The sequence below is a fragment of the Toxorhynchites rutilus genome, chromosome 1 (genome assembly GCF_029784135.1).
Source record: "Toxorhynchites rutilus septentrionalis strain SRP chromosome 1, ASM2978413v1, whole genome shotgun sequence".
Taxonomy (NCBI): Eukaryota; Metazoa; Arthropoda; class Insecta; order Diptera; family Culicidae; genus Toxorhynchites; species Toxorhynchites rutilus.
Window position 1 is genome coordinate 86,721,984 of NC_073744.1, and position 281,008 is coordinate 87,002,991.

At 39.0% G+C, this 281,008-nt stretch overlaps 5 protein-coding genes, 1 long non-coding RNA gene, 1 other non-coding gene and 1 pseudogene across 9 annotated transcripts; 4 read left to right on the forward strand and 4 right to left on the reverse strand.

The window, feature by feature from the left end:
- Positions 1-1,837: 1,837 nt before the first annotated feature.
- On the reverse strand, positions 1,838-121,056 carry LOC129761135 (microtubule-associated protein tau). The gene is made up of 9 exons (XM_055758843.1): positions 120,943-121,056; positions 95,359-95,370; positions 53,149-54,670; positions 52,990-53,033; positions 37,237-37,402; positions 36,959-37,164; positions 36,677-36,862; positions 13,302-13,457; positions 1,838-12,584 (listed from the first exon to the last, which is right to left on the reverse strand). The coding sequence occupies exons 1-9, from the start codon at positions 121,054-121,056 to the stop codon at positions 12,513-12,515; spliced, it is 2,478 nt and encodes an 825-aa protein (XP_055614818.1). The 3' UTR covers positions 1,838-12,512.
- LOC129761134 (uncharacterized) lies at positions 2,920-9,718 on the forward strand. Its single transcript, XM_055758842.1, has 3 exons — positions 2,920-3,068; positions 8,410-9,429; positions 9,505-9,718. The coding sequence occupies exons 1-3, from the start codon at positions 2,920-2,922 to the stop codon at positions 9,716-9,718; spliced, it is 1,383 nt and encodes a 460-aa protein (XP_055614817.1).
- Positions 80,107-80,189, forward strand: LOC129763806 (U4 spliceosomal RNA; annotated as a pseudogene).
- Positions 121,057-121,619: 563 nt separating the features above from the next.
- LOC129773535 (myosin light chain alkali) lies at positions 121,620-123,904 on the reverse strand. Of its 2 annotated transcripts, XM_055777152.1 has the most exons (6): positions 123,780-123,904; positions 123,570-123,600; positions 122,872-123,180; positions 122,722-122,808; positions 122,364-122,471; positions 121,620-121,928 (listed from the first exon to the last, which is right to left on the reverse strand). In XM_055777152.1, exons 1-5 carry the CDS (start codon positions 123,780-123,782, stop codon positions 122,425-122,427), a joined length of 477 nt encoding a protein of 158 aa, XP_055633127.1. In that variant the 5' UTR covers positions 123,783-123,904; the 3' UTR covers positions 121,620-121,928; positions 122,364-122,424. The 2 variants fall into 2 exon arrangements, with proteins under 2 accessions (XP_055633127.1, XP_055633131.1); XM_055777156.1 differs by lacking the exon at positions 122,364-122,471.
- An 11,123-nt stretch (positions 123,905-135,027) lies between these two features.
- On the forward strand, positions 135,028-246,432 carry LOC129763412 (protein unc-80 homolog). Its single transcript, XM_055762449.1, has 38 exons — positions 135,028-135,075; positions 135,187-135,451; positions 135,513-135,614; positions 176,635-176,861; positions 177,709-177,735; positions 193,939-193,959; positions 194,062-194,207; positions 194,265-194,427; positions 194,486-194,696; positions 194,757-195,103; positions 195,196-195,392; positions 195,454-195,859; positions 195,923-196,035; positions 196,184-196,201; positions 196,405-196,552; positions 205,660-205,756; positions 205,816-206,097; positions 206,209-206,406; positions 213,041-213,386; positions 213,447-213,543; positions 213,628-214,060; positions 214,126-214,529; positions 214,590-214,734; positions 214,792-214,957; positions 215,019-215,206; positions 215,375-215,515; positions 215,580-215,700; positions 215,767-215,962; positions 219,715-219,884; positions 219,938-220,502; positions 220,561-221,121; positions 233,641-233,806; positions 233,861-234,945; positions 235,010-235,158; positions 235,214-235,745; positions 243,504-244,292; positions 244,346-244,514; positions 244,576-246,432. The coding sequence occupies exons 1-38, from the start codon at positions 135,043-135,045 to the stop codon at positions 245,499-245,501; spliced, it is 10,350 nt and encodes a 3,449-aa protein (XP_055618424.1). The 5' UTR covers positions 135,028-135,042; the 3' UTR covers positions 245,502-246,432.
- Positions 175,086-177,246, reverse strand: LOC129763413 (uncharacterized). 2 transcript variants are annotated; one of them, XR_008740915.1, is made up of 3 exons: positions 176,387-177,246; positions 176,141-176,334; positions 175,086-176,032 (listed from the first exon to the last, which is right to left on the reverse strand). It is a non-coding gene; the product is annotated as an uncharacterized LOC129763413 (long non-coding RNA). The 2 variants fall into 2 exon arrangements; XR_008740914.1 differs by having other exon boundaries at positions 175,086-176,073.
- Positions 219,595-219,666, forward strand: Trnat-cgu (transfer RNA threonine (anticodon CGU)). The gene has a single exon. It is a non-coding gene; the product is annotated as a tRNA-Thr (tRNA).
- Positions 246,433-265,435: 19,003 nt separating the features above from the next.
- On the reverse strand, positions 265,436-266,957 carry LOC129761741 (vacuolar protein sorting-associated protein 72 homolog). The gene is made up of 4 exons (XM_055759488.1): positions 266,731-266,957; positions 266,243-266,670; positions 265,992-266,181; positions 265,436-265,919 (listed from the first exon to the last, which is right to left on the reverse strand). The coding sequence occupies exons 1-4, from the start codon at positions 266,862-266,864 to the stop codon at positions 265,511-265,513; spliced, it is 1,161 nt and encodes a 386-aa protein (XP_055615463.1). The 5' UTR covers positions 266,865-266,957; the 3' UTR covers positions 265,436-265,510.
- Positions 266,958-281,008: the final 14,051 nt, after the last annotated feature.

Genomic DNA, 281,008 nt, shown 5'->3' on the forward strand with positions numbered 1-281,008 from the left:
TTTAATGGTATACGCACTCGTCTGACATTCAAGTTTGTGTTGTTTACATCGATTTCACCTTAGTCGAAAGATTGAAATGAAACGTAAACACATTCGTGCGATGATTTAATACGTCTCTCACTGTGGCGTATCTCAACGTGGTTGATATTGAAAGGGTCGTTCAAGTGACATTTAGATAGAGGAAGATTGAGGCATACCTGATCATTAGTTTCACTTCAATATTTTCAGTATTGGACGAACATTTGAGCGCCAAACACAAACAGTGCTTGGAAGTCAAGATATTCTGATTACGTGTATCTTTTGAAACGTCAAACCATCCAACGTTGATGTCAGATTTGTAGTTATTGTAGCAGGTAATCTAATATCCCAAATCTCATCACCCTTTGTATCATGAATCGTTTACGAACTTTTTTTTCATGAAGACTAGTTGCTTAATCGTTTTTTTTCTGGTGAACACACTCTTCTCGAAAATTATTCCTACGAATTACTGAGAAATAAGACAAATTATTTGGGCTCATACAGGCGAAATATCCAGAATGAAATTCTCATTTGAACAGATCAAGTGATTGTTTTACAGTTAATGAAGTTCGTTATTTAGTGAAACATGCCTTGCATACATACACTGCATTCCTTTTGTGCGATGAATCTCGATTATCGTGTCTATGCCATCCATGTTATGGTTCATGGAATTTTTCGTTGATGTTGACGTTGTTATGTCGTTATGTATTCATGTCGATTCGTTTGACACTAGTCCGTCAATAAACATTTGAATTAAAGTGAATTCTAACAATAAATCGTGAGCCTTACAGCAAAGTCAATATCATCAAACGAATTTATGGTGGAATCAACTTCTGTCTGGGAACCGAACAGATATCATTTGTTTATCGAGTGGAAGCATTGCGTTGATATTTGAAATTCTTCTAGCTATCTCTATTCAATTTTGACTAACAGGTTCACTCTGTTATTTTATCACCAAAAGTCTATATTTCAATCTAACCTTATCGAACGGCACACCCAAAAACCAATGTACTCCGCAATGTGGCTTCGTATGCCTTACACAGATCTAAAGTTCACTTGTAGAAGGTTCTCGGTTTGGATCTATAATTTTTTCAGCTTCATTTTCAACATTTGATTGTTGTCAATTTTGTTTATCGAAACATGTCCTTCCTTCATTGATATTGGTCTGTTCAAACTCTCATTCTAGATATCTTATATATCTGGTCTATCTATCTCCTGGTATAGAAGTATTAAAATAGAGACTCTATCGTTTGAAAGGTATGTGATCATTTTTTGAATTATTCAGGACTTCCGTCTTCTATACATTTTGCTCATATCTATTCCACCTGTCACAACAAATCACAATAATGATGAACTGTAAACTATTTATTACAAATGAATGTGAATGTAATGATAACGTTTTTTCTGGATTTGGAACAACTACTTTGTTATGCAATGTACGGACTGTCCCACCAGCGTACAATCTAACGTGCTATTGTTACGATTACGTTATGCTACCCAGTCCCTAATAAATACGAAAAGGTTTCGGGTGGACGGCCCTTCCGTCCTTCCTGATGAAACTTCTGGTCGATTCAGTGCGACGAAGCTTACGCTCTGGTGGTTCTGGTTCAGCACTTGTGCCGGTACCGGGTGTTTGTGATACGGACAGAACGATACACTCGGCCGGTAGCGAAAGTGATGTGGTGAGCAGCGAGGTCGGTTGGGATATGCACAGCGAAGCTGGACCAAGATTTGTTTCAAGTTCACGCGATAGTTCGTTACCGGACAGACTGGCGGCCATTTTACGTGTCGTACGCTTTTTTTCAGGAAGAAAATGATCTTTTACATGCTTGAAAATGAAAACAGAAACTAAAAGAGAAGTTGTGCTAAAGTTCAATAGTCCTCTCGATTTCGCGCGGCGGATGACGTGACAGTATCCGGTGATTATAGTTTGTCATTAGATGGAATTTGGAATCGCGTCCTCATATCTCATCGATTCGGGTTTCAAATAGGAGTCAAAAAGTTAGGTTGCTTCCAGAATAAAGCGAGAATCTTCGCTAGTTCTCGTCTTTCGCGGCGCAAAATGAGGGGAATTACTATAATGGTCTATTTTGCGAGAAAAAAAGGAGATGAGTGAATTTGATATGGAATCGTAGAAAAAACGTACGTGATGTTGATCGCTCTAACGCATTACTCGCTACAATCAAGAGAAGAGCTGCATGGACTTTTGTCATCGGAAGCCTTTTGTTTTCAACATATATATTTACAGATAAGCAAACAGGATCAATACAATCATCAAATTGTTAGATCTATAGTCGTAGAACGATCAATTTCTTACATGCGTGTAACTTTCCATCTATTGAAGCCAACACATCGTCATTATTGATAGACCTACAAGACCGATTCTTGCTAAATATGCTGGGAAATTTCAGATTTTTATTTTTCGTTTAGTACATTCATGTCAATATATCTTGAAAAAATGTGGCTTGTTTGGAGTGAATTTCCACCCGATGGAAGAACATGTGCACTTTGTTGTCCCAACTTGTTATAACCTTCAAATCTTTGAATGAATGCTTATTAGAGCTTGTAAGGTATTTTCAAGAAGTAAATTCAACGTTTCGCGTGTACCAGTCCATGTTGAAAGAACTTTCTTTGCCAAAAACCTCTATCACCAGAATAGAAATCTCTACCAGCTACATCATATTAGGTTTCAGTCCTAATTTAAGAAAACACTCATGCATACCAAAGCCGAACATTCGCATTGTTGTGGACTACTGTATCCTCGTCAATACTGCGGCACGGAGCGCCAGCCTGGTCTGCTGCTCTCAAAACCAATCGGAATCGCAGAAAACTGGACCGCACGTTTAGTCTCATGGCGATGCAAGTCACGAGCGCGTATAGGACGATCTCGTTGGAAGCAGCATGCGTTATCGCCAGTATGATCCCGATTGGAATCATCCTGACGGAAAAAGACGAGTGCTACAGACAGAAGGAAACCAGTGGTATCCGGAAAATAGCGAGAGCAGAATCATTATCGAAGTGGTAGCAAGAATGGGACACGGCGAAGAACGGTAGGTTGATGTATGGCCTCATGCCGGTACAATCGACCTGGCTGAACAGGAAGCACGAAGAGCCTTCATCGATTTGGGCACGCAAGGTGCCACCTCTGTCCGGATTGTGGGGATGTGGAGGAAACGCTGGAACACATCGTATTTGTGTGCCCAAGATTCACCGCAAGGCGTGAGGGGCTGCCTGCCCTTCATGTTGGGAATATCGTGGAAGAAATGTATAGTGACGAGGACACCTGGAACGCAGTGAACAGTGCAATCGTACACATCACGTCCAAGCTACAGCAAAAGTGGAGGACCGATCAGCGTGCTGTTAATGCCTGATTGATTAACGGATGGTACCTCACGAGAGTAGCTTCGACGGGGGCGCGTTGTTGGAGAGCACCACCTAATCGGCGCTCTTCTGGGAAGAGAAATCCTGCGAGGGTGACTGTGTCGGGCCGCGCGTTACGTTGGAGGGCGCTTCCTAATCGGTTCACGTCTCGACAGGTGAGAGATTCCGCGAGGGTGATTGTGACGGATTGCGCGTCAAGTTGGAGGGCAATTCATAATCGATACAAGTCTCAATGGGTAAACGGATGCTGAAGCGATGGCAAGTAAACGGTGTGTTGAACAGCAAAATACATGCTGGCAACGCCTGTTCGTGGACTGGAAGGATGATCACTGTGAGGATCGTTTCGAAGGATCGAGCGTCTAGGAGGATGTCATCAAACCGGTACGTACCCCACCAGAGTAGCTGTGACGTAGTGCGCGTCATGATGGAGGGCACTATCTAATCGGTGCTCCGTTGGGAAGAGAAATTCCGCGAGGCTGGCTGTGACGAGTTGCGCGTCAAGTTTGAGGACAATTCCTAATCGGACACGTCTAGACTGGTAAATGGATGCCTGCGCAATGGGCATAAGCGCAGTGGAGAACAACGAATTGCGAATAAGAATATAGAGAAAAAGAGTATGAATAACGCTATTCAGCGTTGGAGACTCGTGAAGTGCATGAGCACAGCCGCTCCAGGGGCCTCATTCCTCATTCAACGAGTAGAGGACTCGGTTTTAGTGGGTGAGAGCCCGACTCAACGTCTGGGTCCAACGTCCTTCCAGATACGGCTGGTAGAGCGTATCTCAACTCCTTAAAAGACAAGTGATGTTGCAGACGAATTTAAGGCGCAAATTTTGCTCACAATATATCTCAAAAATTGTTGGCACAGAGCACTTTGGTGGGCTGAGTGGTACACAACCATCTATTTGCCGGAAGAGTTCGGAATTTTTTTTCCATACTCCAAAGATAAATTGTGTAGTATTTATTTAATAATAAACGAACGATAGAACACTTCATGTTTTGGAAATATCCGGGTTTTTTTAGATGCGTGGACCTTTTTCAACGACTTCTGGGCTCAATCAGCTGAAAATTGATCGGTTTTGTCAGTAGCGCAGTCACTAGGAATCCGGAGTATATCAATGAAGACACAATGTTCCTGATTATCATTTTTGTTGTACCTTTTCTGATCAAATAGATTCATCATAAGATCCGTGTGCTTATCTGTTTCTTAAATTCTACAAAGTCTAGTGCATATTGGATTAACTCCGAGCGCGGCCGTATGGGAATTAGTTCGTACTGGCTCGGAGGAATTATAGGTAAGGCAAAAAAGCTAATTGAACGGGTGATCAGTGAAACAAATATTATGAAATAATCACTTTTCTATATTTTATTATCCATTCATTATTGAAGTCTATTGTTTCGTAAGTGATACATTCACAGTTACTTTTTCTATTTGTTTTTTTTTTGTTGCAGTTGCGGTTGTTTATAACATGTAATACCAAATTTTTAATTTTGAATACTTCGAATGATGGCGATGTTTTTCTTTTATAAGAATGAAAACCTGACGTCAATCAATGCATGTTTAATATATCGCATCTGCGTTAAATTGATTTTTTTATAGCCAATTAGACGATGGCTATTTGTCTCTTGATAATCATATCAATGAAATACAATCTGTAGCTTGAGGCTTAACTAGAAACTGTATAAAATGTTTGTGACTTTGTTTCTGATTCTATATGCTGTGTAATAAAAAATCGACTAGAAAATACTCTTTCAAGATAATGGATGACCATATTTCGTCTCATATCAATACAAATTTCATAATCAATAGATGCGTGTTATTTTTTACTGCAACGGATGACATGAGCGCTTTGGTTTTCCACCGAACAAAATTTTACGTGTAGATGTGTGTTGTAATGTATTTTCTTAGCCGGTAACGTGTAGTAGCAGAAACATGAAAATAATCAGCTTACAATTATTGGTGCGGAAACTATGATCCAAGATTACGGTGTGACTCATCAATGCTCATAAATAGAGTAAAAACTTAAAACTAATCAACAGGGCCAATTTTGAACTACACTGTATAATTTAACGAACAAACAGTTCCTTTTTCATTAGTATTGGCATCATTTGTTTACTCTAATTGCAGGTTTCTCGCCTAATAGTAGGAATTTTTGTCAAATTCCGGAACCGGAGACTAGAATTAAACAAAGAGAAAGAAAATGGAAAGAAAACAAACAGGTAAAATCAAAATGAACTAAATTAATTGAATAACATAACGATATCAAAACAAAACGACGACACGTGGCTTCGTACAATGATGATCTCGGTTTGAATTAATGGCATCTATCACTCATTCAATGTTCATTCTATGTCAACAAAATAAATGAAGTGAGGGATTTTCGGATTGAAAATGAGAGGTTTGCGGAAGTTTTAGATTATGGAACACGAAATTCCAAAAAACAACAATAATAATTTTCTCGAAATCATAATGATGCCAGGACTGTTAATATTCAATCGAGATAAATCTGGTTTTGTTGCTTATGAAACAAGTCACGAATGTGGGAATTGTGCTCGAAATAGAAATGTAGCAATATGATTATCATAATGTGAATGAGTTACTCGTGTTGAAGGAGTTGCTTGATAAGATTTAGGAAGGATGGGCTGTACACTAAAAAGTTGAAATTTGCAATTATAAGTGGCTGTGATTCACAAGATATATTCTTCAATACTATATTGAGCCTCGACTCGTTAATTTTTGAATGGATCGAATTTCGGAAGAAATTAACTTGACGGGAAATTTACAGTACTGGCAAAAAAAAAGTATGCAGCATCAAATTAATCGCATTTGTCCTATTCGAGATTGGGTCATTCGGAGTGATTTGTGCTAGTCTTCTTTTTTCTACTTTGGTTTGATGCTACCAAAAATAGAGAACTTTATTGTACTGAACGACAACACAAGATCGATAAACCCTACACTTTTCCATGACATGGCTTCTCATTGTTGGTGTTGTATTCGACATTTCCAAAACATACGGTAAACAAATCGCTTTGACACATCCATGATTTTGTGTTGATCCCATATCATTTGCAGGAAGGGATGATTTTCTTCTTTCATTCGAAGAAAACTTTGGCTGAAGCGCGTCGAAACCTTCAAAAAGTTTACGGAGATGCTGCTCAAAGTGAAACAACGTACTTGTGATTGGTTCCGTCACATTAGAAACAGTAATTTAGATGTTAATTGCCGCCTGCCTGATTGAAGGTCAGAAACTTCCGATGACGCTGAATATAAAGTGTTGCAAGGAACTTAGGTTCCTTTTGATATGCAGCCAGTCTCAGAATGGAACGCGGTGCTGATGTGTAATAAGTTGTTTTGTACTCAGATGAGCTCTCACTACACATGCGTTCTGGCGAATGAACACGCTCCGAAACACAAATCAAATGTTTTGTTGTCAGCACCGTTTTTGCACATTATTCTGCAAACACCGCGCTTGAATTTGGTTCGCTTTTTTTGTTGAGTTATTTTCCTTCAAACAAGCGTATACGGTTGGTATGGAGCCGCGCTGTTCTTTTCATGCTTTGCTTAGAACGAGCGAAGGAAAAACAGACGCTAGAATTTGATGTGTGTGTGTGTGTGTGTTTAAAATGAGGCGCGCATCACACAAGTGAGAAGTGTGCGTGTCTCTATTTTGATTTTGACATTTGCTTTGTTATGAAAATGGCGTCCAAGGAAGAGGAGCATCGCAACATATTTTTGCCAGCCTTGCATTACAACCCGTACAAAACAAGTCGGTAAACCGTTTGCTCTTCTGATTGCGAGCCAATTTTGCTGAAACATTAAAAAACATCTTTTAATCTGTCAAAAGCTTACGACCGTACATGGCGTTTCCCAATGCTCAAACCTGTCGAGAAATGGGAAGTCAAAGGTCGCATGGGTCGCTATGTACAAAGCTTCCTCGACGACAGAAGATTCAGGGTCAGAAATGGCATCTACTATTCCAGGATTATGATTCAGGAGATTGGTATTCCTTAAAGTTCGGTTCTTGCTCCTACATAGCTCTTGATCTGTATACGATCCCTCTTCGCTAGTATCCCACCTAATGTTCATGTTTTGGTGTATGCAGATGATATCACCATTATCTTCTTTCATCATTCCAAACCCTCAGATAGAAAAAAATTATTTCGATAATGACCCCTTATCCTACTATTTAATTTCCATTAGATTACTCTCCCTACTGAACCAGGTTAAAGCCGGGGACAAATCAACAAATTTTTAGCGATGTTTTCGTTAACCAATAACAATTTTGACAGTAGAATCACCAGCGAACCTTCAATTATCTGTTCCTCTTTACTCTCATCCTGTTCCATCTTCAGTGCAGAAGACTACGCTATTGAGATAGAGGTGGTTTCTGTGTCTGTGTCTTTGGATGCTGTTCGTTGGACCAAAATGTTGTAATGTAATTGAGGGATTCGAAAGCTACTCTGGAATTAACGAAACTTCTTTATTGAAAGTTAGGCTCGAAAGTGACTTCTTTTTTCGACAAGAGAATGATCCATGGCTAACGACTCGTAAAAGCCGGGTTTTTTTCCGTTGATCATGTTTGGAATTGCTGGAGTGGCATCCCTTGTCCCTAGTTCTTAAAGCCTATCAAAAAGCTTAGTCGTTATTGAATTCCAAAAGTTTCCATATACTATTTGAAGCTCTACGTGCTTGCGTGTATGGTGGTTTTTACGTTTGCTCTTCAGTTCTCAAAATAGCATTCAAGCAAAAGGAGAAACGCGTTAAAATTTTATTCAGCGCCTTCGTTGGCTTTGTGAGCTACAGAACGCCAGTTTGCTTCCCACCGGTTCCTGGGTGGGATACTGAGTGCGGCTCCCGCCAGCTGAACCTAAGATGGCAGCCCCATCGCGGGATATGGACCTTAGGCTAACAACCTAGTTGTTACCTTGAAGTTGGTTTCCTGCTTAGCGTCCAAGCACAGACTGCGCTCATGAAGTGAGAACCTATCAACGAGAGGATCATCGTTGCCAGATTCAGAACACGGGTTCGGAACCTAGCCACAATCCAATGTTATGCACCAACCGGAGCTGTCGAGCTACAGGACAAGCTGAACTTCTACAATCAACTGAATGCCATCGTGGATAAGGTTCCAAAGGGTGACATCAAGATCTACACCGACGACTTCAATGCGAAGATCGGCCCCAACAACACGGACTATGAAAGCGTCATGGGATGTCATGGTCTCGGAGAAATTAGCGAGAACGGCGTGCTGTATGCAGAATTTTGTGGCAACAACGACATGGTCATTGGAGGTTCGCTCTTTCCCCATCGACCAGTGCATAAAGTCACGTGGGTCTCCCGTGATGGACATACCGAATATCAAATCGACCACATTTGGATCAATCAAAAATGGAGACGGAGCGTTCTTGATGTTCGGAATAAAGGCAGCGTCAACATCGTATCTGACCATCACCTTCTGGGTGGCGTGATCCGCCTGCGCATTGCACGAATCCAGCGACAGGTGGAGAAGCTTGGACGGCGATTCAACATACGCCGACTAGAACATCCAGCTTTGAAGAGGTCATTCGTTAAAGAGCTTGAGACTCGAACAGAGGATATTCCGGAAGGTGGCAACGTAGAAGAACAGTTGACGGCTATCAAGAACGACTTCATCGAGAGTAGTGAAAATAACCTGGACCAACTGCCCACCCAGAAGAAGGAGTGGATCACGGATGGAACCTGGCGGAAGATTGAGGAGCGTAGGAAAGCTAAAGCCGCGATTGAGCGGGCGAGAACCAGAGGAACCAAGAACGAAGCTCGTCAACGATATGCGGTTCTGAAGAAGGTAGTTAAACGCTCCTGTAGACGTGACAAGTGGGCGTGGGCGGACTCCCTGGATGATGAAGGGGAGAAAACTGCTACAACTGGCGATATGCGCTTCCTCTACGATATCTCACGACGACTGAGCGGAGCTAAGATGAATCCAAGGATGCCTGTAAAAGACACGACCGGCCAGTTACTCACCTATCCCACTGGCCAGTTGAAACGCTGGTTTGAGCACTTCGAACAACTTCTTCAAGTTTCGACGTCCAATTAGCCATCAACATCTCGGGAGGATCCACCAAGGATTCGACGCATCACTCGTGTCAACTCCGAGGCCCCATCGCTGCACGAAATCGAAAAAGCCATCCGGTGTATGAAATCCAACAAAGCTCCCGGGATCGATCGCATATCACCAGAGATGCACAAAGCTGACCCCATGCTGTCCGCACGAATGCTGCATCAACTATCCTCGAATATCTGGGACACCGCGACATTTCCGGCCGACTGGATGCGGTGAAGGCCCTCAAGAAGGGGGATCCGACTATGTGCGATAATTGGCGAGGTATCATGAATTGTTCTGAAAGTTCTGTGCAAAGTTATCCTAGAACGTATACAAGAGAAGATCTACGCGACTCTCCGACAGCAGCAGGCAGGATTCTGTGCCGGAAGATCTTCTGGATCAAGTGAACGGATTCCAAGAGTCCCTATATTTCGTTTTCATTGAATACGAAAAAGATTTTGACCGACTCAATCACGAAAATCTATGGGTCGCCGTAGGAGGCTTTCACGCGCGGAGTCCTGCGTAACGGAGCTTTGTCTGACCCGATCCGGGTAGTCACCAGTGTGAGGCAAGGATGTATACTATCACCGCCACTGTTCCTCATCGTAATTAACGAGATCATGATGGGTGCAATTCACCATGTACCGAACCGTGGGCTGCTCTGGCAGCCTATTACTATGGAGCATCTGAACGAATTCGAGCTAGCGTTGCACTTTTAGCACAATGGCGCTCCGATATGCAGAGTAAGCTAATTGACCTTGGCAAATGCTCCTCTGCGGCAGGTCTCAAAATCAACGTCAACAAGACCAAAGCCTTGGATGTAAACTTGGACAATAGCCCCAACTTCACAGTAGCGGGGCAAGCAGTGGAGTACGTAGAAAGCTTTCAATATCTTGGCAGTCAGATAGCGTCGGATGGTGGTACCAAGATCGACATTGATGCACGGATCAGGAAGGCGAGGGCTGCTTTTGCGAGTTTACGAAATGTGTGGATATCCAACCAGATAAGTTTTCGCACCAAGATCCGAATCTTCAACTCGAACATGAAATTCGTCAACCGATGTCTGCGGTACACAAATCATGCCCGGTGTCCTCACAACTGGATCTCGAATGTCGAGCTCCATCGTCGGTGTCGTCAAAAGCCGATATCAACTGAGATTCGAGAACGAAAGTGGAAGGGGGTTCGGCCGAACACTAGGAAGGAGCGGAAACGAAATCTGCAAACAAGCGCAGGATTGAAATCCGGCAGAACATCGCAGCCTCTGCTGGCGACGCAGCCTCAACAAGGAAATCAAGGAAATAGACGCGAATTTGACCTGGGCCAGGTTAAGGTTGAAGCGAGCAGCCGCCCAGGATGGAGACCTTTCACGTTGGCCCTCTGCACCACTAGGGGTGCACTGGATTTGTGTGTGAGTAAGTGGTTTCTGGGTATTCTCTAAGTCCTTGGGGCGGCCTCTATGGTGAGCTTTGGGTATCACCATTACCTTATTCACGGAATGCAATTTTATCGCTTTGTTCTTATAAAGGCAGGATATCGATTCCGACCAAAATGGCACGGGTTTGTCGTGTTTTGTCGAGGAACGGCGGCAGACATTTCGCCGATCAATTCTTTACATGTATGTCCTGGTCTATGGTTCCGGTGGCGATGAAAAAATCGCTTTTCCAATTGCAGTTGCGGATGGCCTGCCGAACCAGTTTTTTTTTAGAAACATGGATAGTTCCACGGTCTGGAAAATGTCTGTCACCTTTACCCTTCCCGTGGCCATGTAAAACTCCTGTAAGCTGCTTGAGTTCTGGATTTTTCAACATCACGTGCGAGAAGCTTAGGTTTGTACGTTGCGCGAGCAAAATTTTTATGTGTTGCTTCTCTCGCTTGAATGATGTTTTTAGAATAGAAGAATTATTCTAAGCGCTAAGCGCAAAAGAAATACGTCAAATTTAAGTTGATCAAATTTTAATCGTTTCTCCCTTCAGATGTACACTTTATTTTTGCCAGTACTGTATCACACATTTGTACAAACAACAGTTGTACGCGCAATCAGAAAACAAAATTATTTGTTACAAAAAACTGAGTTTAGTCGTCTGCGACATGACATGAGAGATTAAAAATGACTTTTTTTACAACGCTGGAACTCGAGGAATCATTAATAGAGTAACTCCTGCCATTCCAAGCAGAATCGTTCTGGGTGCTCCGATCCGCTTCGTTTTTTCGACGTTTTGTACTACTATTTTTACGAGGGCGTATGCAAAATAGAAGACGATTTTTTAATACCATAACTGGTAAAGAATAATAGCTTGAAAACGATCGAAGTTAGTAGGGACAGACTCGACCGTTTTCGACCGACTCTGCGTGGAATGGCTCTGTGTTAATGTTCTTAGAGATATGACATGGACATTTTCTACGTGTATTCAAATTTCGTTTGACACTTCATTCGAATACTTCGTTTGAACAAGCAAAGGCAGAGGTTTGTTATCATTATTTGATTAAATTGTTGAAACTATGGGGTCAAACAACGTAATACAGCCGAAGTAGGTTAAGTTATTTCATACAATTGTTTAATCAAATAACAATTCACTATCATAGCCCCACATATCGGGCTGATATCAGTAACATAACGTCATATTTAAAAACAATTTGTATACATACTGAACAAGGAAAATAAAATGGAACAGAGAAAATAACAAAGGTGATAACAGATAAAGAATTTAAAAATATCATTCGCGCCGAATTCCGATTTTTTTTGTGTTGATAGCGCGTACTGAGTAATATATTTATGAATAGATAAAATGTCTAAATAGGTTCTCTTTCGTGTGAATTTTGTACCTACGTGATGTATTATCAGGTGTGGGTTTCGATTAATGTTGATGTTAATGCAATGTGCTCAGTTTTTAATCTATGGAATACAGCACGCTGCTAACTAAATGTATGCTTACTTTCTAACTATTGTATATATGCTGCTACAATTAAACTCAATATTCAGTGAAAACATGGCGAATTGCTGGTGACATCTTGTGAGTAAAGCTGGTGTAAGTTAGTAAATAGTAGGCTGTGCAAATGATGGGGCACTGGCATCACTATTGCTGACATCGTCCGGTGTTGGACTCTGTGGAATTGGGAAATAATAGACCACAGTTATTGTGGTGTTGTGACAATAAAATAATGCGTTGATTATCATCCCCGCCTACTGCGTCATGTTCAGTTTGTCGTGGGCTAATTGTTTAATGGCACTTAAAACAAATTAATGACTGAACATATTCTCAAACTCAGAAACCAATAGGGTGAGGATCAAAATTCAAACAGACACACCGTTTAAAACATAAAAATGAAACTTACGACTATATTGTAAAAACCTTATTCTTGCTTAAATTTCTGAAACTATTTGTTGAACTTTCTTCTTTTCTTACTGTACATGGATTCGATATCGGATTAAACTTAATAAAACTTGTACAAATATTCCTACAAACAAATTAAGAAAGTGAAGAATTACTAAACAGGAATGTATAACAGGAATGTAAACCTAATTGGAATATTGATTGATACAAAGAATGCAAATTTACGAATCTGCTCCGCATTGATTGTACCTATTTTTTGAATTACAATCCGATGGATGTTATGCCTAGCTAGAAATAAGGAAAACTTGAAATACACTTCAAATACTACATTATAAAAGCACAAGGTAGCTCTAGAAAGCTAAATTTGTGCTGACAATGAGATTAAATTTTGAAGACATGCGGAATATAATTTCGCTTTCGATTATTTCCAACGGGACGGACGCTGCTTATGACTAATACAAAAGGAACTCTCTCGAACTAGATTTTACCTGTGTTGGAGGTGTCAATGCAACGGGATGGTCGATCTGCTTCAGATATTCCTTGTCGTCAAAGATTTTCTTGTCGCCTCCGCCTGGTTTGTGTTTGACATTTTCGAGCGAACCCACCTTACTTTCGGCTTTGATGTCCAGCTTTTGGTTCACGATCTGAAAGGATAGGTTTATAATCTGGTGAGAAGAATAACTCAAAAACACCTGAACAAGTGTAGTGTGGTTTTGTTGTTTGGTTCCTTCATAGAAAAGTCTTCCTTTGTTTGGAAGGAACATACGAGTTAACATCAAATTCTACGGCTTGTGATTAATAGTGATAGTGTAGGGAAATTTATTTCGTTTTTGAACAATAATTTACAGGATGCGTTTACAAAGTTTAAAGCCTACATTTTTTGTAAGTGGCGGAAGAGACATTGACCTGTTCCACCAAATCAGCGACAGTTGCCTCCGAAACGCTGAAGTTTGATTCGATGTGCAAAAAATTATAAAATATTATTTTCTTCCTGAGACATTCATTGAAGCTCTGTGAACGCACCCTGCATAATCATAATCGTTCAATGAAAATTAGCGAAGATCAAATAACTATGTTATTGTCAGCATGTGAATCTATGACAAACCATCCAAAGTGTTTATAGTTTCAGTTCGGGTTTCACTCAAGGATTTTGTTGGACCGGAGGTTGGTGTCTCACTAACACATTATTTTTATCTGATTGATCAGAGAATTCATTTGAATGTATAGTCATGACAAAACGTTTGAGTTAGTCAGCCACAAGCGTAAGTGATATAAACGATTAAAAAAAAAGAGAATGTTGATGATTACATTCATGGGTTCAATAAAAATACATATGTACATTGAAAATTTTAATAAAAATGAAATTTGATTGAGTGCAGTGTGTATGATTAAATCAAAATAGTTGATTTTACGTGATATATTGCATCAGTATGTATTTAATAGTTTGCAGAATTAGATTCAGTACAGTAACATTCACAACGGTTTAATGCAACAGTGCTGAAAATAAAAACATCAAATCCAGCTGTGGAAACTTCAAATGGGATACTTGAGATGAGGTTGTGGTGGTTGTTGATATGTCTGGCTTGCATGAAAATAATAGCATAAATGATCGCAAGTGTAATCATGATAAAGAAAGAATATACATCAGAAATTCCATACAAAAGGAATCGGCCTTGTATGTTCCTTCATTTTCGAACATTTTTAGGCTAGAATTAGTTTTTAAGGTGACCTGAAAAATCGGCTTTTTTGTCGATTTTGTCGAATATACTCATTTTTTATAAATTTGTAACTTCCGAATCGACCAGCAAATCAAAGGTATTTATGTGCGCCATAGAGTTGAGGCAATTCGTGGTTTATCATAGGATTGGGCGATTTTTATAAAAAGATCGATCTTGTCGAATCGATTTTCCAATGGCGTAGGGATCGATCCACTGATTAAATCTGTACCAAAGAATCGATATTTGCCGAATCGATCTTTAAAAAAATAAAAGCTTTTTTTCTATTTATCTGCTTATTCTATATGAATGTAGTCTTTTCTTTAAGCAGGGAATTCAAATTTCATATTTCTATTCAAACATCAGAAGCATTCTGTTTCGTTCGTCAGCCACACGGCATTCATTTTGTGTCGTCTGGCAGTCGGTTTAATCATTAAATTAATTGGAAAAGCATTATTAGAAAATTAAACAACGGCTCTGAACTCAGCTGACAATGATCCCATAAAACCCGTGCCACACATCTGTCGTTTATTCGAAACCGATTCTTGATTTTGGCGCCAGTTCTTAAAAACAATCTTTCAGTTCTAAAAAACAACCTTTTGTTCTAAAAAACAACCTTTCGTTTTAAAAACAACCAGTCTCCTCAGTAACTACCGCTGGTTCTGTCTGTCAGCATTTGTACAGAAGTAAATCGTAGAAGAAGCGATCCAAATGCTGACATTATGTTTAAAAAAAATGTTAGGTGACTTTTAGTGAGATAAAAAATCGATGTATACTGAAAAACAAACCTACAAACAGTTTTTCTAAGATCGAAAAGATCGAAAGGAAAATATCGATTTTATCGAGTACAAAAGATCGATTCAAAAAATCGAAAATTGAAATGGGAAAGATCGATCTTCTAAGAATCGATCCGAGATCGACCAATCCTAGTTCATCATGCTTCTCTATACACCGTTTTCCTGGACACCGCCGTATATTGTTCTGAGCATACGACGTTCGTAAACACCAAGCGCTTGCGAGCAGGGCTAGTTATTTTCGAAGCTAATAAATGTGATTGAATTTTATTCATGCAACTCTCACTTCCACTACAGTCATTTTCGGTGGATTAATTTCAGTGTATCGGGGTGTAGTGGAAACGAAATATTCTCTACGCATACAGTAGCATTGATTCTTTTGTTTCGTTCCTTTCCCCTTTCGTTCTCTTACAAGTATAAAAGCAGAAGCTTTCACTGACGATTAAAACTGCTTGAACGGGTTATATTTATTTTCATTTCGCATGTTAGAGGATGCTTGCTGCTTTCAAACGTAAGTTTTATTTTACCAAAATGGATCGTCGCGGACCGTGTTCAAAATTCTTCAATCACTTGTAAATAACATGTTTCTCTGTTATTTGGGATACATGTTTGTCACAGAAAATGTAATAAAATGAAAGACGGTACAGATCGGACTATTCCTTTCTCGAGTTTTTCACCCTCTCTAAGAGTGAAAAGAATAGTCCGATTTGAGCTGTCTTCATTTTATTATATTTCCTGTATCAAACATGTATTCCATGTTACGAAGAAGCATGTTATTTGCAAGTACGCTGGATTCTTTTTATGCGTTTTTTGCGTGATATTTTTTACGCTATTCGCTCAAAATTACGCGATTTTTTTATGCGATTTATTTGAAAATACGCGATTTTTTTTACACGGTTTGCTCGAAATTACGCGTTTTTCGACTAGGTCTGCGCTTTCAGCGTGCCCACGCAGAATTGCGAGCGCATACACAACGCCGGAAGCACGCGCACGCACATACCATTGGGTGCACAAACACGCACACACACGCGCAAACATGCACAAACATGTTCACAAAAACGCGAGCGCACACAAACATACAAATGGACGCACAGGTGCGCACAAACAAGCACATACACGCGCACAAACGTGCACACGCACAGACGCACGCACGGAAAGAATCGAGCACGCACGTGCACACACGCACACAAATACGTGCACACGTGCGCACACACACCCACACATGCCCATGCACAAAAAAACGCGCACACCTGCACACAAGCAAGAAAAAAACACGCGCAAACGCACGTACACACGCGCATAGAAACACGCACAAATGCGCGCAAACACGCCTACACATGCCCGCGCATAAAAAAAGCGCACACCTGCATGCAAGCAAAAAAAAAACACGCGCACACACGCACACCCAAAAAAACACCCAAAAAAACGCGCGAACATACACAAACACCCACACAAATACACGTGCACGCACACAAACAAGCACAAACACAAACATCGGGCTGTCGAATACTCGGCTATCCGGACTCGAAGCTGACCGGTATCCAGTATCCGACCAAACCACTATCCGTTTCATCACTAATTTCACACTGACAACTAGCGCCGGTAAATAATTACTCCTGCAGGCATACTACACAACCCTCACTGCACCGTTTTCATTAGTTTCAGTGAATAAGTTTCGAATGCAACAAGGAAACATTCCTTTCTATACAAACTGCCAGAATACATGGATGCTTCAAATTAATTTCCAAGTGACGATTTCTAACGTCGCTTTGGTTTGCAGAATGAAAGGAATCAACGTGAAATGAAAGGAATATGTACGAAAGAGACGAGATATTTTTCTTATTGTGCGTGAAAAGAGAATAGATATATTTTTTTAGCCCGCATGGTTCTGGTTCTGTTCTGAGAAGCGATAGACACATTATTGAGTGACGATGTGCTAATTGAAGTGAAATTGTCAGGCCCTGCTTGCGAGTTCGAGTTCTGCTTTCGTTCTGCTTCGTGCCCATAGGAGACTACCGGTCGTATCAGAAAATGGTACATGGTACACTTCGTACGGGTCTTCTTAAGTGACACTAACGTTCCTAGAAGTACTTCGCCATCCCAACGTAGCATTACTTGCGTCACTTTTTTGGTACTTATGTACGTATGTATACTAAGTGACAAGCTCTAGAATACGTGTGATCACAGTGCAAATGGGAAGAAATCCACTTGACGACAAATTGAAAAAATAACGAACCCGGCATGATATTTGGGACGCTGCCCGGCCGTTGTGCTCGTCGATTCAATGAGCCAAGACAATTACCCGTTCAATTAATTCGTCCCGGTTTGGCTTGGCTTTCTTCCGGAACATCACTTGGCTTGGAAGTTCCCAAAACACTACAATCCAGCGCAACTTGGTCTTCTGAGTACCCTTCCCGAGGATGTTATGAGGTTTTCTCGAAAATGAACGAAGAAAACAGAACAGTGCGCGAAAGGAGCCATGTACCAACGAGCTTTTCGGAAGCAAGAAGTGACAATTGGAAATTCCGATGAGTTATTTATCCACGAAGCACAAAGGGGCGAAAAAAGAACGGCGGATGAATTTCAAAGGATCAAACCAAAGGGAACAATTCATCAATGAATGAATAATCCATTAGTGAAGTCCTGGAAAAATTGGATCCTTTATTCCTTTCAGAAATTGTCCCGTATCCATGACGCCGATGGAAATTGAGAAGTACCAGTAACACTTGCGCAAAAAGTGTTTACGAAGAAGCTGAAATCAACATGCAGCGAGTTCTCCGTTTTTGAAAATCGGGTTACTGTGGTTATTTCCGAGAGTGAAATCAATCGACTGAAACAAGAGTAGGGTAACTGATTTGGACGACCCCTTTATCTCAAAGTACTCAAGTACGGCTCAACTTGGATTTTTTTATAATGTCATCTCCTTTTATTGTTGAACCGTATGTACCTAACGTAAAACAAATTAGAAAATTCGACAGGTGGAAGGAAATGGTAGCATGAACACGGCAAGAGCACATTGATTGCCAAAAAATGTGAGTTTTTTTATCGTGGTTTTAAGGTTTTTCCCGCTGATTAAAAAAACTCATCGTGTATTGTACAGTAAAGTTCTGTTCGCCTACAGAAGAGGAACAATTTGATGCAGTAAGTTTGATGACAATAAATGAAATAATTTGCATTTTGATTTTTGCATGGACACGTTTCTGTAGGGTAAATTGGTCCTACAGATTTGATGCTTTTCTTTGGTCTAATTGATTCCAGATGCCGCAGAATTACAAAAAGAGGTTAAGCAGACAACGTTGGAAGAAGGAAGAGCGTGAAAGAGCAACGCAGGCTATGAAGAACGGATTTTCTTTGACCAAGCATCGAGAGTTTTTGAAAATGCACGAGCAACAGTGAAAAGATCCATGCAGAATTCGAGATGGTCTTAATCCAATTTTGACGTAGGACTACGTCTAACCGGAAGATATAGGGGGTGAAATGGAAATCTAGGCACTGAACAAGTAGGAAAAAATGCAAGATTTGGAACGCTTATAACTCGAGCATTTCTCAATAGATCGCAAAGGTTTTTGCATCAATTGATAGGAAATATATCTACGCATCTATCATAACGAATAACATTTAATTTTTCTTGAGATAAATAATTGAATAATTGTCAAATATCAAGCATTGTCAAAATGCACTATGTGCCCATTTTTGATTGGTCCATTTTGTGCTCCTCATATCGTACCGACCAAAACGGGCAACCAGAGCAGCAGCGAATAACAATGAAGCACGATTGGAAAGGAAAAAGAAAAAATGAACGAAACATTGGTCGCAGTCTCACACATGCGTAATTCTCGAGCCAGCCAGTCAGCTTAAAAATCCCCGCTCCGCTGCCGTAACGATCATTCTTTGTGTGGGCACCGACTGGACAACATCGTTGCTGGACGAGCTGGACGGCGAGGGATCGAGTGCCTTTCTCAAGGCAAGAGGGCGGAGGTGGTAGCGCTGGAGTAGAGTAGAGTAGAGTTTTCAAAGGGCCTTTCTCAAGGCTAGAGACGAATGAACTGCAAAAGTTTAAAGTCTCTATAATACAATACCTTCTTCTCATTCAAACCGTACACCACATCGGTTCGCATCACAACACATCAACAAACCAACCCAAGCAGCCATGTCTGGACATGGTAAAGGAGGAAAAGTGAAGGGAAAGGCGAAATCCCGCTCGAACCGTGTTGATCTGGAGTTCCCCGCAAGGGTAACTAGGCCGAGCGCGTTAGTACCAGTGCACCAGTCCACCTAGCCGCCGTTATATAGTTTCGACCGCCGAAGTGATCGAGTTGGCTGGTAAAGCTGCTCGCGACGATAAGAAAAACCGCATTCAGAACAGAACACATTCGATTCGGTGGACATCAAGACAACAGGCAGTTGTAGCGAGTGGCGAGTGGCAAACGCAATCGCAAAACGGCATCAGGTAGCAGAAGAAAAAAGTTTGTTCTTTATACAAACTGCTTTGGTGGCAAATCCAGAACAAGGCGGCATCGAGGGCGTTCGAAATGGTTTTTTTCAAAACCACGAGTACTAAGTTTTCTAAATTGGAACCATTCCATAAAACAAGGCGTTTTTCAGGGCCATTAAACCTTCCAAAAAAGAGTTTAGGAAATACAGTTCAATGCTTTCTAAAACATTATCCAAAATAATAATAAAACACAAATTGATTTTTTCATAATTTGTTTGCCAGGATATGATGAGTATGTGAATTTGGCAGTTGTTATGAGCTTATTGATTTTCAGCAATTCTTAAATTGCGCTAGAGTATAAAACACGCGGACCCCAAAAAAATATCTTTTTTTTTTCAAACCGTAAACCCGTGTGGTTGTACGGCATCGGCATCGTGGACGTAACACAGGAGGACAAGTTAAGGGAAAGGCAAAGTCTCAGATCTCCAATTCCCTGTTGGCCGCATTCACTGATTGCTCCACAAGGGTAACTAGGCCGAACGGATTGGTGCCGGAGCACCAGTATACCTAACAGCGATTATAGAGTTTCGGCCGTCGGAGTGCTCGAGTTGGCTTGCAAAGATGCTCACGACAATCAGAAAACACGCATCAAGAACAGAGCAGCTTCGGTTCGGCAAGGCAACAATTAGTTTCAGTGAGTGGCAAAGTCGCATTAAATGTAATTTACTGAACAATATGTCACAAGCTGGATAGGAAGAAATTTTCCAACTGTGAAAGCTGTGGCGAGTGGCAAACGCAATAGCTAAACAGGAAGGTTTAACCGAACAAGATGGGAATATCGAGTGATAACAAAAACACAACACCAAAGGTTCTTTTCAGAACCATCAACATATTCATAAAGAGTTAACAGTAAACTAATCCATTTTTCAGGTAGATAGGTAGGTATTCACGTAGGAGAAGAAAATAAAACAATATATTTAAAATATATATTTAACAAAAGCTGTCCCCTTTGTATAGTCCTACGTCACTCCGGTTATGTCCCCGACATTACCCACCCGTCTTTTTCTGGTCTGAAATCTGACCAAGACACCTGGTATCGATCCCAGAACACTGTTACTGATTGTAACATTCTCCCAAAATACTTTACATAAGCATAAGTAGGTTTTTTTCGATGAAACACTGACTGAACTTAATCACCCCACAGACGGTCTAAATCACCCAACATCAAAATTTAATCAAAATATAATGATTGAACGTTTTTTTTTTTTTTTTTTTATTTAAATCGTTTATTTTTACAGGCTCAGTTACATAGGTTTAAAGGAGCCGAACTCCTTACTGTATTGTTACTAGTATATATACATTTTTCCTTAATTCTAATGTTAATAATATAGGAAACCGATTACTCGCGGTCAACTCGAGTTTAGAAGGGTGACATATTTTCTTCAGGAAAAGGAGGGGATATGAGGATATGTTGACATTGATCACACTCACACTCTCAATCACACTCTCAATCACACTCATCACACTCAATTCTTAAACCTATCTTATATCTAATATGTATTTACATTTCATCTTATTCTTAAGAAGGGATCCGATCTCTCACAAAGGAAAAGGAAAAGGAAAAACTAAGGGTATAAGGACAATCACACACGAAGATCGATAGCTTTAAGGAATACATATATTTGGGACATGTAATCAAGGTCTAACCGAGCCAACACGTCTCTCACCGGCACATTGGGCTGCCTTCCTCGGGCCCGAAGGGTGACTACTAAATTCGATCTGGCGACAAGATACAGCTCGCACGACCAAACAACGTGCTCGATGTCGTGGTAACCTTGGCCACAAACACAAAGATTGTTGTCGGCAAGATTAATACGAAAGAGTAGCGCATCTAACGAACGGTGATTGGACATGAGTCGGGAGAAGGTGCGAATAAAGTCCCGGCTCAAGTCCAGACTTTTGAACCATGGTTTGAGGCTAACCTTAGGGATAATCGAGTGGAGCCACCGGCCCAATTCATCTTCGTTCCATTTGCGTTGCCAGTTAACTATGGTATTTTTGCGGACTAAAGAATAAAATTCATTGAAGGCGATTTGACGCTGATAAATATCGCCTTCAATTGCACCTACCTTTGCTAATGAGTCAGCCCTCTCATTACCCAGAATTGAGCAATGTGAAGGGACCCAGACAAAGGTAATGACATAACAGCGTCTGGATAAAGCACTCAAAATTTCTCGTATTCTCTCAAGGAAGTACGGCGAGTGCTTTTCCGGCCTCACTGAACGGATAGCTTCGACAGAGCTAAGACTATCCGTTACAATGTAATAGTGTTCAACAGGTCGTGAGGCGACGCTGTCCAGCGCCCAGTGTATCGCTGCCAATTCAGCAATATACACTGAGCAAGGATTCTGAAGACTGTGTGAGGTGCTAAAAAATTCGTTGAACACTCCAAATCCTGTGGACTCATTCATAGAGGACCCATCAGTAAAGTACATATTATCACAATTGATATCCCCATACTTTGCATCGAAGATCGTTGGAACGATCCTCGATCGAAGATAATCTGATGTTCCATGGATATCCTGCTTCATGGACAGATCAAAATGCACAGAGGAATTGATGTAGTCAGGAAAACAAACACGGTTGGGAATATACGAAGAAGGATCAACCTGCATGGAGACGAATTCATGATATGAGCTCATGAATCCAGAATGAAAATTTAGCTCGATCAGCTGCTCAAAATTTCCGATCACCAATGGGTTCATAACCTTACACCGGATGAGGAACCGAAGAGATAATAAATTGAAGCGATCTTTTAGTGGGAGTAGGCCTGCCAAAACCTCGAGACTCATGGTATGCGTTGAGGGCATACATCCCAACGCGATACGGAGACAAAGATACTGAATTCGCTCGAGTTTAATGAGGTGTGTTTTGGCAGCTGATTGAAAACAGAAACTGCTATACTCCATCACTGAGAGAATAGTTGTTCGATACAACATTATAAGATCTTCGGGATGGGCTCCCCACCAGGTGCCGGTAATTGTACGGAGAAAGTTTATTCTTTGTTGACATTTTTTACTCAGATACCTAATATGGGCCCCCCAAGTACATTTAGAGTCGAACCAGACCCCAAGATACTTGAATGACATAGCATGAGTGATCGGTTTACCCAAAAGTTGAAGCTTTGGTTTTGCTGGTTTATGCTTCCTAGAAAAAACCACCATCTCTGTTTTCTCCGTGGAGAATTCGATCCCTAGCCCAATGGCCCAGGTTGAAAAATTGTTCAAAGTATCTTGTAAGGATTCTTGCAGGTCGGATTCGTTTGATCCTACGACAGACACCACTCCATCATCTGCAAGTTGTCTTAGGCTGCAATTTTGTGTAAGGCAATTGTCAATGTCGCTTACGTAGAAGTTGTACAAAAGGGGGCTTAAACATGAGCCCTGGGGGAGTCCCATGTAAGAGACCCGACTTACTGCCGAATCTCCGTGAGAAAAGTTCAAATGTTTCTCACAAAGCAAGTTATATAACATATTATTCAATAGAGGCGGCAGACCCCGAGATTGTAATTTGTCTGACAAAACCTCTATTGAAACAGAATCAAAGGCCCCCTTTATGTCCAAGAATACTGAAGCCATTTGTTTTTTTTCGGCGTAAGCCATTTGAATTTCTGAAGAAAGCAACGCAAGACAATCATTCGTCCCCTTGCCCCTGCGGAACCCATATTGTGTATCTGAGAGTAGGCCATTCGTTTCAACCCATCGATCAAGGCGAAACAAGATCATTTTCTCCAACAATTTCCGTATACAAGACAGCATTGCTATTGGGCGGTACGAATTGAAGTCGGACGCGGGTTTTCCGGGTTTTTGAATAGCTATAACTCGTACTTGTCTCCAATCATCTGGAACAATATTATGCTCCAGAAACCGATTGAATAAGTTCAACAAGCGATGTTTCGCCACATCAGGGAGATTTTTCAGCAAGTTGAACTTAATTCTATCCGATCCCGGAGCAGAATTGTTACATGAAAGGAGAGCAAGAGAGAATTCTACCATCGAAAACTCGGAATCAAGATCGCACCTATCTTGTGGTATATCTCGAATAATTCTTTGCACTGGAGCGGAATCGGGACAAACCTTTCGTGCAAAATTAAAAATCCATCGATGTGAATATTCCTCGCTTTCATTGGATGAAGAGCGATTTCTCATGTTTCGAGCCACTTTCCATAATTTTTTCATTGACGTTTCTCGTGACAAACCTCCCACGAAATTTCGCCAATAAGCACGTTTTTTCCCTTTGATCAAGTTTTTAAATTGATTTTCAAGGTCCAAATACTTCTGAAAATTTTCAGGGGTTCCACGTTTCCGAAAAGCTTTAAATGCATTCGATTTATCTCCATAAAGCTTGGAACACTGGCCATCCCACCATGGATTGGGAGGCCTTCGACGAATAGTGGAACCTGGGATGGGTTTCGTTTGAGCGCGAACCGCGCTGTCATATATCAAACGAGAAATGAAGTTATACTCCTCCAATGGAGGCAAACCATCTCTGGAATTGATGGCTAGAGCAATCGCGTCCGCATATTTTTTCCAGTCAATGTGTCTTGTGAGGTCGTATGCCATGTTTATTGATTCAGAAGAATTCAACCCATTGGTGATAGAAATTTTGATTGGCAAGTGGTCACTACCGTTGGGATCCTGGATTACATTCCACTTGCAATCTAACGATAGTGAATTCGAGCAAAGCGAGAGGTCAAGAGCACTTGGTTTAGCAGGAGGTTTAGGTACACGTGTTGTTTCCCCAGTGTTCAAAACGGTCATATTGAAGCTGTTACAAAGGTCATATATCAACGATGAACGATTGTCGTCGTACTGTTCCCCCCAGGCAGTTCCGTGAGAGTTGAAGTCTCCCAAGATTAATCGTGGCTCAGGAAGGAGTGAGCACATGTCAACAAGTTGCTTGCGGCTAATCGCAGCTCTCGAAGGCCAATACAAGCTGACTATACAGAGGTCTTTGCCTCTGATGTTTGCATGACAAGCAACAGCTTCGATCCCTCCAGTAGGTGGAAGGTCAATTCTAAAAAATGAGTGACACTTATTGATCCCCAATAGTACCCCTCCGTATCTGTCATCACGGTCCAAGCGTATAATATTAAAATCGTGGAAAAAGAGATCATTTTGAGAAGAGAGCCAGGTTTCGGATAGAGCAAAAACATCACAATTGAGTTTATGAATTAGAAATTTGAATGTATCCAATTTAGGGATAAGACTACGACAATTCCACTGTAAAACAGTGATATCTCCGACCTCTCTATTTAAATTAGACATCAAGAGAGATAATCATTGCAAGGAGGGGCCATGTTTGCATCAATTGCTGCAAAATTGTCTTTAGTACTGGAAGCATTGCGGTGACAATGGTTCTGATGGAGTCGGAAACATAAAAACACGTGAAGATTTGATCCACAAGGTCAGACAACTTTATAAATCCCGATTGGGAAGTTGAACTTGACGGAAAAACAGGGACAGTTGGGGTTTTTGATGTCCCCTCGAGTGCTGGGTCGTTCGAAGGTGAACTATTACCACGGAGGCCAGGAGGGACCTGATTTTGCTTATCCGCTGCACTCGATTTTTTGGGCAAGCTAACAGGGGGTATCACCGGAGGGACTTGTCCTTGAACTTTGGGAGTGGTCACATTTTTGCGCCGGGGATTCCCTTGAGAAATAAACGGCGTGCCCCCGTTAGCTGTATCCGCTTCCATTTCGTCAACTGGCAACGTAGCGAAGACATTGTGTGTATTGATTGGTTGTTGTTCTTGAGCCAGTGGAGAAGCGCCCTTCAAAATTTCTGCGAAAGTGCGTTTAGAGCGTTCCCTCAAAGAGCGCTTCTGTTTCTCCCAGCGAGCCTTGTATGTTTCACAAGCTGAGAGCACGTGTGGGGATCCCCCGCAATATGGACACTTATGCTCAGTCGCACTGCAGGATTTCCCCTCATGTTGTTCTCCGCAAGTGGCACATCGTTCTTTATTGGCACAATAAGCAGCCGTGTGACCAACTGACTTGCACTTTAGACAAGTCATTGGCTTTGGAATAAAAAGTCGCACGGCTAACCTCAATTTATCTACCATCACGTAGTCAGGGAGAGCTGAACCAGCGAAGGTGACTCGAAACGAGTTGGACGGCGTAAATTTCTTTTCTTCTCCTTCATGGGAGACTGTTCCGAGCTGGCGGCAACCCAAGATCTTAACAGTCGTCGAGGGCAGTTTTTTAAAACGGCCGGTACCTTCACTCGTAATGTATTCGCACGTCAAGCCCGTTTCGGTTATCACACCCTCAATTTCGACTATGTGAGAGGGTATGTAGACCCGATACTCAATTGTAAAATGCTGATCGACAACAATCTTGTTTGCGTCTTTTCGATCATTCACGACAACTCGCAATTTGTTTGGTCTAACCTTCGAAATTTCCGAAACGGAGGTATACCTTGCCAGATCTTTCGCGATCTGCATGACTCTCAACGCCTTTCCATTTGGCTTAGGCCTGAAGAAAACAACCCAGGGACCAGTTCCGGGCGCATCTTCTGGATAGACCTTTACACGGGGAGTGGGAATAACAGGGGGGGAAGGCGAGGACGGGGATTGAGAGTGGGAAGGCGAAGGTTGAGAAGGAGCGGGAAGAACAGAGGGAGAAGACGAGGTTGAAGGTAGAGTGGGATCGTTAAGGGCAGATGGGAGATTTGCTAGTTTTTTGGAGGGAGGCTTGGTAGGGTTAGCTGACTCGTCCCCAGAAGAAGTATCTTCCGTATTTGGAACACGTTTGAGTGACTTTTTTTTATCCATTAGGAGGGAACTAGAGTCAGAGACCTCCATATCCGAAGGTCCCCCACTCTCTGCCATTTTAAATTTTCACTTATATTCTAAGTATTTTTTTAAACAATATTTCACAATAAAATAATTCACAAAAACAAAAAAAAAAAAACTTATAATTATTAAATATTTTCTCTCAGTATATTCAATCTTATTCACCTATGAACGCACTCCAGTGCAGATGAACGGGAGCGTGCTGAAAGCTCGTTGGTGGTGGGAATGTGCCTACGACACCACTACACACAGTCGTCGGTGAAAGCTTACCCGCACTGTCACTGTTGGCACGATGACTCGGCGAAATCTCCAATGTCGGCGAAGCAGCGACAAAACAAAAACCAATGCTTGGCTTTCCGAGGATGAAAGCCTTTATCCACTTGCAGGCAGGGCACTTCACTCACTGGATTGAACGTTATTAATTGAGAGAAAACACGTGTAGCTCAGTATACAATGTGGCATTTTTTTATTTAGACCGTATTGGTTTGGAAATATTAGGCAATTTGCGTAGGAGGTCCAAATTTCCCCCATTTCCCCTACATTCGCGACCAGTCTGATTTGACAACTTTCATAGTCGAGTTCCCCTCTTCAAATTATGGAGACGCCACAATTTTCCAAAATCCGAATTTTTAGCGTCACGTAATTCGTGCACGACGCCAATGTTTATTTTCTTCTTTGCCTCTAACATATACATTAGGGTACCAATGAATGTATGGGATAAAATCGACCCTAAAATTTCAAAAAGTTACCCTTTACAAAATGTTCATTACCCCGAAAAAACACCCTATGCAAAATTTCAGCTTATTCGGATTTCAAGGAGAGAGGCGCAAAGTGGTCAAAGTTGGAGTTTTTTGAAAATCGAAAAATCATCCGAGAGGAGTAAAGGAAATCGTGGTTTTGGAAAAAAAAAATTTTGAACCGCTTCAATTTTTTGTATGTATGAAACATCTCTTTCTTTTTTTCTTTTTTCATCTTTTTTGAGATTGCACCCAAAATCAGCAACTAATACCACAGATAGTTCTTCTTTTGTAACTTGTAACTTCCTCAACTTGGTTTCTAACTCTAGTTTCCGTGTTTTCGCAGCTCATCTACCGCTAACCAAAACCCGACATCAAAATCGTCATCGATTATTTAAATGCTCAGGTCGGCCAAGAGGAGGATTTGGTAGGTTCAGCGTAGGGATTGCATTACCGTATCAAAATTTCAATAACCGGTTATTCGGTTATGAAAATTTCATTACCGGTAAAACCGGGAAAAAACATACTTAAATATGCCCAATTTGCTTGAAGAAACTTCTATTTAGAATAATTAGTTTACAAAAAAAACATTTTGCGAGTTTGTGTTGGTTAAAATAATACTTAAGGACACAGAGAATGTTAATTCTGTCTTCTAATCTAGATCGGATCTCATTATATGTTGGGCGTAAACTACGAAGAGTACCGAATACCATTGTCATGTATTTGCCTCTGATGCCCTCTGTACGAAAACTCAATCTCATCAATCCGTTTATACGAGGTCCGTGAAAAAAGTATCGCGACTTTCGAATTTACGCGGGTTACGTATATTCGATTCTAGATTTTTTTTGTGGCATTATGTTGGTACTCATATCTCTCACATATGCTGACAAGGACGACTATTTTGATTGTTCAGTTAATTTTTGACAACTGCTTTTCTTACACGTGTATTGGTTCATCTTTGATTTTTGCCAATTTGAGTTTGAGCTGGACGTTGATACCTTTGATTGTTGCAATCGTCGTTCAAGTTTTTCCTTGACGCTCAACTGCAGATTTCGCATCGTCCAATGGATTTTTGCTTCCCGTTTTCCAGCTACTGAATCAATATCATCATCGCCAAATTTCATCAAATCAAGAACAATTTGAAATGCCTGCTTGATCAATACAGTCCGTGACGTTTGATAGAAAACGCCAAAGTCATAATTAATTGTGTGATGACCACGAGCAGAATGATTATTATCCAGAGAAGAACCAGCCTTCGGCTGAAAATCTCTTTAATAAAGAAAGTAAAAAAAGAATGATTATTCATATACGGGAATACATCTGCATATACTAAACGTCTTTCTGCAATCCTTCCAATCAGGGCTTTAAGCAGCTGCTTCGAAATTTCCGATGGTTGCTCCGAGAGCTGTTCTAGAATAAATTGCAATCTGACGTCAGCTTCAAAGGGTGCAAAAGCAGTTCAATAGCGACCAGAACTGATTCGAGGGCATCAACCAATTCCTTTATCGCTGTCAGTTCTTCTTCGCTGAAACTTGTCTTGTGATAGATCATAGATCTTATTTGATTTTCGAGTAATATTTCAAAGCGACATAAAGGCAAATATTATTTATGGCGTAACAAAATACGGAAATAACCGGTTATTGATTGTAAAAGTACCGGTAATTCGGTAACAGAAAACGACCCTGTATTACCGGTAAAACCGGTTAACAATCCCTAGTTCAGCGCCCATCCGTGGACCAACGAAAACGACCTAAGAGCGATTTCATTTGGATTCGACGGTCGATTTTTTTACGTAGGACTACGTCTTTCATTTCTGTACCGCACTATAAGTTCAAAGATGGCAGAACATTACTATAAAATTAATATCACAATTGCTTCTTTAGAGTAATCCCTTGGTTTCACTATCATTTCACATGAGAACTACATTTGAATTATAACATAATCGGCAGAAATCTTACAACACTACTCATTATCGTTTGTGTTCAACGTTTCCTTAGCGTGAGCACGTAGAATTTACCCGTTCATAAATATTTAAATTTCTCCCGTGTTTCATCAGTTCTCATCATTGTACACAGTTTACTGTGATTGCTTGGTAAGTGTTTCGCAGTTGACTATAAAATATAATCAAGTGTAATGTAATTTTCGTCCAAAAAATTACAAAATAAAGTGTCCGAAATTTGAATTCAATCTGTCTGAAATTTGATTTAGTGTCTGAAGTTTGATCCTTATTCGCTTCATTTGAAAATCATTTCAACGATGATTTTTTTATGTTTTCATTCAAATAGGTACCAAAGTAAGAAGCTTAAAAGTATATTGAACTAATTTATTAAAAATATCAACCAAATAATTTTCTGCATCATATGCCTTAAGTGTCCGAAATATGATTCAGAACGGTACCATATCACTTGATGCAATGGAGGTTTACTCGTTTATCCGGGTGCATTTGTTTACCTTGAACTACCTGAATACCATTTTTATATAAAATACTAAAACTAAAATGAGTCCAAACGAACTTTGAAATACTTTGAAATACGATTTCAATATAGGGCAGAAATTTCAACGAAGAGAGAACGGGCAGAAATTTCAACGAAGAGAGATCATTAATTTCTTCATTATTTCAGCATGTAGGGATTGCTCAAGCTTTGATCAATTAGGGTGGGGGTAAAACGGACATGTTAAGAAGAACTTCAATTATATCTTTGGAAACTCATGTTTCCCAAAACTTTGATGCAGTTTCTTGCAATTCAATATACTGTTTTTCTACCTAATTGGTAAAATATTGTACAAAAAAGTGTTTTTCAATGTTTTTTTTACTGAAATTAAAACAGACCGAAAAGTACAACATGTTTTTCGATGCGGGTAATATGGAAAGGTTTGTAATACATGAAGCGTAGAGGTTTATCGATCGCGAGAGGAATGATTTTATTCAACCAAGGTCTGAACTCATCTCGAATGTCCGTTAAATGATGAAAAAATCGAATTAATCCACGTAGTAGTGATATCGTGCTTTTCAACAGTATAAACGGGCAGACCCTGAACTATTTTGCTTTTGGTTCCAGTCAGCTTCTTAACAGTTCAAATTTGACGATTTGATTTCCGTTTATAGACGCATGGCATCCCTTAGGAATAGATTAAACAAACTTTTCACAGTCTATCTCACTTCCAATGGCAACTGCCCGTTTTACCCTACCAGTACAATTATTTCAATAATTTGAATTTTCCACTCAAAAATGCATTTACTTTTCCGTACATAAGTACCTAATATCGCTTTTCTGTTAGCTCGCAAACCGAAATATAACCATCAGCGAATTGAATTTTCATATTAAATAAATATCAAATTATGATATTATTTGAGAAAGCAGGAGTTTTAATATCATTCGTTGACGAATGTCACAACCGATGGATGATTCTAATTGGCCGGGTGGGATGTATTATTTGTGCTGGGTATTTTCGAGGAGAAATCCATTTCTCCTTTGAGCAGCAATTTTAAATTGTTCAAATTTGAATGAAAATTATTACGCGATTTATTCAAATACACATTTGCACAACATGATTGGGCTTGAGTTGAACGGATTACAGAACGCAAAACGTTCGGGTAATTTTGTCGCGTTAAAATAAAAAAAAAAAGATCAGTAGACAGATCTGGAGTTTCTGAGGAAATTACACCATCGATTTCCTCAGGACGTTTTTGTAGGCTAAATATACTAAAATTGTGTGTATGAAAAAATCATCGCTTCTTCCATTTAACTGAACACATCCAGAAATATGTGGGACATCGGAGAATGGCGTTGTCCCGACTATGTCGAATCAGCATATGATCCGATTTCAAATCCATCGAGCGCACTCTCTTGTTTCTTTCGTCTCCTCTTACCGCATGTTCATCTGAATTCATAATGAAAAATGATGTTCATAATGAATTAAGTACCTGTGGCGGGGTCTCGTTGTTTGATAGTTATGAAATATCCGTCTTGTCCCTTCAGAACGGCGGGAGGAATTTTCGACAAAGAAACCCTTCTGACTTGCACAATAGTCACACACATTCTAGAGCTTGTCACTCAGAATACAAGTTATCACCAGACCCACGAAGCTATGATTCGCTAGCAAATAAACAAAACACCCCCGGCAATCATCACGCGAGCAGCGTGCAGAATCCCAGAGCACATTTTCTGCTGACTCAGATCAGCGCATATATTCTTCGAATCAGAGACGATAGCTTTAAGTATACAAATCAAAAATGTAAACCAAATCGAGAAGCATAAAGATCAGTTTTATCGAGAACTCCGAGTAGAGCGGTTGGTTTTTTTTAAAAAGCCGAAATACCGCATGGAATCATAATTGGCGCCCGAATAGGGACCCTTAGCAACTGATAAGTAATTACGAAGACATCTTTAGCTGCCTCCCGCTGGGAGAATTCAACATCCGGACCCAGAGCCATCTTCAATTAAGTTGAGGATTTGCGGTGTTGGAGCGCGACAAGGTGCGCTAAGGAGGAATCCCACAACCCGTAGCAAACAAGGACTATCTGGACCTAGGCGATTGTCCCGCGGCACGAGACGATGTGCATCCAATTAATATTATTGTGAGTATAATATTAACCCCCGAGAAAGAAATTAGTTTTAAGCTAAAATAACAATTTTAAACGCGATCGCACCTACTAACAACACAGTGGTAAGCCCGGACCCACCGTAAGCGAACCACTAAAATATCAATATCAGTGTTGAACTAACCCAAATCGAACCAAACAAAAAAAAACCCACGCGAGTGCAAGTGCTAGTTTATAAGCTAACAAAAATGGCTGAACCTATTCCAATTATCAGACCAGCGCGTCTGCTCCCACCATCCAATCCAAATCCAAATCCAAATCCAGATCCAATTCCAAATCCTAATCCAATCCAAAATCCACGGTTCGTGATCGACCGAAATATCGGATTCGAGGACCGAGGTAAAATTCCTCAAATAGTGAGGGACCTACCCGAATTCAATGGCAATCCACGAGATTTGAGCCAGTGGATGCTAGACGTAGAAGATGTATTGGAACTTTTTGTGGACCTCAGGGACACATTCCAATATTATCTCCTCATTAAAACAATTAGGAGGAAAATTAAGGGCGAAGCCAACGACGCTCTTATCACCAGTAATACTCCTACCCAATGGGAGAGTATTAAAGAGGTGTTTAAACTCTATTACGCTGATAAAAAGGGATCTTATGACCCTTGACAATCAGATGAAATCTTTAATGCGTAATAAATCTGAAAGCCTTGAGAGTTATTACAGCAGAGTAAGAGAGCTTGTGACTCTCATCAGTTCCGCCATTTCAATGGATGATCAATGGCGTGGAAATGAAATTATTCTAATGAGATTAACAGAACTTTTGGCCCCGTCCCGAGCCAATGGACACAAGCACCATTCGTACTCAACATGTGAATTATGGCAATCGGCCAGTAGCTCAACGTAGAGGGCCAAGCAATTCCATGAGAGCACACGATCCCCATGCTAAAAGATTAGCACACACATTAGAAGAAAAGTTAGACCCTTCTGAATACGAAAAGTGGTATGATGAGCAAATTCAAACAAACAATGAATTTTTCAACGAAGAAAATTATTCAGAACCATTAGAAAACTTAAATTTAATTGATGATGAAACTTCTGAAGAGCCAATTGAGTCAAAAGAAACTGAAACCAATTTTTTAGAGAACACAGATTGGGTAGCGAAATGGTTCGATTAAAGAACATTTCCCCGCTTCCGTTTATTAAAGTTCCCACTACAAAAGGTTACATGAAACTATTAATCGATTGCGGAGCAAATATAAATATAATTTCGAAAAAATGGGCACTCAATTCTGGCAAGAAAATTTTCAAAATTCCTCAACAACCTGTCAAAGGAGTTACAGGAAAAAATGTTATTTCTGAAGTTACCCATCTTGCATTTTTTTCACCAGTGATCGAAGACACTTACGAATTTTCAATTTTTGACTTCCATACATTTTTTGATGGAATTATAGGTACAGGTATAATCTTCAACAAGCTTTTCAACCTTATCTCAAATCAAGAAATTCTGCAAGTATTCGGTAGAAACCATACATTAAACATTCCTATCCATTTTTATACTCCTACTCCTACACCCAGGAAAATAAACTCCGTAACTGTTACAGAAAAAGTCAGACTCAATCACCTTACTGAACAAGAAACTTCAAAGCTAATACCCATTCTGAAAAAATATAATGAAATTTTCCATAACCCTAAAAGCACCCTTTCATGTGCCACAAATGTGAAATGTGACATTCGCACTACTGACGATTTACCAATTTATCAAAAAACATACCCCTATCCCATGGCCTATAAAGATGAAGTGGACAAGCAAACGAAAAAACTTATCGAATCAGGAATTATAAGACCTTCTAGATCACCCTGGAATTCCCCAGTTTGGATCGTTCCTAAAAAAATGGATGCCTCTGGAGAAAAAAAAATTCGACTCGTTATTGATTACAGGAAGCTGAATCAGAAAACGATATCTGACAGGTATCCAATGCCTTAGATTTCGAATATTTTAGACCAACTAGGAGGAAACAAATACTTTTCAACTCTTGATTTGGCATCAGGATTTCATCAAATAAGGATGAATCCTAAAGATGTAGAGAAAACCGCTTTTTCGGTCAATTATGGAAAATACGAGTTCATTCGTATGCCATTTGGCCTCAAAAACGCTCCCGCTATTTTTCAGAGAGCGATGAACGATGTGTTACGTGAGCACATTGGCAAGCGCTGCTACGTTTATATCGATGACGTAGTTGTATTCGGAAAAGATCTCAACGAGCATAATGAAAATTTGAAAATTGTGTTGCAAACTTTGGAAAATGCAAACCTGAAAGTTCAATTAGATAAATCGGAATTTCTCCACACTTCGATTGAATTTCTAGGGTATATTATTTCAGACAAGGGCATTAAACCCAACGAAAAGAAGATAGAGGTAATCAAAAATTTTCCCGAACCGAAAAATTTAAAACAGTTGAGAGGATTTTTAGGTCTTGTTGGGTACTACAGGCGATTCGTTAAAGATTTCGCTAAGATAGCGAAACCACTAACAAATCTTTATAAACGATGAGATGTTCGGTAATCTGAATAATTTGACAGAAGCAATAAATGAACTAATTAAGGCAGAATCAAAAAGCTCTACACTAGCAATAGAAAAAGCCCAGATAATAAATCTAATTTTGAGCCTAGACATCTTAAACGATCAAGTATCAGCAATTCAAGAATCAATAGCACTTGCCAAAGTAGGAATAGTTAATTATAAATTACTATCCACGGATGAAATCAGTGGCAAAGATGTTGAGTTACCCATAACAAATTTTGATTACAATATTTCTGTAATTTTAATCTAATATGAAGTACCAGAATTTTTCAGCAGTGACATGTTAGGCATGACGCTAACCACTCGACCGCGGGAGCTATAAAACGAGCGAAGAAGAGGAGAAGAAAAGATGGTGCAATCGCATACACACATAGCATATGTAGTGTAGTGTAAGTGTAGCTTATAGTTTTTCCTTCATTCAGTTTGTGATAACATCGAGAAATTAAGAATATCTGTAAACTTTCCTGAAAACATGTATCTAAAACTAATTTTGGGTATTTATTTGGCCAGCATTTGTACTTCGTTTTGTTTTGGGTCGACTTTCTTGAACCGGACTCACTTGTTTCGGGTTGGGTTCGGTTATATTTGAGTCGGTTTTCGGCACGTCGGCATGCCCGGGCGGTACATCCACATTTAGTCGGTTTTACCGGGCGACCAAGGCCGATTGGCGTAATGTGGACGCGTCTTAAATGTTTTTTCGGAAGACTGACGTAAATAATACTACGCTGAGAAGGCGAACATTGGGAACGTTAGTGCTATTGAAGAAGAACACGAAGAGAGCCGGATGAACATTGTGTATCAACCATGAATTCCAGGTTATTGTTTTTTCTTCGAATCATAATTTCTCGCGTCACTGTGCAGTCGCATAATATGATTCCAGCCTCTCTTTTTCATTAAATCTACATACGTGCTCTCCAGCTGGTGTTTTATCAAGATTGATGACATTAGCGTGATTGTCATTTTGTAATCCGAGCATGTGTGATTTGAAGAATTATAATAATATTGTGCTCATTTGAAAAGGCTACCACAGTTCACCGGCGATGCGCCTGGCTTATATCCTTGAAACATTCGATATTAATCATACGAAAAATATTCAAAAAAAATTTAAATACAATTATAAAATTTGCAGTTTGTGTTTACAACAGTTAAGCAATGGCGATTGATGAACTAAATTATAACAGGAAAGAACATAGCAACATAGCATCTAAACGACAACGGTCGAACTGATTTTAATCTTTGGTTCAAAAATTTACTTACGACTTTTCTTTTTTGCTCAACGATGGCATTATTCCCAGGCTTACGAAAATATTCAAAAATGCGTTATGATGAGTGTACAAGTAATGTGTAAGGAAGTAAATGAATATTTATATCGGTCAAATTCATTATTTCAAGGCTAGAATCCACGGGCCCGTTCGACTAATTTCTAGTCTCATCCACATCAGTAAACACGGCAAACGCGTGGCTACATTTTTTTGGATGTGACACAATGCTTGACAATAGATTGCAGCAATGAATATCTCATTCTGACACTAAGTAGTCCATCTATTTTTTGGTTGATTGACGAAATTTTATGAGGCGAGCAACAATCACGAATAACTGATTCGTACAGAACGCAACCGACATACCTACGCCTTAAAAGAATGAAACTAAATTGCTGAGAGTTTATTGCTTAGCTACACGCCGCAAATAATCGCGAGAGTGATCAAAAAATGGAATGATGACGATGGGGGCGATGTTGGGCGGGGTGGTTTTGTTCAAGGTTGAATATGTTCTGATCGCTGCATGCAGTGTGAGTTGACAACATGGTCCAATATTATGCCATGCAAGCAGTGGAAAATATTTTCTGTTATGCTTAGTAAGTTTAGGTGATTTACTATTGCTAGAACCGAACGACACTTTTCTATGAATTAACCAATGTGTTATCGAAATCGGTGAACATTACCATTGAAGTAACATAGTAAAAAAAGTGTTTTTTCATGCACTACACAGTGCATCATGAACACGAGTCGCATTGATGACGAATAATTTTGCCCGATTTCGAGGCATCAAAGATTGTTTTAAGTTGCGCTAAGACAGGAAAGTACGCGGTAATTACTTCGAAAGATCGTTGGGCGGGCAATTTTATCATGAGAAATTAATAAGTTCCTTAGTAAGGCAAAGTATATGCGATGTAGCATGAACAAAATCATTCCTACCTTGACGTCACCGCCTCCGGGCTGATAACCCAAATTGTCCTTTGAGCCCACCTTGGGCTTTGCGCGTTCCTTGAAGTCTGTTTTAAGTGTTTCAATTTTTCTATCACCACCACCCGGTTTGTGGTGCGCATTGTCTAGCGAACCAATTTTGGGCTTAGCACTCCACTGCAGTTTGGTAGTGACAATCTGTTGTTTTTGAAAACAGAAGAAAAGTTTTATGTTAGAATGGCATGGAGTGCGAATCAAATTTTAGCAGAACTTGTTTTTCCTCCCAACACTTACTTTCTTGTCACCGCCTTTAGGAACATATGTATCGTTTTTCGCCTCGATTCTCGAGCCAGCCTTGATATCAAGTTTCTTCGTTTCAATTTTGACATGTCCACCGCCAGGTTTGTGGGAAGTATTTTCCAGTGATCCTATCTTAGATTTCACTACCTTCAAGTTAGGTGACGGAGTTGCTCCAACCTGAATCTTATTCATTGGTACTTCTGCAATAAAATGTAATATTAAAATGGTTAGCATACAAGTTCATTCCATTAAATGATGTTTAAATCACATACTTTTAATCAGTGGTTCCGACGGAGTTTCTGGAGTTTTGGCTGTTAGCCGTTGCTTTGATGTGCTTCTGGATCGTGTTTGCGGGGTTATACTATCTGGCCGTCGCAGTGATGGAATTTTGCTGGGTGATTTCAAAGGTGACCCTGGAGAACCTGGACCATTGCGCTCCTATGAATGCAGAGAATGATTATTGCACACACCATTGGCTTTTTTGTGCTTCGATCACTCGCATGACCTTTATAGATTTTTTGAAAGAAAACTTCACTCTGTTAGTTTTTTTAGAAACTTTGCCTTTGATCATTGAACAGTTGATATGAAGCTTTTTCTCCAGTTGAATTAATAGATTAAATAAACTGTAATATGACTTGTGGGACTAATTCTGAAAATAGCCTCAAAAAGCCACACACGACCGACTGAAAAAACGAATCTATTCTATGTTTCCGGAAAGCCAGCAGCGAACTGAAAACCAAACCTTCTTTCGTAACATCTAGGGGGAAGACACAGGAAAGACACAGAAAGCCGTGTATATCGGCATGTGTAATGAAGCGCATCTTCATCTAATATCGCTTCCAATCGTATGCCTATTTGGTTTTGATATGTCTGAAGAGAATGCACGATTATATCGAACAAATCAAACTAGCTCAATGTTACGGTGGCTGAGCTGCTACGCAGTCTGATTGCTTGCAAAGTTCCTCATGTTCCTTGACACATATATGGGCATAAAGTAGATGAACTTGTAAAACTTGTGGCAGCATATTAGGCATTAATTTTATTAGTGTCCACGTTTTTACGTCAATGGATTGAAGTGTTCAAAATCTGAAACGCTGAATAGGGTGTCGACTCAAAGGCCGGAAAAAAAATTCCTGATATTCTCTGATTTTCCAGTAATTTTTCAGAAAAAAAATCCAGATGTAGACTAGTAATTGAATCGTTTGTTTGAGAGACCCCATAAACGCCACTTTTATCAAAATTGACTTTTTGGCAGTTTTTGAGTCCTTGATCAACTATCAAAATTTCAGAAAAAGTTAGTTCTATGAACCCCCTTAAATCGAAGTTGCAAATATTCGTTTGTTTGAGAAAACGCATAAGTCCATGTTTCTAATTGTCACTTCGGGCATCGCTGCGATAGATAACAATTTCACTTCATTGTTTACATCCGAGCCGTAAGAAGCAAGTACTACTTAATTCAATCGGAATGTCTTCTGATTCGAATTGGGACCCGGACATGACCACGAAACGTAAGCGTCATGTTCGGCGAACAGCAGAATACAAAGCGGAAGTCATTAATAGGACAAGAGTCAATGGAACGGTGAAATGTTAATTTTAATTGTATTGAAAATAATTTATATTTTAAGGTGAAATTTGACTCTCTTAACCTCAGATAAAAATTAATTGAGTCTGATTAATAAACGTTTTTGGAAAAAAATATCACTCCAAGTTTTCGCAGTTCAATCGGTTTACTCACTCGAAAGACTTCAAGGACATGGTGATGGAAAAAAATCAGATACGTCATGCCAACAGAAGTACTTTTTGACTTCTGAAATCGAAACAAGATCAATTGAGTCTCCCTCCAAACTCTGCATAACCAGATGGGGAAATTCTGATCAACATAAATAAAATCGAGGACATCAGGAAGTTGAAAGTCTGTATTCCGGATGTACATTATATAACTCAGAAACCCGGAATGAACATGCCCAACAATCCAATTCAAGTAACAAGGTTCATGGTATGAATTGTCCAATAAAACTTTTTTATCATCTGCAAAAAAAACTATTTCAAATATTGCTTGACTGTAAAACATGGCGATAGCTGACCAAATCTGGCCATGGCACAGATGGTAAGCGCGTCGTTTTTCCGAGCCGAAGGTTGAGGGGTTTAAATCCCGCCACTGTCTAAAGTATTTCTCGGATTGGAAATTTGATCGACAACCCTTGAGCAATAAGCACATTGTTGTGCTTGCCACACAATGCATGATTGGATACTGGGAAGGCATAGTTAGCCTCAGTTGAGAACTGTGGAAGTGCCGAGCATAACTTTTAAACAACCCTATTCTTACTTGGTATTAATATTATGAACAATGAAGGTGCATAGTATTGAATTGAATCACTTCAAACTGATAAATAAAGAACTAATTTCACGTTCGTTTGAGAATCCCCCTAAGTCCATCAACTTCAAAGCGTTACATTTTGAGTTCAACCTGTTATATTGATGAAGTAGTGGTTCCAAATAATATGTTTTGAGTCTAATAATCGAACCTCATACCAAGAAATAGGAGAACCAGGTCAAAATTTCATTGATCTTTCTTTCAAAAAATTGTGAATCGAGATGCAGATGTCTGATTAGAATATTATGTATAAGAAAGTTATTGAAAAACAAATGAACCATTTAGGGCAAATAACATTTGAAATTTACTGTTAAAAAAGCTTACTTAAAAAAATGAGTTTAATATTAAAAGCATTTATATCTCAAAACCCCTCCTCTTCGATATTTTTTTGTATATTTTTATTGGAAAGCCCTTCCAATTTAACAAAGTTTGACGTATAGTGGTGTCGTGGTAAATTTTTTTAAAGGGCCTGGCCAGGTAAGGGAGTAAGAAGTTAAACCAAACCAAAACATCAGCTATATAGCAAATATTGTATAGGATATTAAATAAGAAATTTTGGCGGTTTTTTTGAACCCCTATGTGGTTTAACATAAGATCTATAATGAAAATCGTACTTTTTCGTTTATTTCACGCCATCCTGAAAAGCCTCGAGATAAAAATTTTAAAGAAATACTGAATGTGCATCTCACTACTGTGTATCAATTTCTAGATGTGTGATTTTTTTCTGATTTTTTCAGTGTTGCGCGGTACTAAAAAATATTTTTTTTTATATTTTCAAAGGGCCTGGCTGGGTAACGGAGTAAAAAGTGCCCCCGAACCAAATCACCAGCTGTATGGAAAATATTGTATAGTCTACCAAATAAGAAATTTTGACAGTGGTACCATATATTTGAGTTTTTATAAGTTACAACATAGGATCTATGGTGAAAAATGCACCTTTCAGTTTTTTTACGCCATTCTCAATAGCTTCGAGACAAAAATATGAAAAAAATACTGACGGTACATCTTAATAAGGTGTAACGATGAATATTTTCAAACAATTTTTCTATCAAAAAATCAAATACTAATTTTTTTTTAATTAATTGTTATTTTAATTTTAAATAATTTTTTTTTATTTTCAGATTCAGTACTACTCTAGTTTGTATTCAAATTTCTTCCTACATCTATTAGCCCACATTGCAAAAATCGATCCACTAAGCTTGCAGCAAAAAAATCAATCGGAAACCGGTGAAATTATAAATTGGGGTGAGATTTTTTGCTCCAGCCACATCGCCTCACCTGGCACCTTATCTTCGCTGTACCGAGTCAAATGAAATTGCCCCGGATCGCAAAAGGTAAACACTAATCGAAACTGTCCGATCAAAACACGAAAAGATGGATAATATCGGGCAGATAACCGGGGAGACGTAGGACTACGCCAAATGTTGTCAAAAATATAAATATTGCTTTATTTTCATTTGTTCGAGTTTTGGTCAAGTTATTACACTTCAGAAAACTAAGCTGTAAATACGTAGTTCATTGCTTGGCTTGGTATTTTTATACCAAGTTGATTGTTTGGTGTTAAGAGCGACCTTGAAACACTGAACTTATTAAATATCAAATTAGTTTTCCAGTATCAAAACCACATCTCAAATCATCATTCCCAACTAAATAATCCATAAATTTGTCTATGCTCCACCTTTCGTTGAACGGCAACAGAAGTCGGATCCGAACCGGTTATGTTTTGGTGGCGTAATAATAGCAACCGCAGCGGAACGAATTTTCACCTGCTGTTTTCAATCGAAGAACAACTATCGCCGCTGGAAAATGTCTTCTTCGCGTCCAGCTTGACTTTGCCCTCGGAGACAATGAACGATCGGAAAAGTCACAAATGAGCCCAAAACACCCATAAATTTACACGAGATTTCCACCGGCAAACAAGTCATAAAAATCAGTTTGCTTAATATTCCGGATATTTCTTTAAAATGCATCGAAATTATTTGTTCAGGACACCTGTATCGAAAATTTCAGAAGTAAAAAAAACTTGTTTGTAGTGGGCGAAAGCTGCTGGAAGCCATGATGTGGGCTGACCTGGTACATCTTTCATTATTTCCTACATGATCACTGTTCAGATTTTCATTTTACCCCTCATATATTCCTCTTAGACGTAATTCTACGTCAAAAGTCAAATCGCGGATAAAATCGCTCAAATGAACTCACAAACAAAGATTTACGGCCAGTTTGAACACTTTTCCTGAAAATGAATAAGAACAACTTGCTTGATTGAAATTGTTCGATTTGAGTTTTTATGATCTCTCAGCTAAAAACCGATTGATAGTTCATGACCACCCTTTTCTAAGAACGAATGAAGCTATTCGGAACACCATGTTATGCATTAATCTGTCAAATGTTTAAAAATATAAACAAAAATTGCTCTCTCGGTAGTCCTTCCATTCCTTTCTTTGTTTTAAAGAGGCTTTAAACTGTTCAGTTCATCCACCTCTAATCGGTAGCCATTCGGATGTGCATCGCATTTAACATATTGAGTGCCACGCGGTTTTATAGCGACTTTCCCGTCAGGCCGCGCGCGCGCCTGTATCGTGTATAGCAAATGCGAAGCGCAATGTTGACAAATTAGAAAGCTCGGTATCAGTCACGATCTGAACGGAAAGCTCAGTGTCAGTCACCGTTGACTGACATGGCACTCAACGTGTTAATAAAAATCATTATAGTTTTCTGGAAAAAATCGATTTTTACCTTTATTATAATATTTCATACTTTCAGTCACCGGTGACTGACACGGCCTGAACGGAAAGCTCGGTGTCAGTCACCGATACGTGTTACGTATTAACGTGTTAAGGTATTTCCCTTGAAATTCATTTTATCCGACCTAATATCTTCGACAAATCATCAGTTTGAACGACAGTTCACATATTCTAGAAAAGGTAAACAGATATTTTGAACAACACTTAGCTAGAATATTCTTCGAAAAACGGTATGTGGAGTAAAAGGGCATATTCCTTAGGGTGTTCATTTTATCACCTCTTTCCTGCAGTTCCCTACAGTCTTCTTTACGCTATTGCTCTTTTATGTGTTAATGCAAATCCATGTCGCATCGAATTGTTTTTACTTAACTACTTGTAGAATCGATGAATAACCGAAACAATAAGAATAAAAATAATACTACCCGAAGTGTTGAGTTACCCGAAATCAATTGAAAGAAACCATGATTTGGTTATGTTGATATTCTATATACTCGATTCTACTAAGGTTCTTCATAGTCGAATGTTTGCTCATAAAAATGGTTAGCATCAACACACAACACATCATTCGCTATCCAACTCTTGACGAGTAAAGTTCAGTGTCGGTATTGTGCGTTGCCACTTTTGCTATTGTGCTATTGGTACGAGTGAATCGTGTACGAGTGAAGGTCATTGCTGTCCGCTTTCGACCTGACCTTTTGTTAAGTGGAACGAAGGAACAAAGGAAGCAGCGTTCTTGCAGCGAGCCGGATTGCGGCTGTTGAACTGATTCGGCATAACGGGATCGCCATCGCGTGACTGTCGCAAACGGGATTCATCATCACGTGGCTGCGTAAACTATTCTTGCGCTATTGTGTTGTCTCCGTAGCGCGTAGCCTCTGTCTCTCCCTGATTAGGGCAGTAGAGCGCATTATTGGAACAACTTATATATTAAGGTACACATATTTATTATTAATATTATTATTCAATACATTTGTTCATTGTTTGATATTATTATCATAATTTTTTTTTTGCTATTTTTTTTAAGATTATTGTTAAAATCAATAATAATTTAGAAATAAGACAGAAATTTTTGTAAAATGGAGAATAGTGGAGGATCTCCAGAGATGGAGATCTCCGATAATGAATCTCATACAAGATCTGGAAAAAAACATAAACGAGTCCCTCATAAGGAAGATAATTCTTCTGGGAACGAATCCGCTCATCCTACCAAGCCCCCCTCTAAGAAAATTGCAAGCCTCCCTTCTCAACCCACTGTTACTTCCACTCCCCCTCTCCCATCATCGATTTCGCTTCCCCCTTCTGATGCTTCCGATCCAACCCAATCCTCGTCCTCGTCCTCATCCTCATCCTCGTCCTCGTCTTCCCCCTCTGTTGTCTCCGCTCCACGTGTCAGAGTTTATCCAGAAGATGCACCTGGAACTGGCCCTTGGGTTGTTTTCCTCCGGCCAAAACCGAAAGGAAAAAACCTTAACGTGATTCAGATCATGAAAGATCTGGCCAGATACACTTCTGTATCTGAAATTCGCAGGGTTAGACCGAACAAATTGCGAGTTGTCGTGAATGAACGGAAACACGCAAACGAGATTGTTGCTGATAAACATTTCACTCTCGAATATCGAACATTTATACCCTCCCATAACGTAGAAATTGAGGGGGTGATAACTGAAACGGGTCTGACGAGCGAACAAATAAAAGCAGAAGGAAAAGGCAAGTTCAAGAAGCTCCCCTCAATGGAAGTGAAAATCTTGGACTGTCGCCAACTCGGGAAACTTTCCCATGATGGGGACCAAACTAAATTTACGCCGTCCGACTCGTTTCGAGTCACCTTTGCTGGTGCCGCCTTCCCTGACTACGTTATGGTGGACAAATTGAGACTACCTGTGCGACTCTTCGTGCCAAAGCCCATGACTTGCAACAAATGCAAGTCAGTTGGTCACACTTCGGACTATTGTGCCAACAAGGAGCGCTGTGCCACTTGCGGAGAGCAACATGAGGGGAAATCCTGCAGTGTGACTGAGCATAAATGTCCATATTGCGGGGGATCCCCACACGAGCTCTCAGTTTGTGAAAATTACAAGAGTCGCTGGGAGAAACAGAAGCGCTCTTTGAAGGAACGCTCGAAACGCACTTTTGCGGATATTTTAAAGGGCGCTTCTCCACTGGCCCAACAACAACAACCAATCAACACACAAAATGTCTTCGCCACGTTGCCCGTTGACGAAATAGAAGCGGACACAGCTAACGGGGGCACACCGTTCATTTTCCAAGGGAATCCCCGGCGCAAAAATGTAACCACTCCCAAAGTTCAAGGACAAGCCCCTCCGGTGATACCCCCTGTTAGCATGCCTAAAAAATCGAGTGCAGCGGACAAGCAAAATCAGGTTCCTCCTGGTTTCCGTGGGAATAATTCACCTTCGAATGGCCCAGCACTCGAGGGGACATCAAAAACCCCAACTGTCCCTGTTATTCCGTCCAGTTCAACTTCCCAATCGGGATTTATAAAGTTGTCTGACCTTTTGGACCAAATCTTCAAGTGTTTTAATGTTTCCGACTCCATCAGAACCCTTGTCATCTCAATGCTTCCAGTATTAAAGACAATTTTGCAACAATTGATGCAAACATGGCCCCTCCTTGCAATGATTATCTCTCTTGATGTCTATTTCAAATAGAGAGGTCGGAGATATCACTGTTTTACAGTGGAATTGTCGTAGTCTTATCCCTAAATTGGATACATTCAAAATTTTAATTCATAACTACAATTGTGATGTTTTTGCTCTGTCCGAAACTTGGCTTTCTTCGCGAGATGATATCTCTTTCCACGATTTTAATATTATACGCTTGGACCGTGATGATAGATACGGAGGGGTGCTTTTGGGGATCAATAAGTGCCACTCATTTTTTAGAATTGACCTTCCACCTATTGGAGGGATCGAAGCTGTTGCTTGTCATGCAAACATCAGAGGCAAAGACCTCTGTATTGTCAGCTTGTATTGGCCTCCGAGAGCTGCGGTTAGCCGCAAACAACTTGATGACATGTGCTCACTCCTTCCTGAGCCACGATTGATCTTGGGAGACTTCAACTCTCACGGAACTGCCTGGGGGGAACAGTACGACGACAATCGTTCATTGTTGATATATGACCTTTGTAACAGCTTCAATATGACCGTTTTGAACACTGGGGAAACAACACGTGTACCTAAACCTCCTGCTAACCCAAGTGCTCTTGACCTCTCGCTTTGCTCGAACTCACTATCGTTAGATTGCAAGTGGAATGTAATCCAGAACCCCAACGGTAGTGATCACTTGCCAATCAAAATTTCCATCACCATTGGGTCGAATTCTTCTGAATCTATAAACATGGCATATGACCTCACAAGACACATTGACTGGAAAAAATATGCGGACGCGATTGCTCTAGCCATCAATTCCAGAGATGGTTTACCTCCATTGGAGGAGTATAACTTCCTTTCTCGTTTGATCTATGACAGCGCGGTTCGCGCTCAAACGAAACTCATCCCAGGTTCCACCATTTCCCGAAGGCCTCCCAATCTATGGTGGGATAGAAAATGTTCCAAGCTTTATGTAGAAAAATCGAATGCATTTAAAGCTTTTCGGAAACGTGACCCCTGAAAATTTTCAAACGTATTTAGCCCTTGAAGATCAATTTAAAAACTTAATCAAAGGGAAAAAACGTGCTTATTGGCGAAATTTCGTGGGAGGTTTGTCACGAGAAACGTCAATGAAAAAATTATGGAAAGTGGCTCGAAACATGAGAAATCGCTCTTCAACGAATGAAAGCGAAGAATATTCACATCGATGGATTTTTAATTTTGCACGGAAGGTTTGTCCTGATTCCGCTCCTGTGCAAAAAATTGTTCGAGATATACCACAAGGTAGGTGCGATCTTGATTCCGAGTTTTCGATGGTAGAATTCTCTCTTGCTCTGCTCTCATGTAACAATTCTGCTCCGGGATCGGATAGAATTAAGTTCAACTTGCTGAAAAACCTCCCTGATGTGGCGAAACATCGCTTGTTGAATTTATTCAATCGGTTTCTGGAGAATAATATTGTTCCAGATGATTGGAGACAAGTACGAGTTATAGCTATTCAAAAACCCGGAAAACCCGCGTCCGACTTCAATTCTTACCGCCCAATAGCAATGCTGTCTTGTATACGGAAATTGTTGGAGAAAATGATCTTGTTTCGCCTTGATCGATGGGTTGAAACGAATGGCCTACTCTCAGATACACAATATGGGTTCCGCAGGGGCAAGGGGACGAATGATTGTCTTGCGTTGCTTTCTTCAGAAATTCAAATGGCTTACGCCGAAAAAAAAACAAATGGCTTCAGTATTCTTGGACATAAAGGGGGCCTTCGATTCTGTTTCAATAGAGGTTTTGTCGGACAAATTACACTCTCGGGGTCTGCCGCCTCTATTGAATAATATGTTATATAACTTGCTTTGTGAGAAACATTTGAACTTTTCTCACGAAGATTCGGCAGTAAGTCGGGTCTCTTACATGGGCCTCCCCCAGGGCTCATGTTTAAGCCCCCTTTTGTACAACTTCTATGTAAGCGACATTGACAATTGCCTTACACAAAATTGCAGCCTAAGACAACTTGCAGATGATGGAATGGTGTCTGTCGTAGGATCAAACGAATCCGACCTGCAAGAATCCTTACAAGATACTTTGAACAATTTTTCAACCTGGGCCATTGGGCTAGGGATCGAATTCTCCACGGAGAAAACAGAGATGGTGGTTTTTTCTAGGAAGCATAAACCAGCAAAACCAAAGCTTCAACTTTTGGGTACACCGATCACTCATGCTATGTCATTCAAGTATCTTGGGGTCTGGTTCGACTCCAAATGTACTTGGGATGCCCATATTAGGTATCTGAGTAACAAATGCCAACAAAGAATAAACTTTCTCCGTACAATTACCGGCACCTGGTGGGGAGCCCACCCAGAAGATCTTATAATGTTGTATCGAACAACTATTCTCTCAGTGATGGAGTATGGCAGTTTCTGTTTTCAATCAGCTGCCAAAACACACCTCATTAAACTCGAGCGAATTCAGTATCTTTGTCTCCGTATCGCGTTGGGATGTATGCCCTCAACGCATACCATGAGTCTCGAGGTTTTGGCAGGCCTACTCCCACTAAAAGATCGCTTCAATTTATTATCTCTTCGGTTCTTCATCCGGTGTAAGGTCATGAACCCATTGGTGATCGGAAATTTTGAGCAGCTGATCGAGCTAAATTTTCACTCCGGATTCATGAGTTCATATCATGAATTCATCTCCATGCAGGTTGATCCTTCTTCGTATATTCCCAACCGTGTTTGTTTCCCTGACTACATCAATTCCTCTGTGCATTTTGATCTGTCCATGAAGCAAGATATCCATGGATATTCAGATTACCAACGATCGAGGATCGCTCCAACGATCTTCGATGAAAAGTATGGGGGTATCAATTGTGATAATATGTACTTTACTGTTGGGTCCACTATAAACGAGTCCACAGGATTTGGAGTGTTCAACGAATTTTTTAGCACCTCACACAGTCTTCAGAATCCTTGCTCAGTGTATATTGCTGAATTGGCAGCAATTCATTGGGCGCTGGACAGCGTCGCCTCACGACCTGTTGAACACTATTACATTGTAACGGATAGTCTTAGCTCTGTCGAAGCTATCCGTTCAGTGAGGCCGGAAAAGCACTCGCCGTACTTCCTTGAGAGAATACGAGAAATTTTGAGTGCTTTATCCAGACGCTGTTATGTCATTACCTTTATCTGGGTCCCTTCACATTGCTCCATTCCGGGTAATGAGAGGGCTGACTCATTAGCAAAGGTAGGTGCAATTGAAGGCGATATTTATCAGCGTCAAATCGCCTTCAATGAATTTTATTCTTTAGTCCGCAAAAATACCATCGCTAACTGGCAACGCAAGTGGAATGAAGATGAATTGGGCCGGTGGTTTCACTCGATTATCCCTAAGGTTAGCCTCAAACCGTGGTTCAAAAGTCTGGACTTGAGTCGGGACTTTATTCGCACCTTCTCCCGACTCATGTCCAATCACTGTTCGTTAGATGCACTACTCTTCCGTTTCAATCTTGCCAGCAGCAATCTCTGCGTTTGTGGCCAAGGTTATCACGACATCGAGCACATTGTTTGGTCGTGCGAGGTGTATCTGGTCGCCAGATCGAATTTAAAAAACTCCCTTCGGGCCCGAGGAAGACAGCCCAATGTGCCGATGAGAGATGTGTTGGCTCGGTTAGACCATGATTACATGTCCCATATATATGTTTTCCTTAAAGCTATAGATCTTCGTGTGTGATTGCCCCTACATCCTTATACCCTCCTTTCCTTCCTTTGCGGGTAATTCGTCCCCTTGCTATAAATAGTAGAATAAGTTGAAATGTAAATACACTATAGATATACGAATAGATTTATGAAATGAGTGTTCATCAACATTGTTACAATTTCCTTATATCCCATCCTTCTCCTAAAAATATGTCACCCTCCTAAACTCGAGTACACCGCGAGTAATCGGTTTTCCACCTTACTAACCATAGATGTAAGAAAATTGTTTATATATATAGTTTTAAAATTATATTTAAGAATTCGGCTCCTTTAAACTTAAGTAACTGAGCCTGTAAAAATAAACGAATTAAAAAAAAAAAAAAAAAAAAAAACACACAACACAATTAAGAAGGAATGGATTCGTTCTTCAAAGGATTCTTACACTTTGTTGCTCCAGTGTGAAAAAAATATGGTTGGGATCTCACAAACGCAGGTTTGCATCAACCGTACTTCCAAACCCTGGCATAAACATCAGCTCGACATTATTGTTTCGCAAAATATCCGTAACTGTTGGTGTAAGTGCATGGGTGAGATCCCCAAAACTAGCGACACTCGACCTGTATTTTATTTAAAATTCAAAATGGAAAATACCTTAACGTGGATTAGCGTGATGATGGCTCATAAAAGCGAAACGCACTTTCCTATCCCATGCACTCACCGAAGACCTGGATTTACGCCACATGGGTGCACTGTTTATAAGCGAATGATGGTATAACATGACAAACATATTAAAAGGGACTACTTACTATAAAAAAGACAATAAATAAGATATATTTTTTTAAATGTCTCGAGGATGGCTACATTTAGAAGGAGATGGATAATGAGTTTTTTTTAAATCACATCAGGTGTCATAATTTGTGGCTAAAAGTGATTGTTAACATACAAAAGTTCGAAGTTTCGAAAATTCTTAAAAATTCGATGTTCAACAAAGTTCGTCAAAAATAGTTTTACCATCTTTGAGTCATTTTTTAAATTTTGAACATGATTTCTATTTTATATGAAAAAAATTAAAAATACGTATTTTAGATACAGGAAATTAAAGTTTTTTTTTGTAAATACAAAATAGAGTACTACTTTTTTTCTCAGTGTATATTTTTTCACGTTTAAACATTAATACTCTATAACTCTTTCTAATACACTATTAATCATTGAAACAAAACTGAACTGGAACGCACACTTAGATTCAAATATCGGTAAGGCCAACATTGCCCTATGGGCATGTTCTAAAATGATAGGAAGAGCGTGGGGCCTGAAACCAATAATTATTATGTGGGTCTACACTTTCAATGTGCGGTCTAGGATAACCTATGCCTCAGTAGTAAGGTGACCAAAGACTAAAGAGACAATGGCTACTAAAAAGCTAAACAAACTCCAACGACTGGCATTCGTTGCTATAACTGGAATAATGCGCAGCACACCCTCAAAGGCACTAGAGGTTATCCTTCACCTGTAAACTTTGAACCAACATGTTCAGCTAGAGGCTAGGAGAAGCGCTCTGAAGCTTAAAAGATGAAAAAAAAAATACTAGACGGGGACAAAACTGGTCACTTGAGCATTCTGAATCTCTTACCAGTTGGACCAGTCTCAGAGATGAACAGTGATTGGGTGGAACCGAGGACTAATCATGACATTCCATACAGAGTAATCGAACTTTCTCGTTCAACATGGTATGAACGTGGTCCTAACATTCTTCATGGTTCAATCATGTACTATACCGATGGATCCAAAATGGGTAGCAGAACAGGAGCTGAAGTGTATGGTCCCAGAACAGAAAAATTCTATAGCTATCGGTAACTGGCAACGGTTTTTCAGGCAGAAGTGCAATAATAGAATGTATAAATAAAATTTTACGGCAACTATGTCAGATAAGTTCGGTACAAGTATACTGGATTACTGGACATTACGGTATAGAGGGAAATGAACAAGCAGATGAACTCGCAAGACGTGGATCATGTTCACCCTTCTTTGGTCCAAAACCATTCAGTGGAATTTCTGAACGTATGTTGAAGAGTGAGCTGGAGAAATGGGAAGACCGGGAAGTGACGACCAACTGGATGGCTGTACAACTGTACAAAAAATATCACACATAAAATTTCTGAACAATTGCTGTGTACCAATAAGAAAGACTTCAGCACATTCATTGGTCTTATGTCCGAGCAAATACTATCTCAAAAACATGGGTTAGTGCAAGATGATATTTGTCGCTTTTGTAATGCCGAAAGCGAAACCGCGGAACATTTGCTCTGCAATTTCGGAGCTCCAACAGAACGCAGACTTCAACACCTTGATAAGGCTATTCTGGAGCCCAAGGAAGTTTGGTCTGTATCGCCGATCAGGATTATAAATTTCATCAGACAGATTTATCCTGATCTCGCTATAGTTTTCAGTCTGCTTCTTCATCAACAAGCAGTAGATAAGCTTGAAGCGTTATAGAAAAAATGGGGCATTCCACAATAGTTCAAGATAAGTGGTTCACATCCAACAAGGAAAAAAAGTCATGTCAGTGGGATTTGTACACTCTGTCCAACTTCTATGAGACCACCCTGATTCTATTTCGTTGCAACACAAACAGTTTGAATTTCAACAAGATACATACATACATTGTGGAATACTTAGAGTAAAGCATATTTAACGTCAATTTCGTTAAAAAGAGTTGTTTGTTTATTTATTGTGCTTAAATATGATAATTTCAGCTGTCCGGTGTCTATAAGACCATTTCAAAATTCATAAGGATTATCAATGAAAAACTCAAAACGATCGGCTGATTTAAATGTGATTAATTGGCAATCTTGCCATTTCGGCTAATAACCTGGAAAATTCGTGTTGGAATACTATTTACCAAATGCTGCTGAACTAATTTCTCGATATTTTTCCATGTTTCCGAAATTGCGACCTTGAGCTCTTCAATCGTGGTGTCCCTTAGTGTAGATTCTACGTACAAGGATTCCCCTAAAATTTTTAACAGGATTCAAATCTGGAGAGTGAGCCGACCAGTCCAAAAAATTAAGTTGTTGGTCCTTAAGTTTCCTTAGTTTCCTTGCTAGTATGAATATTAGCTGGAATGTAATTTTTTGTGACGATATCCACACCAAAACGGTACGAGAGGAGATTCCAGAACATGTATGTAATCCTTGAATGATGTGAATGCTTTCTTGAGCTTTCCGGTTGCACAGAATTCCGCCCAAACCATGCACGAGCTTGCACCAAAATTCCTGGTTAAAAAATACTGTTCCTTCTTCTGTAAATCACGCCAGTACCCGTTGAAACCATCAAGACCATCCTAATTGACCTTTTTTCGTCAGTGAAGATAACCTATACATTGAAGAACTTCTCGTTATGGTATATAGCAAAATGTATTCTTATGGAAACATTCTTTGTCACTACATACCATATCCCACTGTCGGTTCATGTGAGCTTTGGCAAAACTCAAACGTCTTCCGATGTGAGATGGTGTAAGATGAGGAGCCTTAACCTTTTAAACCCTCTTTATGTGAGGATTGTTTACCAAAACTCGACGAATTGTCAGCCGAGTAACATTTAAATTGAAATATTGCTTTATTTGCATATATTTTGAGGTATTTTGAGGTATTTGAATCTGTTCTAGCTATTTCCCGCTTATACCGGTCAGAGAGCTTCGATTTACGTGGAGCGCTCTCCTTCTTACCGTATCCTTGAGGAATCGTCAAATAATTGAGCACTACTTGATGGGATCGTCCAATCCGAAGAGGATTTTCTCTGATACCAACATTTTCTTGGTGAAACGCTTCGATTTGTCTTTCTTTTCTCTCCGTGAGCACCTTTCCCTTCGTCATTTTCCAGATTTATTGATCGAAACAACTAAAACAACGGAAAAATGTAACTGGTCTTATCGAAAATTGACACTTGGAAAATACAAAATCTTTGGTTTACGCTCAGCACTTGCACACACACATATGAAAATCATGCAGTGTATGGTAGTCACCAATACCAATACACTAGAATATAAGTTGAAGCATTGTTTATTTATTATGGCACAAAACAGCAAGATCATCACCTGGTCTTATAGATGTTGTACAACGGGAGTTGACTGCACTGTAAATCTTATCTGCCTTTGTTTTAATTATTTGTTTTTATACGCACAGGACGATTCGATTAGGAAGTCTATTTCATTCGACAAAAACATTCCGGATAGTATTGTCCTTTTGCCAGAGAACATCTACGATGCATAGCTCGGCACAATGACTGACTTTGTGAATCATCACGTCCGTTCAAACTGTAAATATTCGAACCTTCGCATATAAATACATTTCATGATTTACTCCCTCTAACAGTACGCGCAAAAGCAGATGTCACACAAATGATTCGATTATGTATGATCTTCCTCAAACTGAATTATATTTTGTCGAATAAATTCTGGGATCGATTATCTCACATTATCCATGTTATTCGTATCATAAAACTGTACTAATTGGAGCTCCAAACTGAACAATTGAAGTTTTAAAAGAACAACTGATAGTATAAATCAAAATTTCTACAGGAAGCTTCCTAAATTGAAACCAGTTCTCACCTTCTCTTGTGTTGATTCGTCCACACCACTGTCATTGTCACCTTCTGTAGGAAAAGAAAATAATTATCAATTAATATATACCAAGATGCATTCATAATGAATAATCAAAGGAGAACGGTAAGGCGCAATAATCGAAATAAAAATATTAAAAATTCTTACGGTTATCATAATGATTATAGGTCTGGTCCATTGAAGGATTATTCTTGAAAGAGCTTCGTCCACGCGTCTCTGTTTCGGGCTTTTTAGGAACATTGGTCGGAACAGGAGTTTTTCTCAATGTGTCTATGTTTTGGTTACTAATTGTTTGGTCCGGCAAAACGAATGTAACCCGTTCCGCTCCTGGTGTGGTCGGTGTTGCCTGCTTCGTTTTGCTCAGTATATTCGAAGCCTGAATACGATCTGAAGGTAGCTCTAAACATGGTTTTCTAGGTTTATTCTCCGTACTCGGCATGCGGCTCATAGATTCCGATTGCGCTGCACTCCCTTGCATACCCTGATCTGGTGAAGGCGTTTTGCCCCTATCGATGTGACTAGAACCATCGAAGGGTTTCTGTTCTGTTGATAGCAGATGTTTTTCCTTATACACTATTTCATTGGAATGTGGTGGTTGCAATGGCGAAGAGAAATTTCTGAGCACTGTATCGGACACTTTTGCGTAATTTCCTAACCCAGACGGTGGTCTGGAAGGGATGGACATCTGGCTGTCGGACCTATTGAAAGGTATTGATGGGTTAGTTTTAGAAGTTGGACTATTTTGTCCTTCTGGAGACCTCGACGATGCCAATGGAGTTATTTTACCGATAACGACGTCCTCGTCATCGTCTGTTGATAGGTAGCTACCCTTAGGACTGTCTATTTTGCCCAAATTAGAATCAGATTGCATTCGACTCTCTGGTGACTCACGTTCCGACCCAAACTGATCATTCGTGTTACTATTCTGCAGTGGGGATTTGAAAGGTATCGATGGTGGTCTATTATTTATGATTTGTTGAGGAATTGGTGCAGGGCGATTTTGTTGGACATTGATATGCGCTTGTTGTGGTTGTGGCTGTTGTCCAATGTTCATAGGGCGAACCGGAGGAACCGCTGGTCGAATCGGTTGATTACTAGCAGCCGTTGAATTTTGCGGTGAAAATGGTGGTCTCGCATTCTGTGGAATTATGCTTGGTGCTCTCACTTGCTGCGGAAGAGCAGGACGCATATTCTGGGCGATCGGCGGTCTTTGCATCCCGGGCTGCTGAGGAGAAGGCATTTGTGGTCTCATATTTGGGCTGTTTGGGAATTGACCAGGTGCCGGTGATGCTGGCGGCCCAGGAGGTCTATTAGCAACAGGAGCACCTGGTCTGTTCATTGGTGGTGCCATCGGCCGCATGTTCTGCTGTGGCACCGGTGGATTTGGGGGTCGTTGCAATCCTGGTCCATTTTGGTTCATCATTTGTCTCGCTCCAGGTTGATAGTACGGTGGATTAGCCTGCCCTGTTTGCGGGTTGGATTTATAAGTAGCTACTGGATGGTATCCTGTTGTTGCTGGTTGTTTGATTGCTAGATCCGGGATTTGTGGTGCTATTATCGGTTTGGCATAGAGCTGACGAACAAGTGATGGCGATTGTGGAGGTGGTACAACCGAAGATCCCGATGTTGCTGAACCAAAATTTGGTTTTGGTGGTAAAGGTGCTTGATTCTGAATGTATGAATGAACCATTAGTATTGTAAATACAAAAAATATATACTATGTTTGATACAATTGTGTACGGGTTTCGAGTTTCGATTAGAAAAAGGGAAACTTTCTAGATTGAAAATTTTTAGCATATATGTTTACTGGTTTAAAGTTAAGTTTGATAATTTTTTTGGTGCATCCATTTACGAGAAGTCAACGGGTTAAAATTCAATTTGATGTCTCAAATAATATGAGAGTCTTATCACATATTTCGAGCTGCTTTAGTTTCAGTACGATAAAGTTTTTCTATATCCTTAAAAACTTTTCTCCTTCTCTATTATTCCAGGCGAACCACAAGTATCTATTTCGAACAATACATGCTTACCATTTTTTGACGGATAAACTTTATTAATGTTTAAAAATAGAAAGCGTATCATTCATTGTCTTCATCGATTAGCAGATTGATTTAGGCCTCTGTGTGAGTATTATATCCAAGTTTCGAAGCAGGTGATTTCTATTTGTTCGTAACGTCGTGAAGATAATCTTTATTGTGGGGCCTCCCTGTGAGGAAGACACGTTTATGTTTAGGCAAGAGAGTGGTTTACTGAACGACAGATTGTGTAGGGCGATACGATATAAGGAAATCCAAAAGAAGCAATTTGTCGTAATCCAGTGTTGGTTTATTTACACTGAAAAACTATTATTTAGCGTTTTATGTACATTTGGTTGTCTGGGATATGTACAATAATTACTAACGTGATCAATTGTGTAGTATGGTTCCATTCGTTTTTTGGAATATCCCCTAAAGTTCCTTGCTGTCGGTCGTTGGGATGGGGCTCTAAATATGTATTGCTACAACTTAGTTCAGGTGTGAGCTAAAGTAATCTAGGTATTTGTAATAGATCTACTTAGTTAAGTGATAGTTTGCATGTAGCCATTTTCAACATTGTGGTGGTTTACGGAATACAGTTAAATGTTACATTCCGAATTGTGGCTGACGAAGGTGTTATTTATAAATTAGTGGAGAGCTATAGTACTAACTGGTGATCTTACTTCGTTTCTTACCGTTTTATGCCTAAAATTGAAAATAGTCTAAGTAAACCTTTATATATCTGTAAATTCATTCAAGTGAGTTCCCATCAAAATGAATCTATTTTTTATCTTTGTTTCGCTCACGTAATTTAGGTGCGTCCACATCACGCTCATGTTCATCTCCACAAAATAAACGAAAACACTTGATGTCCATAAAAAACAATTCTATGTTTCTCTAAGTGATATCGGGAGCTGGCGATGTTTGTCGTATGTCTTGCCTTTTCCTGCATTCGTTAGCCGGTCGGACATTATAATTCTGGTTTCAATGTACGACGCAATGGACGATTTTCATGCCAACTGGACAGGACGTTGGCAGTACCATCGCAGATATCAGTGAAAAGTTGTGGGTGTAAACACATGGGTCTTTTAAGCAACTTTGCATACTTGTAATATTCAGAAAAGAATCAGACTACTTTTTGAGAAGGGGCAACAAAATTTTCGAGATTTTTACAAAAATTTAAAACTCAAGAAATATAATGCCTCCAAAATTTTGATCACGGGATGAAATGTAGAAAATTGTTTAAATGTTCATGAAATAATACAAAATAACAAAAAAACGCCAATAATATATGAATAATATATAGTACTGTACCGACACTTCGATCCGCTATCTCCGTTATTCAATATAGTTATCTCAAATGAAATGATCAAATGATGTTTTCATTTTTTTCTCATAGTATATAGTGAAATTGCTTTCTAAATGTTGTTATACTGCCATTCCTTTTCAAACCGATATAGTGATTCTCAGAGCTTCGTGAAAGGTGGTCGTTTTGTTTCTTTTTGCAAAATATTAGATTTATTTATTTGTTTTTTTTTCCAATTTTTCTGACTTTTTAAATTTATAACTTTCGAGCTACTGGACCGATACCTATATACTAAAATATTCTATACTAAACTTTAAAAAATTAAAATCTGTTTTTCGTAATTATTGATTGTACAGGTCGGACTCGATTATATAAGGCTACGATTACTTTTCACTGTATCTAATTGAATCCTGTATATAATCGAGTCAAAAAAATGTTTTTTATTAAATTTTTTATGTATATATGTTACGTTTTTTGAATATAAAAGAAGAATTTTATATTTGATTCATCCTCTTGATGTCAGAAAACACCTTTCCCACATGAAAAAAAAATTATCCAGAACCTCTCAGGAGGTGATAGACGATCATATTTGGTGAAAAGAAAATCCTTCTACGCATATGTTCGAATTTCAACAATGAGAGAGTTATAGAACTTTTTTTCTTTTTCGAACTATGTTACCTCAAACTGCTCTACATTAAAAAGTACGCTACGAAAGACGATTCTGTTGCTTCCATTTGAAAGATGAGAAAATATAGTACATGGTATAGTAGTGGAACATCTAAATTAGTGAATTTAAATAACATTTTGAAAGTTAAAACTTTAAAGTTAGTAGTTTTTAACATGTCATTATTAATTTTGTTCAAAAAATTCATATCAAACTTGATCGTTCCTATCAACTAAACTAAAGCTCTCTAACCGTTCAACGACTTGTTCTTTTACACTCAACTTCAATTTTTCTTAATTTCGCTGCAATATTGTTATAAACAATTCCTGGTGAAAATGGCAAAATCTTCAAAAATTAAAAAAATACTACACTGTACATATACTATCCACTTAAATTTCACTTTAACGTTGAAAGGTTACATTTTTGCTTGAAATAAGTGATATTTGAAATGTAAAAAAATATTTGTTTCTCAAACTGTATATAATTGAGTCCAAAATTGTATATAATCGAGTCTATATATAATCGAGTCCGACCTGTGTTTGTTTTTTTAGAGTTTACATGATCTCGGGACCAAGGGCGCTTTTTTTAATATTTTTTCTTGAAAGGAATCTTGAGGATTTTTTACATAACATATCCGAAAATCAATGATGTGTTCTTTTTCAGTTTTGTTATTTTTCAAAGTTAACCGATGGCCCGGAAAATATTTTTTCCCCTTTTTTTCAAAAAAAAAACATAACGTTTGAACTACTAAACCGAATTAGATAATCTACATATTGAATTGAAATCAATGAATTAGTCTTCTTAAAAAAAATACTACACTTGCGAAAAAAATGGATTCTAGTCGCATAGATCTAGGCTAGTCACCTAGGAATATTGAACGAAGACTGAAAATATGTTGACTTTGAAAAATCATAACTTCAAAACAAAAAACAACACATCTTTGATTTTCCGATATGGTATGTAAAAAAAAACTTAAGCTTTCACTACAAAATATAAAAACAATATTTTTCCCTTGGTCCCGAGACCACATAAACCATAAGAATTTAGATACAATCGATGATCACGAGAACAAAATTCTTTTTTTTTTGCTAGTGTAGTATTTTTCCAAAAAATACCAGGTAATTGACTTCAATTTGATTCATCGATTACCTGAATCAGTCCAATAGTTGAAAAGTTATTAAAAAAATCATTTTTGGAAAGAAAAACTGATTTTTCGCACCACCCTAAAACCGAAATGATCAATATATGGGTCTAATATTTTGCGATGAGAAACAAATCTATCACTTTTCACGAAATTTTGAGAAACACTATATCGGTTTGGCATGGAATGGCTGTATATGTGTGATGCGTCAAAATGACGCATGTTCGTAGAGATAGGTATATAAGAAAAGTCTGTAAACCGAGTGTTAAGGAGGGAGAGGAGTGTTCAACCATCACAGAAACATTTATTAAAATCAAAACTTTGAGTGCTTTGAAGCGCCCCCAAATCATGTTCGATTGAGCTGAAATTTTGCACATGTCATTTTTTGGGCCAATAAACAAAATGTACATAGTCGGTTCTTTGAATTCGATAATTATTTTTTTTCCAAACCTTCATTGCCACTCAGGCTAAATCCCAGAAGGTCGATTATTTGCCAAAAAAAAATTTTTCGAGATGACACCAGATCTCGATTTATGCATTTTTAAGTCATTTGGCATCGAAATTTTTTTTACGATTTTCAATTTTCGGCTTGGGTTCCCAGCTGGCGTCGTTGGGTTCTCTGAGGTGAAAAATCTCTGGTTACGGCTTTATTCGGAAGGAAAGTAAAAGAAGTTGGCCCGGCTCATGAGTTGTTGAGTCTGATAGGTAGGAACAGGTGTAGTCCCCTCCCTGATGTCGGTGATTGACACTGAAGTGGCGGAAATAGGCCGACAAAAAATAAGCGAAGATAAAAAACAACATAAATCATAACAAAATAACTCATTAGCTGTCTAGCATAGCATAGCAAAACCATTTATCCATAATTTCAAATAAGGGTTGATTACTGAAATGCGATTTTTTTTTAAATGAAATTAATTTTTACTCATAACAATTATTTATGAACAGTACTCAAAATAACCCAGTGGCTATTGTTATGATGAATAAATAATAAATTTTCGGAAGTTGATGATGGCAACCGATTACGCTTTGCTTCGTAAATCAGGCTAACTTTAGAGAACAGTCTTCGCTGCAATACTACTGCAAGGAGCTGAAAGATAAACTCTAGCAATCCTTGTGCTCGATTGATTGCTTAAATTTTAACGACCACCAAAGTTTCGTGAGTTGTGAGTCGTGAGTTTCGTGTATAAGGTTTGATTCAGTTTCGTCTCTTTTGTTTCATTTAAAGTTCTTGAAGGCGACAATGAGCTGTTACTCTCAGGAGATTCGTCGCAAGATATTTTATGTACTCTAATAACATTGCCAGCAAGACTATAACGTTCCAAGAACTCCCATATAGTCTATATCAGGGGTGGCCAAACTTTTCGGCATTAGGGGCGACTAATTGTTCAAATGTTAGGCTGTTGTCTACCAACGTTAACTGTATCAAATAGTTATTAGAAAATGAAGTTGTAGTAGACAATAAAACAAAGTTTTAACCCTCCTGTACTCGCGCGTAAAATCATAACTCGTGTATACGAGTTATTCGCGCATAGAGTTACAGACTGTGCGTGTCTCTGTAATTTTGCTATTGTGTATTTTTGAACATTACTCGTGTTTAATTAAAGTAATAAAATATATAATTAAATAAAAAAAACTCCAGAAAATATTTTTTTTTCAATTTCATTCAGTTTCGATTGTCTTCGAATTCAGCCTCCTCAAAACAAAATTATTGATTCTCGGTCAGTGAGACAATATGCTCGTGCATAGGAAGATTTTATTTTATCCCATTTTTTTATCCTCATTAGCAGTTTAGCTGTAACAGAGCCGAATTTTAATCGTGTACATGTCACATGGTTATCATATCTATAATTAGCACATTACACAGTTGCCATTCGCCAGTATTTCTTCTATACCATTACATATGGTACATTCACACATTAGCCATTTAGGCGTAAGAGTATTCTTTCTGTTCTTCCATTATCCAGTTGGACCACCGGACAGCGGAGACAGTTGATTGATCATTGTTGAGTTATTTATAGAACAGCAGCCCGATGTGTCTTGCAGAGCAGAGCAGTTGTATGGGTGAATCGATCTTATTTCGACCGTGGATCGATCTCCATCGCTGATGATTGTTGCGTGGACGTAGCTATTCTGTAACAACACAAAGATGGTCAATGAGGGCCCTGAGTTATGAACTCACGATCGATCGCTTACTAAGCGAACGCGCAACCAATGTGGCTACGGAGACCCCCTCATAGGAAGATTAATTGGAGGAAAAGATAGGTCATACAAATTATTTTATAAAATACAAATTATTATCGGTTACTAAATAATTGATAGGTAATACTTTATTTTCTGTAAAATCTCATCAATCTATATCTTTTTTTTTCAAGGAAATTGCCATTCATGAACATACGAAGCATTTATTTTCCATAAAAATCCCCCCAACATTATTATTATAATCCTCAACTAACTATATTGATATAAGAACTAAAAACATCGAACAAAAAATCGATAGAACCTTATCGAATCGAGTTCTTTCTCGAACGTCGGCGAATAGTATATTTCAAAACATTGCCGAAATGTTTCCCAAAACAAACACCAGGAATGCAACAGGTAAACCCAACAGCTCGAAAAATTATACCGACAGCTTTCACCCGACTGTATCTATAACAGCAAAATAGAGCTAACCAGCAAAATTATGTTCAAATAGAATTACAAAATAGGGCCAAATATTTAATTTTAGAAATTGCTAATTTCTCATTCACCACTGTTGTTGTTCTATTCATGACAATATTTCTTGAAAAAAAAAGTCTAAACAATTAATTCACATGACATTATCATTGTTTTGAATTTAAAATAACAATACTTCATTAAAACTCGCATTCGTAGTCTTCAAACGCGACGTATGCGGGATTTGTAAAAGTAGATATTTGAGGGGCTTAGAATGAAAGGGGTGTAAGTTATTTGATCCATTTCTCTACATCGACTCTCTCTTTTGGTCATAACTTAGCTGGAAATACATTCCCAGCTATATTTGACAATGTGGAAGATAGGTCAGAACCTCATCTATCGGATTCTATAGCAATCTTAAATTGGAACGTTTTTGCAGTTGAGTTATTAACTGAATAATAAGTTGATGAAGAGAAATCGATCAAGTCACTCACACCCCTTGCATTCTAAGCCCCTCATTTCATCAGGTCAGCATAAGCACCTTATAACATGTTCGAGGCAAAAGGTGGAGGGAATCCTGTGCGTTTGAAGGTGACACTATCCTAGACCAGCTGGCGGGCGCCTAGGAATACCTACGCGGGCGACCGGGCGACCGGTAGACCGCGGACTACCGTTTGGCCATCCCTGGTCTATACAGTCTGACTTATATCCTCGGTTCTAAAAAGGTTGCAATTAAGTCATTCTGATCTTCTCCTAAGTAGTTGAGTCCTTATCAGAAAAAAAACTCTTTCGTTTTTTTCATTATTTTTATGTAAAATGTGTTCATTTCTTCTAAAATGTAATCCTTTATTCGCTTCATGCACAAGTGCAGTGTCATCCAGTTTCGTATTCGCAAATAAAAAGCCGAATATCCGACTGCCGGATAAAGCTATCCGATATTCAGCCAAACTACTATCCGTTTTATCACTAATTGATACCAGTTTCCCTTCAAATGACCTGGCCGGGTAAGGGAGTAAAAAGTGCCCCCAAACCAAATCACCAGCTGTATGGCAAATATTGTATAGGATATTAAATAAGAAATTTTGCCGGTTTATTTGAACCCCTATGTGGTTTAACATGCGATCTATAATGAAAAACGTACTTTTTCGTTTATTTCACGCCATTCTCAATAGCTTTGTGACAAAAATACGAAAAAATACTGAAAGTACATCTTACTAAGGTGTAATGAAAAATATCTTCAAACTATTTTTTCATCAAAAAATCTAATAATAAAAAAAAAATTAATACGCAGTACAAAATAATTTTATATATTTTCTGGCATTTCTAAATTTTCGAAAAAAATATAACTTTGAGACCCACTTCTGCTCTAATTTTTATTTAAATGCGGTCGTATGTGTGTTTTTTTCTACAAGTGGCGTAATCTTTCCTGAATTTTTAAGAGCATTGCGAGACACAAAAATAATTTTCTTCATCGTCTGCATTATTATTTCTATTTTCTTGAAATTGATTATTTTATTGTATTCGTGGTTTTCAATTGTATGATTGAAATAAAAAAAATAAAAACAATTCGGATTTTTTTAAGTGTTCTTCTCATTAATCCGAATGGTCTTCCCACAAGGACTTTATTTTTTTCTCACAGAGCTCTATCGTACTGCTGACTCCTATATCCAATGTAAAGATAATCTCATAAAATTTAAGATACGAGAAAAACAATTGTAGAGCATTGCCTAAATATACCGACAAAATGTAGACAGATGAAAAACAAAATTTAAAAAATATTAGGCTGTCAAAAAAGTCCTGCGGTATTTCCGCGAGGTGTCGTTGTAAGCGCGTAGTTCTAGTTGTATTCATTGTATCGAGTCATACTATAGCTTGTTGGAAAGGTATTTTGCGCGCTATAATATAGTCCTTGACAGTGTTTTGTTTGGTTAAGTCGTTCGTGAGTTATAGTGTCGCATATATGGAGCAAAATAAAGAGAAAATCCGACATATTTTACAGTACTACTATGACAAACGCAAACATGCATCTCAAGCTGCCAATAAAATTTGTGCAGTTTATGGACCCGATACAGTTTCCATTTCCACCGCACAACGATGGTTTCAACGTTTTTGTTCTGGTGTAGAGGTCGTCGAAAATGCGCCACGCTCCGGAAGGCCTGTCGTCGAAAATTGCGACAAAATCGCTGAATTAGCCGAGAAAGACCGGCATAGTAGCAGCCGTAGCATCGGCCAAGAGCTGGGGATAAGTCAACAAACCGTTATTAACCATTTGAAGAAGCTTGGATTCACAAAGAAGCTCGATGTATGGATGCCACACACGTTGACGCAAAAAAACATCTTTGACCGTATCGACGCATGTGAATCGCTGCTGAATCGCAACAAAATCGACCCGTTTCTGAAGCGGATGGTGACTGGCGATGAAAAGTGGGTCACTTACGACAACGTGAAGCGCAAACGGTCGTGGTCGAAGCCCACTGAAGCGGCTCAGACGGTGGCTAAGCCCTCATTAACGGCCAGGAAGGTTCTGCTGTGTGTTTGGTGGGATTGTCAAGGAATAATCTATTATGAACTGCTTCCCTATGGCCAAACGCTCAATTCGGACCTGTACTGCCAACAACTGGAACGCTTGAAGGTAGCACTCATGAAGAAGAGGCCATCTTTGATAAACAGAGGCCGCATTGTCTACCATCAGGACAACGCCAGGCCACACACTTCTTTGGTGACGCGCCAGAAGCTCCGGGAGCTCGGATGGGAGGTTCTTTTGCATCCGCCGTATAGTCCGGACCTTGCACCAAGTGACTACCACCTGTTTTTGTCCATGGCGAACGAGCTAGGTAGTCAGAAGTTAGCCACAAAAGAGGCCTGTGAAAATTGGCTATCCGAGTTTTTTGCCAATAAGGAAGCGAGCTTCTATAACAGAGGTATTATGAAGTTGGCATCTCGTTGGGAACAAGTCATCGAACTAAACGGCGCATATTTGACTTAAAACAGATGATTGTAACTAATTTTATGAACAAATGAAAATTCAAAAAAATACCGCAGGACTTTTTTGACAGCCTAATATTAGAGCAGTAATGGGTCTCTAAATTCAAAATGCCCAAAGGCCAAAAAACAATTTTTTACGCGTAATCCTCTTAAAAATTCAAGAAAAAATTACGCTACATGTGGAAAAGAAACAACACATATGAACGCATTTAAATAAAAATTAGAGTAAAATTGGATCTCAGAGTAATTGTTTTTTTCAAAATGCCTGAAAATATATATAATTTTTATTGTACCGCGGAAAACACTCTTAAAGTTCTGAAAAACTTACATATACCTAAAATAGACGTAGGAACCAATTTGAATACAAACTAGAGTAGTACTGAATCTAAAAAAAAAAATTTAAAATAAAAATAAAAATTCATTTAAAATTTTTCACCATAGATCCTATGGTGTACCATATAAGGACTGAAATATATGGTACTTCTGTCAAAATGTTTTGTTTGGTACCCTATACAATATTTTCCATACAGCTGCTGATTTGGTTTGGGGGACTTTTCACTCCTTTACCCAGCCAGATTCTTTGGAAATATAAAAAAAAATTTTTTTGTAAATTTATGTTTTTTTTTTGTAAATTCTCGCGTTTTACATGTTCTTCACATGTTTATAAATTTTTGTAGGGGAATGAGGTAGGACTATCATCATTATTAAAAAATAAATAAAAAAGGTAGCAGAGCATGTAAATCGTGATAATTTATACATAAAAATAATTACGAATTAAACATAATTAGTAATTTTTCGAAGAAAAACATTAAAAAGTTGATCTATGAGTGACATGTTGGAAATTGTATGAGCTATTCATATCTATATTTTCAAAATTTTAAAAAACATGCTTTCGAAAAAAATAAATTTTGATTTTCAATTTTTTTCCAATGAATCTATTTTTCAAAAATTTGTTTGATATTTTTTAGTAAAAACATGAATAATTTCCTACGTTTCGTTCCTTCACTTAAATATTGTAGGTCTGATTTGTGTGAAATTTCTTCGAATTTTTGAGTTTTTTTTAAACTTTTTTTTCGAGAAATCTTAATTTAGAAACTATGAGATCTACAAAATGTTGGTTAAGGAATGAAATGTAAGTGATCATAAATGATTTTGAAAACTGAAATTTTTTTTTCGAAAACATGTGTTCTTCAAATTTTGAAAAAAATGACATAAATAGTCCTTACAATTTCCAACAAGTCCCCCATACATCGTGAGATGGGCACCTTTACAGGGAAAAAGTATTTCTGACAACAACTGACAACAACTTTTTTCATGTTTTCTTTGAAAAATTATTATTAACCCTTTCAAGTACAACATCGAGTCTCTCTCGTGGTGAGCTTGCATATCATAAGGCGCTAATACGCTCTGCAGAGTAGTGAGATTACTCAATGCGTGACTCATTGAAGCGTTTGCATTTGGTCCGCTCTTTTGAAGATTAATTCGTACGCTAAGGGGTTAATGTTCAATTCGTAACATTTTTATGTATAAATTAAAAAATATAATTTGGTGTTATTTTATGGAAATTTATTTCCTATGATTTGTCTTAAGCTCTAGATTAAGGGGGTATTCTAGTGTAGAGACACGAATTTCGGATGTACCGTAAAAATAAAACAAAGAATATTTCGACTATCCATTATATCATTATTTGTTCATATATCTTTTAACAATGAACCAAAAATTGGTCGAAGAAAGAATATTCATAACTAGTACAGCTAAAAGCTGATGAAGTGAGAAGGTTAAAAAAAGTTGTGCCATGGCGTACATGATCCAGCCCTTCTGGTTGTTATGGCCGTACCAGGTTAGATACCGCATCACTAAAATGGCTCTAGCTCGGTAAATAATAGGATTTTCGGTAAGTCCTTTCTATGGTATATTCTTGAATGCCTAAACTACAGAAAGGAAAAAAAATTGATTTTTTTTTAATTTCTAGACCAGAACACTCCCTTAAGAAATGGTTTCAGTTTGTATAAGTCGAGTTCAAAGTCAAAGTGTGACAACTATTAGGAATAAAAAGATGGTGCTTTTTAGTGCTCCAACTATAGAAAATCTATTTTCATTCCTTGTCATAATTAGATGAAGTAATCAATTCGATGTTTTTCCTGAACACGAGAAATCGTTCAAATTATTCGGATTCAGGAAAAAAAGGTTTTTTTATTGCTGGTGCTGTTCCATCATGCCATGAGCATCGTGCCATCACCACTCAAATATCCATCACATAACCTTTTGAGGAAATTTTTGAAAAACTTTTCCGACATTTCGATTATGCCTTTAGGGATGTAGGATTACTCGCGTATATCGCGTTAGTCGAGATATTTCGCGTAGTTGTCGGGCTAAAGTTACGTGACATAGGATTGCGTGTTGTCGGCATCCAGTGGATACTACGACTTGAAACTAAGCGATTGAGAACGCAATAAAGCGACAAGGGATAACACGTGGCCACGGTAGTATCACTGCTTTTATAATTTTTTTTATGAAAACGGCGATAATCGAACCAGTGGGGAACATTGCTACACGATGTTCCGTTAAGAAACTTGTTTGTTATGATTTCGGGGAATTCAGTATCAATTCAATGCCTTGTTGTCTTTTGTTTTGAATAAAGGACTGACAACTGATTAACTTATAACTTATTTTGCCTCAATTCTTGATTATTAAAAGTAAATTCATTACTGTGCATTGATGTTATATACTACATGATTGAGCCAAAGAGTCCTACAGATAAAAGTAGTGTTACGGAGACGTTCACACTCCTGTAGCGGTACACACGACTGTCGGTGCACGATCGTTACAGCGCACACAAACGAAATGATGATCATCGTCCGCAATGCTCTCGCCAACGTTTGCAAAACCGAAGTGGTAGAAGAATAAACACCGCTCGCACTGAACCATATTGGTTTCGGCTTCATCCGGGCGTCCGCATGCAGGACACAAAGTAGTCACTGTGTTTTCGTTCGAAACCTGTTGCGACATTTTTAATTGTCCGGTAGATTTATCGATAAAAATCTTGAAGATTATGTTACGGGCACGTTCACGATTCGGACTCTCAAAAGCAAACTCGTGTATTTGTTTGTAGTAAGCTTCAAGCTGAAATTAGTATTATTCAGAAATTCATAATTGCATGACATAGTTTTAGGTTTCTTACATTTTTAGTCTTCACGTAAACTGTCCGTATTGATTATTTATATAAATTGTAGGTAAAAAACAATAGTTTGGCAAAGAAAATCTACAATGAATTCAGCGCGAGTACTTTATAAAGTTTTTATTTTCATACAATGTAACTGTCTAGCAAAGCTGACAGTTCACATGACAGTTACGCTACTCAGTGTAACGTGCTTCTTTCGAGGGGGTTTCGAAGGTAGATGGATTAACAATTTCGCTACCGTTACTTGCTGACCGGTTGTCGATCGTAACAAGTAGTAACAAAAAAACAAACATTCATGTAAACAATATTTATCAGTCAAAATGAACGATAATTAGGGTTCAAAACGAAATATACGATATCCAATTCGTTCTCATAGAGCTTTCTTGATTTTCCTTGTGCTACGAATATTGGCCTCTGCCATTATAAACGGAAGCCGTATCGAAAAGCGCCGGTTGTCATAGATTGTCAATTGAGCCAATACTGTTCAGAAGTAAGATGTTATTTCATGCTAAAATTTTTTGGGGTAGTAAATTTATGAATCAACGAACCGACCATAAATCACTACATAACGTAAACAACCCAAAATGTGATGATTCGGTTATCCGCCACCAACTCATCAAAGCAAAGCATAGCTATTTCTACGATTCTGCTGTTCCACTTTCTTTCCGTGATTCCCACACATTCGGTATTGATTTTTCTTATGTGACGTCTTTCCATCGAACAGTTAACACAGATTTGGGGAACAGAATCTACCATTGCTTTTTGTTATTTCGCTTTGTCCTGAAGAGTCGGTTTCTCGCGACGTGACACCGTCCTCATTAGAGAGGTTTTAATCGAGCGCGAAAGGTCAAGATAAATACACTCGACAAAATAGTTACAAGAACGAAGCTGTTTTTTATGAAACGTTGTAACTTCGTTTTAAATCAATGCATAAAGGTAAAATGTACATAATTTTAATAAGTATATATTTTCCACTATACGTATACGTGGATTATTGTTTAATTTTTTTTTTGTTTCAAAATATATTTCCAAACATATCAATTGAATACGAGAAAACTAATTAATGAGCTTTCATTTAATTTTTAGAACGTTCCAGTTAGATATTTTATCGCAGTTATTTTTGAATGATACAAAACCCAAATTTTTTTAGATGTTGCATTCCTTTGCTTTGACATGTATGTATTCTTTTTTCATTCGACATTGGACTTCAAATTTGACATTGAACTTCAAAAATATGTTAATGCCCGCGACCTAAAAAAATCTCAAATGAAGTAAGCTTAACGGAAATAACCGCAAAGTAGAAAGAGCAATGGCACAAAATCCTACAAATACAAATATGCTCACGCGAAAAAAACCTCATCGGTGTTTATTTGTTATATTATTACTATATTTTTTTTTAAATATTTGCATTATTAATTCATTTTTTCGTAATAAAATTTATTCTGAAGTCAATGTAATGAGGGCGAAGTCCTCATCTACTGGTGACGATCGAATTGAGATTTATGATTTATTCATTTATTTTATTTTGGAGTAAGGGAAAATAAAGGAGGATAAGGAACCGAAGTGACGCTATCCGAGTCGGCCGCCGATCTGCCGTCGGAAGCGGCGGCCTCTTGTAAGCAAACCTGTGTTGTATGTCGTATTTTGTTCCAACTAATTGCCTAATTGTCGTCTGGGTTACATCAAATTAACGACCTACTGAACGCCAACGGTAAGCTTCTTGACTTGACATTTGTTAACAACCCTGACCGTGTAAGTCTTGTCGACTACCCATCGGCGCTCCTCAAAGTGGACGACCACCATAAGCCGCTGGCTTTAATTGTTAACTTTTGTTCCCGAATGGAAGATGACTCTTCTTCTCGCTCTGAGCTTGATTTTTCTCGCTGTGACTATCATACTGTAAATAACAAAATTGCTTCTCAGGATTGGGATCGCATACTTTACCATACATCAGTTTACAATGCCGTATCTACATTCTATGAACAATTGAACGAAATTATTAGAGAAACAGTTCCGTTGAAGGCCCAGCGTTCTAGGAATTTCAATCAACCCTGGTGGACTCCACAGCTTCGAAATCTCCGCAATAGGCTGCGAAAAGCGAGAAAACGATTTCTTCACGACAAAACTCCAATACTCAGAAGAGAACTACACGAGGCCGAAGAAAAATACAAAAACTTGCAGCTTGAAAGCTTCCGCAAGTACATGAATGCTCTTCAATGCACATTCAAACAAAATCCATCTTCTTTCTGGAGTTTCGTACGGAACCGGAAGAACTTGACGCGGATACCGGACAAAATCGTTTATCAATCCAGCAACTCCGACTCACCACTTTCTTCTGCAAATCTCTTTGCCGAATTTTTCCAAAACATGTATGAAAGCAATTCATCTCAACCAACCCGCCAGTATATTGACAGTCTGCCATCTCCGTTTCCCAGTACTTGCGTTTGATGAAGATGTGGTGCATAAAGCACTCAGTTCAGTAGATGCAACAAAAGGACCCGGTCCGGATCTTATTCCCCCGGTCTTCATCAAGAACTGTGCAGCGATGCTCGCCAGACCAGTTTCTATGGTTTACAACCAATCTCTGCGCGAGGGTATTTTTCCCGAAGCTTGGAAGCTTGTATCGATAACTCCAGTCCACAAGAAAGGCAGCTTTCACGATGTCGAAAACTATCGCCCGATATCGATTTTAAACTGCCTAGCAAAAGTGCTCGAGAGTCTAGTTCATGGTGCACTATGTCCGATTGTACAGCCTGTGATTTCAGAGTTCCAACACGGCTTCGTAAAAAAACGCGCAACCACCACGAACCTTATGACATACACTCACATGCTAATCAACAAAATCGAGAAGCGGCAACAAGTAGATGCTGTTTACGTCGATTTCTCCAAAGCTTTCGACAAAGTACCCCACGACCTTGCTATTCTGAAAATGGATCGACTTGGTTTACCATCCTGGATCATAAACCTGCTAACCTCATACTTATCATCCCGCAAAGCTTTTGTCAAGGTCCACGGTACTAAATCCAACGAATTTACGATTCCATCTGGTGTGCCACAAGGAAGCATTCTTGGTCCTCTGATTTTTGTATTATTCGTTAACGATTTGTGCGAAAGGTTATGTTCGGAGAAAATTTTATATGCGGATGATTTGAAAATTTACCGAGTAATACAATCAAATTTAGACTGCTGCATACTGCAAGCTGACATTGAGCGATTAACGGTTTGGTGCCAGGAAAATGGAATGCATGTAAACGCTGAAAAATGCAAGGCCATCACATTTACGCGCTCTCGCTCCCCTATTGTACACGGATACATGTTGCATCTCTCGCCACTGCAGAGAGTCAATCGAATCAAAGATCTGGGAGTTCTTCTTGACAGCAAGTTGCGTTTCCATGAGCACGTCTCGGTCACAATTTCAAGAGCAAATGCGATGGTTGGATTTTTGAGACGCAACACAGCTCATTTTGATGACGTCTACGCTCTGAAGTCGTTGTACTGTGCATTTGTTTGCAGCGTCTTGGAATACGCAGTACAAGTATGGCCCCCATATCACGCTGTACATATCCAGCGCATCGAACGTGTTCAGAAACGCTTCGTAAGGTATGCTCTACGTGGCCTGCCCTGGAATGATCCAACCAACCTACCACCCTATGAACAGCGCTGTGCACTTATTGGAATGCAAACCCTGGAAAGCCGACGATTGGTGCTACAGAGAATTTTTATTTTCGATGTATTGACAGACAAAATTGACTGCAGCTATCTACTTCGAAACGTTAGCCTACACGCACCATCCCGACAGCTACGCCACCATCGAGTCCTGGCGATGCCTAATCACCGTACTATATATGGGCAAAATAATCCATCAGACGCTTGCTGCCGCGTCTTTAACGAGGTATCTGAACTGTTCGATTTTAATATTAGTAGGTTAATCTATAAGAATAGAATTAAGTCCCTATAAGCAGTCTGTACAACCATTAGGTCGAAGACGTTTGACATTAAATAAACAATTAGATTAGAAAATAGAAAAAAGCTCTGTTCTACAAAGTTGTTCAAAATAACTGGGGCTACAACATTGGCGAACTATATTTATCTCTATCTAAGAAGATGAGAAAGTTAGATTTTTTAATTTAATTTAATTTAATTTTGGTCACCCTATTTTTGATAACCCAAAAATAAGCACTCTATCATATATAACAGCTTTGTTGAAGACAGTTTTTGTCTAGAGAATAACTGTCGAGCTCTAAATGCTAATTTCCACTTAAATGCATCTCCTGGACCATTGTGCAATGGGCATCCGCTTGCAGAGCAGCACTTCGTCGAATATAAAGATTTTGGAAAAATGGGTGGGCGAATGGATTTCTTCGAAACGAAAAGTATGGGTAAGTGATATCTATGACATAACCGCAAGGTTGACATGAGACTAACGTTGACTTAGTGAGCACTTGTTTGTATTGATTAAATTATTGACTGAATGAAACAATTTTCGAATTCAATTGAATTCAATATATTTGCATTGTAAAGAAAGGGTTTGAACAATTGCCATGTAAGATCAATTAGTGCATTATGTTCCTCGTTACAAGTAAATTAGATGGCCGTCCTTTGACGTTTGAAATGATGTCTAGGACTACCAAAATATGTGAACGGTAGAATTGTCATTGTAGTTTACATTTCCCTCTGATATAATTGCATCTCTTATGTGTACGTAGTTTTCGAACCGCGAATTTGCTTGCTTTGAGTGCCTTCAGGCACTCAAATTCGATTTTGACATGCACGTCCAACGCATATTATTGAATCAATCGACGTTATCGCAACATTTGGTTATCAGCATTTTGCATAATTATCTAACGGTATGCGTAGAAATTCAGTGAGAGATATGAAGGCATAACTTCCAATGTAGTCATAAATAACCGAGCCAAAGCGTTGTGTTCGTACCCGCTTTTGTAGTCCGTGCTAGGACAACACATTCCGGAGTGAAAAAAATGCAGACACAGAAGTATACCCGGATTGCGTGAATCAACAACTTCAATTTTTACTTTTTATGCTATAGCGGCTTTAAACTTGAAAGATCAGTCGGTCTGGAATGAGAGTTTTCCTAGTTCAGAAATACGTGTTAGGGAAGCATATTCCGGTCTGCACAAAAGCAAGCGAGGGTATTCGGGTATTCCAAAACTCTTGGGCTGCCACCAGCTTGGAAGTAGAGGGAAAAACAAACTTTATGCCGTCAGAATCGTTTCGGCTTACTTTTGCCGGTTCCGCTCTATCTGGCTATGTTTTGGTGGACAACATGTGACCAACATGTGGGCGAATTCTGCAAAGCAGCTGGGACCATATTGTGAGGGAAACCCATACTTGCTCTCTAAGATATCAGCAACAATTCTAACAGCCCAGCAACATCATTCAATCAACACAAACAACTTCTTCTCTTTGTTTTCTGTTGACAAGATGGACGTGAATGCAGTGAGTGCGGACAGACCAATTGTTTTAAATGGTAGTTCCCGGCTCAAAAATGTTTGGATAACCAAAATCAAGTTCCTCTTGCGGTGATCCTGAAGAATAGAAGATGACATTTTCCAACAGATCAATCATGTAGAAGAGTTGAGTGTCGCATTGTGTTGTTCCGATGGAACGGCTGTGTGTAGCGTGCGGAATGGTAAAGTAAAGGTCTTTCTTTCTTCTTCAATGGCACTAACGTTCCTAGAGGAACTTCGCCGTCTCAACGTAGTATTACTTGCGTCATTTTTATTAGTACTTAGTTGAGATCTCTATGCCAAGTAACACGCCTTGAATGCATTCTGAGTGGCAAGCTCTAGAATACGCGTGATCACAGTGCAAGTCGGAGGAAATTTCTTTGACCAAAAATTCCCCCGACCAGAACGGGAATCGAACCCGAACACCCGGCATGTTAGTTGTGACGCTAACCACTCGGCCAAGGGAGCACAAAGGTATATAGTCATTTTATAGTCATTTTAAGTCATTTTAAGCTCATGGTTAAAACTCAAGAAACCACATCGTCTATATTCCTGGCAAAGTCCATGACCAAGAAAAATGTCGTGTACTACATCTTCGATCGTAATGTACACGGTAATGTACAAATGAACCCATCACTATCGCGTTACAGCAGACAATCAATTATCATTGAAATTCCCATTATCCTCGAGCAAACCTTGGAGCCATTTCTGTTTCTCGTCGGTGCGCATCAATTCAACAACCTTACTGTAGGGATAAAATTTACATGGAAGTGAAATGATGACCCGATTTGATTGTTGACTCTTATTTGTGTATAAGTATATGCGCCCTTGTTTGATCAATTGAACAAACATAAATATCTTCGCGAATCACAACTCATATTTTTATGTGTGACTGTAAATGCTTACTGATATTTTTCGGTGTGACTCTACCAGGTTTATGGGTTCCGTTAAAACAGCAACTCCTGAATGCGCGCAGACATTGGCTGTCATAGGTCCAATGTTTTAATATTGAGGCACCACAATTCCCGGGGAAATGTATACGTATATCTGCATATAAAATGCCGTGTTGAAGTTTCACATTCCTCCTCGAGGAAGTCCTGGCAGTAACGAACACAGCACCGAAGAAAAATCATTAGCGAAACCACAGAGCCTCGTCACGTCAGCCAAGCTTAATGTTTTATCATCGCACGGAAATTCAAGCGGAAACTTTTCTCATGCAGAAAAAGGCAACACTTTAGCGATGGTGTGAACAAGAACTTTTCGGTTGTTATTTGCACTTCAAGCAGTCGCAATGGTATTGGGAGTGTGAGAACTATTAGGTTTTCTTCTGTTTCCAAGTTTGTTTGGGTTCAAGTATGGATAGGCGGCGTGTTCACATCGTTTGAACAATGATATATACGTTATGGGGAAGTGAATAACGAATGCGTATGAAGATTTTATAATTTTATAGAAAGTGGTGAAGGTTAGTATTTTCCAGCAATTGGGAATAATTATATTCATCTTTTCTCGAGACAACTCATAACCTGATTCGGAGAGCGACTTCTATTGACTGGGTTTCTATTGACTTTTCTGAATTACGAGAGGATGAAACTCTTGCTGTCTCCACGAAAAACGTGCTGCAAATTGAAATGAAAACCATGAAAACCGCACATCTGATCCTAGGCGCATCTGTTGGAATCATTAGCGCACTGCTGTTCTTGTTTGTTGAAGAATGTTATGGATGTGAACTTCTCTCTAACTTCTCTCCAGCAAAAAATGGAGCGAGTTCCATAGTTTTCCCATAGGCCTTTCCGAGATTTGTTAGTGTGTGATGTACTCTTGTTCTCATATTTCGGTCATGGTTTCACATTATTTGATCATTTCTGTACACGACCTCACATATGAATAATAATTCAATGATTTCTGTTTGATAAAACATAATTTTCATGCTGAAACATCTTTTTTCGCGTTTGCACCTCGTTTTTCATTTTTTATTATCCTTGCCTCTTAATTTCGTGGATAATCGGGGTTCTACTGTATGTCTAAACCGGTCGTTCTGTTTTCAATATTATACGATATGTGTAATAGAACTTTAGATACTTAAGAGAGTGAAAGGTAGCACAGATTCAATCAATACAATCATTTTGCTTATTTCACTCTATATATAATTCAGCGCAAGGGGTTATAGGGTTTTTAATTTATTGATGTACACGGTGCACAAATTACGTAACGCTAAAAAGCCATTTGAAACAGTTTTGGAATAACTTTGCATTATCGTCCTGCGATGAATTGAGGTGTAATTGAATTGATACTGAACTGCTGTCAGTATTTCAAATTCATAAAACATGAAGAAACCAATTTCTGTTCTTCCTAGGCTTATTATGGTTCGCTATCAGTTTCTTAGGTTATTTCCATTGTATTCAAGCTCAACATGAGAATGCGTTCGTCGTCAGCGAAATTTTGAACGAGTTCAACATGACAACACTGCCGCAGTTATCTTACAGTCTCTTGTTCGGTTTGTTCATTCCCAAGAGTTATACTTCGAAGAATTGTAATTCTCTGTACGATAATATTTTGTTTTGTTTTGAGTTTTAAGAGCAATTTTGTGAACGCTCCCTTTTAGTAATTGACAATGATACAGGTTACTATGATTCCGTCGAAAATTTGTATCGCCTCACAGAGATTTGGAGAAAATACGACAAAGAGTGGTGCGCGTTTACACCAATGCTAATCAATAACATAACTAACAACATTTGCCTTCCGAAATGATGTTATGACTTTTGTAGCTTTTGTAGCTGGGGGGTATACTGAAATTGAAAAAAATATATGTGTATTCAATAATAAATGAAAAATATTCTGCATTTCCAGAAAAAAATTATCCCTAGTATCCCTAGCAGCGATGCTCTTCTTCGTTGAAGTTTTCTGGGATACGCTTCTAGTTATTGGGTTGTCCAGCAAGTTCGTTCGCAAGCAAGTTCGCTACTGATGATAATCAAATCGAGACGCTGTTCAAGAATAATCCTAGTAACCTGGTAATAATGCCAAACCTCATGTTTCTTTGAAAGTCCGCCAAAAATTCTTAGCGTTTGGCTAGGATAGATAGTCCACCCGCTATCATCAGATATTGTGTCCTCTGATTATCACTTGTTCAAGTAGCTGAGCAAAAAATATTAAGGGGCTGTCCACATAGGGGAGAGGAAGGCAAGATGACGAATCGGTAATTTAACCCGTTGTGATGAAGGTAGCGCCACCTAGTTTTTACTGAAGATGCATCATATCAAGGCCAAACTTTGTACTCGGTAACTTTGCCGAAAACGTTATCACAAAAAAAGTGAAAAATAAAAATGAGAAAAATCGTGATTTTGTTATTTTTTTTCCGTTTTTTCAAACTTCATTATCCACTTTATCAGTGTTTGGATTTCGACCAAAATCGAATGATACACAATGTGTCATGCAAGTAACCTCTCACGAACATATAAGAAAATATGAGAGGATCATTCAGATACTTGTATGAATGACAGTAATCACTTGTGTAACATTACATGATTAAACCAAGAGAGGAACGAAGAATGTTGTTTGCATATTCGAGCTGTATCAAACATCGCAAACCATTTTCGAAGCCTGCATACAAGTTTGATCGCATATTTCGTCCCGCTCTACTATAGCGAAACCCACTGCACAGACAAGTTCAATGCAATAAATGATACAAGAAAAATTACGTCATCATTCGGTCACCATTTGCGGAGAGCAACGAATGGGAAAAGAGAGCGGTGTTGATAGTAAAACTATGCGGTCTATATGAATATACATATTTCAAGGGATAGCGGCGTTAAAAATGGAAAATATGATCTGTTTACCCTTCCCTTAGCCTCTATCGAGCTAAATAATCATATAGTTTGCACTCTCTGAGACTCCAAAATCAGGATCTGCTATATTAGCTGAATATGAATCATTCGCTTTGCGTAGTCCGTACGATCCTGCTGTTTCATGATGCATGGAGAGGTCGATATGCATATGTTAGGGTGGGTTTAGACTAGTGATATATTCATGTGAAGAAATATGATGAGATTTATAGAAATCGCATCAACCGTTTACACTAGCGTGAACTTCTATAATGAATATATTCATATTTTCGGTGAATTTATTCACCTGAAGTAGAACTGCATCCAACTTTAGTGATTTCTCACCAGTGAGAACAAACGCTGAATTTATTCAAGTTGTATATACCTCGAATAAGTGTATCATATTTATTCTCACCCGTTTACACCTATTTTCACGTGAATAAATCCATCTATAGCTATATAGATCTCGCTAATGTAAACCCGCCATTAGAGGCAGAGAAGAAAATAAACTTTCTGCACCGAAAGTGTATATGATGGTTCTGCTTGCGTGAAGGTGTATCATGAAGTGCGAACCGATGCAGAGTTGTCTCTTTCTCTTTTGTGTCGTGATTTGCAGCACGTGACAACAAGAGGATGCCGCTGGGGGAAATGATTTGTGTATGATCATATTTAAACGAACGAAAGCGATTTTTTCAGTGAATGGATCATTTGGCAAACACTGCACTTTATGAGAAAAGTTAAAATCTCAAAATAATTTTATACATGATAAAGGTACTCTGTTATACATAATCTGTTTGTTTCCGGTGAGTCATGAATCATGAATTCATGAAATCATGAATTTTTTTCAGCTAAATTTTTTTTATTGAAAAAGTCGCTTGGGGGAAAGTTGGCGAACTGCAACATTATTTTAATTTTTGTTTTTTTTTATTGCAGATGGTTAGAACTTATAAGCAAAAAAGAGACCAATATTGGTCGGACACCAATTTGGAGAATGTTATGAAAGAAATAGAAGAAGGTTTGTCTGTTCTGGGTGCTTCAAAACATTTCGTTGTGCCAGAACCAACTTTGAGACGCTATCGACGAAAATATCCAGACATAGAGGTTAGATTTTCAATTCAGCATTTGCGTTTCTATTTTCTTTATGCAAGAAATATTAAATCTGTATCAATTTCAGGATACGTCGTCCAATCAAGGCCGCTTTCAAGCCACATTCAGGTCCAGCTTCGAAGAATTTCCTAATCGTTTGTGGTTAAAAATGGCATAGAGCACCCTTTCAAAGGAACATGCGCAGGACGGACATGGGTTGAAATGTTTATGAAGGCTCATAAGCTATCTTTGAGAAAGCCAGAAAATACCTCAGCGACTCGGTTAATGGCGTTCAATAAAGAAAATTGTGACTTATTTTTTCGAACTTTGGGAGAAAAAATCCAAAGTCCAAAGGAGGCAAGATGGCGAATTCGACGCTTTTTGCGTAAAGCTTTTGGGCGGACAAGTTTTTTAGTTTTTTTTGCCCATCCAATAGATAATATGATAGAAAACACTTCAGGCTATATGAATCAGCATCAACATTAACAAAAAAAATAATTCCAACATCCAGAGCTCGCCAAAGCTTAACGTCGCCAACCTGCCTTCCTCTCTCATACCACCTCGACAGAAAAAGCATGATTTTAGACACCCCCTCCTCCGTGGACAATCGTGGACATTCCTTATACCCCTCCCCCCTTTGTCCACGTGGACATTCTTCCAGTTTTCGAAAAAAAAACGAGAAAATTCATTTTTTCCGCTTAAATTTTATTTCAAGTTTGTTTCTATCTTCTATTCCATGTTCTTATTGATCAAAAATATAGCATTATTAAAAGTAAAGATTTGTTTTAAATTCTTCAATTTTTTTCAACATTGTTCGTGAGCTCATTATTTCCTACGAATTCAATTTACGTTATTCTCATATCGATGTCAAAATATCAATTATGAATCTACTCTCGAGTATTTTTATTAAAGCTGGCTGGCTGTTTGAGGTTCCAAAAATTCAGACATTGAAATCAAGCACTTTGTTTGAAAATAGTTATTGGATTTTAACGACGAAAAGCGAATCTCAATACAATGGTATGGAAGTGGTATTAATAAAAAAAAACTGATTGATATTATGGCGATGTTCAAATTGTGAAAATGTTGTAATGTAATGCTTGCTTGTTTTAGATCGTTCAACACACCCGAATTGCCGCTCAAACGCATATACGTTAGACAGTGTCCAATTCCTGATGCTGTCCATTCAACTGATCCGCAGATTCATAATAATATTTGTTTACTATTCGCTTTGATTGCATTAAGCTTTGTGCTCCGTTTTAAAGAAGGAATAATGGCAATGGATTGGTAGATTGAATACCCTGTGAAAACAAAATTATTATTTTGTTTTGAAACTTACTTTTCCATATCAAATATGTATTCTATGTAATTGAGAAATTTATTATTTTCGAGTGGTGAAAAATCTCGACGGACAATTATGTCTAATAATGATTTTATAATGTTCAGTTTTAGTAGGAATACCTTAGTGGTTAAGTCGGGGTCAGGACTACGTATTTCAAGTGATCAAATAACACAAAGTCAAAATTTTCATTCAAATATTTCAATTTCAGGCGAAATATTTTCTCGTCTTGTTTCTCGTCTGATCAAAAACAGATTTTTTATAGACATACATCTATTCGAATATTGATGCACCATTTTGTTCCTTCACCCAACATGATAATTTTATCCTCTCAGACCGTCTTCGTTTTCTCGTCGACAAACTGGACAAGGCGCTTTTTACGCCATACAGTGAGTTGAAGTCCCTACAGGAATATCAACAGTTGATACACTGAAGATGCAATATCTGGTGAGTAAGGCGGTTGTAGTTTTAGAAGCACCCTAGAACAGGGCTCTGCATAGCCATAGTGCATGCATCGATGTTTGAGTTCAATATGGTTTGACATACGCTACTTACACGTATAAAATAACGTGCAGTGTGTGCGCTATTTTGCACGACTAATACTAACTAATACTAACGCGAGGACCTTTATAGCATACTTGATAAATGTCTGAGTTCGTTGGTTTGAGTTCACGATGGGTAGACAATAAACCGTCCATTGATGGGGTAACTTCTTTTTTGCATCAGAAATCATGTTTTCGTTCCTCTTTATAATATTACATACGCGGGTATGAATTAGTGTCAGGGGGAAATGGAAGTGTGGATTGAAGTCAGTTGAATGAAGAGGCAGATTTGTATTCATTAGTCGAGTCAGTTAAAATAACTACTGACTGGACTAGTGCACCAGTCATCCTCGCTAGTCAACGCTAGTCAATTCATTTTCTAGTCAAGTCACTTTTTGTTGGCGGCGACTGCCGAAGCAGTTCTAGTCGAAGCGAAGCTGCTGAGAGTAGAGTCGGTTCTCATTTTTCACCTCCGAAGATTTCGGGCCCTGCCCTAGAAGCGCCATGGATCGTTGATTTTATTACGTTCGTATTATCGAATTCATCGATAATAGTTGCTTGATAGAAGCTCCTGATACAGATTTTTTTCCATTTCCACCAGACCCAGACCGTGACTTCCTCCAGGTTTGTGATCAATAAACATGTTTCAATAGCCTTAAAATTGCTTTGAAAACAGGCTATTGAAATCATACCAATCGATATATAAGCGAGTGCCGCTCGGAAATCCATTCAGTTATTATTGCGCAACGACAGACGGTTTTTCAGGACTGCATTGGACCCTTCATGTCGCCAGCTCACTGGACTTATACGCATACAGGCAAAATATTGAAAACAATTGGGATTTGTTTGCAATTGAATTCGTAAATTGTTTCATTCATCCACTAGTTTAATCAATACACACAATAGATGGCTCTGCGCAACGGCAATATCGTACCCAATGAGGAACATCCGAGGTGCGATTATTGCTAATTTAAACAATATAAATAATTACTAAGCCAACGGAAGTCCTACGTCAATCTTGCGGTTATATCATAGGTAAAACCCATCCATAGTTTTTTTACCTCAACATTGTTGTGAATGATTTACTCTTCACAATTCGTTAAAATTCGTGTATTTCCGTTGCGATTATGAAACAAATATTAGATTGAGATCCGTTTTTCAAATATTGTTCGGTAAAATAAACCCTTATTCCGGAATCCGTTCGGATTTGAAATCAGTACAATGTTGCTTCCATTCATCTGATCAAGTCAAATTCTATCGGGTTGTGCAAGTGTTGCAACCTTGGAATGCAGAATGCTAAAGTTTATCTCGTTCGGATTGAGATAAGTCAAGTTCGATCGGGTTCCGGAATATGGGTTAATATGTAATCCATACATTGTAGCGTTTTTCGTACCCATCCGTAGGGAATCTAATAATGCGTCACGTACCGAGGATATTCTTGAGAAATGTCTCGATTTTCATCAGTAGCGGCATGGACTTTCCAAACAACCCAATAGAAATGTATTACAAAAATTACCAGATATCAATAAAAAAACATCATTGCAACAAACAGATCTCCAGAGATACGGTCCGTACACCCATGGAAGAATTTGTTGTTTCTTTCAATTTTCGGAAAAATTTGGAAGAACGAAGCAATTTCACCATTAAGCAATATATGCTTTGGATCTACACACGTGCTCTTCAGCTGGAGTTTTATCAGGATTGATGGTTATAACGTGATTGTCACCTCGCAATCCGATCATGTATGTTGTGTAGAATTTTTAATAATACTCATTCCAGCTTACTGCCGATGCCTCGGGCTTTAGCCGTATAAGGGTTACTTGCGCATGTGTGGATGAAGCGGAGGTAGCGTTTTCTGTCATTGAACAACGTAAATAAATTTGTATGATTCAAATTCCATTACCAAACTGTTTGATAAAAATTTGGTAACCATTAAAAGAACAATTTAGTTTGTTGGTTGGGTATTGTTTATTCGCTCCAAATTAACGGAACACTAAACTGAATGCGTCAACGCGACTTTTAATTGAACTATTTCCCGTTCATCAAATCGTTAGATTTGGCGCAGCAGAAAACCAAACAAATCATTTGATTCATCGCACAGTCCCATATTCGAATTGAATGAGCAACTGTGTTCAGATTGCTGGTGCTCAACCAATCAAAAAGATTGATGCAAATATCTCGTAAATCCATCAGCAATAAGCGCTTAAAATTAGACCTTTTGCCCAATGCATCAGATTCCCGCTTTTCAATTAACCCTCCCAATATGTTTCCGAAAGACGTAATCCTACGTCAAAAATAATTCAAAAAAATGCTTCTGTACAGTAATCGGTACCCTAGAAATATGATATAGAGTTTACGATCTATTCTCATGCTTACCAACTTTTTTTTGTGTATAATTTCATAAAAATAGGTCTAACCGTTTCGGAGAAGTTCGTAATACAAAATTTCACACTATATCTTTGATAGAATTACCCCTATCAAAAATCACCGAGCAAAAAAAGTCAACTTTTTCTAACAAACTAAATGACAGATCGCGCTCAAAATTGACATTGAGGCCACTGACAATAGTATAAACAATAAAACGGAAAATGTAAGATTTTGTTAGTTATACAGATTGTCATAACTATTCCATAGTAAGATCATCAGCTCAGTCATGTTTGAATAATCAGTAAATTGCCATAGAAAACTCCAAAGTCAAATACTATTTTTAGACCTCATTCGACAGTTCTCTGAAATTTCCCTAGAAACATCAGCAACCACCATTTCCCTCCGGAATTAAAGTTCTGTGTTAATCATTGTCTCAAAGTCACTTATCATATGAGATGTTATCACTGAATGCCTGAAATCTGAAATCTGATCCATGATCCGTGAAATCTATCCATGATCAGATTTTCTTTCCATTCGCTGAGATTGAGTTGAATGGCGCTCACGTTCCCAGTGGAACTTATGCCGTCTCAACGTATGTATTAACTAACTTCAGCTGCATGATAATGTGTGTCGCTAACCACTCTGCCACGGAAGTACTTAATTCAGAGATTATGCATTCTGAATCACTCAGCTGAATCTGAATAATTTTCATTGAAGACTTTGTTTGTATTTAGAGTTTATTTTCAGACATCGCGATTTCAAGTTCACGATATATGCAAATATGAAATCCGATCATTAACGAAAACTATTCAAGTATATCTTGATGAAAAATAGGAATATTACTAAAAAAGTAAATTTTGTTTGATTTTGCGATAAATTCGAATTTAGAAAATGTGATTGAACGCATCTGAGTCTTTTGGATAAATATTTTCATAAGGCCCTATTTGATATAGTTTTTTTATCACCAACTGCAATCCTATATTTCGACAAAATTTTAATCTTATTGCATAAAGTTCTACAAAATATACGGTTATACAACGGAACACTATATATATATATATATATATATATATATATATATATATATATATATATATATATATATATATATATATATTCGAAGTATTAAAATAATCAATTCATATATAACACAATACACGAAATAGTAAAACAAAACATTCTGCGAGAGCTGCAAGGTTTGGTCACTTCAATACTCATATGTTCATATTGAACATTCCACGAAACAATATACGTCAATATAAGCGGTTATGAGTACTTCAATTTATCATGCTGGAAAAATTACCCCTTCGAAATTAATATATTTACAGTCATATTCCTATATGTACAATATGTCAATTATTCAATATTAAAAACTCTAAGTTTAAACACTGCTTCTAGTCCAACATCAACAGTTTTCTGGAAGGCAACCTCCTCCTACAGGAGATTTGTTTTGTGTAGAACAGTACCTTCAAGTTCATTATCATATAGCATGAAGATAAATTGAAATGCCTGACTGAATAGCAGATTTCTAATTCGAAATTTAACGTGTTTGATACCACGACGAACACATATCCATGATGAGAAGATCATTGATGTATTTATCAATATATTCATTGTTATCAAATGGATGGAGGCTCAACTCCATCATCCATAAAGAGTGCACTAATGCATTCAGAATCACTTTCACTCACTCACATCGAACTGCTCCTAAATCAAAGACCGCATTCAAATAAACACAAGCATATAACACACCTTTTCGTACTATTAGTATATCCACAATGTCTTGTTGCGATTTTCTATAAGCCTAGAAGCCTGTTTTAACATGCGAGGTTCACGGATAATGTCTGTATTTCCACTGTTTTTGACAATATTAAGTCACTACGTTGCACATTCCTGTACACACTGAATCGATTCCTGTTTGATGTTTAGAAGCAATTTGGAAACAGTAAGTTTGCGCCGCAATAAATAACTCGTGAATTCAGGAAATGGGTAAAGTTTTGGTTCACCGTCCAAGTAACAGTAAAATCGCTACGACCTGTTATGCTTCTATGTATAGATATAATTAGCAGTGTTGTATCAAATTCACTTGCTTTCACAAAGTTTTAACGCATGTATCAAAATTCACTAAGTATATAATAATATCCAAAAATATTTAGTTTTGTGTTGGTGTGGTTCTATGTATAGTGATTTATGCGGTAGCTTTGTGAGTGGTAGCAACTACTTTTTGTTTACCTGATATTCTTAACACTTTCCTATAGACACGTGTTAACAGACTAAAAGGATACGATAGACTAACGGTTTCACCTGGTCGGTAAGATTGTTTTGCCAAAAACTATGAGCGGCCAAGGAAACAGCGAGTCGGCGCAATGCAAGGACTCCGAACACCATAACAAGATTTTCGGTCGAACACCCGTCGAAATTAAGAAAGCATATTCAACGCGGCTAACATCAATTGTCAATGTCAACAATCAAATCAGAAAACGGAAGACGCATTCTGCACACCAGATGAATGAGCGGACACTGATAAATTAGAGCGGGCAAGTAGGGGAAAGCGGGGCTTGTTAAAACGGTTTTCGTATAATGATAATATTCCAAGAAACTAAATCCTTTATGAAATTCGTATCTGTATTAATAAATAGTATATACTTTTAAACTTAAAACTGTTACATGGAAGTACACGAACAATGTAACATTCGCAAGTTAAACAAGATTTCTTAAAAAAGTTCCAGGAGGGTTGTGTCCGAGGCTCGACTGCACAGTTGACGTACGATTACGTTAGGCTATCTGTTTTATGCAGAATTTGGTTGTTTGAAAATCTCATGAATCCATCATGAAATGACTGAGTAATGAGCGTTTGAGCTTGGATAATTTTCGTTTTTCAATTTACCGTCAATACTTCTCGGTTTTCTTCGTAAATGAGACCAGAGATATTCTTGACACCACCTCGGGGAGCTAGACGACGGATAGTGGGTTTTGTGGTTTTTCATTTATTAAAAGTTTCGAGCTGCCGCATCAAGCGATACCGCGGTGTAAAAGTCATCATGTGCCTTAATGTAGCTTTGTTTAACACTTTCGTCGCCCAGCGCGATTCGGTCAAGTTTCTTGTGGGGCCCAAATTCAACTGTCGGAGCGCTAGAGAAATAAGCGGACAACGATAATAATGAATTCGGGTTCGATTCAGGACTACTTTTCTGTTGAACTGTCGTCTGTCGACCGACTGCTAATTAGAAAACTTATGAAAATAATGTTCCAGTGTTGTCAATGGTAATAAAAAATGAAATTCAACTGAACGTACTTGATCTATATACTACATTCAATGACGATGAATAACTACAATTTTATTGGAGAATATGGAATATTCTGTTCAATCGATTGCGAAGATTCTGTGAATATATCATACCAAGAACATATGTCACTTTTGTGGGAAAATAATCGTCATAAACTATATCACAATTGACAACTCCGACTTTTCACATGATTCCTTTTCATTGTTCTTTGCGCTTGGTATATAAAAAGCTAAAAGAAGAAGCAAGTTGCAAGTTTTTTTTTCTGAGAATGAGAATAATAACTGCGGCACTCGGATAGGCCCCTGTTTATTCCAAAAAGTTTTTTCCTTAGGGTGGGTTTAGACTAGTGATATATTCATATGAAGAAATATGATGAGATTTATAGAAATCGCATCAACCGTTTACACTAGCGTGAACTTCTATAATGAATATATTCATATCTTTTTATTCATTATTTATTCACCTGAAGTAGAACTGCATCCAACTTTAGTGATTTCTCACCAGTGAGAAATTCACAAGCGTTTACATATGCTGAATTTATTCAAGTTATATATACCTCGAATAATTGTATCATATTTATTCTCACCCGTTTACACCTATTTCTCGTGAATAAATCCATCTATAGCTATAGATCTCCCTAATGTAAACCCGCCATTAGACGCACATGTGTTTTTTTTCATCCTCAAAATGTAATACTAAAATCTGAAAGCGAGGGAAGCAGTGTCGACGAAATAGTGCAAAGCGTTAGTTCCGATTCCGATATTGAGGAACTATACGCAAGTGAAAATCTGGACGATATGTTAGAGTCCCCGCACACTGCAGACTTTTGTCGGCCGATAGATAGGTCGGACAACTTAATCAGTATGGAGCAATATGCATATGCGCACACTACACCGATTCAGTTTGGGCCGATAAAAAAGTTTGATAGGCTTCCCGATTGCATTTAAACTATTCTGTCGGTCAGCTATCGGCCGTCCGTTTTAAGGCCGTTTTATATTATCCAGCACGTAGCGTTAACGGCACGTACCGACACCGGCAGACAAATACATGATGTATTCATATCATCAGGCATAGCAACTTCTCTGTAGGGACCGGCAGCGCAGACGGAGCGGAGAAATGCTACTGATGATAGAACCGATGTCGTACCGAAGAGCGACGATCGCACCCATACCACGAACTTCGACGTTTGATTTGTATGTATGGTGCTACTCGCTCGTGTAGCTCGTGCCCGGCACCGGCAAAATATTCTTTTCGAGAATTCCTTCATGCATTTGTTTGAAACGTGCTGTGTATGCCCGGAGCCGTTCCGCTATATATACGCATACACATTTGAAACACACGCAATAATATTTGTCTTGCATGAAACGTGCCGTGCCGGTTACGCTACGTGCCTGATAATATAATATTACCTTTATCAGTACTGGCTAGCATCGACCTACGCACACACGACGATTGTTTATCGGTCGATAGTTCAATTCGCTCTCAATATGCTCTCAATTTTGGCATCCGACATACGCGCCGTGCGAATCACTGAGAGTGGGATGCACCCAATGCTCTCTGAATCTCTTTTTGATTTTCCTTCGCCGTTCTCTTCTCCGTTGTCAAACACAAATTAAATACAGTTTTTCGGGGATATTCGACCGACAGTTGGCTAGTGTGCGCACTAGCAAACCAATCCGACCAAACTATCGGCTGAAAAAAAGTCTGCAGTGTGCGGGGCCCTTAGAAGAACTTACTATAGACGACAAGATATAAAAGTTTTTGATATTAAATTTAATTTTTGAGAATGTTTTTTTAACAGAACATTCAAAATGTGATTTTTCTCAAACGGTTTATTGATTTTACCATAACTTTGTCAAATGTTATATTTTAATCAGACATCTGGTTTTTGAGTTACAATTTTTTGAAAGAAAGATCAATCATTCCAATTACGCCCTATTTAAAAATCAGTCGTACTTCAAATTGGTCATAGAATAATGAAAACTATAATTTTAGGTAGGTTCCATCATTTGTGTTAAATTTAAAAATAAAACAGCCGGCTAATATGGAGTGGAATTACTCTATACGGGAGTTGTATGAATAAAATTAATTGGTCATTTTGAAATGTGTTCTACTAGTCAAGCCTTTCGTTTGATACTCATATTGACGATTTGAAAAAAAGCCATTTTGTGATGGCGGACATTTTAGATTTGCATTTTTCATAAATAACTGTGTTCTACATAACATCACAAAACAAAGAGTGGAAAACAACATTTAATGAATGAATACTCCTTTGGAAGGATCGCACGGATGAAAATAAGGAGTGAATTAAAATAGACTGAATCTGCGTGTATGTATGATTTTATTTTCCCTCGTACTCTTTTCCTTGTCAGCATTCAAGTGCATATGAATCTACCTTCCCGCTCATCAATAACTTGCGCTAATATGGCCTTTTACGTTGGCTTAGACCGTTTCATACTAGAAACAAAAAAATGTCATTGCAATAGTGCACAGGAAACAACTCGATTTAAACTATCTACCTATATTTTACTGCCGCGATCGAGGCTCAATAATTGCTCATTGAGTGAAAAACGAATGATTTTACAGAGACACTAGCTGGCTCAAACAAAAGTTTCCAATTTGATTCTCTCACCATCTAACCTCATTTTCTCTGAGAATAGATGAGCGGAATCTAGACAGTATTTTTCCGTTCAAATCAAGAATGAACTTTGCGAAGATGATAGGTGAATATTTTTTTCTCAAATAAAGTGAAGCATAAACGGAGAATAGAAGGGTGAGTTTTATCTATGAATGAGTGTTGTTGAACGAATTTCGATGCGATTTTGCCCATACCTGCTCCTCACTCTGACCGTTGCTAACTGATCGATTTGGGCATCCTATCACGGGTTTATATGTAGCGCTTATTCGTTTTTGACATGCTACGAGCAATGTTGATTACTCTGAACTTCTGGAACAAATCTCACTTTACGTTGCACCGCGTCATTTCCGAAGTTCTTCGTTTTTGGCACTTACCCGGCACAGGACCAACTCTGGTTCCAATAATCCGTTCGACTCGTGTCTTCGTGCAGGTACACACGAACAGGACGAATGTGCTCCTCTCACTAATGTACAAATGTAGCTCAATCGCAAACAAACCACAGTTCATAAAATAACAGAAAAAAATATTCAAGAAACCACAACTTCACATTTTTTTCCCTGAATTATATTGACTTTCAACACTTTTGGCTGGTTCGCCACTTTAACATATTACATGGGCTGAAAAGTCCCGGTATTTTTTCAACAAATGGCGCCACCAAAAAATGAACAAGATTCATTTCCGCTTATATGTGAAGTTTCATGACATTTCGTTTATTTTGTTCACAAACTACAGTTGTTCAAGTCTCACTATTCCTTGGCGCCCGCCAGCTGTTCTAGAATAGTGTCAACCTCCTAACGCAATGGTTCGAATATCCCTCCACCTTTTGCTGCGATAATTTTATAAGGAGTTTATGCTAACCTCAATAAATATTTGTTCATTTTTGGAGAAAACTTTGAAGACTGTGAATGCGAGTTTTAATGATGTATTGTTATTTTTAATTTAGAACTATGATAAGTAAGTTCGCGAATTAATTGTGCAGATTCCTTTCAAGGAATATAGTTATCGACGGCTCAGTGCAATGAACAAAATCCCTTTAACTTTCAGGACTTCAGCGAACGCAATGGTGACACAGGTAAGTTTTCTTCCTATTGTTTCAGGTGGTTTGGAGTGGTAATATGGTAAGCACGTTCAATTTCTTATTCACAATACATCTATTTTACTACACTACGTTCTAATTCACAGTTTTAATAATATATTTTATATAAACGATGATAAAAGTTGAGTGGTGGCAGTACTGCTGCTACCAACCAAAGCGAAACAATAGAGAGTCCTACATCTACATTGATCCCTTTTATATCGAGGAGCGGTGTAACTTTGCAATCAATACCCAATACAGTAGGCTCTCAATATACTGCCGACTATATACAATTGATGCTTGAATAATTTATTCGTCATACACGAACAATAGTCATGCATAGAACAACAGTGATGAATGAGAAATCAGAAATTTCAAAAATTAAATACTGGGTCCAATTATGTAATTCTAGTTGATCAGAATTTGGTCGTTAGTTCTACTTTGCTGTTCTAGATACAGTCGGATGAAAGCTATCGGCATAATTTTTTGAGCTGTTTGGTTTGCTTGTTGCATTCCTGATATTTTGCTTTGAGAAACGCCAACGCATCAAAATATGCAATTCGCAACACATGACGTTCGAGAAAGAACTCGAACCGATAAGATTCTATCGATTTACAAAATACGAAAATTTTCTCGATGTGATAGTTATAGGCAGTCTTCGGAAAGCAACGCGGTGCTGATGTGCAACTTTTTGTTTTGCACCCAGTTGAACTCTCACTCCTTGCGCACACCTGCGCCAGGACGAATCAACGCGCACAAAGTTGACATGTTTAGTTTCAACACCGTTCGCTTTGAAGTTCGAACATTCTTTCTGCACCGTATCCTTACACCGGTGTATATGCCCAACTTTGAAACGCACTCGAATCTTGTTTGTCTGCTTTGCTTTCTCTGTTGAGGCGGTGCGTATGGGGACGTGCTGTTGTTTTTATGCTTTGCTTAGAACGAACGAAGACAAAGCGGGCGATAGAATTTGATGTGTATGTGTGTGTGTGTGTATAGAATGAGACGTGCATCACACAAGTGAGAAGAAATGTTTAGTATCTGAGTTCCGCACCGGGTACATTTTGCGCTGTCGTACTTATGAATTTTGTGCTCTTCGCACCAAGTGGAATTCGAGTTTTCTTTGAGCGCGCGCTGATGAAAATTAAACTCAAGCGCAGCGCTGAGTTTGTTTTCTGAATACTGGTTATAGGGATCGAATCGACCGTTCGATTCAATTTACATAATAGGGACCAACATTTCCTACCGATATTTCTTATACCTCTAGGTAGTTGAGGAATATAATAATCATCTTGGGTGTATTTTTATGTAAAACTAGCTGACCCGACGAACTTCGTCCCGCCCAAAATAGATTTTTTGATTTGATATCCACGTTCTCTTACTAAGTGACCGTTAGTGAGTCCAATCACTGAACTCTTCATTGATTGATTACCCTTTGACCCTTTACAATTTCTTTTTACTATAAATTGTCTAGTACTCCTACAAAAATTCGTCCTTATAATATAAAATTATTTTCAGGCACAATTCTCGTTCAATATTCTTCAAGCATTTGGAAATAACATGTTTCTCCGTTGCATGGAATACATGTTTGATACAGAGAATACTACAAAATAAAGACAGCTCAAATTGGACCATTCTTTCCTGGGGTTTAGGGCACACCAACACATTTGGCCTTCCATTTTTGTTTATATAGATGGAAGATATAGGAATGCGTTATTCCGTCTGAAAATCCTTTTCCACTTTCGATCAAAAATTAATTTCGTTAGCGCCAACATCAAATGGACTAACAACGCTCAGCTAATTGTAGAACATATGGGAATTCAATTTTCCAATTTTTCGCTCCGCTGTATTGATCTACGGGAAGAGACGAATACAACGAAATATAGATGGCTCACATTGAACCATTCCTCGGGTTTTGCGCTTACCAACACATTCGGCCTTACATTTTTATTTATATACATATAAGATATGGAAATGCGTTATTTCGTCTGAAAATCCATTTCCACTTACGAACAAAGATCAATTTCGATAGCGCAAATATCGAATGGACTAACAACGCTTGTTATGATGTAACTTTCGAACATGTGGGAATTCAATTTTTCCGAATTTTCCGATTTTTCTCTCCACAATATTGATCTACAGGAGGAAACGAGTACAACAAAATAAAGAAGGCTAAAATCGGACCTCCTTCTGGTTTTCCGCTTACCAACAGATTTTGCCTTACATTTTTATTTATATAGACATAAGATATGGAAATGCGTTATTTCGCTTGAAAATCCATTTCCACTTACGAACAAAGATCAATTTCGATAGTGCAAATATCGAATGAACTAACAACGCTTATTGTGATGTAATTTTCGAACATGTGGGAATTCAATTTTCCGAATTTTCCGACCTTCCTTCAGGATTTTCCGATTTTTCTCTCCACTATATTAATCTACGGGAAGAGACGAATACAACAAAATACAGGAGGCTAAAATCGGACCATCTCTTCTTCGGGTTTTCCGCTTACCAACAGATTTTGCCTTACAATTTCATTTATATAGATAAATGCTTTGTATGTTCATGAATGACAATTTCCTCAAAAAAATCAACGATATTTATTGATGAGACTTTACAGAAAATAATATATTACCTATCAATTATTATTTTTGACCGATAATTATATTTGATCAAACATTGTTTTTTGATGGGGAAAACTCCTGAACAATCAATGCAGTGGTTGCCGATATGTTATTCCACTTCTGCTCCTTCGACAACAATAATTAATCGGTGGTTTAGTGAATTCAAAATAGGCCGTACAAGCACCGCAGATGCACCTCGCTCTGGAGGACCAAGAGAGGCTACGAATACAGAAATTGTAAAACAAGTTTTGAACGATAGTAGTGAAGTTACATGCGTTAGCTGTAGGCATTTCAAAGGACGAGTGGGATATATTTTGCACGACATTTTGAACATGAAAACGCTATCCGCCTTTGCTGACCGTCGACCAAAAACAGCGGTGCGTTGATGATTCAACAGCCGTTTTGGCTTCCTTGAGAAACGCAGTAACACATCTGAACTTTAAGTAGTTAAAATCACGGCGAAACTTTTTACCTAGAAAATTATCAACAAGAATCTACCAACGCAGAAGAACTACAAATCGTCAATGTAATGATTTGGAACCTTTTTTCCGTTTGGACTATCATATAGGTCTATTAGGACGCGCAATTCCTCGAAGAAGGTACGCACTGTAGTGTTGGGAAGTACCTTTCAAGAATGCGATCTACAGGGTGTTCATTGAGTTCGAATATACTTAAAAAAGTGTTAAGAAAATTAAAATATAAAAATATATAAAAATGATATTCTTTGCTGTGTCAATTTTTATTGAGGCAATGTTTATTGAGAATGTTTTATCAGCTGGGGGCATTGTATAATTTCCATTTGCACAACCCGGCAGACACCTCGTCGAACGTGCCCGCCCGGTTCTCTCATGGTTCTTGGCCGAGCCCGTCTCCCGGTACCGACGGATGGTGATATCGATGAAATTCCGCTTCACCCCGTGGGATTTCAACCGCCGGAATATCTCGCCGGGTCACTCACCTCCGCAAACAACTTTAGTACGACGTCGCGGTACTCCTTCATCGTGCACGGTAAACAAACAACAAATGACAGCAAGTCGACGCCGTGCGCATCGTTATTCTACCAAACACCAATACCAATACACAGAATGCACATGGTGCCACCTACATAACGATGAAAATTTGTGTTCGAATTTATTGAACATCCTTTACTTTACACCGATGGATTCAACAGCGAATATATTGTTGAAGCAGGCGTTTTGAAGATTTCACGTTACGACATGGAATTATCATGTGAGCTAATAGTGCGGTTGCCCCCGTCCCGTTAGTAACTTGGCAAGTCTTCGGGTACGTTCGATGCTCGTCTAGGCTTAGGCACTAGGTGCTAGGCTCAGATATCATATTCCTGGCTTACGCTAATACGGCTCTGAACACGTTCCCCATGAAGGACCGTGTCAACCCTTGCATGGACTTACTGCTTGCATAGATGACCATGGGATCACTAAAAGTGACTATGTACAATGAGCGGATGTAGCAGCCCGAAGTTGGGACCCAACAGACCATGAATACGAACGATAAATTCAACAGACGAAACGACCAGAATGACGACACACCAATCGGAGAGGCGAACGTGTCTGTAAGAAGCGGTGAGTTCCAGAGATCATCAGTGTGGGCGACCACAGCGAACTCTTTAAATCACACTCCCCTAGGGGAGCAGCACGAACCACAAGGAGAGATTGCCCCAATGTTCACTCAGAAATCCATTAATACCACTTCCTCTGAAGGACTGCAGCCAGGTCAAGCTTGATAGAGGTCAAAATGAGAGTAAACGAACTCTACAAGTTAAGACAAAAAACAATGTTCATACGAAGATTAGGCACCGGAGCACGTCGTGTTCGTCTGTTCCTGATTTACCGCAAGGCATGCGGGGCTGCCTGTCCTTTATACTGAGAATATTGAGGAGGAAATGTGTCGTGACGAGGGCACCTGGAACGCTGTGAACAATATAATCGTACTCGTCTTCACGTCTCGACAGGTGAGAAATCCCGCGAGGGTGGCTGTGACGGACTGCGCGTCAAGTTGAATGGCAATTCCTAATCGGTACACGTCTCGATGGGTAAACGGATGCTTGAGATGGAAAGTAAACGGAGTATTGAACAATAAAATGCGTGCTGGCAATGTTCGACGGAGAAAGCGTCTAGGAGGATGCCATCGAACCGGCGCATACCCCACGAGAATAGCTGAGACGGAGTGCGCGTCATGATGGAGGGCACTATCTAATCGGTGCTCCGTTGGAAGCAGAAATCCCGCGAGGGTGTCTGTGACGCGTTGCACATCAAGTTGGAGGACAATTCCTAATCGGTTCACGTCTCGACGGGTAAATGGATGCCTGCACAATGAACATAAGCGCAGTTGAGAACAACGAATTGTGAATAAGACTATAGAGAAAAAGAGTAGGATCAAGGCTAGTCAGCGTTGAAGACTCGTGAAGTGCATGTATACAGCCGCCCCCTGAAGTAGTCGCCTAGATGTGGTCCCAGGGGAAATGAGGCAACGAGTAGAGGGATTGGTTTTAGTGGGTAAGAGCCCATCTCGACGTCTGGGTTATCCCTCCTCAGATAAGGCTAGTAGAGCGTTCCTCACTTCTTCAAAAAACGTACGAAGGCAATATCCATTCTAACTGACTCTGCCAGCTTTCAGGAAGATCTATACCTTCATTCTTGTTTTCGAACGAATAGAAAACGTTCGAAAGTATGCCGAAAGTATGTATTTGTATTCTTGTTTTCGTACGAATCAAATCCATCCTTTCGGACTTTCGGATATTGAACTTTTCGAACGAAACGCTTATTCTAGTTTCCGTACGAATGCGTTTTTTCACTCGCCTACCAAACATCATTCAGTCTATCGGATAATTCGAGCTCAAGTCGTGTTGGTTCTACTGCTCAATCTAGTACAGAAGAAATTCAATATTTAAGAATTACGAATATGAGTCATGAAGATCAATAATATTTCATTTCGTTTTATTTTTGTGATACGATGTTATGCCGGTCTCAGTAAGTCCTCACATGATAATTGCTACTATGCTCCTAGCTATTATTTTACGCTGAATAATTGCTAATTGCGTAACCCTGAAAACACCCTCTTCGTCATCCGTCATATACAGCATTCAATCGCTAACTGGGCTTTTTTTAATTTTTGATGTTTTTCAATCCAGTTAGCGAGAAAATTTCGATAATTGGGTTGATTTTCCAGCCCAATTAACCAACGATCACTGAATGGGTGAAGCTTTCATCATTGAAATCTTGCATGAAATTTAAGTAATGCGTGAAACCTTGCATCTGATTACTTCAATATTTTTACGTTGGAAAAAGGTCTTGTTCGAACGGATTCGTACGAAAGCAAGAATGTATTTTTTCGAAATTGTTCGAACTAAGTCGTTCGAACGAAAGTCAGAAACTGCGATGGGAACGTTACGTACGTTAGAGAGAGTATGCTATCTATCTATCTATCTATACGAGCAGTTTGAGGGTTTAAGGGTTTTCTAGAGTGACCTTCTTTCACTGCTCCTTTATTCAGACCAGATTAATCAAACATTGGAATTCTACAAGTTTCGTTTTCAATGGACCCAATGACATGTAGATGACTCAAGCATCTACAAGATGTGTATGGTACTGGCACCTAAACTTCTATCATTAATTTTATTGACTGCGGTTGTTCCTGTGTTTTCGTTGCGCAGTTGATTGTACGGGGTTTTCCGTTATAAAACTTCTCCAATCTCACCGACATCCAATGCTATAATCCTGCTAAGATTGATAGTTTCGTTAAAATCATGTGTTTCGGTATTGACTAAATACAAACCCGTTTCTAGCGATTTCTATTAGGTATATAACTATACTTTCGCCGTTCTACTGTGTTACGTTTTTTATGATTAGTGAAAACTAAATATTTCAATTTTCCGATTTTATAATTTTAAGTATTTTAGAATGCTTTTCAACATCTTAACATAAAAAAATTATGCATAATAATAGTATTTCTTAATAATCTTTTAGTGACTTAAACTTTCCTTTTTCCTAGCAAAATAGATGGTTCCAATAACTTGAACTTATGCATTGTAACACCTCATCGGCTATGAATTGTTATATGAATGCTACCATCACTCATATATCTCTCGCAGAAACTTGAGTAATACATCATCCTATTAACAGAAGCCTCTTATTAATAATTGAACTGACCTTACTGTTCTCCTTAGGTCATTCTATTAAACATGCTCAACGTACCTGAAAAAGAAAACAAATTGTTATTTTATGTTTTCATCATTTATTGTTCTCTTAATTAGTTACAGGGAAGATTGTATTTAAAGAATGATGATGGTCCCACCTCTTTCCCCTACAAAGGCTTGAGCGGGACGAGTTATCTTATTGATAATAATTGAGTTACTGAGTTTATTACATCATACTAACCAGTGAGCACATTAAATTGAAAAGAAAACGGACTGGTTATCCCGCAGACATAGATTACTAATCGATAGAACAATTTAAGGCTTTGTCTAAAGTATTCATTCCATGGCATGTCGAGAGAATTTCCAACCCGGGAAGACCACTTTTGTATCCACTTTATATTATTTTAAGCGAAATATTTTTAAATCCGAAATAGTTCGTATTCAACCTATTTTGTTCTAGTGTCCTTTCTTGAAGATGAAAGATGAAATCCTGAAGAACGCTTGTTATGCCTGATTCATTTCTTGTCAGTTTAAATACTCTTCCCATGAAATCGAGTTGATCTGCTATTGATTTTAGTTACTACCAGAACGTTGATTAACACTCCTATACTGCCGTTCTACGCATAGTTGTCCCATGTCACTTTTTGACAATTTTCATTTTTCTTTATAAAACGATGTTCTTATGTCTAATCTTCCAGAAAACCATAAAAAAACGTATTGTTTGTTCCCAGCTTTCCAAAAAAACGACATCAAGCTCAATTGTCCCATGTTGATATTCTAGGGATAACTGTCCCACCATGTATTGTTGTAGGTATATAATAAATGAATCGGTACAAGTACAGGAATTTTATGTCACGCTTTCAGCAGGGCTAATGCACTCATTTCTGGTTTAGTTTAACAGAAAACGTGTACACCTTGTTAGCGAATGCCTAATAAGAATGAGATTTATATTCTGCAAAGGTGTTTCAGATCACTATTTTCTTCATAAAACAATGTTTTTATGCATAATCTTTCGAGAAAACACCAAAAAACTTATTGTTTGTTCCCAGTATTTCAAAAAACAACATCAACTTCAATTGTCCCCTGTTGTTATTCTAGACATAACTGTCTCACCATGTATTTTCAAACCGTAATCAAGCTTCATTGATTCAAGTGAGTGTGCTCCCGTGGCCGAGTGGTTAGCGTCATAACTAACATGCCGGGTGTTCGGGTTCGATTCCCGTTCTGGTCGGGGGAATTTTTCGTCAAAGAAATTTCCTCCGACTTGCACTGTGATCACGCGTATTCTAGAGCTTGCCACTCAGAATGCATTCAAGGCGTGTTATTTGGCATAGAAATCTCAACTAAGTACTAATAAAAATGACGCAAGTAATACTACGTTGAGACGGTGAAGTTCTTCTAGGAACGTTAGTGCCATTGAAGAAGAAGATGATTCAAGTGAGGGGAACTATTTACATTTCATTAAAAAATAGTTTACTGCCTATAAAAAACCAGGTGTATTGCCAAACTGAAATGCTGAAAGCTTCTGGTAGACAAATATGCTAGAAAACTTTGATTGTGTTTTTTTCAGTTGCTGATTTTGGAACATGGGACAACTATGCGTAGAACGGCAGTATACTCGCGCGAAAAATCGTAATTTGTATACTCAGGATTTTCGCGTCTCTGTGATATTGCTATTGTATATTTTTAGGCGTTATTGGTATTTAACAATAGGAAAATATATAATTGGGTAAAAAACTCCAGAAAATATTTTTTCTTTAACTTCACCCAGTTTCAATAGTCATTAATTTCAGCCACCTCATTGATGCTCGGCCTGTCAGACCTATACGCGAGTATAGGAAGATTAACCACGACAAAAATATACAACGACGTAAAGCTGCTTCGGATCATGCACATGCTCAACAGATGTTTTGTAATCAATATTTTGGAAACCTGAGCCATGTGTCACACTTGTTTTAACGACTTTTAACGAAAAGCTGGAATCGATCAAACACCTGTCGCAAAGAATCGTGGTAGATTCAATTCGAATATTTCTGGAGCACGTTTACAACTTTCTGGTTATGTCGTTCGTTTGGATATATATATATATATATATATATAACACAAAACAATGCTCGTTCATGTTCACTAACAAATTCACGAAGATGCACCACAAGTTCAATGTTCTCATGTTTGTGTCCTTGCGACTGATAATAAGGCATAAAATCAATATCGAACCATTTACAGCCCAACTCACCTCTAGTTTTAGACACGCTGCTTCTCTTGAAAATCTTTATATTCCTCATGACGATGGTCGAAGCTACGAAAAAGACGCACAAATTAATTACGATTGCGGTAATTTTGGAACCTTTCTATCAAAAGAAGAACTCAAAGATGTCACCAAAGTCCGCCAGCACGTCAGTCAGCGACGATTGTTGATTAGAAATTGATATGCATAGATCCAGTTAGCCAAAAAAGCTCCCATCGGCGGTCTAGCTGCGAATATGAGTGTTTGTGTATATAGCGACGAAAAATCACTGAAAATGGTTGTTTTTCATTTTTGCTAATAACCCCTGCCACATGTCCTAGCAACAGCAGCACCAAGGAGCTTGTTTCTACAAACAAGCGTATCAAAGCATAGAGAAAATATTAAACCTTGGCTAAAATTCGCCTCGATAAACCGAAAAGGAGGGGTAAGAGGAGAGTCTACGGTCACCTCACCACGTTCAGCCAATAATTAGTTTTGTTTTTGTCGGTATGTTCGCCTTGAAATGGCATTTTTCCATTTGATACTTTAATTCAAGTGTATGAACCGCACAACAATTGGCATAATTTTATGAGCAACAAGTTATAGTCGAACTTATCCGCACAATATGAGCTTTAGGTAACTGATTTCTCCTTCCTTCTTGGAGTATATACTCAAACTTAGATAATGGAGACGCCCATCAGTCGTTAAACAGTTGGAAATTAATGACCATGCTGCCTCTCCATTTGCCTAAAGTTGCAATAGAACGCTTTCTGAAGGCAAAGTCGATATAGTCCATGCGCTCGAGAGATGCGAATAATATAGCCAGCGTTCAAACTTTTACTTCCTAAGGACACCGATACAAATTTGCACGAAAAACATACAGTGGTGGAAAAACTAATAGGTGTAAGCATTCTTTATAAAGTCATCTGATTTATAACCTATCATATATAATGCATATTAAAACGCCATCTCTGTGTGAGATTGTTTATATTAAAAACAACAAATGGAACAATGCTATCTGTCAAGATTCACATTATTTTGACCGTGAGCGAACGTAAACTTTCATTGACCAGTATTTGAGAGGAAAAAATAGGTGTTTTACTATACAAATCATCTTGAAGTGACTCTTAGTACATATTGGTTATCGATTTACGGTTTTCTGTGAATGAAAATAGTAAGTCTGTACTGATATACCAATATTTCAAAGGCTGACTTTAAACGTTAGCTTTTTGTTCACAGACAATGGGTCGTGGTAAACATTGCAGTCCCGATGAAAGATGGCTGATTGAAAAACTGCGATATGAAAGTAAAACTTTTAAAGAAGCAGCAGAAACCATCTGTTGCTCACAGGATATGTTTACAAATAACCTGAATTGCCGGATGAAATCAGAAACACGAGGACGGAAAAAACTAGTTCTGGGGATGTCCGCCGAATACTGAAATTGGTGAAAAAAGATCCATTCCTTACATCTACAGCCATCAAAAGGGAACTTGAACTGGAAGTAACAACTAGAACAATCCGGAACCGCTTGATTGATTGTAAACACCGTGCTCTTGCTGCCAAACAACATGGAGCTATTTCAGAAATGTTCTATGGAGTGACGAAACAAAAGTAAATTTATTTAGTGCAGATAGACGTCCCAGAAATAGCAAGTTCTCTCTGCAATTCACGAAGAAGACCATCAAGCATGTCGTGAGTTATATTATGGTATGGGAATGCTTTTCTTGGCAAGGAGTTGGACCTCTTTTTGGATAAAGCCTATTATGACACAAAATGCATACCTTGGCATCTTGAATGAAGTAAAGCTACCTTATGAAGAGGACCATTAAAAATGGAAATTCCAACAGGGCAACGATCCTAAACACTCCACGTGAAACCCACACCACACACCAAGGTGAAACAGTGGTTGGTTGAAAAAGAGATTAACGTTTTGGACTGGCCAGCGCAGTCTTCGGACCCAATAGAAAATCATTAGAACAAGGTCAAGACAAACATCGCGAATAAGAAACACGAAAACCGGGACGAGTTGTGGAATGCGATTCGAAAAGCTTGGTATGCTATTCCGGTAGAAACGTGCCAGAGGCTTGTCGATTCTCTGCCAATACTCAGCGAAGCTGTATTGAAAAATAATGGATTTCCGACTAAGTACTAAAAGATCACTCAATAGAACATATCTACTATTCGTTTGAAACAATGAATTTGTTTTTTTAAATTAATGATTCGCACCTATTTCATTTTCCACCGGAAAATGCGGAATATTTTAGTGTCTTTCTTTATAAATCCAATAATTTTGCCATTTTATTTACCATTTATCATCAAATTTACTGAAAAGTTTCCTACGCAACTATTATTTTTTCCACCACTGTAACCTAATACAGTAACATCTCAGTCATATCAAGCTCAAAAAAAAATTTGCGTGATATATAGTAATGCTTTGAAATCCGGACGCTTAAGCGCTCACGAATATAACTTCAACTACTAAAACATATTAACATATCATAGCATGAAAACTTAGTGTTCCTATAGAATTAGAAGTCCTTCATATAAGTTATGAATCACAGAATTCATGTTATTTTTGTTCAAAATTTGAAGTTTCTTTCATCGTGTCGTGATTTTAAATCCGGACACTATTGCTTATAAAACCGAACACGTGTTTTCTTTGCAATTCTTTGAGAGAAATTATGTATTAATTATTGTAGAACTTATTAACGGGTGCATCATAAGTAGCGGGACTAAATGGAAATACGTTTGGTACAAAAGTTTTTTATTAATTCAATTATTTATTGTATTTTCACAAGATGACCACTACAAGATGGCGCCTTATATTCAAAATCCTATCAATATGGGTATCAAATGAAAGGGCTTGATTAGTAGAATACAGTAATTTATGAAAAATGTAAACCCAAGAAGGCGGCCGCTATAAAATGGCGGATTACATATTCCCTCAGAACCCCATCAATATGGGTATCAAACGAAAGTGCTTGACTAGTAGAACACAGTTATCGATGAAAAATGTAAATCCAAGATGGCGGCTGCTCAAAAAAGACGGATAACTTATTTTCTAAAAATCTCATCAATATGGGTATGAAACGAAAGGGATTGACTAGTAGAACACAGTCATTGATGAAAAGTGTAAATCCAAGATAGCGGCCGCTACAAAATGGCGGATTACATATTTTCTCTAAACCCCATCAATATGTCTATCAAATGAAAGGGATTGACTAGTAGACAGTTATTCATGAAAAATGAAAATCCAAAATGGCCACCACTACAAGATGGCGCCATATTTTTTTCCACACCAATCAAATCAAATGAAAGGGCTTGACTAGTAGATTACAGTTATTGATGTAAAATATAAATCCAAGATGACGGCTGCCATCTTGGATTTACATTTTCACCAATAATTGTATTCTTCTAAACAAGCCCTTTTATTTGATACTCATATTGATGGGTTTGTGAAAATCACATTGATTTTTGATTTTTTACATTTTTTTGGTAACAGCTAGGTACTATGTTTGACACTAAACTAAATTGATACAATAGTAACTATCAGTCACATTAATTCAACAAGCAAAAAATGTCATGGTTTTGGCATGATATTGAATGTAATGAAAAAGTGTCCTGATTAAAAAGCGTCCGGGTTCAGAAGCATCACTGTAGTGGAAACGTGATATAATCGAAACAGACCTTTTTCTAATGAAAAACTGCTTTTCTCCTCATCTTACCTTTTTCTGTTTTTCTTCCTCATCTTCAGCTTCATGTGATGTCATTCAAAATCACTATCTTCCTGAGTGCTCATTCTACATATTTGAGGTTCAGGAATCAAGATTTGATGATTATGGGTAGCAAAATTTACTACCAAGACACAAATGGCCAAAATAGTAATTCTTTTAATGTTTTTCTTCAATGTGTTCTGCAGTTTTTAATTATTGCCTGGTCCATTGATTGAGCAATATGTGTGTCATTCGGCAGTAGAAAAAAGCACTTATTAATCAATTATCAGAGAAAATTTCATCTCTTTAATAGTGCGCAGAACAATTATCTATCAATAAAACGGCTTTAAATTGTAGTAGCTATTCATAAAATAAATGCCGGTTCATCATCATCAGCAGGTTCCTGTTAATACACTGAAAATGACGCATCTTTGAACCATCAAGCGTTCTTCGAACTTCAAATTACCATCAATTGCAGTTTATGAGTGTCAGGAACATAAGAAAACGTCATAAAAGTTATCCGATTATGTCAGTTTAGTAATGTGATGTTTTAATGTTTTGATGAACAATTGGTCGTAATTATATACCTGGTGATTGATCAAATCATGAGTCCTCAGGTAAATAAAATCTGCATCTCTAAAACTGTTCATTTCCCCAAAATCAGTCGAGAACTTTTCGCCATATACAATACTTTAATCTTTCGAATTTAATTTTTAAAATTAAAACACCACTGAGCTTAAACAGGCATGCAGGAACCTCTAAAACTAGGTGCAAAATTGTGAACCTGTGAGTAAATCATTTTAGAAAAAATGCTATTGTTATGTTCTCGTTTTTTGAGGAACAAATTTTTTTTTTTTTATATATATTTTCATGATCAACTTCCAGTTATATGTTGTTTTGCTGCGCTTTCTTCCAGTTGTTCCGGCTTCGTAAACCTTGACATAAAAGGTATCATTCTCTATGGCATTAAAATATTTGACATCATTAGAAAAAAAACAAATCACACCAAACAATTGTTCAAATTTACTACCATAAATGAATGAATAGAATAAATCACCCATAGTTGTTGATTCTGAAATTATGAAAGGCTTTGAGAGGCTTTCAAAATAAATAAGTTATAATTTTCTTTATATCCGGGAATAATAGAATAATATTCCATAGACTATATGAACATGGAACAGAGAAATGTGCAGGTTTCGTTTCCATTTTTCTGGGAATATTCCAGTTTATAGTGACATATCAAAAATGCAATGTGGGGGAAGAGTGAGTTCCTCAGCCAGGTTTTCAGTAACACAGGCAGGGTTGCCACATACGATTCTGTAAAATCTATTCTGAAAAAAATCTGAATATCTGTATTTTTAGTAAAAGGACACGACCGCATTTTCGACGTAGAACTACGGAATTATATTATTCAATCAGCTTGTTTATTACTTCAGATATTATTTTAGAATGCATCAAATTTTTTGAAATAACTTTTTAGTTGTTTAGTTAATTTTACTAGTATAAATAATAATTAAAATTTTCAACAATTCTAAACTGCCTTTGGTAAACTGATAGAGAATAATATGCTTCACTAAACGGATATTGCAACCATACGTCGACACTATATTATATATATAACTTATTATTACATATTAATTATAGAAAATTTATTTTTCATTCATAGTTTTTCATAATTTTTTTTTTCTTCGAGGCAGGTTTGTGTAGTGAATGTGATGCAAAATGTTTGCGTCCCTTCCATTCTTGTATCGAGCCGTGTGTGTTTCTATGTGTGTGATATCAGCATTAGGAATGAACATAGTCCGCTCGCTTGATCTGTTGAATAGAGACTGGGATATCAAATCGGGGATGGCCTCTTTATACCAAATAAGTTGAAAACGGGTAAAAACTAATGTATTAGTTGCTCGTTATTGATGCTACGGGTAGGGTTAGCCCACAAATGTATGGAAAAATGGGTATGCTTCCAGTTTTGATTAACTTAAACCATTCACATACTATGGGACTGTAATGTATAGCATATCAAACAAATCTTAGAGAATTTCCGATTCGTTTGGTATGCAAATCGTCAGAATCTGCTCGCTGTGAAAATAGTTATCAACGTTAAATTTATTTCATAAAAACGAGACTTCTTTTCTGATTTGGCACGCTTAATGAAAAACGTAGTTCAACGCCAAAAAACTTGTTAAAGTCGTATCAATTGAACAAAATAAATCAGAAAAAGGTTTTCCCATAATAAATTGTATGATGTTTCATGTTGAATTTTCCCCTCAAATTTTCCGTCATTTTCGCTCCTCCCTGAGCCAGTACATATTCCTTCGCTTTGAAATTAGAGTGCATCATTGTGAAAGTCGACTGATTTCTGAATTTTGTTTTGTTGGCATTGTAAAGCGAAAGTATTCGCTCAACACACACTGATGAATGTGAAATTATCTAAAAGTGTCCCACAAACGACCTTAGCCGGGAGTAGAGAGGTGGGGTAACATTTCATACGGTTCAATATTTTTGTAAATCAAGATATCTTCATGACTCAACGAAAAAAAACAAGTTTATTAGTTAGAAGGTAGATAGAGCAAATGCACTGTAATTAGTTTAATATCAAAAATTTAATTAAAAAAATCTTTAAATTAATTCTGCATATTTGCTGAAAATCTGTAGTTCTGTATATACAGATTCTGTATCTGAAATTTGGCGAAAAATCTGTAAAATACAGAATAATCTGTATATGTGGCAATCCTGAATACAGATACTCTTCCGTCAGGTCCTGGTCCTTTCGTTCCGTCTAATTTCTTTGATGCTTGGTAAATTTCTTGTTGTGAAAGATAGTTCACCGATATGTCATTTGGATCTTCCGGTAAAAATGAAAAGTACTTCCGATCTTCGGAAAATATGGTATTATCTTCCTGAAAGAAATTTGCAAAGAGATTTCAAAAGTTGTTCGAAGAATTTCCCACACCTTCATCGAGAATCATCTGCGATGGGAAGTTATTGCTTTTAAGCTTAGACTTTACGTAATTAAAGAATTGCTTCGGACATGATTTGACTTCAGTTCCGACCTTTCTATTATACTCTTCGTGTGCACTAATAATGGCAAAGTTCTTGGGAAATATTCTTATATTCTAGCAAATTCTGATGACTTCTGTCTTTCTTGTGTGTTTTCTGTGGTAGCTAAAATCGGTACTTAAAATGCTCATATAAAATCGAAAAACCAAAATATCGGAAAACCGCCACGCGAAACACATTTATATATGATGAAAACAATTTTCAGCCAATTCAGAACTAAATATGCCACGGTGGTCAAGCGAACAATATTTTTAATTAAGAAACGATTGGACTTGAATCCTTCCATTATGTTGGATGTATCTGTTCCTACTGCAGGAGCCAGAAGATTCAATATTTGGCAATTGATTTATGGATCCATGAACCGGAAGCAGATAGACTCTGTTAAACCCGAAACCAGTATTAGAAACAAAATCGTTAGGCGCGAGACGAGCTGATTACTAACAACTACACCTGAAATAATGAGTGGACTAACTGCTGGAGCGTCAAACCCAAGGACACGCAGAAATGAACAAAACGTAGCAACGAACAGAGTACCAGGTGAAGAGGCTGAAGATAAGCCACAACTCCTGGCTTACACGTGCACCTGCACAAACTAGCGAATGAACGAACAGCGATTCGGAAATAAATTGAATTTCAAAAATAGAAAACGAAAACATAACCCCTTTCTCTGATATGTAAGGCCATATGTTATTTCACTCGTATTTAGTTGGATGTGCAGGAGCTATCCCAAAGCACCAAAGAAAACCCACTTGGTCTAGGGGTTTACCTATTTACCTTTAATCACATTATGTGTCAACGATCGACATGTGTAATGGATGCATGTGTGACATGTTCTAGTGAAAGGTTGTCTGCGAGTTGCTTCGACACGTTCGTCTGAATGAGTTCGCGAGAGCATCATTGTTACATATAAGTAGGTACACGCTGATTCATGTATGTATTGTAATGTATTGTAGATTCGAATTTATTCAAACCGCATAAACTTATTCGAACTCTAAACTAATTTATGAAAAAAGACTGCATGAAATGTTCTAAGAGTAAATACTTCAGGTTTATGAGTTATGGGTATGCTGTCAGGCCCAATTGTCACTAAGATTATGCTTGCATGAATGTGCCACTACGCACTGTATGTATCTGTGAAATTATTCTCAGCTGCGTATGTTGCGTAATAGACTATCGAAAGTCGTAAAAAAATCTAAATAGCATAGCCAACGAAAAGAAGACGACAAAGTTTTCAAAATTATGATACGTCACGTTATTATCACTTATCTTTGCAATCAGCACATACCATTCAACTTCTTTCAATTCTCTCTTCCTTTCATAAAAAGTATCTAATAAATTCATGCTGGAAAACGATGCTACCAAAGCAGCGATTCTATGTATTGACAGGAACGTTTCACGAAAGCCAGATCGTTCAGAAGGTTCAACTAGATCGTGATGAAATGAGCTACATAATGTGTGGCATTGTACAGTATTAGGTTCGATTCTGTTCTTTTTTTTTCCAAAATATATATTTTTATAAAGGCTCATATGGCGTTAGCCTCACGGGGCCGGGAGTTCAATACAATTTTTCTTATTATCTATGTTAGTAATATGTAACCGATTACTCGCGGTTTGCTCGAGGTTAGTATTACAAGTGTTTTCGTAATTGGGATGTTGCTGTCTCCAATGCTCTGTACGTGAGCCCGACACGGGATACTTCCTATTGGGATGCAGCTGACCATTAATCAGCAACGCCCCCCTAGTCTGTACCTCATATCTAGCGTGGTGCGTCTTTCTCGACTCGAGGAATCCAGGATAGAATGGTCACTAGCCGGCGCAATCATCAGTTCGTGTAGAGTTGTCATGATCGGTACAACCTTTGGCTCTTGTTGAATGATCAGTGGACTGCACAACCTTTGGCCCGTGTGTCTGTAAAGAGTGTGTGTATGTATTGTCGCGACTAAGTAAAAGTTTATCGATCGGATAGGAGGGATATGAAACGGGGACACAACGAAGGAAACATCATTAAACGTTGACATCGGCGTTTCTGAGGAACAGGTATAGATGAAGCAGAAGATCAGGATCACTGCTATCTAAGATATCCCGGACGGGGATATCCGATTGTCTGCCTTGTGCTCTTAGTGCTCTAGAGAGCTGAGAGCGAGCAGCATGGAACCGGATACACGACCAGACAACATGCTCGATATCGTGGTAGCCATCGCCACAATCACAAAGATTGTTTGCTGCGAGCCCAATGCGATAGAGATGCGCGTTTAGGTTGTAGTGATTGGACATAAGCCGAGATATCACGCGAATGAAATCACGACCTATATTCAATCCCTTGAACCATGCCCTCGTCGAGACCTTAGGGATAATCGTGTGTAACCAACGACCGAACTCATCTCCACTCCACATGCGCTGCCAACTTACGAGCATATACTGACGAGGAATGTGGAAAAAATCATTATAAGCAATTTGCCTTTCAAAAAGAGTGCCTTCTAAAGCGCCCACCTTAGCTAGCGAGTCCGCTTTCTCATTCCCCGGAATCGAGCAATGAGAGGGAACCCATGCTAAGGTAATCTTGAATAATTTTTCGACCAAAACACTCAATAGTTGTCTTATTCTTGTTAGGAAATAAGATGAGCGTTTATCAACCTTCATTGAGCGGATTGCCTCTAATGAGCTGAGACTGTCTGAAAAAAAAAAAATAGTGGTCAATGGGCAATGTTTCAATGATCCCCAGTGCGTAGTATATCGCACCCAGTTCAGCAACATACACGGAACAAGGATCTTTGAGTTTGAAAGAGGCACTGGAATTTTCATTGAAGATGCCAAAGCCAGTGGACCCGTTTATGAATGAACCGTCAGTAAAGAACATTTTATCAGATCCAACTTTCCCATATTCTGCCGAAAATATCGGCGGAATAGAATCTGAGCGTAGATGATCTGGGATTCCATGGATTTTTTGTCGCATGGACAGATCAAAAATGACAGAGGAATTGCAAAAGTATGGGAAGCAAACTTGGTTGGAGATGCCTGGTGAAGGGTGTACGTCGTGGGTAAGGTACTCATGGTATAAAGACATAAAACTTGACTGAGGAGTCAGTTGGAGTAGATTTTCGAAGTTATCAATCACCAATGGATTCATGATCTTGCAACGGATGAGAAATCTGTAGGATAATTCTGTGAACCGAAGAGTAAGCGGGGGTACTCCTGCCAAAACTTCGAGACTCATCGTATGTGTCGAATGCAAACACCCCATGGCTATACGCAAGAAACGATATTGTATTCTCTCCAGCTTGAGAATATGAATCCTGGCAGCTGATCGGAAGCAAAAACTGCCATATTCTAACACTGATAATATCGTTGTTTTGTATAACTGAATGAGGTCTCCTGGATGGGCACCCCACCATGTTCCGGTTATTGTTTGGAGAAAATTGATTCTTTGCTGGCATTTCTGTTTCAAATACGCAATGTGTATTCCCCAGGTACATTTAGAGTCAAAATATACTCCAAGGTATTTGAAAAACATCGAGTGCTTGATCGTTTTGCCGGATAGGTGAAGCTGGAATTGGGCGGGTTCGTGCTTCCTAGAAAAAACGACCATTTCGGTTTTCTCCGTAGAGAATTCGATACCCAGCTTGAGAGCCCACGTGAACAGATTGTTCAGGGTATCTTGCAAGGATTTTTGCAGAACGGCGGGGTTAGTACCCGTGATGGAAATAACTCCATCGTCTGCAAGTTGTCTCAGCGTGCAGTCTCTAGTTAGACAATCATCTATATCATTGACGTAAAAACTGTACTTGTTTTTAAACTTCTGTTCTTGTTTTTAAAGGACTTTAACCCAAAGGTCATTCGTCCCTGTGTACAGTATTATAAATATGAGCTCGATGAAACAATGCATTACACAAGTTGCGTTGTCGTTATTTTCTACGAGTCTTCAATCAATTCTATAGAACAGCAACAGACGGAACAGATTGTCAAATTTTGGTATGAAGTGAAGAAGGAGATGGTAGGAGGCCTAGAAATGGCCTTGGAAATATCCTTTTTGAACATGATTCTTCGGGTATCGATGTGAGGATGGAATTTTTACGCGAGTTGAAACTAGGCTTCCAAAATGGAGAAGAAAAGTTGCAGATTGCATATTTTACGGTGCATTCAAGGATGGCTAGGATGTTACGAAATATCTGCGAAGTGTCTACCACATCTTCAAAGATGTACCAGCACAACGCGTCTCATTCTTATCATATTCGGTAAAGCATCGTATATTCATTTAGGATTTGCGCTCACAGATGGCTGGAGAACAAGTTGCGCCTCAAACTATTTTTTACATGAGAAAGTTTTTGAGGATGTTCAAAAAAGATAATATAAAACCAGAATCATTTCCGTACATCGACGTTGTAGGGTGCTTGAACACATGTGTACAAAAGCCGCATCCTCTCTCGAACCTTCCGTCATTGATTCCGGTTGAAAATTGGCTGGAACATATTTGACGGATTCTGTGCGTATTAATGGATCTCCAGCAGACTTGGCACTGAAAATATATTCCGAATAGCTTCAAAACAATTTTTGAACAAGCTAATTCAACGAGCTCGAAATCCCCATTCTTTTTATCTGAACGATAAAGAACCAAGAAAAATAGAAAATAAAACGTAGATTACGAAAACCAACTTTATTTTTCCGCGATTTCTGAGGCACTGAAACTTATTTTTTGAACGACCCTCGTATTATCAATGGAAAATTCAAAACGATCGACTCGATCGTTGAAACCATCAGGACCATCAAAATTGAACTTTTTTGTCAGTGAAGATAACCTATACATTGAAAAACTTCTCGTTATGGTTTATAGTTAAATGTATCCTTTGGAAGCATTCTTCGTCACAACAGACTATGTCCCACTGTCGGTTCATGTGAGCTTTGGTAAAACTCAGACATCTTCCGATGTGAGATGGTGTAAGATATGGAGCTTAAACCTTTTGAGCCCTCTTTTTGCGAGGATTTTTTACCAAAATCTGACGAATTGTCACTCGAGTAACATTTAAATTGAAATATTACTCCATTTGCATGAGCGATTTTGAGGTATTCGAAGCTGTTCAAGCTATTTCCCGCTTATCCCGGTCAGAGAGCTTCGATTTACGCGGAGCGCTTGCACACACACATATGAAAGTCATGCAGTTTATGGTAGTCACCAATACCTACACACTATAATATAAATTGCAGCATTGTTTGTTTACAATGACACAAATCAGCAAGATCATCAACTGGTCTTATAGAAGTTGGACAGAGTGTAGTTACCGACTCGGCTAGCGTCATCGATGCCGTTGGCGCGACTATATCTAGGCATGAATCCAAGCTATCAGGAGGTATCTGCTACCGGATATAGTCCTCATGTGGGTCTCCGGACAGGGCTATAGCCGGCAATAAAGCGACCGACTGTTTTGCCGCAATCGGTCACCTTGAGCAGTTTTTATCATAAAGTACCGCTAGGCGACATCAGATTATGGATCGCCAACACCTTCAAAATCTTTTGGGCGCAAAAATGGTCCGCCGAAGCAACGCTGTTCCCCCGGAGAATCGAAGACTCCATAATCAGATTCGAAGACGTCGAAGCGATGAGAGAGCAACGAATCCTATCGAGACTATGAACCGGCCACTGCAACATGTCTTACAACTTCAATAAGGGTCTCTTTCATCCTCGTTGTGACTTGTGCGAGGTTTGCAAATCAGTCGAACACAACGTCTGTATTTGTCCGAAGTAAGAGAACCTCCGGAACTTTTACGTGATGTACTTGGCGATGACCCTTCACGAACTGCTGCACTGCTCTGTTTTTTTATAAAGATGCCGATCTGTATTTTAAAATCTAACCAAAAACTTGTGATCAAATCGTAGATCCCCTTCGCGGTAGTGGTATTTTAAGATATAAAAGTTTTTAAAATCCAATTCAATTTTAGAGTAATATTTTCTAACAGTACATTTAAAATATTATTTTTCCTAAATAAACCATTTATTTTCCAATAACTTTGTTATTACTTTGTTATTGCATTATATTCTCATCAGATATTTGAATTTTGAGTTACGATTTTTTGAAAGAAAGATCAATGGTTTTGAATACGAATAGTGAAGGTTAGTCACGAAAACCAGGACTCAGTTCAAAAAACTCATCACGATGTTCACAAGAGAAATACACAAGTTCTACGATGAAACAAGCTCAAATAGAAACGTCAATTAGCGAAACTGCCGCATGGACACGTTTTTTGCTCGGAAAATATACCGGTCATAACCGCTACAGGACCATGCTCACCGACTTTTTTGTAACACAGTTAAGGTGAAGGTGGAAGGAAGCGATTGTAGTAGTATAGGTAAAACCACGTGTAAAAATGGGGTAATAGTGTTTGTGAGAGAAGAGCAAAGCACACGTAAATAGATCAATTCACTTATCCGCCTATGTGGCGCTTCATTGACACGAGTCTTTGAATACATTTAAACAAAATAACAATTCAATACTCAAGTAAAATGTATGAACGATATGTTCCGATGAACAACTACAAATAAATGTAATAAATAATATATAGAAAATGCATTTGCATATGAAGTAAAATTCTGATTATACGAGAGCGTAACATGAGCAAATTTATAACACATTAGAATTGGGGCTCTTTTGGTATTAACAAGTTCTTCCGCATAGCAACTCGATGTTGATAATTCCTTAATATTCCTTAATATCAAAGGAATAATAAGTTGATCTTATTGTTTTCACATATTCACGTTGGAGAGCCTTAGCCCTTCTATTCGTTGGCCGAGGCATTTTGATTGAATGTAATACTTATCCGTTTACTGTTTTTGAAAGCATAGGCAGGCTTGGCGGTGTTCGAGCTCTGCAATACAATTTGCTTAACCAATATTAAAGTTTCTAAAACTTACATTATAGACCCATTAAACGTAAAAAATAATAATTGTATTGATATCAACACAATTTTATTCTTTTGATTTTCATGACATGAAACGCTATGACTCAGGAATAACATTTTATTGAGTGGTTTTTATAGCTGTTTTGATTATGTTGTCTGACATCAGTGTCGAAAAAAAATAACGATGCTTTCACCAATACAAACAAAACCATTGCCAAAAATTGAAAATTTAACTTTCAGAGCACTAGCTCGATATTTCCGCCATTTTTCACTACACAGTGCGACGGCAGATGAAAATTCAATTTCTTGTGTGTAATCGATTAGAGTTTGACTTATATTACTTGATGGAAAGTGTGCGAAAACGATCATTTTCTCCACACTGTTTCGCAAAATTATCGATTTTCTGGCGAGGGGTGAGGGAGGAATTAAAAAGGGTGTCTCAGTGGAATGAAACATCGATCACTAAATGCAGTTTTTATGAATAGATGATTAGGGATTCTCGTATACCCATAACTAAACTCGAGCAGTTCGTGAAGCCATACTGAAACAGTTTATGAGTAACGAGAACAACTGCAAACAAAAACATTAATAAGTGAGGCGCTATAAGGGCAGAAACCATGTCGTAATTGACGTAATGTTGGCTATCGATTTTGTGATATCTTCTCAACTAACTCGATCAGGCAATGTGATATGTTAACATTCCTGCTGAAAAGGGGTTATAAAATCACTGAATCAATAGTGAGTAAAATTTTACAATATGAATAGAATATATTTGCGGAACAAATAAGGGGATTACCGGCATAATAAATATTATTAAAGCGTCGTTTTAAATCTATCGGACTGATCGTAAACCAACGATGAAAAATAAAATCATCATACCGGGCTTTGTTGCTGATTAGTTTTTTTTTTTGCCAAAACATACACCTGATAACCTTCATATCAATTTCTTACTTTTCTCTCTGATAAAGCCAGATATTGCAAATTAGGTTCGGCTTGAAACGCATCGAAACACAGAAAATCCTCAATTTTCAAATTCAAAACAACATCCATGCCAACCTTTGTGGAAAATACATTACTGATGCGTTAGTACCTGTATTCTGTCTTTGACGATGTAGTGCAGCATCCGGCACGGACTGATTTTCTGATGATGATGCTGTCGCCATCTTGCTCGTCCCGCCTATGCTTCCTTTGATTCTATTATCCTTTACGTATTTCCACAGAGAGCTGTGTGACTGCGCTTTTGCCCAATTTCCAGAACAATAAAACTGCGCCTTTCGGTAGCTTCAATGTATCACTGATTATTTTTCACTATTTCGATTTCAACGACAATCACACTCAACCGCTCTGTAATAACAAAATGACAACTTGGACTATTTTTAAACTCTTCGAACACTAAGAAAAACTGAATATTTATTGTAATTACGTATCCGAAGCGCGCGACCGAAGAGATTCGCGGTTTCTGCCCCTGCGAAAAAAAGTGTCACCACAGATTCACGAGATCATCAAGTGAATACAAAATCATCTGGAACTAGCACACAAACCTTTCACAAACTATTCGCGACGGACCGAATTGAACACTAACTCACCCTTTTGTTTAAACTGCACCACAAGCTATCGTTCAACCTGCAATCATCTAATGATGCTGATAGAGAGAGATATGATAACAGATTTAGGAAGCGTTCATAAAAAACTGCCCCAAAAGCTCAACTGTAGGGGTTCTCATTGCTCTGTGTCTTCCACCGCTTTCGCGAATATTGACGCATGCGTGACGTTACTTAGAAGGGAAGCTGAAAGGTGGCACCACCTGTAAGCATCTGAAAGCATTCCTATTTCAATGGAAGCTTTATGAGAATGAATTTGTATGGTTCCCGAAAGTAAAAAAAAAGGAAAATAAGCTTAGGCATACTATATCTCTAACGAATTCCGTTCAAAGATAAGATACCCGTATCGAAAAAGCATAATATACATGATAGGGGCGAATGAACTGAAAAGTTTAAACCCTCTTAAAGCCAAAAAAGAAGAAGAAGATAATATACATGAGGTGGTCTTTAGGTGACTGAGAAGGACTTTACAGCTTCAGATAGGCAATCAATAAACCTACTAAGCTTTATGGGTTCTAAGAAATCTGTCTCTCAAAGGTACGTCTCATGCGTTTCAAATTGAACAAAGCTATATTCAGCATGTATCCTTGTCTCAAACACAAGTCAATTTAGATTCAAAATAACTTCGTTAAAACTCAATACAGCGATTTGACCGGACCAAAAGGATGTTGACCACAATAAAGTTAGTGGAGTACATTTGAAATGGTTACTCTAACTATATCCTTCCATAAACAATCGTTTGGTACTCATTTGAACCGCTGTTGTCATCGGCGTTGTCGATTTCCGGTTCAGATGGCTTCATTCAGCTCATCTATCCACGGCTCTGTGCGTATATTTCAGCTACCAGCTGTACATGTATGCTGTACATATTTTTTTTTTCTTTCTAAATAACGTGTAAATTCGGAAGAATGAAGGAAAGTTGTTTAGAGCAATTAAATGATCGCACGTGAACGTGGTGCACTGAATACGGTTCCCATGAAGGACCGTGTTAACCCTTCCATGGCCTCACTGCTTGCATAGATAACCATGGGATCATGAATAGCGACTATGTACAACGAGTGGCAATAACGGCCCGAAGGTGGGACCCAAACACGTATGGAGCAACAAACAAAAAAAAACGCAACACAAGGAACTGAGAACGGAAAAGAAGAAGCAAGAATTTTCACCAGAAGGGGTCAGATAAGGCGATCAACAGTGTTGACACAGAAGGCCATCTACAGTAAATCTCAGGAGGAGCAGACAGCACAACAAGAAAAATAATCAAAGCTGAGTGAGGAAAAGAAAGCGAGCGAGGAACTCTACGAGTACATCAAGAACCGTAGTAATGAGCACGCTGTCCTAAGGATTAAGTCCGCACTCGATACTGCCGAACGTGAGTAGCAGATCTGGAGAGTAAGAGCTGAAATGGCAGAAAAATCTCTAAAAAAGGCCAGGGAAAATGTTCCCAAAAGGTTCCACAAGAACGCCGACTCCAGTCCTTTGACTACTACCAAAAGGAGGAGACAAACACCTAGAGAGAGAAATGCGACGAAAAAAAATAAAAATGATCACATAAATACGAGAGAAGAAGAAAATTTTATTAATAAAGACTCGAACGAGTGGCAAAAAGTAAAGAAAAGGCTTAGAGCTGAAAAATCAAGAAGAAACACTCCGAAGCTCTGGAATGAAAGGCAAAAACCAGACGCACTGATCGTAAGCAAAGCTGGTGATTTGTCATATGCTTTTTTTGCGGATGGTCAAAGGTGACCTGTCCCTAGAAAATCTTGGAGAGAATGTAGCGAAGGTTCGGCCCAGAACGACGAAAATATGTTGATGATCTACAACAGGAACCTGCTATTAAAATTTCAGTATTTAAAGACCTCGTTGAGCAATCACTAGATGAGACGGCAAAACTGAGGGCTTTATCACAGGAAGTGTGTTTAATGAAGCCTTCCGGGAAGAGTCCAGTTCCACTCACATGAATTCAAATGATCTAATGGAGCCAATAACGAGGACATGTGACCTAAGTATGCCAAGGAAACATGAATCGAGAAATGGACATCTTTCAGCATACTGGTGGAATGAGACAATCCGCTCCCTTCGCTCAAGCTGTCTTAGGGGCTGTCCACATACCACGTGGACAGAAAAAGCATGATTTTGGACACCCCCATCCCCCTCCGTGGACAAGCGTGGACATTCCTTATACCCTTCCCCCTGTTGTCCACGTGGACACTTCCCCAGTTTCCGGAAGAAAAGCAAGAGATTTCTATATTTTTCGCTTAAATTTAATTTCAATTTTTTTTCAATTTTCTATTACTTGTTTTTATCAATAGGAATAATAGCCTTATTAATAGTAACGATTTGTTTTAAATTCACCGATGTTGATATCATCGCGCTGTTCAAATCGTCTAAATCTTGTAAAGTATTGCTAGTTTCGGATCGTCCAACACACCCGTCACATTGTCACTTAAACGAATAAACAGTATAGTGTCCAATTCCTGTTGCTGTTCATTTAACTGATCCGAAGATTTAGATTAACATTAGTTTACTATTCGCGTTTGTATTTGTATTGACTGCATTAAACTTTGTGCTTCGTTTATGGGAAGGGATAATGACAATGGATTGGCGTATAGAACACACTTTGAAAATAAAAATTATTTATCGAAACTTACTTCTCCGTATCAAATATGTTTTGCATGTAATTTAAAATTATATTAATTTTCGAGTAGTGAAAAATTTGAAAGGAAGGTTATGTCTAATAATGATTTTATATTATAATGATCAATTTTAGCGTTAATATCATAGTAGTTAAGTCGAGGACAGGACTACGTGTTTCAAGTAATCAAATAACAACAAGTCAAAATTAAATTGAAAGTAAATATGTCTCAGAATCCGGATGTTGCAATTAGATGTTGACACTGTACATTCATGATCGCGGATTGCGAATAAATCTTAACAGTTGATAATCTGTTACAATATCTGGTGAGTAAAGCGGGTGGAGTTTTGGAAGCGCCCATGAAGCGTTCTAGATCGTTGATTTTAATACGTTCGGCTGCGAGCAGTACTTATTGGAATTCATCGAGACTAGTTGCTTGGTAGAAGCTCACAATGCAGATTTTCTTCCAGTCCTACCAGACCTAGAGAACCTACTTGGGAGTTATATTCAAATGCCCAATATTGTTCTAACTCAACATTATTGTGAATGATTTGCTCTTCACAATTTGCTACAAATATGTATTTTCCTGCCCCGTGGCCGAGTGGTTATCGTCACACATTATCAGGCTAGAGATTCGAGTTCGATTCCCGTTCTGGCCGGGGGCTTTTTCGTCAAAGAAATTTCTTCCGACTTGCACTGAGGTCACGCGTATTCTAGAACTTTATACTCCTGAATACATTCAAGTCGTGTCATTCGGCAAAGATATCTCAACTAAGTACTACTAATGAAAATGACGCAAGTAATACCTACATTGAGAAACCTAAAGTTCCACTGAGAACTTCAAAGCCATCCAAGTCAAGTCATGCATTTTCGTTGCATTTATGAAAAGAATCGAAAATTGAAATGCGTTCTTTCAAATGTTTTTCGATAAAATAAACCCTTATTCCGGAATCCGGTTGGATTTGAAATTAGTACAATATTGCGTTCTTTCATCTGACCATGTCAAATCAAATCGGTTTATGCAAATGTTGCAACCTTGGATTGCAGTATGCAAAAGTTGATCTCGTTCGGATTGCGATCTGTCAAATCCGATCAGACTCCAAAATATGGGTTGATATGTAGTCCATACATTGTAGTGTTTTTCGTACCCATGCTGCACCAGGTGCTCATGAGCGGTTTCAGACATCTGTGACGAATTCATTAATTCATGTGTCGTGTACCGAGGATTAATCTTGATAAGTGTCTCAATTTTATTGATTTATATAGCAGCATGGTAATAAAATTCGTCTCTGTTACAGCTAAATGCTAATGAGCCTAAAATAAACTAACGGGGTAAATTTTTTTTTTAAATAGCAGCATCGTTTTACAGACAACCCACTAAAAGCGTATTACAAAAATTACCAGATAGCAATAAAGAAAAAATTCATTGCAAGAAACAGATCTCCACAGATACGGCCCGTGCACCCATGAATGATTTTGTTGTTCGTTTCAATTTTCGGAAAACCTTGGGAGCTCTCGGAAAATAAATATGAAGCCGTTTTATCATCAAGAGCAGACGCTGAATCGAAACTTGCACATAAGTCGTAATTTTTCATACTACAAAAATTCCAACCTTCTTTGTTGTTTTAAATATCCTGACGGAATACATGGTCCTCTATTACCGATTGGAATAAATTGGTCGATGCCAGTTCATGCGCGTTCCTTTCAGAATATACATCTCCGGGAAGAAATCCAGCCATATGAAGCGAGCTTTTCCCAGAACATGATCCAACGATCTGGCCAACTACACCATACGGTGGTCAGGTAGATGGAAATGTAGGATTACTAGTGTCCCTCGAGGAACTGATGACGGCGGCAAAGAGACTAAAAAGAAATAAAGCGCCGGTCCGGATGGAGTTCCCAACGTGGCTTTAAACGCGGCAGTACAGGTGTGTCCCGACATATTTAGGGTGACTTTGCAAAAGTGTCTGAGCGAAGGGCACTTCCCAGACCGATGGAAAAGACAGAAACTGGTACTTCTCCCAAAACGCCAGGTGAGCAATCATTATATAGACCGACATGCCTGCTGGACACACTTGGAGACCTGTTGGAAAGAATAATCGTTAACAGGCTGTTCAAAAATCACACAGAGTGAACGAGGAGTGTCGGAGAGACAGTACGGATTTCGGAAAGGGAGTTCGGGACTTGACGCTGTTGTCTCAGTGCCATTAAAACCATTAAACAGAAAAGACGAGGGAGCCGTTATTGTGCCATCATATCAACAGACGTGAAAAATGCATTGAACTGCGCTAGATGGAGAGCCATTGCCAATTTTTTGCACAGAATGGGTGTCCCCCGATATGACACTCTTGAAAGCGCTAAAGGTGTTGAACATGGAGAAGGAGTTTGCCGGGATCCAAAAGCCGGTCATCCTTAGCGCCTGCATGATTGTTCGACAGTTTCTCGGGTAGGACTCAAAAGCACGAGCATACAGATACGTGTGTTTCGCAGAGCCTAGCCCCCCTTTGGCATTCAGAAGCCCGGGGGCAGGTGAGTATTCACCTAGTTAAGAAATGAGACAAGTCTGCTAAAAGCAAACTAAGAGGCTAAGGCCATCGGCTGGAAGTCGATGTGCAAAAGCGGGCTACCAGCCGGATGCAACCAGAAGAGCTACCACCACACTGAAACAGCAGCCACCGACATCACCCAAGAAACGCTGCGCCTACGAGACGAGTTGCGACTGCCAGACGACAGTCGTCCACACTTGTGGATAACACTAGGCAACGGATCATGTGGACATACGAAATGACTAAATTCCTGATCCGCGCCTATTACATCTGCACTGCCTTGGAGACGGTCGACCTAGAATACTAACAATGTTCGAGGAAGCGTATCCAGAGTTTGTCGGGAGGAACGATGAACGATGAACGCGAGGCGTATGCAACAACATGCTCTTCCAAACGCAAATCGATGAGATCAAGCAGCAGATGCAGAGATAACTAAGCTCCAGAACTAACAGAGCAAGCTATGTATCGAGACGAAGTTCAGTACGGCTGAGCAATTCATTCGCGAATCAACGCTAGTGGAGGCCACAGTACAACAACCCCCTGAGCCGGAAGGCCCACAGTCAATTCAACAGCTACTACGCGATATGTTTCAGTTTCGTGACACGAACCCTTTGTCGCGCCCCAGGATCCCGAAGTTGCAGCATTCCCGCAGGCTGACAAGTGCAGTGAAGCTCATGAACGAGCACCGTCTCCCGCTGCACTTGGTTGATGCTGAGAACATGGAGAAGCTGCAACTGAAAGTTTACTGTGCTGCTGTGGAGACCGCTAAAAGTTTAGGATACCATATAAGGCCAAGAGGCGGACAGCTCCAACATCACCCTGAAAGGCGTGAGCCTCCATGGCGAAGGTGATTGAAGCAACGGATCCTAAACAAGCGCGTCGCAAATGGAAGGCTGATGGCGTATAAAAGAGGCAGCAGATCGGCGAAATTATGTCGCCAAATTGTTGTGATCGTGTGGCCTACTGAACTTCACCAGCTGACTGAATAACTCGACACACTGGTACAGCAATTGAGCGTCCTAATAAAACGGCTGAAACGATACTCTGACTCTGCAAAGCGCCAAGAACAAAATCGGATGTTCAGAGCTAACAAAAAAACGTTCTACGACCATATTAGTGACGAGAAGCCCAATTACAGTGAAGGTTTGCCAGATATTAGCGATGTGAAGAAATTCTGGGCTGGTATTTGGGAGACCCCAGTTGTGGTGAAATTGGAGAGATGCCAGCTATCATCGTCGGAGAGAACGATGTCCGCGAAGCTTCGCGGTACCTGAGGGACTGGGCAGCACCGGGTCAACAAGGTGCTACGTGACCCACACAACCTTCTTGAATTCGCTACCCGTGGCGTCACCTTCCTCCTCCCGAAAGACAGCAACACAGACCGATAACGTGCCTATCGAGTCTGCACAAAATGCACATCACATCATCGCAGAAGAGCAGAAAGGATGCAAGAAAAATACGCATGGCTGCAAAGACCATGCCATCATCGACGCAGCCATAGTCGGACAAGCGGTATACAATCAGCGGAACAAAAGTATGGCCTATATCGACTATCGGATGGCTTATAACTCCATGCATCACTCGTTTCTCGTCCGGGTATTAGAGATCTATGAAATTGATCCCTCCGTCGTTAGGTTGCTGCAGCATGCGATGAGGCAGTGGAGCACGTCTCTGCACCTCAGTAATGGGGAAAAATTGTTGCAGTTTTGAACGCTGCAGATAAAGACGGGGATATTCCAGGGCGACACTTTTTTAGCCCACTTTGGTTTTGTCCGGCACTGAACCCCATCAGTAGGTCGCACGAATCAAACGGTAATGTCTATAAAATAAGGTATGGCAACGGCGCCTACGAAGAAGTGACCCATACCTTTTACATGGACGATCTCAAAGTCTACGCTGATTCACGTCAGCGTCTAGGTGTAGCTATCCGCGTTGTCGAAGATACAAGCAGAGACATCTTTATAAAGCTCGGCCTCGACAAGTGTCGTTGTGTCCATCTGCTGAAATGACAACACACCGAATCCGGAGGCTATGAGGTCTATGATGGCGAGTTGATAGAAGACATGGTTCATGTCGCCATCTTACAAATACCTTGGATTCCGACAGTTCAACGACATCAAGACGGAGCTGCGCGACAAGTTCTTGAGTCGAGTAAACTGTGTCCTAAGGACTTTTCTGAACGCGGGGAATCAGGTACGCGCGATCAACACATTCGCGGTTCCTCTGCTTACCTTCAGTTTTAGAGTTGTAAAGTGGACCAAACTGACTTGGAGGAACTTGAGAGGAGGATGAGAAAAGCACTCAAAGAAGCCGAAATGCACCATCCTCAATCGGCACTGGAGAAAGTATCACTACCACGTATAGAAGGGGGACTTGGAATCGTCGACATTTCTGCACTGCAACAGCCCTAGTACGACATTTGCACGAGTAGTTCGCAGAACGTGCCAACCAAAACACATTATACCGAGCTGTCTGCGCCGCTGATAGAGGATACAGCGCTCTGCACTTGACGCAAGCGGAATACCAACTCAACTGCAATCTGCAGACAGTGGAGGAGAAGATTGTAGCTTGGAAGCAGAAGGTAGTGCATGGTGCCCACACCCATTAACTGGAATGGCCACATGTCTACAAGGCCGCATCTAATCTGTGGCTAACGCGTGGTGAACTCTCTAGTAGAAAACATGATAACCACCAAGGACAGGATAATGCTGACGAGAAACTGCAGGCGGTACGTCTGGCATCAAGACGTTGATGACATTTGCCGAACCAGGTGGAAATATAGAGCACATTACCAGGTGGAAATATAGAGCACATTATGGAAGGCTGTCCCGTTTTGGCTAACGCAGTCTACACCGAGCGCCACAACAACGTGGCCCCCATTGTTCATCGACAACTGGTCAATGTTGTCTATTGGAAGACAACGTACCCAACTACCGGAAAAAGACCGTTTCAAGCTGTACTGGGATCGCAGGTGACCAACCTCTCGATCCACCAGAACCCTGCGAGACCCACGGTCGCAAAATTTGTAAGTACCGACCATTGACCTTGGAGCTCAAGGAATTGTTCAAGGGTCGTTCTCTCTAGAACTGGAATCATCCCGAAGACACTTCTGGAAGCGCTTAAGGTGTTGAACATGGAGTAGGAATTGGCCGGCATTCAAAGATCGGTCATCCTTAGCAACTGCGCGATTGTTCGACATTTCCTCGACCAGAACTAAAAAACACGACCTTGCATTCAGAAGCCCGGGGCAGGTGAATATTCTGGCTAGGTTCCCCTAGTTAAGTGAGATAAATACTAAAAAATAAAATATATATTTTTTGAAATTTTCAGATATTTTCTTACGCGCAGCTCTCTAATTTCTTTGAAAGGAAATCACAAATATCAAAACATATAAAAATATTTAACATATTTAAATATAAATTAAACCAGCACTGGGTCTCAAAACTTTTGTGATCTCTGATGTTTCTCCTTCTATCATTGTAATGAATAATGTAATACACTACCGCTATGCACAGCATTATTTCCACAAACCATTCGACTGGTCACTATCGATGAATGTGATATATTCAAAGTCTAAACCGAATAAATTGACCCCAGAACACGTTTTTTTGGTATCTCTTTATACATATATTTTTATTAAAAACTTAAAAAAGAAATTAATAATAACCGCTCCCATACTAGATGTCATTATAAATTATACGTTTCGTTGTTGTTGAAACACTGTTGTTATTTTTTTATTTCGTCGATGTTGTTGTTATCAGATGTTATTTCCCTGGACGTTTGTGGTTTTTCCAGATTGTTCTTGTGATTAAGAAATAATCTAACCACCACTCATGTTCTGCAATCGGAAACAACTGCAGAAGCGGATCTAATATGCAGGTGGTTTATAATCACACAATCTCTGAAGAAATGCTGTGAACGACAGAATAAAAACAGTTATAAGTGAAATGATTCTCTTGTTCCACTTGAAAACCGCCGAAAAGCTGATAGAGATGATACGAAGAGAAAACCTAATTCACCGGAATGAGATTTAGTGACCGTGTGTGATAATATGTGTATACGTGGAATACATATTCAGCATATGTTCTAATATCTATAAATAGAACTGTTGGGTGAATTTTTCAGTGTCTGAAAATAGCTGATATTCTGCAAGTGGAGTGAATCGAGAACACGACAAATGCGTGTTTTACGTAAGTAGCCGGCTGCTTGAAAAATAATTTTCAAAATAATACGTTAATGTAATAAACATTTATTGTAATTTTGTTAGAAAAATGAAGAAAAAATAAAAAGATTTATGAATGAATGAATTTGCAAGCACGACTATAGTTTGTATAAATTGATACTTACGAATACTCTTACTCATTATTTGTTGGTGAACTTATGTTTTGAAAGGTGTTCGTTAAAACATTTACTTGTTGATGACGACCATGTTATCCATCATTTTCTTGAGGAAGGCTGTTTTCACAAATGACGGTGACGATGGTTCACAGAACATTGAGTTTAGATACACAATTACGAGAGTAGATGAACATAAACGGAGTTGAGGATCACATGTGGAATACATAGAAATATAATATTCAATCAGTATTATTCACAATAACACTAATAACAAGGAAAATTGGAAGAAAGAAACGTAAAAGAGTAGTTTCAACTGATTCTGACGCGATTATCCAACAATCAATTCACTATATAGTACAATACTCACGGGCATATGGGATATAACCGTCATCATCCTCGGGGTCCATGCAATCCTTGAACACATCATCACGTTCATCTTCAGACAGCTTCTCACCTATGTGTGAGAATCGATTGTTATTAGAGGAAATGACTCATTTGCCACAACTGTAATTCATACCCAGAGCGATTAAGCTGTGATTCAACTCAGCCAACAGCATGGTGCCATTCTCTTCTTTGTCGTAGAGCTTCAGACATTCAAGGAAATCTTCATAGCATCCCATGTCCTTCTCCTTCTTGACCTGGGCGTAGATGGAGAGGAATTCGTCAAACTTGACGCGCTTCTCGCCACGCTTCTGGGTTCCACCCATTTTGCCGATGAGGTCCAGAGTTGGGTTCAGGTTGAGGGCACGCAGGGCGTTTCCAATCTCGAAGGCATCGATGGTGTTGTTGCCATCCCAATCGTAGACGGAGAACACGAACTGCGCCTCTATCAGAATGAATCAGAACGAATGGAGTCAAGTTAACAAATGGAGGCTGCACCAATCTTGTTCAAAGTTTGAAAAACTTGGTTCATTCTGATGGATACAGAAAATCTTCTTGTAGAATCGCTCCTTTTTCTAACTGAACTAAATTTATAAATTTAGACTCAAGAAATTTTGATATTCACATGTCACTAAACTGATTCAATGTACCCTTCACTGTTACATCATTTCGTTTGAATTGGGCGGAATGGAGTTGGATTTCATCTATTCTCGATTTGACACTGTGTTTTCAAATATTTACTTAGATTTTTCTACTTCACTATAACATTTATTCGTTGTCGATTATTGCACTTGCATTGAATGAACCATAATTTTCAATTAATCAGATACTTACTCTCAACTTCAACGTCTTTCAGATCGGATGCCTGAAAGAAGGTAAAAATGTGGAAGAGATATTAGACTTTTTTTGCATTCTCAGTTTCACTATGTTATAACACTTTGAATGAAAGCGCACTTATACGCACTAGAACACATCTTATCACACAGAGATTAAAGGTTTCTTCGACAAGTATTTCCTTTCATTTCTTTCACCTGGAGCACTCACCATTGTGATGTTGTGTTTCTCGCGGATCGCCGTAGACTCAACTGAGGTACGATTCTTAATCACGGTTCACGACAGTGTGAAACTGGTGCGAGTTATATTTGGCTACTACAAAGCCGAATTTGGCGCATGAAACCTTGAGAGCGCGCAGGACCGTTTCGGAGTCACAGTCCGATCATTGGACATGCGCAATGACCCATCCCAATAGATTTCATTAAAAAAGCGAAGAATTCCTCACGCCAAACCTGTTGAGGCCTCAACAGGCGGAGGTGAAAAATTGTGAGATTTCCCCCACTCCGGCTACGTTATCAGCCACAGCTTTGACCTCTTTCGCTTTCCCGGTTCCTGATGGTGGTTGAAAATTTTCCGCTCAATGCTCAATAGTATTTTTAATGCTGAGACAGGGCGCCAAATCGCAGCCGCGAACGTGAAGTAATATTTCCATGTCTGGATTAAATGTTTGCTTGATGAATAATTTTAGAGTATTTTAAGGGACTGGGCGTGTCTAAATGAATATTGATTTTATGGTACATTTGAGATTGTGAATTAATTTATTTTACTACATGCAGCTGTAGGTTACAACCCAAATATGATTTTTCATTTTGAGTGAAAATAAAGAATTAAAAAAATAATAAAGTAAAACGTGTAATAGGATAGTATAGATTGATGCATAGAACAAACGAGCATACCACGAAATAATTTAATCTTAACCACAATCAAATATTTTTCATATAGAAAATTTATTGCTCGCGCATGTAAAATACTAAATACCGCCATAAATCCATCGAAATCACTTGACATGGCCCCCTGCGACTTCTTTCTGTTTGTTTTAGTAAAAAAAAGTATTGAGTAACCCGAAAAGTAATTGCCGACATTTTCATTACATATAAAAATACTTTTTTTTTGTACATAGATTGAACGCATAAATATGGGTGAACATCATTTTTAAACTTAAACTCTCATGTTTTAGAATATTTACGAACAAATTTTTATTTAGATGAGTGTAGATGCAGTAAACAATTATTATTTATTGAATAATCAATCGTTACAGACGAGGAAATTTTTCATTCAAACAACATTATCTCTGTATTGGAAGATCCTACGGGAATGTTATAAGAATCAAATTAAAGTTGGTTGATTGAATTTGCTATTGATTGACAATAAAATTTGTTAGTCAAAAAAAGCGTTGAAAACAAAAACACTTTTTTTTCTTCTCGATATTTTTGTCCACTACATCTACATATTCCAAAACTTGAAAGTTTAAGCTTTAAAATTATGTACATCCCATCTTTATGCGTTCATTCTTTGTACAAAAAAAATTGTATTTTATTTGTAATGAAAAAAAATCGGCAATTACATTGCGAAGCTTCGATAAGATCCATACGTATGTTTGGAAATGTTATAGTTTTCATTATATTTATCGACTTTTCATTATAATCTTGAAAATAAACATAGTACTCTCAGATATAATCATATTTTAAAAAATTCAAACCATTCGTGGATAATAAACGTGTATTTAAAAGGAAAAATTCCAGTTTCATAATCATACACCTGTTATACTTAATAATTAACTTGTCTGGCAAGTTCGTTCCCACTTCCATTTCAGAGTGGTTCGGAAAATCATTTTTTTTATCATTTTTCCAAAACTGACTTTTATCAAAAACTTTTGAACTACACTCTGTCCAACTTCTATAAGACCACCATGATTTTACTTCGTTGCAACACAAACAGTTAGAATTTCATACATTCATACATTGTTGAATGCTTAGAATAAAGTATATTTAACGTCTATTTCGTTCAATAGAGTTGTTTGTTTATTTATTGTTATTGCCATTTTCGCTAATAACCTGTAAAATTCGCGTTGGAATACTGGGCCTGATTCTCCTGCGCGAATGGAATGTGACAGCAATGAACTCCTTAAAGTCACATGACCCAAGTCACCGTATCGCCGAAGACGAATGCCCTGACGTGAGAGGTTCATTGTGAAGTAAAATACCCAATGAATGACAAATGGTGCAGCGTTCATTCAAATATATCTCAAAGCTTGTGTTTTTTGCAAAGGCTCTATGCATTCAATGAATTTTATGAATATATATTTTTTGGATTTTAAAAATTTTCATACCTTGTTACAAATATGAACAGGAAAAAATTTCGTTCATCTTTATAAATGTTTTCCTCTTAATATAATTGATGAAAAATAATATCACTGGGATAAGAAGAAAAAAAATATTTTCAAATCTGTTTTTGCATGGTTCCTTTGCATTAATATGAGTGTATGTTATTTCAATTGTTTTGATTTCGTATCCGTGTTTTGATTCCGCATTCGTGTTTTGACTTAGTGTCCGGTGCTGATTCCGTAATAATTACGCAAAAGGTTTGGTGGAAGGTTGACTATTCTTCATAACATTGCAGTGAACATTAATTTTATAGTCGCCTCACATAAAAACCATCAAGGTAAGATATGTTTACTATCGCATTTAAATAAATTCAAAAGCTCGATTTTATCCACAGACAATGAGCCGATAAAAGCTGTCAAGGATCTTGTAATTCTCTGGAGGCGAATGAACTGCAAAGTTTAAAGCCTCTTAAAAACAAAGAAACGAGAAACGTGTAATTCTGCTGTCAGAAACTGCGCTGTTATCGTCTAGATTCTCACTGGATGAGCCTGGTGTGCACGCATCTCGCATCTATCTTATGGTCAAGCTAGGTCTTGGAATCGATAATGACGAAGCTATGAGCACAGATGATACTCCAGCCGCAACTACTGGTGAAGATGCTCCTCCACTAGAGCATGACACCGAGGATGCCTCAAACATGGAAGAAGTTAATTAAACATATACGATTTTTAACTACTTAAGTAGCTTTTCGTAATTTTTGAAAGTCTGGTTTGTGTTTTTGGAGAAAGGAAACGGTATGCTGAATTGAGTTTCTCGTATCAGTTAGGGTCAACTATTGTAAATTTACATTTTAATTTTGTACCGCGTTATAGCGGCTGCAGAAGATGTAAATTCTTGTCATTAGTAATAGCATACCAAATACTTGAACTGACTACATGTTAATAACAAATATAAATTATTTCAAAATGCACAGTTTAACTGGATTGCATTCGAATTGCCTATATTTGATCGAAAATTTTCACAATGTAGATGATGACTACATCTTTGAATCTGGAGTAGCAATTGCCCGCTTGGAACGGCGAATGATTAGAGATCGTTCAAACCCTTTGGAAACGCCTAATTCTATTTTTGGCTACCATTGCTGGTACTAGTCGATAACAAATGAGGATACGACTTCAAAAGTCACAAAATGGCATGTTTTTCCACTACAATCGCCCACGAGAATTGAGTGACACACAGTTCGCCTTCGGAAATCGAGTGAGGCAATTTTTGCGAGCTGTCACTTCTCTTTCGCGCATTAGAATCAGCCCCATTAGTTACCAAATGTTACTGAGCGAATTTCACGATATTCCATGTTTCCGAAATTGCGACCTTGAGCTCTTCAATCGTGGTGTACCGTTTGCCCTCAGTGTAGATTCTGCGTACAAGGATCCCCCTAAGATTTCCAGCAAGATTTAAATATGGAGAGTGAGCCGAACAGTCCAAAAAAATAAGTTTTTGGTCCTTAATTCATTGCTTAGTTCCTTACTGATATGAATAGTAGATGGTTGGTATACCGAATTGAAGCCAATGAGATAGTATTATTCGAAAAAATATTACACTTGTGAAAAAGTTGGATTTTGCTTTCGTAACCGGTGATTATATTTATTATATTTACAGGGTTTTCCAACTTTAAATTCCGGAAGTAAATTGAAATAAAACACACTTAGAATTCGAATTTCGATGAAACTTTAATTTCAAATTAAAGTTTGGTTTATGCCATTATGTGTGAAATACAACATCATTCAAATGTCCACCTAGGGCTTCCTCGCACACCTTGATCCGGAACAGGTAATTTCTCGGTCATAACTTCACGAATGTTGTCTTTCAAAAGTTCAAGAGTTTGCGGAGAGTTGGCATAGACATGGTCTTTCGCATAACCCCACAAAAAAAAGTCTAGCGGGTTCAAATCGCATGATCTGGACGGCCAATTGGCATCACCAAAACGCGAAATTATGCGTCCCTCAAATTTCGTTCGCAATATGGCCATGTTCGGTCGTGTTGTGTGGCACGTGGCGCCGTCCTGCTGAAACCACATGTCATCCGTCATCCGTATTCCACACTTCAATTTGTGGCAAAAAAAATCGGTTAACATGCGGCCATAGCGCTCACCATTCACAGTTACCGTCTCGCCGTCCTCATTTTCAAAGAAATACGGCCCGATGACTTCACCAGACCATAATGCGCACCAAACAGTGATTTTTGGCGGATGCAATGGCATCTCAACAATCACGTGTGGATTTTCTGAGCCCTATATACGGAAATTTTGGGTGTTCACATAGCCACCGAGCTCGAAATGTGCCTCATCGCTGAAGAAAATTTGATGCGAAAATTCAGCATTTTGCTGATGTTGTTCGTTCACCCAAACGACGTATGCCCGACGCATTCCATGGTCACCACGCTCTAATTTTTGTACCAGTTGGACTTTATATGGATGTAGGTGCAAGTCCAAATGCAAAATTCGCCACAATGATGTGTTTGACAAGCCCAATTGCTGAGCACGCCGTGGAATCGAAACATTCGGGTCATCCTCCACACTGGCAGCAACAGCAGCAATATTTTCGGCCAAACGCACATTACTATGATGCACAGGTTTCGCAATATCCGCTACGGATCCAGTTTGTTCGAATTTACGCACTACATTAGCGATTGTGTGCTCCGTAGGCCGTCCATGACGACAAAAATCCGTCCGTAATGTTCGAAAAACATTTGCCGGTTTTTATCATTTTTATAGTATAATTTAACAAAATAAACACGTTGTGCGATGCTTAAACGATCCATATTGTAAAATGGCAGACATTCAACTAACGATATGACGATTTGGTTGACAGCTATATCAAACGGTTGTCAGCGCAGGGCTGTATACTTTCGGATGCCCGAAATGAAAACCCTGTATATAGTATACTCGTTAACACGTTAAGCCCCGGATTGTTCTGGCTAAGCATTCCATTCAGTACACATCAAGAGTATTTCCACAATATCAGCGTCGGTCCTCACTCCCAAAGATATTTACTGTATAAAAAAAATTGTCAGAAATTCAACTAGAAAGTGGTTACACATCGTAAAACACCCGAAAGTAAACCACGTTATTTTTCATTTCCATATTTAGTAACTGTCAGTCCCAGTGATTAGCGTTTTTTTTTCTAACGAAAAGCTCAATGTCAGTTCCTAGGGACCGACACGGGGTTTAACGTGTTAAAGATAGATTTTATATTTTTCCTTGAATACTTAAGTTTTTTACATAACGTATTAAAAAATCAGAGAGATGTTTTTTCTCGTTTTTTAGTTATATCACTTTTGAAAAAGGGAAAAAAATTGATTGTTCTTACCACCCGAAAATGGAAATGGGCACCATGATGACAAAAATGAAAATACTGGTTCTGGATCGCTTCCTGTTGGAATTTATCAACTGGTTGCTTAATAGATGACATGAAGTCACTATACACTAAACATTGACTACAGTTTCGCCGGCACGGTTGATTGCCGTTATGAACCAGCACAAAAAACAAAGCTGCAAATTATACGCCAGTGGCGGTACCACGATCAAAGCATTCCTTGAATCACATTAGCCGAGCCAGCTGGCGGAAGCATATGCATAAAGGTTACTAGGTAACAATTTTCAACGACAACTGTTTATTTATTATACTGCTTCAAATACCTTCGACTAAATCAAATGTAACCATATCAACGTAAGTAATAACATAAACAAATTCAAACTTTTCGTCCTGCCATTCCTCATACGTCTTTTCTAAATAGTGTAAATCAAGATGCTGAACTATAGGTGTTTCGTTCTTGACACTTTCAGGACATGACGTGAGACGTGTAGCGAGACGTAACTTTCAGAATTATTTACTTTTTGTTTGGGTGTGTGGTTATGATTTCAATGTCAACTCGCTTGCAAAGAAAGGCGAAAAGATATACTAAACCATCCTTCTGCACTGTCATGATTCGACAATAAAGCGCGAGCAGCTATTTTGCCAACGAATGCATTTGTCACCAAAAGATACGACTTGTTTTGTAAACAAATTTGTTTTTTCACGAGCAATGGCCGAACAGCTATTTTGACATTGCGGTCCACCTATAGTACAACGCCTTGGTGTAAATTACGAGCCACCTGTTAACTCCACCATCTTGCATCTCACTTCACAAGCTCGAAAGTGTCAATCATGTTACCTGTGTTTAAAAAGGAGGTCGACAGAGCGTTTAAAATTACAAAGGAATAAATTCGCTCTGTGTCTGTTCCAAGGTCTTCGAAATCCTTATGAACGACATACTTTTCGACGCCTGCAAGGATTACAGTGCCACGGATCAACACGGTTTTTACCCTAAAAGATCCACTACCACGAACCTGGTTCTGTTTGCCTCGTTTTGTATAAACAACATTGATGCCTGCCTTCAAGTCGACACTGTCTACATCGGCTTGAAATCAGCTTTCAATAGAGTTTATCATGGAATTCTACTGGAACGATTAGGAAGAATCGGTGTCTTTACAGATCTTATTGGCTGGCTTGAATCTTGTTGAATGGCGTTAACGTTCCCTGTGAAACTTTTGCCGTCTCAACGTATGCTTTAACTCATTCATTAATACTTAGTTGAGATTTCTTAAGCCAAATAACACGCCTTGAATGTAATCCGAGGAGCAAGCTCTAGAATACGCGTGACCACAGTGCAAGTCGAAGGAAATTTCTCTGACGAAAAATCCCCGCGGCCAGAACGGGAATCGAACCCGAACACCCGGCTTGATAATGTAAGACGCTAACCACTCGGCCACCGGCGCACGTCAGGCTGGCTTGAATCTTACTTTACGAATCGTAGGCTAACCGTCGAAGGGAACATCGAAGCAATTCACGAACCTATCTGGCTTGTCACAAGGCAACAATCTGGGTACCTTGCTATTCTCGATCTTTATTAACTAGCTTTCAATCATTCTACCACGCTTCGAGGACTACCATGCTCTACAACGGCTTCTCGATCGTTTCACTGAATTGTGTACACAGAACATACTAACGCTAAGCAATCACAAATGTAACGTTATAACGTTTCACGACAAGCTTACGCAATCGACTGACAACCCCTCGATCGTGTTTCTCAAGTTCGTTAACTTTGAAAATGAAAGGGGGAAACAGAGGCCAAAGGGTCTTCCGATACCTTCTCATGGTTCTGAACCGACTTCGATTTTTTGCAGCGAAACTACTCCCAATTGACTGGAAATCACATACATCCCCAATTATATAGATAATGAGTGAAAATAACCGACAAGTGGAAAACGAATATAATTATGTTTTGTCTTCCGGTTTGCTGATAATGAATCTAAATCAGGGATGACCAAATGGTATTCCGCGGTCTACCGGTCGGCCGCGTATGTATTCCTAGGCGCTCGCCAGTAGGTCTAGGATAGTGTGACCTTCTAACACAATGGGTTAAATATCCACCTTTTGCCGCAATCATTTTATAAGGTGCTTATGCTTAAAAAAATGTATGTGTTGTAATAAAATAATGTGTTGTAAGAGTGGATATTTCTTCATTAAAGTTTCCGTTTTAATATTTTCTTTCAGATTAGTTATTTTATATTAACATATCCAGTTGCTCGACCATAACTTGAAATAAAGCGTCACTGGGAACAACTTGAACTTTGTTCAAAAAGTTTTCACCAGGCATTTCATTTGTTAAATTACCAATTGAAAATGCTGGAAACATCCGGCATAAGGTTTCGAAAATCAATTAGAACTATTTTTTGGAGAAAACTTCACCTTTGAAGACTACGAATACGAGTTTTAATGAAGTATTGTTATTTTTATTTTAAAACTATGATGAGTGAATTGATTGTGCAGATTCCATTCAAGAAATATAATCATGAATAGAGCAATAGAGATGAATGAAAAATTAGATTTTCTTTTCTTTTTTTAAAGAAAATAAAGTATTACTTATCAATTATTTAGTAACCGATAAATATTTTTATTTTTACCGTCTAAATTTTTCAAAGTAAGTTCTAATAGAATGTTTTTTACTGACGGATCATACATTATTTGCTTCGCTGATTTCGGCATATTTAATGGAAACTTCAGTGCCTATTATAGATTGAGAAATCCATGCTCGATACACGTTGTGGAAATGGCTACAATCTATCACGCTTTGGAGAAAATTGAATCCTTATCGATTGATCACTATTTTATCTATTCAGATAGCCTCAGCTCAATAGAAGCTATCCGTTCGATAAAACCCATAAGAGCCTCATATTATTTTCTTACGAGAATAAGACAGCTCTTGGGTAGATTAGCGGTTTAATCTTATAAGATTACATTAGCCTGGGTTCCAGCCCATTGCTCCATTCCAGGTAACGAGAAAGTAGACTCGTTAGCTAAGCAAGGCCCCGGAAGGCACCATTTTTGAGCGACAAATAACCCATCATGATATTTTTTGACCACGTTAATAAGATATGAATACTCTTACGCTTAAAAATGGCAAAAAATGTACACGATAAATTCGGCTCTGTTACAGATGAATTGCTAATAATAAATAAAAATAAAACAGATGGGAGAAAAAAAAACAACTAAATCTAATTTATTTCCAGGAATATTTTTTTCGAAAGAGGCTAACTCATTGGCTTCAATTTGATACATCGAATATTCAAATCGGTCCAGTGGATAAAAAGTTATGAATTTTTGAAAACATCCATTTTGGGAAAAAATGACCTTTTGTACCATCGGTTAACTTTGAAAAATCAGAACTTAAAAACCTCAGCTTTAAAAAAAAATACAAAAAATCATGGCGCCCTCTATTTTATTTGATATGTCGATCATCTGAATTTGTTCAATAGTTCGAAAGTTATAAATTTTTGGAAAAAAAAAGTTTTTTTCGGATATTTTTCGGATAGTTTTTTCCCAATAGAACTGAAAAACGCACTAATGAAAAAATAAAAAAAAACCGGTCTAGTCTTTTTCGATATAGAACAAAACTACTTTATTTTAAATTTTCACGAAAATCTGAGAACCACTGTTTCGGTTTGGCATGTGATTGCTCAAAACTCGCATTCGCAGTCTTCGAAGGCGAAGTACTTAATTCATTGCGCTTGTAGATGACACTATCCTACACCAACTGGCAGGCGCCTACCGGGCAACCGGTAGACCGTGGACTACCATTTGGCCATCCCTTCTTTATACCATTCATACACCTATGTTTTAGACATAGGTGTTTCACCAAATGTATTCTGCAACATTTTCAACGTCTCGGCACAAGAAATTTTGTTTGCAATACAAAATTTCGCACAATATCTTTGGCCAATAGAATTATCAATATTAAAAATCGCCAAGCAAAAAATATTAACTCCTATAATGGAATCAAAAAATATGTTTATTGAATTGTTTTTGTAATTTTTAATGCATTTCCTTAATGTCACAAAACAACTTTCTTACATTAAAAAAAACATGTATCCGGAATATTTCAGGAGGTGATAGAGGATCATATTTGATGAAAAAAAAAACTTCTACGCATTCAGTCGATCACCAATGACAGAGTTATTGAACTTTTTTCTGTTTCCTCAAACTGACTCTACTTCAAAAAGTACTCTACGTGAAACGATTATGTTGCTATCATTTGAAAGATGGGAGAATTTAATACAGGATGCAGTTGTGAAATATCATGGATAAAAGTGACATTTTAAAGATCTCAAGTATGATTTTTAATTATTCATTACAAATCCGTGCTTTTGGTATTTCCAATGGTAATTTATGGCAGAGTGGAGTAAAACACGAACTGACATAACCTAACGTTGAAACCGGCATTCAGAAGGTCGACGAAGTACGGGATACATTGGGACCAATGCAAGGAAGGATCTTCAAGCAGATCAATGTGACAGGATATGACGGGAACATAATAGAAACGTCATCATGGATAACGATCGATGACTAATCTATATTTTTCATGATTTTTGCTGGTATATCAAATAAATTCAACCAGGTAAATCGCATTATTTAAGCGATCACCTATGCGTGCACTGAAAATGTTTTATTTGATTTTGTTGATTAAAAAATAAAAGACACATTGAATAAACGACTGTTAGGCTCATTGAATATTCCGCAAAAATGTTAAAAAACTAACATTCTTCAATAATTATAATGAATATTTGTTCCATTCGTGGTGCGCCCGTGGAACTATCTGTTAGCGTCACACAATATCAAAACACAATACCGGGGGCTCGGGTTCGATTTCCTAGTCGTGATCAAGAGATTTTTCATCCAAGAAATTTCTTCCGACATGCTCTGTGGACACACATATTCTAGATCTTGCCAGACTGAATACATCCAAGGTGTACTATTTGGCATAGAAATCTTAACTGAGTACTAATCAATAATACTAATAATACTGAGTAGACGCAAATAATACTAGGTTGAGACGGGGAGGTTCCTCCAGAAACGTTAGTGCCAATGCTGAGCTGTCATCCACCTACGATATCTATCGCTGTGATCGCTGCCCTGCGACTAGCAATCTTCAAAGAGGAGGCGGAACGCTTATCGCTGTCAAGAAGTCTCTATCCAGCGCTACTGTTGACCTGTATGGAAGTGACTCGTTTGAACAAGTGACTGTACGACTTTCCTTCTCGTCTAAATCAGTCTATCTGTGTGGAATATACCTACGTCCAAACAGCGAACTCAGCAAATATGCTGCGCACTCTGACAGCAAATCGCGAGTAAAGTAGCCTACGGTGTTTATGTAATGATTATTGGTGATTACCAAGATGGTGGAAATGACAGGTGGCACGTAACATACACTATTTACAAAAGACGTATGAGGAACAGCGGGACGATAAGTTTTGTTTTATTTATTCGCTTGCATACGTTGTTATGGTTATGTTTGAATTCGTCGAAGATAGAGTTTGAAGGAATTTTTTTTAAAGCAGTTATTATCGTAAAATTATCGGAAAATATTTTAAAAGCAGCTATTATCGTTGATCACAGTTTGTGTTAAACCAACAGTAAGGTATTTATTTTATATATACTGTATTTGGGTGCTGAATATTGCTTCAATAGCACGGGTCTGATGGATTTGTGTTTGCAGCGAGAACAAAAATGTGTCACGGTTTCCGCCAGCTGGCTCGACTACAGAATTAATATATGGTTACGGATGGCTTAGCGTTTGTGTCGCTAGTAATGAGGCTTCTATATTATTCATTCAATTCTTCCATACAGACTGCTTCCTCTCGCATTATTCTATCAAGGGAAAATTAATTCATATTCACATTTTTTCGATTTTTGCAGATGGCATATTATTGCGCAGTGAAAGGATGTGGGAACACAAGGTTTATAACGAAAAGTAACCCGGACATTGTGTACCATACATTTCCCAGAGGCGCAGACAGATTACGTAGATGGATAGTTGCCTGTGGCCAATCCGAGAATTGGAAACCGCAGAAGAACCAAGGCATTTGCTCCCGTCATTCCGATAGAAACAGCTACGGTGAACAGTATAAAAAAAGCCACCAACTTATTGGCACTAGGAAATGTAGGATGTTACTTCCTGATGGTAAACATTTTTCCTCTGAGTTGTGTGATATATGTAAAAAGTTTTATTTACATTGTTTTAGCTATTCCCACGATGCAACTTTCGAACTTGTTGACTGAAACCACTGCATCTTCCCCAAATAATATGAACATTGAAGATGAAAAAAATGCGCTGCTTGAACCTTGTAAGTATCACGCGACTACAAAAGCATTAGCTATACCCTACACGAGCGTTCGAATATGTTGTTGATTTTCCCGACGAAGTAGTTCAGACGGTATGATTCAGGAATAGCATTAGATAATTGGGAATTCAAACAGGATTCGTTACAGTATCAATGAACCCATCAATTAATATTTGCTTTTAAATGCTGAAATTGACGTATTTGGTATGATGGTTTTTGGCTACCAATCCAGCACGTCCATTGTGTAATTGATGATTTTAGGCGCTATTTGGAAATAAAATCGCGTGTCTCGGATCTGTAGTGGCTGTGTAACGCATAGACGTTTACATTTAAAATCAAGATTATTAATGACGAAGCACATATGTGTAGAAAACACGAAAACATGTGACTTTTTTGGTCCAGTATTTGATTATCAACTACAGTAGAACCTCGATTATCCGCGAGCGATTGATCAGCGGTGCGGATTATCCGCGAAAGTGAGTTCCTTAGCAATTCTATAAACCTTCCCAAAATTTGTCAGTGAGTGGTAGAGTCTTGCTTTTTTTTATCTGGTCATAACTTTCACAATATTTGATCACAAGACCTTACAGATTGATAGTTTAATATTTTATGTATTGATGAAACATAGTTTTCATGCTGAAATAGCTTTTTTTTCGTATTCGTACCGCATTTTCAATCCTATATTGCGTTATCCGCGATTTCCGTTATTCGCGGTGGTCCAATCAGACTATTCCGCGGGTAATCAGGGTTCTACTGTACGCACTGTTTATGAGTATATGACGGTAATCGCTTCAATACTTTTTTTTTAGATGTAGTAACATTGATAGCACCGTATTACGTAGTTGGATGTGAAAACTCTAACAGACCAATTTGTATGATGATTTGAGTTTTTGAGTGTATAAGAGATGCACATTCATTCGGCCATAGACTCATTTCTTTATTTTTATATCACATATAAGCTAGTACTTACGATTTGTTTTATATCAGCTCTACAACAAACTAGGTTTGAAGAAAATGGATTGGAGAATTCCAACATGTTTTATTTGGAGCTCAACGAATCTTTCATTACCATTGATAAACTTAAAAGTACAATCAAGGCGCTGGAAGATTATAAAAAGCAAGCAGATAAGAAAATAACCGAACTGACGAGTGCATTACAAAAAGAGCGCCAACTTGTGTACAACAAAGAAGAGCAGATAAAAGTACTCAAAAATACAAACATGTTTATGTCATCGGAAATGAAAAGAGAACGAAAATCGCTGAATAAGCTTTTAACAGAACTTGAAAAAAAGGATAACATTTGCGAAACAGAGCATATTCCTAGGACTCAAATGATCAACCACATACATGAAATGTTGAGCAGCGTATTGACGAAAAACCAATTGGATGTAATCCTTGGACGGAAGCAGAAGCCACGTTGGAACTCGAACGAGATTTCAACCGCATTCGCTATACGCTACTTGAGCAAGCGCTGCTACACATACATACGGAATGATCTACGCATTCCACTGCCAGGACTTACTACCCTAAATACATACGCTAACCAACTAGATCTACATTGTGGGTTACTGTCGGATGTTTTACGATACATGAATATTGTTGGGCTGGACATGGAAGAAAGACAACTAGCATGTATCATTTCATACGATGAGATGAGCGTGCGTCAACTCATAGAGTATGATCAAAAGAAGGACGAAATTTTTGGACCGTATAAATACGTTCAAGTTGTAATCGTACGTGGTTTGTTTGCCAGCTGGAAACAGATTTTATTTGTTGCGTTCGATCAACCAATGACAACCCAAATTCTTAAAAAAATAATCTGCGAGCTCCACAAAATACGATATATCGTAGTAGGAGTAAATTCGGACAACGGACCTGCCAACACAATATTAAGAAAGAATTTGGGAATAACGATAGAAAAAACATATTTTGAGCATCCCGTCTCAAAGGAAAACATTTATGTTTTTGGAGACAGTCCACACAATCTTAAACTTTTGAGGAAGTGGTTCATTGGAGAAGGGATAATTTGGAAAAACAAAACAATCAATTCTCGATTAGTGAGAAGCATCATTGAAGATAGATGTTACTGTGAACTAACACCGCTTTTCGCCCTCAACTATGGGCACATCGATCTCTCGACAGTCGAAAAACAAAATGTAGCGAAAGCCGCACAACTTTTGTCACACACAACAGCAACTGTGTTGAAAGAACGTTTTACGCAAACAAACGAGGAGGAAGAAGCTAATCTTGTCGCTGACTTCATCGAAATATGCAATAACTGGTTTGACGTTTTCAATTCTTATAGTCCTTTCGCTGCAGTAGATATGAAGAGATCCTACACTGCTACTGATAACCAGGTTGAAGCTCTGGATCGAATGCTTCAAATGCTAGAAGATTGTAAGCCAATTAAAAAAAGTGGAACAGTCTGTACGACCTTGAAAACGTTCCAGCAATCAATCATTATCTCAATCAAATCACTGAAATGCTTGTTTACGGATATGCAAAGAAAATACGATATAAAATTCACATCAACCTCTAAGGTAAGCTAGGCATTATATGAATCTATGTTTAAACATACAGTCATTCCATGCCAAACCGATATGGTGGTTCTCAGATTTGGATTAAAATTGGTAGTTTCGTTCCTGACCGCAAGATATCAGACCCGTTTTTTTATTTTTTCATTAGGGTGGTCCAAAAGATCATTTTCCCTTTTTTTCCAATTACGACTTTTTTCAAAAATTCATAACTTTTGAACTATTGCACCGATTCAGACAATCGACATCAAATTGAAGAGAATGAGCTAGGACATATCCAAGGATAATAGAGGCGTTATTTTCTGTTCTTTAGTTATAATTTCTCAAAATTAAACGAAGATCCTAAAAATCATTTTTTTTAAATTTCTGAGCTACTGGACCGATTCAGATGAACGACATATCAAATTATAGCCAATGAGCTAGAATATAACACTTTAAAAAAATTGTTGTTGTTATTGTGTGTATATATATAGGCCTCAATGACAGACCAGCCCCGCTAGATGTTATAAGGCGTCTGCGACTTATAATTCTAGGGAAAACCCCTGGAATAACGCAAAAGAACGTCAATACTTACGACCAAAGAAACATTTCACACGTGGAAGATAACTACATCACCACGATGTTATTCCAAAGAGCGGGAATAGATCTGCTTGTTTCGGAGGAAAGTTCGAGTCAGCCATCTGAATGTAATTCAACAGAGATTGAGATATAATAACATTATAAAATAACATATTCTCTAAATTACAGTTTCCGATAACACACGAAAGGAACCGGAAAACACAATTTCGTTGCCATCGATTTCGATTCTAGAAAAAAATCAAGAAAAAGATGGTTTTTTATATCTTCTTGGCTGGGTCGCATACAAACTGAAAAAAACCCACCCAGATCTCGGAGATAAAACGGCCAACCTGTCCAGCAGTCAGGTACCGTCTTTCTTGGCAAATTTGTCATATGGTGGATTAACTGCACCCTGTGCCACGTTTCATGTAGTAGGGTTAGAAATGGAAAAAATATTTGTTTCTAGTCTAGGTAGCGAGGGGTTTAGATTTAAAAACAATGTAGTATCGACTATTGTCAAACGAATTCTTAAAGCATATCCGAATTTTGATGTAACCGTTGTTAAAACCTATATCAAAATAAGAACGATCGCTAGGATGCGTTATTTAAATCTCCAACTACAAGGATTTATATCCGTAAATAGAAAACGAAGAAGTGAAATTGAAATTAGGAGAGTAACCAAAAAATACAAAAAGATGAGTTCAAGTTAAAATAGACATGTATATTCCAAATGAAAAATATTGAACGTCGAATACAAAAATTATTCTGTTTAATTAGCATACATCCAGCTCCTTGCAGACTCTAATACTAAGTACATTATCATTAGAACCATTATTTGTTTCTCTAAGTGCGCTACATATTCACCGTGAAGTCAACGTAAATGAAATGTCAAATATTCTCCCATGGACGACAGGCGAATGAACTGCAAAGTTTGAAGCCTCTTAAAAACAAAGAATCGGATCTCTCATGGAAATCGTATGGTAGCATTCACATACACAATCACCGACAACTTTGACGTCGGCAAAATAAGTCTAAGAGCATAGTTGACGGGACGGTGACGGAGACGCTGTACGTGTAGCGCACTTTATATGCGTCAACTAATCAATAATTATCAGATGCTCACATGAACATATATAACGTGATTTTCAACTATTACATCCATCATTTACACTATTTGTTTGACTAATTCCTCTACAATGGCGCTAACGTTCCTGAGAAACTTCACCGTTTGAACCTAGACTTTTACTTGTGTGTTTTTTCAATAGTACTAGTTGAGATTCATTTTTCCATATAACAGGCCTTGAAAGAATTCTGAATAACATGCTCTAAAATACGTGTGTCGGGAGAAATTTCGTTGGCGAAAAGTCCATCGACCAGAACGGGAATCGAATCCGGACCCCCGGCTGTGTAACGCTAACCACTTAGCCACGGAAGCTCATGTTGCTGTATGAGCCATGCAAAATGTGTTTTATAGATTTATCCACTCGAAGTAGAGACGGAGTTACCTCAAAGTAATTCTCATCAGTGAGGAGTTGAACAGTATAATATAAGAAATAAAAAAAAAACATAATTAAAATAACTACGATACACAAGTGGACAGCTACTCTCGGAACTCATATCTATTTACCATTATTTGTTATGTTCTGCGACACGTTCCAGTTAATGGGATAATTCTACATAATTTCGTTGTACATATCAATCCTTTATATGGACAACGGGATATCACATTTTTAGGGTTTCTTTACAGAGAGATTATTTCCTTTCCATACCAACAGTTTCATGTTCCTTAGAAATGATAATTTATCCTACATAGTCTAATATTCTTGTGATTCGACTTTTGCATTTTCAAATTGCACGTATACACAATCATTCACAATTATATACAAGGGTGTTCACAGAACTTCTATCTAAGTTATTAAGCATAGTATTGTAAAACTAGGAACGCTCCAGATTTCCTTTATTGGATATGTCCAATATAACTAGTTGCAATCTTGAATTTATTGCCTGGTATTCATTGCTTTGAATGCTTTTTAGCCACTAGATAACTTGAGTAATACTTTCAACCTCTTGGCTCATATTCTTGTTATTCTCCAGTGCTACATAATGCGGCAGCAGCGGTCTTTGACGATTCCGTATGTTATGTATATGTAGCATGAGCCCCATGCATTCTCCGTGCAAATGAGATGCAGTTGAACATGGCTTTTATGTAGATATTATTCGTAAATAGTCCATCCGTCTGGCATACATGATCTATTTCAAAGCGGTAAGCTTCCTTTACACAACACTTGTTCGTAGAATTGTTTTGTACCGGTTCTTAACTGTAAAAAAGTCTATCAACAACAAAAACAAATCAGAACATTCGAATATTACCTTCAAAATATAAAGAACGAGTAGCAGTCAAAGTATTTAGTGTTGCTTGGATGCGTTCTATGTTTGTAAACAAGTTCAAACAAGCGTGAGTAGCGCCTGAACGGCAATTTTGACATTACGTTTTACCTTACACTTCACTTTCCTTGGTGATTACAATCTGCCTCGCCTGCTCTGGTCATATGACGAAAACATAGACTCCTACATACCGACGAACGAGTCAATCTGAGCTGGAGCTTGCATTCACCGAAAATATGTTTGCTGGTGGACTGCAGCAGATCTGTGACGTGCGAAATGCCAACAATAGGCTACTTGACTTGGCCTTTGTTAGTGACAGCAATGAAGTAGAACTGATCGAAGCGCCATCTACGATTTTACCCTCTGACCGTCATCATAAACCGTTTGTCCTCCTTCTAAGCACACAAAATACATTGGACGACCGAAGTACGCTAGAAGCAGACAGAGATTTCGATTTCAACTGATGCAATTACGATGCCGTCATCGTGGATTTACGTTCGCTAAACAGGGCTGAAATTTTTCACGGCTTAAACGTCAACGCTGCAGTTAACACGTTCTATGAAGTACTACTCAGTATCATAAGCAAACATACGCCTCTCCGCACTACCAATCGTCGCTGGTTGAACAAGCAACCATGGTGGAATGTCGAGCTTCGACATCGTCGCAAAACGTAAAGCACGACGCCGTTTTTTCAAGAGTCGGAAAAACGCACAGTCGATTCCGTCGGTAATGTTCTTTGATCAAAGGAACAGTGACAATATCGACGGCTCAGTTGAACTCTTCGCATCTTTTTTCAAATCTGTCTATAACGCTGATTCCCCGCCTGACTCCCAGGAACTGTTGAATTCATTGCCGTCGTACGATATAAACTTTCCGTGTCCAGCTTTCACGGTAGCAGACATTGTCAGTGCATTGAACTCTGTCGACCCAGCCAAAGATCCCGGACCAGATAGATTACCTCCCGTATTCATTCGACGATGCGGTGATGTTTGCCACCTATTCAACTTGTCACTGTCAGAAGCGGATTTTCCAAATGCCTGGAAGATTTCGGCGGTTACACCTATCCACAAATCCGGAAATATCCATGACATTAAAAATTACCGACCTATTTCGATCCTCTGCTGCTTGGCAAAGCTACTCGAGCTACTTATCCATGACAAAATGTACTCTGCTGCTAAACCCATGATATCACAGTATCAGCATGGCCTTGTGAAAAACCGTTCACAAACTTAATGGTCTACACGAGCCTGCTCAACTCTAGCTAGGATGAGCGCTGCCAAGTTGATAGTATCTATGTGGATTTCACTAAAGCATTCGACAAAGTGCCTCATGATTAAGCACTGAAAATGCTTGACAAACTAGGATTCCCAAGTTGGCTCATCATGTGGTTGCGATCATATCTGCAAGGAAGATCTGCTTTCGTGAAACAGAGGTCTTTAAAGTCGAGCTGCTTCGCTACACCATCCGGCGTACCAGTCACCTCGGACCGCTGATTTTCATCCTTTTTGTAAACGACCTAAGCCAGCGTCTTAATTCACATCATCTCATGAACGCTGATGACCTAAAGATCTACCGAATAATCAGGTCATCGGTCGACTGTGCCGCTTTACAGCATGAAAGTTGACATCGTGGCGAGTTGTTGCATATCAAACGGTATGGAAATGAACGCAACGAAGTGCAAAATAATTTCTTTCAGCAAATCTCGGACACAGCTAAAATGTAACTACGAAGTGAACAGCAGCAGAATGGACCGTTTCTCATCGATAAATGATTTAGGGATAGTAATTGACTGCAAACTATCATTCAATGAACACATCACTGCAACCACTGCAAAGGCTTTCGCAATTCTCGGTTTCATACGCCGCAACGCTTCTGAATTCGGTTATGTATACGCATTGAAGGCATTATATTGCTGTCTTGTCCGTAGTATACTTGAATATGGCGTTCACGTCTGGGCCCCTTATCACGAAGTTCATATCGCTCGGATCGAGAGAGTTCAACGGAGTTTCGTTCGATTTGCCCTGAGGAGACTACCGTGGAATGATCCCGTTAGATTACCTCCATACGAACATCGGTGTGGACTAATAAGGCTAGAGACGCTTTATAAAAGAAGATAATACCTGCGGAGAATGTTTGCGTTCGACTTAATCAGCAACCGAATCGACTGCCCAGATCTTCTGCAGCAGATGACCATTTTTGTTCCAGCAAGACGTTCTCGCCAGCGTTTGTTATTTGCGATCGCTAGACATCGCACTATGTTCGTACAAAATCATCCTCTTGAAATGTGCTTCAATCTATTGAATAACTCAGTTATTTTTGATTTTGATATTAGTAGGGAAATGTTTAAAAATAGAATAAGACAATTATTAAGGATCAATAAGGTGTTTTCAGTCTGTGCAGCATTATAGCTGAAGACGTAGTATAATAAATAAATAAATAAAAGAAGAAGGGGAAGAAGACCAACAAATCGGAGGGAGTTGATTTTCAATTTAGGTACGTCTCTATTACAGTTATCAATTTTCGTTTAAAACTGATAAATGATCCGTAGAAAATATTAATGTTTTTTTCTTATTTTTTAAAGAGATTATTAAAAGCACTACAATCAGGTATAATCAGGAGTAGCGTTTGTTCTATGAATTCTCCGGAATTCAATTTATCATACATATATCCGGCAAGTTTCTTAATGTCGAAATTGGAATTCATGAGCAATGAACAGTTGCAATTATAACCACGTCCAACTCAAGCATTTTATTATTCTCATTTCACCGATCATTGATACGTTTCTGTTATAGTAGGATATAACTAAATATAACAAAGATAAATTTCCGTGGATGTGTATTTCGAGATATCAACACCATGGTGTCATATTATTCCCGGGAACAGTGCCCAATTTGTCGCTATACAATTCATGGTGATGATTCCAGCACATACTCAATGAGGTCAATTGGGAAGAGTGCCACAAACCTGTTGAGTTTAGCCAAACAGGCAAACTGTTGAGTTTTAATGCAATAATTGTCAAAGCTGTCGTCTTTTTCATCGGTCAGTGGGCATATTGAGGTTAAATTTAGTTTGTGTTTTGCTTTTCTGATTTATTTTTATCATCCGCCGAAAGAGAATAAAGGGAAACTGATTCGTTTCATAAGCACACAAACATGCTCAGGAAAATCGTTAGAGCGGACCGGTGGAAAATAGAAGTTTGTACAGTTTTCTCTGGCTGTTTACGAATGTGGACTGTAATGATTTCTTCGTTTAATCTTCGAAACTGGGATTCAGCTTCGAGAAAGAAATTTTTGAATGTATGGTTTTGCAATAATGTCGGTGCTCCTCACAAACGCGTCTATGACCGAATACATTCACGAAGCAAAAACATGGCAACAATTCAATATTTTAATTTTAGAATTCTCAACGCATACGTGCGAATGCTTGGCGCTCTTGCCAATGAATCATGCGTCAAGAATCTATCCTGACGTCACATTACGATATACGATATACTAATGGCCAGACGAAAGCATCACGAAAGGGTTTTTTGTTCGATCTGTGTGTTTTGTTCTCGGAAAACTTGAAATAACTGCAGATTCTAGATGCTACTATCTAATTCCACAAAAAATTTGGCTTCACCATCTTGTTTAGAAATATTTGTGTTCTGTGACATTCGATCCAACCCATGGGTTCCAACAAGATCTCGCAAATTTACACAGATTCACACGAATGTGTTACCGGAATAAAAGCACTAAATACACAGTGTGTGTCAATAAGATTCCGGAACTCAAACAATATCTCAGCAACTTAGGGAGCCAATTATGTATTCACACATTAATTATTGAGAATTTAAACAGTTGTACCATCTATATTAGTTTTGTTATAGGGGTAGTAAGGGAAATGTGGTCACGTGGGGTAAAATGGTCACCTGCTTGTTTGGTAGTATAACTATTGACTATTGACACCGTATTGATAGTCATCTTATGTTTGAAGAATTTCATGACTTTTTAGTCACCCTGTACTTCAGTGGAGCTGTCACATGTCGAGAAATAAATAAGAACAAAAAACGCTCTTCCGGTAGCCATTCGGCCGTAGTTTTAGCGCGTTTCGAATTTAAGGAATTTCTAGTGAAATTTAGTTTATTAGACCTAGTATTTGTGACAAATCAACAGTTTGGACGACTGTTCACATATACAAGGGGAGGTGAACAGATATTTTGTTCAATTTCAGCGATTATTATGCAAATTTCGCATTTCGTTATTTGGGGGGCAAAGTGGTCAGTGGAGGATTACTACTGACAATGTTTTTTTTTCAAGAGCTGATATACCTTATCACCTTCTGCTCCTAAAGGGGTCCCTTTTGTGGTTTTGACCCAAGATAAATATGCCGCCCCAACCAAAACCAAGCCTCATTTTGAAAAACGTTATGTGTTTCCTACTACGTTTTTGTACGTATGAGAAAATTTCAATTACGATTCTAGGTGAATAGGCCCAGCTCATTTCATGTATCTACTATATCAAAAATGATTTAAACAAATTTGACCAAGGAAACACGCATAAATCTATCTCTTCTAGTGTGATATGTGCGAGTGACCACTTTGCCCCCCAAAGGTGACCACTTTACCTTCTCACTAAAAAAATGTTCAATTTTTCTAATAATGAAAAATGTTCTATTTTCAATTTTCATAATAAAAACCGCTCACTATTTTGAACTACAATATTCTTAGAAGAACGGGAATTTTAGTGGTATGTGGACACAGGAAATGGGCATGTTCATTAGGGAGACCACATTCCCCCCAGTTTCCCTATGTTAAAAACATATGAGTGTTTTTCGGAAAGACATTTTTGTTAGATGTTGAATTCTCAGTATGGAACAAAAAGCAGTTAGTTAATTTGATGTGAAGTTTTGTACATTGCAAGATGAACACAGCGCTGTTTCCCAGGACAATAGTTATCCAATGGCATAAAAGTTTTTTGGAAGGAAGAGAGACGCTCAACGATAATGCGCTGAGTCACAAGTCACTGATCATACGTCTATTTTTGCCCAAAGTCACGTTTGTGCCCTTAATCATTCGCCGTATTCACCTGATTTGGAACACTGTTCTTCCTTTCCTGAAAATTCAAGCAAAATCAAATTTGGAATTTTCGGCGACATTTTAGGGTTATTGGAACGGTTTCAATTGAAGCGAAACGAATTTGGATCGCAATTAAATCAATGCGAAAAGCAAATATTCAAATTGAATAGATTATTTGAATATTTGCTTCTTACATTTATGCAATTGTAGTTTATGTTCATTCATTTCTATTCCTGAAACATAATTGACACACTCTGTATGTTTTTGTTGAATCCTAAATGCCTCATGTGTCTTAGACACCGTATCAGTTGTGCAATTACAATTCACACTTTCTTTACTTGACACTAGAACTCAGTAGAAAGCCTCACAAATTGAACAAATTCATTTTTCGTCAGTTTTTGTCGTGGGACATTTAAGGTAAATTAACAAAAAAATGCGGTGAATCAGTGTTTAAGTTGCCTTTTTCCGAGTATGAGCAGCAATGGTAGAGTCAAAAATAGTCTAATTTTCACAAAAACTATCCTGAATGCTGATTCAATACTCTTCGATGCACCCAACGCAATTTCGATGAAGTGATTCGTGTATTGTAAACATTTGCGTTCGAAGCGCTCGTTCACTGAGCCGCATGAGCTGCTGAGCGAAACATGCAATCTTGGGTTTCAACGCCACCGTTCGAATTGCGCATGTTCCGAATGCTTTTATTTTTGGACGTGGACTTATATGTTTCGTATATCAGCCTACACTAATTTTACACCCACAAATATCATTTGGAGATGGTTTTATCTGTGCACGAATAGAGAACATTGCGAGAAATACCATCACAGATTTCATAAACTTGTCCGATTAGTTTTGTTGCTTTGCTGAGTGATATAATTTGAAACTTTGAGAATATCAGGATCATAATTTGTACGAAAATTATCATAGTTGTACACTAATAGTATTTTGGATTTTCGGTTATGCAAATTATAACAAACAAAATTTTAACACTAGGTTTACGGGACGCACCATTTTGACGCATTTCGAATTGAATAAATTACTAAGTGGGTGCATTTTTATTTTATTTCTTGTAATGAAGTAAATATATATTGAAGTCTATTTTCTTCAAAACGTTGAAATATCGAAATTATCTATGTGGTATACCAATCTCTACGGATTTGAGTCAATTTGACGCAATCGTAGTGTAGACAAAAATTTGTGTGAACATGCAAACACCGCTATCTCCATGATTCGATATGGTTATCTCAAATGAACCTTAATTTTACATGTTTTAATTTTTTTCTTATAGTATTTTCGATGGGGGTGAAAAAAGGGTTATGGAGGTGAAATTGGGTCAAAAACGGAGAAAGTTACTATTAGTAATATATATAATATTGCGAGTATTTTTGAAAGCTGTGAGCCAGTCTTTCATGTTTCACAAAAAACACTGCGTCCAGGATAAACATGTCCACGCTACTGTTCACACTTTTGTGTTTGAGTACAAACATGATTTTTTCGTACTTATGTTTGAAAATGTGACATGTTTGTATTCGTAATATGTTTGGACATACGATGTTTAATCACAATGTTTCACATGATGTTCGAACATGGTGTACAGTTTCACTTGCATTTTCACCCCAAGCACCGGCAGTTCGTAGAGTAGAAGAAGCGAATTGGACACCACACCACCACCACTCAACGCGTGGTGTGTTGGTATGTTGACATGGAAAAAATACTTTCCTATCATGACAATGGATGCTTCGTCTAAAATATTGGGCAAATAAAATAAACTTCTTTTTCTGTTCTGAACGAAATAAACATCGATTGAAATCAGAGTTTTTCACATTTGATATCATTATTTAGTGCACGCATTTTATATATTGAATTCATGTAACATTCGCTATTATTAGCTATCTGAACAAATACTAAAATTGAATAGAGCGTGGCGGAGATGTTTAGTTACCCACAACAAACTTTGATTACAGTATTCCTATAATTTTAATCGAATATAATGTACCAGAATTATTCAGCAGTGACATGTTAGGCGTGACGCTAACCACTCGATCACGGGATCAACAATTTTAGCTGGATCTTTGAATACAAATGGCCAATACTGCTTGTTCGCGACGAACGCGACCCGAGCTATAAAACGAGCGAAGAAGAGGAGAAGAAAGGATGATGCAATCGCATGTATGTAGTGCAGTGTAAGTGTAGCTTTTAGTTTTTTCCTTCATTCAGTTTGTGATAACATCGAGAAATTAATGGTGTGTTTTAGCCGCTGAAATTTCTCTGCTGGTTCTGCTGTGTGCCGCTGAAGGTTGCATCTAAAACTAATTTTTGGGTATTTATTTTTTTGGTCAGCATTTGTACGACGTCGCCCGCTGTGCATTCGGCTCCCCAGAATTTAATTGCCAACATGCACGCAAAAAAAATCTCATAGAAAGATTCTTTCTATTCAGAGATTTTTTTCTTTGCACGAAACCAAGGATTATTTTATCAGACTTGCAAAATGTGCATGAACTCATAGCCTCTCAGTTCGTGCAATTTTTGAAATGCGAGCTAAATTTCAAGTTCGTTTCTGTGAAAAAGTATTCTACGAAGAAATGTTTTGGGATGAATAATTTCTTTCCGTGCATGAAAACAAACGAAAGCAATGAATACTGCGACATCGGGTGATATGTTTGTACATGATGTTCTTGAATTATAAACATCGTGTTTGTTTTCACATGTTTAGGTTTGGGTATCATTGTTCGTGTTTGGGATAGACATTCAACACTAGCGAAAATCATGTTCGAATTCAAACAAAAACATGGAATTTTCACATCACGTGGACATGTGTAAGTGTTTTTCGGAAGACTGCTGTGAGCCGTTTAATAGGAGACATATTTCTACGGTTGTGTCGCATTCACCCGAATTTCATTCACCCGAAATACGTTTACCCGAAGCACATTTACCCGAATGTAACGCATACCCGAATGACATTCACCCGAATGTAACAAATACCCGAATGCAACATATACCCGAATGGACATTTACCCGAATGCAACGTTTACCCGAATGCGACATTTACCCGAATGGGATGTTTACCCGAATGAAGAAGGAAAAATTCCGACAAATCAGTTTATGAGTTTTGTCGAATCTGCTGTTAGGAAGTTACGAAGTAAACTGAGAAATTGTAATGAGGAAATTCGAAAAAGATGTTGAAGACTTCGCTGTGTTATTTTTAGAAATTAGTGTAGGCACTTCTTTCCTTTCCGTATTGCTCTTTAAGACCAAGAGATCATTCAAAAATGAGCATGGGTTATGAAATATTCCGAAAATTAAACAGGTAACTTTAACAAATTTTTTTTTTAATGAAAATTTGCGCAATTTTTATCATGAGTTTATTATTTCATGATGAAATTTATTTTGAGATCAATGTAATGGGGGCGAAGTCCCCATTTAACGAGAATAAGGAATCGAGGCGGCACCAAGTCGCCGAGGTGACGCGGCGGATCGGCGGCCTCTCGCAAGCAAACCTGTGTTCCACCGATTGCCCGGTTTGTTTGAAACATAGGAGACGATCCTTTAGTCAGGTCCGACCGAGCATTAGCGAGTGTCGGACTGCACACGTTTACCTGGTGCATTACGTTTGCCCTGTTAATTATGCATGTCATGCATATTGATTGCCTGGTTGCAAATGTGATGCACCAGATAAACGTATGACGTCCGACGCTCGTAAACGGGCTGCGTCATCCATAAGAATGGATGGACTTAATAATACGTTATAAAACTGCATTCTTTCACTTTTCATTCGGGTAATTGTTGCATTCGGGTAAATGTCGCATTAGGGTAAGTGTCAATTTGGGTAGATGTTACATTCGGGTAGCTGTCGCTTTCGGGTATTTGTTTCATTCGGGTGAGTGGAATTCGGGTGAATGTCTTTCGGGTAACTGTCATTCGGGTGAGTGGGTTTCGGGTAAATGTGACACAATCTATTTCTACAACTTCCAATGCATATTACTTAATTGTAGCACAAAAAGTTATTATTTAATAAGTCATCAAAGTTTGATGTGTTAATAGCCATCACATAACACATCAGAAAAAATCTCATGCCCAGTATTATGTAGAACTACAAAAATTGTAAATATTGGATAGAATTATTCTTGAAAGTCTTGCCAGATGAGTCATTACTGATTTTGAACATCAAAAAAATTTTCCAATTCGAATTTCAATATTTTCGAAAAATATTTTCTGAGTGGGGGTGAGAAAGGGTCAAGCACAAAGTTGAATTTCATGCCAAACCTATATTAGTATTAATATTAGACGAGTATTTTTTTTTTTCAACACGATGGTCATTTCCAATTAATGGTGGTCCGAAAAATGAACTTTTCCCTCTTTTTTCAAAAATGACTTTTATCAATAATAATTCATAACTTTCCAACTACTGGGATCGATATCACAAATTAAAGTTAATGAGCTAGTTTTGTTTGAAAAACATTACACTTGAAAAGAAACAGATTTTGTTTTCGTAATTATTGATTGTAACTGTTTTTCATAGCTTACTTGGTTTCGAAGCTAAGGTCACCATATTTTTTATATTTTTTCTTGAAAGCTGAGGTTTTTTTTACATAACATATCCGAATATCAAAGAATATCAAAACATGTGTTCGTTCAATATTCCTATGCGACTGGACAACATCTATGCGACTGGAATGCAATGTTTATGCATATGTGGTGTTTCATGTGGCTTCAAATTGGTATATCAATCGTGTGAATCGGCCCGGTAGTTTAAAAGTTATGAATTTAAAAAAAAAAGTAATTTTTGGAAAAAAGAATTATTTGAATGATTTTTGACCAACGCAATATCGATGAAGTGATTCGTGTATTGTAAACATTTACGTTCTATATATAAAAAATAGCGCCCTTGGTCCCGAGACAATCTATATCTATAAAAATGGATTTCTGTCTGTCCGCTGTTTAACCCTCTTCTTGTTGACCTATTGATCTGAAATTAGGAACACATCTTTATCTCTGATGTCATTATAAAACTGCGTATTCTGATGTCATTATAAAACTGCGCCGCTACAAAATGGCAGATTATGGAAATATTTTCTTAAAATTCCATCAATATGGGTTTTCGCAAAACCCCATCAATATGTATATCAAATGAAAGGGATTGATCAGTAGAACACAGTTATTTATGAAAAACGCAAATCCAAAATGACCGCCACCACGAAATGGCGCCATATAAATTTATTTTCAAAACCTCATCAATATGGGTATCCAAGTAAAGTTCTCGACTAGTAGAACATAGCAGATAATGAAAAATACAACTTATTAAATGGTTTCATTCAACTTGACCTGTTTGTATGTATGTTTGAGTGTTTTGTAGGGTTGTAGTTTTTTTTTACTTATTTTATTTTCTAGTTTTTAGTAAATTATGTGTTTCATTAGCATACTTCTCTACATTAAAACCATTCAAAACATTTTTTTTTTAATTTTGATTTCTTACCTAACTTTTTTCGGAATATTTTGAAGATATACTGTATTCTATTAGTCATATAATTTCATTTGATACCCATATTGATGGGGTTCAGAGAAAATAATAAATCCGCTATTTTGTAGTGGCCGCCATCTTGAATTTGCATTCATGAATAACTGTATTTTACTAGTCGAGCCCTTTCATTTGACACTCATATTAATGAGGTTGTGAAAAAAATATATAAGGCGCCATTTTGTGGTAGATTTGCATTTTTCATAAATAACTGTGTTCTACTAGTCAAGCCCTTTCATTTAATACCCATATTGATCGGGTTCTGAGAAAATATGAAATCCGCCATTTTGTAGTGGCCGCCATCTTGGATTTACATTTTTCATAAATAACTGTATTCTACTAGTCAAGCCCTTTCATTTGATACCCATATTGATGGGGTTCTGAAAAAATATGAAATTCGCCATTTTGTGATGGCCGCCATCTTGGATTTGCATTTTTCATAAATAACTGTATTCTACTAGTCAAGCCCTCTCATTGATACCCATATTGATGAGGTTCTGAGAAAATATGAAATCCGCCATTTTGTAGTGGCCGCCATCTTGGATTTGCATTTTTCATAAATAACTGTGTTCTACTAGTCAAGCCCTTTCATTCGAAACCCATATTAGCTATTCAATATGGAATTATTATACAATTATTCAAAATTTCCGGATAATCGAGTCTAACATTCCGGATAATCGAATCCCGGATAATCGAGTCCGACCTGTATAGGAATCAAGGACGTAGTCCTTTGACAAAAGAAATAGAAATAGAAAAGAATTTTGTGAGAAGTATGATCTATCTTGTGTTAATGAGAAATTGTGAACTATAACATTAGCCAGGAAATTTATCCAGCACGAACAGTGAATATAGCAAAATAGTGAAATAATTTGACGATTAAAATGGGTATGTTTTTCCGACTGCATTAACCACTCGCTTTCCTCCCCGACGCAACAAGCAATCTTTTTGCCTACAATTCGGCGATAGCTAAACAATGTGAATCGATCCGTATTACGAGCTGTTCTCCATTTTTCGGACAAACAGGCATTTATAAGTTGGTAGAATCAATGGAGGGATGATCTTGTAAGATGGTTTAACCCTGTTATCCCCAAAGTTCGATCAAGTCGGGCTCAATTCACGTCTTTATCGTGCAGGTGTTGCTACTAACAATTCATGTAATTGTGGTCCAGGATATCATGATATCGAGCATGTTGTTTGGTAATGTAAAAAAATGCCATTAAAAGTATTTAATATTGATTTGAATATTAGTATATTTAATAGTGATTTGAAAGGGTATACTCACAAATATCGGATCATGATAGCTTAAGAAGTCGCGATCTTAATATTATGTTACCCACAGATGTCTTCCTTAAAAGTAATTATGTTATTATTTTGCCCGCTTCACTTGTCCGTTCTTCATTCCCTTTCCCATAAATAAGCAGAGCTTAGCACCCGATGAGATCAATTTACTACAACAGCTACACGAACATCCCAAGAGAGTACTCATAGCCATAGAATACTTAATATTGATCACCTGGTCTGGTTCCGGATAACATTGCAACGTTGGAGAAAATGCTATTTTTATCTATAATTCATTTATGTAGTTATAGATTTAATTGACTTAGGTGTATATCTATGAAGATCCAAGCTAATTAAGATTGTGTTCAAAAAAGCCCTGATAAATGCTGGCTCCTTGTCCCCTTCTGGATAATTATATAAATGGAAGAAAAGCGTGGTAATGTCTTTAATATACTTTGTGCACATTTTTGAACATCGGTATAAAAAAATCAAATAGTGTCGAGTTCTTCGTGTCCATCTTAGAATGTGGATACGGATTCTACCTCATCCTTCCCGTTTAAAGGATATAAGTTAAAATAAGAAACTGTTTTTCCAGGACCTCCATTTGATGTATCAAAGATGTAAACATTACAGTTTTCTGAACAATGAAAAAACTCTATTCAAATGCAATTACTACACAATCACAGTCCTTTGTCAATATCTCGTCTGTGCCCCTAGGCCCAACCCATCAACTTTTTTCTAATATCCTATCCGGCCGGACAGACTGTATACCGAATAATCACCGAATACCCGTTTCATCTCTAGTTTACATCATCATCTAACTTTTGAGGGTGAGAAATAAATTAAAAATTGATAAATATGATAGGTTTTAGGTAATCAGTCAATCCATGCGAAATCAAACGTTGACCTTTCAGTAACGTAAACGGTATACCACAATAGTTCAAAAAATGGGACGCAATGGTTCACACCCAACAGGTGAAAAAACGTAAACGATATACCAAAATGTTCTAAATTTATGCTTGGAAAATACCCAATTTCCCTTCCATTCACTTCAGTAAAGATTCAAATATACGGCAAAATTTCGTTACTGTAAAATCAAAGAAACGATAAAAGGTGGTTAAATGCTTGCGAACGTATGCCCAGGGCATTTTTTTACAAAAGCATCAAAAGTACGAGCATACGATGAATTGCCTGAAGTTATACTATGCACAACATACCCTATGGCAATGCTCGGACCGACAGAGCAAACGTTTAATGAGCTTTTGTCAACATATTACATCTCGTTTAGATCTTTTCGACAGAGATACATCCCGAAAGCCGAAGACATACTATTGTACCGATTCTCCTTGACAACGCTGTTGTTTCCAACACGTATTTGGAGAATATTTTGTATTCAGTTCATCTGAAGGAAAATCCAGCAACAGTTATATCGCTATGCTCTTCTATGTTGTAAACAAACCCGCATCCTGACAATATCCTTCTCGTTCCTTTGAAGCCGACAACTCACGAACGCATTTAAACAAACCTACAGAACCACGTGTTCGGTCGGTTTTATGAATGAACGCACGTGGTGTTGTTTACCAACAAACATCCCGAACCGAGAGCGCATACTCGGCCCTATTGCAATTTTCATGACATCCATTCCCGAAATCTGAAAGATAGACGCCAGCAGTTTTCATCAGCGCTTTCCACAAGGTTTTTCCTATTTTTGCCGTGCCAGGAAATCAGTAATCGTCTTCTGGAGCTTGGAACAAAATGACGTCGGGATTTTGTTCCGGTCGGTATTGAGCAAATTTTCTGTTTTTCAAATAGTTAATATCAAGGTAAATTTGGTTTCAAAGGATAGCTTTAGCGATTTGCTTCAAATTGAGATTATTTTGTAACGGTTTTGCGCTATGGAAGTGTGTGAAAACTACGAGTGAAAATTCGGGTGGAGTAGCAACCATCGCAAAGTGTGAAGAAAAGATTCTGTGAAAATTAAGATAAAAATCTTTAAAACAACCAAACGTTATGTAATTTTATGGGAAAACTGTGTTCAAACCGTTAAATGGTTATTTTGTTGGTGTTAATAGTGAATTTGGTTCAAATTTATGAGGAAAATATCGTGAAAATGTGTCATTCTCTACGGTGTATGAAAAAGCATGATGGCGACATATTGGAATTTTATTCCGTTTACTTTTCGCTGTGTAGCCTAGCCATCTCGGGGTGCAAAGTGTGTTAATAGGAAAAATCTCTTCCTGTGGCGCTATTCGACGCTTTCCGGGTCGATATGCGATTATCAGCTGAGATATTACACGTCAGTGAATGTGAGCGTGGAGGTTGAAAATGTAACAAGGTGTATTAGTGAAATATACATAATTGAATAACAAGAAAAAATACCGGAAGTAATAAAGGTAGCGGATAGATGTGGTGATGAATTAATGTTCTCATAGAGAAATGAATATTTATCTTGTCGAAATGATTTTTTTCACGATATTCATCTGTCTCCTTTCACTTTTCAACAAGTGTTTTCCATTATTGATGCATAACTACTTTGCATTTGAAGAACAAATTTTGAAACCATAGAATTCCAATAACATTGTAACAGTTCTCAAAAATAATCGTTGTTTCGATCGGATCATTCAATCGTTGAAGAATTAAATAGTTTTCATTTCTATGATCGCTTCAGAGATAATTATTTATGAATTTTAACAATTACATGATTTTCAATTTGTGATGTCCCGTTTTGATGTGAGTTTTTCGATAATAAACTGGTTTCTGGGACTGACTGTTTCAAAAAGATGGAATATACGAAAGGTTTGTTTACGGATGTTTCACGATATGTGACTTCTTTTAAGTCTAATTTCTGAATGTTTTCTTTTTATTCAATAAATATTTTTGGGAGTGGGTACCAACACTAGGATTGTGCAAACGCTCTTGATGCGAACTGAATGGAAAGCGTAGCAAGAAAAATGAGGGGGTCAATGGTGAATAGACTAACGCAATTTTTAATCATGGTAAATAATTATTGTTGCCTCGTAATTATACCAAATATGATTTTTTTTCAGTCGATTCCGTTGTCTCTTTTCTTCATTAGTATTAGTGTTTTTTATTCGTTATGATCTGAGGTAGGCACCGAAACAAATTAACGTGAACTCGCATTTGAGTTTCCGCTCAGAGGATTTTTTTTCTTATAGTGCATATTGGATATTTTCCTATATGCTCGTGTACTTCAATATGATCCATTAAATACACATAAGCACACGATAAAAAAATAAACACGACGTAGAACTACGTCTTTCATTAAGGGTACCAAATCAGAAAACCGGTCACGTTTTTATGAAATAAAGTTAACTTTAATAACTATTTCTGCCACGAACGGATTTTGGTGAGTTACATATCAAACGAATCGAAAATTATTTTTACGTGCTTCATAACCCGCACGTAAAAATAGTGCATCTTCGCTACGCTGAAACCCCATTTGTATCTGCTCCCGTGTGCATTGGCCCTGTCACGAAAAATTTTTTGGGAATACCAAACATCTTGAATGTCGTAATCGAATGCTAACAGTTATTTGGGTTCGCGTGCCAGTCGAAAAACTGCCTCCAACTAGGATTGCATTTGCGCTAATCTTGATCATAATAAAGCAATGCTACTCTTTTCGAGGTTGTTGAGATTAACAGAAAGATTTCATTTCGTTCATTTGGTCACCAAGAAAGTAAATTTTGTTCTGCAATTTTTTATGTGATTTGGTTTCGCTTGCCAGTTGCAAAACTTTCTCCACTAATGATGACATCTGCGCTTATCTTGAACATTAGAATGTAATGCAACTTTTTTTCGAGACCAGTAATATTGACAGAAGCGTTTCTTTTGAGAATAATGCAAAATGATGGGAAATGTTTATAGTCTTAGTAGTTTCAGCTACAATGTATGGCTCTGTAGGTATGCTATGGCGAACGCTTGTTTGGCGCTTCGTATACGTTGTAAGAACGATACCTAAAGCTGTGATTCCACTGAAGCAATACTAAATAACATGTAGCATGATGACATGACATTCTACCAAACAGTTATTTCTCAAATTTCACAGCATTATAAAATAGTATCCGAAGTTATAAACATGCGACTTATATAAAATAACAGCGTAGTTCTACGTCAACAATGCGGTCGTATCTTGGACACAACCTCCCATAAATTTTTATATTGCTTTCTCTTTTTGTTCTTTTTGTTTTGTTCCAGTTACTGGACGCACAAACCCTGAGAGAGAGCAAAACTATTCCTTTAGCGAGCGATAAACTTCTACGCTTCATATATTATTGACCTGTCCATATTCCCCCCATTACATGTCCATTATACCCGCATCGATAAAAATGTTCTACTTTTCGGCTTGTTTTAATTTCAGTAAAAAACATGAAAAAACACATTTTTACAAAACATTTGGCCAATGATTTCGAAAACCAGTATATCGAACTGTAAGAAACTGCTTTTAAATTTTGGAAAACATAAGTTTCCAAAGAAACAATTGAAATTCTTTTTAACATGTCCGTCTTACCCCCATCTCCCCTATTCAAAGGATTTTTCACATTTTTGGAGCTGTTCTGCTCACACTCGTATAAATTCATGCAAGTAACGACGGTACCTGCTGGCAACGTTGTCATGTGTTTTATGAGAGGGAACGGAATGCACGTAAGCGTGCGCATATAAAAACAAAGAATGTTTGGGAGAAAATTCATTTGATTTTTGCTGCACTCTCGCCATTGGAGGGCAGTCAAGTTCATTCACCATTCCAGCGTCTATTGACAATTGCTTTTCTCTTCCTCACCCCCGAACATGGCCTTACAATTTCACTCCAATAGGCACATCGTCACTCAATAATGAGCCTATCGCTTATTAATTCCACGTAAGCTCATGCAGGCTGAAAATAGTGCTACCTTTTCTTCACGCTCAATAAAGAGAATATCACTTCACTTTCATACAGTCTCGTTTCGCTTCACGTTCATCTCTTTCATTTTTCACGCTGAAGCGAAGTTGTCACATTGTCAAATGAAAATGAATGGATCTTATATCGAATGAAAGTGTCTTATATCGAATAAAAATTACGTTGGAGCTTGAACCGTATTCGCTGAAACTAATGAAAATAACGATGTGAAAGGATGTGCAGTATTCCAGCAGGCGTTGGTTCTGTGACTATATGCCCTCATATGTCTCTTCTAACTCCATTGTTTTTGGAATACGGTCCGAGACAGTCCAGTTTGAAGAAATGAAATCTTTTACTCGGAAGCAGCACCTTCAACATGTGAAAATGAAACTGACATATATCCCATTCGAGTTAAAATTAATATAGCACCAATGAGGTACATATAGAGGTGGAGCAGTAGGCGAAGTATTTCTGTATTGGCTCGCAAAATATCGTGTCGTAATTATTTGCAATCAATATGGAATGTATATGGAAGAAACAAAACAATGTTGAAAGTACTCACGGTTGCATGATAATTTGAGCTAAAATTCTTATGAAATCATTCAACTGTTTGTTTTTCAACAGATGACAACTGTATCGTGGCTTAGTTCGATTATTTATGTGGTAAAAAGTCCAGAGAGCAGTTGTATGCTTAGTTCTCGAAAGCAGTAACATTTTCGGTGAAATTTTGAATAATTGAGGATCAGTCTCTCACATCATACACACCGACACTGAGAGCATTCAAATCATCGACTTCATAACGTTAAAATAATGAAACTTCGTTCGTTTGTATGAACGTGGGGGAGTCCAAATAACACATGGAAATATCACTTTTATCCGTCTTTTTCGAAGCGATTTCACAAATATTCACTGCACGCTATCACATTAGCCTTATATTCAGCGGGAACTCTAAAAAAATGCACGTTTTTAATTGATAAATGACTACCTGAAAATAACATTTATACATGGATGCGGTGGGCAATCAAAGATAAACATAACGACTGACGTCACTATTTGAAAAATAATTATGGCAGCGCATGCTATGTCGCTTGAAACTCTACCATCTTCATTACCTTTCTTCCAGGACATTAATATAGCCCATTTGAGCCTTTTCAATCGTCAAGTTAAAGCGTCTGCTTTGTAACTTCAAGGAAAAGACAAGAAAAAAGAATGGAAGAATCGATGTTTCAGTATGCGTAGTGAATTCTAATAATCGAAATTGAAATCCGTTGAAGAGAAACGAAGAATTAAAAAAAGTTTTTTTTTCATCTTTAAGTTTCAAAGTTGTCAAGCACTGCTCCCGACATTTTTCCTTCGAAATAGAAGCAAACCGAGTGACGAACCAGCCAAAAGTATTGAAAGTCGCTATAATCTATAAGCGTATAATCTGTATATATATATATATATATATATATATATATATATATATATATATATATATGTATATACATGTAAATATATATATATATATCTATATATATATATATATATATATATATATATATATATATATATATATATATATATATATATATATATATATATATCTGTCTGTCTGATTCTTAGGACTCGGAAACTACTGAAATGATCAACATGAAAATTGGTATGTAGGGGTTTTTGGGGCCGGGGAAGGGGGGGGGGCATATTGAGGTTTTAGGGTGCAATAAATGTTTCTATGATGGTTAAACTATCCACCCCCCTCTCTAAGGGTGGGCTGCCATACAAATGAAACACAAATTCCCGCATTACTCGAGAATTAATCAAGCCAAATTTGGCATGTGGAGGTTTTAGGGTGCAATAAATGTTTTTACGGTGGTTAGACACTCCGCTCCCTCTCCAAGGGGGAGCTGCCATATAAATGAAAGACAAATTTCTGCATGATTGGAAAACTAATCAAGCAAATGGAGCCAAATTTGTCAAACTTGTTGAATGTTTTAGTGAATAGACACTCCTCCCCTTCTCTCTGTGGAAGGGGGGGGGGGGACTGCCATACAAATGAATCGTACATTTCTGCATAATTCAGGAACTAATTAAGCAAACTGAACCAAATTTAGGGGGCAAGAAACATTACTAAAACACTCCTCCCAACTTTCTGAGGGGAAAAAATTGTCCGATTTAGGGCTGTCTTTATTCTATCATATTTTTTTGTATGAAACATTTATTCCATGTAACGGAGAAACATGTTATTTGCAAGTACAGGCAAACCTTTTTTTGTGCGGGGATAGGGACGAACAAAAAAGTCACATAAAAAAAACGTGCAAAACTTCCCCAGTAGCTTTAAAAAATCGTGTTCGGTACACATTTTGAAAAAAACTTTTTTTGTACATAGGGACCGCATAAAAAAAGTTGCCCCCAAGAAAATAACTCAAATCTACGCCATTCACCGTTCAATTTCCTTTTGTTTCCCTGCTTTGCGATGGGACACTTTGCCTTGTCGGTTGCGCGTGGCTGTTTTGTGCTTTTAGTTGCATGTCGAAACGTGTTGCTGTTAGAAATCATGTCATGCAAAAACTTAGAAAAACTTAGAGCATTTGAGAGGGGGATGATTTCAGAAGTGGATAATTCAAACGCAAATATGCTTTTTTCGCACTGAAATGCATATAAAACATCGAAAAAAACTAAATGGACGATAACTACGTGAAATATTCTTCTTTTCATACACCGCACAAAAAAAAGTCGCACAAAAAAAACCGCAGAAGAGCAGAAAATCGCACAACAAAAACGCACAAAAACAGGTTTTACTTTAGTTGAAAAATCTTGAACGAGAGTTGTGTCTGAAAATAATCTGATATTATAATGATGAGTTTTGTTAGAAATACTAGGAATTTTATAGTAAAAGGAAAATTCAACGGGGTAGATTAGAAGATCAATCAATGAACAGTTCTGCGATTGGACCCATGAACTTGCACTTGATAAAAAAAACCTGAATGTTTGAAGGTATTGATAACAAAAAACAAATTTTGGGCGGGACGAAGTTTGTCGGGTCAGCTAGTAAAGAATAAATCTATATAAGTTCTATCAGTGAAACCGTGACTGCTCTTAGCAGAGAAATTTGAAATGGAGAAAAACATTTGTTTCAGTATTTCGGGTTCGAACAAAAGCGTCTATCAGCCGAAATGAATTGAATATATTAATCGGTGCGTACAGCGGTGTATGAGTCATTTATTGACGTCGAGATTGAAGCAAATATTAATGGAACAATGCCAAAAAAATGTAGAACGGTATAAAAACGTGACTTGCAACAAACCTACTAGAATTCGTCTCCGCAAATGACTGGCCATTTTCCAATGAGGTAGTCTAGGACTCAATCCAGCGGATTGTTCACTTTTGACTAAGTTGGAGGAACGTTTGTATGTACGTTCCCAATGCATGGATTGACGATTAGCCCTATAATCAAATAGTTTTGTCGAAAATGTTATGTTTGGATACTTTTATACCTTCAATAAAAGTTTTAGGTTTTTATCTCATTTTGTTCTCGAGTTATGAATGTTTAGATATAGAACTGAATGCTTTCTAATTTGAATTCGAAAGTGACTCAAAGAAAGTACTAGTTCAATACGTATATTTTACATTTCATTATGAACAGTAGTGGGGAAAAAATCATTGCGGCCTGCGGTTATGATGAACAATCTAATTTGGCCCGTACTATGCCTTTACCTGGCCAAACTATCAAACACAACATACAAGTTTCCAATCTGAATTATTAACTTAAGAGAAAGTCAATTAAAATGATGTTTACCAAGTGTTTTGATTCGGTTTGTGCATACTACCCATGCTACTCTGCACAGTTGGAATTGACAAGCTGTTGCCATGTACAACGGTGAAACAGGTCGGTACAAATAATGCGATTGTACTGAGTTGCATGGTTCTTGCGCTGTACATGCTGACAGACATACAATGTTCGGAGTACAACGCTAGTACAGTTGTATGTCTGTCATAAGTATTAGGTGGTAACCACGGTCTAGAAAACTGTTTTGCCCTCAGAATTGTTATCCTAAAAGTTTTTTTCGTTATTCGTTTTCGTTGGAAAGTTACAGCCAGAAGTCCGAAGTCACCTCAAGGGATATAGTATTGCTACACGAAATTTTCAACGCGTTTTTATCGAACCATGTTTTTTCAACTGGTGGTATCGATATCTCATGATCTACTCGACCGATTCAGCTGAAATTTTTATCAGTATGTAGAAATAAATTATCTAAAGCGTTACATAGCCGTTTTTTGATGTCTCATTTTTTCGATTCTTATGAGCTTCATAACAGCGATTTTTCATGAATAACTCATTTGAACAAAAATGGCCGCCATTTTTGCAATTTTTGAAATTTTTAAAAACCCCTATGTGAGGCAATAGGTATTGTCCTAATGCTCCAAAATATCCATTGGATTTCGTTCTGCGACACCCCGTTTCTTCAGAACCGATACCACCAGCAAGATACCGGTTTTCAGACAGCATCTACGTTTCCAGCTGTCAACAGCGTGATAATCATTATTTGTGCACTCAAAAAATTGGAAATACATATTCAGGGGTCCCCCCCTTAAACTGGCTCCAATTCAAAAATTACGGTACGTAGGACAATTCTGTTGTTTCCATTTGAAAGATAAGAAATCTTTATACAGGGTACAGTTGTGAAACTAGTGGATTTGAGTAACTTTTTAGTAGTGAAAAACTTCAAAGTTTGTGGTTATTAAGGTGTTACTCTTACTTTTATCCAAAGAATACATAATAAACTTGAAAGTTTCTATTAACCAAATTGAAGCTCTCTAATCGTTCTACTATTTGTTATTTGACACCCAACTTCTATCCTTTTTGATTTCACTGCAAGATCATTTTAAACAATTTCTGGTGAATCTTCATCTAAAATCTACCAAATCAAATTTACTTCTCTGTACTCGTAAAAGCCAATTAGCATTGACTTCAACGTTGACACATTTCATTTTCAGTCATATTTTATATATAAAACATAATATTTCTGAACTATAAATAATCCAGACTAATTTTTTTTATCATCTAAAATATATATATATATATATATATATATATATATATATATATATATATATATATATATATATATATATATATATATATATATATTATTAAGGATCATATGGCGTCAACGGGGCCGGGAGTTCAATATTTTGACAATGTTTGCCTTATAACTATGTTAGTAATATGTAACCGATTACTCGCGGTTGGCTTGAGGATAGTATTACAAGTGTTTTCGTAATTGTAATGTTGTTGTCTCCAATGCTCTGTACGTGTGCCCGACACGGGATACTTCCTATTGGGATGCAATTGACCATTAATCAGCAACGCCCTTTAGTATGTACCCCATATCTAGCGTGGTGCGTCTTCTCGACTCGAGGAATCCAGGATAGAATGGTCACTAGCCGGCACAAACATCAACTCGTGTAGAGTTGTCATGAGCGGTACAACCTTTGGCTCTTGTTGAATGATCAGTGGACTGCACAACCTTTGGCCCGTGTATCTGTAAAGAGTGAGGGTATGTATTGCCGCGACTAAGTAAAAGTTTATAGATCGGATGGGAGGGATACGAAACAGGGACACAACGAAGAAAACATCATTAAACGTTGACATCGGCGCTTCTGAGGAACAGGTATAGATGAAGCAGAAGATCAGGATCACGGCTACCTAAGATATCCCGGACGGGGATATCCGATTGTCTGCCTTGTGCTCTCAGTGCTCTAGAGAGCTGAGAGCGAGCAGCATGGAACCGGATACACGACCAAATAATATACTCGATGTCGTTGTAGCACCACAATCACAAAAATTGTTTGCTGCGAGCCCAATGCGATGGAGATGCGCGTTTAGGTTGTAGTGATTGGACATAAGCCGAGATATCACGCGAATGAAATCACGACCTACATTCAATCCCTTAAACCAAGCTCTCGTCGAGACCTTAGGGATAATCGTGTGTAACCAGCGACCGAACTCATCTTCACTACACATGCGCAAAAAAAAATCTAAAATCTTAAATTGTATATAATGGAATCATATATAATCGCATTTATAGTTTCTCGAAACACAATCTACTTACGTTCTGACAAATCCAGGTCTTCGAACAGAGCCTGTACTTCAGTAAGCCTTAAGCATTCGCTGCAATTTTTGCTGAAATGGAATTCGACAAAATGTTTGCTTCTCTAGCTCTTCTGGCTATTCGAAATTAGTTTGGGAAAACGCCTAAAACTGGAAAAAAAACGCTCTTAGTTTAATTGAGCAGTTTTCGAAAGCCACATGATGAAATGCAGCTGCAAATTTTATTGTACGATAACTAACGAAAGGAAATAAATGATTTTGTTCATTCGAAGCAGACGAATTCGCACAATTCGCGGTAGAAGCAATGTAACCACATGTCACATATAAAATGTCAAATTGAACACTGAGCTACACTTGTTTTCTCTCAATCAAATGTTCAATCATTATATCAAACTTCAAACTACGAAATATATCATAAAATAAAAGAGGTGATTTTTGGACATTAAAATGCGGGGTGATATTGACCGTCTCACAGTGGACCCTCAGAAATTGTAGTTAGCATTAAATAGAAACATTAATGGAAATACCTTGTATTTTTGGTGAACGGGGGTTTTCGAAGGTGCTGAATCTATTTTTGATTCATTTCGGTTATGAGCCCCATAAGCAATGGCAGGGAGAGGGAATACAATTTAAAAAAAATCGAAAAACACGTGTGGGGTATCTAAATATTTATGGAATTTTTTCGCGAAGTGGTCAGAAGCCATAAAGGGAAGGTGTAGAGGGGACCCTAAGGAAGAACTTTGGAGATATTTGGGGAATTTTTTGTAGGTCTAGTTTTGTATAAATTCAATGTAGAAAATGTACTTACTTTGAAACACTCATTTCGCAGCTTAAATTTTTTTTAAGCTAAAAACGGAATACAAATTCAAAATCAGCATAAATTTCTCTATCCAGAAAACCATAACATTATTTTTTAACGTATTTTGTAGCACACTACGTTGCCACGTCGTTATCGCAACGAAAATCGTCACGGACACTGCTGCCATATTTGATACTAGATGCCTTGAAGGTTATAGAACAAGACTAAATCATTCCTTCGGTCAGGCATTGTTGTTCATTTTTCTATTTAATGCCACCTAGAATTTCTGAGGGACCACTGTGCGTCTGTGGGGTGATTTGGTCCAGTGTGTGTTTCATTGAAAAAAACATACCTAAGTTATGTAAAGTATTTTGGGATAATGTTACAATCAGATTCCAGACCAGAAAAATTGCATTAAGACCATTTCGAATTTTGCGTGAATCTTTTCATTGTCTGCTTGGTCAAAGAAAATCCATCCTAGATGGCCTGTGTTGCTCTTTCAAGCTCCTCCTTCTTCCAACGTTGTCTGTCCATCCTTTTTTGTAATTCGGCGACATCTGGAATCAATCAGACCAAAGAAAAGCCTCAAACCTGTAGGACCAGTTCACCAGTGTGAAATTTTACCAAAGTTTTTCTACGTTAGGTACATACAGTTCAACAATAGAAGGAAATGACATTATAAAAAAATCCAATTTGAGCCGTACTACGGGTGGTCCAAATCACCCAGTATGACCAAATCAGCCCGTGTTACCCTACATACGATTCGTACAGCCGAACTTTCGTATGTAGCTGCAACCACTGTCACCACCGCCTTAGTATATCTCCAAAAATATTCATATTCGATTACATTTGATCCACCTCTAGTTTGAGCATATTTAATTACTCTGTATGATTACAGTAAAACCTGTTTTTGAGCGAATTTTTTTTGTGTGATTTTTTTTCGTGCGGTATATGAAAAGAAACATATTTGATGAAGTTATCGTCCATTTAGTTTTTTTCGATGGTTCATATGCATTTCGGTGCGAAAAAAGCATATTTGCGTCTCAATTATCCCCTTCTGAAATCATTTCCCTCCTTCAATCAAATGTTCTAAGTTTTTCTATGTTTTTGCATTACATAATATCAGAGATCGAAATGCTCGCCGATTTGAGACGAAAAACATCCGTTTTCACCAACGGGGAAAAATAGCTGATAGTATAGGACGTGAGAGAATGTTATACGCCCACTTCGATTCTCGCGAGAAATTCAATGCCGATTTTTATTTTTCGTCGAGTTATGATTGCCGAAAAATGTTTTCGTTTTCAGTGACTCCTTGATGCCGATAATGGTTTTTCACTTCTTCAGTACAGCTGAAAACATGCGGCAATATTGGGTTCCATCGTGAAGTAAACATGAGATGGATTATTATTTGTACAATTCAGACGCTGTCCAAATGCAGATCGTTTGGACGCTGTCCTAACAGACTAACGTTGGAGAAGTAAGCTTTGATTTTTCACTCCATATTTTCAGTACCAAATGAGAGACGAAAAAGCATTCTAGATGAACTTCCGAGATAGAGATTTTCCACATCTCTTTCTCTCTGAAAAAGAATTTTCGGTGAAAAGGAAGAGACGAAAATATCAACAATACACGGTTTATCGAAAACTAGATTGATTGACAGAATATTTATCGCGCAGCCGAGCGAGAATTTCGATCTCTGCAAAATATCTAACAGCATCACGTTTCGGCATGCAACTAAAAGCATAAAACAGCCACGCGCAACCGAAAAGTCAAACTGTCCCATCGCAAAGTAGGGAAACAAAAGGAAATTGCACGGTGAACGGCGTGGATTTGAGTTATTTTCTTGGGGGAAACTTTTTTTATGCGGTCCCATCTTCCGCACAAAAAAAGTTTTTTTTCAAAATGTATACCGAACACGGTTTTTTAAAGTTACTGGTGAAGTTTTGCACGATTTTTTAATGCGGTCCCTATCCCCCGCACAAAAAAAGGTTTGCCTATATTCATTCCGAATCGAAGCTGTAGCTACAAAAAAAAATTTCTCACTTTTGCATCCAGTTTTTGTTCAAATTCTGACTATGAGCCTGTAAACAGATTGTATAAGTTTTCCCGGAACCGCCTTTAACGTTCCTATACTCGCACAGAGGTCTGTGAGACCGAGCAATCAATAATTCGTTCATTTCTCAGAAAACAACACTACAACTTTGCGATTCTCTATAGTTTCGTCACTTTTTTACCACTTTCGGTTTGAGACACCGACGCGAGAATAGGAGTTACTTTTTCGGACAAGTCAATTTTTTCTATTTTAAAATATTGTTGAATGAAATGTGTAAATTAATGTTAGCGGCGAGGAATATTTACTGAATATATTGCATAAGATCATTACCAGTCTATTATTATTTCAATTTAGTTCTTTTTGTCACCGGATTGAACGGATTCATAAATTATTCGTTGTTAGATTCATACGTGCGAAACAAAATACAAATGTTTGACTTTCGTATAGTTATTCGCTAAATACAATGGTCACACATATACACACTTGTGAAAGAATTGTAAACTTTAAATTATAAACTAAAGGGTGTGTCACATCAAATTGCATCACGGAAAAAACGCTGTAGAAATTTAATTTTTAGGAATTATATCTTCAGCTTTGGTAATTTATAATCAGATAAGAGTGTATAGATCACGTTAGCCATGCTTCACTGTCAATTTTTCGTAAATTTGGAAAAATGTCGTCGAACGAAAAAGAGCGTCGTGAATTAATCTTGTACACTCATTTCGAGAATCCGGAGTTGTCACATCGGGACATCGGTAAGATGCTGGGAATCGTCCAATCCACGGTCAGCAGAGTACTAAACTTCGAGAACCTAACCATCGACCGGAAGGTGAAGAACGGCAAAAATGGATGCTCCGTCAGTGAAAAAGATCACAAGCGCGTAGTTAAGCAGTTTAGACGTGATCCGAGAAGTTCGGTCCGGGATGCCGCCAATAAGCTGAATTTGTCAAGTTCATTCGTCCAGCGGACCAAGCAGCGGGAGGGCCTGCGTACATACAAGGTTCAGAAGGCTCCTAACCGCGACGAAAAGCAAAACATGGTGGGGAAGACGCGAGCCCGGAAGCTGTCCACCGAAATGCTGACGAAGCTGCATTGCCTGGTAATGGACGACGAAACCTACGTCAAAGTGGACTTTCGTCAGCTGCCGGGCCTGTTGTTCTTCTCCGCAGAGGACAAATTCAGCGTTCCGGAGGAGATTCGCAAGCAGAAACTATCCAAGTTTGCCAAAACGTACATGGTGTGGCAAGCGATCTGCTCTTGCGGAAAGCGGAGCGCCCCCTTCGTGATGACCGGCACGGTAAACGGGCAGGTTTACCTTAAGGAGTGCCTACAGAAGCGCTTACTACCACTATTGAAGCAGCACGAGGGCCCGACCATCTTCTAGCCGGATCTCGCTTCGTGCCACTATTCAAAGGACGTGTTGGAGTGGTACGAAGCCAACGGGGTCACCTTCGTGCCAAAGGAAATGAACCCGCCCAACGCGCCGGAGCTTCGCCCAATAGAGAAATATTGGGCGATTATGAAGCAGGCACCCGTGGCCGAGTGGTTAGCGTCTCACATTATCATGCCGGGTGTTCGGGTTCGATTCCCGTTCTGGCCGGGGGATTTTTCGTCAAAGAAATTTCCTTCGACTTGCACTGTGGTCATGCGTATTCAAGAGCTTGCCCCTCGGAATACATTCAAGGCGTGTTATTTGGCTTAAGAAATCTCGACCAAGTATTAATAAATGACGCTAGTTAATGCATACGTTGAGACGGCAAAAGTTCCACAAGGGAACGTTAACGCCATTCAAGAAGAAGAAGCCGGCCCTCCGGAAGAACCCAAAAGTTGTCAAATCGGAGGCGGACTTCAAGAGAAAATGGATTTCTGTTCAAAAAAACGACAACCTGACGTTGTACCGAACCTTATGGACGGGGTAAAGAGGAAGGTGCGAGCATACGGGCTTGGGCTCGAAGTATGAATAAAAAGAAAATGCCAAAAGTTGTTTAATAGTTTTTATTTTACTGTCTAAAATTTTCAAAAGGATCGGTCTACTGGGCGAATTTCTACAGCGTTTTTTCCGTGATGCAATTTGATGTGACACACCCTTTAATCGGTGGCTTATGGTTATTTTTTACAGTTACAGTTTCGGACATTTTTTTATAATATATGGGCTGAACAATATCGACAAGAAAACAAGTAGCAGGAAGTTCCTAAAAATCCTTTTGAGCAATTCCACCTCAAATCAGCCGAAAAACGGCAAATTTTGACGCGACCCTCTTCGATTTTTTTTTTCAACTTGGTACAAATTATAGAAGCTACCAAAAATCACAATTTTCACTATCATATGAAACTTTATATCTCAAACCAATATATCCATTGTCATACACAGGGGGTCATGGGGAGGTGAAGGCTGTTATAGTCGTTCATCACTGTTTAAAGCAATGATCTTGCCATCAATAAAATAGAGCAAAACAACAGACGACAAAATCAGCCATTTGTCAATTGACAGGATCGTTTAGAGCTCCGCACCAACTCATATGCGGGACCGCGTGTTCGGAATAATGGACTGGTTTGAGAAGATCGTTATCAAACCATTTGTTCCGTTGACCTCGTTGTTCATGCCCAATGACAATCTCTGTTGATTGTTGCTTTTGGGTATTCGAAATAAAGTTGAGAGACTTGCAATTCCATGTCTCGAGTTTCCAACCTCTAGTTCGGGTTCTTAGCTTGGGTCTAGTCCAATCGTCCTGTCTCGAAAACTGATGTGAAATTCGTTTGAAACGTTTGAAATTCCCGTTCAGGTAGGGAAAATTTATCCTCTTTTTCCTGAGTTTTTGACACTTCGAATATATGCAATGCGTAGTCGAAGTTCTTCTAAGAACGTTAGTGTAATCGAACGAGATGGAAAATTCGATGAAGATTTGCAGAGCAGGTGTTATCGTCCCTTGAAGATAACTGAGGGACTTTGGGAGGGTTAGTCTTTTTCAGTACAACGTTTTTCTTCAACAATCTCCCCCAGTGATTTCCTGGCAAAGTGAGTCTTGGTCCAGCCAAAAAATCACATCTCCTTCGTGACACTTCTTGATGAAGGCGGCAAATTCCGGCAGGCACTTCGTACTGCATACCTCCCTGTTCACCGCAAGGAACGAACGAACAGTGACTTGGTTATTCCTTTCTCGTTGGTCTTCGGCCGCAGAAGGATCTTCTGCCTGGTTGGGGATGTAAAATACCCGGTTCCCTGCCAGTCATTGCCATCCGACGTCATGTAGATCTCGTCATCCATTATGACCACGAAGTCGTGCTTCGTCGGGAAGATGTTTTCCACCAGCACCTCCAACCACTCCTTCTGGGCTTTCTGGTTCGGCCTCGACTGACGCTTCCGTATTAAAATGTCGCGCAACACCATCGGCGGCCAGAATCTGGCTTCCGTTCGACGGTCTCGCCTTTCTTCAGAAGAAAGAGGATGTAAATGTCGGATCGGCTATATCTGGCAAACAAGAAGTGTCTCACGATGTCCAACATCTTCGCTCCGGAGTGGAGCTGACAGTACGAACAAAGCATCGAGCGTTGTTGCTTGACTGTTTTCCCTATAGAATCCTGCCATGATGCACAATTTCTTTGAAAAGGCATTGTTCAGCGAGTGAATTCTCTGTTTGGAAGATATTTTCTACAATTTCGCTCATGCTGCTTAATACAGAATACAGATCCTGCGGGAAAAGTGAGCCTATGATAGTATAGGGTTGGGGAAAAAGAAATGTCGTATTTCTGAACGAAATTTGACGCTTTTTTTAGCATACTTAAAATTATCCAATTTAAGTCAAACATGCGCCGTTTTGTTCGCAAACTTGTAGCCATTTAGAAGGCAACTTCATTACAACCCCCCCCCCCCCCCTCTTTATTTGCAAAAAAAAATCGCCAGTTTTCGCAAGCCTCTTTTGAGGCCAACTAAGTATCACCGAGAGCGTTTTGCATGGACCGGAAGAGATGATAATCACCTGGAGCCAGGTCCGGACTATACGGTGGGTGCAATAGAACATCCCATCCAAGCTCCCGTAGCTTCTGGCGGGTCATCAAAGATGTGTGAGGCCGAGCGTTAATTTGGTGGAAAACAACACTATTCTTATTGATCATTTCTGGCCGCTTCTGGTCAACCGCCTGCTTCAATCGGTCAAGCTGCTCACAGTAGAAAAACCAAGTTGAGGGTCTGGCCATAGTTGAGCAGCTCATAGTGGATGATTCCCGTGTGTCCATAAATTACACGAATTTTTTCGGCCGCCTTCGTTGTAGTTTTACCTCGCAGGTAGTAAAAACGTAAAATATGGCGAATTTCTTGCTAGATGGACTCCATCTTTGACGCGCTATAACTTTAGACTGAAAAGGACAATCACAACACTGTAAAAATTACACTTGTAGCACAGATTGTCGTCTTTAAATAGCCGTATAGTATGACCCGATGCGATAGTGTTGCCATATATTGGCAATATACAGGGTTTTCCATTTCGGGCTTCCGAAAGTATACAGCCCTGCGCTGACAAACGTTTGACATAGCTGTCAACCAAAGCTTCATATCGTTAGTTGAATGTCTGCCATTTTACAATATGGATCGTTTTAGCATCGCACAGCGTGTTAATTTCGTTAAATTATATTATAAAAATGATGAAAAACCGGCAAATGTTTTTCGAGCATTACGGACGGATTTTGGTCGTCATGGACGGCCTACAGAGCACACAATCGCTAATGTAGTGCGTAAATTCGAACAAACTGGATCCATAGCGGATATTGTGAAACCTGTGCATCCTCGTAATGTGCGTTCGGCCGAAAATATTGCTGCTGTTGCTGCCAGTGTGGAGGATGACCCGAATGTTTCGATTCCACGGCGTGCTCAGCAATTGGGCTTGTCAAACACATCATTGTGCCGAATTTGCATTTGGACTTGCACCTACATCCATATAAAGTCCAACTGGTACAAAAATTAGAGCGTGGTGACCATGGAATGCGTCGATTGGGTGAACGAACAACAGCAGCAAAATGCTGAATTTTCGCATCAAATTTTCTTCAGCGATGAGGCACATTTCGAGCTCGGTGGCTATGTGAACACCCAAAATTTCCATATATGGGGCTCAGAAAATCCACACGTGATTGTTGAGAGGCCATTGCATCCGCCAAAAGTCACTGTTTGGTGCGCATTATGGTCTGGTGGAGTCATCGGGCCGTATTTCTTTGAAAATGAGGACGGCGAGACGGTAACTGTGAATGGTAAGCGCTATGGCCGCATGTTAACCGATTTTTTTTGACGTAGACTACGTCTTTCATTTCTATACCGGGGTGTAAAATCAAAGTTTCGAAACTGAAAGCGTTACTCCGGAGACCGAGATTTTGAGCGTTAATAGCTCCTGAACAACTGAACGAAATGGTATAATAAACACTTCATTCAAAAGATAAAATGTCTACGCGTTCTATAATTGTTACTTTCTGATCCAAAAACTTGTTTCAATAGTCTTAAAATTGCTTTCAAAACAGGCTATTGAAATCACCAATCGGTATATAAGCGATCGCCGCTCGGAAATCCACTCAGTTCAAATTGAACAGCGATTGGAGCATGTTGTCGCTGTTGTAGTGAAGCTCTTCGTTTATCATGAGAGCGCGGATGAACGGTGTCACCAAGAGCCTGTTTGTGCACCTTAGGCCAGAAGGGAATCCATCAGGAGGAGAGTGATGCCACAAACGGTTCCCCGGGAAGACATCGCTACACACACACATACACGCACGGAATTCTTTCCGTTTGGATGCCATTCAGCATCGAGAAAGTTCCGGAAAGATCTAATCATTTCTGGAAAATAATCTGCCAGTTCCTCTGGGAATTTAAAAATACATTCATGTGAAAGAGTTTATTTTAATGTTTTCTAATCATGTAACACAGCGATCAAATTCATTTGATTTTGTAAAATTAGCAGGAAAGCTTCTGAAGATTATTCTTCCCCATCAGTAGGATATTTCCGTATCCAATATTGTATGCGCACGCAATCGATTATTGCTCAGTCGCCGAAAGTTTCGAGCTCAGAGAGTTCATTCTCCTCTAGTTTGCCTTCCAAATTGCCATCGTAAACCACACCTTCTCTCGATTCAATCTCGCACAAAAAGCATACTTATACGATATTCTGGTGGTGAGACGCATTCATTTTTCGTGAGGACATCGACAAGACAACATCGTTGCCTAACGTGCTGGAGGAGGTGGACGGCGAAGGATCGACACATACACGCGCAGAATTCTTTCCGTTTGGATGCCATTCAGCATCGAGAAAGTTCCGGAAAGATCTATTCTGATGGTGAGACGCATTCATTTTTCGTGAGGACATCAACAAGACAACATCGTTGCCTAACGTGCTGGAGGAGGTGGACGGCGAAGGATCGACACATACACGCGCGGAATTCTTTCCGTTTGGATGCCATTCAGCATCGAGAAAGTTCCAGAAAGATCTAATCATTTCTGGAAAATAATCTGCCAGTTCCTCTGGGAATTTAGAAATACATTCATGTGAAAGAGTTTATTTTAATGTTTTCTAACCATGTAACACAGCGATCAAATACATTTGATTTTGTAATTTTTCAACCAAGTGTAATTAGCAGGAAAGCTTCTGAAGATTATTCTTCCCCATCAGTAGGATATTTCCGTATCCAATATTGTATGCGCACGCAATCGATTATTGCTCAGTCGCCGAAAGTTTCGAGCTCAGAGAGTTCATTCCCCTCTAGTTTGCCTTCCAAATTGCCATCTTAAACCACACCTTCTCTCGATTCAATCTCGCACAAAAAGCATACTTAAGCGATATTCTGGTGGTGAGACACATTCATTTTTCGTGAGGACATCGACAAGACAACATCGTTGCCTATCGTGCTGGAGGAGGTGGACGGCGAAGGATCGACACATACACGCGCAGAATTCTTTCCGTTTGGATGCCATTCAGCATCGAGAAAGTTCCGGAAAGATCTACTCATTGCTGAAAAATAATCTGCCAGTTCTTCTGGGAATTTAAAAATACATTCATGTGAAAGAGTTTATTTTAATGTTTTCTATCCATGTAACACTATTACCAAATATTTTTCAATCAAGTGCTATTAACAGGTGGTTATCGAGCTAGTATTAACCACTGGTGGGCTTCCAGTATCGAGGAAAATGTGGAAATATCTAATCGTTGCTGGAAAATAATCTGCCAGTTCCCCTTGGAATTGAAAATTACATTCAAGCGAAAAAGTTTATTTTAATGTTTTCTATCCATAAAATATCCATATAATACATTTGGTTTTGTGATTTGTCAATCAAGTGCAGTTAGCAGGAAAGCTTCTGAAGATTATTCTTCAGAACAAAGTTTTTCGTATCCTATATTGGATGCATAACACCTTGTGCCTCCAACGTAACGCTCTCGTTTTCGAAGTCCCCCAAATATTCATTTATTCATTCATTCAGAATGGATTTTGATTCAACTTCAAACAAATGATCTCTAAATCAACGATAGTCCTACGTCACCCTTGCGGTTATACCATAGATATAACCCACTTCCTGTTTTTTGCCACAAATTGAAGATATGGATACGGATGACATGTTGTTTCAGTAGGATGGCGCCACGTGCCACACAACACGACCGAACATGGCCATATTGCGAACGAAATTTGAGGGACGCATAATTTCGCGTTTTGGTGATGCCAATTGACCGTCCAGATCATGCGATTTGAACCCGCTAGACTTTTTTTTGTGGGGTTATGCGAAATACCGTGTCTATGCCTACTCTCCGCAAACTCTTGAACATTTGAAAGACAACATTCGTGAAGTTATGACCGAGATACCGCCCCATATGTGCCGAAAAGTCATCGAAAATTACCTGTTCCGGATCAAGGTGTGCGAGGAAGCCCTAGGTGGACATTTGAATGATGTTGTATTTCACACATAATGGCATAAACCAAATTTTAATTTGAAATTAAAGTTTCATCGAAATTCGAATTCTAAGTGTGTTTTATTTCAATTTATTTTCGGAATTTAAAGTTGGAAAACCCTGTACGACATTTCTTTTTCCCCAACCCAATATTAATATGGGATTCTGCAAAAAAAAATATTTTTCCGAACACATCAATAGAGCAATGAATTCTGACATCCACTGGAGTTGGGTCCATTGAAGCGAATGTGATGTTTGCTAACACTAAATCACTTTTTTATTCTTTATCCATAAAACTTATCGCTTTCTACAATAAGGTTTTTTCAGTTTTTTAAGCTTATTAATAGGTGTACCGGTAGGTACTGCTTTATTCTGCAAAAATGGTTACAAATTTAATATTCAAAGTATCGCTAGTCACTACTTTTTCCCATCTTTCTGGCAATTCACGGATCCCTTTGCGAAAATAATCGGCCGGTTTGTCAGCTAACCACGAATCGATCCAATTTTTGACTTCATCAAAATTGTAGTGCTGGTCAACCAGGCCATGTTGCATCGATCGAAAAAGGTAGTAATCGGACGGAGTAATGTCTGGAGAATACGTCGGGTTGGATGGAACCTCCCATGTCAGCGTTTCCAAGTATGTTTTGACCGGTTACACGACATGTGGCCGAGCATTGTCGTGCTGCAAAATAACTTTATCGTGTCTTTGCTCGTATTGTGGCAGTTTTGCTTTCAGTGCACGGCCCAAACACATCAATTGTCGTCGGTAGAGGTCCCCCGTAATGGTTTCATTCGGTTTTAGCAGCTCATAGTACACCACACCCAGCTAGTTCCACCAATAGACAGCATAACCTTCTGGCCGTGAATATTCCGCGCGGCCGTCGATGTTGATGCATGGCCGGGGTATCCATACGTTGCCCGACGTTTAGCATTATCGTAATAGACCCACTTTTCATCGCCAGTAACGATTCGATGCAAAAAAAAACTCTTTCTTTTATGCCGTTGGAGAAGTTGTTCGCACGTGAAAAAACGTCTCGTGGCTTCAATTCATACGGCACCCAATATCCTATTTTCCGGATCATTCCCATTGGTTTTAAACAACCGGATATGGTTTTCTTCCAAGTCAAAATTACCACGTTTAAACCGTGCAGACCACGTCTGACACGTTCGCTCAGTTGGAGCATGGTCACCATAAACTTACACCAAAATGCGATGACTTTCCGCGGATTTTTCCTTCATATTGAAGTAATGATGTAACACTCCCCGCAAAAACACTCTTGTTGGTACGAAGTTCGACATATTCGAAGTGGCAAAAAACTATGTTGCTCATGCTTCAACTTTTTGACATATACTGAAAAAGATGCGCAATGACAGTAGCTTTCCAACGAATATCTGGAAATTTGATTCATTGGAATAATAATCAAGTTCCGCCATCGGTTGTAAAACCGAAGAAACTTACCGGTACACCTAATATTTTTCAGAAACGCTGAAAATCTATTACATCACGATCGGTTTTGATTAGCGTTGAATCCACAGCACAAAATACAGTTACGTTCTGCCAGTTGATAACATCATCGCGCCGAGTCTGTTTATAAATTGTGCAGATTGATTTTCATAACGACGCGCCAAACACATTTGGAAATATACTTTATACTAAAATTGTAAAAAATGAAAATATGAAAGCATTATGATAGCCTAACATTACCTCTAGATTGGATTGCGTTTTCAGTACAAGATGGCACTGCAATCTAAAACTATTAGGTTCAAGTACATATTTTCGACGAGCTCAGAAACAAATATTATCGATGTAACGAAGTGAACCTATTCCGTTTATCGCGTTTAGTTCTTCACACATTTGCATAGCACATAAACCAAACCAACAAATAATAGTCCTGCGAGAATAATTTTTGTCTTGTTTTGTTCCGCTTCCATAATGATATCTATTGAGAACAGCAGCTACCTCCACATCTATTCTTACCACAATTACTCGATATCACCGCTACTGTCGCGAGGCATACAGCATTCGGTACGACATGACGACCCACAACGACAACACAAATCCCATCGATGAAGGTTTGCAAGATTTGGGTGTACCAGTGCCGGTGCAAACCTTTCTCTGGCAACAGATTGCTCCTTTCATCCGACCCAAATTAGGAAAACTACACGAGTCCACCTGTATGGTAAGTTGCTTGTTCTTTGTTATCGCAACCATGATATGTTACATGTTCTGATTCTCACTGTCAATAACAGATGTTTTTTGGAAATTTTGTTTCTTCACAAAAAAAAAATCAATAGTCACATTATATTTGGAATTGAACCGGATACATTCCAGCTATATATTGAAGCTTTCCCTCCGAGAATTTTATTTGGTGTCACGTGTGAAATTATAGCTGTAAATTACGCCTGTCTATGTGCGATTATCGTATTATTTTCCGCGAGACCCTTGCTCGATTAAATAAATTCGGTACGTTGGAAAATACTTATGCAGATTACATCAGAATTAGCTAGACACAAGGGTTGTATTTAATTAATCCCAGATAAAAGCGCCGACACTAGATGAGTGCATCAATTTCAAGCAATAACTACCATCAGCATCGAAAAGCAAACGACAAGCGGACGGATTAAACAACATTATTCAGTTCGTCACTCATCGTCCAACAGATTACGTTGCCAAAGATTCATTTGACGGCTGGCTCAATCTATCTCACACAAAATGCTACAGGTCACCATTATGGCATCGGACTACCAGAATGATAAGCCAAAAATTGATTCACTGCTTTTATAAATGTTTCATTAGCTTTTAATAGAGCATAACATGTATTATTTATTAACATATCGTCGGTTTCGAATGTATGTATATGTATAACCGAATTGTAATTGTAAATAATAATTGAATGTATTTTTCCCAAACCATGTTTCTTTTTTCGCTTTTTCCTCATCTATGCGACATCTTTGCATTAAAACCAATGTTACGTCAACTTCGCTATACACGTGTAAAATTTTATGTAACAATAACTGTATGTATAGTATTGTCAACATGCACCCGGACATCATGTAAGTGTAAATAATGTGTCGATTTCTGTTATCTTTTTATTTACTTTACGCTAAGATACTCGATGGCCCAAAACTTATAAACAAAGTTTTTTTTTTCAATTTAGTAACATGGAGCAAATCTCAACCCTCAACTGATTAACTGATTATTGGAAAATTATTATCCTTGTTTCCGTACTTCATTGCCGATCAGTTGGATACCAGTACTATTTCGTCGATATGCCGTTGTTTAAAGAAAAATGTACAATGATTTTCACTATTTCTGCTGATAGTAATCAGTCGGTAATCCAATTTACCCACTGATGTGTCCGATAAATGGGCAGCATATTGCTTTTCGTGAAACCGACACGCGCTGGCAAAATGCCACGCAAAAATGACGATATCTGTTTAGCTTATTCTGTCGCAACTCGTTGGAGCATGAAGGAGGTATGCCGGACGATGTGGAAGACATAAACTTCGTGCAAATGCTACATTGTGTTGAACTTTCCTACTGGATTATCAGTTACGTGTCTCACACGCAGCTACACACATCATAGAGTATACACCAAAGAATACTTTGATCATTTATTTTGAGAAAGAAAGTGTTCAATGCATTGTATTCTCAGTCACATCTTATGACTTGCCCACACATGTTTTATAACTGTTGATCTGCATATTTTATACAGGGTAGTACACAGTAATGTGCTTATTTACATGAACATTTTTAGAAAACGTGAGGAGGAGCAAGAGGAGAAAACTCGGGTAACTTTTGAAAAAATGTATCTGCATTGATCGATTCTTTTCTTCAACATTCACTTACGTTAATAACTCAGCGGTAAAAACATTTCCTGACGTGTTGGACGAACGAACAGGAGTGTAGAAGAGAACCTCGTTTATTAGCCCTTTGCGGTCGTTTTGAACTTGGACATTGTTGTCGTACTGGTCAGAATTACTTTTACTTGAATGAACAGTGATACATAACTTGTAAGATTCTGAACATTCCATACAGAGTGATCGAGCTTTCTCGTCCAGTATGGGATGAAGGTGGTACCAATGTTCATAATGGTTCAATCCAGTTCAATACCAATGGACGAAAATGGGTAACAAAACCGGTGCTAGAGTGTACCTGGTACCAGAATAAAAATTTCTATAGCTATGGGGAACTGGCCAACAGTTTTCCAGGCAGAAGTAGCTGCAATAATAGAATGTATAAATGTATGCCTTAAAAGAAATTATAGACATGCTAACATTTGCATCTTCTCAGACAGTCAAGCGGCACTTAGAGCCCTCAATACTTTCAAGTGCTATTCAAAAATTGTCTGGGAATGCATTTGCCTTTTACGGCAACTATGTCAGATATGTTCGGTACAACTGTATTGGATTCCTGGCCATTGCGGTATAGAGGGACATGAACAGAACTCGCAAGACGCGGCTCAAGCTCACCCTTCACTGGTCCAGAACCATTCTGTGGAATTTCTGAATGCGTGTTAAAGAATGAGCTGAAGTAATGGGAAGACCGGGAAGATGATGGCTGTACAATTAACCAGTCAAAAAACATTTATCACGCCGAGTATTAAAATTTCTCAACAATTGCTGAGTCTTAATAAGAAAGATTTCAGCACATTCACTGGTCTTATAACAGGACGCTGGCCGAGTAAATACCATCTCAAAAACATGGGTTTAGTGCAAGATGATATTTGCCGCTTTTGTAATGCATTTGCTCTGCAATTGCGGAGCTCTAATAAACATACTTCAACACTTGATAAGGCTATTCTGGAGCCCAAGGAAGTTTGATCTGTGCCGCCGATTAGGACTATACATTTCATCAAACAGATTATTCCTGATTGGCACCTATCTCGCTATAGTTTCCAGTCGACTTCTTCATCAATAAGCAGTAGATAAGCTTGAAGTGTGGTTCACACCCAACAAGGGAAAAAAAATATGAAGGATAAACAAGATTTATTTAATTTTTCGTGAACTTTAATATATATTTACTGTACAATGTGTTTTAGTGTGCTGTTTTTATATAAACACTAGCTGACCATATACATCATTGTTAGTGGATATATTGTTTGTTAAATTAAAAAAAATTAATATATTGATAGTGTGTTTAAATGTTTTAACTATCTATAAAACAACATCAAGTTCAATTGTCCCATGTTGATATTCTAGGCATAGCTGTCCCGTTATGAATTTTTAAACTTATAATCAAGCTTGATTGATTCAAGTGAGGGGAACTTTTCACATTTCATTAGACAATAGTTTACTGCTCATAAAAAAACCGGTGTATTGCTTAACTGAATTGTTTGAAGCTTCTGGTAGACAAATATGCTAGAAAACTTTGATTGCGTTTTTCTCAGTTGCTGATTTTGGAACATGGGACAACTATGCGTAGAACTATCTTTCTATATATTTCGTTGTATTTCCGCCAAAACGTTATTCACTATATAAAATGATTATCAGAGACAAGATTCAAGATTTTTGCCCGCTTGTAGAGAATGTGTTCCTTTGTAACACAGAACATATATTAGGGTCTATTTTTTATTAATAATTTTTGTTTTTAAAGCATGCTTATTTCACCCGAAATTTTTTTATCATTTCCCCTTCACAGAAATGAAACATTAAGCTCTATGACACACAGTTGTGCAAATGGTGCAACCTTGCCACACAATTGTAGTCTATACGTACACTACATAACGCCGTGGAGTTGCCGGCCTAGAATAGCACTTCGGGTCTTGGTCCCTGTCCCTGTCGTATGAGGCGACTAATCGGGTGACAACGCGTGTAAGGGCGCGGTAAAGCCTATTGGAGATTGCACGGGGGAAATACCGTGTACAGGAGCCACGAAAGGAGTGCCAAGCACATCAGGATTGACGCCAGTAAGATCCTGATTACGACATACTGGTTACGACATAGAAAACGGACACGATACGGAAACGATTTCAACACGACGCTAAAGGCTGACAGTCGTACTATCCTGTTCCCTGAGTAAGGAAGGGTGACACCGTCCTGAAATGGCGTTTGGGCTAATAGTGAGGTTGCCCCCGTCCCGGTAATAACTTGGCAAGTCTTCGGGTACGTTCGATGCTCGTCTAGGCCCAGGCACTAGGTACTAGGCATCAGATGTCACATTCCTGACTTGCGCTGATCTGGCTCTGAACACGGTCCCCATGAAGGACCGTGTCAACCCCTGCATGGCCTCACTGCTTGCATAGATAACCATGGGATCACTGGTAGTGACTATGTACAACGAGCGGAGATAGCGGCCCGAAGTTGGGACCCAGAAAAATATGAATAGTTGCAATAACACACCAACAAACGATGGAGAGGAGAATGTGTTCGCGAGAAGCGGACGAATGCTGAGGTCACCTGTCACTCGAGTAGCCACAACGAGTACAAGCAACACAAAACCACAAGAAGTGTTTGCTGCCCAAGCATTCCAAGGAGATCTTGGCTCCGTACAGAGCCAGTTGTTTACGCTGACCTCAAGCGCATCCCAAGAAGGGCAACTTGGGAGGCTCAGCATCACGGACGTTAGGAAAAAGGTCAACGAACTTTACGAGTTCGTAAAGGACAAAAACAATGTCCACTTAAAAATAAAACATCTGGTGACGAGCATCAGATCAGTCGTCATGGTTGCTGAACGTGAGCATAAGGAGCTGCAGATGAGAGCAGAGGGTGCTGAAAAGGCTCGCTCGAGGCGAATGAGAAACCCGTCGAGATACTTGAGACGCCGAAGGGTCCTCTGAACACACGATCGGACAAGAGAAGGAGGGACACCCCAGGAGAAGAAGAAGAGCTGAAAAAGGCCAAGAACGATCTGAGTAACGCGAAAGGAGGTGAAAGCAGTGAATGGCGTACTGTCGATAACCAGACAGAAAAACGCAAAAAACAGAAGGAGAAGAAGAAAAAAGTTGAGCAGGAAAAGAAGAAACTCGGACCTCGAGTGGAGCGAATCAAGGGCGATGCTTTGATCGTTGAAGTGTCAGCAGGAGTATCGTATGCAGCTATCCTTCGGAAAGTGAGAGACGATCCTGAGTTGCAGACACTGGGCGAGAACGTCGTGAAAACTAGGCGCACGCAGAAAGGCGAGATGCTCTTCGAGCTTAAAAAAGATCCAGCGGTTAAGAGCTCTGCTTTCAAACAACTCATTGAGAAGTCACTAGGGGAGGAGGCGAAGGTGAGAGCTCTCTCTCAGGAATCAACCATCGAGTGCCGGTATCTGGACGAGATCACGACTGTTGAGGAATTGAGAACTGCGTTACAGTCACAATGTGACCTTGGCGATGTGCCAATGACAATCCGGCTGAGAAAGGCATACGGTGGGACACAAACGGCCTCGATACGGCTCTCGAAACAAGCTGCGAATAAACTGGTGGAGAAGGGTAAAATAAAAGTGGGGTGGTCCGTGTGCCCGATGAAAGCTACCCCTCGTATGGCCAAGCAAATGGAGAGATGCTTTCAATGCATGGGCTTCGGTCACCAGGCGAAAAACTGCGGTGGTCCTGACAGATCGAAATTGTGCAGGAAGTGCGGGACGGAAGGTCACGTTGCTAGAGACTGCACAAAGCAACCGAGGTGCATGTTGTGCAAGGAGGAGGACGGAAACGACCACGTCACAGGTAGCTTCAAATGTCCAGCGTACAAAAAGGCGATTGCGGGTTCGCAGTAATGGAGGTTACCCAGCTCAACCTGAATCATTGCGACATAGCACAGCAATTGTTGTGGCAGTCAACAACTGAAACTAAATGCGTCGTTGCAATGATCGCAGAACCGTACCGAGTTCCTCGCGATAACGGAAAATGGGTGGTGGATAAAGCAGGGATGGCTGCAATACTAGTGATGGGAAGGTACCCCATCCAAGAAGTGGTGGAAAGCTCACAGGAAAGTTTCGTGATCGTCAAAATCAACGGAATCTTCATGTGTAGTTGCTATGCACCCCCAAGATGGTCAGCGGAACAGTTTCACGAGATGTTGGACGTACTCACGGATAAGGTCAGCGGCCGCAAACCAGTCATCATCGGAGGAGTCTTCAACGCCTGGGCTGAGGAGTGGGGAAGCAGATGCACCAACGCCAGGGGGTACAGCCTACTAGAAGCCTTCGCAAAACTAGACGTCACACTTCTGAACGAAGGCACTAGCAGCACCTTTCGAAGGGACGGCTGCGAATCCATCATCGATGTAACTTTCTGCAGTCCATCACTGGCGGCTAACACGAAGTGGAGAGTGTCGGAGGGATACACACACAGCGACCACCAGGCAATCCTGTATAGTGTCGGCCAACGGAATCCCGCAGCGGTACGGAATACAAGAACCTTTGAGCGGAAGTGGAGGACAAAGGTTTTTGACAAGGAGCTTTTCGTCGAAGCACTACGCATAGACAGCAGAACTCTTAATCTGAGCGCCGACGGGCTGACAGGAACATTGGTGAGGGCATGCGATACAGCGATGCCGAGAAGACTGAACCCGACGAATGAACGACGTCCAGCCTACTGGTGGAACGAGACACTCAGCATCCTCCGCGCTAACTGTCTACGAGCCAGAAGAAGAGTCCAGAGGGCACGAACCGATGTAGAGAGAGAGGAGCACCGCGCGTCTTTCCGAGCGACCAGAGCCGTCTTGAAACGAGAGATACGTAGGAGCAAATCGAACTGCTATATGGAGCTGTGTCGAGACGTCGACGCAAATCCTTGGGGTGAAGCTTATCGAATCGTGATGGCGAAATTCCGTAGTTCAACGACTCCCATGGAATTATGTCCGGGAAAACTCGAGGTCATTGTGAATGGACTCTTTCCGCAGCACGACCCACCGACGTGGCCACCCACACTGTACGGTGAGGACGAAGCAGAGAACGCACAAGTCACCAACGAAGAACTCATCGCGGTGGCAAAAGGTCTAAAGTTGAAAAAAGCACCCGGCCCCGACAGAATCCCCAATGTGGCCCTGAAATCGGCGATCCTTGCTTTCCCCGACATGTTCAGGGTGGTGCTGCAGAAATGCCTGAATGACGGTCTCTTCCCTGCGGAATGGAAGATACAAAAGTTGGTGCTGCTCCCGAAACCAGGAAAGCCACCTGGAGATCCAGCGTCGTATAGGCCTATTTGTTTGTTGGATACTTTGGGAAAGCTCTTGGAAAGGGTTATTCTCAACAGACTGGTGAAATGCACGGAGGATGACCACGGATTGTCGAAAATGCAGTTCGGGTTCCGGAAAGGAAAGTCGACAGTGGACGCTATTCGGACAGTTATCGAGAAAGCTCAGGTCTCGCTTAAACAGAAACGAAGAGGCGACCGTTACTGCGCGGTGATTTTGATTGACGTGAAGAACGCCTTCAATAGTGCCAGCTGGAAGGCCATCGCCGAGGCGCTACACAGATTGAAGGTCCCTGGCTACCTGTACAGGATACTGAGGAGTTATTTCCAGAATCGGATCCTGGTATACAACACAGACAGGGGACAGATAGTGAAGAATATCTCGGCGGGAGTTCCACAAGGTTCCATCCTAGGTCCCACGCTTTGGAACACGATGTACGACGGTGTTCTAAGGCTGAAGCTACCCAGAGGTGTGGAGATCGTGGGCTTCGCGGACGACATCGTAACAACGGTAATCGGCGAGACGCTTCAGGAGGTGGAAATGTTGGCGACTGAGGCTGTAGACATGATCGGTAGTTGGATGGACAGCGTAAAGCTCCAGATGGCACATCACAAAACCGAAGTGCTGTTAGTGAGCAATCGTAAGGCAGTGCTGCGGGCAGAGGTATCGGTCGGAGGACATACCATCGTTTCGAAGCGGGCGGTGAAGTACCTCGGAGTCATGATCGACGACCGGCTGAACTTCAACCAGCACGTCGACTATGCATGTGGGAAGGCATCAAAGGCCATCAACGTGGTGGCGAGGATCATGCCAAATAGCTTTGGCCCAAGCAGCAGCAAGAGGCGTCTCTTGGCAAGTGTATCTTCGTCGATACTGAGGTATGGTGGCCCTGCCTGGTTGGCAGCTCTGGAAACCCACCGAAATCGGAGGAAGCTGAACAGCACATTCCGACTCATGGCCATGCGAGTCGTAAGTGCTTATAGGACCATTTCGACAGAAGCTGTGTGTGTAATCGAAGGAAAGATTCCCATCTGCATCACTCTGGCGGAAGATAGCGAGTGCTACAAGCGACGGGAAAGCAGAGGTATCCGGAAATTGATGAGGGCGGAGTCGTTGGACAAATGGCAGTATGAATGGGATAGGCAGAAAATGGTAGATGGACGTACAGGCTGATACCGGTACTTTCGACCTGGTTGAACAGGAAACACGGTGAAGTTAACTTTTACTTGACGCAGTTTCTGTCTGGGCATGGCTGTTTCAGGCAATATCTACACCGGTTCGGGCACGCAGTTTCACCCCTCTGTCCGGAGTGTGGAGATATGGAGGAAACACCGGAGCACGTCGTTTTTGTCTGTCCCAGGTTCACCGAAAGGCGCGAGGGGCTGCCTGCACTTCATGTCGGGAATATTGTGGAAGAGATGTGTCGCCACGAGATGATCTGGAATGCCGTGAGCAGTGCAATCACACAAATCATGTCGGAGCTGATGCGAAGGTGGAGGGCTGACCAAAGTGCTGACAACGTCCGACGGTGAAAGGTGAACAACGGCGACGGCTGTTGCAAGAGATGGTACCTCACGAGAGTAGCTGTGACGGGGTGCGCGTTGTGTTGGAGGGCACCACCTAATCGGCTCTCCGCTGGGAAGAGAAATCCTGCGAGGGTGACTGTGACGGGGCGCGCGTCAAGTTGGAGGGCGCTTCCTAATCGGTGCACGTCTCGACAGGTAAACGGATACTGCCGCGGAAAACAGCAAAAGGCCTGCCTGACAACGCCTGATCGTGGCCTGGATGGAGGAACACCGCGAACAATTCGAAGGAACGAGCATCAAGGATGAAGCCACGATCAAAATGGTGAATACCCCACGAGAGTAGCTGTGACGGAGTGCGCGTCAGGTTGGAGGGCACTGCCTAATCGGCGCTCCGTTGGGAAGAGAAATCCTGCGAGGGTGACTGTGACGGGGCGCGTGTCAAGTTGGAGGGCGCTTCCTAATCGGTTCACGTCTCGACAGGTGAGAAACCCCGCGAGGGTGGCTGTGACGGGTTGCGCGTCAAGTTGGAGGGCAATTCCTAATCGGTTCACGTCTCGACGGGTAAATGGATGCCTGCGAAGAGGACATCAGCGCAGTGGAATTAATAACGAATAGAAAGGAAAAAATATTGAGAAAAAGGGAAGGACAACGCTAGTTAGCGTTGAAAACTCGAGAAGTGCATGAGCACAGCCGCCCCCTGAAGTAGTCGCCTAGATGTGGTCCCAGGGGGAATAACGGCAACGAGTAGAGGGCTTGGTTTTTGTGGGTGCGATCCCCACTCGACGTCTGGGTTAACCCTTCCCAGGTAAGGCTGGTAGAGCGTTCCTCACCTCTTTAAAAAAAAAAACGTAAAAAACGTAACGTAAACGTAAAAATGTAGTCTATGTCGAATTGTGTGGCAAGGTTGCACCATTTGCACAACTCAATTGGATTTGAGCAGAACGGATTACAGAATGCAATATTGCGATCCATTCGGGTAATTCGGGTAATTCTGACTCGATCGGATTTCAGAACATAGGAGAGTCTAGAATTTCAGAGAAAACAACGCTACCGATTTCCTCAGTGGGTATTTTTTCGACTAATCAAAGTAAAAATGTGCGTGTGAGGTAATCCTCGCTTTTGCAGTTCAATCTCATGCATGGCAGAAACCTCTGAGACCGAATACGTATAATGTGGTAATGGAGCTCATTAAAAACTTTATTCTTTGTTTGAATACACGTGCTGTAATGTCATGACAATGCATGCGTTTTGGCCTGGCAATATCCTGGCCTGTGTCGGTTTTTCTCATGATAACGTCTCGCAAGTGAATGTATTGTTTTACGCCGCTTCTGTTGATTCAGTCGAATGAATCGCAATCGTTCGCTTTTTACCTTTGCATATATGTCGAACATGATTCATCGGCATAGCTCACGACTTCGTAGATTGACGTTATCCTGATCACGCCGAATCATCGTACGATACATATAAAAATCCACGCATTTTTTGTTTCGTATCCTTTAGCTATATGTTCATAAATATTAATTCAAAACGAGTAATGATGTTCATAATGTATGAAGCGTCTGTGGCGGGATCTAGTTTTTTAAAGATTGTGCAATATCCATGTTGTCCCTCCAGAACGGCCAGTGGATTTTCGTCAAAGAGATTCCATGCGACTTACACTGTGGTCACACGTATTGTAGAGCTCATCACCACGTTTAGACGGCAAACGTTAGGAACATTAAAACAATCGAAGAATAAGAAAGCATCGTCTGAAAGATGTGTGTCGATGATGAACTCCACATTATTTTTTCATCTTCGAATCACAATTTCTTGCGTCGCTGTGCAGTCGCCAGCAATGTCTTCAAAAACATTCGCATTGGATATACAAACATGCTCTTCAGTTGATGTTCTATCAGGATTGATGATAATAGCGTGATTTTCATTCTGCATTCTGAGCAAATTTCAATAATTCATCGCGCACATTCAAAAAGCTCGCCTGCGGTGCACCTGACTCTAGACGAATTGAACTAAAAATATTCACAAAAATTTCTCCATAGGCCACCCTATTTGGTATTAGATGTATGGTAATCGGTATCCTAGCGGTATCATATATAGTTTACAACCTATTCTCATGTCTATCAAGTTTTTTGTGCATAATTTCATCAAAATCGATCGAGACGTTTTGGAGGAGTTCGGTAACAAACATCGTGCTACGAAATTTTTATATATACAGCCATTCCATGTCAAACCGATAAAGTGGTTCTGAGATTTTCGTGAAAATTTGTAGTTTTGTTCTTTATCGCAAAACATTTGACCCGTATTTTTTATTTTTTTCATTACGGTGACCTATATATTTGTTTGGCATGGAATGTCTGTATATATATACACTGAATTGTGTAACGCAAAGCTCATTTTCTATAAATTAAGGAACATTTAATGCTGTAGCACTACTGCTTGTTATTTTTTCCAAATCTGTTCTTTCATTTCGCCTTCATGCGTATTTTATTCAAAAGATAACAAATCGGTGGAATAGAAAATCATTTGTATGATATCCGTGAGGTCATTCGCTATCCAACTCTTGACGAGTAAAGGGCAGTAGAGCGCATTATTGAAACAACTTATATATTAAGTTACACATATTTATTATTAATATTATTATTCAATTCATTTGTTCATTGTTTGATATTATTATCATAATTTTTTTTTGCTATTTTTTTAAAGATTATTGTTAAAATCAATAATAATTTAGAAATAAGACAGACATTTTTGTAAAATGGAGAATAGTGGAGGATCTCCAGAGATGGAGATCTCCGATAATGAATCTCATACAAGATCTGGGAAAAAACATAAACGAGTCCCTAATAAGGAAGATAATTCTTCTGGGGACGAATCCGCTCATCCTACCAAGCCCCCCTCTAAGAAAATTGCAAGCCTCCCTTCTCAACCCACTGTTACTTCCACTCCCCCTCTCCCATCATCGATTTCGCTTCCCCCTTCTGATGCTTCCGATCCAACCCAATCCTCGTCCTCGTCCTCATCCTCGTCCTCGTCCTCGTCCTCGTCCTCGTCCTCGTCTTCCCCCTCTGTTGTCACCGCTCCACGTGTCAGAGTTTATCCAGAAGATGCACCTGGAACTGGCCCTTGGGTTGTTTTCCTCCGGCCAAAACCAAAAGGAAAAAACCTTAACATGATTCAGATCATGAAAGATCTGGCCAGATACACTTCTGTATCTGAAATTCGCAGGGTTAGACCGAACAAATTGCGAGTTGTCGTGAATGAACGGAAACACGCAAACGAGATTGTTGCTGATCAACATTTCACTCTCGAATATCGAACATTTATACCCTCCCATAACGTATAAATTGAGGGGGTGATAACTGAAACGGGTCTGACGAGCGAACTAATAAAAGCAGAAGGAAAAGGCAAGTTCAAGAAGCTCCCCTCAATGGAAGTGAAAATCTTGGACTGTCGCCAACTCGGGAAACTTTCCCATGATGGGGACCAAACTAAATTTACGCCGTCCGACTCGTTTCGAGTCACCTTTGCTGGTGCCGCCCTCCCTGACTACGTTATGGTGGACAAATTGAGACTACCTGTGCGACTCTTCGTGCCAAAGCCCATGACTTGCAACAAATGCAAGTCAGTTGGTCACACTTCGGATTATTGTGCCAACAAGGAGCGCTGTGCCACTTGCGGAGAGCAACATGAGGGGAAATCCTGCAGTGCGACTGAGCATAAATGTCCATATTGCGGGGGATCCCCACACGAGCTCTCAGTTTGTGAAAATTACAAGAGTCGCTGGGAGAAACAGAAGCGCTCTTTGAAGGAACGCTCGAAACGCACTTTTGCGGATATTTGAAAGGGCGCTTCTCCACTGGCCCAACAACAACAACCAATCAACACACAAAATGTCTTCGCCACGTTGCCCGTTGACGAAACAGAAGCGGACACAGCTAACGGGGGCACACCGTTCATTTTCCAAGGGAATCCCCGGCGCAAAAATGTGACCACTCCCAAAGTTCAAGGACAAGCCCCTCCGGTGATACCCCCTGTTAGCATGCCTAAAAAATCGAGTGCAGCGGACAAGCAAAATCAGGTTCCTCCTGGTTTCCGTGGGAATAATTCACCTTCGAATGGCCCAGCACTCGAGGGGACATCAAAAACCCCAACTGTCCCTGTTATTCCGTCCAGTTCAACTTCCCAATCGGGATTTATAAAGTTGTCTGACCTTTTGGACCAAATCTTCAAGTGTTTTAATGTTTCCGACTCCATCAGAACCCTTGTCATCTCAATGCTTCCAGTATTAAAGACAATTTTGCAACAATTGATGCAAACATGGCCCCTCCTTGCAATGATTATCTCTCTTGATGTCTAATTCAAATAGAGAGGTCGGAGATATCACTGTTTTACAGTGGAATTGTCGTAGTCTTATCCCTAAATTGGATACATTCAAAATTTTAATTCATAACTTCAATTGTGACGTTTTTGCTCTGTCCGAAACTTGGCTTTCTTCGCGAGATGATATCTCTTTCCACGATTTTAATATTATACGCTTGGACCGTGTTGACAGATACGGAGGGGTGCTATTGGGGATCAATAAGTGCCACTCATTTTTTAGAATTGACCTTCCACCTATTGGGGGGATCGAAGCTGTTGCTTGTCATGCAAACATCAGAGGCAAAGACCTCTGTATTGTCAGCTTGTATTGGCCTCCGAGAGCTGCGGTTAGCCGCAAACAACTTGATGACATGTGCTCACTCCTTCCTGAGCCACGATTGATCTTGGGAGACTTCAACTCTCACGGAACTGCCTGGGGGGAACAGTACGATGACAATCGTTCATTGTTGATATATGACCTTTGTAACAGCTTCAATATGACCGTTTTAAACACTGGGGAAACAACACGTGTACCTAAACCTCCTGCTAAACCAAGTGCTCTTGACCTCTCGCTTTGCTCGAATTCACTATCGTTATATTGCAAGTGGAATGTAATCCAGAACCCCAACGGTAGTGATCACTTGCCAATCAAAATTTCCATCACCATTGGGTCGAATTCTTCTGAATCTATAAACATGGCATATGACCTCACAAGACACATTGACTGGAAAAAATATGCGGACGCGATTGCTCTAGCCATCAATTCCAGAGATGGTTTACCTCCATTGGAGGAGTATAACTTCCTTTCTCGTTTGATCTATGACAGCGCGGTTCGCGCTCAAACGAAACCCATCCCAGGTTCCACCATTTCCCGAAGGCCTCCCAATCTATGGTGGGATAGCCAATGTTCCAAGCTTTATGTAGAAAAATCGAATGCATTTAAAGCTTTTCGGAAACGTGGAACCCCTGAAAATTTTCAAACGTATTTAGCCCTTGAAGATCAATTTAAAAACTTAATCAAAGGGAAAAAACGTGCTTATTGGCGAAATTTCGTGGGAGGTTTGTCACGAGAAACGTCAATGAAAAAATTATGGAAAGTGGCTCGAAACATGAGAAATCGCTCTTCAACGAATGAAAGCGAAGAATATTCACATCGATGGATTTTTAATTTTGCACGGAAGGTTTGTCCTGATTCCGCTCCTGTGCAAAAAATTGTTCGAGATATACCACAAGATAGGTGCGATCTTGATTCCGAGTTTTCGATGGTAGAATTCTCTCTTGCTCTCCTTTCATGTAACAATTCTGCTCCGGGATCGGATAGAATTAAGTTCAACTTGCTGAAAAACCTCCCTGATGTGGCGAAACATCGCTTGTTGAATTTATTCAATCGGTTTCTGGAGAATAATATTGTTCCAGATGATTGGAGACAAGTACGAGTTATAGCTATTCAAAAACCCGGAAAACCCGCGTCCGACTTCAATTCGTACCGCCCAATAGCAATGCTGTGTTGTATACGGAAATTGTTGAAGAAAATGATCTTGTTTCGCCTTGATCGATGGGTTGAAACGAATGGCCTACTCTCAGATACACAATATGGGTTCCGCAGGGGCAAGGGGACGAATGATTGTCTTGCGTTGCTTTCTTCAGAAATTCAAATGGCTTACGCCGAAAAAAACAAATGGCTTCAGTATTCTTGGACATAAAGGGGGCCTTCGATTCTGTTTCAATAGAGGTTTTGTCGGACAAATTACACTCTCGGGGTCTGCCGCCTCTATTGAATAATATGTTATATAACTTGCTTTGTGAGAAACATTTGAACTTTTCTCACGGAGATTCGGCAGTAAGTTGGTTCTCTTACATGGGCCTCCCCCAGGGCTCATGTTTAAGCCCCCTTTTGTACAACTTCTATGTAAGCGACATCGACAATTGCCTTACACAAAATTGCAGCCTAAGACAACTTGCAGATGATGGAGTGGTGTCTGTCGTAGGACCAAACGAATCCGACCTGCAAGGACCCTTACAAGATACTTTGAACAATTTTTCAACCTGGGCCATTGGGCTAGGGATCGAATTCTCCACGGAGAAAACAGAGATGGTGGTTTTTTCTAGGAAGCATAGACCAGCAAAACCAAAGCTTCAACTTTTGGGTAAACCGATCACTCATGCTATGTCATTCAAGTATCTTGGGGTCTGGTTCGACTCCAAATGTACTTGGGGGGCCCATATTAGGTATCTGAGTAAAAAATGTCAACAAAGAATAAACTTTCTCCGTACAATTACCGGCACCTGGTGGGGAGCCCACCCAGAAGATCTTATAATGTTGTATCGAACAACTATTCTCTCAGTGATGGAGTATGGCAGTTTCTGTTTTCAATCAACTGCCAAAACACACCTCATTAAACTCGAGCGAATTCAGTATCTTTGTCTCCGTATCGCGTTGGGATGTATGCCCTCAACGCATACCATGAGCCTCGAGGTTTTGGCAGGCCTACTCCCACTAAAAGATCGCTTCAATTTATTATCTCTTCGGTTCTTCATCCGGTGTAAGGTCATGAACCCATTGGTGATCGGAAATTTTGAGCAGCTGATCGAGCTAAATTTTCACTCCGGATTCATGAGTTCATATCATGAATTCATCTCCATGCAGGTTGATCCTCTTCGTATATTCCCAACCGTGTTTGTTTCCCTGACTACATCAATTCCTCTGTGCATTTTGATCTGTCCATGAAGCAAGATATCCATGGATATTCAGATTACCAACGATCGCGGATCGCTCCAACGATCTTCGATGAAAAGTATGGGGGTATCAATTGTGATAATATGTACTTTACTGATGGGTCCACTATAAACGAGTCCACAGGATTTGGAGTGTTCAACGAATTTTTTAGCACCTCACACAGTCTTCAGAATCCTTGCTCAGTGTATATTGCTGAATTGGCAGCAATTCATTGGGCGCTGGACAGCGTCGCCTCACGACCTGTTGAACACTATTACATTGTAACGGATAGTCTTAGCTCTGTCGAAGCTATCCATTCAGTGAGGCCGGAAAAGCACTCGCCGTACTTCCTTGAGAGAATACGAGAAATTTTGAGTGCTTTATCCAGACGCTGTTATGTCATTACCTTTATCTGGGTCCCTTCACATTGCTCCATTCCGGGTAATGAGAGGGCTGACTCATTAGCAAAGGTAGGTGCAATTGAAGGCGATATTTATCAGCGTCAAATCGCCTTCAATGAATTTTATTCTTTAGTCCGCAAAAATACCATCGCTAACTGGCAACGCAAGTGGAATGAAGATGAATTGGGCCGGTGGTTTCACTCGATTATCCCTAAGGTTAGCCTCAAACCGTGGTTCAAAAGTCTGGACTTGAGTCGGGACTTTATTCGCACCTTCTCCCGACTCATGTCCAATCACTGTTCGTTAGATGCACTACTCTTCCGTTTCAATCTTGCCAGCAGCAATCTCTGCGTTTGTGGCCAAGGTTATCACGACATCGAGCACATTGTTTGGTCGTGCGAGGTGTATCTGGTCGCCAGATCGAATTTAAAAAACTCCCTTCGGGCCCGAGGAAGACAACCCAATGTGCCGGTGAGAGATGTGTTGGCTCGGTTAGACCTTGATTACATGTCCCATATATATGTTTTCCTTAAAGCTATAGATCTTCGTGTGTGATTGTCCCTACATCCTTATACCCTCCTTTCCTTCCTTTGCGGGTAATTCGTCCCCTTGCTATAAATAGTAGAATAAGTTGAAATGTAAATACACTATAGATATACGAATAGATTTATAAATTGGGTGTTCATCAACATTGTTACAATTTCCTTATATCCCATCCTTCTCCTAAAAATATGTCACCCTCCTAAACTCGAGTACACCGCGAGTAATCGGTTTTCCACCTTACTAACCATAGATGTAAGAAAATTGTTTATATATATAGTGTTAAAATTATATTTAAGAATTCGGCTCCTTTAAACTTAAGTAACTGAGCCTGTAAAAATAAACGAATTAAAAAAAAAAATATCCGTGAGGAATACATATTGATTTTTTTTTTTTGCCTTTTCCAACATTGTGTTTCTTTTGGCGTTATTAAAAATGCTTTTAATTTTGGGACATCGAGTATTCGGACCTTTATTAATGAGCAATTGTGCTATTTAACCCCCATACTGAAAATTCATGAATTACTCATTTAAATCTCGTTACATCGCCTCTCCGAAATCCTTTATCGCATTTTCGATGGATTTACTACCCACAGGAACTGAAAGAAGCATGTAAGGTATGTGATATGATACAAATTCATAGTGTTGAAGTGAGAGAAATACTAAATCTTTAATGCATTCTGTCCCTCCCTGACCATTTGATCACAATCACCATACAGTCGTTCGAAAAGTCGTTGGTACAGAATATGTTCTATGGCCTCTCGCCATCACTCGAGTCGGCACTGAAATCAATTCCCCGATGGAGACTGGTCCAAGCCGCCTTACCACACGTCATGCACTGTGCCGGTGCACTCATGCATAATCGGTAATAATTGAACAAACGACACTCTATTACGGCAAATGACTTGTTTCATCCACACAGTGTGAAGGATCTACAAGCACTGGGAGCCGCAGAGACCAAAATCCTTTACACGTTGCACTGGATTTTGCTGTTTGCTGCCGAGGAATGTGCCGACGATGATATGGAGGCAAATAAAGGTTCGAGGAATCATCAAAACTATCTATTTTCAATCCCCACTATTTCGGTAAAATGTAACACATAACTACACCAACGTTAGTTCTGATCTCAACAACACATTGCAGCTTTTCGTTTACATATTTGCACCCATTGCCCATATGCTGAAGGAATCTGATTTTCAAAACATTCGCCTGGAGAATGGTCTTAAGATGTGGCAAGGCATGTGGGAATATCGTGCACCGAATGCACCTTGTTTTATTGCTCCAGTTAAACCGAGAGCGCGTCATTTTCTGAACTCCGTCAGTACCACTCCATCTGTAGAAGTATTTTCTCCGAGTAAGACTTTTCTTCATTTACATCAAACGTGATGTTTTTAATCATTTAATTCAATTGTAGAAAAACAGGAAAACAATCATCACGGAATCGATTCTCCTCCGAGTATTTCGTTTTCAGAAACTCCGAAGCACGAAGATGATATGTCCTACGTTTCATCGCCAAAGGATTTCGTATTTCCTGAGACAATTCCCGAGGAAGCATCGAGCGTCGAGGAAGAACGTGTCGTAATATTCCAGCTTCCAGTTGGTAGCAATTTCGCAGATCCTTCCTTTTACACCGTTGACGCTAGTCTTTTGCATCACTCCACCAATCGAAGGGGAAGCAAACAACTTGCTCATCCACCAGGCAGAGAACGGTCCGATAAAACGGCGAGTAAATTCGATTTCGATCGAATTGATACATTCAGTGTAGGTATCGAAACTGGATCACACAGTTCGATTCAATTCAATTAAAATAATAAATAATTTAAAATAACAAATAATACATCAAAAAAATCTAGAAAGGTGACGACTCGAAACCTAAAACAAGCTCCTCTACTGAGAGAGAATCACTAGAGACGGATCCCAAGTACCCACAGTGCGCAAAAGGTGACGTTGTAGCTGCAACATTTCTCGATGTTGCAGTTTTACGTTGCCTCTTCATATCTCATTGGCAAGAGGATGGGGTATATTGGAGTTTACACTATCTCTACAACAGGTTTGGTCGATCTTGATCATGTTTGATTATTCGATGTTAATTTATAATGACTTTTTCAAAGATTACGAGACATCAGTGAGGATTCTTCAATGCCACCTTCACAGCCAAGAAGACGTTCCAATTCACTACCGATTCCTCAGATAGAAATTTCTTTGTATCAAGGACCAAACAGTAGCAACCGCGACAGTCCCAGTACCGGTTCTGTTAACAAGGATTACATAGAGATTCCAGACCCCCCGATTAGTGCTCTTTTGATCGATTCGCCTTATCATGCACCGTCGAAACCGTCCAGCAGCAACGAGCAAAGTACTCCAACGGCCGAGAGGAAGGGAAGTGAAAAGAAGCGCCGAGTGAAAATGGCCGACTTACGAACATTAATTGAAACGCGTATTTTATCAAAATCTGACCGAGGACTGGAGAAGATTGGTCTCGACGCAGCAGCGAATGGGAAACTTTTGCAACATTTGGTTCGTATTACATATACATGGGAAAAGAAATTAAATTTATTTATTTGTTCATTTGTTCGACAGGAATGCCATCGCAGTTTGGATACCGGTGAGAAGCAGTTGTCCAGATCTGCCTCGCTGATATCACGAGCACCATCAACGAACCTGGTTAAAGGAAAAAGCATGCCTAGTTTAAGGTAAATTGTACACAATAATTCCACTATCAATGAGAAAGTCGATGTGCTTCATTTGTGTTATTTTATTCTCTAACTCCAACTGTATGCTAATAACATCAATTTTAACGGCGTTAACCCTATATTTCTCCGAACGATACAAATATACCAGCTGTCTTCTAGATAGCGGGTAAGTTTCCCTAATTTCAACTAATATCATCCTCCTATTCCTGCAAACGAAATCATTATCCTGTATCTAGAACTTGACCTTGAACGCATTCTCATTAGGACTGCCCACTTACTCTCATGTAAAACTTCCAAAGCAATACATTCCCTTCAAATTCGCTGACGGTTAATGTAAATGGATAATTTTCTAAAAAAACTACATGATAGATTTCACAGATACGTCGAACCGACCAGAGTGGTGAGGAACACGCAACCAACGACGAATCCAAAACCAGCTCAAACAACACCACGCTATCCAATCATAACGGTTACCGAACATACACCAACGCCCTCGCCCGATTATCTGAAACGTCAGGTTAGTTATAATATAATACATACAATATTTTACACATTGAAAATATATATACTTGTGCACTATTGAGGACCATCTATAACTTTTCTATTGAATCATATGTTATTTTTACTCTTACATTTGAATGAAGGGCAGCCATTAAGAATAATTATTCCATTATTTGAATATGCCTTCCGATAATCATTCGGAATGATTACTTTTTTGTACTAACCACAGAAGATCCTCCTGAAATACTGTATAGATGTAAATACTGTTTACGAAGTTTACGAAAAGATGTCGCTAAGGCAACCTTCATATCTGACCTAATTCTCTCTAATATAGACTGTTCAGATCTTCTCCAATCCATTAATTCCAATATAACATAACAAAATTTGCGCACTAGCACATTTCTTTTTTTTTCTTTCCTCCTCACGTACTAACTACGGGTATAACGAGCCAGTATCAAGTATGTGTATGTATCATTTCATTTTTTCATTAGGGTGACCATTTCCATTTTAGGGTGGTTCAAAAAATCAATTTTTCCCATTTTTTCCAAAAATGACATTTTTCAAAAATTCATTATTTTATGTTCTTGAGTTATGATTTTCCAAAATTCACATATTTTTAGTTTTCGTTCAATACTCCTATGCGATTGGACTACATCTATGCGATTAGAATCCAATTTATACGCAAATGTAGCATTTTTTCACAAAAGTTAATTGGCTTCAAATTGGTATATCGATCATCTAAATCGTCCCAGTAGTTTAAAAGTTATGATTTTAAAAAAAAGTCATTTTTGGAAAAAAAAATAAATGTTTTGGCCCATTGGTTAATTTTGAAAAATCATTACTCAAGAACGAAAAATAACGCCTCTCCGAATTTTGGATATGTTATGTAAAAAAATCTCAGCTTTCAAGAAAAAATAAAAATATATATATAGCGCCCTTTGGCCCTAGACCATGTATAAAAACAAATACAATCGAAAATTATAAAATCAAAAACAACATTCTAGTGTAATATTTTTATAAGACTAGCTAGTTGTCTTTAATTTGATATGTCGATCACATGAATCAGTTCAGTGGTTCAAAAGTTATGAATTTTAAAAAATGTCATTTTTGGAAAAAGGGGAAAAAGTCGATTTTTCGGACCAACCTAAAATGGAAATGGAAGTCGCTCCACAATATTTATTTATTTAATTTTTCATCTTTGATTTGAAATCGTACAGTTATTAGCCTGTAGACTATGTCTGTAAACCAAATTTTGAACGTTTGATGATTCCGGTAACTTTGCTGGTCCATGGTTCTACAAGTAACAAAAGTTCGCTTATCAATCCACATCTGTGGATTGTTTGCCGGACTAGGAACTTTTTGGAGAATTTTTTTATTTTCCTTGATGTTTCATTCTTCCGGGGCACTCTTCCGATCCAATTATCGTTGAAGAAGCCGACAGTCGGCTACAGAACTGATACTGCAATAGATTTGTAAATCATCCGCAAGTGAACCACTAATGCATCCGCAAGTGAATGTTCTAATGCCAAGCAAAGGTCGTTGAAGTAGATTGGGAAGATCAGAGGTTCGAAGCGGCTTCCTTGAGGAATGCCGGAAACTGCAGAAAAAAAGTTGGAGCTGCTATTACCGATGATAAAGGCGAAGCTTCCTTTCTTTGTGTTATTATTTGAACTAATTCAACATCCATTCTGTGAATCCGAGCTTTTCCAGGTTTGCGATTGCGACGCTGTGATGAATCTTGTCGAAAGTAACAGGCAAGTCCGTATATATGACATCGGTTTGGCTATTCCGTGACAAACTATCAACTACAGAATTTGTAAATTCTAACGGGTTCAACGAACGTTGTTTCGTAAATGCATGCTGGTTATCACTCATGTACAGTTATCAATAGGAGATAACGGGTTTCATTACATGGAAGAGCTTAGAAACAGCACCATGCGATGCAATTCCACGTTCCGCTTAGCACCTTTCTTGTGCATCGGAATCATTTCGACTGTTTTTCATAGCTCAGGAAAAGTTTTAGAAGCCAAAAAAGCCGGATGAGATGTAACATTGGAATCGCTGTACAGTTTATGCGCCTTTTCAAAAGCATGAGTGGAATACTACCTGGGCCTGGACTAACAGAAGATTTTAGTGGGGCCACAGCGCACAGTGGGGCCGTTCTGAAAATAGACTTTTCTCGTCTTACCTTGCATTTTAGAGGGAGCATTTTAGAGGGTGGGTGTCTTCAGAAAGTTGTTCAGAATGTTGATTCGAATAATTTGACGGTTTCATTTAAACTCTTACTAAGTTGCAGTAAAAATTTGAAAAAACTAACTTTTTATACTTACGAGATAGTTGATGTTGGCGTTAACGCCAGCGCGCCTCTACTGTGATCTGTCTCGACCAGCAATCACACCATCACAACCACTGATGCACACCTGCCTCGAGTCCGTGGTAAGATTGACAGATAAAGAAACAAAAACAGGAAGTAGAATATAAAAAATTACAAAAGAAAATATTGTATTGATTAAAAGCGGTATTCAAGGTCCTATCCTAATTGTGGTAAGGACAATTCGTACTTAGTCGAAAGAGTTCGACTCACTCTTGTCGTAAACAGAATACGATTTTGATTAAACACGTGAGTTAAACGTGAGTTAAATATTTTAGCATACTATGTATTCTAAAGTTAACTATATTTCAGGAAAATAATAATAAATCACATCACTACCATTGTGTTATTATTATTTCGGAAAGCATCTAATCCGGTGGTCTGCTGGTAATTTCCAACAATTGAGTTATACCTTCAGATACATTGTAGAGCTATACAATTCATGAAACTTTGCTGAATATCTATCTATCAGTCCTACAGAGATATAACTATCTCAAAACTAGCTTTTGAAATATAAGTTATACCTAAATTACATTATACCAACTCAATCTGTCCCACAAAGTTTTAGATAACATGTAAATACATAACTTTGCTGAAGACACTATTAGTGTTAAATAACACCATTGCGATGTACAGCGGTTACAAAAGCAAAAGTATGTCACTTTTATTCATTAAATTATTCAAAAATGTGCACGTCTGTGCCTAAATAATCAACATTCTTTTTTTTCGTCAGAGTTTGGAGTATACGGCAAACTACTTTTCGAAATCGGGAACTCTCGGGAACATCACTTTTTATACCAATTTGTACAACGCAATTTACTCAATATTTTACTCTGTTTTCTTCATAGTTTATCTAAAGGGCGAACACGAAATTATTGCGACACCGAAAATGTCATTCCAATTTTCTTATAATGTTTAGAATCAAACCAAAATTTTAGGGTATTTTTATACACATATTTACTTCAAAAATCAAAAGAAAAGTTAATCGATGGAGCCTTGAGTGTAAAATTGAACGCATTTTCGCTTGATGCCCTCCATCAAAGTCTTTACAGTGTCATCCGGTACCAGTTTCTCAGTTTTTTTCCATTTTCTTAACATGTCCTTCTCGTCTTTGACTGTCTTCTTACTCTTCCGAAGTTTCCGCTTCATTATTGCCCAGTACTGCTTCACCGGGCCCAGTACTGCAGCTCCGGACAGTTTGGCGGGTTCATGTCCTTTGGAACAAAATGGATAGAATTGGCCTCATACCACTCCAGGACACTTTTAGAATAGTGGCATGATTCCAAATCTGGCCAAAATAGCGGAGCTTCGTCGTGCTGCTGCAAGGACGGCGAAAGGCGCTTCTCGAGGCACTCAGATTTGTAGATCTCGCCATTTACTGTGCCCTTTGTCACTCCTCACTCCTCAGTCCGCAAGAACTTCGACATTTTCTTCTTCTTAAATTTGTCGTCCACATCGAACTTGCTCTTGCCGGTGAAAAACTCCAACCCCGGAATTTGCTTAAAATCGACTTTTATATACGTTTCGTCGTCCATCACACAGCAGCCATATTTTGTCAGCATCTTCTCGTAGAGCTTCCGTGCCCGAGTTTTAGCCGTCGATTGTTGCCGCTCATCGCGGTTTGGGAAGTTCTTGTATGTATGTAGTCCAGCTCTCTTCTTTGCATTCTGGACGTAGCTCTGCGACATGCCGATCTTTTTAGCCAAATCACGGCTTGAGACGTTGGGATTTGCTTTAATCATCCACTTCACCTTTCCCTCCGTCTTTTTGTTCACCGGTCCCGGTTTTCTTCCAGCTCCTTTGCCGTGGTCCAACGTCAACCGCTCCTGGAACCACTTCAACACTCTGGAGACGGGTGAATGGTGAATGTTCAACATTTTTCCCAACTGCCGGTGCGACAGGTCAGGAAATTCCAGGTGTTTGGAAAGAATTTGTTCTCTCGACTCGCGTTGGTTCACCTCCATTTTCTTTAAATCGAAAAACACGACTTCGAGTTTGACAGCATGTAGACAATACACATTAATGAGAAAGTGTGCAAAATTTGGTTGATTTTTACCCAATGGTAAAAAAGATATGCCCTGTTGAATGTGTCGCAATAATTTCGTGTTCGCCCTTTACTATTGATGTTCATTTGCATTATATTAATTTATAAATCAATTTCTGATTATATATCACCATCAAAGCTTAAATTTGAGTTGTTTTGCAGTAGTTTTGTTGCAGTTGGTGGACAAGGACAATTGGACCTTTTTCGATTTTCGTTTTGGCGAGCTGCTTATCAGAGGGTCCGATGTCATAAGCAATCTTACAAAAATATCCTGATTGCTGGCCTCTCTGCAAGTTGAATTTTGAAGGTTCATTATGTGTTTATACGCCTTTTCTAGATATGTGTGAATTTGTTCAGTTATCTAAGTTATGTATTTTCATGTTATCTAAAACTTTGTGGAACATGTTGAGTTGATATAATGTAATTTAGGAATAACTCAAGTTAAAATACAGGGTGACTTCGATATAACGTACATTTTACTTTCAAAATTGTACGTTGTATCGAGTTGTAAGTTATATCGAAGCATAATAATAACTCAGAAATGTAGCTTATATTAATTTATTGTGTTGCTGTTTGAGTAAGGTCAATGAATAAATTCAACTAAAAGACAAGGCCAACCATTCTCATGATGTTTCCCTTCTCACTTAAAGATTAAAGTTTGATTCATTTAGAATCCGAAATCACAAAACATTTGTAATTCGGGATCTTACTATAAATAAAATCGCTAAAAAATAAAGCGCGGCCGTCGTGGACAGTCGTAAACGGTCGTAAATGGTCGTATTCTCGACGTAAACACAAACAGAGTGAAAGAGTGAGCAGCTGCGATGTGTTTTTTTTGTGTGAGAGAGTGTGCGCGTTTGCATGTGTTATGTGTGTGAGACCGTGCGGGTCTGCGTGTGTGCGTGTGTTCGTTTGCGTATGTTCGGTTGCGTGTGTGCGTGTTTGTGTGTTCGTGTGCGTGTTTGTGTGTTCGTGTGCGTGTATGGGAGTGTGTGTTTTGGTTGATTGATATATACAAAAACAGTGTGAGAGATGGAGCAGTCAGCAGATGCGATGTGTTTTTTGTGTGTGAGACTTTGCGCGTTCGCGTGTGTGCATGTGTTCGTTTGTGCGTGTATGTGATTGTGTGAACGTTTTTCTTTTTTTTTAGAGTAGAGAATAGAGAGTAGAGAGTAGAAAGTTGAGAGTAGAGAGTAGAAAGCAGAGAGTGGAGGATAGAGAGAGTAGAGAGTAGATAGAGTAGAGAGAGTACAGAGTAGACAGTAGAGATAGTAGAGAGTAAAGAGTAGAGAGAGTAGAGAGAGTACAGAGTAGAGAGTAGAGTGAGTAGAGTAGAGAGTAGAGAGTAGAGAGTAGAGAGTAGAGTGAGTAGAGAGTAGAGAGTAAAGAGTAGAGAGAGTACGGAGTAGAGAGAGTACAGAGTAGAGAGAGTACAGAGTAGAGAGTAGAGAAAGTAGAGAGTAGAGAATGTAGAGAGTAGAGAGAGTACAGAGTTCAGAGTAGAGAGTGTATAGATTAGACAGTAGAGATAATAGAGAGTAGAGAGTAGAGAGTAGAGAGTAAAGAGTAGAGAGAGTAGAGAGTAAAGAGTAGAGAGAGTAGAGAGAGTAGAGTGAGTAGAGTGAGTAGAGAGTAGAGAGATTAGAGAGAGTACAGAGTAGAGAAAGTAGAGAGTAGAGAGAGTAGGGAGAGTAGGTAGAGTAGAGAGAATAGAGAGAGTACAGAGTAGAGAGTAGAGAGAGTAGAGTTGAATGTTAAAGTCAAATTGAAAGAGCAACAATTGATCGCAGAGAAAGAGTAGAAGTTTTAGACATAGAGACATTTGGAATACAAAAGAAACATTGAATAAAAGAAAAGAAAAAAAGTTACGAGAGTATGTTCGAGTGCAACAGCAAAGCTATTCCAATAACTTAACTTATTGGGCCGCTAGTTGGTTAAGGAACAAAACAAGCTTTAGTATCAAAATACAGATAATTTATTGTTCTTTCAGAAAAAAATATTCAAAAAATTATTCCTTTGGACTTTGAAAATGTGTACGTTATATCGAGTGACGTTATATCGAGGGTACGTTATATCGAATCTCTGAAGGACTGATAGATAGATATTATGTGTCTTCCGCAAATTTTCATGAAATTTATAGCTCCACAATGCTGCTGAAGATATAACTCATAAAAAGTTAGTTTTTTTTTAAAGTTTTTAAATTTAAACTTCTTCTTCTTGAATGGCGTTAACGTTCCCTGTGGAACTTTTGCCGTCTCAACGTATTCATTAACTAGCGTCGTTCATTAATACTTGGTTGAGATTTCTATGCCGAATAACACGCCTTGAATGTACTCTAAAGTGGCAAGCTCTAGAATACGCGTGACCACAGTGCAAGCCGGAAGAATTTTCTTTGACGAAAAATCCCCCAACCAGAACGGGAATCGAACCCGAACACCCGGCATGATAGTGTGGGACGCTAACCACTCGGCCACGGGTGCACATAAATGAATGAAATTTAAACTTAGTAAGAGTTTAAACGAAACCGTCAAATTATTGCAGCTTATCATCATTCTGAACAACTTTTCTGAAGACACCCACCCTCTAAAATGCAAGGTAAGACGAGAAAAGATTTTTGATCGTCTTTTTCCAAAACGACCTCACTGTGCGACGGTGGGAATATGGGAATCCTCTAAATAGAAGTTGCTGAAAGACTTGCTCATTGAAGAAACATTTCTGGCAGCTGAAGCAACTTGCGCTGTAAATAGTGAGTTTGGTCCGTAGAACTGACAAACCACGAGCCCAGAATGCGAATGTTTTCACTTGGTACACTGTCTAAGTCTAAGAGTCGCAATACTGTCCAGGAGCTCAGAGGCGATTGAGGTAAGGTTTGAGAACGCTGGATCAGCGAACAGAAAACAATGCGTTGAAGAATGCCAGCTGAGACCTGGGAGATTGAAGCCGCCATTAGCTATTATTTCATCACCAGCAGCGGCACAACCACAGATAGTTTATACGGATTGATGTGGTCTCCAATCGAAGAAGAGTCATTGATGCGAGCAAGAGGAGATTATACCACACAGAAACAGAGCTTATGACCAACGAGTTCGATTTCCACCCAGACATGTTCTATAGTGTGCCAAGTAATATCCCCGATGATCCTCGCCTTCAGATCGAACTGCCAACAAATCGCTCCTCTAGATGCTTTACGGCTGATGTAGAATATCGTAACGTTGTGAGTTGTTTTGCCGTATTGGAATATCAGTGCACCGCTCAGTACGTGTTGTAAGCGATGATCGATCAGGTGGAGATAGTCTGCAATCGATGGGCGGATCAGGAATCGTCGAGGACAAAACTAAATCATACTTGCCGGCGGTGTCGAGTTGGGAGACCCCGTCACCATATCCACAGATAGAGCCGGGACGGCAGCGGGTCGCTGACAGAAATGGCTCGACTACGGTGGGGGCCGAAAGCACCCATAGTGCCAACCAAGGCGCCTCTATATATACCAGGTGAAACAATCATATGAAATGCACTTTCAGCCATATTGGAATTGCTGTCGGTATTGTTTACAAACAGTTGCCGGCAGCTCTCTACAAACTGCCACGACGCTTATTCGAACGATGCTTACTATGTTCTGCTTTCGCGAATTTATGTGAAAAAGAAGGGATGATTTTGTAGAATTTCATTCTCATCCAGTTCATCCACTACTCTTGCATGTGAAAATGCAATAATGGCGTATCCTAGCAATAACAAAACAAACAACCCCCGCTCCACAAACCGTAATCCCCTTCTTATTGAAGTGATGATGTTGCTTCACCTGTTATACATTTATACAAGCGCCTTGGTGCCAACAAAGTCGACGATGTCATTGTACAAAACGTAATGACGGGGGCTAAGCGTAAAAGTCATTTTTGGGAAAAAGTAGAAAAAGTTGATTTTTCGGACCACCCTAAAATGTAAATGGGCACCTTAACGAAAAAATGAAAAAATACGGGTCTAATATTTTGCAAACAACAAAACTATCACTTTTCATTGAAATCTGAGAACCACTATATCGGTTTGACATGGAATGGCTGAATGAATATTTTTTTCTTTGTATAATACTAAAAGAAAAAATAGTTTTTTTTTATCCCTTTTGTTTATTTTAGGCTCATTAACATTTTAGCTGTAACAGAGCCGAATTTCAATCGTGTACATGTCACATGTTTATCATATCTATAATTAGCACATTACACAGTTCCCATGTTTTCGGCGTTAGAGTATTCCCTTCTATACCATTGCATATGGTACACATTTATACAGTTGCCATATAGGCGTAAGAGTTTTCGTTCTGTTCTTCCATTATCCAGTTAGACCGGACAGCGGAGACAGTTGATTGATCATTGTTGAGTTATTTATAGAACAGCAGCCCGATGTGTCTTGCAGAGCAGAGCAGTTGTATGGATGAATCGATCTTATTTTGACCGTGGATCGATCTCCATCGCTGATGATTATTGTTGCGTGGACGTAGTTATTCTGTAACAACACAAAGATGGTCAATGAGGGCCCTGAGTTTTGAACTCAGGATCGATCGCTTACTAAGCGAACGCGCAACCAATGTGGCTACGGAGACCCCCTAAAAAATAGTTAATTTCAATTATAAATTTCAATTTCTCTTTTGCCAACCCGATACAATCCTTTCTCTGATATTAAAAAGTTATTTCACTTAAATTTGTCAATACTGTAGGGTTCAATCGATTCTCAACTTGACGCAATGAGCATTGGAGGAAGTACTGGAGTGTTCAAAAGTCAAATGCTACGATCTCATACCGATTCGCATATAGGTAAATAAACTTCATACATTTACCCGTTCGAAACAGTCACTTGCCTATCTCTAAAACAGGATATAACAATGGCGCCGACGAAAGTGAAGCGCCCGGCTCGAGCTTCTATATTACCAAGGAAGGCGGAATCGATTACGGAATCGTCCTGTTAGCCGTTCATTGTGTCTTCAAACGCGATTTGAATGTGTGCACACTTCGAGTACTCGAAACAGGCTTGAACACTTGTGAACTCCTGTTGGACCTAGGGGTCTTAAAATCAAGCGAACATGCTCATACTCTGGCAATGGGAATAGTAAAACGAGCACTTTTACATCTTGGGTGTCCCCATGGTTGCAATGACGGTGCGTTCTACGACTGCTATCTCAGCTTTTTCGGTTCATTTTGATATTTTTGGTTGTTCTTTTTTTTATTATTAAGAATACAATAAATTATTATACATTTCATACCGACAGGCAACCGTGGTCCACCTGCTGAAGTACTACGCACCACCTGTCATTCTATTCTTTCAAGGTTACTACGTCAGGCATCAAAACTATCAAAGGCGTACCTCCGGAATATGATACGAACAACGCAGCTACACGAGCTGATAGAGTTTTTCCACGCGTTTGTTGGATTCTGTGTGGATCCCAGCTCGCTTCTTTCTCCCTTGAGTAAGTAATAAATGTTGTGCAATATGCCAAGTGAAATAACGAAGGAAACTTCCACACTCATTGTGATTCATCAAATGATTTATGCAACCGTTTCATATTTTAAAGAAAAGTTTTTTTTAACAAACAATACGGCAAACACCGAATCAGGTCCCTTGGAAATTAGCGAACAAAGTCGATCTGTATGCAGTGGCGTAGTGTGGGGCTATTAATGGCGCAGAGACATTGGTCGCATCTTGAATAGGAAAAAAAGTAAAAATAAACAATTGTTAAATATTAAATAAAAAAAAACACTTTAAAGTACGGACGTTACATAATCAATCTAAAGAGTGAAAATGTTTTCATTAGGCTTTAGATTATTTTAATAAAAAAAAAACATAAAATTTAATTACATTTAACAAAAATTAGACAAGGGAAGGATGCAATTTTTTGAAGGAATATCAACATTCCTGAAGGTTTCGCAATTACACCACAGTTTAACTGCCTATCAGCTTGATTTGAATATGCTTCATATGAATTCGCTTATAGACCGGTCGACAAAACTACACAATACATTTCATGTACATGTTATGGTGATTATGAATGTACCTGTGGAATACAACATCTTCTGGATTTTTTTATGAATATCATGATATTTGAACAACGACATTTGAATGAAATCTGAATGATACTACATTCCGAAACCAATTCTTCGCTGTTTTTTCAGAAACAAGAATTGGTAAGAAATATTGAACAGTATAAGAAATTAAAAAAAGAAGAAATTTGTACGCTGAAACCTCTCGCTACGCCATTGTTTGTACGAAAAGAAAACCTAATTTTATTTTCATTACTTTATCCTTACTTTAGTTCACAGCATGTTTTGCTTGTAGAAATCAACCTGTACCCGCTCTTTCCTGGAATAGAAGAAGAACAAACAGCAACTCCAAACATTATATATATGATTACTCGTTTGTTTGTCTGAAATGACTAAACAAGAATTTTCCACGCTTGTTTCTGTAACTGTAAATATCTATATTTTTATATGAATGATGCCGCACCTCAAGAGAGAACGAATCTACAACATTTCGCCCATAAATATTTAAATATTTAAATATTTATCAAGGACTGGTAGAAATAAACCTTCAAAAGTTCCGCGCATTACTCTTCCAGCCTTAGTGACCTCCTGGATTGGTTTAGTGAGAATAATTGCAAAGAACTACGTTAATTCAAGGTTTTTCCACTCTGCTGACTCAGTCGTGAATCGTGTAAAAACGCCATGTGCACTAGTATAAACGACTGCCTGATCGGTCTTGGAGTTTGTTTGGACCTTCAAGTTTTAGACATTTCCGTCATTGGACGTGTTAAACATTCCGTTTGTGTGTATTTTCACTGAGTACTGCTCCTCCTGCTTCGATAATCAATTTAGTTCCATCTAGACTTATTGAAAGGTGTGAAGGAAAAACTTCGAACTATATTATAGAATATTTCTAAATTTTAGTATGGTTTTGTAGAAGCAGTTAAACATGGCTATTTCATGATTCATTCATGCCCTTGCGAGTGGCAATGAATGCATGGAAAAAAAAGTTATCATCGAATTTAAAAAAAAAGTTCGATGCCAAATGATATGAAAATGCAATTGGGTCAATAAACAAAAAGTACATGATCGGTTCTTTGAATACGATGATAAATATTTTTCCACATATTTTACACATTTTATTTTAGTTTCATCAATCCCCTAGATCAGGGATGGCCAAACGGTAGTCCACCGGTCGCCCGCGTAGGTATTGCTAGGCGCCCGTCAGTTGGTCTAGGATAGTATCACCTCCAAACGCAATGGATTAAATATTAAATTTTGTCGTGATAAAACATATTAGTTGAAAGAGTAGACATTTCTTCAACAAAGTTTCCCTTTTTAATATTTTCATTCAGATTGTTAATTATTGAATATTAACACATCCAGTGGTTCGACCATAACTTGTAATAAAGCACAAATTATTAGAACAATTCAAACAATGTTTTCTTTAGGCAAACACAAACACAATTTGGTTTTACCTTATAATTAATATAAACTAAATTTTTGGTGAAAACTTCGCCTTTGAAGACTGTGAATGCGAGTTTTAATGAAGTATTGTTACTTTAATTTTAAAACTATGATAAGTAATGTGAATTAATTGTGCAGATTGCTTTCAGGAAATATAGTCATGAATAGAGCAACTAGTGAATGAGAAATTAGAAATTTCTGAAATTAAATATTGGCCTCTATTAAGTGATTCAAGTTAAACAGAATTTTGCTCGTTAGCTCTATTTTGATGTTTTTCGAGCTGTTTGGTTTGCTTGTTGTATTCCTGATGTTTTGCTTTTGGAAACATTTCGGCAGTGTTTCATAATATGCAATTCGGCGACGTTCGAGAACAAAACTCGATTCAATAAGATTCTGTCGATTTACAATTTACGAATAATTGTTCGGTGTGATAGGTATAGAAATCGCACAGAACCGACCGTATGATTCAATTTTTCCGATAGATAGTTTCATTAAAGACTTGTCTACTTTTTTTAAAATAAAACACAGGCTTTTTGAGATAATGAGTTCAAATTTATTCTGGTTGTAGTTCAACTCTTACATTTTAAGAATGAAATTCGATTTTGGTCATATGACAACCAAGGACCCGTTTACAGCGATCGATCCGTTGGACCCAATTTTACACTACCGACACTTCCAACCGGAATGTGAAATACAAAACATTGCCATCGACTTCACCGGAATGTTTCGTATTTCGCGTTGGATGTTGTCTCTGAGCTGCTGACTTATTGTCGTAGACTAGTGACTTGATTTAACCCCATAAAAAGAAATCCAGTAGCGTCAAATCGCATGAACGAGGCGGCCAATCCACAGGTCCATTTCTCGAACTAATACATTCACCAAACTTACTTCTCAATACATCCATTGTAACGTGCGCTGTGTGGCAAATGGCACTGTTTTGTTGAAACCACATATCATTGATGTTAAGATCATCTAATTTCGTGGAAAATAATCTACCAACATGTCACGATAGCGCTCTCCCTTGACGGTAACATGACGATCGTTCTCATCGACGAAGAAATACGGCTTAATCACTCCTCCGGAAATGTATTTTTGGTGTTTTTTAAAGCATAAATGGGTTTGCATCTGACCAATAATGCAATTTTTTGCTTGTTGACCATTGGTAGCCATTAAACCAGAAATGAACCTCATCTCTGAAAAAGATTTTGTGATAAAAATAATTTTCGTCGAGATTCGCCAGAGCCCAATCGGAGAAGTTTCAGCGCTTCATATGGTTAAGTTTTTTTCTTGTGTCAATTTGATTGTGTAAGGATGTAACCCAAGATCTTTTCGCAGAATACGCCACTATGAGGTTCAAAACGCCATGCAATTGACTGATTTGGGTCATTTTGGATTGATTCACCTGTGACTGGTATATTTTCGTTGCTTTGTGCGGGCGGCTTCTTGTTGGCAAGTCATTTTCTAATGACTTTTTGATACAGTCAACGTTGGTAGACCGCGGCTTAACATTTGAACAATTAGTCGTCCGTAATGCCCAAAAGTTTGATCACCCCTGTCCTAGATTAATGAAGGAAGCGATGTGATAACTACTAACTGCTACTTACCAAATTATTTTCTAGTTTTTTGTACATTATCTGTATTATTATTACGTTTAATCACAAAGAAATCGCTTAACTTAAAACGATTCGTTTCCTTTCGTAATTATGGACAACCCATAAATACAATGACAACATAAATGAAGGTGTGTACTATATTTAAGATCAAACAATCAAAAGGAAGAGGATATTTCGTTTGATATCTTTAGGCAAAAGTTACAAAAAAGAGTAATTGGCCATTTAGCGACTGTGACCATTTTGGATTTACATTTTTCACAAATAGCTATGTTCAACTAGTCAAGCCCTTTCATTTGATACCCAAATTGATAAGTTTTGAAAAAAAATATCGCCATTTTGTAGTGGCGGCCATCTTGGATTTGCATTTTTCATAAATATCTGTGTTCTGCTAGTCACGACCCTTTATTTGGCCGATCTCATGTTCTCCGATTTGGCATTTACCGATGTTGATAATGAGTCCACCATAACGTAGCCGACCGAATACTATACGCAGATGCTGCTTGACGTCGTCAAATGATATGCAGAGGGTCGTCAAGTGTCGTTCGAGTTCTTCATCATATGCAGCGGGCTGACTCAGCAGTTTCTGGAGGGCTGGTAGATCGCTTGTCCTATTACCTGCACTGCCGTAATCTCGCAAAGTGACGCAAGCGCCAAGATAGACATTTTCCTTTTCTTTGTTATACATGGTCTTTCAGATTAAACGCTCACGCAACAAATTTTAATAATTTCTACAAAAGTGAACCGATTTTTAATTAAAATTTTTTAATTAATTAAATTAAAAATTTTAATTAAAAAACGAAAATAAAGCTTATTTTAGGACATTTTCGATTTGACCACCCCTTTCTTCGATAACACGTTTTAAACGATGAACAAAATTCTCCATGCACAACTCTAACATTACGACTTCGATGCTGTTGAAAATCCGATTTATTTCTTCTCCAATGTTGAAATTCTTTCCAGAAGAGGACAAAGTTTCATCAAGGCTTCGGTTGCTCGAGTAACATGATTTCACTAAAAATACACGTTCTTGTAAATTGTACATCTTGATACTAAAAATCATCCAATCAGACTGAACGAATAGCCGAATGTTCTCATCTCGAAGTGGTAAATGTAGTGTTACCATCGACGGAGCGAAACAAAATATTTATAAGAGTTATTCGTTTTTTTTTTGCGTGAGCGTTTAATCTGAAAGACCTACAGGGTCGATAAGAATACTAAATAATTTCAAACAACTGCGAAATTTCACAGAAATGTGAAAACGGAGTGACGTAAGCGCCATTTCACTGTGATGTGGCGTTAATGACATTTCTTTTATGATGTGATGTAATTTGATTGTGATGCGATGTGATTTTTTTTCTGTTCTTATGACTTAAGATTAACGAGCAGAGACAGCAATATCGTATGGGTTTTCTATATTGTTTTATCATTCAATACTATTCTCAGCAAACCGGAAGTCAAAACAAGATTATATTCTGAATAACAGGATATAACTAATTCTTATCGAAATAACCTTCTAATTTTTTTCTTAAAACTAGCTCCGAAATTTGGTTCTCTGGTGCATAACCTCGTGGAATGGGTCATATGGCATTGTTATGATGGTTGTGTCCCATTCACCCGAACAACATTCACCCGAAACACGTTTACCCTAAGTTCATTTGCTCGAATGTAACACGTACCCGAATGACATTCACCCGAATGTAACAAATACTCGAATGCAACATATACCCGAATGGACGTTTACCTGAATGCCCGAATGTAACAAATACCAGAATGCGACATTTACCCAAATGCGATATTTACCCGAATGCAACATTTACTTGAATGGAATGTTAACCCGAATGAGGAAGGAGAAATTTCGAACAACTCAGATTATGAGTTTTGCAATGGGGATGTAATGGGGCGAAGACCCCATTCAACGTGGATAAGGAACCGAGGAGGCACCAAGCCACCGAGGTGACGCAATCCGAGTAGGCCGCCGACCCGCCGTCGGATGCGGCGGCCTCTCACAAGCAAACCTGTGTTCCACCGATTGCCCGGTTTGTTTGAAACATAGGAGACGATATTTTAGTCAGGTCCGAACGAGCGTTAGCGAGCGTCGGACGTCCTATGTTAACCTGGTGCATTACGTTTGTCCGGTTAATTATGATTATCATGTATTTTGATCTCAGAATAAATTTTATTGCGAACAAATAAATTCATAATCAAAATTGCACTTCAGTGTCATAATACGTATGTACCAAAATTGTCAGCTTTCTTTCAAGTATACGGACTGTGTCATCTATATGAATGAATAAACTTCATAATACGTTTTAAAACTACATTATTTCAGTTTTAATTATTTTGAAAAAGATTTTATTCAAAGCCACTATTTCTCAAATTGCACTAACCACGAAAAATACTTTTTGAATGGGATTGAACGTACGAGTCAAATATGATCTTCATATAACACTGATCAGTAATAAATATACAAAGACTTCCTAATTCTCTCGGGTAAGTGTCGCATTCGGGTAGATGTTACATATGGGTAATTTTTCTATTCGGGTACATGTTACATTCGGGTAATTGTTGCATTCGGGTAAATGTTGCATTCGGGTGAGTGTCAGTTCGGGTAGATGTTACATTCGACTAGATGTCGCATTCGGGTATTTGTTACATTCGGGTGGGTGGAATTTGGGTGAATGTCTTACGGGTGAGTAGGTTTCGGGTAAATGTGACACAATCGTTATGACACAGGGCATTCGTGCCACATTCCATTCACTGATATATGCAAAACTGTACTGATGAAATATTATGGGTCAATTTCATTTTTATTATTCCGTGTACATTTCTTATAACTCGAGTAGATGCTTTATGTAAAACCTTCTAATGAGCCATAGAAACAGAACAAAATTGGAGTGTAGAGACTATTAGCAATCATCCTCCATTACAATGAAACCTTTCCAACATTTGTATTGCTTGTAAAGTAGTTGCTTGCATGTATATGTGTTTCATCTATCACATTCAGACCATAAGAGACCATCTGCCATAAAAACGCTGACTCCTGACTTTGGCGGTATATCAGGCGGACAGGGCGGATACGCTACCAACTTTGGTAGTGGGCTGAGTGGAGGCGCCGAAAGTCAAGTGATTGCTGCAGTTTTCAAAACACTCGTTAGTCGTTTCGTGGAAGCCCTGAAGGATCTAAAGGGGCCGGAAAATGTCGCCTTATACTGCGATGTGCGCCAGCTTGTAACGTATGTGAAGGGGGCCCATGGTGGACCATTCAGGCGCGTCGCTTTGAGCGGTATTTTAGCTGTCACACCAAGACCACACAAACAGGCGCCAAACATTCAAACCACTCGGGTAATCAGGTACTTTAGAAAACATAATATTACGATGAAATGCATATAATATATTGAGTCTATTAACAGACATATCCCAGCGAATGATATACAGTCTTACCAGCAGGATGAGAAGAATCAAAGGAAACTATTGTTCAAGAAGAAAAGCACATCGTCTACATGTGCAGTAAGTAAAATGGATGTTGCTTTGGTGTTGGATGTTTAATAAATAACTTGCATAAACACGCAGTTTGTTCCGTTACTATTGCAGAGTCTGCTGGAAACAGAAGGCTTGGAAGAGCATTGCCGTGTTAGCCAAAGCCCATTGAGTAACCTTCGTCGGAAGGGTGCACCCTCGAGGCCTACCTTAACTCCAAGACACAGCGAGAGAGCGTTGCTGTCGGATTCGACTTCAAGTTCAGAACGCAATTCCGTTGGCCGACTTAGTGGCATAGTCCGTTGGTTTCGGGGCTCAAAAGAATGCGAATCAGTTGATTTGGAATCAGGAATAATGGGTAGTTCAGAAATAACTACATCCTTTATGAGGAAAAGTTCTCTCAGTTTCCAAGCAAGAGCACGAGCGACCGAAGGTATCGGTCGTTCCATCCAGAGGGCGAGAAGACGTGTACAACGAAGGCTCGGACGATTTGGGATAGGAAAAGGGAAGAAAAAGATGCTGGGAACAGAGGATATTTCGGGTAGCTGTAAGAATAACTGTTCTTTCTTTTTCATTTTCCTTCAAAGCTATTTATTGCGTGCACTCTTTCAGATTTCAGTCGTCGTAGCTCCCTAGATTTGGCTGAAGGCCCACGTGAATCTGAAGTTGTTGTATTGAAAGAACGACGTTTGGTTCCTATAGAGTTGGTTCGGCAAGGAATGGCAAGGTTTTCATTTTTATTGGAAATATGTGCTCCTGGTTCTATACCAGATCCGCAGTTAATAGCCGCACTACTTGATTTACCACAAGCTCCGATTGTAGCACGTGCTACATTTTTGTTGGAATGTGCACACTTTGTACACCTGTGTAATCGTGGACAATGGCCTAGTTGGATGAAACAAAATGTTCCATCCTTCAGACCATCTGGGGCAGCACTTGGTAATCGTACAACGTTGGCAGCTGGCGCAAGACGAATTCATATTTTGCAACGGGCCGCTGGAAAGATGTTCCATCAGGTGCACACATAATCCCTGTCTGCTGTTTGGATTGTAAGTGAACTATTTCATCAATTGCAGTGGGGTGAAGCTTTGGGTTTCCGTTTGGACGATATGCTCAACAATGACAAGAAAAATTTCGAGCAAGTTTCTTCAACCTTATCAGACCCCGAGAAACAGAAACAATTGTTGCAGCAAGATGAAGAAGAGGATTTCCTTGATGAAAGTATTGCAATCAACTCATGCAAATTATATATACTATCTTTCTGACTTTTTATTTCAGTGAGTGTTAATCCTCATGGAAATGATTGTCCACCTGCACTGAAACTTGTGGCATGTGTTCTTCTACTGGAAATAACAGGATTCTTAAGAGAAACGTATCAAACATTACCGAAAACTTCACGATTATCTACAAAGGAAAAACAAGGTCCATGGGATAGAGTTTGCCGGTAAACTTGTTTGAGTTAGTTCATTGAACAAATAAGTTTCAGGAAATTTTCCTTCTTGCAGAGAAACAAATCGTCGTTGGTCAATGGCTCTAAGTTCGATGGGACACTCTCAAACATCTGCACAAAGCTTGCAATCAATTGCAGGTCAAACGGAACGTAAAATATCGTTTGTCCTGCAAGAGCCTGACAATGAATCGGAGGGCAGCAGCAACACAACTTTGACAATCCAAGGAGAGGAAACCGCACAGCGTAAGTTTATTTACATTGTAATCTGTAAGAAACCTCACACACATACCTTCAAAATTAACTATCTACCGACCATCAAGCAAACTGTAATTCTTTGCATGATCGTTGTTTGTCACTTTGTTCCTCAAGTTAACTGTGACACTTTACATTGTATGTTCCCCCCAATCCAAGAAGCCCAAAAGCGATCCATCGCCACAACGAGAAACTTCCTCCTGAGACGTGGAACATCCACAACACCTGCCGGTGGTTCCTTTAAAAGAAGATCATTGAAATTAAGGCGTGGAGCCAAGGATGTGAAGGATAATGAAGATTGTAATTTATGTACTAAATGCAGGTATTATTTCTCCCTAACTGATACACGTTCTACAATCTCTAGATCCCGTACGTAGGACTGATTCAATACAGTCTCGCAGAAAGGTATCCTCGTTATCGGATCGCAGCGACAACTCCGAACCTGGCCAGGTCAGCGGAGGCGAGGAATCTCCTGGTATTTTGAGGTACTTGCGAAAACCTAATGTCCACCCGCACACACATTCACATCTGATTACTAAACCTATTCACAGTGATGATCAACCGCCAGAGTCTCCATGCGATTCAAATGATTCAGATGAAACAGCAAAAAATCTACCATGGTTACGATCTGTGACAGGGTTTTTGAACTCGTTGAACTACTATTGTGATCATCAAAATTTCTGTCATCCTTATTGCTATCGGAGACACATGCGAGCTGCTTCTAGACTTGTAAAAGCAGTCCGAAAGGTAAGTAAACTGCGCGGTTGCAATATTGTAAGCTTTTATCGCCAGCACGGAACAGCAATTTGAAGATACCATGCGATGCTTTTGAGAATTCCAGTTTTGTGGTTTTTAGCTTTTGAGACCAACGAGGCACTAGCTGTTTATATCATTTTTCGAGAGCTGACAATTTTATATTGTAGTCTACTTTTGAAATTAAAAAAAAAAGAATTTTGAGGTTCGAAATCTAAAAGATTCTATCTGAGAAGCTAATTCTTTTTACATTACATTGAAATAAAATCGTTGTTAAGTAGTTTTTTTTCTAAATATTGTATTATATTTTCTATGTAACAAAAATATAAAGGCATGAATACAAAAAAATCCACCCACATTTGTAATCAAAGTGTTCCAATATTAAAAGTTTTTTCGAATTTTTCGGTATTCCAGTCAATACTACGTAAAAGTAGGTAATGAGTAGACCATTTTGACATTTCAGCATCGTTGATTAATTATTTAGAAAAAAATACATTTTTCCTAAATGAGTGTTTTGAGGGTATTTCACAAAAAAAATCCACTTGCGTAAATTTGTTGTATCGTGTTTTGTTAATCAATGAACCCCTCGGTTTTGACAGCTGGTTGTTTACATCTGACACAAACATAATTTTCGTAGCAGTTTAGCCAACTTTTCGTTCGTAGTGTCGTGTTTTTGTAGTGACGTGGCTTCCGGAAAATGGGTGGAAAACAAATCTCAACACAAGTTCGAAATTTGATTGTGCGTGACTTCCGGCGTAAGGAGTCTCGACGACACTTTGCTGAGAAGTATGGACTAAGCCGTGGTGCGGTCCAGCCGGTCATTCGGAAGTATCAAATCCTCGAAAACGTGGCTGATTGACCGGGAAGAGGACCGAAGCGTAAAACTGTTGTAAGAACTGACACGCGAATCCTCCGGGAAGCAAAGAAAAGCTCACGAACGACCATTCGGGTGATTGAAAAAAGGTTTGATCTGGATATTTCCAATTGTACCATTCGACGACGCTTGATGGAATGGGACCACTGCGCCAAAAAGCGACCGATGATCAGCAACACCAATAAAAAAATGACTTCAGTTTTCGAGGGACCATGCCAGCAAGCCGCTGGAGTTCTGAAAGCGCTTTTTTTGGTCGGACGAGTCCATGTTCGAGCTGTTTAACGAGAAAAGGCGACTCCGAGTGTTGCTAAAGAGCTACGAGGGCCTCCAGGACCAGCTTCTGGAAGCATCATGAAAAAAAATATCGACATTTTCTGCGAGAACCAGGAAAAATCCATGCCAAAAATGGGGCTGGAGGATAACATTTTACAGCAAGATAAGAACCCTAAACATACTGCAAAGAAAACAGCAACATTCTTCCGACCGGCCCGAAACAAATGGTGTGGCCACCCCAAAGCCCCGACTTCAATCATATTAAGAATTTATGGGCGATTTTGGAAAACAAGGTGGACAAACTGACGTTACGAACAAGCAAAACTATTTCGCTGCGTTGAAGAAGGCTTGGGACGAGCTGAACCCCAAAACCTCCGGAACCTCGTGGAGAGTATGCCAAAGCGTTGTCGGAGGGGATCATATTGACTATTAATTACATGTTTTCATTTGTTTTTATTATAATCAAAATAAAACATGAAGTGAATTGTTTTACGTTTTTGTGCCCATTTGGAACAGCTCTTGGACCAAAATATTATTCAAATGGTCAAGTCCAACTACAAGCTTCTTGGAGAGTTCCATGACATTGTTATGCGAAAAAACATTAGGGATGCTATGTTTTGGGAAGTTGAGGCTACCGGCTGATTAGCTGATTAGGTTGGGCGAAAAGTTATCCATTATTTTCTCGATAGCTGGCTTTAGTGATAAATATCTCGCGTAACATCGATCACACAATTTCAGGAATAGGCTCGTTTTAAAGGTGACATTTCACATTAGCATATGATCTCTTTGGTCTCAACATCTTAAAAACTACAAAAAAAACTGCATTGCCTTATATGCATTATAGGAGTACACTGAAGTCGCTTTTTACGCGGTTTTTTATACGCGGCTTTTTTTACGCGGTTTTTGGAATTTACGCGGATTTCGGAATTTACGCGGTTTTTTTTACGTGTCATCTATCAACCACGTAAAAACTCAATATGCTAATTGATGGGACTTTTCACGAAATAATTTTGTATTGTATCACTGGTTAGTAGCTGAGAAATAAAAGGAGATACAGATATCACGATTGTAGCATGCAAAAAAATCAGTTAATGAATTGGTAGAATATGGGTTGCATTATAAACTAATAATTCACTTTTTGTTAGATTTTTTCCCGGATTTTGAAAATTACCCGGTTTTTTTACGCGGATTTTGGAATTTACGCGGATTTTGGAATTTACGCGGTTTTTGTTTACGCGGCACGCATCCCCCGCGTAAAAAGCGAATCCAGTGTATTTATCGTATAGTTAAATTCTAGTGAAAGTAACTTTTTCATTGATGAAAAATATTGTGATTAAATGAAAATGATCTTTTTTGCATACTTTCCATCAAGTAATATCAACCAAATTCTAATCGATTACTCACAAGATATTACATTTTCATCTGCCGTCGCACTGTATAGTGAAAACGTCGGAAAACTCGAGCTAGTGCTTAGAAAAATAAATTTTCATTTTTCGACTTTCCGTAATGGTTTTGTTTGGATTGGCGAAAGCATCGTTATTTTTTCGACACTGATGCCAGACAACATCATCGAAACAGCTATAAAAACCACTCAATAAAATATTATTCCTGAGTCATAGCGTTTTATGTCACGAAAACCAATGAAATAAAATTTAATGTGTTTAATGGGTCTATAATGTAAGTTTTGGCAACTTTAACATTGATTAAGAAAATTGTATTGCAGAGCTCCGAACACTGCCACGGCTGCCTATGCTTTCAAAAATAGTAAACGGAAAAATATTACATTCAATCAAAATGCCTCGGCCAACGAAGAGAAGGGTTAAGGCTCTCCACCTTGAATATGTGAAAACAATACGATCAACGAAGGAGAATATAAAGGAATTATCAACATCGAGTTATTGTGCGGAAGAACTTGTTAGTACCAAAAGAGACCCAATTCGCATGTGTTATAAATTTGCTCGCGCGCGTATAATCAGAATTTTACTCCACATGCAAATACGCCTTCTATATATAGTTATATTTGCAATTGTTCATCGGAACACATCGTTCATACACTTTACTTTAGTATTGAATTGTTATTTTTTACAAATGTATTCTAAGACTCGTGTAAGTGAAGCGCCACACAGCCTGATAAGTGAATTGATCTTTTTACGTACAAAAATCAATAAAAACGAAACAAATTGCTCTACTCTCACAAACACTATTACCCCATTTCCACACGTGGTTTTGCCTACACTACTACAATGGCTTCCTTCCACCTTCACCTTAATCGAATCGATTAATTGATCGATTAGTTAACGAATGATTAATTTGAAAAATCGGACACCACTCACAATCGCTAACGTGAATGCAACATCGCATGCAACGTCACGCTAATATTTTATACCTATATGTTGCGATTGCAACACATCGTTTCTATGAAGCGCATGCGCTACGATATCTAAATTTATATACTACCATAGCCCAAAAGAAATCATCAGCCTCTTTAGCTCAGTGGTAGAGCGCTGGTCTCGTAAACCAGCGGTCGTGAGTTCAATCCTCACAGGAGGCATTCTTTTTTTCAATCTTTTTTTTTACTTTTCATAACTACTTTTTTCAGGTTTACGGAGAAGAATTTGGTTTACTACCAGCCGCGTTTACTCACATAACTGATTCAGTGAAAAATAACACGCGTCGGGATCGTACCAAACAGGGTAGAAAAGTGTCAGATCAAAGTTCTTCACAGACTTCCCCATCACGAAGAAAGGACAGCATTTCTAAACGTGACAGGTTTGTTATTTCATCTATGCAATTGTTTTGCCTTCATTGAATGCTTTTTTCAGAATTATTCAAGACGATTCGGAACCGAATACATCCCAATATTCCCAACGCGTGGACGAGAACAAGAAAATGCAAGAGCAACCATTAGTTTTAAAATATATTAAAAATCACGTACGCGATATGTTCCATGTGCCAATAGCTACCCTTGTCAAAGGGGCTGCTGTCCTAACGGAAGAACAATTCACAGAAGTCATACCGGTAGCATGGGAACTTTTGCTCGAATCGAACCAAGAGGTTTCAGCTGCGTCAGCAGCTCTATTTATTTTAGCTTCAGTTAAGGCGCCGACTACAGCATCGGAGCTAATGCAGCGTTCTATGAAGCATACAAATCCAAACGTGCGAATTGAAGCTATGCTTCGATATCAAGTTCTTTGGAAAAATAGATTCCAAGTATGGCCTCGCATGGAAGAGGGTGCACATCTTACATTCAAAGTTCCCCCACCGGGAATAGAGTTTACTCTTCCATCGCCAAAAATCGGTATCGAAAGTTTGCCTGTAGTCGATCCCCCATGGAGTCCATTATTGCAGAACAAGGATATGGAAATGACCCTTAATCAGGAAAGACATGTAACACAATTGTGAAAGTTCATTAAATCGAATATTACATAACACCAATTGTTTTCAGCGATCTCTGGTGACAGCTACGAAAACACGTAAGAAACAACAAACGGAAGCAATTCGACATGCCATTCAACAACAAGAAGATAAACAGCGTTCTGAAAGACAAAGTTTTCTTATTACCACAATTCCAATAACACAGCAGGCCGCATGCGAGCCAGGCCTCGAGCATAGCCCTGGCGAAGATCACGTCGAAGAGGAAGAAGATGGCGCTAGATCGGCAATTCATATGCACGCCGCCCATTCTGTTTTCCCCTCCTGTTTGTGTTCTTCGGTAATGCAAATTGTTGCCTGTCTCGATGATGCCGCTGTGAATGCCGATGGCTGTGCCGTTTACGAGACAGCCTATCAGGTCATATGGGTTTGCTTAGTAGAGGATTCGGCCCTATTCCTGCGATATGTTCTCGAGCGGCTCACCAGAGATCACCAAGATCAAATGTTTAAATTATTGAGACATCTGATTAGATTTGTACCAAGACTGCCACAGCAGGCTGCTTTTGCGCTGTACAACTACATTATTGGATACGTCATGTTTTATGTGCGATCAACACACGAATGCAGCCAACAGGTAAGACTTTCATATGTGAAAATAGAAAACAGCGTTGAGTCGTTGCTGAAAATATGTCTAATAAGCTAGTGATCAGAAGTTCAAATCTTGGAGAAAACACTAGCGAGATCGGTATTTCCCATACCGCTCACTAAGATTATAGAGTAACTTCCCATCTTATTTCACATTAATGGTGGTGTCTCAACATGGACCGATCATTATCAAAAAATGGGAAAATTAGAATACAGGTGTAGTATTAAGGGTGAGAAAGATTAATTCCACTGCAAGAATATCCTTCTCAATATACTACAGCACATATTTTTTTGTTATCATATGGCGTAAACTTTTTTTTTTGTACTTTATTTTTGAGACTTACAGATTCCAAGTTCGGCTATGTATGGTGTAAACCACGCATTCCCGATTTGTGTGGAATTTTCCAGATTTTTCCAAAACATCCAAATATCCAGACCGTCCTTTGTCTAGCCCGTACTTCCCGCGCTTATGCTAGTTTTGTTGAAACGGTTATTCAAAATGTGATCACTGATTTCACTAAAGGGCAGAGATGCCAGGTATGAAGACATTTGATTTTGTGAAGACATTTTGAAGACCTTATAAAATATGTGAAAACATTTTGAAGACAGTATAATAGCGTACGTGGATTTTCGAGAGATATTATTTTCATAAAATTTTAACTATTGGTCGAAAATATTGCCAAAAGAAGTAGGACTTTTGCCTCAGTGTCATTCGCTCGCTTTTTTATCAGTGTCACTTGTTTACTTTTGTTCTTAATAATCAACGGAGATTTTTGTCTCAGGTGTAGGGTTCACTTTCATATAATAATCTTGATCTCGATCACCCCTCGCGGTGGACGGCAAAAGAACGAGACGAATTTTACCGGAAGACATTCCATCGTCTAGGTCATTCACTTGCTTTTTTCAAACTTTTCCCAGCAGAAAATCCACAAGCATATAGAATGAAAACAACAAAGCCACTTTTACTTCAAATTCTGGAGAACTTCCAGCGGTCTGAATACATATTGTCTCTAGAAGACGTTAGTTCATTTGCGCACGAGAATTCAAATGATTGTGACATTGTATTTTTATTATTTTGGGCCTATACTATTTAACAGATTACCCTAGAAAAAAGAGTTTCAAACGACCACTTCTCAAATCGAAGGTTTTCCGGTTACCGTTTCGAAAATTAGTTTTATGGATATAGTTTGAGTTACAACCGAAACTTCAAAGCTGAATTAAACAAATTTAGTTATCACTGTTCCGTTTTTGTGGAAGAACCGGAACTATGTTCACTCAATCAAAGATGTATCAAGCCAATTATCGTTTCTGAACTCATAACATTTAGTTCGCATTTGCGCACTAAAAGCACGAAAGTGACTGCTGTGATCACGAATATTCTCAGAGATGATCAACACGAGGAGCCCATTAGTAATTTGCGTAGCAATCCGTTCAGTTTGATTGCCGACGAATCAACGGATCTGTCGAACAAAAAGTCACTAGCCTTAGTTGCCAGAACTAGCCATTGGAAGGATGGTATACTGTTCTTGAATGATTGTTTTCATGACCGTATACAGGTTACCGAAAACGGATTCGAGAACGTTGAATGACGAGATGGTTTTGTTGTTCAAGAGGGACAAAATTGCATACCAATTTTATTTGATAGGCTATGGGGCTGATGCAGTGTTGCCACACGTACAGATTTATCTGGAAAGGTACGGTTTTTTTTTATTATTTTGGTACAGATTCTGTACGGTACAGAGTACAGATTTTTGTCAAAAGGTACAGATTTGCACCGATTTTTTCCGCGGATGGAATTTCTTACATTTGAACAAAACTACATTAAGGTACATCACGACTTTTACGCCACAGTATCGCTTGGTGCGGCAGCTCGAAACTTTTAATAAATGATAGTATGCAATTTAGATTCAGAAAAACTATGTATAAGTATCATCAAGCACGTACAGATGGGTAAGATTTTTTACCCCTCTGGTGCAGATTTAAATGTGGCAACACTGGGCTGATGAAGTAACGAACATGACCAGGCAACTCACTTGGCACTTTGCTTAAAAGGGATTGTCCATCGCTTTTCATTATGAAGTGTATTTGGTACACTTTTACCTTATGCTCCTTGTATGCGTGTAAGCATATTTCAGATGAAATTGGGAGCGCTTGACAAATATGAACCACTCCGAATCGGCAATGGATTTGTGAAAAATATTATTCATGTTGAGAACGCGAAACAGGTAGCCATTTACAAAACTTTGAATGATCCGTTGACTAAAATTCATTTGAAATTTTTGTCATATATACTCAAAGTGATTAACAACATGAACAAGCTGTTTCAAAGTCCAGAGTCATTCATGACTTTTCCGTACGCTATTAGATATTTTTCTCAAAACTGAGTTCATGCGAACGCTAAAAGATCTGAATAAAGTTGCGTATGATCAACAAAATTACGAGAGTTTGGAAAATATGTAGGTTGGCTGAACTACTCATTAGGGAGTACATAAACGATGGAAAAATATCTGTTGATCGGCTCAACGAATTTAAGGCTAATTTAATCCGTCAATTCAACTTCAACGACTTGGTTATGATAAATATGACCATGTTGGAACAACCCAATGTCATCAGAAAAAAACATCAAACCATTTTACCGTTTACTGATAATTTTCCTAATCTGGTTCCCAGGAAAATTGATGAGGAATTCAGAGATCTGAAGATTTTTTAAACAAATTCTTCCAATTTATTCTAATATTCTTCCAAAACGAAACAATGTAGTCATGTTTCGGAGTAAAGACCTAGCCAACCATCCATGGTGATGAAATTGCATTCCCGCATTAAGAAAATTTATCCCACAAATTTACTGAACACCGTGGTTTGGTGCACATGTCAGCAACCATCAAGTCTAAGTTTAATGCGTTGAAGCGTCGTAAAAATGTTGATTGATTGATTGTGTTGAATTATAGAGACTTTAAACTTTTGCAGTTCTAATCCCGAGAAGTTCTTCTTCACCTGCCTTGAGAAAGACACTCCGCTGTTATTGCTCGTCAGCAAATCGTGTCCGTTTGCACAAACATCAAACGACGTTCTCGTGAAAATGTTCAATAAAATTTGCAATCTATATATATAAAAATGGAGTGATGTCTGTCTGTCTGTCTGTCTGATTCTTATAGACTCGGAAACTGCTGAACCGATCGACATGAAAATTTGTATGTAGGGGTTTTTGGGGCCGGGGAAGGTTTTCGTGATATTTTGAGACCCCTCCCCCCTCTCTAAGGGGGGGCTGCCATACAAATGAAACACAAATTTCTGCATTACTCGGAAATTAACCAAGCAAACGAAACCAAAGTTGGCATGTGAAAGTTTTAGGATGCAGTAAATGTTTCTATGATGGTTAGACAGTCCTTCCCCCACTCAAAGGGGGGGCTGCCATACAAATGAAACACAAATTTCTGCATTACTCGAGAATTAATCAAGCAAATGAAACCAAATTTGGCATGTGGAGGTTTTAGGATGCAATAAATGTTTCTATGGTGTTAAGATACTCCTTCCCCCTCTCTTAGAGGGGGCTGCCGTACAAATGAAACACAAATTTTTGCATTACTCGAGAATTAATCAAGTAAATGGCCGGGACGAAGTTTGCCGGGTTAGCTAGTTAAATATAAATAATGTCGGTTCGACAAAAATCCAGACAAATCCAGACATTTAATTTTATCCAACATCCAGATTTTTGTTCAATACACCTGGCAACCCTCGTGTAGACAATAATGTACAACAAAACCTGTTTTTCTTTGCGAGTAACCGCAAAAAAAATCATACTAAACTTCACCAGAGCTGTAAAAAATAGTTCTTGCTATACAATTAAAAAACTTTTTTATGCAGTGGATAAGGGCAGCATAAAAAAAGTTCCCTCAAGTAAATAACCCACATCCTGATGATTCCATTTGTGATCAACGTTCGATTCCATTTTGTTTTTCTTTCTATATGTAGAAACATGTTACCTCTTCGTTTTTATTTCTTTTTATTTATTTTTTACTACGTCTTCAACTATAATGCTACACAGACTGAAAACTCTTATAATATTTGTATTTTCCTATTTCTAAAACTTTCTCTACACATATCAAAATAAAAAAAAAATCTGAAATATTTAATAAAGTAAAACTCATTTCTAGAGGATGGTTTTGTCCAAACACAGTGCGAAGTCTAGCGGTCGCGAATTGCAAACGCTGGCGAGAACGTCTTGCTGAAACAAAAATATTCATCTGCTGCAAGAAATCTGGGCAGTCGATTCGGTTGCTGATTAAATCTAACGCAAACATTCTCCGCAGGTATTCTCTTCGCTGACGTAGCGTCTCAAGGCTTATTAGCCCACACCGATGTTCGTACGGAGGTAATCCATGGTAATCTCCTCAGGGCATATCGAACTAGGCTACGTTGAACTCTTTCGGTCCGAGCGATATGAACTTCGTGGGGCCCAGACTTGAACACCATATTCAAGTACACTGCCGACGACACAGCAATATAGTGCCTTCAATGCGTACACATCACGGAATTCAGATACCGTGAATGGCGAAAGCCTTTGCAGCGGTTGCAGTGATGTGTTCGTTGAATGTTAGATTGCAGTCCATTGTTATCCCTAAATCTTTGATCGATGTGACACGGTCCATTCTGCTGCTGTTCACTTCGTAATTAAAATTCAGCTATGTCCGAGATTTGTTGAAGGAAATTATTTTGCATTCCGTTGCGTTCATTTCCATCCCGTTCGATATGCACCAACTCGCCACGGTGTCAACCTCATGTTACAAAGCGGCACAATCGACCGGTGAGCTGATTACTCGGTAGATCTTTAGGTCATCAGCGTACATGAGATGATGCGAATTAAGACGATGGCTCCGGTCGTTTACAAACAGAATGAAAACCAACGGTCCGAGGTAACTACCTTGTGGTACACCAGATGGTGTAGCGAAGCAGCTCGACATTGAAGACCTCTGTTTCACGAAAGCGGATCTTCCTTGCAGGTATGAGCGCAGCCACATGATGAGCCAACTGGGAAATCCAAATTTGTCGAGATTTTTCAGTGCTAGTTCATGAGGTACCTTGTCGAAGGCTTTAGTGAAATCCACGTATATTCTTGACAGCGCTTATCCAAGCTTGAGTCGGGCAGGCTCGTGTAGACCATCAGGTTTGAAACAGTGGAGCGGTTTTTCACGAAGCCATGCTGATACTGAGATATCATGGGTTTAGCAGCAGAGTACATTTTGTCGTGGATTAGTAGTTCGAGTATCTTGGCCAAGCAGCAGAGAATTGAGATAGGTCGGGAATTTTTAACGTCATGAATATTTCCGGATTTAAGGATAGGTGTTACCGCCGAAATATTCCAGGCATCCGGGAAAACCGCTTCCGTCAGCGATAATGTAAAAAAGGTGGCAAACAGGTGGTCCTAGTACATCACCACATCGTCGAATGAATACGGGAGGTAATCTATCTGGTCTGGGACCTTTGGCTGGGTCGACAGAGTTTAATACACTGACAATGTCTCTTACCGTAAAAGCTGGACACGGAAAGTTTATATTGTACGACGGCAATAAATTCAACAATTCCTGGGAGTCAGGCGGGGAATCAGCATTATAGACGGATTTGAAAAAAGAAGCGAAGAGCTCGACTGAACCGTCGCCATCGTCACTGTTTCTTTGATCGAAGGACATTACCGACGGAATCGATTGTGCGTTTTTTCGACTCTTGAAAAATCGCCAGAAAAAGGAGGGATTTGCCTTGACCTCGTTTTGGATTCCAAATATATACTCACGGAAAGATGAAGATACGCAGTTGTCGTAGTCAGCTTCCAGCCTCCTGAGTTCAGTGCGGTTCTGCGCGTTACGATGACGCAAAAAACGGCATCGAGCTTCACGGAGGACATTGCGTCGATGTCGAAGCTCAACGTTCCACCGCGGTTGATTGTTCAACCGGCGACGATTGGTACTGCGAAGAGGCGTAAGTGTGCTTATGATTCTGAATAGAACTTCATAGAACGCTGCAACTGCAGCGTTGACGTTTAAGCCGTGAAGAATTTCAACCCAGTTTTGCGAACGTAAATCCACGATGACGGCATCGTAATTGCATCGGTTGAAATCAAGATCTATGTCTGCTTCTATTGTATGTCGGTCGTGCAATGGACTTTGCGTGCTCAGAAGTAGGACAAACTGTGGCGTCCAAAATCAATATTGACACTGCTCATATGAGCAGTGACACAAACGGTTTACGGTGACGATCAAAGGGTAAAGGGTAACCAATTTTTGTGCGATTTCCTTTGGAAACACAAAATAACCGCACAAAAACAGGTTTTACTGCAGAGAAACTGTTTACTGTTTTACTGTAGGAGACAAACTGCTGTGTGTTGTTTTGTTCGCCTTTTTGTGGCCGTTGTTCGTGCTAAGTGTGTTTTCGCTTGTTTACGATGAAGGTCGTGGAACAGAGTTTTGTCCGGGAGTATGTCTTTCGAATGCTTGGACAGTAAAACGGAGGATGCTACATGAAGAACTGTTTGCCAAAAATTGGTTGTTTTTCTGAAAAAGCACCATAACGATGAAGTTATTGTGTTTTGGCCGGACCTAGCTTCATTCCATTACGCAAAGGCTAATCTAGATTGGTTGAACGCCCATAATCAACCGTTTGTACGTAAAGAAGATAATCCCTCAAACGTACCCAGGCGCGGTCAATCGAGTAAAATTCTTGGGAAGTCGCCACAGCTCAACAACTCAAATACAGTATCATCAGATGTGCCAAAAAAGTGGACATCTGTCTAATTGTTTCACACCTCAAACGCACATTGTACGGAGTTGAATTTGAACTTAAAGAAACTTTTTTACCAAACGTGTTTTCATTTAGTCGCGCTTCTTATGACTCAACCGCTATGGTCAGAAAAGCATAATCCAGTACGTCAAAGTTACAACGTCGAAAATCCATCTAGAGGGCGCTTTAGATCGAAATCCTAGTCCTACTCTGGACCAAAATATCTTGAATTCAAGGAACCAGTAGTCTAAAACCTAAAATCTACCGTGTCGTGTAATCCACCTACATGGGATGAATTCAACGGAAATTCAGTAGAAATCCCAAATTACTTTGAAAGTACAGTGAAAGCTCTCTATAGCGACATCGCAAGGGACCGTCGTTATAGAGAAATGTCGCTATAAAAAACTATCGCTATAGAGAATTCGGATGTCGTTATAAAGAGAGAAACGCTCTAGTCCCTGCGAAACAAATCAATTATATTTATAACAAAGGAAACTGACTGAAATAATTGAAACGAAACATTAAACAATAGACACAAAATTCAGCCCCCAAAATTTTGTCCCCTAACAAAACTTTGTTAATAAACCAGCATAAATCGTTTGGAAAGCATCTTCTAGTTGGTTTTGGGAGTCCATTCCTTTTGACGAATTTTTGAAACCATCCGTCGCTGGCTTTGAATGATTTTTGGTCTAGTTTCGCAGTTTTAAATTTTAATTAAATCTTTCAATTATATCCAATTAATTTTTTAGCGTCAAAGATTTTCTTGTCTTTGAATTTATTTTGGACTGGAATTTAGATTAAAACAAACTATGCTTCAAAGTGTTGTGTGAGTATAAATTTACAATCTTACCATGTAACAGTTGGACGGACAATACTTTTCGTTTTAGGTTCAATGCAAATACTTTATTTTCTCAAGGACGGGATTCTGGTACAACAATGCTTAAATTTATTTGTTTCAATAAGCTTTCCCTATCTCTTATCAGCTTACAGGTTTCCTATTTGTGTGTATTGTGAAAGCTGAGCTGAATTCGTGTTGAACTGAATAAAGATTGGGAAACTGACATCATTCTTTTTTTGCCTCGCCCTATCACTGTTTTGGCAGAATGAATTTTATTAGCACCAGAAGTAAAACGTGATCCACAACAGCTAATCTGTATTGTATTCCTTTTTACCCACACGGTATCGTTTAGTTAGTTTCCCACTGCGCGTCCCGAGAGCTTCAGAGCGATCACGTCTCTTTCGAGGGTTTTTTTATTACTCTTTCGTTATACGAAATGGTACAGCTGATTATGTGCAGCAGAGTTTTGAATATATGGAAATGTACCGTCAGCAGAATCGCGTCTGAATATATGTTCAGGTTGAGTGATGTTTCAAATTTAAATTTCTCTGCTTTTGTTAAGTAAAGTCTGCTTCATTTAATATTGGAACAAATTCTTTTGCTCATTGTGGCGCTCCTAGTGGACGGATTTGGAAACTTTTTTCACCCACGTGTCGGGAAATTCATTACCTTTCACCATGTATTTATGTCATAACACCAAACGATAGCATTTTGTAAACAACCGCCATGGAAGCCGAACGGAGAGATAAAATTGTGCACAGTTTTCTTGAAAATCCATTGTTGTCGGCATCTAAGCTAGCTAAACAGCTTAAAATGCCCAGAAATACCGTATGGCGTGTTATCAAGCAGTACAAGGAAACATTGACGACGGCTCGGAAGCCGCATTCGAAGCGTCGGAGTGGAACTGTCGACCGGAAACTGCGTGGGAAAGTCATCAAGGCCGTCAAGAGGAATCCCAATCTTTCAGATCGCGATTTGGCCAATAAGTTCCAGGCCGCTCACAGTACGGTGCGACGAACTCGTCTCCGGGAAAGAATAAGGTCATTCCGAGCCAGCAAACAGCCAAATCGGACGCTGAAGCAGAACAATGTGGCCAGAATCCGTGCTCGAAAGCTGTACGACCAAGTGCTGACCAAGTTCGACGGATGTATTCTGATCGACGATGAGACCTACGTGAAGGCGGACTTTGGGCAAATCCCAGGTCAAAAATTTTATTTGGCGACGGCTCGGGGGATGTACCTGCAAAATTTAAGTTCGTGTTTGCGGATAAATTCGCCCGCAAGTACATGATTTGGCAGGGGATATGCAGTTGTGGACAGAAAACCAAAGTCTTTCTCACTGACAAGACAATGACATCAGAAGTCAAAAAAGAGTGCCTACAGAAACGGATTCTGCCGTTTATTCGTGCCCACGACCGTCCAGTAATGTTTTGGCCGGACCTCGCAAGCTGCCATTACAGCAAAACGGTTATGGAATGGTACGCAACGAACGGGGTCAGCGTAATACCGAAGGACCTCAACCCCCCAAACTGCCCCCAGTTCCGGCTTGTTAGGAACATGACTCAAATGAAGAACTGGTGGACTCAAATCGCCAAAACGGTGGACGAAAAGGGTGTGCGCCGCCTAATGTGCCGTATTACGGGAAAAGTACGAGAATTTCTTCGAAACAGCAATGAATAATTTTTTTAATTTTTTTTATGAAAGAGTAAAGAAAATGCTACATTTGTATGGCAAACAAATTATGAATTCGTTAATAAATGACTGAACTACACGCAATTGTTTGTGTTCCAATATTAAATGAAGCAGATTTTACACGAAAATTAATAGTTGCGCGCGAACATTTAATCGTTCACAAAACATAATATAGACTATGTTCGTTCATTCATTGAACTTAGTATTTCAATCAAGCTTATTATTATTGCACTGTGAATGGCGTGACCTTGAAAATTATCGCAATAGAGAATGATATGTATGAGCGGTAATGTGTCGTTACAGGGAATGGTCGTTATAGAGAAATGTCGCTTTAAAGAAAAGAATTTCTATGTGATTTTGAAGGGACCTTTGGATATGTCGTTATAGAGAGATTTGTCGCTATAAAGATTGTCGCTATAGAGAGCTTTGACTGTACGTCGATGAGCAACGTAAGGAGTCCAGACTACTGTAATCTATATTCCACGAAGCACAAGAACCATCTAGCATGCAATTTAAAGCATATTCTAGTATTTCCTCGAATGAGAAGACCAACAGAAGACTCAAGACCAGCTTTCGAGGACCACAAGATCGTTACAATGTATAACAGCTCGTTGTTCCAAATTGTCATGAATGCTGCAATCAGCCTTCTGTAAAAACAAATCTTTGAAAATCTACTAGAATGATGATAAACCAACATTCATCGTGGAAAAATGAGCTTCTCTGTAGAATTCTTTACTTCAGTCATCTCGATCTTTCGATTTTTCTTATTTACGATTACGATTTTTCGAGGTTTTCAATGTGTACGCTGGTAGATTTTTCGGGTAACGAACTACAATAGATCAAACTATTGGTCGCAGTGATTCAAGGCTCCTACAGAAAAAGACTGGAAGGTCATGTGAACAATAATTGTCATCACTGGTGTAAATCAAACGCACAAGTAATTCACACAATAACAATTACAAATTCTTTTCGTTGGGTGTTAAGTTGTGGGTTTAAGCCAGCTACTCTTGATGATATACTTGAGATCATCATTCGAGTTATCATTTCTGCTATCACAGCGGAAATGGTACACCGAATAATCGGGAATAGGAACTAACTTATACACCATTGCAAAAGGAAACGCGGCATGAATGGCATTAAATTTCTCATCAAATAATGCGATCCCGTACCATTTTTTTGGGGATTTTTTTATGTTTCATTTTTTGCTAAATTATTCAGCACGCCAACATCTCAAGCTACACGCACGAAGTTCTCGTAACACTTTCTGTCAGAAAACAGAAAGCTCATTCAAGATCGTAACATATTCGAAGTGGAAATATATGCAATATTAGGTTGACTGTTGAAAAGTTTCATCGATTTGGAAAAGGAATCGAGTCTGCCCGATCTCCAATTCTATCTGACGTATCTTGCAGATTAGACGATGGCCCTCCGGTTGGACGAGATGTATCATTCTACCAAGATCATAAATTGAAAATTTTAAAACTAGACGAATTTTTCGTTAGAGTGTAGAAATTACGATTGCAATAGTTCATAATTGATTGAATTCACAATATTATTCGTTATAGAGCCAACACCTGGTTTGAACGGGATGATTCAAATAGTGTAGTTTTATCACAAATGACAAACCTAATTTGCGATCAACGTGGTCCATTCTGAAGTTCCAAATTTGATTACGTGCTCCAGCATTTTAGAAAAAAAAAAGTATTCAAGGAAGAATCAGTAGATGACATTAAATATCATTAAATCCCCATAAAAGAGAATTGATCTGAATGAATCACTCAAATTATATTAGGCTGTCAAAAAAGTCCTGCGGTATTTTTTTTTTATTTTCATTTGTTCATAAAATTAATTACAATCATCTGTTTTAAGTCAAATATGCGCCGTTTTGTTCGATGACTAGTTCCCAACGAGATGCCAACTTCATAATACCCCTGTTATAGAAGCTCACTTCCTTATTGTCAAAAAACTCGGATAACCAATTTTCACAGGCCTCTTTTGTGGCTAACTTCTGACTACCTAGCTTGTTCGCCATGGACAAAAACAGGTGGTAGTCACTTGGTGCAAGGTCCGGGCGGATGCAAAAGAACCTCCCATCCGAGCTCCCGGAGCTTCTGGCGCGTCACCAAAGAAGTGTGTGACCTGGCGTTGTCCTGATGGAAGACAATGCGGCCTCTGTTTATCAAAGATGGCCTCTTCTTCATGAGTGCTACCTTCAAGCGGTCCAGTTGTTGGCAGTACAGGTCCGAATTGAGCGTTCGGCCATAGGGAAGCAGCTCATAATAGATTATTCCTTGACAATCCCACCAAACACACAGCAAAACCTTCCTGGCCGTTAATGAGGGCTTGGCCACCGTCTGAGCCGCTTCAGCGGACTTCGACCACGACCGTTTGCGCTTCACGTTGTCGTAAGTGACCCACTTTTCATCGCCAGTCACCATCCGCTTCAGAAACGGGTCGATTTTGTTGCGATTCAGCAGCGATTCACATGCGTCGATACGGTCAAAAATGTTTTTTTGCGTCAACGTGTGTGGCACCCATACATCGACCTTCTTTGTGAATCCAAGCTTCTTCAAATGGTTAATAACGGTTTGATGACTTATCCCCAGCTCTTAGCCGATGCTACGGCTGCTACTATGCCGGTCTTTCTCGGCTAATTCAGCGATTTTGTCGCAATTTTCGACGACAGGCCTTCCGGAGCGTGGCGCATCTTCGACGACCTCTACACCAGAACGAAAACGTTCAAACCATCGTTGTGCGGTGGAAATGGAAACTGTATCGGGTCCATAAACTGCACAAATTTTATTGGCAGCTTGAGATGCATTTTTGCCTTTGTCATAGTAGTACTGTAAAATATGTTGGATTTTCTCTTTATTTTGCTCCATATTTGCGACACTATAACTCACGAACGACTTAACCAAACAAAACACTGTCAAGGACTATATTATAGCGCAAAAATACCTTTCCAACAAGCTATAGTATGACTCGATACAATGAATACAACTAGAACTACGCGCTTACAACGACACCTCGCGGAAATACCGCAGGACTTTTTTGACAGCCTTATATTTGAAACAAAGTTAAGCTGGCAATCTTGGACATATTGGACTCCCGGCCCCGTCAGGCTAACGCCACATGTGCCTTAATAAAATATATATTTTGGGAAAAAAAAGTTAAACTGTAAAATAATTGTAAATCTGTCTCATCGTAGTTAGTCGGCTCAGCCCTATCTGTTTTATGGATGGTGGTCCATAGCGTACACGGAATCATGTTTAAAGATCTGAAGCAAATTCTCCGCAAAGAGCAATGTGACGCATCTATACTATTGACGGCGAATGTCCCATCAGCTAAAAAAATAATTGTACATGGACCAGAAGGTATTGAAAACTGTAATTGGTTTACACACTCAAACGATGCATGCTATATTTCAGATGAAGGTGGGATACCCTCACAGTTCCCTGTTCAAGAGGATACACAGTTCACCCAGCTACTCACCGAATCACTGGATTTCTTCGGAATAGACGAGAAGAAGTTGCACCAATTTGTACTAGTCGATTATAAAACCCAGCAAATACTAAACCCTAATTGGTACGTGCGTGATTCGTACTTCTTCAAACGATCGCAATATCCACAACTCCGACTGGTGGAAATGAAACCCGAAGATGCGTTCAATGCTCTCCAGCGACAAGAGTTGTACAAGAAGTTTGTAGATATTGGAAAAGTTCACTTAACATGGGCAATCTTGAAGAATGTGGACATGGTTGTTCAACGCGTCGTGTTTCTCCATGAAGAGCTCATGAAATTACCATCATTCCCGAGAAAGGCTCTAGAAGTAGATCTTGATCTGCACCAAGGGGGTGAATTCGGTACGGAACTACTTGGACTGGACGTATTGCACAAGTTTATGTGGGTTCGTTTGATTGCAAGGATGTTTGAAGCGATGGCAGGAAATTTCGCTTACTCTGCTGATATACAACTGTTCTTGAACGTTTTATCAGGAGCCGCCCTGCTGCATTCGGAAGATTCTTGTATAATGCGTTACGTTACAGCAACATTCATTAATGCAGCATTTAATTTCAAGAACATCTTCTCAACCAATGGGTATTTCATGATCATGCCAACACTTTTACAAGTGTATTCTCTGCACCAAACTAACAAACTGGTGACAACCACCATAGAGTACGCTGTCAAGCAATTCTATTTACTTAACCGAAAACCATTCATACTACAAATGTTCGGTTCAGTATCGGCAATTTTAGATACCGACGAGGATGGCGCATACGGCGAAGCTCACAAAGTGCAATCAAGCTGTTTGTTCAATCTTTTACTTAGTTTGGAAACCCCGTCGCCGGATCCTCTCAACATTGCCGAGCTTGTGAAGGAATCGAAACCTTTGAAAGCCATTGATTTTTGCTATCACGATGAAGATGAAATGGTGACCGTCCTGGATTGCATCACACTGTGCGTTATGGTGGTATCATATTCCGCGGAAAGTACACGAGGATATCAAATGCTGGTAGGAATTGTCACGTTATGAAGTTGATGTTGAGTTCAATGCTTAAATTTTCTCCAATTTGCAGATAATTCTGGAAGCTATAATGCCATGTTACATGCAGCAAATACAGTCTCCTAACTATGTATCATTGGAGGGAAAGTGTGAAAGAGACATCATACTTCAACTAGCAGTTGCTGTTAAAACAATGGTTCATAATTGCGAGGGATTATCAAAGTATATACAGTGAAATACAGTGAAATGCGTCATTCAAAATATTTTATCGTTTTAGGAGTTATAACGGCCCGTACCGTAACAGCCCGGAACATAAGGGCTCCAGTCAAAGAAATTGCTCGAGGGGACCACCTTGTTCGCCTGGATTAGATTTTGAGGAAGAATCGCATTCCAAATATGTTAGTGATGTTGGACGGACTAAAATTTTGAGCGAATCTGTTGAGGACTCGGAAACAATCCGAGCAGAATATCGTAGACCACGTGATGTGCTACTTTCCGTTGTCGGTGAATTCATTACGAGAGCTTCCACGCGGCTGAATGATCTTTCGCGTAAGCAGGGCGACAGCAAGGCTATCGAATTGTTAGACCTCAAGTGTCACATACGGTTGGCGGACATCGCACATTCACTGCTGAAAGTTTCTCCGTATGATCCCGAATCAATGGCCTGCCGGGGCTTGCAACGATACATGCAGTATATACTCCCGAGAGCCGAATGGGCGGATGATCACGGAATGAAACCAGCTCTGGTCACAATTCTACGCCGATTGGATAAGGTGTTCATGAAGATTTCCAAGAAGAGTTCCATTCGGGTAAGTTTGAACTGTTTCTGAGCTAACCCCATCATGGTTAGCCACTCGTAACATACAGACAAGGTAAAAGGTCACGTGGCTATTGTTTTAATTATCAACCAAAACCATTATTGCTCCATATTTGTATAATTTACATGTATTTTGCAATCTGAATCTATCGGATTTGACATATAAGAAAAGAAGAAAAAAGGTGTGTTTAGTTGATTGCTTCTAATTTGCGATGTTACTCATTCCGTAGTTCAACCTTTATGATATCCAATATGGTCTATTAAACGTCATCGAAGGATTGGAGAAGAAAATGATTGATACCTCATGTAAGCTTTGGCTAAGTTGGATGTCGTGCTGTCCTGCTGAGTCCATAATAGACGTAGCGATGATTGACGCAAAACACGCTTCGAAGACTAAATTAATCATGATCTATCTTGTACACAATTTGGGTTTCGCGAGAGCAACAAACGATTGTCAAGTGCCGCTTTCCACAGATATTCAACTGGTCTTTGCACACAAGGAGCAACTGGCTTCAGTATTATATCCATAGCTCCATAGCTCATGTCTTAGCCTCTTTCTTTATATATTTTATGTGAAAGGTATTGACAGTTGTTTGGCAGAACAATGCACACTAAGACAGCTTGTAAATGACTTTATGGTTTCCGTACGAGGTCCACATGCAGAAAACTTGCAAAGACCATTTCAGACCAACCCCTTAGAAAAATTGCCCTTGGCATGGGATTTGGGGATCGAATTTTCGCCACAGAAAACTGGATTGGTAGTGTTCGGTGTGTGCACCGTTAGTTCACGGCGTATTCAGTGTTCACGAAAACGGTTCCCAACCAAATTGCAATTTATTAGGTGTACCGGTAGGTTTCTTTGGTTTTACAACAAATGGCGTAACTTGATTATTATTCCAGTGAATAAAATTTCCAGACATCCGTTGGAAAGCTACTGTGATTGGGCGTCTTTTTCAGTATATGTCAAAAAGTGGAAGCGTTGTTGAAGTTGAAGTTGAACATTTTTTCCACTTCGAATATGTCGAATTTCGTACCAACGAGAGGGTTTTTGCGGGGAGTGTTACTTCATTACTTCAATATGAAAAAAAGCTGCGGAAAGTCATCGCATTTTGATGATGGTGATGCTCCAACTGAGCGAACTTGTCAGACATGGTTTGCACGGTTTAAAAGTGGTTTAAAAGTGGTAGAGCATTGGGTGCCGTATGAATTGAAGCCACGAGACGTCGAACGCCGTATTTTTCACGTGCGAACAACTGCTCCAACGGCATAAAAAAAAGAGGTTTTTGCATCGAATCGTTACTGGCGATGAAAAGTGAGTCCATTACGACAACCCTAGACCTCGGACAACATATGGATACCCCAGCCATGCATCAACATCGACGGCCGCGCGGAAGGTTATGCTGTCTATTTGGTGGGACCAGCTGGGTATGGCGTATAAATATATAAAGCATTAATAAATAAAGCATTAATTTTTGAAAAAGAAACGAAGAAACTTACCGGTACTCCTATTAGCTGGGAACCGTTGTTGGGCATGATTTTCGTCAGTGCATTGATTACCCTAGTTGCCCTTCTACAAGCGTAGTCAACGTGACTATTAAAGTTCAGTCGATCATCGATCTGCATCCCCAGGTATTGTAAATATCGCTTCGAAGTTATCGAGTCTTCTTCAATGGTGATTTCTGTTCGTTGCACCGTTCTTCGGTTACTGACAATCAGTATATTCGTCTTGTGGTGTGCTATCTGTAGTTTCACACTTCGCATCCAGCATCCGATCATGTCTATCGACTCGGTTGCAAGCATTTCGATCCGTTCTAAGGTTTCTCCTGTCACGAGGATAACGATGTCATCCGCGAAGCCAATGATCTCAACACCTCTAGGCAGATTCAGCTTTAGTACGCCATCGTACATACTGTTCCAGAGCGATGGGCTCAGGATAGAGCCCTGCGGAACTCCCGCCGTAGTTTTAATCTGCGCCTGGCCCGTGTTTATCTCGTACACCAAAACCAGGTTCTCGAAGTAACTTCTCGGTATTCTGCACAGATAGTCTGGGACTCTCATCGTGTGGAGCGCAGTTGCGATGGCTGACACTATTGAACACGTTCTCAACGTCGATCGTTATCACTGCGCAGTATCTGTTTCCTCTGTGCTTCTATTTAGATGGTTTGTTGGCTATTTTGACTACTGCGAATTGCATCTACCGTAGATCACCCTTTCCGAAATCCCACCTGACTGTCGGACAGTCCACGAGCTTCCTTCGTGCATTCCGTCAGCCTGTTAAGGATGATTCTCTCCAGAAGTTTCCCAAGAGTGTCCAGTAGGCATATGGGTCTATACGATGCTGGGTCACCCGGCGTATTCCCTGGTTTGGACAATAGTACTAGTTTCTGTACCTTCCATCGATCGAAAAGCAGCATTCGTCTAGGCACTTCTGCAGCGCTGTCCTAAACATATCAGGGAATGCTAGGACTTCTGCTTTTAAGGATACATTTGGGATTCCATCTTGACCAGGCGCTTTCTTTGTTTTGAGACGTTTCATAGCTTCAACTAGCTCATCGTTCGACACCTGTCTGAGTTCAGTGTTATCTAATCCACCCTCTCTATATGGCGTGGGTGGCCTGATCGTTGGATCGTGCTGCGGGAATAACTCTTCTACGATAATTTTTAGTTTTTCGGGACACATTTCGGAAGGTGACGTTGGGTCTCTGAGCTTCGCCATCACCACTCGGTGATCATTGCCCCATGGATTGACGTTCACGTCCCGGCCTAACTCTCTGAAGCAATTAGATTTGCTCCGCTTTATCACCCGTTTAAGGGTGGACCTAACCTCTCTATATTCCACTCTCCGTTATTCTCTGGTGTCGTTGCTTGCCCGCACGCCAAGTGCCTCACTCCGCCAATAGGCTGAGAGTTGCTTATACCTGGGTTCCCCTTTTCTTGGCATTGCTGTATCACATGCTTTTGCTATAGTTTCTGTCAATTAATCCGCGTTCATGTTCAAGACGTCGCTCCCACGTGTAGTGCTTCGACGAAAAGGTCCTTGTCAATGGTTCTTGTCTTCTACCTACGCGGGTATGTCCTATTAATCAGTGCTGCCACGGAGTTTCGTTGACCAATGGATGGCTTGATGGTCACTGTGGGTGTATCCTCCGCATACCCTCCACCTCATTAACGACGAACTGCAGAAAGTCAGGACGTTGATGGACTCACGACAGTCTCCGTGGAAGTTACTAGTGGTACCCTCGTTGCACAGGGCCACATCCAACTTGGCCTGAGCTTCTAGCAAACTAATTCCTATTTGTACACAATACAATTGAAGCCTCCCGTCGTATGGTTATTACTGTCCTCTTTTTCGCAGAAAAAAAAACACACACCATGGTTGCCCCTTGCAATTGCTTGCAAAGTGTCCCTCCATTCCACATTTCCTGCACAGTTTAGATCTATCCGGCCCCAAACAGTCTTTCGCCAGGTGTCCGAAGTTTAAACACCTGAAACATCTCTCCAGTTGCTTGGGAACTGGAGGAACGATTCTCAAACGACCCACAATCAAGCAGACGTTTATACTCTCTAACTTCTAACTAACTTCGGAGGATAAGACCCTTGCATTCGCTTCGTAGCCGAGAACCTTTTCGATAATCTATGGAAGCAGTGATGCCATGCAAGGGTTGACACGGGCCTTTATGGAGACCGTGTTCAGAGCCAGATCAGCGCAAGCCAGGAATGTGACATCTGAGCCTAGTACCTAGTGCCAAAGCATCGAACGTACCCGAAAACTTACCAAGTTGTTACCAGGACGGGGGTAACCGCACTATTACCCAACCCGCCATTTCAGGAAGGTGTCACCTCTCCTTACTCAGGGAGCAGAATAGCACGTCTGTCAGCTTTTAGCGTCGCATTTTATCCGTTTCCATATCGTGTCCGTTTTCCATATCATACCAGTATGTCGTAATCAGGATCTTACTGGCATCGATCCTGATGTACCAGGCACTCTTTTCGATGAACCTGTACACGGTATTTCTCCCGTGCAGTCTCCATAGAGTTTACCACGCCCTTACTCGCGTTGTCACCCGATTAGTCGCCTTCTACGACAGGTACAGGGAACAAGACCCGAAGTGCTATTCTAGACCGGCAGTTCCACGGCCTCTTTAATACCCTCGAGGATCGAGAAAGACAACCCTATATTCCTACCAGAGACGTTTTATGAATTCGCGAAAAAAGGGTGTACCGTTTAAAATCCGCACACACTCAAATTGCTCTATCTTTTGATCCGTTGGGTAAAATTAATTTAAATTCTGCGTAGACATAGTTTAATGTGTATTAATGTGTACTATGTGAGTTGATTTCAGCAGATGCGCAAAAGTTTGCAAAATGGCGACGTAAGAACAGTGCGTGCGCGAGAAAGTTTTCCACGAGTACTTCGAGAGCAAGGATCTGTTGCATCGTGCCATCGGAAAAAAAAGTTGTGAAACACGAATTCCACGGTGTCTGGTATCATAAAACGGTTTGAAGAATTTCTGAATGTTGATCGGAAGCGAAGATCCCTGTCAGGTCAACGAGAACGATCACAAACCCGTAGTTGGGGTCTTTTAACGGAAACCAAACGCCTCAGTTCGAAATGTGGCTATAAAGTAAGACTTTCGTGCAGAATACCAAAACTCGAGCTGGACTACGTACGCTTAAGGTTCAAACCCCAAATCGTGACGAGAAATAGAATATGGTCACAAAAAAATCGTGCCCGGAAGATGTACGACCAGAAACAAACGACACCACACTGCTGCGTGGTGAATGACGAGACATATGTGAAGGAGGACTTTAACCAAATCCCAGGAAATCTGTATGTGAATGCTAAGGATAAGTTGGATGTTCTCGAGAGCCTTCGGACAAAGAAAATATCGAAGTTCGCCAAGAAGTTCATAATTTGGCAAGCGATTTGCACTTGCGGGAAGCGGAGTACACCTTTCCTCACCACAAGCACCATAAATGAACAGGTGCATTTTGAAGAGTGTCTTCAAAAGCTGCTTCTCTCTCTCCTGAAGGTTCACGACGGTCCGACGATCTTCTGACTGGATTTGGTATCATGGCACTACACAGAGGACGCGCTAGAGTGGTATAAGGCGAATGACGTCGAAAAATACTGGACCATTATGAATAAATGAAGAAAGCATGAGTTAATATGCAAAAAGCTGTCAATTCTGAGATCGTGCAAAACCTTATGGCTGGGGCTAAGGCCAAGGTTAGCACGTTCGGATGTACAAGCGAAATAAATAAAATGAATCATGCCAAAACTAACTTTAATTGTTTCTTTTTATTCCCTGATAATTTGGTGATAACCGGATAAAATTTCGAATTTTGAGAATTAATTTTGTGTGTGCAGATTTTAAACGGTACACCCTCTATGCAGTCGATTTATGTTTTTTGTAAAAGGTTTAGTATAAGAACTTCATATTCGTGTTCTTTTTATCGTTATTACACCGAACACCAAACCCTATCCCTGGTCTCAATGCACAATGCTACAGTGCGTGTGTCAACTCTCGGTTAATACGACGATATCCCATTTCCATATCCCAAACCTGACCAGTTCCACAAAAAATGGCCCCCTAATCTCGAGTATATCGCAAGTCCAATCCTCTTGAACGTAAGTTTTAGATAGAATTGTGTAAACAAACATTGCGCCTCGCAAAGCTTCTGTGATTGACCCTTACAAGTATACGATTTGGGAAATAATGAGCGATATTTCGCGGGGATGTAATGTAGTGCGACACAAGGCCAAGTTAGTAGCCCTGGCATTCGCATGAAGTTATGGGACGAAATACGACAAAGTTTTTACGCCTGTTGTTCGTCATACCAAATTCTGCGCCATGCTGGAACAAGTCAATTAGTTTGACCTAAAAAAGGCGTTTCTGAACAACAACCTCGAGGAGGAAATCTTCATGAAGCGACCTCCCGGATTCGTCATCAGCGTTATGGAGGAGAAGATATACCCGTTTGAAGGAAGGTTTGTACAAGCTAAAAACAAGCGGCTTGTTCTTGGAACAAACGCCTGCACGAGGTGTTGGAAGCGGAAGGTTCTGACCGGTGTAAGGCAGATCCCTGCTTGTACAGAAACCCAGTGGTAGCGAGTGGCGCTTTTCAAATCGATCCTAGATACGGGATGACAAGGATGGGGACCTGCTTCCAAACAATCAACAATGCCAGAAGGTAGTTGGGCAGCTTGCGTTCCTTATTGTGTGTTAGAGATACACGTAGACGGGAAGGCGTTCCAAATTTTCAGCGCTACGTGGTTCGTGCACCACGCCATATAATAACTTAAAAGCATATGCTGGAGTACTTGGGCGTGACAATTGACGACCACCTAAACTAAACAACAGCCTGGTTGATTACGCATGTGAAGGTCATCAATGCAGCTATGATCACGCCGAACAACACTGGTAATAGGCATCTTCTGGGTAGCGTGTCGTCGATACACAGGCCGAGCCTAGGTTTCGGTTCTACAGATACAATACAATCCAAGGAATACCACGTTCCGGCTCATGACATTGCGAGTCGTGAGTGCGTATAGAACAGTTTCGTCTGAAGCAGTATGTGCTATCGCAGGTATGACCTCCATCGGTTTCATCCTGGTAGATAACAGCGACTGCATTAACATGAGAATGGACTTATTTCGGATGGCCATGAAAAAAACATCGACATCGACAAATAATTGAATGGACTAAATCGTTCTTGAATCCTACGTTCATTAAGCCTTCTACAAACATGCTTCGACTGCCTACCGGGCGGCTTTAGGGTACTTGACCAGAACCTTAGACATGGATGTCGGCACATTCTTCAGCATTTCTTGACATTGGCATTCAGCTGTAGATCCTCTGATTGAGGTTCGTCCACAAAATTTTATGGGTCAAAGCTGGGGGACGTTAGGATGGTTGATGGCCTTCGGTAAAACATTTATCTTCAACCGGAGCATCTCCCCCAGTGATCTATTAGCATAATGGGTCAAGGCCAGGTTTGGTCACGTGGTCACGCTTCACGTGATCATTCTTGATGAAGGCGGCAACCTACAGTACTTCGTACTGTATATCTGCCCGTTCACCGCAAACTCCGAAAAACAGAGCGAGTGGCGCTTGGACATTTCCTTCGGGAGCTTGGTATGAGAGATATATTATACGTAACCGCTCACCTTCTTGGTGAGGGTAAAGTACCCAGTCCCTTGCCGTCCAGTTTCAAGTAGTTTTCGTCATCCACTATGACCATGACGTCGCGCTTCGACGAAGAGATTTTTTCACCAACATCATCAGCCGCTCCTTCTGGGTAATTATTTGCTGCTGCGCATAAGAATGTCTATTTTGGCCAGGTACATTCTCATTGAAACCGAAGCAACCGGCCTTCCTGACCCAAGTAGCGGAACGGTGAGACCGTCTTGCTCTCGGTCTTTCTCTTCGGCTTCTGATGCCCTTTACGATCACGCAACACCATCGGACTGCTGGAACCAGGCTTACGTTCGACGCTCTCGCCTTTATCAAAAAGACAGAGAATGTTGTAAATGCCGGATCGACTGTATCCCTGCAACAAGCTTCATCTTACTGTACACCATACTCTAAAAAAGCCGATTCCCCATATCGAGAATGTATCATATTGGAAAAATTCTGTCTTTCAAGCACTGAGATAAATATAACTATTTGAATAAGATAAATATAACCATTTAATAATTTGTATACAACAAGTTACATAACTAACATGGCTAACATTTCTATTTTAGCGTAATACCGATTGGGAAGCAGCTGCCGGTCTTCTGAAAGGAGTCTACGAGGCAATTGTTCGCTATCCACACGTACTGCATTGGCGCGAAATGAAGACACTACTAACAACTGTTCAGAATTTGATCGTCAATGAACCGGGCAATGTCCCAGAAGGTGTGTCGAGTGCAGGTGCTGCTCTCATGTCCAAAAGTCCACCAGCATTCTTTTGTTCCCAAGTAGTTCGCCTAGTTGCACTTCAAGTTGTGAGTCCGATTGATTCGGTTTCCTTTGGATTGGAACAGATTTGTGGCGGTAGCGCAGACTTTCCAACTCAAGAAAAAGCCGAAGGTTTTCTAATGCACCTTCTAATGCCACTGTGTCTGAAAGTATGCAGCGGGAGAACCATGTCCGATATTGGTGAGCTTAAACAGTCTGATATATCGTTTTTGGTCACTGCAGTATTGAACGCAATGAGTCCAGTAGCAGGAAGAGCTACGCAATCTGGGATCCAAAGCAATCGTACTGGTGCTGATATTCGTGCCGGATCATTGACATTCACCGGAAGTAGAGATGCAAAGCGTCCAGCGAAAATATCAACTTCCCTCTATCAGGCAACTTTTCTCGCTCTACGAGTCTTGTGTATCTGCTTCGAACCAAGATTATCAAACGAATGGCCACGGATTGTACGAGTAATGAGAGACTTGGGCAGACGGAACGAAGCTGCTCCTGAGTTATGGAGTTTTTTGGAGTTCGTAGTTACACAACGTACGCCACTCTACATTGTATTGATGCCGTTCATTCTACATAAAGTAAGATAGTACTACTGTTTGATTCCAATAGTATTAATGAGCTTTGCTTACAGATCTCACAACCTCCAATTGGTGATCATGAAAGACATATGCAGTTTCTAATTCGAGAACGTATGAGAGGAATGCCACCACCCGGTGGTGTTAAATCTAGAGGTGCTATTTTATTGGAACTTGCCCGCGAAATAAAGGATTTAAGGGATGAACTGGAGGAAAAACGATATGGTAAATTATATTGGATAAGGTTTGAATGAATTACACCAAGTTTAAATTCTTCACCTCATAGATCGGGATCCTCCGCCACAAGAACCGCCCCGCCGAGAAATTAATGTGCCATTACCTCAAGAGATGCCAAAACACCAACAAAGACCATCACTTATTTCTATGTTCACGGGAGGACCGCAAGCACCTAGTTTTTCATCATTCCAGCAAGATTCCCGTTCTGGAACAGGTGTGTGCACTCCAAGTGATACCTTATCTCAGCACACGTTACACGCACCAAGAGGCGAATCGCTATCCAGCTCTACGACAACCACAAATAAAGAATTTCTAATGGCCGACAATCAAAGTTGTGACGGGATTACGCTAACGCCTGTGATCGTGCCGGAAGGATCGGTTATTCGCCAAGGTCCTCTGGCAAGTATACTCGCGGAAAACGTAGGAACCCCACATCTAACGCACTCAGTATCTATGCAACCTTCTAGTAAAGTACAACCACCGCGTTTACGCTTTGTTTCGTCGGTAGAATTCAAAACGTCTTCCAATGAAACTTCAACTACTCCTTTGTCGCCAGATAGCTTGGCAGATGATAGCTCGAGCGAGAATCAGAAACATCGCTTACAACGTTCTCGTGCCCAAAGTAGGAAAACATTCCGTTGTCGCCGTGGAGCACCTCGTCACAACAATCACGGCACTGAGCCACATCCATCTCCGACAGTTTCTTCCGTAATTGGGGTACCTCTCTCACACCCAGTACCACCTGTCGAGCCACATGAAATCATCAATAAAAACATCGCAGCAGTTGGGGATCTTTCGTGGGATTCCGTCTCCCAGACATCGTCTACTTCGGGATATCGGGATAATTACAGCCTGCAGACTGGATTACTTTCTCCGGACGGTTCTCTGACTGGTACCGCCATGGGAGGACGATCATCCTCGCAGCACTCGCTCCTTATGCTCTTTGAAACGCAGGACGAAGACACGCTGATTTAAGAGATTTTAGATAAATATTAGTTGTTAGATGTAGTTTTAAAAGATTTTAAAACAAAATTTTAACACACGAAATTTGTAGAGAACTGTTATTATGCTACACATAAGAAGTTGATGGATACTGACGTATAAAATAGCCATTTGTGTTGTTGAGGGCTTTCCGTGTGTGATAACAATATACAGTATTTACGTTTACAACAATGAAACATGTTTTATCGAAAACTAGAATAGAATACGAAAGTGATTGTTATTGTAATCATTGATTGTTTTAACAGATTCGCGTATTGATCAGACGAATTTTAATCTTAGAAATGACATAGCGCACAAACTATGTGTTGCCTGGAACTAATCAGTATTTGATAGAACACAAACCCCGCAAAATTATTGCCAAATTATACAAGCCAGTAGTGGTCTATAATTTCAACCCCGCGAATAATGATAAACAAACCCACGTGAGATAATAAATTTTGATTGAACGTTTTTATGATGAATTTATTAATTGTTTCCAAATCAAGTTGAGAGTAGTAGAGCAACGTTTTTATGATGTATATTATGCCACAGGAAATATATAGTTAACTGTTATCAACGTTAGCCATTGTTGTGAGGAATGTTTATCAATTTTATAATAGATGCATAACTAAAAATATTCTTGAGGAGATAGAAATAGAAACTAAACAATATACCACAAAAAGTAGAGACTAAGCACCAAAAACAATATGTAAAACAATGACAATGAAATTAACTGACAGAAAACATGCCAAAACGGGAAATATCAAATGAATCATCGATGCACGGAATATACGTTGATTGGAACACGAATGAATACATTAACCATTCTTGATATTGGATCTAGATAATTACTAAAATAATATAAATTGCCAAATATTATAAATGAAATTCTAATATATGCTTTTAACCGTGATATAACTGAAAATATTTGTTTCATTTTGCGTAGATTTCAGTAACGTCCTGCTATCACGAAACATCATGGGAAATAGTTCAACTACGAACACCTTTCGCGAATCTTTGTTAATGGAGAATCTAGCATGTGATACAAACATTTATGATGTAGTGGACAGGACAAAAACAACTGGGTTTTAAGAGCTTTACTGACTGAATGCTTCAAAGCTGGAAATTTAACATCTTTTCAGGAACCGGATATGTAAATAATGTATGACACATACAATTCAATTTTCTTTCTTAAAAGTTCAACTATCAACGAAACTATAAAATTTTAGAGGCACCACACAATCTGCTAAATTTAAACATGATCTGTCAATTACAAATATTAATTTCAATTTTTCAATATTAATACCTAATTTTAAGAATTGATCGAAAATGATTTCAATGATCATAAAAAAATATAGTATGTACTCCAGAACTACAACAATGATCCGTCACATCAAATGTAAACATCCTTATCAATACAGCTCGGGCTCGATTATCCGGAGTACTGACTGATTTTTATTTCACTCCGGATAATCGAATCATTAAAAAATAATTAAAAATAGGAAAATAACGATTTATTTGTATATTGCAGTGTCGTAGCCAGAAATTGTCTTCGCGCGTCCTGTGGAAAGGAGTTATGTTTTGAAAATCCAAAAAAAACAGGAAGTGGGTTATATCTATGGTATAACCGCAAGGGTGACGTAGGACTATCGTTGATTTAGAGATCATTTGTTCGAAGTTGAATCTAAATCCATTCTGAATGAATGAATAAATGAATATTTGGGGGACTTCGAAAACGAGAGCGTTACGTTGGAGGCACAAGGTTTTATGCATCCAATATAGGATACGAAAAACCTTGTTCTGAAGAATAATCTTCAGAAGCTAACCTGCTAACTGTACTTGATTGACAAATCACAAACCCAAATGTAATATATGGATATTTTATGGATAGAAAACATTAAAATAAACTCTTTCACATGAATATATTTTGAAAATTCCCAGAGGAACTGGCAGATTATTTTCAGTAACGATTAGTTATTTCCACATTTCCTCGATACTGGAAGCCCACCAGTGGTTAATGCCAACTCGATAACCACCTGTTAATAGCACTTAATTGAAACATATTTGGTCACAGTGTTACATGGATAGAAAACATTATTTTCCAGCAATGATTAGATCTTTCCGGAACTTTCTCGATGCTGAATGGCATCCTAACGGAAAGAGTTCTGCGCGTGTATGTGTCGATCCTTCGCCGTCCACCTCCTCCAGCACGTTAGGCAACGATGTTGTCTTGTCGATGTCCTCACGAAAAATGAATGTGTCTCACCACCAGAATATCGCTTAAGTATGCTTTTTGTGTGTGATTAAATCGAGAGAAGGTTTGGTTTACGATGGCAATTTGGAAGGCAAACTAGAGGGGAATGAACTCTCTGAGCTCGGAAATTTCGGCGACTGAGCAATAATCGATTGCGGGCGCATACAATATTGGATACGGAAAGATCCTTCTGATGGGGAAGAATAATCTTCTGAAGCTATCCTGTTAATTGCGATTGATTGAAAAACCACAAAACCAAATGTATTTGGTCACAGTGTTACATGGATAGAAAACATTCAATTAAACTCTTTCACATGAATATATTTTGAAAATTCCCAAAGGAACTGGCAGATTATTTTCAGTAACGATTAAATATTTCCACATTTTCCTCGATACTGGAAGCCCACCAGTGGTTAATGCCAACTCGATAACCACCTGTTAATAGCACTTGATTGAAACATATTTGGTCACAGTGTAACATGGATAGAAAACATTCAATTAAACTCTTTCACATGAATATATTTTGAAAATTCCCAAAGGAACTGGCAGATTATTTTCAGTAACGATTAAATATTTCCACATTTTCCTCGATACTGGAAGCCCACCAGTGGTTAATGCCAACTCGATAACCACCTGTTAATAGCCGCGCGTGTATGTGTGTGTAGCGATGTCTTCCCAGGGAACCGTTTGTGGCATCACTCTCCTCCTGATGGATTCCCTTTTGGCCTAAGGTGCACAAACAGGCTCTTGGTGACACCGTTCATCAGCGCTTTCATGATAAACGAAGAGCTTCACCACAACAGCGACAACATGCTCCAATCGCTGTTCAATTAGAACTGAGTGGATTTCCGAGCGCCGCTCGCTTATATACCGATTGGTGATTTCAATAGCCTGTTTTGAAAGCAATTTTAAGACTATTGAAACAAGTTTTTGGATCAAAAAGTAACAAGTATATAACGCGTAGACATTTTATCTTTCGAATGAAGTGTTTATCATACCATTTCGTTCAGTTGTTTAGGAGCTATTAACGCTCAAAATCTCGGTCTCCGGCGTAACGCTTTCGTTTTCGAAACTTTGATTTTACACCCCGGTATAGAAATGAAAGACGTAGTCCTACGTCAAAATATTCATCGCCTTATTACAACCCAGGGATCAAAATATTATTCAAATGGTCAAGTCCAGCTACAAGCAAAATCTCACGAGTGAGCTTTTTGGACGCCAAGGAGAGTTAGATGACATGGTTAAGCGAATCAACATTAAGGATGCTATGTTTTGTGTAGCCAAGGCTTGGGACGAGGTACCGGCTGATTCCATTCCATTGTTGTTGGTTGTAAGAAAACACATACTTTCGATTCAGCAGAAATTGATGGATCAAGACAATACCGTGCTCGAAGAGGACGTGGAGTTTGAGGCTCTGAACGACGATAACATAGTCAACATTGTTTTGCATCCAAACATATTTTACTGCGATGATGATGGCGTGAACGTTCCCTGTAGAACTTTTGCCGTCTCAACGTATGCATTAACTAGCGTCATTTATTAATACTTAGTTGAGATTTCTTAAGCCAAATAACACGCCACGAATGTATTCTGAGGGGGCGTCCATGAGAATACGCGTGACCACAGTGCAAGTCGAATGAAATTGAATGAATTTGACGAAAAATCCCCCGGCCAGAACGAGAATCGAACCCTAACAACCGGCATGATCATGTGAGACGCTAACCACTCGACCACGGGTGCACATAGTTAAACTGAAATAAATAATCATTTGTCAAACAAGTTTTATTAAATTTATACCGCGATAAAAGAAAACATCATGAACTATCCAAGCAAATTCAAAGGTAGCGATTTTGTATTCTTTGGAACGCTCCTACACAAACTTTTCCTTTTGCTTACTACGTCCATGATTATTCGAAAGATCATATTATGTATGATTATGAAATTAATATTTTCATTTGAATTTGTGATTTTTGAAGCAAAAAGTACACTGTAGATAACCGGATTTGAACACACGGACCCTGCTCATCCTATATTTCATATTTCATTAAATCATCATATTAGGTATGTTTAAATATTCAATGTACTCGTTTGAATTTAGAAATTTCTACGCATATAAATCGAAACTAATTGTATGGAACAACCCCTATTTCGGCCCCTCATCTACCTACGCTCAATTTCGTTCAAATGATCAAATATATAAAGCAATGATTAATTTAAATTTATAAAGCAGCAAATAATTCAAAATTTCTGATCTAAAAATAAAAAAAATCAAAAATAAAATACTCCGGGAAATCGAGTCTGAAATTCCGGATAACCGAATCCGACCTGTACATGACGAAAAACTAAAAACATGTTTAATCACATTTATCGCAAATTCCGAACACCATTTTTGTCACTGACTCATACTCCGAAGAATTTTGACTCAAATTCCGAACAGCGAAAATGCATTTTTTTTAAATTATAACATTTGAACCACAGCCAAATAGTATACAAAATTGTATTTTGTTTTCGTAATTAATGATTTATTGTTTTTTTTATAGTTACATACCAAGGGGGTCGTATTTTTATATTTTTTCTTGAAAGCAGAGGGTTTTTACATAACTTATCTAAAGAGATGTTTTCCTTTCGTGTTTTAAATATGATTTTCCAAAGTTGAGATGTTTTTGTTGCGGTAGCTTATTGAACAGAAGATAGGAACATGGAAAATCCAATTTCTCTGCAAGTCCAATATTTGTCCAAAATAGATCGGCTAATTAGCTTTAATTTGATATGTCGATCATCTGAATCGGTCCAGTAGTTCAAAAGTTATGAATTCAAAAAAGTCATTTTTGAAAAAAAGGGAGAAAAATTATTTTTCGGACCAATGGTTAACTTTGAAAAATCATAGCGATGAAACGATAAAAACAACATCCCCGGTTTTTGAATATCTGAAGTGAAAAAAACCTCAGCTTACATGAAAATCATGTACCGTTTTGTCACAACTTAAACCGAACACTTAAGCTTTGTCAGCTTCAGCTTGAGCTTGGTTAGACTGTACAAGTCGTAGTTGCTCTCCGTGATTGACCTGAACAAACCAAATTGCACAAAGAACACACAGAATGACGCTTGGGACTAGCAAATCATTCTCCTTCTGCAATTTTCGGTGATTCAAACTTTGAATGGTCAATAACGACGCCGGCCACGTCCTTACAGTCACCAGGGGAAGGGAAGGAATGTTAGTATGATATTCGCCGCCCGAAAGCCAGAAGGGTCGCCTCTATAGCGTGGTTCCCTAGCGTTTATCATGGAAGGGATAGTTGTTAGTGGGAATGGTTAAGAAACATCAGGATTCATTATGTATAGGCGAACTATCGACCACTCGACGAAACAAAATTCTGAAAATCGTAAGTCATAACATGCGGTACAGATTATCTCTAGGTATCCTAAAAAGGAAAGCCTGTTATATGATTGGACTGGTTATATATTTTGTTATTTTATCGTACGTACGTATCTAAATCCAATCGCGACGGCGGAGAGCCTCTTTGGGAAACCTGAAAAGGTAACCGGGAGAATTCCTGTGGAACCAATAAGACGGACGATATATTTCGTTATCTATCCCGCGTACTCTGTATCGTACTCTAATGACGATGGCGGGGAGTTATATTTCGGAAACCTGAGAAGGTAACCGAGAGAACTACACGGATGAAGAACCTCTAATCTGAGTTTATAAACTCACCCCTTTATTCTGCGCGGCGAATGACGTGAAATAGCAAATTTTCTCTCTCTATTGTGGAATCCACCTAACTTTTCAGCTCCTATATCTTACCCGAGTCGATTACATATGAGGGCACGACTTAAAATCTCACCTGAGTGACAATCTATAGTCACGCAATTCGCCTGCAGGGATACCGTGACTTGAGTCATCTTATGTCACTCGCCGCGCGGAATCAAGGGATCAATCTAGTGCCTGGAATTGAAAAACCAGGAACCAAAAAACTAATATAAATGCTCTCAACTAACTAACTCACTCCAAATGAAAACTGAAGTTAGAGTCTTTTGACTTAAATTATGAAATTCTGAAATTTAAAATGATAGAATGTGGCCAAGCCCCATCATCGCCACCAGCCACTTTATATAGCCATATAGTTAACGTTGTAGCGACCGCCTATATTTATTTATAATCTCTTTTTTGCCTCCCTCCTTCACCTTGACCATACGTTTCGCTCGTACCCGTGGTTGCTTGTAATGAATAACTGTTTGCTGCGGGAGCGCAGACAAAATGTATGGGAAAGTAGAGAATTCTTTCTTCCAATTTTTCATCAATTTGAACTTTATATGAGCTGAAAACCCGTAATGTGTAGCATATAAACAATTGCTGAGGATATTTCCTATCAATGTGTGTATTTGGAACCAAAATCCATTCATTAATTGAGAAGGTATTAGCGTTCAAAAACTGAACACTTTTTCACACCGAAATATTGAAATGATCCCCTATATTGAAAGGTTAGACGTAGTCCTACGTCAAAATCATCTCGTCCCCACCGCGAAATGACGCTCAAAAATTCGATGCACCTCTGTACGAAAATGTGGCCGAATCGTATGCAATTGCGAGAAGTAGACGGATACACAGAATTGCAGCGGTACGGCTGCCAATGCAAACCAAATGAAACCAGTATGATGTATGTGTGGGAGAGAGTAGCTAGAACTTGAGAAAAATAGCTGCACTTAGCTCAACAAAACAAACACCTTCTCTACAAATACACACAATGAGGAACGTAACCGCACATAACAGCGTGTGACCTTTAAGTGCGATTCACATACAACATACACGTCACGTTCACGTCCCGTCACGTCACGATACGTCAATGATTCTACCATGCAATTCTCATGAAAACATTCACATACACCAGCAACGTAACGACCCGTCAGCATACGTTCAACGAAAACGACCGGCAGGGTTTTAGGAAAGAATAATTGACGGAGACGGACGGCTCGTTTGGTTTTTGTCTGGGCTTTGTGTCTCGGCTTTTGTTTTGATTTGGTTATACAGTAATTTACATCTACATCGACATAAGGCTAATTGAACAGATCTGTGATGCAACACGTTTAATTAGACATTTTTACCTCTAGTTGGACATTTTTGTAAACATTGAGTTCGGGGCCCAAATTATAGCCCCACATTGAAAGTCGCAAATGTCCAATTACTGGTCAAAACCGACTCCAATGCGACACTGAGTGGTGCCTCAGCATATCGCTTTATAAGTAACTAACTGTACTTTTTATGCCAACATATCTCTTAGCTCCAAATTTCGGAGTGAAAATCATTCGCGATTAGTTGAAAGAATTATTCTATGTATTATTGTTATTGCATAAGGGTCGGACTACGGGGTTTAAGCTTTTAAATAATTGAATTCAATGATTCACATTGAATTTTTCAAAATTTAGAACTGATTCTAGGCATGCTGATTTGAAAGAGGGCATTGCAATTTAAAATTGTTGTAGGTGGCGACACCATGAATAAAATTAAATAAATCATTCGTTTGGCATTTGACGTGACGGTGCTGGTGGAAGCATTGACTGCATGTGTGAATCGGTGGAGACGTTGACGGAACGTAGACGTTCTTCTCCGTAACGTGCTATGTGAATCGCACATTAAGAGCAGAGAGTCCATGGCACGATAGATACAATACGGTCAAGATGTGTAGAATAAAGGTGTGACCGTGTGGTCAATAAGTGCGCGAGGGGAAACGGTATAAATATACAGAGGATTGTGGGAAGGGATTTGACTGCAAATAGAGATGTCTAAATTTTTCGTTTATTCGATTGTCGATTAATCGTGTGGTGATTTTTATATATTCGATTGATTCGAATAATTGTCTTTCAGTATTCGATTAATCGAGCGAATATTTATTTCTTGTAATCAAAACAAACAGACATTTATGATAAAAAAAATATGTCATAATTTTGAAGTTCATGATTTTTTGAGGATGATTGAAAAAAGAACACACCATGAAAATGATGCACAATACAGGGCGGACTCGATTATATACAGTTTCTGATTCCTTTTCACTGTATATAATCGAGTCAGAAAAAAGTTTTTAATCGTTTTTTGTTTTTTTCATTTCTTGAATATAAAAGAGGAATTTGATTTTTGATTCACCCCCTCAAAGTCAGAAAATACCTTTCTCGCATGAAAAAAATAAATTTATCCAGATTCTTTCAGGAGGTAATAGACGATCATATTTGATGAATAAAAATCCTTCTACGCATATGTTCGAATTTCAACAATGAAATAGTAATAGAACTATTTTTTTTGTTTCGGACTTGTTGCCTCAAACTGGCTCTACTTTAAAAACTACGCTACGGAAGACGATTCTGTTGCTTTCATTTGAAATATGAGAAAATTTTGTACAGGATATAGTAGTGGAACATCTAAATTAGTGGATTTTAACTTTTTTTTAAGTGGAAAACTTGAAAGTTAATAATATTTAATGTGTTATTAATTTTATCCTGAAAATTTATATTGAACTAGATCATTTCTATCAATTAAATTAAAGCTCTCTAACCGCTCTAAAATTTGTTTTTTGACACCCAACTTCTGCTTTTTTAATTTGGCTGCAATAACGATATAACGATATAACTGGTGAAAACTCAAGCAAAATCTTCAAAAATGACGATTTTCACCCCACTGTACATGTAATAGCCACTTAAATTTCACCTTATCGTTAAAAGGTTACCTTCCTTCTTGAAATAAGTCATTCTTAAAATAGAAAAAAATATTTTTTTCCAAACTGTATATAATCGAGTTCAAAATTGTATATAATCGAATCACATATTATCGAGTCTGTCGATATTAGTCGAGTCCGACATGCATTATTTTTGCACCAACCAAAATTTTGGCTGTTTAAAATTATTTGTTCTTCGAATGATGTTTGTTGAAATAGCTGATTTGTTTGAATATCTCTGCTTGGTCATAGAATCATTGATCACTAGTATGGTATATTTTCCTCGGCGCTCTGAATTTGAATACTACTATTTTAGGACGGGAGCTGAGACCACCTTCTTCAAGCCCGCATTTTACTCCTGCAGACCCTGAATTCTTCTTCTCAGTCTCCTCCACCACCTAGGAATCAAGCTTCTACCGTAAATGATTTAGCATATTTTATGAATTTCGACGAAACACCATGACGGTTAAACAAATTTTGCACTGTATTTTCTGAAAAAAAATGGTTCCCTTTTTCATTAATCGCGATTACTTTGATAATTATTCGATGTATTCATACCTTGATTTTTCATTATTTGATATAAAATTACTGATACAGATATTCGATTATTTGAATTAATCGAACAATTAACCGACGTCTCTAGCTGCAAAACGCGGGTAAAATATCTCCATCGCCAACCGACACCGAGAGTCGATTTATTCTCTTGAGCTGAAACATATAATGCGATAGAGTATATTACCAAACTTAACTATAACCGTAAAAGACTTACCTTTCAACTTTTCAATGCTCTTATTGCCACCAAAACAATTCCACACACAAAGCACAAAAAAAAATATTGCAAAATATTGCAGATTGTTTACATACAAATTCCAAGATGGCTGAAAGGCCTTTTTCATAAGTTGCGGTACCGTATTGTATCTATCGTGCAATACGATCAGCTCCCGTTCTAAAATAGTAGTATTCAAATTCAGAATGCCGAGGAAAATATACCATACTAGTGGTCAATGATTCTATAAATGTACCTCTTTTGTACTAGTAGCTATAAGGACCAAGCAGAAATATTCAAACAAATCAGCTATTTCATTCAACATTCAAAGAACAGGTAATTTTGAACAGAAAAAAAAATTATGTTGGTACAATAATAATATTGTGCATCATTCTCATTGTGTACTTTTTTTTCAATCGTCCTCAAAAAATTATGAAATGGTAAATTTATCAATATACTAAAATACCATTTCATTCAAAAACAATTATTCTGCACCATGTTTATTTCAAAATTATATTTAATGTAACTTTTAAAATTATGACATCATACTTTTTTATTACAAATATGTCTGTTCTTTTTGATTACAAGAAATAAATATTCGCTCGGTTAATCGAATACTGAAAAACAATTATTCGAATGAATCGAATATTTAAAAATGACCCCACGATTAATCGACAATTGAATAAACGAAAAATTTAGACATCTCTATTTGCAGTAAAATCCCTTTCCACAGTCCTCTGAATATTTATACCGTTTCCCCTCGCGCACTTATTGACGACACGGTCACACCTTTATTCCACACATCTTGAGTCCGTGGTACGTGAGAATCAGAAGAGACTTGCAGCTCTTAGGGTGGGTTTAGACTAGTGATATATTCATGTGAAGAAATATGATGAGATTTATAGAAATCGCATCAACTGTTTACACTAGCGTGAACTTCTATAATGAATATATTCATATTTTCGGTGAATTTATTCACCTGAAGTAGAACTGCATCCAACTTTAGTGATTTCTCACCAGTGATAAATTCACAAGCGTTTACATATTCTGAATTTATTCAAGTTATATATACCTCGAATAAGTGTATCATATTTATTCTCACCCGTTTACACCTATATTCACGTGAATAAATCAATCTATAGCTATAAATCTCCCTAATGTAAACCCGCCATTATCGCTTCCAAACTTTCATATGAAGTACTGTTTAAGAGAATGCAAAGAAAAAAAACAATGTGGCCATCGCATAACGCCTGCAGATTCTCCCTCGGTGATACATTCACCGCGGCACATAAACACACACACTTCGTATTAAAATGAAGGAAAAAAAACACGCAATAACAAAATCCCGTCCGTATTATAATTAATCGTGAATAAACGCGCACAACTTTCCCTTCAGAAATATGAACGTCACTTGCAAAAAAACACACAATGTTTTCAGCCTTTCCAAAATCACTTTTTTCGCCAATTTTCGAATTGCACACTAGCTTACGCGGAGCGAAGAAAAATTATATCTACACCCGACGACGGTCCGATCCTCTCTTGGCCATTAAATCATTCAAAATTCGATACTCCTACGCGAAATTAATTTGATTTTGGGATACAATAAAACCTTTTTTTTCATTTGACTACAATAAAAATGATTTACAAATAAATATTTATGATGATGCACTAAAATTATGTCACAGACTCAAATTCCCAACATTTTCGTTTCAAAACAGCTAAAATGCAAGTTATATGTTCTTCGTATCTTTGAATGTTAAGGTCCAAAAAGGGAGCTGTCTACATATACCAGGTGACAGTTTCATTGGGAACCGCTGACGACTTCATACGTCATTCCACACAAAACCTGGCTAAGAAAATCAATTTTACTCTCATTGGTTCGCGCCTACAACCTGCGTTTTGCAAGAAAATAGTTTACAAACATTTGATAACAAATGGTCTCTTCATATTGTTGCTCCAGAATTGGATTGTCCTTGTACCCCAATTTGTGAACTATTGCTGTATTTGCCTGAAAGTTTGTTCAAACATCTTCTGTTCTGAATTTGAATCATACATCGAAACATGATTCAAATTCCGAATACTACTCAAATGCTAATTTTAATGAAGATATCTGCATAGAATATCATTTTTTTTCATTCATAATACACTGCGTTTCACAATTATAGAACCACTCATTTTTTCTGACATCGTCACAAAAAATTCACATTCCACCAAACAATGCTACTATTCATATCAAACTAAGCAATGAATTAAGGACCTAAAACTCAATTGTTTGGACTGGTCGGCTCGCTCTCCAGATTTGAACCCTGTTAAAAATCTTAGAGGGTTCCTTGTACGCAGAATCTACACTGAAGGAAAACGGTACACCACGATTGAAGAGCTCAAGGTCGCAATTTCGGAAACATGGAAAAATATCGAGAAATTCGCTCAGCAACATGTAGTAAATAGTATTCCAACACGAATTTTACAGGTTATTAGCCAAAATGGCAAAGGGTGCCAATTATTGACATGTAAATCAGCCGATCGTTTTGAATTTTTCATTGATAATTCTTATGAATTTTGAAATGGTCTTATAGAAACTGGACAGCTGAAATTATCATATTTGAGCACAATAAATTAACAAACAACTCTTTTGAACGAAATTGACGTTAAATATACTTTATTCTAAGCATTCAACGATGTATGAATGTATCTTGTTGAAATTCTAACTGTCTGTGTTGCAACGAAATAGAATCAGGGTGGTCTTATAGAGGTTGGACAGAGTGTATACCCCAAAGAATGACAGGGTTTTCATTATTCAATTATTTATAACATAAAAGTTTAGTAAATTCACATTTAAAGATGAAGTGTTCGGAATTTGAATCATACGAAGACACTTGATTCATATTCCGAACACTAATTCAATACTAATTTTAATGACGATTTTTGCATGAAATATATTTTTTTAATACATTTATTGTAGATTCTTTCTAGCACTTAACATGAAAACAGCAAACAAAATAGTTGAAACAACTGCAAAAATTGAAGAATGAAACTGAAAACTGCTTGTTTTTTATGGAATTTGCTAACGCAAACATTTTATCATTGGTTTTGACTGTCACTTTTTTGCAAATGTTCAATATTATAAATTATAGGCTGTAACGATACCACTAAATGATGTCAAATTGAAGCCCATACACCGAAGAATGTCAGGATAGTAATTATTAAATCATTTTTAAAATAAAAGTTCAGTACATTTACATTTAAAAATGAAGTGTTCGGAATTTGAGACAAAACGGTACCTGTCAACAGCGCGAATTTTTACGCTACCCTTCGGTAGGACTAAGTTCACCTGCAGGCAAAAACGAACAACATGTACTGAAAAACCGACATAGAGTCAAACTAGACAAATACATTTTTTTTGCATCATTAACTTTCTAATTACTTTATAATTTCTGTGATACATACACCTTGAATAATGAAAGAGAGCTCAGTTCTATTTTGACCAAGATCGCGAATTTCCCGACGAACGCTACAGATTGCATAATATAATTCCGTAAAAAATGCGGTCGTGTCCTAGGTTCAACCTTACAATTTTTTAAAATAAAAAATCTGAATGAAAATTACCTTTTTTGTATTAATTTAGTATGCTATTTAAATTAAAAATACTTTTTTGCAAGTGGTGAAAAAATCTCATACGAAAATTGTTTTTGAAGACAACTTTGTAATATAATGAAACGATTCACTAACAATGCTGGAAATGTATAGAAAAATGATTAAATAAAAGTTAAAAATATGTAATTATACAACATGATGTGAAAATTTTCATTCAAATTTTAACATTTGAAAACTGGCTTCGTGTTTTCTTATCTGATAGAGATTACACTAACGAGTTTGGGACCCAAATTGTGGCCCCTAATTGAAAGTCGCCACCAGACGTCGACACTGTGGCACTGTCATCACGAATTGCTTCTCAATCAGACATTAAACTGTTTTACCGACACTTCGATGATCTATTAATAGAAATATAGAACAACAGTTCAAGTGGCAGCATACTTTGTGGTTCTGGCTACAACATTTTTTTTAGTGAGACTGATGTTTCAGGAAAAGTAAATGGTGACAAAATTGATAAGAACAGGAAAATGTTCATAAACTGATCGGATCTCACATCTATGATACACATATTCGGATAAGATATACCACACATAGAACGATTACAAATTGATTGTGATTTAGAGGAACGAATATGTGAATATGTTTGGGTTTTAATGACAATAATTGGAGAATACATCGCCTTAGATTATTCAGTTTTTTTTTTATCCAGTTCATTTATTTGTAAGGCTCAATCGCATAAGCTTTGCGGAGCCGCTAATTCAAGGTTTGTTTATACAAAGTTTCAACTAATTTCTATGTTTAGTAGGATTCGACCGAATACTCGCGGTTTACTCGAGGTTAAAAGGGCAACATTTTTGTGGGACGGGTCAGGTTGGGGATATGGATATGAGGTATCGTTGTCTCAACCGAGGGTTGCCGCACGCACTGTAGCATTGTCCATAATGACCAGGGATAGCATCTGGTGTTCGACTAGCTGTCGAGGGTGGGCGACGGTGAGATGGGGGGACAAGACAAACAAACTAATAACGAAAAAGAAAAACACAAAAGCATTAAATACTTATACTAGACCGTTTCACAAACATATAGATCAACTGCATATAGCAGATGTCGCGAGTTCCCAACACGTCTCTAACAGGAACATAGGGTTGTCTTCCTTGGACCTCAAGGGCATTCAAAAGGTACTCTCTGGCTGCGTAATTATCCGTACATTGCCAAACTGCGTGATCGATGTCATCGTAACCGTTTCCACACCGACAGACATTGCTTTGAACAAGATTTATTCTGTGGAGATGCACATCTAGCGAGTAGTGGTTGGACATAAGTCTACTCATTACACGAATGAAGTCACGACTTAAGTCCAAACCTTTGAACCACGCTCTCGAAGAGACCTTTGGAATAATTGAATATAACCACCGTCCAAGAATTCCAGTGTCCCAATCGGTTTGCCAACTCAAGAGGGAACTCTGACGCAGTAATTGGAAAAATTCATCGTATGAAATCTGTCTATCAAACAATTCGCCTTCCTGGGCACCCACCTTTGCGAGAGTGTCCGCCTTCTCATTGCCAGGAATTGAGCAATGAGAGGGGACCCAAACAAAGGTTAACTTATAAGATCTTTCGATCAGTGCACTCATCTGCTGTCTCACTTTTGTGAGGAAATAAGATGGGTACCTACTAGTTTTCATCGACTGGAGAGCCTCAAGCGAACTGAGACTATCCGAGAAAATGAAGTAATGGTCTGCAGGCTTGTTGGAGATCATCCCCAATGCGAAGTCGATTGCTGCCAGCTCAGCAACATAAACGGAACAAGGTTCCTGCAGTTTACGGAATTGTATATTTAGATGAAGCATTTTATCAAAGTTTTCAATCACAAGTGTGTTCGTGATACCGCATTTCACCAGTATTCTGAGAGAAAGTTCCCAGAATCGGTTCTGTAGAGGAGTTACTCCTGCCAGAACCTCGAGACTCATGTTATGCGTTGAGTGCATACAGCCGAGAGCTATACGCAGACAATGATATTGAATTCGTTCCAATTTTAGAAGGTGACTTTTAGCTGCTGAGAGAAAGCAGAAAGAGCCATACTCCAGAATAGATAGAATAGTTGTTTTATAAAGCGTTATGAGATCTCCCGGATGAGCTCCCCACCACGTGCCGCAAATCGAGCGGAGAAAGTTGACTCTTTTTTGACATTTTTGCTTCAAATACGTAATGTGGGTATTCCAAGTGCATTTTGAATCAAACCAGACACCAAGGTACTTGAAGGTCAATGATTGGGTAATGTTTCTCCCCAAAAGCTTAAGTTGCAATTGGGCTGGGGACCGCTTTCGAGTAAACACTACCAGTTCTGTTTTCTGCGGCGAGAATTCTATCCCTAAGTTCCTTGCCCAAGAAGACAAGTTATCTAGGGAATTTTGCAATGGTCTTTGCAAGTTTTCGGCATGGGGACCTCTGACGGAAACCACACCATCATCTGCAAGTTGTCTTAGCGTGCATTGTTCTGCCAAACAACTGTCAATATCTTTCACATAAAAATTATAAAGAAGGGGGCTGAGACATGAGCCTTGGGGTAGACCCATATAACTATTTCTGGAAGTTGTCAGCTGTCCAAGGGTGAAGTTCATTTGCTTTTCTGACAACAAATTGTACAAGAAGTTATTCAAAATTCCAGGAAGTCCACATCTGTTCAGATTGTCTGACAGAATTTCTATGGAAACTGAATCAAAAGCTCCCTTAATATACAAGAATACTGAAGCCAGTTGCTCCTTGTGCGCAAAGGCCAGTTGAATATCTGTAGAAAGCAACGCTAGACAATCGTTTGTTCCTTTGCTCTTGCGAAACCCAAATTGTGTACTTGATAGCAAATTATTTGTCTCGATCCATTGATCGAGTCTTCGAAGGATCATTTTCTCCAGCAATTTTCTAATGCACGAGAGCATAGCAATCGGACGGTATGAGTTATGATCAGACGCTGGTTTGCCAGGCTTTTGAATTGCTATCACTTTGACCTGTCTCCATTCGGGTGGCACAATATTGTTTTCTAGTAGAGTATTGAATAAGTCTAGCAAGCGTCTTTTTGCGATATCGGGAAGATTTTTTAGAAGAACGAATTTAATCATATCGCTTCCGGGTGAAGAGTTGTTCGATGAAAGAAGAGCCATAGAAAATTCCAGCATTGAGAATGGTCTGTCCAGAGGCCCACCGCTTAGAGACGTTTCTCGAAGAATATGTTGGGCTGGAACTGAGTCTGGACAGACCTTTTTAGCGAAATCGAATATCCATCGGTTGGAGTATTCTTCACTCTCGTTGGTAGATGAGCGGTTACGCATGTTGCGAGCTACCCTCCACAAGGTGCGTATTGAGGTTTCACGAGAAAGACCTTCGATGAAATTGCGCCAGTAACCGCGTTTTTTTGCTTTAACTAATTGTTTCAGCTGTATTTCAAGCTTTGAATATTCCTCGAAGTGTGTGGATGTTCCATGTCTGCGAAAAGCTTTGAAAGCATCAGATTTTTTTAAATACAATTTTGTGCATTCATCGTCCCAGCCAGGAGTGGCTGGTTTTCTTTTAAATGAAGCACTTGGAACTTTTCTTTTTTGTGCTTCCAGTGAGCTTTTATACAATAAATCGACGAAGAATCGATATTCTTCCAATGGTGGAAGTATATCTATTGATTCGACACCGATTGTTACCGCCGTTGCAAATTTTTGCCAGTCGATGTTCCTTGTTAGATCAAATGGAACTCGAGATGGTTCAGTGGATTGCGGGCTACACTTGATTGATATATTGATTGGCAAGTGATCGCTACCATGGGGATCATTGATGACCTTCCACTGACAATCTAATGATAGCGAGTTTGAGCACAAAGATAGATCGAGTCGGCTTTCCCGAGCCGGAGGTTTTGCAATTCGTGTCACTTCACCAGTGTTCAAGATAGTCAAGTTGAAATCGTCACATAAATCGTAAAAAATAGCCGCCCTAGCGTCATCATAAAGATCGCCCCACCCAGTACCATGGGAGTTCATGTCACCCAAAATTAGAACTGGGGTTGAGAGAATCGAAATTAGATTCCAAAGTTGACTACGGCTAATGGAAGTATTCGGGGGAACGTATACTGAAGCTATGCAGAGTTCTTTATTCTTTGCAGTTATTTGACAAGCGACGATTTTGACGTCTGATAGAGCTGGGAGAGGAATTTTATAGAAAGAGTAGCACGTTTTGATCCCTAAAAGTACTCCTCCATAGGAATCATCTCTATCCAGGCGAATAATATTAAAATCGTGGAAGTTGAGTTCTGTGTCAGAAGAAAGCCATGTTTCGGAAAGAGCGAATATATCACAATCATAATTTTGAAGTAAAAATTTGAACGAGTCTAGTTTAGGCACTAGACTACGGCAGTTCCATTGTAGCACATTGATCATATCTTCTACTACGTTAGATGAATTATCCATCGAAAGATATGATTGATGCAAGGAGGGGCCATGAAGCAGTCAATTGCTTAAGATAAGACTTTAAAGATGGAAGCAAGGCAGAAATAAGGCTTCTGAGGGGGTCTTGAATTTTGAACGTGTTTAGTATGAAATCCACAATGTCCGAAAAAGCTATCAATCCTCGATTAGACGCGAATTTTCTACGAGAAGATCGAGGAGCAGCGTTTTTATTTCTCTCTTCTCTGGGTAATGACGTAAAATCCTTGCTGCAACCAGGAACTGGCTGAGAAGGAGCCTTCGGATTCGTTTTTTTGCTACTATTACCCTTGGAATTAGACAATCTTCCGAGGGTCATTTTAGCTTTCTTACGGTGCAGCATTGGTGAAGAGAGCTTTCTTTTTGATGATTCATCCTTTATTGAAGATTCTGGTGCAGCCGAAGTATGACCCTCATCAGAATCAGAATCCGATTCTTGAGATGACAAAACCGAAAATTGGTTTTCATTTTGAGCGGCTGATGCGGTCTTTAGCATTTCAGCATAAGTCCGCTTGAAGCGTCCAGCGATAGAACGCGTCACTTTATCGGAGTGCTGTTTTTACCTTGGGCACTCTTGTAGAGGGTGAGGATTCTCGCCACAGTGAATACATTTTTCCACTGTTTGAGTGCAAGAATCCTCACTATGTTTATCGCCACATTTGCCGCAACGAAATTTGTTGCCGCAGTGGCTAACCGAGTGTCCCAACTTTTTACATTTGGTACAATTATAAACCCGCGGTACAAACAGGCGCACTGGGAAAAAAACATTTTCTACTTTCACATAGTTTGGGAGAACAGAACCTGCGAAAGTAACTCGAAAAGAGTGCGAGGGCTTATAAACTTTTTTATTTTCTTCCAAAGATGCTGAATGCAGATTTCTAACATCCAGGATCTTTTCTCCAATCATCGAGTTTTTGAAGGAACCCGACGCTTGTTTTAGTTCATCGACACTCAGACTCGCGTCGGTTACTACGCCTTCTATCTCCACTTCTCGAGAAGGGATGTAGATGTGATACTCCCTGTTAAAAACTTCGTGGTCAACAATCTTGTTGGCCACATCAAAAGTCGGTGCTTCTACACGCAGTTTGTCCGGTCTCTCTTTATGTATCGAGACGCCCTTATAATTACGCAGCAAATCTCTTGAAATATCAAGAGTTCTCAAAGCTTTTTCCTTGGGCCGAAAGAAAACAACCCATGGTGCCTTCGAGGACTGTTGATAATAACGCGTCCGCGCAACATTGGCATCAGCAGATGTCATAACGGTTGCGCAGACGGTGCGCAACCGCCTATGAAAACGAAAAAAAAAACTCGCACGCACACACACAACTCACACGCACACACTCGCGCAAAAACTCAACTTAAAACTAACTTAGACTAAAAACTAACTTAAACTAAAAACTAGCTCAAATCAAAAATCTTCTTGAAAAAAAAACAATAATTTCGTAAAAAAAAAATTTTAATAAATAAAAACTCAATAAAAAAATTTAGTCTGATGAGTTCGAACAACTTGAACAACCCTATTCAGGGAGCTATACAACGCTGCACGCTACGGTATAAGCACAATAGCGAGACGGCAAAAACTATTCTATTGTACTTCTCTGTTTGATGTTTGGTGAAGATACAAATGTGACGCTCAATGGAACCAATTCACAGAACACCGGTCCAGCGTCGCTGGAGAGGTGCTGCTTCCTCGCTGTTCCGGATGCGTTGGCACTTAACTTGTCACCAATGGGCGAAAGAAAAAAAACAACAACCAAAAATCACTTTGGCGGAGGGGGAAAAAAAAAACTTTCCAGCTTCGATATTGTAGCGGAGGACGGACAATGTGTGTCCGTCTCTTGCAAATAATCGACGAGGAATGAGATTATTCAGTTGAAACAATTCAGTCCCCTTTATTCCGCGCGGCGAATGAGGTGAGATGGCTCAAGTCACTGCATTCCCGTCGGCGAATGGCGTGACTATGGTTTGTCACTAGGGTAGATTTGAAGTCGTGTCCTCATATGTTATCGACTCGGGTATTAAAAAGAAGTTGAAAAGTAATGTAGCTTCCACAATGAAGCGAAGAACTTTGCTATCTCACGTCGCGTAGAATGAGGGGGAGTATTTTAAAACTATAAATAAATGTAAACTTCGGTAATTTCTTCTTGCCTATGATTATGTTATCTTTATTTTTTTTTATTATTCTATCGTCAAGTTATCATCTGTGACAATAAAAACGTAATTTACGTATTCCCACTAGTAGAAATGACCCCCATGAGCGAGCTGTTCTTATTAAGATTTTTCAATCGATACTCCTTTACCTTCTTACGCCACTCAAGCCACTTACACACATCAGGATTCTCTGGGTTTCCTCTATCCTCTAATTGCTGATAGTAGGCCTCGCGAAGAATTTTGAATGCCTGCAGATTCCGATACGGTAATTGTGTCACCGGATCAAAATATCGAGCAGGTCGCCGTGTTATAGCGCAAATTTGACTCCTCCGCTCCCGCTTTTGCATTTTTGGAAAGTATTTATCAAACAGCGATTCATCTATGTCGTTTTCAAAAGTGATGAATGTTCGCTCACAACGCCCTCTCACCTCGACCCTGGACATACTTCTCCTACCCTTTTTGTTCTGTCTCTCTTTTCCACTAAAATACGGAACATTTACACAGAATAATACTAATTAAAATACATATTCATATTACAACGTTGGAGCTTACCCTTTCTCTTTAACTTCTTCGACTTCATCTGATTCAGCTTTACTTAGCGAATCGGTTGAGATGCTTTTGCTGGGTAAAACTTCTTCGACCAGTGGCATGGTCAGCGACTGGTATCGTATAGTGGGTCCTGTAAAAACACGCTTCGTAGGGCGTGTTTTTTTCTTCTCCAATTCCATCTTACGGAATTTTTCTACAATCGAACACAAATTTAGCTAAATTCATCACCAACACAAATGATATTTTATCCTTACCAAGCGATTTGATGTTTTCCTTTTCAGTTATTTCGGCTTCTTCCAGTAATTCTTCCTGAGTTGGGATGTACTCTTCCACCCGAACAATCTTCGGTTTGCGCTTTTCTGCTTCCACTCGTTGTTTCATCCGACTCAAAGTCGCTGCTGACTTCGCTGCAGTTGACTTGCGAAACGATTTACGCCCGGAGTCCAATACCGTGAAGGTACTCTTCTCTCTCTTTCTGGGAGATTTTTGTCTTTCAACCTTTGGTTTCGATTCTTTTACGCTTTTGGAGGGTGCTTTTTTCTTAACCGGTTCCTTATATGCTTTGGTAGTAACTTTTCTACTACGCTTCGATGTCTCTTCCTCCTGGTCCGATATAGGTTCATCATTTTCGTCAATACTAAAATCTGAGTCGACGATGTCATCCTCATCATCCTGTTTTTGACTGAAAGAACATCCTTGGAATCAGTACCTTTTGAACAGTGACAATTTAAAAACAACTCACATATATTCATTGTCGTCGGCAGTTTCGTCGAACCCACCGTAAGAGGTTTTGTAAAACTCGTCTTCTTCCTCTTCGTCTAGAAGCTTGGCAATGCGGTTTCCGGCGTTTGACCGTCTTTCACGGGAGGCTGCCATTATATTTGCAGAAATGAATTCACCTTTTCCTTATTGAATTAGTTTTAAAAAAGCAGTACCCCTTCTTGAAAAGCGTAAACACCGTAAACATAATCGATTGCAAATGTCAGATGATACACTGATATTAAATGGCAATACAGTATTTGTACTTGCAAGGAAAATTGTACACAATCTATATTGTCTCCTCCAACTAGGGATGCCAGGTGATTTTTTCAAATACCATCACATGATACAAAAAATGTCTTCAAATGTCTTCACAATCATAACGGAGAAAACTAAAATTCATAAGGGGCTATACACATACCACGTGAACACCTTAAGGCGTGGTAGAAGTGTACGAAAATGGCCATGCTTGTCCATGATGAGGGGGAGGGTCTATAGATTATGTATACATGGACTCGTGGAAACCTTTCAACAAGTATATAAACATCTGTAATCAAAAATAAATTAAATCTGCTCTTGATTTTAAAGAACTCTGCATTTATTGCTAAAAAAGTTTATGGATCTGGGCCTAGGGGCACGAACGGGATCATGACACTGGACTGTGATTGTATGAATTTTGAATTGAGTTTTTTCATTGTTCAAAATGTGTAATTTTTCTCTTTTGATACATCAAATGGATGCCCTGAAAAAACCGTTTCCTGTATGAACTAGTATTCTTTAAACGGATTAGATGAGATAACGTGGTAGAATCTGGAATCAAGTTCTGTTACAAAATGTACACAAAAATACCATCAAAACCATTACTACCTTTTACTTCTGTTTATTAGAAGAAGACAAAGAGCCACTATGTATCAATTTTAAACACAAGTCTAAACAATTAAGATCTACATAAATATAAGCCAAAGTCAAATAAATCTATGACTACAAAAATATATTATAGATAAAAATAGCATTTTCTCCTTCGTTGCTACGTTGTCCGGAACATTGTTATATATTTAGTATCCAATGGCCATGAGGGCTGTCTTGGGAAGTTCATGTAGTTGCTATAGTGAATTGATCTCATTGGGTGTTAAGTTCTGCTTATGTATGGAAAGGGAAAGGAGAATGGGCATGTGCATTCGAGGCATGTGCATTCGTAGCATATTTCGTTGCACCTAAGTTCATAAACCCTGTTAGTCTAGATTCCTCATCCTCCGGAAATACTAAAAACGAAATATAAACGAGATGTGGGTCTGAAGAGTCGAAAAACAATCAAAATGTTCATTAATATATGCATAACTAATATTTTTTTTCATTCGTCTTACGTTTATGTAAATTTGAAAGTTTTGAATATTTTGTCTACATGTCAATGGCAGATTCCGTGACGATAGCTTTACAGCTCCCTACATTCTAATATTTCCTCGACAAATATGATAGAGGCATAAATACGGCTAGATGCTATACTATAGCTTTCTTACAGTTCATTTCTACCAATTTTAGTACGGACTGTCATTTTCTTTGCATAATCCTCTCTATGAACCAGATGTCCTTTGGATTTTTGATATTCGGTCCTCGATTTTTATACACATTAGCTGTATTTGAAATAGTAAGTCGATTGTAAATTAAGCAATGTGTGATTGCACATCGATCTATCTCCATTATTCATGAGACCAGTAACTCCCAAATTCTTTTTATACGCTCCTGCAACATGGGTTGTGGACACCGACAATTTGTATTATTGCATGTAAAAATGTAATAACACTTTAAAACTTCATTAGTTATGTCAATATGAATGTCAATGAAAGTTACAGAGAACATTACATTAATTAATCTTTTGATAAATATTGCAGACCTGTTTTGAAATAGCTCTCCTAGTCACGCTTTCATATATTCTATTGTTTTGAACATGGCTTCATCTCTTGTAGGAGCCTTGAACTACTGCGACCGTTAGTTTGATCTTGAACATGTTGTAATTGTACACGTTTGGCCTTGAACTGAACTCGGCGCAAAATCCAACCAGATTAGTCACAAGACATTGGTCTTGGGCTGAACCCGACTCAATATTGAGAATCAATTAAATTTTGTGTATTTACTAGCTGGTCTTGGGCTTAACCCGTCTCAACTGTTTCATGAACAATGATTTTGGTCTTGAGCTGAACTCCACTCAAAATTTTAAAAGTTTACTAGCTGGCCTTGGGCTTAACCCGACTCAACTGTTTCATAAACAATGATTTTGGCCTTGAGCTGAACTCGACTCAAAATGTAATATGTTTACTAGCTGGCCTTGAGCTTAACCCGACTCAACTGTTTAATATACAATGATTTTGACCTTGAGCTGAACTTGGCGCAAATTCAACCTGATATTGGTCTTGGGCTGAACCCGACTCAATATTGTGAATCAATAGAATTTAATGTATCTACTAGCTGGCCTTGGGCTTTACCCGACTCAACTATTTCATTTGAAATTATTTGGCGAAAAGTCATCCAAAATATTGGTCTTGGGCTGAACCCGACTCAATATTGCAATTTAACAAAAATCTGGCATTACATCCAACTCAACTGCTCAGTTCACAAGAATAAATTTATTAATAATGAATATTTATATTTCTTTTCTTGGTCTTATTTTCATGAGATTTTAACACAACCAAAACATATAGCTTGAGCGATTCGAAATTAATTTTTTTTCTGCATTACTAGCAGCACTTCCGAGAATATCGGATGTTCTCTTGTCAACCATATTTGGCTGCTATTCACTTACCGGGGGCAAAGAAAAACATCTAAAATAAATCACTTCCTGAAACACACCACTTTCTTTCTGCGCAACTTTATCATGGCAGGATCGCCAATGTGATATTCCGTAAATCACCGAACACATCTTCCATGCAAACCGCATCACACATCCAGCAACTTCTAATGTTTTTCCCACGCCTCCGTCAGAACTCTGTTTGTTTACATACCACCAGAGCTACACTCTAATTCAGGATACCACAGAAGTGCAACGGGTTTCGTAGGAAGACATACATGGGGAGCATAATATTAAGATCGCGACTACTCATGCTATCATAATTTGATATGCGTGAGTATACTCTTTCGAACTTCTAAATCAGCAACCAGTTAAATTCATGAATTGCATTTTTTACATAACCAAAAAACATGCTCGATATTATGACATCCTGGACCACAATTACATAAATTGTTAGTAGCAAGACCCATTGTGAGCTAACACCCAAATTCAGGCAAAAATATTGCTCGTTGCGTCGGGGAGGAAAGCAAGTGGTTAGTGCAATCGAAAGAATACATACCCATTTTAATCGTCTAATTGTTAACTTTTCTTACTATATTCACCGTTCGTGTGTTAGGCAAAAAAAAAAGCTGGATAAATGTCCTGTCTTATGATATATAACACAACATATGTCGCAGTAACGATGTTGAGTAATATGCGTTTGAAAACTCTTAATAAATCGTTACATTTTTCGTAAAGTGACCTCCGTATATAGAAATCAAAGACATACTCCTATGTCAAAAGATGAACTGCCCAGTAGATCATCTATACTTTTTCATATTCTTGAACGACTGAAATTTGTTTCCTGAACCATGAATCACTCTCAGTTCACAAATCCATTGGAAGTAATCATGTATTCTGTCAGACTGAAAACGCCACCAAAGAATGTTAGAATCCAGCAATACTCAAAATACACAGCTTTCTTAGATGCGAGATTCGATAAATCTTCCTCTCTCGATGTTGAAACCGGCTCCGTTTCTATCTAGGTGGAAGCGAAATAAGAAGACGAACAACATATTCCTTCGCGTATGTTTAGACCGTATCTTTGGAAAAGTGCTCCTAGCAGCGATGCTCTTCATTGGAATGTGGTTGTTGTTGTTGCTGTTGATTTTTGGAATACGCTTCTAATGTATTGTCCGGAAAGTTCGTAGTGCCACTGAATAAAATCGAATTGAGACGCTGATCAAAAATAGTCCTCGGTACACGACACAGATATCCAAAAACGTTAATGGGCACCCTGAGTGAAGATTGGTTGCGTAAAACGCTACATTGTATGGGTTCCATAATATTTTGCAGAGAAACAGTTAAAAATACGCTATTTCATCTGCGAATCGCTTTATAAACGCAATTAAAACACGCCGTTTTTGTGGAAAATCAATGACAATCATAACGAACCTACCGCATATTAAGTCATAGTTTACTCACATTGGTTCAATATGCTTCTCATTCTTCACGTTCAATAGAGAAAATATTACTTTTCCGTCGAGTATGCCTCTTTCGTTTTACGTTCATTCGTTTCATTTTTCACACTGAAAAGATGTTTTAAATCACCATTTCGAGAGCCTACTGATACATCCATTTATTCATCCAGCTTATATTCAAATGAAACTTTCGTTGTTATTTTCGAAAGGTATTCATGGAAATTATCGAAATAGACGAGGTTAAGGTTAAGCAGTAGGCCAGCATGAATCATATGCATGCCAGCGCCGCTGATTTGTTGGTAAACGTGACTGATATGCCCTTATATGCTTATTTCTGTACCACTTTTTTTTTAAGACGGTCTAAGACAATCCATTTTGGTGGAATAAAACGGATCAAATTTTCAATTGGAAGCAGTGAACGTTTTTCCGTATGCAAAAAGAAACTTTTTGACAATGGAAATGAATGTAGTTCTTTGCAGTAGCTTCAACCGTCAATGAAAGCTTCTGATTTTTAAATGAAAAGAGAACGGCAGCAAAAATACAATTGATAGGTTCAATTAAATAGTTAAATGGATCAATCTAGAACGATCCTGGCTGAAGTTAAAGCAGGGAATAAAAAAAATCGTTTCCATTTCTTAATTTTAAAAATGACAAACCTTGATTATGAGCTTCTACCTTGCATCTACTCGGTCTAACCCAACAAGTATTGCTCGCAACTGAACGAAATAAAGTCAGTGGTCCAGAACAAATGTCCAAAATTAGCATGTATGAAAGGCCTCGTATTCCACCAGGACAATGCCAAACCTCATGCTCATTTTTTGGATTTTTCTTACATTTTACATTTACATAATGTAAATAAGTACTGCAATGACGGAATTTTCTAGTTTCGAATCATATGTAATCTAATAAATGTATGTCTACAGAATGATGCTTTTGATTTTTTCCTTGAAATTGGAACGAACTTTTCCAAGATTTACGAAGTTGTACAGAAAGATCATTGGCAGGTGAAACCATCAATCACAATATTGTAGGTTTATTGTTTTGATTAGGTTCAATGTAGCCACCAGATACACTATTATATAACTTGAACAGCTTGATGATATACATATTAATTATTTTATATTACTGCTATCTTCTTTCGAGATTCAGTTTTTCTTCTATAAATTTTAATAACCGTTCTTAATGAAGCCCTCGAGTTCATTGTATGATTTTGATGAAAATTTAAACAGCTCAGCCAGCTTACCACGGCTTACCATAAAAATACCCGAGATTAGATTCATATGTGATGTTTTGATAAGGATTTTAGTGGGGAAAACACCAAGGCATTGTAAAAGTAATTTTGTAGAAACTAAAGAACGACACCATGTTCAATGTTTATTCTAATTGATTTTGTTATATAGCGCATTTAAGTAAGCTTACCTTGAAGTTTTGAAGTTTGCTATATAGTATATTGCACAACTGCGAACTAAATTTTATGAGTTTAGAAATGATAGTTGGCGAGCAATTGATGAGTTTAGAAATGATAATTCTCGAGAATTTGGAGTAAAAGTCACTTCGTTGCTGAAATCATTCTATATGCTTGTGAATTTATGTTTGAAAAAATTAAAGAGTATGAATTCTCAACCTCTGAAATATCATTGAAATCCTCTTCAGTCTTTTCTTACTTTTTTGTACAAGATGATGATTAAATTTGGACAGATTTTCTTGTTTACTATTCATAATGCATGACTTGAGATGATTGTAAACATTAGATTCTTCAAACAGATCTTTCAATTTCATGTGCTGATCACATGCACGCTGCGGTTCTCCAATAGCGTCTTATCGATGATTAATATTTCATTCATTTCCTATTCATACGTACGCTCGTTTTATCCTAATCGCTCTGATAGTTAAACAAACTGCTGGAGAACCGCATCGAGAAATTGGAGTTTGTAAGACACATGAGATTGAGATATTAGACATCCATACCTTCAATAATCTTTGAATCAATCAGATAAGATTCTAATATTTGAACAATTTTCGTGATTCAGAGATCTCTAGATTGGACTAATAGTTCCTTTGGTATCTGACTACTCAATCATATATGTACACCCTGTCCAATATAATCTCATACACTTTGGACGTAGAATTACGTCTTTCAGGAAGGGTGCCAAGTCAGAAAACAGATCACGTTTTCATGAAATAATGTTAACGTTAATAACTATTTTCACAGCGAACGAATTCTGACGAGTTGTATACCAATAGAATCGGAAATTCCCTAAGATTTGTTCGATATGCCATACATTACGATTCCCTAATCCCTAAACGGTTTCAATTAATGAAAATTGAAACTATTCCCATTTTTCCATACATTTTTTCTGCCAATTTTTGTGCTTACCCTCTCGTACCGTTCGAGCAACTATTACATTCGTTTCTGCCCGTTTCCATCTTATTTGGTGTGAATAAGCCATCCGCAATTTGAAACCACACTACTTCTCGTTTGGTGGTCATCGGAGTGATATCGTTGCCGGCGTGCGTCGAGTGGGAATGGATTGTCTTTGAAGGAGATGGAAGAGGAGTATGGAGTAGAGTTTCTTTCCACAAGGGCTCTTTTCAAGGCTAGAGGCGAATGAACTGAAGAAGTTTAAAACCATATATGGAACGGAATTGAATGAAACCACAGTTGCGAGCGAGATAGCAAGCACAACACAACAAGCGGACATCTTTCATCCCTAATGTTGATTTCACACACACATATACAGACACACAGCTAGAGATATTGCGAAACGGCAGTGCATTTTCACATTCACTACACACTCTCAAAGCAGAGAAAGGCCTCTGTATCAAAATATGCTACGACAAAGAAGATGCCAGCAGCATACGTGAAATTTATCTACTAGTGCGGAATGGAAGGGGATCCAGAATTTTAGAATACGGATATACACTGCATTTATTTAAATACAACGTATCTTTCATGGAAGTATGCTTTCAAATCCAAGTAGAAAAACCTTACTGTTGTATGTTCTGGGGTTCGATTGCACCTTATGCGGAATATAAGAGCAAAAGTGTCCATAGTTTGTGATCGAGAAATGGAAGGATAAAGTCTGGTGCGAGTTGGCAGTGCAGTTCAACCGCACGGTTAGGACGAAACCGGAAACGAAAAGCGTTGATACAGGGTCTTTTAGATTAAACGCTCACGCAACAAATTTTAATAACTTCTACAAAATTGAACCGATTTTTATTTAAAAAATAACGAAAAAAAACTTATTTTAGGATATTTTCGATGTGACCACCCTTTTTTTCGATAACGTGCTCTAAACGATGAACAAAATTCATAATGCACAACTCTAACATTACGACTTCGATGCTGTTGACAATCCGAGTTATTTCTTTTTTAACACTAGATTGCCCAAGCAAGTCATATTCACTGCTTTTCAATTTCAATTAGACAAATAAAGATGATACATTATGACAAAATTTCTTGAAAAGTTATGACATTTTGCACGGTTTATTAATGAACGTATTAAAACCTCAGGCCTTCGCATAGGTCTGAGAGACCGAGAATAAATGAGGTGGCTGAATTAAATGACTATTAAAACTGAATAAAGTTAAAGAAAAAATATTTTCTGAGATTTCTTTATACAATTATATCTTTTTCTCTAAATAAATAGAAATAACTCCTGAAATACACAATAGCAATATTACAGAGACACGCACAGTCTATGAGTATGAGAGTTATGATTTTGCGCGCAAGTACAGAAGAGTTAATCGAATCGGAAATTTTCTAAGATATGTTTGATTTGCTATACATTGTGATTTTTCAATCCACAAATGGTTTGAGTTTACGAAAACTGGAAGCAATTCCATTTTCCCAAACATTTGTTCTACCCATTTGTATGCTCATCCCGTGTTGTCAATGTTGCGCAACTTATGCGTATGTGAAATACAATATTCATATACCACCATGACCAAGAATCAAATCCAGCATCGTGGTGAAAGGAAATATTGCAATATGATTTCCGCCTATTTTCAACTGAGTATAAATAATTGGGTATAAATAACTGAGTATAAATAATAAATAACTTAAGTAAATAAATATTGTGTGATTTCTGGGATGTGTTCGGACTTATTGGTGTCTGTTCCCGATCGTTCAATCAATTTTCGTGAATTTGAACATTTTTTCCGGGTTAAAAGTGGCATCAAAGTGCAGCATATTTCAAGCCGGATGAAATGAAGATATTATCCAGTGGTGTGAGCTGTATCCTTCGGTGAAAACTGTTTGTTTTGAGTCAGAACATTTTTAATATGAAACGATTTGTCGAGGCAACAACCGGCTGATTTGGCGTGGAATTGCTCTATAATCCGTAATCTTCATTCTAACACTCTAAAAATTCATTTTCCATGTTCCATGTCCGTTTTGTATACCTTTTATGTCATTTGACGCTCTGGCCCTTTTCAAGCCTTCCATGTCAGGGGTACGACTAAAACGTCAAATCCCTCATATTGCCAGTGTACCCAATATTGCTGCGGTTTACTGACATTTTGGTTCAATCAATTACTGTTGTGTACAACTCGGTGCGGTTATATAGTCGAATAGTGGCTAACTTTAAACTCCATGTTAAATGTGAACACCTCCATGTGAAACCGGAATATGAAAATCGCTCATGCAGTTAGAATAAAGCAGCGCATTTTTCGATTTCAATCCTCGTAAATGATATGTTGATAAACAAATGACGCCATATTGATTTTGATTTTGGGTAGCCTATATTCAATTGATGTCTAACCCCTGTTCCATGTAGTTGTTCGAAGTTAACTCGGCCGTGATTTCTGCAGCACGTTTTCTCTTCGTAACACCTTTCATTTTAGGGACAAGAAGAGTACCAATAGAAAAGGCTTCCAAAAAAAAGGGAAACCCATGGTGACGATAGCTATCTATCTCCCAATCTTCCCTTGGGTATTTCCGTACAAACGCAAGTTTCGTCTACATTGAATTTTCTTGCCGGTCGAAAACCCGTGGGCTCCATGATGGATGTTAAGGAGGTTGAAAAATTTAGTGATGGATGGCCTGTTGATGGCCCGAGCTCTGGCAGCGAAAGATAATGTCGGATAGCGCTTCAAAAAACTATTTAGCATTTTAAAAAATATTGCCCCGACATTCGATTCCTCTTGTTGAAGGGATGAGGTATGTTGTTTCGTTCATCCAGCTCGAACGCCAGTTCCTTGACATCTCGCATTGTGATTCCGTGGAATCGTTTATCCAGCTGCAGGAATTGCTCCACCAGTTTTTGTTTCTGAGCAGTGGTAAAAACTGGATCAATAAATCCGAGCTTGTTAGCAAAGGATGATCCTAGGAATCTCAAAACTGACTGATGCTGTCCTGATGGACATGTCGTAATCCGTGTTAACCATATTCAGCTTATCCAACATCCATTGCCGGAACCGGAATATGAAAATCGCTCATGCAGTTAGAATAAAGCAGCGCATTTTTCGATTTCAATCCTCGTAAATGATATGTTGATAAACAAATGACGCCATATTGATTTTGATTTTGGGTAGCCTATATTCAATTGGGTTCCCGGAATAAATCGCCACAGAAAACGACTGCAACAGAAACCACCGCTTATAAAATGTGTAGTAGGCTATAAATATTGTGGCGCGGTATTGTATTTCAAAACAAGAATTAACCGGGCAAACGTATCGCCCCAGGCAAACGTAACGCCCCGGGCAGACGTATACCGTCCGACGCTCGCTAGAGCTCGGTCGGACATTGCTAAAGGATCGTATCCTATGTTTCAAACTAACCGGGCAATCAGTGGATCCCAGGTTTGCGTGCGAGACACCGCCGCTTCCGACGGCGGGTCGGCGGTGGACTCGGATTGCGTCATCTTGGCGGCATGGGCCGCCTCGATTCCTTATCCTCGCCAAATGGGGACTTCGTCCCCATTACATTGTCCTCAGAATAAATTTCGAAAAACGAGAACAAGAGAATAAATTTATAATAGAAATGTGAGGCACATGATGTTTTTCCCGCGCCAAATATTTCTAGCCTACTACACTTTTTCTAAGCGGTTGTTTCTGTTGCAGTTGTTTACTGTGGCGATTTATTCCGGTCACCATTCAATTGATGTCTAACCCCTGTTCCATGTAGTTGTTCGAAGTTAACTCGGCCGTGATTTCTGCAGCACGTTTTCTCTTCGTAACACCTTTCATTTTAGGGACAAGAAGAGTACCAATAGAAAAGGCTTCCAAAAAAAAGGGAAACCCATGGTGACGATAGCTATCTATCTCCCAATCTTCCCTTGGGTATTTCCGTACAAACGCAAGTTTCGTCTACATTGAATTTTCTTGCCGGTCGAAAACCCGTGGGCTCCATGATGGATGTTAAGGAGGTTGAAAAATTTAGTGATGGATGGCCTGTTGATGGCCCGAGCTCTGGCAGCGAAAGATAATGTCGGATAGCGCTTCAAAAAACTATTTAGCATTTTAAAAAATATTGCCCCGACATTCGATTCCTCTTGTTGAAGGGATGAGGTATGTTGTTTCGTTCATCCAGCTCGAACGCCAGTTCCTTGACATCTCGCATTGTGATTCCGTGGAATCGTTTATCCAGCTGCAGGAATTGCTCCACCAGTTTTTGTTTCTGAGCAGTGGTAAAAACTGGATCAATAAATCCGAGCTTGTTAGCAAAGGATGATCCTAGGAATCTCAAAACTGACTGATGCTGTCCTGATGGACATGTCGTAATCCGTGTTAACCATATTCAGCTTATCCAACATCCATTGCATCTGTGACGATTTCCTTACATACTTTCGAGGCATCTGTTTGTAAAGAGAAGAGTAAAAATGATGTTTTATTTGATACTAGCTGACCAAACTTCGTCCCGCCCAAACTTGGGTTCGTTTGCTTCATTAATTCTCGAGTAATGCAGAAATTTTTGGTTCATTTGTATAGCAGCCCCCCCTAAGAGAGGGAGGAGGAGTATCTAACCACCGTAAAAACATTTACTGCACCCTAAAACTTCCAGGTACCTAATTTGGTTGCATTTACTTGATTAATTCTCGAGTAATGCAGAAATTTGTGTTCCATTTGTTAAATTGTTCAAATTTCAAATGACAATTTTTAATGCTGGATTAGTAAAAATAACTAAACTGGTTGCTTTGTTTTTTTTTTGAGTTTCTCGGGGTTACAAACGAAAAATCTTCAATTCAGACGTTGCAAAATTTAGTGTACAGTTCAAGTTTTTCTTGGAAAGAAAATTGAAATCAGTTCAGAAATATTAACAGATAACAAAAATCAATTTCCTAGTATTTAGTATGACTCCTTTGGCGTCCAGAACTGTCTGTAAGCGCGAAAGCGAGATTTTTGGTGACTGTAAATGGAATGCTCTCCAGGATCTCCTTAATCGTTTTAATTAACCTAGCAAATGAAACCAAATTTGACATGTGGAGGTTTTAGGGAGCAAGAAAATGTTTTTACGATGGTTAGACATTCCACCTCCCTCCCAAAGGGAGAGCTGCCATACAATTGAAAGACAAATTTCTGCATAATTCGAAAACTAATCAAGCAAATGTAGCCAGATTTGTCATGCGAATGTTTTAGGGGACACGCAACGTTTACATGGTGAATGGGGGTGGTGCTGCCATAGAAATGAAGTGGAAAATTTTAGGGGACACGAAACGAAGGGGGGGGGGCTGCCATACAAATGAAGCATACATTTCTGCATAATACAAGAACTAATCAAGCAAACTGAACCAAATTTGGCACGTGGAGGTTTTAGAGGGTAAGAAACATTTCCAAAGTCGTTCAATACTCCTCCCACCTGAGGGGGAGAGGACTGTCATAGAAATAAAACACAAATTTCTGCATAACTCGAGAACTAATGAAGCAAATGGAACCAATTTAGGCATATGGAGGTTTAGAGTACAACAAATGTTTCTATGGTGGTTAAACACTCCACCCCTTCCCCCCTCTCAAAGGTGGGGGGGGGGCTGCCATACAAATCAAACACAAATTACAGGGGACACACAAACATAAACTTCTGCATAACTCGAGAACTAATCAAGCACAATTTGGGATGTGAGGGTTTTTGGGTACGAGAAATGTTTCTATGATGGTATGGCACCCCTCCCTCCTCTGGAATGGAGAGGGGGCCCCATAAAAATATTACACATATTTCAACCAAAAATATTCCAACCAAACAATCCAACCAATTGAAAATTTTCGGTAAATTCTGAAGGAAAAAGGGAAAATTCGGAAAATTAAATTCCCAAATGTTCTACGCACGATTAAACGCACTCCTATATCTTCTTCTATCTATACCAATAAAAAAGTATCGCCGAATGTATTGATAAGAGCAGAACTCGAGGAAGGAATTGTCCGATTTAGGGCTGTCTTTATTCTATCATATTTTCTGTATAAAACATTCATTCCATGTAACGAAGGTACATGTTATTTGCAAGTGGTTAAAAAATCTTGAACGAGAATTATGTCTGAAAATAATCTGATAATGATTAGTTTTGTTAGAAATACTAGGAATTTTATAGTAAAAGGAATATTCAATGGGGTTGATTAGAAGATCGATCAATGAACAGTTCTGGACCCATGAACATGCTCATAGTAAGAAAACGTGAATGTTTGAAGATATGGATAATAAAAAACAAATTTTGGGCGGGACGAAGTTTGCCGGGTCAGCTAGTACCAAATAAATGGAAAGTATCATTAGGTAGAATAGTGAAAAGTATGGGGGTATCAATTGTGATAATATGTACTTTACTGATGGGTCCACTATAAACGAGTCCACAGGATTTGGAGTGTTCAACGAATTTTTTAGCACCTCACACAGTCTTCAGAATCCTTGCTCAGTGTATATTGCTGAATTGGCAGCAATTCATTGGGCGCTGGACAGCGTCGCCTCACGACCTGTTGAACACTATTACATTGTAACGGATAGTCTTAGCTCTGTCGAACGGATACAGTGAGGCCGGAAAAGCACTCGCCGTACTTCCTTGAGAGAATACGAGAAATTTTGAGTGCTTTATCCAGACGCTGTTATGTCATTACCTTTATCTGGGTCCCTTCACATTGCTCCATTCCGGGTAATGAGAGGGCTGACTCATTAGCAAAGGTAGGTGCAATTGAAGGCGATATTTATCAGCGTCAAATCGCCTTCAATGAATTTTATTCTTTAGTCCGCAAAAATACCATCGCTAACTGGCAACGCAAGTGGAATGAAGATGAATTGGGCCGGTGGTTTCACTCGATTATCCCTAAGGTTAGCCTCAAACCGTGGTTCAAAAGTCTAGACTTGAGTCGGGACTTTATTCGCACCTTCTCCCGACTCATGTCCAATCACTGTTCGTTAGATGCACTACTCTTCCGTTTCAATCTTGCCAGCAGCAATCTCTGCGTTTGTGGCCAAGGTTATCACGACATCGAGCACATTGTTTGGTCGTGCGAGGTGTATCTGGTCGCCAGACCGAATTTAAAAAACTCCCTTCGGGCCCGAGGAAGACAGCCCAATGTGCCGGTAAGAGATGTGTTGGCTCGGTTAGACCTTGATTACATGTCCCATATATATGTTTTCCTTAAAGCTATAGATCTTCGTGTGTGATTGCCCCTAAATCCTTATACCCTCCTTTCCTTCCTTTGCGGGTAATTCGTCCCCTTGCTATAAATAGTAGAATAAGTTGAAATGTAAATACACTATAGATATACGAATAGATTTATAAATTGAGTGTTCATCAACATTGTTACAATTTCCTTATATCCCATCCTTCTCCTAAAAATATGTCACCCTCCTAAACTCGAGTACACCGCGAGTAATCGGTTTTCCACCTTACTAACCATAGATGTAAGAAAATTGTTTATATATATAGTTTTAAAATTATATTTAACAATTCGGCTCCTTTAAACTTAAGTAGCTGAGCCTGTAAAAATAAACGAATTAAAAAAAAAAAAAAAAATTGGGTAGAATATGTACACTTAATTTTGCGATTGAATGTATGTGATCTTAAAATAAAACTGTCTTACATTTTCTATTC

What these genes read in the sequence shown, in the direction of transcription:
- LOC129761134 (XM_055758842.1), top strand. Translation starts at nt 2,920, where the DNA reads ATGCGTTATCGCCAGTATGATCCCGATTGGAATCATCCTGACGGAAAA. An exon ending in ATGGGACACGGCGAAGAACG is followed by an intron (nt 3,069 to 8,409) that starts GTAGGTTGATGT and finishes CATCGTTGCCAG; the next exon opens with ATTCAGAACACGGGTTCGGA. An exon ending in ACTGGCCAGTTGAAACGCTG is followed by an intron (nt 9,430 to 9,504) that starts GTTTGAGCACTT and finishes GGATCCACCAAG; the next exon opens with GATTCGACGCATCACTCGTG.
- LOC129773535 (XM_055777152.1), bottom strand. An exon ending in GAAAGACGTTGAAGTTGAGA is followed by an intron (nt 123,181 to 123,569) that starts GTAAGTATCTGA and finishes TCATTCTGATAG; the next exon opens with AGGCGCAGTTCGTGTTCTCC. An exon ending in TCACAGCTTAATCGCTCTGG is followed by an intron (nt 122,809 to 122,871) that starts GTATGAATTACA and finishes TCTCACACATAG; the next exon opens with GTGAGAAGCTGTCTGAAGAT.
- LOC129763412 (XM_055762449.1), top strand. Translation starts at nt 135,043, where the DNA reads ATGGTTACGGATGGCTTAGCGTTTGTGTCGCTA. An exon ending in AGAGGATTTCCTTGATGAAA is followed by an intron (nt 214,735 to 214,791) that starts GTATTGCAATCA and finishes TTTTTATTTCAG; the next exon opens with TGAGTGTTAATCCTCATGGA. An exon ending in TTGTAAAAGCAGTCCGAAAG is followed by an intron (nt 215,963 to 219,714) that starts GTAAGTAAACTG and finishes TACTTTTTTCAG; the next exon opens with GTTTACGGAGAAGAATTTGG.
- LOC129761741 (XM_055759488.1), bottom strand. Translation starts at nt 266,864, where the DNA reads ATGGCAGCCTCCCGTGAAAGACGGTCAAACGCCGGAAACCGCATTGCC. An exon ending in GCCGACGACAATGAATATAT is followed by an intron (nt 266,671 to 266,730) that starts GTGAGTTGTTTT and finishes ATGTTCTTTCAG; the next exon opens with TCAAAAACAGGATGATGAGG. An exon ending in GAAGAAGTTAAAGAGAAAGG is followed by an intron (nt 265,920 to 265,991) that starts GTAAGCTCCAAC and finishes TCCGTATTTTAG; the next exon opens with TGGAAAAGAGAGACAGAACA.
- LOC129761135 (XM_055758843.1), bottom strand. Translation starts at nt 121,056, where the DNA reads ATGGTCGGTACTTACAAATTTTGCGACCGTGGGTCTCGCAGGGTTCTG. An exon ending in ACGAATCAACACAAGAGAAG is followed by an intron (nt 37,403 to 52,989) that starts GTGAGAACTGGT and finishes CTGCATTCATAG; the next exon opens with GAGCGCAATGGTCCAGGTTC. An exon ending in GTCGGAACCACTGATTAAAA is followed by an intron (nt 37,165 to 37,236) that starts GTATGTGATTTA and finishes ATTTTATTGCAG; the next exon opens with AAGTACCAATGAATAAGATT.